The 248582-nt window shown below is 34.5% G+C and overlaps 3 protein-coding genes across 4 annotated transcripts; 2 read left to right on the plus strand and 1 right to left on the minus strand.

Annotated features, from left to right (window-relative positions):
* Positions 1 to 404: 404 nt before the first annotated feature.
* Positions 405 to 29283, plus strand: LOC113392860 (uncharacterized). Its single transcript, XM_026629455.2, has 6 exons — positions 405 to 609; positions 17276 to 18382; positions 19385 to 19591; positions 20453 to 20615; positions 27185 to 27337; positions 27908 to 29283. The coding sequence occupies exons 2-6, from the start codon at positions 17314 to 17316 to the stop codon at positions 27990 to 27992; spliced, it is 1677 nt and encodes a 558-aa protein (XP_026485240.2). The 5' UTR covers positions 405 to 609; positions 17276 to 17313; the 3' UTR covers positions 27993 to 29283.
* A 4242-nt stretch (positions 29284 to 33525) lies between these two features.
* Positions 33526 to 189943, minus strand: LOC113392859 (uncharacterized). Of its 2 annotated transcripts, none has more exons than XM_064219052.1 (13): positions 189896 to 189943; positions 149125 to 149188; positions 147505 to 147641; positions 59625 to 60306; positions 58725 to 58962; positions 51549 to 51715; positions 50230 to 50362; positions 49759 to 49883; positions 46528 to 46619; positions 45339 to 45516; positions 35044 to 35179; positions 34143 to 34275; positions 33526 to 33733 (listed from the first exon to the last, which is right to left on the minus strand). In XM_064219052.1, exons 3-13 carry the CDS (start codon positions 147625 to 147627, stop codon positions 33659 to 33661), a joined length of 2082 nt encoding a protein of 693 aa, XP_064075122.1. In that variant the 5' UTR covers positions 147628 to 147641; positions 149125 to 149188; positions 189896 to 189943; the 3' UTR covers positions 33526 to 33658. The 2 variants fall into 2 exon arrangements, with proteins under 2 accessions (XP_064075122.1, XP_064075121.1); XM_064219051.1 differs by having other exon boundaries at positions 33527 to 33733; positions 58725 to 58965.
* On the plus strand, positions 114375 to 115992 carry LOC113392875 (lipase 1-like). The gene has a single exon (XM_026629480.2). It carries the CDS (start codon positions 114493 to 114495, stop codon positions 115756 to 115758), a length of 1266 nt encoding a protein of 421 aa, XP_026485265.2. The 5' UTR covers positions 114375 to 114492; the 3' UTR covers positions 115759 to 115992.
* Positions 189944 to 248582: the final 58639 nt, after the last annotated feature.

The raw sequence follows: 248582 nt of genomic DNA on the forward strand, positions 1-248582 counted from the left end.
CTTCTATGTTGAATAAAGGAATTTGAGTTTGTGAGCCGCGATTTTACTCGCGTCGTATGAATGGAATATATATTTTTTTTTACTGAAAATGTTCTGTCTTTAAATCCAGTAACCCTAGTAGAGTTAAAAAATCTTCGATAGTTACTCGATGGAGACCATAAAAACGGTTATGTTGAGTTTTTACCGACTAACATGTGATGGCTAAGCTTAAACTCAGTTAAAATTAAAGCTACAACTGGTTCGGAATGAATTATTCTATAGAAAAGAACCAAGAAGAAAATATTTTTGATTAATTTACAAAGTTATATAAAATTAAATAAGACATTATATATTAATTTGAGTTAAACCTCATTGCTCGAATGTTATGTCAGCGACTACCTCCCCGCCAAACATTACTTGACCTTAGAGTTCCCGCTCGAATTTGACATTTCACTTGGTTCGCGCCAAACGCAGACGTCACCGCCATCTTGGATTACTTTTTTAAATCGCGCGATGTGCTTTTTATTGAAGGAGTTATTGTAAAAAGTTCGAATATAAAATAAGTGTTCGTGATAAAATTGTGGTTTATGATTTGTGATAAGTGAAGACGAACAACGGCTTTAAAGTTAGGTATGTCATATATGTTTAAATTATAATAATATATTATAAGATATAGAAATAAAGATAATTTATTAATTTAAATATATTGGAAATTTAACTTTAAATTTTGTATTGTGCGCGCGCATTGATGTTTTTTCTAAGGTTTAAAAAAATATCGGTGTTTTTGAACTCCTCTAAATCGCCTTATCAAAGCCTATGTGTTCATGGAATATAATTACTATGGAAAAAATAAAGTTGATACTGCCATTCTTCTAATACAGCAGGCTTTTAGATTTTCAAGCTATTTTAAATTTAAGAAAACCTTTATTTTAAAATTTCTCGAATAAAATAGTAATGTTAAATAAAATTCTCGTCAACCAAGTCTTGCATAAAACCCTTCAAGTAAATGTGTCGTGTTAAAACATCTTAAGGATTATTTGCATAATGGACTAGTCTTGTTAGATGCGACGCTCTTTAAAGATGAAAGCCTGCACTCATCAAGCGTCTCCAGCTCTACATTTCAATAAATATACCTGTATTAACGCCTTTTAAAAACCACTATTTAATATGAACTTTAATTGCGCTACCAAATTGAATAATAAAAAAAACACGTTGCGTTTCTTTCGCCGGTTGTTCTCCGGCCCGGGGTGTTAATTTCCGAACCGGTGGTTGAGATTTGATTATATTTTGATTAGTAAATGTAACATTTCTATATTGAATAAATATTTTTTACTATGACTTTGAATCGGATAAAATAATTGCTATTTCGTTCGATTCGTTTCAATATTATTATAATATTTTTATTATTAAATTATTCCGATAAATACAGATTAAAAAGCACGTTTTGAAGTAAAATAAATTGTTAAATGTAAAATTCAATTTTTAAGGTAATTAACAAACAATTATTATAAGCGAGCCGAGACGGCACAGTGGTTAGAATGCGTGCACTTAACCGATGATTTCGGGTTCAAACCCAGGCAAGCACCACTGAATTTTCATGTTCTTAATTTATGTTTATAATTAATCTCGTGCTCGACGGTGAAGGAAAACATCGTGAGGAAACCTGCATGTGTCTAGTTTCAACGAAATTCTGCCACATGTGTATTCCACCAACCCGCGGGAGAGGAGGAAGAGGAGGCCTTAGCCCAGCAGTGGGAAATTTACAGGTTGCTAATGTATTGTAAAACCCGAATCAACCGGGTATGAACCCGCAAGTACTTAAGATTCACATATTCCAACCGTTAGGCCACCTCTGTAAGTAAATATCTAGAATAATCTTGAACCGTATCAAAAGGTTTCAAAACAACGAGTTTGTTTCATCAATGTTTACAAAAGTCTGACCGTGGCATTATGATTATTCTCTTGATTACAAAACTGTATATTTAACGGATGATTTATTTAATCGGTATTGTATTATCGACTGCCTCGTTGGTCAAGTGGTATAAGGTTGCGAATCTCTAGGTCCTGGGTTCAAATCTCAGATCGGGCTTTTATATGGTAAAATTCTTAACACGGAGTCTGGAAGCGGGGAATGTGTACACTCTCGCGCCTCGGAAATCACGGTTTCCGGTTGTGTCAAGTGGCTATCTCATCGGATTATGGGAGTATAGGGAGGGAGGAATAGGGAGAGCACCTGTGTTTGCGCACATTGTGCTCTATAACATGACCTGCGTGGTTCGCAAATCTCCATTGGGCACAACAAGTTCAGAACAAAAGCATCATTTTCTTCTGAGTTAGCTGTTCCGTTAATATATTATTCGTAATTCTTCGACTACTAACCGGCTTGCCCGATTTTGATGGAATATTTGTTTGTACTCATGAAATCACTTGGGTTATTTGGATGGTTCTTAGCTATTGCTGGTTACTGTATCCGGTAGATGGCGCTGTATCCCCGTCAATTTTTAATATTCTTAGTACTTCACACTTATATTATCACGTTTTCTGTATATATAAAAAAATACTCACACATCGATATCTAAATAATTTAAAAAATATATTCTTAAAACTCAAACGTCAATTTAACCAATCATACTCACGCAGAAATACACACAACACACACATGCACACTCAGTGTAATACACACCTAAAACATAGGCTGCGATGCCATACTTATTATTTATTTATTTATTTATTTCAGGATTTAGAGGAAAGGAAAGTAGAGTGAACTGGCAGGAATAGTCACGTAAAAAAAAAACCATTTATTTTTGCATTCGGTAAGACGGTACTATTCAAAGTTTTGACTTTACGACTCGTAACTCAGAAATGATTGGTAATCGATGTACAATAACGATTCGTTAAATATAGGAAAACGTTGTTAGTGTTCTGCAATGTTAAGAAACATCACACGTGAAATTCCCAAACAGATATATTTACATAAAGCATATAATACACAGGCCGGTGCAATACTTTACTAGAAATATATATTCAAACATTTCCTACTTCGTTAAGTGGCTTGTTTAAAACGCTTTAGATTTCGAGGTCTGTTTGGGATCTCGGATTTGTATATATCCAGCATTTGTATGTTAACAGCAGTAAATGTCCCATTACTGGGTTAAGGCCAGGAGAAGGTTTGGAGCTTATTCCACCACGCTGCTTCAATGTTTGTTGGTGCACCGCCAAGCACGAGAAGGAACTGTATATACAAATTAAGCACATGGAAATTCAGTGGTGCTTGCTTGGCTTTAAACTCGCAATAATCGTTAAGATGCACGTTCTAATTCGTCCATTTGCTTCCTCTCATAGTATAAAGGTATGCCGAAAAAAGGGCTTTCAAGGCCTAGGGATGTAAGCACTACTAACTCACAGGCTGCGCTCTGCTTACGAGTGTTTAAATTAAAACTCCAGGGTATGATCTCAGGGCTTCAGGATCTATGCCTGGGCTTTATATAGTAGCTAGAACATCGGGACAGTCTGAGTATCGGTCTTATTTACTCATAACAAGTTGTGTTATAATTTCACAGTCCACACTTGAAACAATGAATTACTTAATCTCGAACGATCACACACACATACATGCTTACATATATTTGTTTATACATCTCGTTTATGACTAGTTTAATATTATTTATTAAACATTATTTCGTGTCGAGAGAAACCGCACGTGTAAAAAAAAAGCAAATGTTTTGTCTATATCTGTGATATTGTTTGTGGTATGTTTTATTTCTTTGTTATAAAAACTCAATTATCGATGTTTAATATTAATGGTAAATGGTTCTTCATAAGAATAAAGATTCTTTTTTAAATTATATTTCAGATTTTTTATATGTAATGACAATATTAAATTTTTAAATATAGAATCAATCCGGGATAAAATTACCCCACATATTGAACATGTATATATATTTTTATTAAACTAAGAATATATAAAAACATAGAAAGAATAATTTTAATATTAGTTAATCTTATATACAAAAGTGAAAATAATAAAGATCCGGTTAAACTAGTACCATGCTGCTAACAAGCGGATCGGTACCAGTTCCATCACGATGTGTGTCTTAACCGCAGAGTATAAACACCGCAGGCATGAACACAAGCAAAACAACTGACTATTAATACTCCAATCAAATAAATTATAAATAAAATTCGAATCCTTACAAAATTGCACCTATTGCACGCTCAGGGGTGATACTTTACTTCAAACTCAAATGGGCCCAAACGTATATAATATAACATATATATATACCATACCACACACAAAATGATTTTGCACAGAAAAAAAATCTTGTTTTTTTTTTAAATCCTATTAATGACTTGAAAACTCATCGGTTCGTGCCCTTGTTTGAACCCGCAAGCGTTGGCTATGTGTTCTAGGCACTGAGCCAGTTCTTAAATAATATATAACAAGATACAATATGAGATAACTTATTAACATCCATTTAATATAATTCCTCGACAGTACTTATGTAAACTTCGTCACGCAAGAGGCTTTTTCACTTCTGAGCACTTTCACTGGTGACCTTGATCACTCATCACCGAAGTTCCGTACGAACTTCAGGTAACATGGTGCTGCTATCTTTTATGATACAAATAACACGATAAAACGTCGACAACAATAATAAAACATATATATTTTATTATTGAATCCAATCGTATGCATCAATATTAATTATTCAAGTTCGAATCGTTATTTTACAAAATGAAATTAATTTTAAATATACAACTGGTACTTTTTTACTTGGATTATGAATAAATTTAAAGCTCATGTCAAAAATACAATAAATAAAGCATATTACTCAATACAAAATTAAATTAATGATAAACAACGCGCACTGGTGGTAGGGCTTTGTGCAAGCCCGTCTGGGTAGGTACCACCCACTCATCAGATATTCTACCGCCAAACAGCAGTACTCAGTATTGTTGTGATCCGATTTGAAGGGCGAGTGAGCCAGTGTAACTACAGACGCAAGGGACATAACATCTTAGTTCCCGAAGTTGGTGGCGCATTGGTGATGTAAGGAATGGTTAATATTTCTTACAGCGCCATTGTCTATGGTCGGTAGTGACCACTTACCATCAGGTGGCTCATTTGCTCGTCCGCCATAAGAAAAATACTTCGGTTTTATTTTTAGTAAAAATCTTTAACCGTTGTAATTGAAAATATTACTAAGCGGATAGCTTCACTGCACGAAAACTAACATGATTTTTCATTATCTTGACTCATAATCCATACCATCAGGTGCCCTATTTGCCATGTGATTTACCATTGCCATTTACCATGACCTATTTGCTCGTCGGCCTACCGATATCATAAAAAAAAAACTTAGTATTTTTCATGTTCTAGGCAGAATATATACAAATTTTATTCTACTTGATTGACATACTCTGTAATTAGAATGGTAGGAAAGAGTTATTAAGTTCATTATAATGTTAATTCACCAACGAGAATAATGAACCTAATCAATAGTTAGCCTTTACCGACAATTAAGTTACACGGGTAAGTAAATACAATAGTATTATTATCTCGAGACGTTTAAACAATAGTTTAAATCAATAAGTTAGTTAGTATTAATTTTAGAATGAAGCATATCGCATGATACACTTCAGAAACTTGGACATCATACATTTGTATTCGTATATGCGATTTTGTTTAACAGGCTAACTTAATTTAACTTACTCCACTTCTCGTTATTTTTCTTTCCACGCAGGAGAAATCTCTCGAATATACTTGACTAAAATCCCTGCAGTATAACCTTCATCGATATTTATTTGCAATATATTCAGAATGCATGATGGTCGTTGTGTCTTTCATAATAAAAAAAAAAAACAAAATTTGTCGAACATTCCTCAATAAAATTTCGCGTGAGATTGAACACGCTATTCTCATCTTAATGACAGTTCCCTATTTTTAGGAGTTACAGTTTCCGCGCTTAAACAATTGCCATTAGCGTCAAACAATACGACACAAACAAACAAGTACTTGAACTCATCATGATATAATCAATATGAAGCGGTTTGATTGTTTGTAAGTGCTAAACTCTGTAACTACCAGTTGCATTTGATAGCTTGATTCTCGAAGGTTATCACGACCTATAGGTACAGTAACGCTTAACGGTTATGGAGCAACTATTCGGTACATACAACAACTTCGCAGAGTTTGCGTATTAGAGTTTAGAAAACTTAAAAATTCGCCACACGACATTAAAACACTTGTAATCTTAGTTATTGAAGTATTTTCTAACAGTTAAACATAAAAAGTAAAAGTGTATCAATCAGAAGGCTGTCTTGTCACGCCAGTTAAGGAGACACGGACGTTCATCACGATAAAACTCGATGCGTTCATAAAGCAAGGTTGAAATTTATTTAAATCCGACATTAATCGAAAAAACTGTTTTATGCTTCCTTTTTCCGTTATCGGTAACTTTAGAAATAATCGTTATTTTAAATCGTTAATTTAATTTTATTCAAGTTTGCTTCGTAAGAATGGTATTAGGTTTTCTGAGTTCCGTTTACAGAAATGAATACTTCATGCAGATTAGAATTAAGCATATAAATTTAGTAATATTTCTCGCATTCGAACTCGCTATGTAAAGTTAAAATTCAATTGTTTCATCCACCCGGTCATGTTGGCTCTTGTAATTTAGTGTTGCAGTAATATATAACCAAATATCAGCATATAAGCATTGTAGTTATTTATTTAAAGTTAAAAATTTTCAACAAGAAATATGTATATAAACATATAAAAAAGAAATACTTTAGACTTTTGTGTTACACAAAAAGAATATATATATTATTACTATTATAATGTTTCGTATTTAGAATGTAACGTTTTCAGTCGCAGATAAATCCCGTGTGTTTTCACGCGACGCCGGCTGTGTCCAGCAACGTTGCAATAAGTATTGATCGACAGTATAATAGCTACTGTTTCTATTATAATATTAACAATATAACGATGAAAATAATAGCTTAGGTCTTTCGTTTAATTCTATTAAGTACAGAATTGTTTAATAATTCTTTAGACCTAGAATATTCTATGAACATAGTAAATACAGTTACACTCTACAGTTAGTCTCTGTACCTTGAGAACCCCATAGGATTTGGACGCCACGGTAGTATACGCAAGCGACCCCGTGACGTCCCCCAAAATATGCAATGGTTACCGCTAGTTTTTTAGTGGACATTCCGATAACACAGAGGACGTAACATCTTCATTCCTATGATTGGTCGCATTCATAATTTAGGGTTGGTTGAAAGAAACATGTAGATATATATCCGTCGTTAAAATATTATATTAAAACACATCGAATCCGTGAATCTGTCTTCCAATAAAATCGACATATTTTGGAATACTGTAACAAAAGGCGATTTTCACTAACGTATATAATTATGTTTTAAACGTTGCGTTTCATTTCAAAACCCATTCATAGTAATAAGAATCGATACAAATGTCAAGGTGCTCGTTGTTACGGAATGGCTCCTCTGAGTGCCCTGCACTCCGATCTCAGTTTCACCGTACGAAGGTTAGTAGTTTCTATAATAACTTATATCCTTGAAGTTTATTGATTTTGTAAGTGGATTTCATTACCACACGTTTTTGGTTGTGACATTTTTTTTCTTGCTGGAAAAACGGTTATGTGGGCCTCGCCGGTGCCCTGGACGATCTAGTGCGCTCTAGTACACCGGAATACATACTAAAAAACGGTACCCCCTCCGTTTTGTCAGCGGGCGCAACAGGATCGCTTTCGCGTGCTACCGTGACATTGTGACATGAGTGACACAACCTATTGACAAAATATTTATCTATTTTAAAATTGATTTGAATGGATATATAAGAATTACTAACATTATAGCATTAATTTAAAATTAAAAAAAAATTCAAAATGTTAAATCTAATCTAATTTACTTAGGTATTCAATAAATCAAAGCATCCGCAGTCGAACTAGACCTGTGCGTCAAGTGTGAACGCCTCATCCACTCGGTCTTTTATCAGAATTAATTACACGTTCATGTATAAAGGTTAACTTTAATACAGAATAAAGAATTAAATAAGAGTTAGTATCTTCCTAATTGTATTCGTATTAGCCATATTCTTGCACCTGTCACCCATTTGTGTAATCTGCCGTACTGCCATCCTCAGCCATATTGATCACTATTATAAAGCTCAATCCTTCCCATATATTTAATAAAAATACCTACCTATTAAACATTTCGAAAACACTTTGTATAACGAATATTTTGTGATGGAAGACGTTATCTCGGTGATCCTTAAATAAATAAACAGTTTTGATTTCAATTTATTTACGGTTGCTTGTCTGCAAAATCTGACAACGAGGACGTGACCTACAGACAATTTATACACCCGGAACATGATAATACTAATTACATTAGTGACCTTTAATAGATTCAATTGATTTGTATTTAATATTTTTAATTTTTTTATAATCAAACATTTGTTCACAAAGGTAAAACATAAACAGTATAAAACATTAATTTTAAGATCATTTTAACGGCCATTCATAGAGAAAATTTATCTAGTGCGCACTGAGGCCGATTAACCTTGTCAGGGCGTATACGATGATCACAATTATGCTTCTTTCATGAGACAAACTACTACACAAGACATGTATTTACAAATAAGTCCACAAACTCAAGTGGGTTCTCATAACCAGATGGAGGGAGTAACATCTTTCATGACCGGAATGAGATCAGGCTTAGAGCCAACGGCTTTCCGTGCAACAGTGATACCTATCACATTCGAACAAGGAGCTGCTGATGAGAATATTTTGACAGACAAATCTTACTCATTCCGTTAGCTCTTTTTTAAAACTAAGGGCAATCCGTCAATACAAAAGTTTATTTCCAGCTTTGAGTCGATATTTAACATCGTAGGAAAACCAAAATCGTCCTCACGCACGTATTCTTCAACCGAAGCGGTTGGATAAACTCCAAGCTTCCTCCTTAAGAGGATTGGAATGGGAGATGAGGGATAGAAGATCTTACTCATAGTAAAACTTAAATTTACTGTATACAATAAACAGACTTTAGTGAAATCACGACCTTACATTTTATCACTAGAAATATTTTAGCTAATATTTATTCTAAATAAACTGTACTCAGAACTGCGAAGGCTTTCTGAAGCAATATTTGTTTCTTAATCTGTTCTTGAAGTTATATTTGATATTGAATAGCACAATGAATTATTTTTGGGTTCTGTGTCATATTTAAATAATTTGTGGGCTTCTAGCAGAATGTGTGTGTTGTGGCAGAATTTTTGTCAGGTTTCAAGCGATTTGTTGCCTAATTCTTTGTTATGGGCTTTGGTTTTGATTGAAGTAGGTTTAATTCTATATGTTTAGGGCCTTAATGTTGCTCAGTATAAAGATACACATCGTTCTGTCAATTTTATCTCTCAGATTGCAAGGCAACAAGAATAAACTATTTAAATAAATGGCTTTAGTTTAAAGTATATTTGAAATCGTTTCCAATTGAAATTAATACTGATCTGTAGTCGCAGTTGTTACTGTAATTTAACTCTTATACATATAAATATAATATTAAAATAGTAAAAAATATATAACGATGTTATTTATAAGAGTAAAAACAAATGTTGTACAATTTGTTTTTAACTTATTTGTGAGAATAATTTAACATCAAGTTTTCTGTGTTATTTAATCGAATGTTCAGGAAATTGATATGTTTAAACATATTTAATATTCGTATTTTTATATATAATCTGTATATGAAATCGACAGTCGTCATATCTGTTTGGGATTAAAAGAATTCGACATCATTTGACATTTTACCATGATGGGTATCATATATCTTACAACGATCCGCAAACGGACACGTCAGATGTGAGAAGAATCGTTGAAAGGAATTTAGCGAGTGTAATATATATATTTGATAAAAATACCAGTACAAACCGGATTACGTTGAGAACGGTAACAGCAATAGTGCGATTTCAAGGTCTTTTCGCCCGCATAACCACTCCATAGAACCAGCATACAGCATACCATCATAAGCGATTTAACCTTCGACCACACTCCTATCTTAAATGCCAGCAACGCACCTGGAAGCCTTCCAGTCTTGCAGATGTACACGAGCAGTGTCAGTCACTTCCCATCAGATGACGGTTCCCCCCATAGTATAAAAAATAGAAAAACGTCGGTATTTCCATATTTAATCGAATTTATGTTATATTCACAAAGTATACATTTTTAATCGAGGTAGATTTCATAAGCATAACATAACATAATCAGCCTGTAAATTTCCCACTGCTGGGCTAAGGCCTCCTCTCCCGTTGAGGAGAAGGTATGGAGCATATTCTACCACGCTGCTCCAATGCGGGTTGGTGGAATACACGTGTGGCAGAATTTCGTTGAAATTAGACACATGCAGGTTTCCTCACGATGTTTTCCTTCACCGCCGAGCACGAGATGAATTATAAACAAATTAAGCACATGTAAATTCAGTGGTGCCTGCCTGGGTTTGAACCCGAAATCATCGGTTAAGATGCACGCGTTCTAACCACTGGGCCATCTCGGATTTCATAAGCAAATTCTTATAATCCTTTGATCGGTCTCTCATTGTACTCATAAAATAAAAATAAAACTTCGGCAAAAGTTGTCAGAGGTTGTCAGAGGTACGGAAATTAACATTTAGGTTCCTACCTAACACCACACCACCTGACATGCGCGCGTAGATAGATATAATTCAATTTCAACTTACAAAGAGTGCATCTACTTTTTGTTATGATTTTTTATTATTATTAAATGAAGTAAACCTTACTCCATACATGCGAAACCGTGAGAACAGGTAGCCTCACACATGCGTTGTTAATTATAAGTAATACGACACACATGTTGATTTCAATTCTGCAATGTGGCCCGCTTACATAACACTTGCGTCACACGCCACGCCTGTCTGAATAGGGCTTTATAAGGCCCTTTTGCTTTAAATATCATTCGTTACTTAGGTTCAATCATTCCTTAATATATTAGTTAAGATTAGATGATTATAAAAAGGAATTCTGTACCATTTCGTGCATAATATAGCACATCACGGTACACTGCTGGCCTCATACCTCCTGTCCTTTTTTAAGACCTAATTTGCTCTGTGTGCAACCGCGCGAGTATCTGTGTGTGCTGCATTTCACGCCAGGTGTGCGCTCGCCTTTAAATTACTTGGGTTAAATAAACAGTTCATAACTATGCAATCACAAGTGCATTACATTTTAACGAATCGTATTTTATTCAATAATTTAGTCAAAATAGCGTTGAAAATTGATCTTTATGATATAAGATTCGATTTCAAGCAGTTGAGTCGCTTGTTTTTAAAATGTCAGACGAATTACAGGTTGCGCACTGGAATACTCAGTTTTCACCTACTTACGTAATGCTCTAATCTAAACTATTACAATACAGACGAATTTTCCCAAATAAGGAACACCTTTACTAAACTGATAGTACTGAGTTTCCAGCCGGTTCTTCTCGGTAGAATCTACATTCCGAACCGGTGGTAGCTTTACTCTAAATAGTTTGTTAAATGACGATTCAAAGTGCTTGTAAAAGCCTACTTGAATAAAGTATATTTTGATTTTGATTTTGATTTTGAAGGCCTTAGGTAAGAAACTATTACTGTATTCTTTTGTTTAACTAGTAATTACACTATATGTTAACGACTATTTCAGCCTCCACCCCCCCTCCATAGACACTCCGACAGTCTTGTCAAATATTTTACATACTAATCAAACATAATATGATTTAAACATAGAAAATATTACTACTTTTTACCAATTTATATATGGGTAGGTGGACGAGCTGATGGTAAGTGGTCACCACAGCCTATAGACATTGTAAAAAATATTAACCATTCCTTACGTCGCCAATGCGCAACTGACCTTGGGAACAAAGATATATGTATGATGTCCCTTGTGCCTCTAGATACACTGGCTTACTCACCCTACAAACCTGAACACAATAATACTGGGTATTACTGTTTAGCGACCACTGGGCGAACACTACCAATAAATATATAAACAATAAAGAATGATTTAAAACATTACAATAAATAGTTGACTAAGAAATTACGTAATGCTTTATATAAATTTATTTACAAAATTTCAATAGTGCGTTTCAGGTTTCGATCTTATTTGAAGTGTCATTGAACCCGTATCTGGTTGCGGTGTACACTTTCGCTGCGGTCGTCTGTAACCACAACGCTTTAAACTGTTTCATTTGTATAACTGTCATGATTATCGTTGGTGTGACTAACGTATAATTAAGATCGCATTTTATCATTTTATAACTCGCTTGATTGATAAATGCATCTTGTATTTTAGGGAAAATTAGTTTAATAAGTCTTGAATACAGGTACAGGAGTTTCAGTAAAAAAATGTGTACATCAAAAAACAGTTTTAACTCCAGAAGACAAATTATTTACTAAAAAAATATATCATCAAATTCGATCGAGCTGTTTAGGAGGGATGAACTACAATTGTGTGTTCGTAATTCTTGTCACAAACATCGGCCTTTGTGCAGACGAGCAAATGTGACTCTCACTGTGACAAATGTCAATAACTTCGTCAAATATTTAAGATGTTGTTTACCTTAAATTGTACCGACTCACTCTTAGAACCTGAACACAAAAATACAAAGTAAATGTTGAGAAAATATTTCGATAAGCTACTTAAATGCGTGTGTCCTTTGCACTTAAATGAAAATAAAAAAAAACCAAAACAAACATCAATGAATTTGCCACTAATTTAATGACACACAATGAAATACATTAATTGTAGTTAACTAATGTCTGAACATCATATGTTTTTATTACACAATTATGAACTTCGATAGATGGAACTTTGAATACTAGAATTAATTAAAAGCTTTGGTAACGTTAAACATATCTAATCAATATACATATATAATTGTATTTAACTAACATGGCTGTATTTTTAGATGTGAAAAAGAGAAAACTACTGAGTTTCTTGTCGGTTCTTCTCGGCAGAATCTACATTCTGAACCTGTGGTTTACTTAAAATAGTTTGTTAAATGACGATTCAAAAGCGCTTGTAAAAGCCTACTTGAATAAAATATATTTAGATTTTGATTTTGATATTTTTTGATTAAACATAAGGATTCATTATATTTTTATAAAATCTCACAACATTTGATTTATTTGATTTTGAGCGTGATAAGTCTACCTTAGAAATATAAAAGGTGCATTTCTTCTAGTGGTTATTTTCGTGGACAGTTAAAAGTAATTTAACTGAGATTATAATTATTTATTGAAGTAAATGTTGTATCCTTTTTTGTGGATTGATATTTTAGTATTCATGAAATTTGCAATCACAAACCTCACAAAAAGTATTTTTCCTAATAATTAATAAATATTTGAATTGAATCATTTGACAACTTTAACAACATCAGCAAACCAGGACTTGGCTGATGGATCTGTTTATGGTGAATAAAAGGTCATATACATATAATATCATCAACCAAAGATTACGGGTTCAAATCCCAGCACTAACTATTAAATTTCACGTACTTAATTTTTGTTTATAATACATTACATGCTCAGCATCGGAAACGTGAATAAATTGGATGAAAGTCTGCCACATGTGTAACCAAGTGTATTGGAGCAGCGTGGTGGAATGTGCTCCAAAATCTCTCCTCAATAGGAGACCTCAGCTGTGGCACATTTAAACAGCGTAGTGAAATATGCTCCAAAACTTCTCCTCAAAAGGAGACTTCAGCTGTGGCACATTTAAAGGCTGTTTCTTTAAACACGAATAACTTATTTGCAATTATGTGAATTGTGTTATTTGTGCGTCTAACTTCGTTTATTTGAAAGTCGACGGAAGGCGTTTCACGTGTACACTCGGCCGTTTATGAATGTTACAATTTATATGGGTTATATCATGGTTACTGGAATAGTACTTTGCCGTTCACTTCGCATTCCGAGCTTCGTGGTCAACTAGTTTTTGTAAACAAATAATTATTTCCAATAAATGCTGACAACATTTTTATCTTTACTAGTTTTGGATGCGTTAATTCATTAGTCGCAATAAAATGTGTGTTTAATTCAAACATTTTCTTTTTTCTAAAGATTTATTGTTCCAAATGTGATATTCAAATAAAAAACATTTTTACAAAATTCCAGTAGACATGCCTGTCTTGCGGGTACCAACTACCGGTAACTATTTCGCACGTTTAAACAGTAGCTCGGACGATATACAAACACATAAAAAAAATAAATAATAATATTTATTTATACAAAATGCAGCAATAAATAGTATGTATATATGAAAAATATAATCAATGTAATTGATAAGAGATTCTTATATAACATTTGTATGTGCTAATTTAGTTAGTAATTCAAAGTCAATGTAAATTAAAATCAAAATGACTTTTCATGTGTTTAATTTGTGTTTACTACTCATCGCCCACGTGTCGAATATACTGCCATGCGCACCGACCGGATTGGAGCAGAGTGATGCAATCAAAACATACTTCATTCAAGTAGGCTCAAGTTCTTACGAGAACTTTTGAATAGTCATTTTGCAAGGTCGCAATGTAGATTCTAGAGAGGATTGAATGAGATTGAAACAATCTTTAGAAGATGTTGGTCAGCAGTAAGCAAGCAAGAATGCAATTAGGAAAGAAATCCATCTTATCGAGGTTAACATGGTCATACATCACCATTAGTAGTCAAGTAAAAGATTTACTTGATTCGCCTCTCAGTTTAATCGAAAAATAAATAATTGTATTTGTGCTCACTTCTAATTTTATGGTATACCTTATATCTTATTGGTTTTATTAATTAATATTTATTATATAATAGTTAAAAAAATATATCATAATTTTATTCTTATCTCTAAACTTTGATTATGTTTAGTTTATATTTTTAATACATATTTTAAAGTGTGATAGTGCAAGGTGAGACTACCCGTAAAGAGTAGAACATTTGCCGAGTAAATTTTGAAATGTATTTTTTTTTATTTTGATGTGATATTGTATCTACTGTTGGTGGTCATATTGAAAATAAAATATATTAGTTATAAATAGCCGCTTCTAATACCAATTTCATAATTATTTTAAAACGATTATTGGTCGTCAGGTTTTAGGTATAAAAATAGCTTATGTCCTTCCTGAGAGTTCCAGCTTGCTTCACACTAAATTGAGCCGAGATGCCCCAGTGGTTAGGTTAGCGTGTTCAAACCCGGGCAAGCACCGCTGAATTTTCATGTGCTTAATTTGTGTATGATAATTCATCTCGTGCTCGGCGGTGAAGGAAAACATCGTGAGGAAACCTGCATGTGTCTAATTTCAAAGAAATTCTGCCACATGTTTATCCACCAAACCTTCTCCTCAAAGGGAGAGGAGGCCTTAGGCCAGTAGTGGGAAATTTACGGGCTGTTAATGTATGTATGTATAACACTAAATTTCATCAAATTCGTTTCAGCCATTTAGCTATGGAAGAGTAACAGACGGACAGAGTTATTTTCACATTTATAATATTAGTATAGGTAACGCTGCACTTGACTTGCATTTATCAATGTGGTTACTTAAAATTATTACGGAACCAGCTTTATACTCGCGGTCATTTTTGTTAATGACAAAATGTTTGCTGTGAATTCTTTAGGCAGATTGTAAAACTTCTTATAAGTGATTCTAAATAGACGACTTTGTTTACCGAATAACACTGCTCGTATTTTTTTTCTAACTGGGGCATACTAAAAGCTTCCTTATGTATTTTCTAGTTTAAAAAGAATTTGAAGAAAGACAAACCATAAAAAAAATTAAAATTTATAATATTAATTGGGATAAACAATATAGGTATATTTGAACTTGTATGATATATACATATAAAATAACTCAGTGGTCGATATCCGATTGCGGATTCAAACCGAGGAAGCATCTCTGAATTTTCGTGTGCGTAAATTGAGTTAATTATATTCATCACGAGATCGGTTGGTGTAGGAAAACACCGTGAAGGGCCATGGGCGAAGCACATCTCAGGAGGATGCACTTTTATATCGACACGATCCTGTAACTCTGATCTGGGCATTCGTTTTACGGAGTAGGAATCCCACATAACCCGGTGTCTAACCCCCTAGAGGCTTGAGAACTTTTCTGAAGATTTCCACTGCGTGAAAAACAGGAAATCATCGTGAACAAACCCGCATGTTACAAAGAAAATCATTAAAGTAGTATAATTTTGCCCGTAAAGGAAAATGTATGGGCTGTTACTAAACTTATTTTTTTTCTATGTGAACAAAGCCGAGGACAAAGCTTGTTCGATACTAAATTTTGTGTTTATTCTCACGTTCTACTTCATATGGGAATATTATGTAACGTGCTTTTGTTAAAAACATATGTTTTGATATTCAACAATAGAATTAACATTACAATATATTCGCGTTATGAGTTCTAACTTTCCATGATTAATATAATGTAAGTCGGAAGTTTTAAAGACGGAACTTTGATTATTCCGGTCGTAATTGTAAAGAGTTAGGTCGAATTAGAATCTTTTTCCACGCTGCTCATTACGCAGGCTTGTAGACAAATTGAGATGAGTTGAGTGATGGCAGTTTTTATTCATATAGTTTTCCACACAATGTTTTCCTTCCCTGTGCAGGAGATGATTATAGACACAATAAAAGGTTATGATTATTTAATGGTGCTTCACTGGAACATATAGTTTCCGGTTAAAAATCACGTTTTCAAATCAATTCTTTTAAACATCACATAAATTGAGATTTTTTAAATATGGGGCTTAATCATTTTCACTTTTTATTTTACTAAATATTTATATAAAAATAAACAAAGACATTATCAAATTACAATTACAACACAATTTTTTACTTAAAAAATAGACAGGACAATTTTTATGTTTTATGTAATTACCCTGAACCCCAAAATTATGATAATATTAGATTAGGGAAATTATTCATTTCTGATACAAATGTTAACCAATTTTCTTAATGAACTATATTTTCGGTACCTGACATTGAACAAATATTGCAATATTACAGTTTATTTAACGATGCGTTATTAATGCGATAACAGATGAAGAAAAAAAAGTTAAGTGCTAATTAAAAAAATACGAGAACCATTTCGTTATTTTCGCTGATAATTTGATAATCATTTCAGATATTAAAGATTAAAGTGATGAAACACCACAGTCTACTACACATTTAGCTCAATGACATACCTTTTTCTTTTTTTTTTTCGTTCATCAGCTGATATTATTGTTTCAGATGGGACAATTAAAATGTACCACAGCGCGCGGTGAAAAATGAAGCTTCAAATTAGTGCCATAATATTATTAAGTTATTTTACTGTTGTGTTGTCTAAGTCTTTTGATATTCAAAAATTTAACGATAAAAATGAAAACGATATTGAAAATGACATAATAGACTTCGATGATGAATATTCAGTCAAATATGATAAGAAATATGAAGTGCTTCCGTGGGATTCGAGTGATTTCAACAAAGATTCATATAAATACACCATCGTGAGAGATGAAGAAACACACAAACAAAAAAAAGATGAAGACGGAAAAGACAGAGAAACAGAAAAACAAACTACTATAAGTCCATACAATGACACCACCGAAGTAACGACAGAACCCAGTGCAATACCTATAGAATTACTAAGTACAACTGAAAATTCTTTAATAACCATCGGAGAGAGTACATCGGAACCTGATTTAACTGTAATTCCTTTAGCAACCACAGAAAAAGTACCATTTGTTATTGTAATAAACCAAACAGTCACTTTGCCAGTTTCAACAGAAACACCCGAAGATGTAAATTCAACTACAGTATTCTATGAAATGACAACAAGACCAACGACATTCAATGAAACAACACCGGAAACTAATACAAATAAAATAATAACCAATGAATCACAATTGAATTATACATTTGAATCATTTACAGAAAATCCAGACATAAAATCTATAGAAGAGGATTCAACAGAAGCTTTTATAATTATTAAAAATTTAACAAATAAAGTACTGAATAAAACTGACAGTGTTCAAAATAGAAAAGTAAATCGAAAAGGTAATAAAAGGGATAGTAACGAAGAGGTCCCGATATTTACAGAATTAGATGTTGAAGATTTAACAGATGTACCTGAAGATTACTACGACACTAAAGACATCGTTCCAACACCTGCTCCCAAAACAGATGCTCTCTCAGTTATATTCGGTTTCGCAGGCAGTGTTGTTGAAAGTGTTGTGGAAAGTGTAGCTGAAAGAGTCGTTCCCAAGGGTTTATACGATTTATTTAAACGAATGCAAAGACAAAGTGAGTTATTAGAAGCTGAGAAGTTGAGGAGCCGAGAAGAAAATGGAGGAATTGGTATGATGATTTAAATATGTTATTTATCGTTTTATTGCCGCCGAGAAAATGGGCCACCTGATGGTAAGTGGTCACCACTGTTCTTAAGACATTTTAACAATGCCCTACATCGCCAATGCGCCACCAACGTTGTGAATAGAGATGTTAGGTTCCTTGTGATTGTTACACTGGCTCACTCACCCTTCAAATCGGAAACAATATTAAGTATTGCTTCTTGGCGGTACAATAAATGGTGATGGGGTTGTACCTAGAGTATACAGCTACGCATAGTTAGGATACGAGTATTAAATCTAAGTGCGATTGTGGTGACAGGGTCAACCAGCTGAGGAATAAGGAGCCCCGTGCCTTCCTGTTTTAAATTAAACGTAAATCTAACAAGTAAAAAAGTATTATTGCACATCCATAAAGTCCCATAATATACTTCGATAATATTATATAATTTTCATAGGAGTTGAATAGAGTTTAATGATTAATTTTGCACTTAAAAGCAAATTACAACAGACCTTGGTTCGACAGTTCCTGTTTTGAACTTTGCATACATTTGAATATATTATTAATGTATATTTTAAACATTATTTTTTATCTCAATTACATTTTGATATTCCACATGGTCGTTCTGTTTTGAGGTTGTTTTTGTACAATAACGCATGCATGTCCTTAATGTAGTTAATTTTTTTATCTAGTTTAATGGTGTTATTGCGTGATTCATATTTTTCCTTCTAAATAGAGAAAAGCCAAAATAAAAAGTATCGTCAATATAGACAATTTTCTGAAGATGAATATTTATTTGTTTCATTGGAATCATTTTCTTATCCGTTTGTTTTAAATTCTCTCTAAAGTACTATAAAGATTCTTGATTTAGGATTTAATAAGGTAGTAATTCGTGTAAAATGACTACTTTTATCTTTTATGAGTACTTTTATCAGATTCATAATGAACTTGTTATTATTTCATATATTTTACTTATAGTTGCGAGTTTTAATTTCTGATCTGTTTTTTCAGGTCAATTTACTCGTGGAGTAATCAAAACTATTTCCTCGGGCTTGAGTAGGCCGCTCAGCCAGCTAATGGCTGGCGCCAGGGATATTGGTTCTTTGGACAGCGACCATGGCTTCATCGGTAGCTTGGCTTCTGGCGTGACCAGTGTTGCAAATGTTGCAAATTCGATGGTCGATGTTTTTAAAGACAGAGTTCAAGCGATTTATCCTGGTAAGTATTTTTTTATTATTCAACATTTTCTTCTATTTAGTCGACTTTGTCTGAAGTAAAGAAGATGTGACGGTTTCAACTGACTTAAGTATTAATGGGTTTTCATGAACTTGAGAAAGGAGAACATCGTGACTTATCTTACCTATTTTAGACAAAATTCTGGTGCATATGTTTGGAATATGCTTTCAACCTTCTTTCTCCTAAAGATGAAAGGAGGCGTTTGTGCAGTATTCGGCTAATTACTGGCAAAATATTGTCTGTGATTTGTACCTGTCTTGGTACAACTAACTGATTAGTTCTTTAGTACCAGAAATAAATAAATCTTGTAGTTCCTAGACGTACAGTTTAAAGAGAAAGTGAGCCAGAACGATAACAAGATATTTTTATACAAGACAGGTAACATCTTAAATCAAATGATTAGAAATAAATTGACAATTTGAACATTATATCTTCTAATACATAAAAAAATACAAATTACCAGTTGTTCAGTTCATTTCAACGCTTGTTTAACATATATACTATATTATGAATAAGCTATGTATGTATTTTTTTTTTCTGAATATATCCTTGTATTTTATCGTGAATTATTTCCGGGTTTTCAGTGAAGGTTAGAGAACGTAACGTTTTAATTATTTAATTATATGACAGTAAATATATTTTACTCTTTACTTTTAAGAACGTGTTGCAGATTAATATGCTATGTCCAAAATACATAAAATTTCGATTTCATAATATTTATTTATTTACACTACACTATATATAAATATAGATTATGTAGAACTTCCATTAGTTTTATCTTCCTTGTATTTCGTGCGTTAGCATGTTTTCGAAACTTCTTCAACATTTTTAAACTTGTCACAGGCACGATCTGGTGTGGTGATGGCCATTCACCCCAAGCTCGTTCTGGAGAGCTAGGTCTGTTCTTCTTCACCGACACATGCTGTAGACAGCATGACGCCTGCAAGATGTACATCTCAGCTGGTGAAACAAAGTTCGGTCTCACTAACACCGGACTTTTCACGCGGTAAGTTCCTTTATTTCTGTTAGTTTACAAATTCAGGAGAACTTCTCGAAATCATTTTTCAGTAAAGTCCACAGTCTGAACCGGCGGAACTTTATTTCTATGATAGACTTTAAAAATTACGCTTCGTAAGTTTATTCATATTTAAGCAACCTTTTTTTTGCTGGCAAAACGTTTTGAGGAAATTCTAAAAAATGTGTAGTATTTTACGCCTAAAAGCCTGTTCTAATGAACAAATATTCTTATGAGGAGACATCATTGCTGTGGCCAATAGTAACATGCTGTACTTATGAACTTCTAGGAGAACGTAGCAGACCCTCCTTATATACACTGATTTGCATGGCAATTGGCTGAGTGGTTGTTTCAAAATGTATCGAAATATCTTCTATCTTCGGAATATTTATGAGATACTACGAGAAACTGATTCGTCTTATCGCATCTGAAATATGTTTTATAAAATTAACTTGTAGAATAACAAGTTTATTTGTAAGGTCATTGGCATAAGTTTTAATGAATTCACAGTCAAGGTCATTATGATTGTAGACTTATTAATGATTATACTCGAGAATGTTATATTTGTGTTTGTTGACGGAGACAGTGACTGCTATAAAAGCAACCATGATGTCATAAGTTGTTTCAACGACCAATAAAGTATGGTGGCGGGAAATTACCAAAACATTCTCAAAGAAAGTTAGTCATCAGACCTGGCGTGATTGTGTGTCAAATGGATAATCGAAACATGGTGATAAGATTTCATTTTATTTATTTATCCAAGAGCGTAGATAAATAAAAGTCACAAACACTTTCAAGCGGTTAAATTTCGCTAAAAAAACTAATTTGTGGTTACTAGCAAAAGTGTTTGCTGTAAGTAGTTCGACTCTTGTCTATAGTGTATGGTAATTTTGCACCGATTCCTACCACCAGCGTGGTATATTTATATATGGTATAAAACAGTCGTTTCCCGCCGTCTGTACGCTTAGATCTTTTAAACTACGTAGGGGATTTTAAAGGAGTTTTCATTAATAAACAGAGAGAGAAAAGCCGAGTATTTCAATTTTTCTAGCTGGAAATAACAAGAATTTTTATTTTTATATTTCAAACTAAATTTATATATAGAACCTTATCGGCCTTGTGGTTGAAATTACTCCCTGTATGGGTCTGTGTGCATTTGACATTACTGTACCTATCATAACGAAACTCGCTATGATGATAACTTTTATTATGGCTTAAAACTAACCTTAAATAGTTAAGACATATTATTTCTGACTCAAAATATACGTTGAATCTTTTAGGAGCGTCAATTTTATCTTCCCATTTTGGAAAAAATCTTACTTAAATATTATTTTGTCCGTTTTATTACTTTTAGAATTATATTATTATTATTAATATATATATATGTAAAACATTTTGTAGGTCCTCAAAAATGGTTATTATATCTTTAAATAGTAATATTTCAAATATAAACGCTTGCGTAATATCTATTAGGTCATCGATAAAGATTGCCTTCTAATATTACCGGTATCCACGCCTTATTGCTTCTAAACGGGTCAAATAACACTTTCGTATTTGGTAAACGACAAACAGCTTCATCAAATTTGAGTTAGTTCTTAAGAAAAATATGGGAAAAGGCAACACATAGGCATTTCGATCCATGATTATGCCCAATTTTACATGAACGAGACGTTCATAAGGATAATACTAGTGAATTCACTTTTTCTTTGAACAAAGCTTTAATTCGTATGAAATTATATTTAGGTGGACGAGCAAATTGTTCACTGATGGTAAGTGGTAAGTGGTCACCACCACTTATAGACATTGCCGCTGTGAGAAATATTAACCATTTTTTATATCGCCAATGCATCACTAACTTTGGGAGCAAAATGATAAGTACCTTGTGCTTGTTGTGCTTGCTCGGTGATTATTTAAACTGGTTCAAATACTAAGTATTGCTGTTTGGGTAGAATATGTAATAATAAGGTACCACCCACTCATCAGATATTCTACCGCCAAATAACATTACTCTGTATTGTTGTGTTCCGGTTAGAAGGGTGAGTGAGCCAGTGTAATCACAGGCACAAGAGACATAACAGCTTAGTTCCCAAGGTTGGTGGCGCATAGGTGATGTAAGGAATGGTTAATATTTCTTACAGCGCCATTGTCTATGGGCGGTGGTGACCATTTACCATCAGGTGGCCCATATGTTCGTCCGCCAACCAATGCCATAAAAAAATAGGGTTGATACCTACCCAGGTGGGCTTGCACAAAGCCCTACCACCAAGTAATACATCTTGCTTAAATAGTGTATGGTCACTAGTCAAGCTACCTGACCACCTGCTTATTCTGGTGACAAGTCTCTTGGTTATAACCATATATTGTATTTAAAGATTAACTCATTACCCTCTTTGCCAACGCGTATCAGTTAAGAATGTGATGCAAAAACATTTCTGTATATGAAAAATTTCGACATTTAAAATATGGGGTTATTTTGTAATAATAGCAAGTTCTTGCTAGTTTTATGTTGGTTACGTTTTATTGTGATGTTATCGTTTACGACCTCCTATTAGAGTTCTGTGGGCAAACGAGAAAACCGTCCGTAACGAAGCTCACGAACAAGTATGCGAGGACTAGTTATAGAACCCGCATGGTACACGTGACATTTTTATAATTGTATGTCAACTACTAGTGATCAACTACTTTTGGATATATTAAACTTACATGCTCTCGAACATTATTTTATTGACATAAAAATCTCTGGTTGTCGTCGTTAGAAAATCGAGAATTAAAAAATAGTTAAAATACGTTTATGATACAGAAAATATTAACTGGGATTCTTGAGGTTTTATATGAGGTTGTTTAGGAGATCGATACACGAATGAAGAAATTGTGTACAGAAAAAAAAGCAGTAATATTTGTGAAAATCATAATTATTATTTTTATAACTTGACCATCTCAGAACTCATTTTATTGCTTTAGAAAAATTCATTGAAAAGGTTATCGTGCTCAATATTTATTAAACCAATTGTTTAAGGAATCAGTTTTACTTGCTCCCTAAAATAACAAACATTAAACATTATTAGCTCATATTCAGCTATTCCAGTCCAGGTCAGTCCAGGTCAGTTGGCAGACGCCTTGTCTACGTCAGACCTCGCCTAAAATTACTATCTGAGTTTTTACATAACATGTTCAAAGTAAAAACAAGTCTTACTGCCAATTTTCTGAAAGGAAAAATCACACAATGTATTAAAATTAAATATATTGGACAGCATTTCTACCAGGTGCAAAAGGGGGAAAACGGATTTCGTTTTTTAAAAATTACATATCTGCTTTGGAAAATTATCGTAAATATTTTATCTAAAACATTTCGTTTAACATTTTCACACATCTCCGGCAGTTTATGAAGGTCACGTCAAAAAATCTTCATTTAAAGCGAACCCGTTAACAGAACTAACTTATCAGGGTATGCAAGCCCTTCTGGATAGCACACCCAGCACATTTTCTACCGGCAAGTTTATGAACGTCTAGGCAGAACTTATTGTATTTGTATTCCGGCCAGTGTAACCACAGGTTATTCGTATACATGGTGCTTAATGTGCTCTCCGGCTCAATTTCTTGGCTTAAGCGGAAAACTCAATAACTTTTTATTGCCTTAACTGCCTTACTAGACGAACGATGCACTCTCAGACGGCCAAAATATATGAATTACAATTTTGATTAAAAACATCTAGGGGTACAGAGAATCATGACTTAGTTGAATCGGTTATGTAACAGTCTTATTGGTTTTAAATTTGAGGTGAAAGTTTCGTCGAAGCCCGTGAAAAATAATGAAATCGAATTACTTCGATAAAGAACCGGTAATTTGTTATAAGAGCCGAGATGAGGCCCAGTGGTTAGAATGCGTGCATCTTAACCGATGATTTCGGGTTCAAACCCAGGCAAGCACCACTGAATTTCATGTGCTTAATTTGAGTTTATAACTCATCTTGTGCTCGGCGGTGAAGGAAAACATCGTGAGGAAACCTGCATGTGTCTAATTTCAACGAAATTCTACCACATGTGTATCTACCAACCTGCATTGGAGCAGCGTGGTGGAATATGCTCCAAACCTTCTCCTCAAAGGGAGAGGAATCCTTAGCTCAGCAGTGGGAAATTTACAGGCTGCTAATTTGTTATACAATAGACATTTGCATTGTGAGAAATATAACATCACTTGTATTGACAATTAAGAATTACCGATATCAAAATGAAAATCAAAATATACTTCAAGTATTCAAAAGAAATATTAACCATTCCTTACATCAAACCAATGCGCCACCAATCTTGGGAGCTAAGATGTATGTCCCTTACAGACTCACCCTTAAAAATTGGAACTGAATATTACTGCGTATTGCTGTTTGGTGGTAGAATACCTGATAACTGAGTTGTGCCTGCCCACACAGGCTTGCACAAGTACCAAGTAGAACAAAGTACAAAGTTACAACTTAATCGTACGAACAAAACAGACACAAGTACCTAAACATTATTTTTTATCTATACCATCAAAGTACGGCGGAAACTCGTTATTTGACAAAGGGTTACACAACATTGTGAAAGTTACATTGCTCCGAATTTATCTCTCGTTTAAATAATCCTCTTGGTTAATTACACGAGTAATTAGTGCCATAATGGCGTTGTATTGATTTAAGCACTTGATACAATGTTGTTTATAGAAGTATATTATGTAAAGGATCGTTAATGTTATGAAACAGAAGAAAAATGGTAAGGAGATATTCGATCTTTAGAGATTTTTACATTTCAAATTTCAATTCTAATATATGAATTCTGAGAACCGAGGTGGCCCACTTTGGAACGCTTGCATCTTGACCGATGATTGCGGGTTCAAAGCCAGGCAAACACCGCTAAGTTTTCGTGTGCTTAATTTGTGTTTATAATTCATCTCGTGCTCGGCGGTGAAGGAAAACATCGTGAGGCAACCTACATGTGACTTATTTCAACCCGCATTGAAGCAGCATGGTTCAGTAAGCTCCAAACCTTCTTCTCTAAGGAAGAGGAGGCCAGCAGTGGGAAATTTACAGGCTGTTATTGTTACTGTTTATGAATTCTAATAAATTAATTTAATTTTCAAAGTGTGGTAGCCATTAGCCATAAGTAGATATGTAGCTCCAAAATTGACGGCTATTTAAAGAACTTTAGAAAATTTGGAGTTAAATAATAGAAAATTTAATAGTTTCGTTAATAAAATTAATATATTTTTCTTTTTACTATCCATAGTATTATTATAAATGAGAAAGTAACTCTGTTACCTCTTCACGCTCAAACCGCTGAACCGATTTAGATGACATTTGCTGTAAAGATAGTTTGAGTTCCGAGGACGTGCCTGGGCTACTTTTTTAATTCAATCATCGTGGTGGTAAAATGTGATGGTTTGTGTACTATAGGTTAAGTTATATATATTTCGCACAGGTAAAACCGCGGATTCAGCTAGTTATAATATGTAACAACGATACAGATAGTATACGCACACACACAAAGAAGTAGCGCCTAAAACAATACTACTACAGTGTTGAGGGTGATAGTTCCCGAATGAGTAACTGATATATAAATATACAATCTGTATCGTGGTAGTGACTGGCTCATTATATATATCTATATTTAAATATACTCTCTCACCTTATCATTATATATGAGTTGAATATATGTCGTATAGGGCCTGCTATGTCCTAGGCTTTCTCAAACACGGTGTTGCATTTTTTTGACGTGTGTTTGTTTGTATGGTTAATTATTTAATTATTTTATATAGACTTTTATGAAAAGTAAATATTATCGCGCGTTAACATAATCAGGTCGTAGTATAATATAGACTACAAAAATCCTAAATAAACGGCCTCTTAAACAAAAATATAGGTTCTTTTTTTAAAACAAGAAATGTATATGGTTTTATTAATGCATTCAAATACAAATTCTTAAGCTTAAACTAGTATAAACTATAAAAGCTTATTCAAAAATAAAAGCAATACGCATACCATATAATTGCTATTATAAAAGTAGTAGGCGCTTGAATATTAATAACACTACCCGTGTAAACGGGTCAAATAAATATTAATGTCACGACACATAAAACAACACTATCACATAAGGTCCCACGTATATTTTTTATTAAATACGAAAGGGGAGTTTATCGATTTGATTGATTTTGATTTGATTTTCTTTTGAGTTTTTCGAGGTGTAGAAATTTGCCTAGATTATAAAAAGGGCGTTTTTTATATTTACTTATAATGGCCTGTAAATATCACACTGTTGGAAGTCTTCTGTTTCGAAGGCTTGAAGCTAATTACACCTCGCTGCTCCTAATCATATAGGTGGGTACAAATTTGGCAGTATTACATATCAGATAAGCTGACTTCCTCACAACGTTTTGCCACCAAGATGAATTATATACACAAATTAAGCACATGAGTGCTAGTCGTCCTGGTCTGAACCTGCAATCTTCAGCTGTGATATCTACCTGTTCTAACGAGCCATCTTGTCATTGTAATTGACTTTTGCTTTATAATATTCAATATATATTGTTATAGGTCTCACTGCAGTTGCGACGCAAAGTTCCGCGAGTGCCTCCGAAAGACTAACTCACTCGTGTCAGCGCAGATCGGTCTCACCTACTTCAATGTTTTGGGTCCGCAGTGCTTCAGGAAAGCCCACCCTATCGTCCGCTGTGTGAGACGTACCAGGTTAGTATTTTAATATCAAGAAGTTAATAAGTCGTCAAGGATGGAATTTGTAGAAAGAAGACCATTTCAGCAAAATACATGCCATAACTTCAAGTAAGAACTCATACTACATAGTATTGAGCTTCTTCGGAAGATTATTTCTAAGAAAAAAAAAAACATGAGACTTACAAAAGATGAAGATCGGTATAATGTTAAGTCAATGTCAATTGATAAGTTAGTTTAATTGGAAATATTTTAGTTCAACTCTCATCCTTGCTACAATATTATATTAAAACTATGATTGGCTGTGTTAAAAGGTTTTTTCTGAGCCTTATATGTTCTCAAAAGTACAATATAAGTTTACTCGGCTATTCTTACAAGCAAAAATTTCATAACACTAAATGGTAGCATTTAAAATACTAAGATTAAAATAATAATGAAATCTGTATAATGATTCGACGATGTTACGTAAAATAAATATAAAAATCATTTCTGCATAGTTTTTCAAACTAAAATTTCTTGTTCGTAGACGATTGTGATATATATGTATGTCTAATTATAATTTAATTCGATATTTATTATTGTCTACAGAATAACAGGCCTCAAGTGTGAAGAATACGAATTGGATTACACAAAACCGAAAATGTGGCAATGGTTTGACAACGAAACTTATTAATAACAAAATCCCACGTGAAAAAGGCGTAATTAATGATATTCAAAATGGCTTAACACGCGAAATTTGACCTTATTTTGTAAAGATTAAGAACCGTTATAACTTCAATCTTAAGCCTTTTTAACTTATGCATGTTGTGTGTGTAATAAGAATAATTTCGCATCGACTGTGTATAATTGACACAGTTATAATTGTGTTGAGTTGGTATGATTCTCAAAAATGTGTTTTCGTGATGAAAAGTATGGCCTATGACCAATGATTGTAAATATAAAGTATTGCAGACTTTTTTTCTATTTCTTCTTCATTTTCTTCCGAAAAATCCTGTTTTACCGACGTAACATTGAATCGGTAAAACAGACTTCTTGATACGTAAATGTCGAATAAATATTTAAACTATTAAGGGTACGAATAGGGCAATAAATCAAACACAACTTACGTTTATTTTTTTATATAAGAAACATCAGAATATATATAGAAACGTCACATTTAACAAATAAATAATACTATGTAATTCGAATATAAAGTAAAATATTTATATAAATTATACAAGTAACAAAAACATTCCAAAAATCGTTTGAAATTGGGACAGGATGATTTTTGACAATTCCTAATTTAAAAATGTAACGATATCTTTTTTCAAATGTAAAACGGAATCAATAATATCATTTACTATTAAAAAAAAAAAACCATTTAGGGTTTTTCAAATTGTAGAATTAAATACGAAACAAGTGAATTGGCAAAAATCATCCATTAACGTTCCGTTCTACGCTGAATCTACAAGTGTGATGTCTATAATGTTGTGCGCAAAAATTTATCAGAAATCTGTGTATAATAGATATGTTTCCTTTATTATGATACATTATGGTATAATGTGCAGTCCAGTCGAATACTAAATTTAACATGAATATTAGAAATGGCAGAAAATACTATTTGTGGAATACCGCAAAGCTGACATGACAAATTTAAATGTACCGAGTCAATTTTATATAATATACAACCAATTTTAATTTCATAGTATAAGTTTGTGGTTATATTTTTGGTCTTAAAATTTTCTGACATAGTTATGTTAGCTATGCGAATGTTCCATTAATATCGAATTCATTAAATATGTTTTGATATAATGTAATACAATATTGACTAAGTGAATGTTATATAAAATTGCAACAAAATATTGATAATGTTTGCTATCTAGAATTGTATTGTAGTTTATAATGTCGTTATACAAATTAATCTCACATGTAAATTTGTACAAATTGTAAATTTACAATATAAATAGATTATTTTTACAAAGTAATTGTTTGATTATTAATCGAATACATGATTTATATATAAATAAATGATAAGCTAAAAGTGTTCGAATTATACGTAACTATTATTGGTTACTTAAGTAAAAGCTGTATAAATCTGTCGTAATTCATCATTATTATTAAATATTAATGACTACTAATGAGTAACACATACTAAGTTTCGAAAGATCAAAATACGGGTGAAATATTTATAAGGACACAACGATGATACAGGGGGGTCATTTAATTTATTTTATCATTATAATGATATAAAAATCTAAGGTAAGCTACGCCTACGAAAAACTATGAAAACTTTATTTAGATATATATTGCTTAATGTGGTCCAATGAATAATTAGGTTTGGACTTAGTATTAAGTTCAGACTTTGGGACCTGATGCCGAGAGGACCGAAAGAGGGATAAGAGGAGTGATTGCAAGAGGCTTTTCTCATTGTTTATCATTTGAAAATTTAATAACTGCATATATTTGATTTGCATATATGAATTGGATTAAACATTTGTATCTTAATCGAATATCGCTGAGTCAACTTTAGACAATCTTCACTGAGTTTTCAGCTGCAATTTGTGTTCGTGAAAAGTAAAATTTTGCGAGAAAGTCTGCATGGGAACAACCTCTAACGCTTCCCATTTAGGAGCGCTCTGTCTGTTACTGCTTAGGCTGTTACTCTGATATTTTTGCATAAATACAAATAATGATATGATGATTATTTGTAAACGGAAAGCATTGCGTACATTTAATGCCAGAAGTAGTTTAAGCTTGAAATATATCTAAGATACCCTTATTGTCAATTCCCTGGTTTTTTCTTTCTACCTTCATTTTTATAATTGATCATCCGATCATTGAATATCAATATAATATAAAATTATTAATAAATATTCACCTTGAAATAAATTTTTAACTAAATCAAAAGTTTACATTTTTGTCTTGACATCATATTTAAATTTGTTTACGTGTAAGTAATTAATTTAATTCAATTTACGGTTACTATTTTTATGTTTATAATAATATAAATAATAAAATGTCGAAATAGATTATATTATGACAATGAAAATGTACGAAATAATGATTGTTATATAATAATGATAATCAATGATCAAACTCGTCTACAATAGCTAAGCCTCTAATTTGACTAATGACTCCTGATGGACTAGATCACTTCTAGGATAGTCCAGGATTGTCCAAGGGTGAGGTGAAATTGGTGTTTTTTTTTGGACCCTGGGATATAATAAAGCTTTACATTATACTGCCATAATTAAATGCCTTCGGGATTAGCTTCCACGCTTTAATAACTACGATATATTTTAAACTACGTTAGGAGGCTTTATTTATTCCTCTTGTTGATATATAAATGTTTATAAATGAAACAACTCAGACACACTCGAACGACAGAAACATCGAAACATTTACAAATACGTATAATAAATGACCTAAGATCTTATCATTATAATCAGTAATTCAGATATTTCTAAATACAATTAAAAATATTAGTATAATTGTATTTTATACTAGCGTCTAAATACACGCGTCAGCTACGAAACAAATACTAATAAAATAAGGCAAATTGGGTACATATTACGGAGGGATTAAAATATTTACTCAATATCAGGCACTCAAATTGAAATTATGTTGTAAAGGATCGCTTACAGGTCTAGGGCATTAATCCTATGAAACAACAGAACGCTATACTCGGTTACTAATAAATTAAACGTCTATTTACTTTGAGACATATAAATCGGACTGTACTTTGCAATTGTAAAATAAATCTTGAAACTTACATGATTATAAGTAAACGTTATTAAATTGAAATACAACTGACTGTTGTAAATATATAAAAATTAGAACTGATGGAATAATTCGTTGAATTATAAGCAATATTTATAAAAAAAATAGCAAAAATGAGAAGGCGTTGAGTAAAATGTTGTAGAACGGAATTATTATAACATAAATGATGCATGGTTTCCGTTGCGCAATATTTGAAACGTGGCATGCATCCAGCATGTCAAATTATTAACTTGAAGATATCAATTAATCTCCTGCAGGCGGTAGACTGGCAACATCTATCAAGCACATACTTTAGATTCAATCAACTTTCAGTCTTGACATTATCAAATATATTGACGGATTAAAGGTTTTGGATGTCTTTAAGTGTTATGTTAAGTTATGTAATTATTACTAGTGGTTCATTTGTCTGTTTGTCTTCGGTTGTAATCAACAAATACGAAATGATACAAATTTGACAGTAATTCCTTAATATTTCGGCGAAGTGTTGCCGATTAGTATTCAATATATTTAATACAGTGTTTATATGAGATGTATTTCTGTTTGTTTTATTTTCAACAAAACTGATCGTCTAAAATGTCAGTATTTCTAAAACCACAAATAGATAAAATTACAATTTTACATATTACACGATTTGCTTCTACCTTGTAGAGTCCGGTTTATATGTCCAAATTAATATTATATAAAACACAATACTATACGGGTCACTAAATCCCCTACGCTACGCAAACGTCAGAGATTTTAATTTTATTTTGGCAAATAAAATCGTTTGGATGGATTCAATTTTGTTATTTAATTCATAAAATGTCCGCGCCGTTCCGCCAAAAAGTTTACCAATGATTTTTGCTATTTTCTACATCTCACGTTACCTAAAATAGCTCTGTCTCTTTCAGATGCCTGATCGCTCTACGATGCTCTATAAACTTTACACTATAACATGGACTGGGTAAATGTATCCACTAGCTGTTTCTTTCATATTTCAATGAATTAACAGTCCATGTTACCACGCAAAACGTGTACGCTGTTACAATCTCCTTCGTACGACTAAACGTCAATAAGTCCTTATATTTCTACCTCTAATTCGTTAGCTTACATTTCGAAGCCGTGGACCCGTTTGGTTATTTTTTAACAGCTCAAGAAGGATTCGGAAGATCTATAAAATTAATTATAAAGTTAACAAAGAAATGAATCGAAATTTCTAGAAGAATCTCTCTAATAAATAAATTATTAAGACAAAATATAAATTGGAAGAATAGATGATTTACTTCATTATAATATAATTATATATATAATCTAAATTTTTACAATACTGTATGCAATCACTAATATGTCTGACCTTTCAATAAATGTACAATGTTTCTTATATTAGTTAAATGTATTGATAATAATTCATTGATAATTAAATGCAATAATACGTAATAAATGCATATACAAAACTTATTCAAATGTCAATTAGTAAGATAATTTATTTTCGAATACATTCTAATTTTAAATGTGCTGACATATTATAATGATACACGTTTCATTAATGTATAATTTTATATAATAATAATGATTTATTTTTTAATGTAATTAATAATAATAGTTTATAATGAACGTGTTATTTTTTTATTATATAATCTAACATCTACTTGAAATATAAATTAAGGAGACACGATAGGATCACATATATTTATTATAATAACTAGACTCTCGAATACTTCTATTAATACTTTTTTAATGACTTAAAACACTTTCAGAATAATTTTCTCAAAAAGCTAAGTAAATAATATTAAAACTTAAAAGACTAGTCGTCCAAAAGATGGCGTTGCTTGTAACATTTATAAAAATTGCATTTATATTTAAATTCCAAAATATTTCTTACGGAACAAATACCGTAATATATGACATACAAGTTAATTTCTCTTAATATTTATTAATGTCAATATGACAATGTCGCCGGCCCGTCAATTTGCCGCAAGCGTTTATTTTTTAGCGAAAAGCGTATTTTGATCCTGACCGTACACCAAAATTAATAGAATATAAGTTACAAGTTTAATACGCCAATTATATAAATAAAATACTTTATTAAATGTAATTCATATGATTTTACCATTTTAGTTTTAAATTAATTCGATTTTTTCACAATATCAAATTACTTGGAATAATTATTTCTACTGATATCACCCTACGAAGTTTTAAAACTCAATATTTCTGATACGCGTTGAGAGGAACCAAATGATTTTCGTAGACAGGGAATAAGCTATGGCTACAAAAACTGCCGCTACTGGGGTAGAGGGAAATGAGCCGTCCAAGGCGGGTGGCACGGGGCGCCATAATGAGATACAATATCAAACAGATGTTACAAACTTTGAATACACAGGAATTCAGAGCGAATGAATTCTATTGAATATGACTTAGGTATATTTGTTTTTTAGGATTTTGCTATGATTATGATGCCAATACCGGGTGACTGGAGATAGACTCGCTCTACCCCAGAGTTAGGGATAACGCTAATTGATGTAGGGATCAAGGATTACTCTAGGCGTAGTTTGCGGCACAGTCGAAGAATGGAAAGCAGGCGACGGGCTCGGCGACTGAGTGCTAGAGCACGTGGAGATTCTCACAAGATTTAGACTTGGAGTCACGTGCCCAGACTCGCCCGAGAAGACCACGGACCTGAGGAGAGAATTTTCATAATTACTCATTAAAACATTATGGTTAACATTTGCTTTCCGCTAAAACATCATACGAGTATATTAATATTATATACTTATTATTTAATTTATTATCGATCAATTTAACTACCTAACAATACAGAAAATGCAACAGTTTAAATAATTACGAGATAGAGTCGCTCGTTAAATAATTAAAGTATTAGCTCTGTCAATAATGCCGTTTGACACTGATTTTTAGTGGTCTCGAAATAGACCTTTGGTAGGTAACGTCGCTAACAACATCAGTGCAAAGTAATAGAATTACTTACGAGTTACTTTACATCTAAATTTTAATCGTAATAAAGAAGTTTATAATCAATAATATAATCGTAATAAAAATTGTCTTGCAAACAGTACTCCTATCAAGGTACCTTCACACTGGCTGACAGTCGCGTGCGTTTTCTGGGCGTGCTGGCCGCGGAGGCAGGTGCGGGCGCCGGCGTCACCTCCGCTTCCAACGGCGAGCGCGCACGACTGCGGTTCTTACGAGAGCTGCTACGTTTTCTGAAACATTTGACAACACATACGTATTACTCACTCTTCAAGCATTAGCTAGAACACATGTATTTAACTAAAGATTTATTTCTTGTTGTTGTAAATTAACACTGTACTAATAAAAATATAAGTTACACCAAAGGCACGGACAACATGTCAGAGGCAACATAAATAAAAAAAAACGAACATTGTAGGTTCAAGTTGGTTCGAGCGAGCACTGAGATTTCCTATGCTTAATTTATGTTTTTTTAATTCATCCCATGAGAAAACTTGACAAGAACGCACGAAAATCTGCCACATGTAAAGTCTAAGCGATCCTAGGAGCAGAGTAGTGACTGTTAGCATTACTCTGAAATTTCTTCTCAATAAGCCAGGACTTTTGACATGAGCAGTAAGACATCTGTTTTTTTATGTAATCAATTGTGGACCGGCAAATGGGCCCCCTGATGTTAAGTGGTCACCACCGCCCAAAGACATTGGCGCTGTTAGAAATAATAACCATTCCTTACTTCGCCAATGCGCCACCGACCTTGGGAACTAAGATGTTATGTCCCTTGTGCCTGTAGTTACACTGACTCACTCACTCAACTTAAGTATTGCTGCTTAGCGGCAGAATATCTGATGAGTGGGTTGTTCCTACACAGACAAACGGGTTTGCACAAAACTCTACCGCCAAGTAAATAATATTCTTAAAAATTGTAATTGATGTTTTTTTGTGGAATATTTACCTAGTCATGAAGTCGCTTGTAAAAACATAACTGAGTTATAATTTCGTACCTGACTCGCTCAGCGTGCTGCTGTTTCAGCCTGATTTGCGTGAGTAGTCCAACAAGCAGCTCGTCCACGTTGTGGTTGATGCCGACTGATGTTTCAATGAACTTGCATTCGTACGACGTCGCAAGCGCTTTTCCCTCTGTAACCAGGAAATATTCCTTCTGTTAACACCTTTATATTTATTAAATTCATGTTTGTTTATTTAGATAATATTTCAAAGATAAATTCAGTGCAACGTTTCAATAATATACGTTTTTAGTTGTGTTAGCTTCGTAACATGACATACACTCTGATTGTGAATTTCAAGCTTATTCATTTTGTGTCGTATTTTAAGTATATTTTATGTATGAGTAATATAAATCATACTGTTAAAATCTATCTCAATTATTAATAGTACATATTTTTTCATTTAAAGTTGGCAGACTGAAAAAGGCACCACCGCCAAAAGGCACTAACGCCGATTAGGTTAGTGTACCTCGGAAACTAATGTTAAGTCCCTTGTGCCTTTATTAAACAGGACCACCCTTCAAATCGAAACACAATGATATTATGTACTGCTGTTTGGCGGTAAAATATGTTGGGTGGTACCTACCCAGGTGAGCTCGCACGAAGCCCTATATATCCATTCGGAACGTGAAATTCCATAAAACGTTACGATACAATATCGCTAAAAGCAACGTTGTTTCAACCCAACGAAGCACTAAATTCGCTACAAAACGTATTAAAATATCTACAAAGCTGTGACCCGTATACATTAAATTGTATTCAAATCGTATTATAATTAAAATACTTTCTCGTTTAGCCATTGTGATAAAAATGCTATCTGGAACATTAATATGAAAATAGCCTTTTCATTTACCGAATGTAAAAAGCGCTTTACAGCGCAATAATATTCAATGACATTATTTCAGCTATTCTTTTCTAACGTCTATAAGTGTCAATGACCTTGAAAACTTACCATCAGACAAAGCATTTTGTGGTTTCTACTTTTCGAAAGAAATATGTCTAATATCTGTTTTTTTTTTAAACTACTATCCTGTCCAAAATTCTAAGCAATTATCTTTAGCAAAATTTGAGCCAGGTTGGCCCCGTGGTAAGTACGCGTGCATCTTAACCGAAAAATGCAACTTAGGTAAGCACCACTGAATTTTCATGAGCCTAATTCGTGTTTATAATAAATTCATCTCGTGCTTGGTGGTGAAGGAAGAGATCGTGAGCAAACCTACATGAGTCTAGTTTCAAAGAAGTTCTGCCACATGTGTATCCACCAACCTACATGGGAGCCGCGTGGGGAATAAACTCTAAACATTCTCCCCAAAGGGAGAGGAGAGCTTTGGCCAGTTGTAAACGTTTATATGCTGTTACTTTTATTAAGATTAGCAAACATATGACATCAAACCTAGCAAAAGTATGATATAAATATCACCTTATTTTAAAAGTCTACTTCAACTAAGCCAGTACCAATAAATATCCACTCAATACCAAACTCATAGTCTAGCAATGAAGTGATACAGCACGTTAAGTGTCTCGTTTCTTCAAGCTCTTAGATCACGTTCCCATTATGTTACGAAAACATTTTAGGTTCAATGTCAGTGGTCGCAGGTAAGCCGAATTTAAAAAGGTACGATTGCAAAAATTGATAATATCTGTTCTCTCTTTCTCTAACATACTCATTTTTTTTATACAATGGGTTGGCGGACCGGCAAATGGGCAACCTGATGTTAAGTGGTTACTACCACCCATAGACATTGGCGCTGTTAGAAATAATAACCATTCCCTACATTACACCAATCTTGGGAGCTAAGATGTTATTTTCCTTGTGCCTGTAGTTACACTGGCTCACTCACCCTTCAAACCTGAACACAACAATACTAAGTATTGCTGTTTGGCGATTGAATATCTGATGAGTGGGTGGTACTTACCCAGATGGGCTTGCACAAAGCCCTTCCACCAATTAAACATATCATTCGTCTTTGTCGAGCGACGGAAAATTTAAAGAGCTACGAACTCAAATCATAATATTTACTAGAGAAGATTTTAAGTGCTCTTCATAGCAATATATGTTCAATGACTATGTAGAATAAATTGGTTTCAAATGGACGTCCCATAACTCTCGACCTTGGGCCCTTTCCGCACATTTACGATGTCCCTTGTGGAAAAAATTAGGACCGCCAATTATGGAGTTCATTCTTATTTGCTTAAGCTTTGGAACTGCGATGCAATCAGATATTCTAATACGAAAGATAGATGACTATAGATGATAGATTAAATTTATCAAGATTTTTGTTATTAAGGGTCTTTCAAATTAACTTATCTTGGTTATTTCTTATTATGATTCAAATAATTTATTAAAACGATTATATTTACCGGTGGTTACAATAAGTCTCTAAATATCCCACTACCGGGCAAAGAAAAAAGGTATCTTCTTGACAAGCGGATTTGGAGTATATTTCACCTCGCAGCTGCAATGTGTATCAGTACGCAAGTGGCAGAATTTCATCCAATATATGGTTAAGTACCAAGTAGTTTTACCAAACTCAATATTGGAGGCGACTTTGAAAGACCAGTCAGACATTTACAGGCAGTTTTTTACTGTACTATACGTCTAGTAATGAAGTCGATTGTAAAAAAATAATTAGCTGAGTTATATTTTCGTACCTCACTCAGCGTGTTCAGCGTGCTCATACCGTATTCGGTGGTAATGAAAACATTATAAGGAGAATTTGAATTGAATTGGAGTAGCGCGGTGGTTAGCTTCAAACCGTTTGCTTACCAAGGTATTTATCCAACATTGGGATATTAATAAACTACTTCAAAATTTGCTACTAAATACCCAATTTATATTGTAAGTACTGTATAGTCACATCAATACTAATCCAAAGTGCGTTGGTCCCTTCTCTTATCTCGCTGTGATTGTTAGGTTAGATACTTGGAGATGCCCTTCACTAGCAATTCGTTCGATCAAATATTTATAAAGAAACAGATAAAAGATAAGACGGGCTTTCTATTTGAATAAATAAATTAAATCAGCATTACATTTAAGACATAAAAACCTGATGTTAATTGGTCACCACCAAAGACAAAGACGCTGTAAGAAGTATTAACCATTGTTTAAATCACCTATGCGCCACCAACCTTGGGAACTAAGATGTTATGTCCCTTGTGCCTGTGATTACACTGGCTCACTCACCCTTCTAACCGGAACACAACAAAATTATCATGAGTGAAAATAGACCATTTGTCTAATAGCTGACACGAAAAGATTTTGTTATAGAATGTAGCATTTTCTCAGTTTTCATTGGAGTTTGTTAGTTAGCGGTGAGCTTCGGAAGGCGAAGTTGGTCCTGCATCTGATCTCGATGGGTGTCCCATTTGGATGCCCTCCTTTTGGAATTTGAGAGTAATCGAATAGGGAGTGCCCCTGTGTGCTTTAAACTTGACCGATACGACGTCTCCTGAACAGTTGGCTCAGTTCTCCTTTTTCAATTGCACGATGAACGATTTTTTTTTATAATTGCATTTTTATGTAGATTCTGTTAAATATACTGCAATATTTTAATTGGTTTAATATATCTATAATTCAAGTAACTTATAAGTAAAAGCTTGCAATAAAAACCATTTAATCGTAACCACTTTGTTTGCAACTGAAATGGTGTTTTGCTCTATAAACGGTTTGAATTGTAAATTTTTGTAACAGCTGGCGAAAGTATTATATTAAAATTAAGATACCCAAGCCTCACGGAATAAATACATACAAATCAACTTAAAATACAGTTGCTCGGTTATATACCTATAATAATAAAGACACGAGACTTCTGCAAAGAAAATTATCTTAAAAAGATTTATCGTAACATAATATTATACTAATATGCGAGTATATTAAACTTTGTGGTAAAGCATTGTAAGTTCAACAAGTTTGTTTAATCGAGTTTTATGAATCTGTGCTAATAATGAGTGTCACAAGGTTCAATTTTAGGTCCTCCTTTAATTTTAGTTTAAACAAATGGTCATCAGTTCTATGTTAGAGGAATTTGTGATACTGTATGGTTTAGAGACAGAAATTTTTAAAGTTAACAGAAATTGTAACTAGTTATGAAAGGAGTACGTTATCACTGGTATACAATTGGAGATAGTAAATCTTTCCTTGACTAAGGTGTCAAAACGTCTAGATCTCGTCTCGTTTAGGTAACGTCACTGTACCCCAGGCTCCCCTAGAAATGGATGCTCACATAGACTGGTCCACCTTTGGGGCGTAATGGCAGTATGCGCAAGCGATTGTGTTTAGGCCAGTCAATAAAGCCCGTGAAGGTCAAGTAATTAGTATCATTATGATTTTTTGATATGTGGTTTCGGACGATAAAATAATCACCAATTAAAATTTTCAACCCTCTGGGGTGAACGCTAGCGGGTTGAGAGGGTGAAATATGTGTATGAGAGAGGTGTAACAAAGGTTCAAAAACATTCTTTTTTGTTAATAACTTTTTTTGCATTAAACAAAAAAGGTTGAAATTTAAAACAAGGTAAGTTATAATTATTTACCTTCTGTCCAATTTTCAACCATCTAACAATTCACAAAGTTTTTCACAAAGTTATAAGCAAAAACGCTTTTCACCCTCTCAACCCCCTAGCGTTCACCCCAGAGGGTTGAAAATTTTAATTTGTTATTATTACTAGTTGTCCCACGTACAGACGGTGTAGGGACCGCTAGTCTTTAGTGGATATTCGAAAGAATGCTCTAGCTAGTTTAAAAAAGGTGACCAAAAGTCGGTCAGTCAGTGTTTTATATTCAAAATTACCTCCTGTTAAATATAATGTTAGTATTCGTTGATTTTTATACAAAATATATAAATTGTACATGATTAATATCTAATCAAATCAAATGGTTTTTGTTCAAGTAAACTTGACAATAAAGCGTTTTCGAATCGTCAATATTTTAACATTAACACACTTTTGGAAAGTCTCCAGCTAGAAGAAACGGCAAGGCAAGGCAATTATTACATGCGGTTGATGTAAAACCACTGAGTTTTTTGCCGTTTCTTCTCAGTAGAATCTGCATTCTGAACTGGTGGTAGTTTAATATTAAATTTGATCATATAAAATAACGAAACGACATAAAACTCGCTCGAGTTGCTTGATAAATTGAAAATAAATTAATATCAAATAAAAAAACTATAACTATAGCGGTAGTTGTGGCAGAATTTAATTTTACTAAACCATTATTGACACCCTCCGTTGTCGAGTAGTGTGTACACCGGTTTTCATGGGTACGCTACTCTGAGGTCCCGGGTTCGATTCCCGGCCGAGTCGATGTAGAAAAAGTTCATTAATTTTCTATGTTGTCTTGGGTCTGGGTGTTTGTTGTACCGTCGTTACTTCTGATTTTCCATAACACAAGTGCTTTAGCTACTTACATTGGGATCAGAGTAATGTATGTGATGTTGTCCAATATTTATTTATTTATATTTATTATTGATTTTATATAAATATAAAAAAGGTCTGCTCAAACCGTTCAGATACAAACCGCTTTCCAATAAGCAATAGATCGACTTAGACCTCTAATACGACATAATAATAAATAGTTTTTGATATATTTACTTACAGTTCTACGTTTAATTCCAAGAAAAAAAAACAATAACATTTCGTTATATAACCTACAATCTAATATAAATCTTGTAGCAATAACAATAGAGTCTAAATTGTTAGAATCAATTAAACCAATTAAGCCTTATAGTTACAGCATTAATCACTTTCAAAGCTTATAAATGAAAATCAATAAATTGCTTTCAGAACTGAATTTACGAATTTGCGTATGAAAATTGGGTCACGTTTGAACGATGTATCATGTAGCATGCGCAAATAATGTCAGTTTTCTCACCGCTGGGCAATGTATTCTCCGCTATCGAGGATATGACTCCGAGTTTAGGGGAACTACCGTGGCGGAGGTCCATCCAAAATGTGCGGTTTTATTTTAAATTTTGAATACGCAGCCAAACTTGATGGTAAGTGGAAATCACCTATATTAACAATGCTTTACATCGGTGATACTTTCTCAACCGTGGGAAGTAAGATATTATGTCCCCTGCGTCTGTAGTTACCGGGTACTCATATTTAAATTAAATTCTTCGATCAGTGGATGTTATCCATCCAGAGGGGTTTGCACAAAGTCACCGACATAAGTTTCCGATGATATTATTACCAAAATGAAGACTTGACCTAGCATCCTTTGGTTACGGTTCGGTGTACGAACCATTGGGCTATCTCGAACTGTCAAGAGAGACTAAACTCCATAGGATAGGTTATAGTGTACCAATAAGTGCGCAAACAAAAATTCACTTTTTATTACTTCACTCTTGTAATCTGATTTGACGTCAAATCTAACTAGACCAAGAAAAGTTGAAGAACTAATAGCTTTAAGTGTTTACCAAGATAATAAGACGCAATCTTCCAAATTCTGGAATGCTACTGAATTTCTACTGGCAGTAAAACAATGTAACATTTCAATGCCCCGAGGAATCAGACCCTCGGAATCGGCTGCGCTATAATTTAGCTACGAGAATCTAGATCAACAAGTAATTCAAGATGATATCATAAAAAAAAACTCTGCAGTAGAATCTGACTATTTTTTTGCAAACAACGAAAGTGCCTTATGATTTCGTACCCAGTGAGTTGCCTAAATATTTCAAAGGAAATCGTCGAAGCCGTGAGACAGTAGTAGAGTAAAATTCGGAAGTCATTTACACAGACTCACAGATGAGTATAATGTAAATTTTAATCCAATAGCATTCAAACAATAAGTATAAACAACTTTTTAAGCCACAAAGACTGAAATACTTTCAGGATAAAGGAATAATGCGCGTTCTTACTTAACAAGTTTTTAATTAGAAAGTTCTAATTTACGAGTTAACGCTTTGTTAAAGTTTAACACTCTGACAGTTGCGCGTTAATTGCTTAAAATTGTATTTAATGGCGCGGGGTGGCCTCCATCAAAAGTCATCATAGCTAGTGTACAAATCTAGGAAAACGACAAATTATCCATTTCCAAAACAAAGTATAACAATCTTTGATTAAGAGTAATTATGAAATCAATCTTCTAGTAGTTGTATAGTAGATAACGGATTACCGATTTGGTACGCAAGTGATTTCTTCTTAAAACAAAATCAGGCTGCCTCGCTACCATAGCGATTATCCTTTATAATATTAGTAACAAGGCCCATTCTAGAGATGTCCATAAGGTTCAGTGGATAAATTCTAAAATGAACCATTGAGGTTTATACTTAACTTTGCCGATTCATCATTTCAAATCATTTGAAAAAAAAAATACATTAATAAAAAAAGCATATTATTCAATACAGGATTATAAAGATGACAGAAAGGCGAGGAGCGAATACTTGTTGACAATTATATACATACGTACATAAAACATCCTGCCTGGAAGTCAACAAGTATTAGCTCAACGCTTTTTTATCATCTGTATAATCATGTATTGAATTATATGCCTTCTTCATCAATGAATTTTTTACGAATAATTTGAATTTATGAATCGGCAAAGTTAAAAATATCTGCGGTTTTTTATTATAGAAACGGATACCTTGCCCCAAGAAGAATCTATTGACTTTGCGGAGTCGGAAACTTGGCGTTATAAAGTTACCCTTACGTCTCGTGCACATACAATGATTATCACTGATTCTATCAAAGTGATCAATGTTACCGTGTATATAAATAATATTTTTGTAAGTATATTGTGTCGTGAGTGAATGTTATCTTATACATAATATATAGAGAAGGCTTCATCGTTTATACAGTAACTATTTTTAATTAATATTTGTATATATTTAAGCACTTAATGTTATTAATTCTTATGTTAATAATATTTTAGTCTGTGTATTTCAAATACTAATACAATACTATTAAATAAAGAGATATATTTTTACAAATTAACATTTGAATGTGATATTGTTCCATTAATAACGATATATTTCCGTTAAATTGAACTTATGATATTAAAAATTAATTGCCTTTTAATTTATCACACACAATTGTGAATGATACAATACAGTATAGAATTCAGATTTAATTATAACAACGCGTTGTCAGTTGTCATGACGTTTAGAGCTTCAAATTAAAATAAGTTAACAACTTAAAGCCATTACTGACAATAGAATTGAATTGAACAAGATAAAAAAATGAGAAGTGTTAAATTAAATTGAATATTTAAAATGTCCTATACGTCAAATTGATTTAAATCAATTATTTTTTGATAAAATAAATTTAACAAATATAATCTTACTAGCTGAACCTGCAGCTTTAACCGCGCGAAATTAATATAACACAAACTTTCAACCCAGTGTTACCCCCTTAGTGTTGGAGTTTCGTAAATATATATATATATATATACATTCATTTGTATTTTAAGGCTGTCTATATACTCTTAGTCTCAAGCATGAACGCCACGCAACGCGGATAATACAACCTACTAAAAGATTCGAAGCAAATAAGCTAAATATTTTTATTGGACCCCCCGGGTATTGAACCCAGGTTATCATTCTGTCCAATACTGTCTACCAACGACGCAGTTACTGAGATTATAACTCTAATGAAAAATACCTAAAACAGATGTTTACACTTATTCTGTTTGAATTGTTTAAAGTATCTATTTACTGAATCTAGGCTGTCAATATTAAAGGAAGCTTCAGTGCCCTAACCTAGTTAATCATGGTTATAACAATATTATCAGCGTACACTGGTCACACGGTTCCAATATAATTTGATAACGCTAGCCGGACGTGTCACGTACTAACTCTGTTACATTAACATTAAACTTTGTAACAGATTTTGATGGGATTTAATATAAACAGAATTTAAATTAGGCTCCATGTGCAATGGGGGCTTAAATTGGTGTTGATGTCGTTCGGTCACGACGTCCGGATATATTAAAATGCACAGCGTAAACGCAAACACAGCAAATCTGACCGGGATGAGTTCAGGCGCAGGATCAACGGCTTTACGTGCTGTCGGAGGCACGCTAGTCTACACACCTACTTGCCGAATTCGGGCTTTAATTGAGATATTTTTGGACAGAAAAGCCTACCTTTTATCGGCCCGATTTGGAGATTTGGATTTGGAGTTCGAACAAAATTTCTGGATTTGCGGCCTTATGTCGAGCCATTACACCAATAAGAAGTTAGAAATACTTTAAAACGTTCTGAATGTCTCGCGTTAAGATTAAAAATATGGATACATTTAGGATACGTAGGATATTTGTTATTGTTTAGCTAGCCCACAACTTTGCCTGCATATATGTTGCGTTGATAGATGTTAGATTAGCCTATGTATTAAGGCAGGCTATAGGCTAACGCTCAATCAAATCAAATCAAAATATACTTCATTCAAGTAGGCTTTTACAAGAACTTTTGAATCGTCATTTAACAAACTTAGATATTAAGTTAGGTACACCGGTTAGGAATGTAAATTCTACCGAGAAGAACCGGCAAGAAACTCAGTAGTTACTCTTTTCTATTCCAAAATTGATATAATTTGAGATATTTTATTTGATTCAGTAGCAAACATTCCAACTTAGAAACTTTCACATTTATAGTTCTAATCTTGTGACTTAATTTCTAATAGGCATCATTTATCCATCGAGGAATGAAGCTTGATGAATGAATGTAAATAAGCATGCTCTTTATACATCAGTCACATTTACTAGTTGGACAATCTGTTTCGTTTATACGTTGTTAATTTACTTTAGAAAGGCAGACGAGCAAATGGTTCTACTGACGGCGAGAGGTCACTTGCCTGAAGACATTTGTATTATAAAAAATTTAAATCAATGCGCCGCCAATCACGAGATTTTAGATGCGATGCCATTTGTGCCTGTAAGTGCAACGGTTATTTCACCATTTAAGCCCCAGGCTTAGCATAATATTAATAAAATACGTGGAGACATTAAATCAATGTTATATTTCTTCAAATTCTTATTTAGAAAAGGCAGTTTGTCCGAATAACATTCGGAACTAGCTAAGCAGTTTAATTTTCACCAAAGATATATTTTATACAAAAAAATATCGCAAAAAAATTACACTGAACACTGCAACCAAAATTGTAATCCTAAAGTTTCGATTGCAATACTGTCTGGGTATGCCAAATGCACAAACAACACAGATCAGTGTTGAGAGTGAACAGATTTGTGAGTTTAAAGAAAAAAGTTGCAGCATGCAGCACCGTACATAGAAGGAGGTTAAGCCAGATAGAAGCCTCCCAAGAAGTTCCCAGTATACTTAAATTAAAAGTATACTTACCATCTGTAGGTACCACCCTAGATCTTGCCAGATCAGCCTTGTTTCCGACAAGGATGACAGCTCTTCTCGCCGTATGTCCCGCTGCCCATAATATTTGTAATCGTCTTTCAGCTTCAGCAAAGCTTGTCCGGTCTGCTGTTGAGTAGACCACACAATAGCCGTGCGCTGTTCCTTCCGACTGCACGAATGGGACAATATTATAAATTATTACAGGCTCTGTTAAAGTACACACGATTGCGACCACAGTGACGTAGCAATAAGCACATCAAACTCGGTGCTCCTAGACAAGACATAACTTATAGACGCTTTAAGTAATAATAATTGTGGATCATTTTATTTGATATCGTAAAACTGACTATTTTATGGGAATACTTCTTTTATTAAAAGTCTCTTCTAAATAACTTTCTCTAGATTGTAATTTTTGAAACCAGTTAGGGCTTTGCAAAGTCGGAAAAAATATTATTATTATTACATCAAATCTGCTTAAAAGACAAGTCAATATTGGAAGTTTGCTTTTAATTTTAAAAACTGTCAACGGCTTAAAAAGAAAATATCGTGAACCTTGAGAATACCTAATCAAGCTCATCGGTTTAATGAGAATTTTTAAATTGAAAACGTGTAGATTTTTATTTTTCGAAGACGTATTGTACAAATAATTTTTTTTTGTTAAATTTTTCCAATTAATATTATTTTATACATTTTCCATCGAGTTGTTATAAAAATATATTTGTGTTGTCGCTCTGACGACGCATTAATACTTTGACAAAATTTCACGATTAAAATCTTAGCGGTTCTTTGTAGTAGTCATTTAAAATCCAATAGTTTTACAGTAGGGTTTTGTAAAAGCTTGTCTGGATAGGTACCACCCAATCATCTTATATTTCTGCCAAACAGTAATAATAAGTAAATTGTTGTGTTATGATTTGAAGGGTGAGTGAACCAGTATAACTACAGGCACAAAGAACATTGGCGCATTGGTTGGACGAGAAATGGTTAATCTTTCTTAAAGTACCAATGTCTATGAGCAGTGGTACAATTATCGTCAATTGGCCGATTTGCCAGTCATAGTATCATAGCTTCTGACTCTATGATGTTCAGTTTCTTTATAATTCAAACATATAATTTTCCGTATAATGATTGTGTGAGATGGTGTCACTATCGGGACTTGGTTAAGTGAGAATTAGCTTACGATTGCATTATCAGGTGGTGAATCCAGGAATGTGATCTCTGATTCTTCTCCAGCGAGCAGCACGCACACAGACTTCTCTCCCGATTCGTCATCTGAGAATAATAACATTATCAGAGCTCATAGTATTATTAGACATTAAATATTCAGGAGAAATATGGAAATTGTTTTTCTTTTTGACGTTAGAGGACTATTCTATGGTACCTACACATATCTGATGAAATTATGACCGATCCCGACTACAGCAGCTGTTCTAAGATGACTAACCAACTGCGATGTGATGATGATAATGTCATCTTGACCGATTTTGGCTATGCCAATCTCAAGGGAGGCTAGCCAACTATTCCGTCATAATATTTTGTCGTAATGTTCCGCCTCTCTCATAATTCGGAACGGAACGGCAAATTTGACCCGACCGGAAAAAGTTTAGGTTCAGGATCAGCGGCTTCACGTACTTTCCGAGGCACGGGAGTGTACACATTTCCAGACTCCGGGCTGTTATTGAGAATTTTTGGATATAAAAATCAAATAACTTTTTATTAGCCCGACCTGGGGATTGAATCAAGGACCTCGGGATCTGTGGCCATATAACAAGCCACTAAACGATTACTAGTGACAGTAAACGTAAAAAAAAATTGAGTTCGTAATCATTTCAAATTTTATCTGCTTTAAGTTCTATCTCTTAGTTCCCATGATTAGGCTTGGCATTAATTGAAACGGTTAAATTTTTTTTAAGTACTTATTAGGAAAGTGGTACCTATAATCAGGTAACACATTTTCGCCTCTACCTACCTATAATAAATAAAATAAATTTTGAATAAATTTATGTTATATATTTTTTAATAGAAAGATTGTCATCATCGACCTAAGTCCACGAGGCCATAACAAATTTCGTCAAGTTTAATTAAACCAGACCACTCGTCCCCGATATACCGCATACCGCAATATAAAGTATAGTTTATTGGCAAAATAATTGCTAAACGAAACAAAACGGTTTCAGTACATTGTTCAGAGGTGCATAGTTTTATTTATATATTGGCCGGTCAACTTCCAGTGGCCTACATAGCTCGATTCCATAATTAATGTAACTAATTTACTCATTAACTATTGTGCTTTATTATTATATGATACATGAGTCTAGTGTTCAAATTAACACATCTATAGACCCTTAATGTCGGATAGTTAAGATTAATTTATAGGCGGATTCATTTACTCGCCCATTTCAGTGCAATTGACTAATAATATAATGGAAACTGCGGCCGAAAAATTTCGCTTAGTTTTTAAAACGTTTTTTATCAAATTTTTTTTATCAGGAATTTGGTAATGAAACTGGCGCCTTCTAACAATTCCTTTATCATATTGTAAATAAAAAACTTAGATGAAAAATCTGCGGAGTTTCTTTTGACAGTTTGAGTCATGTGGAAGTTGTATTTAGGTAAGTGTAATGCTTCTAAATATTGAATAAAGGATTTCGATTTTAAATCCGTCATGAATGTCTCAACGGATAAAAGGAAATTCAATAAAATTTATGACTTCAACTAAAAGATCCACCCAACAAATGAGTTTTTCCTTAAGATGCACTTTACTATTCAAAGTTTTTACGACACATCACCAGACAAGCATTAAGACGTCTCACAAACTTTCGTCAGACTAGTCAGTCGAAGTTGTTTAATTGCCATCCATCATGAACCAATTTCTATTCACGATGAGACATACTTGTGGATCCGTCGTCTTTAGCCTAATTGCCCGACTTCTTCGTATCTTTGATCTTTGGTGTGTAGACTAAATGTCTTCCACGACGCTAAATACGAAATTAAGTTTGTTTGATAGAAGCTTGATCGAAAGTGAGTCTAATAATTTGCTTAATTGAACATCAGAAATAGATATAAAAAGTAATTTAATATATTTTAAACTAGTTTCCGCGTGTGGTTTCGCTCGCATATGGCGGTGATAGGTTTTAAATAAAAAAGGACTCAATGTCCTTCCTTAGCTTGTTGCTTCATAATAAAATTCATCAATTTGTTATGAAACGGGATTCAGTGTTCTAACGTGGATGTCAAACAGCCAGATAGACAGATTATAATATTAGTACCTATATTAATAATTTCGTGCAGCTCTACGATAGATAAACAGTTATAGATTGTTAAAAAATAATGTTTTTTTAATCGACGACATATATCCGCGAAATTCGTTTAATCGAGATATTTCGATATCAAATCCATAAAATTCCATGACAGGTCAGTCCAAAGGACGGCCATGTTTGACGTTTACGGGTGCGTTCAGTAAATGTGTTCTAAATAATAAATTTGTGCGGGGCGACCCTAAACTCGATGGAATCTTATCCACAATAAATTATTGATAAATGATATTCCGTATATGTTTAGTTTTATTTTTTTTACCCGAGCGCCGGGTTTTTATCTAGTTGTGTATAATAAAGTTATTTCTATCAAAGACAATTTTTTAGATTAGATAATCATTTTTAGACTGTCTTGTTCTACTAAAACCTCTTCAAATTTTTTCGAATTAAATTACAGATATTTCCATTAAAAAATATATTATTAGTTTAATTGTCGGAAAGTATTAACTACTGAGTTTCTTGCCGACTAACTGAATGTAACTTTAAACTAATATTTTAAAATTATGAATCAATATTGCTCGTAGAGTGTACTTATTTAAAATTATATTTAATTTGATTTCTGTATTCATAATGACATAAAATTGACGTCATGTCTATAGTCTTGGTATAAAGCGGGTGAAATTGCGAGTTGTATACAAAAAGAAATAAAGATCTTTATTTATAATGAAACACTTATCTACTTATATCTATTTTCAATTTTCTTCGAAAGTTCTCCGATAATAGTTTCGTGGATGTTCAAAACGGCAATTTTTGACAAATCCATCCAACCAATGATATCGCGACAATTTTATGTCAAATCTTGTTTGTTTGGCTTTTGTCCTCTTGTAATTGCATTGTATATAATTATATTTTACACTAAAACCTCCGAAACGCGGTGTATAGTCAATATCGTCAATTTAAGTTTTATGTAAATTTATTTTAGTACTTAAATGGGACAAAAAGTCTCCTCTTCTATGACGTACAGCAGTAATTCTTTATTTTATTTAAAAACTATTTGAAAAACAGACCTAATTAGATGTGAAAGGGGTGCCGGTTCTTTCTTATATTTATTTAATTACGTCACAACATCGTTTTAAGACTATGAAGTTAATTCTTACCAATACTAGTATCATAGGCATGAAGATATTCTGACGTCATGAACTGCCCAACTAGGCTCGACTTGCCCACACCCGGACCTCCGAGTACCAGTACTCGATATGTACTGAGACCAGCAGATGAATCCCTGTTAAACAAAAAATGTATGATTAGACATAGACTTACGGTGGTGATTTAGGGCTGATGAAGTGGATTTTGAGGGTTGAAGGTTAACAGCCGTTTGAATGATTCGGTTTTTTTTAATACATAAGAATACATAAGTATATGTGGAAGAATTATATTTACAATTATATGAGTATACATGTAGTTTTCTTACAATATTGTCTTTCATCGCAAATTACGAGATTATCGACCATGGTGCTAACCGGATATGAACCTGCGACTTTCTACAGGATCTATAAGTATCTCGATATCTAAGTATTCTAACAATTGAAAAATCTTGTCTATCAGAAATATATTAATGTTTATCTTACCTAGAAGACGCTAAGGAGCAGGGCGCAGACGCTCTTGTGACAGCCTCCGTGCTGGACGCGCTCGACGCCACCGACGTATTGGATCGTGATCTTCGTGAACGCAATGAATCTCCTCTGTTGACAACTCCTTTACCTAACATAAAAAACTATATTAGATACGCTTAAAATAAATTATGACATTTAAAATACCCATTAAGATTTAGATACCAATTTAATAAATCAAAGAGAACTGACCGAAAACCGTCGAAAGAAGTGTAGCGGTTTATTTTTCTGTAAAATTATTGTTAGAAAAATAGCCAGGAGGCAATATTTTTACCCAAGGTATGCTATCAAAATCAAAATATACTTTATTCAAGTAGTTTTTTACAAGCACTTTTGAATCGTCATTTAAAAAACTATATTAAGTGAAGATACCACCGGTTCGGAATGCAGATTCGACCGAGAAGAACCGGCAAGTAACTCAGTTACTCTTTTTCAACATTTAAAAATACATCTTTTGAACTCACTCATTGCATAATAACCTTTGACACACAAATATTCCTTTGCATATTTGTTTAAACGCAGCAGAGGTTGTTTGAACTCTTCAAGTAATTAAACAGTAATTAAAGTTTAGATATATCAGAGCATTCATTTTCCAGACAGCTTCTTTTATAATGTACACATTTCCATGTTGATGACATTATAATTGCGTATGCTGCAACCCGGTAGCAATAGATGGCGCTGATTAAAATTGCCACTTTTCTGAATCGCGCTGTCTAGATATACGTTACTGGGTATATATACTGTAGACTGACATTTGTGTAATGTGAGATCCTACCCTCCCTTTGAGGTCTGGCCTCACAGGAGGCACCCTTAAGACACGCGTATTCTGAGCCCTTAAGTGGGTTCATAACTCAAGTCTTGGGTAGTTCGGCTCATCTACCCCGCCCGGTGACGCTGTAGATGCCATTAGGGCCAACAGCAAAACATAGTTCGATAAATAAATAATATATGCCGCTGTGACGCTATAAAGGCCAGTGGTGCCAACGCAAAACATACAGACATAAAAATAATAATTGTGAAACCGACCAAATAAAATAATAGTTGTAGACCATTTGAAAGCGCTTCCCTAGTTTCATTCACCATTTGATCCCCCGATAATACTTCGGCGTTAACATAAACAATGATAAAAAATAAATGGCGCTATAAGCCGTTCGTTCATAACCAAGTCAAGGTCCCTCTAGCGCACCCTTCGACCCTGGATCGCTAGCCCTGGCTGCTAATGATACCGTACATTCAAAGGTCTTCTGAGATAATATCAAATGATACGTTTTACTTACCGGTTATACTAAAATGCCTTAGTCTGTAATATTCTTCTTCGACGCCAGTGTTTGGCATGGATGCGACTCTGGCGCGCTGCTGAGGCAGGCCTAACAGCTGTCTCTCTCCCGTACGGGATCTTTGCGCTTTGACAGACTGAGAACGAGAATGGTGTGGGCTTCCGTATCTATAAACAAAACATTTTATTTGTCAAAATCAATAAAACACTAGCTCCTACAAACACTTTTGAATCGTTATTTTAAACGAAAAGCCTTTTCGATTTGTAGATTCTACTAAAAAAACCGGTAAACAAATCGGAAGCATTGGAGGATCAACGAATACTAAATCCAAGCTCTTCTATTGTCTTTAAATGTAATATGACTCGTATATTAACAAACATTTTTAAACAATAACTTTGAAATTATTTGTTGGTAAATTGTTTATCGAATTAATTAACGTCCTATATTTCCAGAGGATTCGAATTGAACCACCCCATCTGAGCCAGGGGTAAGAGGCGATTAAGGGTATTTCGTTAAGCGCATCGATCAAGGCAATCGTGTATTTAAGCGCCTTAGTTGTACGGCGCGGGGAAACAAATCCCTACGCAAAATAAGCTCCAAGAAGATTTACGTCAGACAGGAGGCAAAATACAAAATGTACTCAGACCTAATCTATAATAATTAACAAATCGTTTGCTCTGACTGACTATAAACGCATAGCCAACTAATATTGAGTTCTACTACAAACTTAAGAAAGGATTTTAAGAAATTTCATCTTTTAGCGGTTCATGTTTTACAGTGCATTGAATTTTGTATGAATTTTATCCATTTGACAAAACCTGATAATAAGTAGTCACCACAAGCTATAGACGTTAGAGCTGAACGAAACATCACCAATGCACCAACCTTGGGAATTAAGAAGTTATGTCCCTTGTGCCTGTAATTACGCTGGCTCACTCATCCTTTAAACCTTCAAACACAACTAATTAAGTATTCCTGTTTGGCGGTGGAATATCTGATGATTGGTATCTACCTAAAAGGGTATGCACAAAGCCCAATTATAGAGATTGGATTCGCTGTACTCAATACTTCCAAAATGTTAAACCGAATAATATTATAATGTTGTTTTTGATCAAAAATTTTCTGCTAAAATTCACCGACAAAGGGCGTGTAATAACCCTTCATCGTGGGTAACGCCACGCTTACAATAATTATCGTGTATTTACAGAGTTAATACATAATTTTCACGGCTAAGGGTTCTTACACGCGTCGCGGTTTTTAATGATGTTGTGCAAAGCGTTTACATTTGAAAAGCGTAAACGAGAAATTCAATTTAATATGTTATTAGCTATGAAAATTTATTATGCTTCTAATATATGTTAGTTAATTGTTATTTTTATGTAGGGCTTTTTGTATATTACGTTATTCATAGTTTATAATCAACTGAAGTACTCCAATTGTTCTACAGTTCGTGTTTGATGTTTAGCCCAGAATGTGGTTTCAATTTTAATTTAATATTGATATATTTAAACACCATACGTTGACTCATGATATGCACAACATAGTATTTAGTAGTATTTTACTTGAAAATAGGTATAAAATTAAATAAGTATCATTTAAAAAATACGGCACAGCGCTTAGTAACGGGTTTAATGTTCGTTTGTCTGTCGGTCGATTAGGTTCGAGTCTGTTCGTATCGGTCGTGATATTTACTATTCTTATATACTTATTTACTCTCTATGTATTGCAATATTCTTGTGTAGTTGATTAAAGTTATATACTATCGGTAGTTGTGTTCGATTGTAAATAAATAAAGATGTATAGGTTAGCCACTCGTGTTATTTTTTTTATTTAATTAATCTTAGGGTTTCTTAGAATATGTATATTACACACAAAATCTTTTGAATTGTTATTTGGAAAAATACAGAAGGTAGTCTGTAGAAGACTCAGGTAGTCTTCTACCCCAGGTAGTCTCTTGACTAAAAAGTTATCAGTGTGTGCAAAGTATAAGGCCTTCTCGAAGTCTAAACACTTAATAAACGGCTGCTGCTACACGACTGTCGTTATATTTTTCTTAATAATATTTTATACCGTCTATTTGAAATAAGTATAAACAGACCGTTAAATTAAAATAAAATTCATAATGCTACAATCTAAGAATTTTTTTTTAATATAAAATATTTTAAGCGAGCTCTGTTACATTGAAATGAAATAATATTGATGTGTTACTTAAAAAATGTATATGCTTAGATACATAAATACAGACAAACAAAAAAGTGTTATAAAATATATGAATTGCATAAAGATTATTAACCAATAACCACTGATTAATTATTATTATTATATAATGACACTTATTGAATCATAATCAAAAGAGCTAAGTTAGATAATAAGCTAGGATTATCTTTAAATATTATATAAAGTACTATCATAACTATATTAAATAAAAAAAGACAGCTAAAAATAATTATTACAAAATTTCTGCTAAATTAATTCATAGATTGGTTATTTGTTTTCATAAGCACAGCTGTAGATAACACGGAAATACGATATAGAAGATAATTCGAATAAGGGTTTGTGATAAGGAACCATTCCATAAATAGTCGCCCTTCCTGACATTCCATTAACCACAAACATCGCTGAAATACCGATTATTACTTTTCATACTCGGTTTCTTGTTTACAGTGAGATAAAGTAATATTGCTTTCGTTATAAAGAAATTTATAAAATTATATTATTTACATCATTTATTTATTCATGGTTTTGTTAGTATGATGAATTTGATAAACTCAATTCAACATAAGCCTTTATCCCAGAAACTGAAGCAAATCCTTGCAGATATATAAAAACCAAAAATAGTTTTTTTTATTTTAAGTCAACAAAGTTACGGAAACCAATGACATCGTTACGTTTAACATAAAATCAATCAAAATCAAAATATACTTTATTCAATTAGGCTTTTACAAGTACTTTTGAATCGTCATTTAACAGAATAATATATATATATATTCAGTGAGGTAGTACATAATATTATATATCTTTATATTTAAAACGATAAAAGTTGATAATCAAAGTCTTGGGCAAAAATGTAAAATAGAGTTTATACTGACAAAATAACATTATTCAACATATGACTGTTTAATAAGAAACGGTTCGTTAATGCTTATTTACTTTAATTTTAGTGTTGAATAACACTGTCTTCATCGAGATCTGACGATTCACGAATAAATATCAATCAATATATCAGCATTTTGTAAAGGACAATATTTATTAACGTCACTTAAGTCAGACTTTGGATTGTTTTTTGTTTATAGTACTGTTGACTGACAAATGATGAATGGGCCACCTGGTGACATTGCTACTGTAAAATATATTCACCATTCCTTAGGGCTTTTACACAGTATAACGTACCCAGTGTTGGGCAAAGGCCTTCTCCATGTCTTTCCATTTTTTATTATTTATGTCTGTCACTCGCTATCCGCTGCCACGTTATCCCTGCATATTTAATTATATCGTTTTCCCAACGTGCTACCTGTCTTCCACGTTTTCGTTTTCCGTCCCTAGGGTACCAGTTCATCTTTCGTCAGTGTTTCTAGCGGTGTGTCCTGCACATCTCCACTTTAGTCTGCAACGTCCATTAATTGTGTTTCTTTTCCGATTGCGAATGAACGTAAATAGTTAAAAGTTGATATAAATTATTGACTTTAATCAGACACAGCTTTCTTCGGTTGTAAAGAAATGGTTTATTGTGACAAATTGCACTTTTGGAATATCGTTAGAGCCGTATTCGAGATACATAAAATAACTGTACTGATAAGAATTACTCATTTTATGTAATAGGATGGAAATAACCTATCGCTATATGTACGTCCTGACAGAATGTCAGAAAGACGCAGAAATCGATTCCATCACCATAGGAACTAATAGCAGTGATTTCGTCCGGACCGATTTCTGCCACGGGGGCCGAAGGCGATCAACCAACTACTCAGGACATATTATAGTTGACAATTATGTGCACAAACAAAGGTACTCTCATAATCCGAACAAATCCGAAACGACTGAAAAAACTACAAAACCCAATAACTTTTTATCGACCGACCTGTGTTTTGAATCCAAGACCGAGATCTCCGCCCATGTAACATTTAAATGGAGCATAAAGCTATTATCCTATGAGGCAGTCATTACTATTCTTTACTACGTTACAAATAAAATTAGATCATTTTACCCGCCATCATAAAAGGCGATGTATGTAGACGGCCTTATCCAGCACAATTCGACGTTATCCCGTCAGTGTCACGTGGTCTCACCGGGACAATGAAGATTGATAATACGTCACCATCAATTTACGCACGAGTTAATTGCTGATGTATTAACATTTAATTACCGTTTCTCCTGTAAACAAAGATCAAAACAGATCCTCTGTGAAGTAAGCCCTTTTGTTTGTGGTTAATTTATGGTATTATGTCCAGTCGAATAGCACGAGTTATGAGTGTTTATTTGATAAAGACGCTTAGTTTACATAAAATATATATTTTAATTATATCTTGTATCATAATATTGTACATTTATCTTCAACATTGTATTTGCTTTATCCCTGTTACCTACAACGTAAAACTATTAATCAAATAGCAATTAGCGTTGGTTTAGTGGCTGGATGTTTGGTCGTTTATTGTTGCTGTTAAGATGATATTACGTTTTGATTTATTTTATCGTTTGAATTGGGGTCGGCAACGTTATAAGTTCTGTGGTTTGGCTGTGAAAGAGCCACAGACTGACAGACAGAGTTAGTTTCTCATTCATAATATTAGTATAGATTAAATTTTGAGTTACAAATTTTGCCAAAAAATTGATCGAACCTGACGTGTCAGTGTGAGTGCTACATAAAAGAATTTTGTTTCGAATTAAGTTTGAAACGTGGAAAATTTATTCGCCATCAAGATAACTACCGTTAAAATGGTTTACCAGCCGACAGGTTTGTACATTGTTGACGGTCACGCCACCTCGTTAACTAATATTAGTAATTGCTATTTAATATTACGAGAATGTGAAATCCACGCTTGCCACGTAAATTTAAAGCGGTTGAAAGTGGTTTGCAGCTACTCACATAACATATACTTAAACTTTTTCTGAAATTTGCTCAGTAGTTGTTTCAATTTTATCAGCATAGATAGATTTTCTCATACAAATACATACATATTAATTAATACGTCTTAACATTATTTACATTAAATACTTAATATATTAGAAGTAGGGTAGGGCTTTGTGCAAGCCAGTCTTTGTAGGTACCACCCACTTGTCATGTATGCTTCTGCCAAAAGTAATCCTACTATTAGTATTGTTGTGTTCCGGTTTGAAGAGTGTTCCAAGAAGTGTAACTACGGGCTCAATTGAGATAACAGTTTAGTTCTCAATGTTGGTGGCGCTTTGTAAGGGATGATTTTTTAGTGTTTTCTTAGAGTATATATTATTAGACATTTCTATCGGCAGTGGTGACCTATTTGCCAATCTGCTAACTTACATGTGCTAAAAAAAGGACAGCGTGATGGTATAAATTCCAAACCTTCACCGCAACAGAAAAATATCTTAGATTTGTGTACACAAATTATGGGCTACGCATAAACGGTAGTTATAATAAAAAATATACGTCAAAGTTATTCTTTAAGAAATCCACCAGAAAGAAATAAAAAAGAAAGTCAAGAACTAGCGAAAAAAGCTGAGCGGCACTTTTTTCACAAAAAAATAACTATTTAATTTTTGAGAATGGTGAAGAATTTTTTGAAAATGGAGAAGCGATCGTGTCATTCCCAAGATGATAATACGCATAGCCTCAGTCACTCTTTAAGATATTAACTGTCTATCATTGAAAGTTTCATCAAAATTGATTCAGTCGTTTCGTGGATTACTCGGAACAGACGAACAGAAAGAACATGAGATTACAAACAGACAATTCAATTTTATTTATATAGATAAATAGTTTCCTGTTTTACGAAACAAATCTTATTAATATAGAACTCTTATTATGACTATTTATATAATTGCAGTGCGAACATTCTATATAGTATTATAAAACTTAGCATATGTTTTGAGATATAGTTTAAATTGTCGGCCATTTTAAAAATAGCACGATATAAGACCCTTATTTTACCTTGAGCTGCTAGTCACCTATAAAGTCGTGGGCAAAACAAAATATTCTTATAAAATTTTTCAACTCTATACTTTCATGTATTAACGCTTCCTGGTCTCCTGCTGTAGAAGGTATACATTGTGCCAAAACAATTTACCCTGTAGAGTAAGTTGTTCGTAACAATGTATTTTATATCTTTCTGAAATATAAATTCTTGTAAACAACGTATCGATTTTCGTAAATAAAAACATTCCGAGTTTAATATATTTTCTTTTAATAATGTACAAAGCCTTTGTACGGTAATTTATTTCATCCCTTACTTATTCAATTTTATGAAAAAACGCTTTCTTTAACAACCGACTTGGATACAGATTAAATAGCAATTTTTCTTTTTCTAAAGAATTTTGGATGAATTACGCGAGAGGATTTTTTTGAACAAATATTAAAATACTTTGTATCACAGTTCCTGTTTTAATGTTAATCAAAATGTAGAAATAGATTTTTATTTTGTTTCGTACAATTGAACCAAAATCTAAGGTATATTCTCCTTTTGAGAATGTTAAGAGCTTATACCACCACATAAATATCAAAATAAGATCTAAATCTAAGTATTCTTTCTAGTGAAGAAGATGATGATGTTCCCCAATGGAATTTCAATCATGAATACTTGTCAATTCTGCAGGACATACAATTTTTATTAATTTATGAGCCTCCAATAAAATATCTACATTAAATTAAATCTTAAAATTAATCAATGTACTCGTAATTTATACAATTTGTTACTAATTGGAGGAGACCACAGCGTGCACTAAAAACAAAAAATATTGTAACACAGTTTCGGTAAAAAGATAAAGAAATCTAATTAAAATTAGAAACTTATATACTAAAATTTAAGGAATAAGCTGACATCAAATTTTTAAGTTAGTTGAAAAATATGGGACACTGAATTTCGTAGTGTTATATTGTCTGCAGAGCCTTGGCACAAAGGTTTTTCCTCAATCCTTCTTTTTGAAATAAAATGGTATTAAAAATAAGGTAATGTTCATTTAAAAAATACGAGCGAGCTTACTTACCTCTTGTCAAATTCATGTAGATCCTCAGACGTGAATTGGCTGGTGACGTCCAGGAGCTGCTGGATGTGGTCACTGCAAACCCTGCTCGTTCGTCTTCCATCTTCGCCGTCCCTCACAAGAATAGTAGAACAGCCTCCGTAGTCCAAAGACAATGAGGGTTGCTGTACTACTATCGTAGTTCTTCCAGCTGGCATTGATGAAGCGGAGTCCAAAGGGTTTGCAGTTACATGTACTTGGGCTGCTGTTGAATAAAAAAATGTTTCTAAATAAAACTGCCTTCTATCTATACGGGCTTTGTTAAGTTAGTTAGGTAACCTAGACGGGCTTGCACACATCCCGTACTCACTTATCAGATATTCTAAGATAAATATTTAGAATTGTTGTGTTCCAGTTTGAAGATAGGTGAGCCAGTGTAACAGTAGAATATATATAACATCTTAGTTCCGAAGGTTGGTGTTGTATTTCCAATGGTTAGTATTTCGTACAACACCAATGTATATGAGGAGTAACCACTTACCATCCAGTGACCCATTTGGTCTTCCGACTAAATATAATATTTAATAAAAAATAATGACGCAAATCACGTCTTGAATTCATGTTCGAAAACATCTTAAGAAAACATTAAGAAACAAACTGATATGTCACGAAGGAAACTATTCGAAGTAAAGCGCGACATTTGCATTGATGTCTTTTTAATATTTCTCTTGTCATACCATATATAAAAGTTTCTTCTGTTAAAAAAGCTCATGTGAAAAATCAGGACAACGATATACCTACTTGAATATAGCAAGGATTTGTTAAAATCAACCACTTTACTCGTAATTATTTTTTTTTTGGTTTAGTTTAATTAAACTTATTATTTAATTAAATTTATTTTAATTAAGATTACTAGGATCCTACCCGTTGACTGCCTTCTTGAAGATGGCGGCGGAACAGAATGTTGGTGTGTGGACGAGCGTCTCCTACTCGCTGTAAATACCTCTGTTCCCTCCAACTGCCTCCGTAATTTAGCAACCTCGTCCTTATAATATTCCTGCTTATCCAATTTCTGCTTATTCTTCAACCTTGGCTCACTGCCTCGTCTCTTCACTGCTTCAGGTTCAAAATCGAAGTGAGTTTCGTATTTCACTTGAGTGCATTTTGGACTCTTTGGTGGGTCAACCTTTGGATCATAGGGTATTTGAATGGACGTGGACGGCCCGCCCTGATTTGTTTGGCTCACTTGAATTTTATTGCGAGGTTTCTCATTTTTTTTTGGATCCGGTAGTGGAACATCAAAGATAAATCTACCAGGGCCAGGTCTGGGAGAGTCGAGTGTGTCTGTCGCAGATTGGGGGATGGCATAAGCGGGGGCATCGAACTCGCAGCTATTTTGCGCTCGGTGATAATGGGGAGGAGCTGTGCTTGGGGGGTTCTGTTGAGGTTCAGTTTGTGGTTGTTGAGGGGGATCTGCGTCGATGAGGTCGGGTTCTGCGTCCATGGAATCATCAGTGCCGGTGACTGAGGTGAGGGCGGTAGCTGCTGAATCGGTGCTGGTGTTGATGGTCTTATCTGATGTGGTACTGCTGCCCATGACAACGACCTGTTGACAATGATACATTTTCTTTATCAATATTATTTTCCTTGTCATTTACGATTCGCCATTTCGGAACGATAACAATGTTTTCATAAATCAATTGAAAAAAATGATTCAACAACAGTAGGTACATGAATTACTGAGTTAATTTAAAGTTAAAAAAGTTATTGTTCAGTTCGCCGATTTAACTGTAACTTATTAATTCTATATTGGGCAGCTTTTGTGATATTAAGTCGTTGGTGGGAGGCTCCCGACGTGACAGAGGATTGGTGGCAAACGCGAGTGCAGCGCGCGGTAGTGGACTGTATTTGGACATTGCAGCGTGACTTTATTATTATTATTATATATGTCGGTGGGACATCAGATCTATTGTCACTATTATTGTTCATCGTGTGGGCGCACAGTTGGTAATCGTGAAAATAATACAAAGAACACTTAGTTAATATTTAATTAATCTTTATTACACTATTAGGTTAACACACAAAGTAATCAAAACCAAAATAAGAATGATAACACTCAGTACTTCAGGAACGGTAGGACAGTTCCGTGTACTCACTCGGCTAATGCTTTGCAGTAAGTAATCTGCCTCGAATCGAGCGATGCCTTCATGACTCTGTCGAAAGCGCTCTGAAGTTAGCACAGAACTACATCGAAGTCAAATTCACAACCGTAGGCGCATTTTTCGTTCCGTTGAGTGTCTGTACGCTTGACCGGATGCGACATATATATTATTCTAAAAAAGCCTAATTTACTCCTTTTTATATCAGCTATCTGCCAGTGAAATTCCCGTTAAAATCGGTCCAATCGTTCCAGAGATTAGCCAGAACAAAAAGACAGACAGACAAAAATTGAAAAAAATGTTATTTTGGTGTATGTACCATGTATTGTATTGTACCACGCTGTACATTCATATGAATTTCGTAAAAAGCTGTTATTTTAATATTACAAACAGACACAGGTTCTGTTAATACGATCTAATTTTAGTCAGCATGCCAGCATGTTTTAACAAATGTTAGTAGTTTAACAAAGTTAAAACAAAATGTTTAGTAATTACCCAGCCGAATGTAAAACAACAGCTTTCTATTTTTAGGCATTGCTATAGATTCGAAGCTCTTGTGGAATTCTCTTTAGTCATCCCTTGCAGGTAGGCTCCGCAATATACGCAGTGACGAAGGTTAGACATCAAACTGACATTGAAATTTCTCGATTATATATTTTGCATATTTTCATAGTTTTTGACGACCTCCGTGGTCGAGTAGTGTGTGCACCGGTTTTCATGGGTACGCCACTTCAAGGTCCCGGGTTCGATTCCCTCGCCGAGTCGATGTAGAAAAAAATTCATTAGTTTCCTGTGTTGTCTTGGTACTGGGTGTTTGTGGTACCGTCGTTACTTCTGATTTTCCATAACACAAGTGCTTTAGCTACTTACATTGGGTTCAGAGTAATGTATGTGATGTTGTCCAATATTTACAAAAAATATATATATATATAGTACAATAAAAATATAACAAATTGGCTCAAACAGAAGTTTATATAGAAGGTTACAAAATAAGTCTTTAATTAAATATTATTAGCTAAGTAGTCTATGGACATGTTTGGCTTTGCACTCTGCAAAGCCTGTACAGAAAATGCTTATCAGCAGATGTTATGGAGCTCCGTAACCGTAACTTAAACTTAACTTATACTTAAAGAAATTAGTTTATTGTATTTTAATATATTTTTTTTACTATGATAATAATAGCCTACAAATAAAATTAAATTAATATCTTGCAAGTTTTTCTTTTAGAATTTCTAAATAATCTCATATCCATAACCGAAACCATCCGAAACCATCCGAAACAATTGGATAATCCGAAATAATCTCGAATCGGACACCGTATCTGAAACCGGTAATATATATCCATATATAGACACGAAATTACATATTCATAGCATCCCTGCTTATTAGGATCACTCACCGAAAAAAGAACAGTTATCTCAGAGCTCAGGATTCCCTTCGGGATGATTTTATGGTATACTTACGGTGACATCACAGTATATTAACAAGAATAGTATATATCCACAATGATATTGATTATTTTGTCAATGACAATAGTTCTATAAAGACGAAAAGTAAAGAAAAACTAGTAACACCTGTTTCCCGTCTCCGAAAAGCCTATTCATCCTTCAACCAACTACTTTTTATATCATATCGTGTAATATGAAAATCATTTCATGAAGATAATACAAAGATTTGAGGCCCCTGCCCTCAGATGACGTTCTATACTCAATATTAAAAAGAATCAGCAACCATTCTATTTGGAAAAGGCTTGGAGTTACCACCACGTCAGTTGTGACCATTCCAGTAAATGTTTCCGACTCTCTTTGTAATTCAACTTCGAGCACGAGATGTAAACACAAATGAAATATATTAAAATTGACTCACCCGAATTTGAATTCGCGATCTTTTATATTATTAAGATCTCCGTGGTTTAATAACTGCGTTATATCATCTTAAATACATAAACGAGTAAATACATGTATAAATTATTTTATGTTAATTTTCAAGAAAATAGAGCTTTAGCTTAAGTATTCTAGGACGTAAGACATTATGCCACCAAAGATAAAATATCTTCTCAGTTTGACCTTTTGTGACATCGAGTTCAACCCTAAAGAATCCATTGTTGAGAGTTGATGATCATTGTAGCAATTTGACATAGAAACGCCGAACAGGCCGATCATTCTTTGTCCTACATGACATTGTCAAAATAAAAAGGCTTTTTTTCATGTACTTTTTAGCTAACAGCTACCGTGTCAGTGGGTTTCGACCCAATGGGTCAGGGTCTTATTGACCCAGTCTAAAACTGGAACAAAACAATACTTGATGGTACCCATTAAATCGGATCTTTGCAAATCCTAATCACAATACAAGCGAAAGAAAAAAAAGTATACCTATATCCGTTTTTATCTATGGTTTTGTTTCTTAAAGAACGAAAGCAATTTTCAAAATTACACGAAGCATGTTAATTTGAATTAGCATGTGATTCCGAGCGGGAATGAGCTGTGAATAATAATCAATCGTGTAAGCGGCGTTTGATTGCGGGCCTCCTCTGGGAACGGAGTTTACAGCCGATATTATATTTATCGACATATTCGCTACAAATGCTTTTATCACGAGGAACTTTGGACAAGCCATTCTCGAATTTGATTTGATATTATCACCTTTGCAAAATAAAAAATGCGAAAAATTATGGTAAAGTACAGGCTGTTGACGTTGAACTGCTGGGCAAAGTCCGGCTCTTACTTATGAATCTTACAATGCAGGTTGGTGGATACGTGTGACAGATTCTCATCCACCTTCACTTATTCACGGCTCTTCTCTATTTTACTAATCAATTAAAATATATATAATAGTAAAAAAAACTGAGCATATATACATGCTGCATGCATGCATTATGTTATTTAAAGGAGTGGGACAGCGCCAAAACAAATAAAAAAGTTACACGTCGACCAAAAGATTTTTCGTTTATTTTCTTGTGGGAAATACCCTTCCATTACCCCACATGAAGTGGGGGGGATGTGTACCTGGAACTCGCTGGTGCCTAGAATGCATTAGAATACCCACTAAAAAACCAGCTGTCCTGTCTGCTAGGGGGAGTCACGAGATCGCTTGCGTGATGCCAGAAGATTATCCTGTGGCATTGCACACAGGACGCTGGCACTGTTACCTCTAGGTGCTTCTAGCGCTCTAGCTCTTGGGTCACCAACTGGACCAGTTTCTTAGAGAGGGTACATATACCGGACCTATTTCACCTAGCAACATAACACTTGTTGGATTATTGTTGATTATTGTGGCACTTGAGTTAGACATGATATATAAATATATTGTTATAAATGACTATAATTACGTCAATTATGGGGAATTTTTTACATGTCTCGGCAAGACTACGGATCCATAATAAAGAAGTAGACGCGACACGTTACGTGACCGATATCCAGCGCAGTGTTAGGTAGACAGACTGTCCAATGTGTCACCTGATGGTAGTTGGTTACCATTATGTTTGACTCAATAATCGATTTAATTAGTATGTATTTTAATTAAAGTTTTACAAATATTCGTACTGTTTACACTTATGTCATATTTATGTAACGAAAATGTTGAACATTTTCCATTTTACGCGAGAACAAATAATTGGTCTTTAAAGTTCAATGAATTTAAAAACGGTTTATTCCGAGTATTTCAGGAATCCATAGATAACGTTATATGTTATGGTTGTTGACCACTACAAGCTATACATCGATCATAAATATTTCAAAGTCTTCCAACTAATTTCAGGGACTCGATATATTACTGGAAGGCCGTAGAAATACTTGAAAGTAACAACGTGCTCCAACTTCGCACGGGTGCAATTTATTACTGAAGAGAATTATACGATATATTTTTTTTTTCCTTGTAGTGCTCGGGTGTTCCTACCAGTCGGGTCGCTTCCTACCAGTGAAATATAGAATTGGATGAATACTTTCTCAGTGTACTAGTAGTTTAATAGTCGCTAACATACAAACAGACAAACTTTACTTTTTTATAATGTCCGTATTTCAACTAATTTATTATAAATAATTATACTAATAAGTTTTGGTGAGATGGTTGAGCCGAGATGGCCCAGTGGTTAGAACGCGTGCATCTTAACCGATGATTGCGGGTTCAAGCCCAGGCAAGCGCACCAAAATTTTTATGTGCTTAATTTGTCTTTATAATTTATCTCGTGCTCGGAAGAAAAACAACAAGAAGAAACCTGCATGTGTCTAATTTCAAAGAAATTCTGCCACATGTGCATCCATCAACCCACATTGGATCAGCGTGGTGGAATATGCTCTGAACCTTCTCCTCAAAAGGAAGAGGAGGCCCCAGCAGTGGAAAATTGATATGCTGCTACTGTGTATAGTACCCGTGACGTTATCCGCGTGGAATTAGTAGGACTTTATAGTACATGAACCCCCAGTTTAATAAGTCGGTATTTAAGTTAGCGAAAAGTTAAATGAATAGAATTAGTTTTATATTCCTTATTTAAGAATTAAATAATTATTGATTCACCATAGAAACCTCCATGCCACTTTTCATTATTTGATGATTTCCATGACGAAAACCTAATCTAATCTATCTCCATACCAAGTTTAATCTAAAACGGTGCAGCGGCTTAACCGTGGAGAGGTAACAGTTACTTCCGCATTTATAGCATTAGTAGGGATTTTATAGGTTTGTGGTTTCTCCTGCTTGCAATTTGGAATAAAACAAATAAAAAATCCAGCCAAGTGCGAATACTACTCGCGCACGAAGGGTTCCGTACAATTATCTATAAAAACGGCAAAAAATAAATTCTGTTGTATGGCAGCCCCCTTTAATATATTTTAAATTTTTTTAGTATTTAATATTATAGCGGCAACAGAAATACATCATCTGGGAATGTTTCAAGTGTCTTACTATCACGGTTCGGGAGATACAGACTAGTGACAGACGGACGGACGAACGGACCGTTTTTTTCTTTAGACATTTTTGCAATTATATCAATTGGATTAAAAACAGCTTTAATTTTCTTTTATTTACCAGTACTTATAAAATTCTATAACTCTAATTGGTTCTCCATTAGCATAGTTTAGCTTTATAAATTTGCTGGATAAATGTATTAAACCCAACGATATATTTTAATCCCCCAAAGCATCTCAGTTAATGGATGTGAATACAGCTTCAGTGATTGGTTTATTTAAAATTAGAATACTCTGCAGAGGTTATATTTGTCGTTGGTTTAATGGAATTTATTTTTAGTTACTAAAGCGGTTATCAACGCCCACTGTTGGACTTTATAACTGTCTGCCTCGTCTGCCTCGTCTGTCTGGTAGTTATCGTAAGCTCCTGATTTTTCACTTAAGAAATTTTGAGCAGCTCGGAGTTTGGAAGTTGTCGGTATCATGAAAAATAAGTTATGCTGTGCCAGAACTCTCCTGTCGTGTCGGCTTACAAGTAGCCGTCTCATCGGTCTAAGCATGAAGAAGTAGAGAGTATAGAAGAGTTGCCCGCACATTTAAATCAGTTTATACCAATGGTCCATATTCAGTGCTGTTCAAGGGTATCCGTTTAAAATGATTGCTTATGTCTAAGTATAATGGAGGGATCAAATGGTGAAAGTAACTAGGGAACAGGAAGAAGTAAGTTATATGTTTAATATAACTTTTAACACTATATATACCCAGTAGCGAATATATACAGCGCGATTCAGGAAAGTGTCATTTTTAATCAGCGCCATCTATTGCTACCTGGTTGTAACATCCAGCCGCTGTGGCCGAAATCGGTCAGTAGGATATCATCATGGATTGTGTGGCGGAATTTGTGCGATTTTACGAGTTGTCGTATATAATGTTTACGGGTCATTGAGGCGCTAAGAGCTGTTAATATTGATTGATGTTAAACACAAATCATATCCAGTCGACTAGCTACTGCACTGTACACTCTGACTGTATAAGTGTGTCAATCCTTTGGTTTTTGGGAGAAGGTGTGGAACCATCAGATATTCCAAGCTGCTCCAATATGCGTTTAAGCATATGCAACCAAACGCAATTTGCCACAGGGTCCTTCACCACCGTTCATGAAATTAATTATAAACACAAGATACTTCGGAATTTAAGCTGAAATCTTATCTAAGATATACTTTACTTAACCAATTCAACTCACATGCACTTTGAATTTCATAAAATAAATTAAATTTGATTTAAATCCTCGGACCGTCACACCGTCTGTCTCATGACCGAGAGACCAACCGCAGACGGACGCCATTAGTTCTCAAAAACCTCGAATATTCCATTAACCGTTTGTTAGTATATCTGATGAGTCAATATAACTAAAGTAAATATACATTCCGTTGTATCATCACAACAATTGCTGTTGAGCGACTAAAGAGAAAAACAAAATGACATTAGTCAATGGACGAAGGGATTTTATTGGAATTAATCAACGCTGACGTTGTACTGGATTTCGATTAAGGGCCGGTGCGAGGACGCCGTTCACATCGGCCGCCGACGCTCTGATTCAATCACCGACATTATAATTATCGTTTTATATACATAACCCAATGACGTGGAGAAACGGAAATGTACTTTTACATTTGAAATCAAAGTGGAAAGTACAATTATATATTCGTCTAATATATTGAATATTCAAGTAGACTCTGCAACGCGAGTATTTCTATATATAAAAAATTCAAGTGACTGCTTGTAATGTTAAAATAACCGCTTTTTATTAAATACATTTGTATGTATACACGGTACATATACCAAATTTTTTTTTTTCAATTGTTGTTAGTCCGTCTGTTCGTTCCGGCTAATATCAGCTGGACTGATTTTGACGGGATTTTCACTGGCAGATAGCTGATATAATAAGGAATGAATTAGGCTAATTTTACTTTAGATTTATTTATAAAAAATCAGTTTAATTTAAAAGCGCACGAAGTCGCGGGCACCGCTATTATGTATATATTATAAATACAAAACAGGCACTTGTCTGTCTGTTAAGTTTTCACCGCTAAACCACTGAAACAAATTTTATGAAGATTGAACTCCAAGGAATTCAAATCATTTGTATAAAACGGATTAATAAAAAAAGGATATTATTCGATACAAGATGTATATCAGATGATAAAATTGCGTGGAGCTAATACTCGTTGACTTCCAGGCGGAAGATATTATATAAATTTATAACATAACTTAGTATTTTAAATGTTGAAAAAGTGTAACTAGTGAGTCTCTTGCCGGTTCTTCTCTAGAATCTAAATTCCGAATCGGCGGTAGCTTTACTTTAAATAGTTTGTTAAATGACGATTCAAAAGTGCTTGTAAAAGCCTACTATAATAAAGTATATTTTTATATTTGATATTTTGGCCGAAGGACACGGTCCGAGCGGTTCCGCGGGCAACTACAGGTAACAAACATATATTATATTATGCTCAATTGGTGAAAATATCTAATAAATACTAACAGCAGCAATAAAACAGACATATTTATATCTTACTCCGTCTAAGATACTTCAAAATACATACATCTTAACATATTCAATAAATTAAGAGTTTTCGTACCTAACTCATAAAGAAAACTTTGTTAGTATTAACTTAACTATGTTAAAATATTGCAGCAGCAAATGAGGGTAGGAGAAAGGGGGACAATCCCGGACTAGGAAACTTTATACAACGTCGATATTGGTTTAGGGTAAGTTTTGAACCAAACCTTATTAAATAACGATTGAAATTAATGCTTTGTTTAAAGGTGTACGGGATGCGAAAAGGTTATTTATTACCTTTATAATATTTTATATAATAAATACATATAATAAAATTCGCGTGTCTGTTTGTAATATTAAAATAACCCATTTTTATTAAATGCATATGTATGTATACACGGTACATATACCAAAATTTTTCTCTGTCTGTCTGTTTGTTTGTTTCGGCTAATCTCTGGAATGGCTGGACCGATTTCGACGGGACTTTCACTGACAGATAGCGGATGTAATAAGGAGTAACTTAGGCTACTTTTATTTTAGAATTATATATAGAATAAAAATAAAATCACGCTACAATATCCAAATAACTTAAATTCAAACAACGCGCACGATTTCGCGGGTACAGCTAGTATATAGTATACTGTTTATAAGAATAATGCAATTTACCGGTAGGATGTGTAGTAACAACATTTATACGTAAATAATTCAAATCTAAGATAAGTTACTTTTATGTTATCAAACAAGCGGAACCTATGTCTTCACCTGAAGGGGTAAAATAAAAAAAAAGTCCAAGTCCTTCCCCGGGACTCGACAATCTGCAAACCAAATTTCATCTAAATCGGTTCAGCAGTTCAAGCGTGAAGTAACAGACAGTTACTTTATAATATAAATGTAGATAGAGGCGTCGTTTCACACTACCGGGAATTTGCGTATTAGTTTTTTGTATTAGCTTTAGCATTAGCATAGCATTAGCAGCTTCTCTCCCTTTGAGGAGAAGGTTTGGAGCATATTCCAACACGCTGCTCCAATGCGGGTTGGCAGAATACACATGTGGCAGAATTTCGTTGAAATTAGACACATGCAGGTTTCCTCACGATGTTTTCCTTCACCGCCGAGCACGAGATGAATTATAAACACAAATTTAGCACAAGAAAATTCAGTCGTGACTGCCTGGGTTTGAACCCGAAATCATCGGTTAAGATGCACGCGTTCTAACCACTGAGCTTTAGTTGTTACAATAATGTTCCGAGCGCCGCCTTCATGTTTTATGATCCGAGTGTATATTTGAGGGGATCACAGTAAGATAGCGTCCAGCCGAATGATCTCGCTCTCTGTATTATGTTATAAGCGGACGGTCAAATGGGTCATCTGATGGTAAGTGGTCTTCACCGGCAATAAACATTGACGCATTAAGAAATATTGATAACTCCTCACGTCAACAATGAGCCACCGACCTTGGGATCTAAGATGATATATCCGTGAGTCTCTTGTTATACTCATTTACCCCTCAAACCAGAACACAACAATACTAAATATTGTTGTTTGGAGATACCCGGACGGGCACACCTTACCGCCGAGTTAAAAGTTCTCACGTCAGTTCGTTAACATGGCGCAGTGAGGTCATGGTCGTTCACTTGAATCAATCTGTTTTTCTTCCAACCGTTCCTTCCGTGGCAACCACGAAGTCATGATTTTGACAGCAAACTGTCAGTAACAATCAAATCGAGCACAAACCACACTGAAACCTTATTTCAAGAGCTAATCTAAGTATTTCCATTTATTAACGAACCGACGATTTAACGCTGCCTCGACGACAAGGTATGATTATATAAATATATGTTAATTATTTTGATTATAGCTGCAAAGTCCCGCTTAATCTCATTGGTATAATTTACATGTACATATTTTTTTTATTGGAATCGTTATTATTCAGACAAATTTTAGAAGTCGGTTATTATTTAAAGCATTTTTTTTTAATGATGCAATAAAAATATATACACAAAACCACTCGACAAAATTTATAGATAACAAGGCTTCTAACGATTCCATATATACATTTAATTTAAAAGGCATTTAAAAGGCAGCTCGAATAAAAACTCACCCACATCATCATCATCCTCCTGCCCTTATCCCAATTTTACTTGGGGTCGGCGCAGCATGTCTTCTTCTTCCATACTTCTCTGTCGGACGTCATCTCACTAGTAACATTCTATCTAACCATATCGTCTTTCACACAATCCATCCATCGTTTCTTGGGTCGTCCCCTACCTCTATATCCATCCACATCCATTCTCAAAACCTTTCTCACAACATGGTCCTCATTCCTCCGCATAACATGCCCATACCAAGACCATATAAAAACTCACCCACATATCCTGAAAATATTACATTCCTTTTCGGGCACTCGTGTAAAAAATATATTAATGGCATCAAACAAACAAAATCGGGAAATACTTTCAATAATAAAATATAAAGTATTGATACTGCGAGGGTTTACACGTTTATGGATAAATTCTGCCATTTACAGCATCGGAGATGGCTGCTTCGGCTAATGGATTGCTTTTTTAATGTTTCATTTGAAAGCTTTGAAGAGCGTCGTTTCAAAATACAATATTTAATGTCTGTTCCTCTGTTCGTCACGTTTTATTTGTGAAGCTTGTAATGATGTTGTTGAGTGTATTTGGTTTTACGATTTGGAAAATTTTCATTGGTGACAATGTATCGCTGTTTGGTAGGCTTCCGTGTTCAAGCGATAGATTTAGAGTACTATGTACTTTTGTACTTTGAAGACACATGCAGTCCCATGTTATTTGGTTCGCTTTCGAAATTCGAGATTAATAATGAACACAGACCCATATTAAAAGGCTCAGCGAGGACTTCGGTTGATTTCAGATAGCTCTTAGTGCTAACTGGTGTGAGTACCACTCGTTCGTCACATACTGGTATAGACTGGACTGTTATATCTATAATGGTAACGAATATGTGTATCAAAATTTTGATCGGTTATTTTTAACTGTATTATAAAGTCATGTATGCCTACCAATCAAATAAAATCAAAGCCTCAAGCATAACAGTAATTAATAATGATCATAATTACATATTTAAAAAGCCAGCGTAGTTTTGAACGCGATGATCTTCAGTTTAAAATCTGTTTTCCCCACTGCGCTGCCTCGGCTCTTAGTCTCATAAATGTTCATGTAAAATTCTATTACTCCAATACTTCGTAGTAATTCTATTCAGATTCTACAATGCGGCGCTGGCGTGTTGTAAGTGCTCGGCCAAGAGTACATAACACACCGTCGGATTTTTGTTACAAAAATTTGGTTACACATTACATTTTTTTTCTATTGTTATATTTGTGTCCCCACAAACTTGCCGGTGCGTTTGGTGTATCTATCTTTATATTGTAATTTCTTATTTTTTTATAAGCCTACTTATTATGTTTATATTTTTCTGAAGTTTTTTTTAATTGTTTTTTAGTTCTCCCTGATATTTCCTTCTGTTTTAGTCGTTTATTTTGTTTGCATAGATGTTTTGTGCATTATCTGTGTGCTTAATAAATCTATTTTTATTTTTATATAACGCAGAGTATCACGACTGATAGCGTAAGCCACAGATGATGCAAGTTGAGCACGTCAACTAAACTAAACTAAAGTTTTAAGCTATTGTGAGCTTTCAGTGATATGACATTCGCGTGCCAGCATAATATTTGTAAATGGCGGTGAGTATTCACACCGCGCTTCAAGCTCTCTAGCTTCTAGAATCCGTTTATTAATTAATGAAATAGAAGGATAGTTTCATATGTATTTATGGCGACTTCGTTAACTTTCCCAGAGTTAACTTGGAAGTAAATGCTTAAAAATAACTTTATAATTATACTAGCTGTGTCTGCAACTTCGTGCGCGTTTGAATTTAAGAAAAGAGTTATTGTTGTAAAAGTGTTGCCTAAATTACTCCTTATAGTATCAGCTTTCTGCCAGTGAAAGTACCGTCAAAATCGGTTTAGCCGTTCCAGAGATTAGCCGAAACAAACAGACAGACAAAAATTGAAAAAAAATGTTTCTTTTTGGTGTATGTACCGTGTATACATACATAAATATGCATTTAGTAAAAAGCGGTTGTTTTAATATTACAAACAGACACTCCAATTTTATTATATGTAAAGAGTATATATATAATTAAACTCAGAAACAGTAATAGCAAAAGTAATAATTGTAGTATTATTGTAAAAAGTTATAAAAATATTTACATGATTATTTGCAATACTTAGTACTGTTGTGTTCCAGTTTGAATGGTAACATCTTAGTTCATAAGATTGGTGGTGTATTAGCTGTTTAAGGGTCGTGGTGACCACTCACCATTAGATGGCCCATTGGTGCGCCCGCTTACCTATTAAATGTATTTAAAAAAGTGGCTGTCGTGACATGAATCGTGGCAAGACTGCTAGCTCACTTTGAATCGCCGATCTTTTGAGCGAAAAATTTACCTATCTTGTGACCAGCCAGTTGAGGAATAGAGATCTGTAAATATTGCTTTGCTCAGTAAAAACCTCTTTTAATAAGAACTCGGGGAGCTTATTCCATCACGCTTCTTAAAATGTTGATGGATACGCCTTAATTTATCCGACATGCTATTCAAGTTTCCTAACAACGTCGATCGAGCACGACATTAATTACAAACACAAATCCATTGATACTTCCGTATTTGAAATCGCAACCTGTTTTTAAGATTCACATTTCTCATTGTGGCTCATTTAAACTGAACATTAACGTAATGAAAACAATTCCAAGCGAACGAATTCGTCAACAAATAAAGCTTGCAATAAACTTTAATCGCTACGGTGTGAGAGAAACCCGGACCTTTTCATTTTGATCCGCTTTATGTCGCAGTTTATGTGTCATAAACAGTTTATCTGCTTCGTTACTCTGAACTACGAAACCGCGTTCATTGCTTTTATATCATGGAGATCGCTGGGACGAACTCGGTGCCAAATAAGTTTTCATTCAATATGGATTTTACAAGTTTTTCATTAGTTTTGATTACACTTCGGTGGTTATCATAGTTTTTAGTAAAAAACCGGGTATGAGTTGGACTCACGCACTCAGGGTTCCTACTACCAGACAGATAGACAAACCGACACTAATGTAAAAAAATAATTCGGTTTTAAAAAAATATCATATTCTTATGCTTTAAGATATTACATATATTTTTTTAAGATCTTGCTGAATTATATAATTTAATTTAAACGGGAAGGTTCTCAGCTTTTGATTCCCTTTGCGAATGTACGGGAATTGCAACATAAACGGTAATTTTTTAGTCTTTTTTTTAAGCTCCAAAGAACCGCTGACCTTTGTATTTGGTAATAATTTCAACTTTTAAACCCTAACGCGTTCCTGAGAAAAGTGTCTTGACGAACCTGAGATGGAGAACGAAGTGATCTAAACTTACAAGGGTTCCCCTTTTCCTTCAGAGGTACGGAACCCCATAAACACGAGTATTTTATTGAAGAACATCTATGCCTTATTACTCTGTTTAATTTTAATTATAAATTATTTCCTTACGTTTCGTTATTATTGTCTTGTGTCGGCCACCATTACGTTGTACGATTTAATTGAATATAAAACAAAAGCTATTACCGATTCGGAATGTAGATTCCACCGAAAAAACTGACAACATAACCGTATATAATCTACTAGCGAGCCGCCCCGGCTTTGCACGGGTGCGCGTGCAATAATATACCACGGGATGTCTTTATACACAACGTTCACACATTTTTGTCATAAGACAATACAAAACGCTATGTCCCTGTATTTTAAATCTGTAATATCTCCAGAAATATCATGGATAAGGATTAATGCTGTATTCTTTAAAATCACTTCGTAAATAAGCCATTATTTCTCATAAAAAGTAAAGGATATAACATTGTTATTGTGGGTTAACCCTAAGAGATAGATAGATACATGAATAATACAGTTTATCTACTATATTATGCATGTATTATACATATAAACTTTCCTCTTAAATCACTCTACCTGTTTAAAAGAATCGCATCAAAATCCGTTGCGTAGTTTTAGAGATCTAAGCAGCGAGAAGCGACTTTGTTTTATACTATGTAGAGATATGATATAATAATAGGATATAATTTCGTCGGGTTCACGGGATCGATTTCGGCCACGGTGGATAATCTTGAGGGCGCAGAACATGTGTGCACAAGCACACGCATGCTCATATTCGATTCCCTCATTCCGATGGGACGGTAATATGATACGACCAACAGCTTCACGTGCTCTCCGAGGCACGGGAGTGTACACACGTCCAACTTCCAGATTTCGTGTTCCTACTTTTATCTTCCAGACATGGGGTTTGTACTCATTTAGTACTTCTAGAAAGGGGTCATAATGTTAGTTATAAAAAACTTTTAATGTGGTTTGAAATGAGAGTTATTAATTATGTAGCAGACAGACAGTTTGGCGCAACATCTCGTCCCGAACTAATTTATAGGGCGACAGAGTGTTGCAGTTATTAAAAAAAAAAAGGCGTGTCCTTTGGCGTTCCCAGCGTATTATTTAATGCCTATCAAAAAGCCTTCTGCTTAGCAGAATAAAGGAAACCATGGAATAGGTAACTACGGGAAAAAACGCTTTTAAAAATTTTAGCTTAAATATATGTGATACATTTTTATGTTATTTTGATTATCTATTCATTAGTAAAGGTTCTAAATAATAATTATAATAATTCCTATTATCGTCGTGCTTGACGCTCGTGCTTAGAAGATTACTTAATGTGTGTGAAACTAAAGACCGCAAAAGAAATCAAATTAGATTATATTTTATAAGATTATTTTTAATAATTTAAGGTAAAGAGCGCGTCTTCCTGATTGACTACATCTGACTGATTATACCTAATGGTGGAGCTTTATTCAAGTTCGTCTGGGTCGACAGAACCCATCACATATTCAACCCCCAAAAACAGTACATAATATTGTAGTGTTCTGGATTTAAGAGCTAGTAAGCCAGTGTAACTACAAGCACAAGGGACATGACATCATTCCAAATATCGCTGGAGCATTGACGAAATAAGAATTTGTTAATATTTTTTGCCAATTCCAATGTCTTTACTACCGTTCTGTAATCACCATCGGGTGACTATTTATCAGTTTGCCTAAGCCTTTAAAAAAGAGATGAAACGTTTCATCGTAATTTATATGGAGCCCACCTCACCGTCTAAATCCAATCCAATTCCCGTCACCGCGTCAAGTCTTTCGAACAATATACTTTCAAACGGTTACACTAATAACCATCGTCTCGCTTGACGGGATTGTGCAAATCAATTTAATATTCATATCTGTGAAGAGGCTGCGATTTAATGTTATGATAATTTTCTTTAATTTAACTGAGTTTAATATTCGGAACAGATAATGCATCTAACTTTGTAACTTTGCACGACATTCATGTAGATTACCCGGTCTAATTGCTTTTTTGGGTGTACATACATAAATGGTCGTGTGATTGACAACGTTTTATGTAAATAAGTACCTATTTTTCATGTCATATCTTTTATCATTAATATGTTTGATGTAATGTGTTTTGTATAGAAGTGACGCTGTGCAGAGCCTGGATGGAGAGTGGTCGGCGGGCTTTCAGTACACCTTGTTATTAAACGTTTGCTGGTACAATACCTGTCTCGGAACTGCTCTGTATTTAAATGCTGAGTTTAGGGAATTAACTATTTTAAAATACAGTGAGTCTGTCGAAGTGCTGTCGAGTTTATACAATACGATATTCACGTAGTACGTCGTCCGAACGTAGACTTTCATTCCATCCATACATCCACTCATTACTGAACAAATATCTTACATATATTTAAAATTTTAATATTAAATAAGTGTTAGTAGTTTCAGTTAGTTATAGTTGTTTACGATAAAACTCTAAAATATTGAAATTTAAATCTATAAAGATTGGTAACTAAAAAACTAGGGATAGCCTCTCCGTCTCTTCGGTGAGCATCACAGGATCGCTTTCGCATGGTACTGTGTCATTTTCTGCCAAAGAAGTGAGTCCCACATAACCACACAGTTCATGAGGGGGAAAGGCGTAACGTGTTTTACCAAAACGCCAAACCCTACCACCAAATAAGTGTAACCAGACACTATCCACTGATGATCTAAGGTTTGCGGAGGTTTCGTGCTTTACTACACCACGCTACTCCAAGGCGGAGTGGTGAATTTTCATCCGAAAAGTACAGGTTAACGAAGAAAAACAGCAAGGAGACATTCATTTTTCGTTTGGAAAAAACTGCCCCGTGTGTATAACCACATTGGAACCGCTGTTCTAATGTCCAAGTCGTAGAATAAGCTCTGAACCGTCTCAACTCCTTGTTCCCCTGAGCCCTAGTTCAGAATTGGGACATGTACACTGTTCAGGCTGTTACTCCACATAACCTGATGATGTTTTCTTTCAACGCCAATTTCTAAACGAATATTTACTAACAGTGATAATCTAATTTGATTTGCGTCTGAGGCATTCGCTATCAAATTAATTTACTATAAGACATGAAGCCTTCGAAGTGGAGGGATTTGTCAGAACAGATTAATAGATTTGAATATATTAATGTTATTTCTTTGAAAGAACTTTAAACGAGTCTTGAGAGTCTGAGATTTATGTTTGAATTGTTATATGTTTTTTTTTAGAATTAAGCAAATCTAATTTGACTTCAAGTTACCTCTTCTCGTGTAGTATATTTCATGAGGCTTCTATCCAGGTAGGTTATCTTATCGTATTCTTATCGTAAAGGAATCTCTACTCACACGCTGCACACGGAAAATAAGTAAAGTGTGCCTAGGTTTGAATTATTACGTTTAGATTCGCGAATTCTAATCCCTGGGCCAATATAATTCCTTTTTTATAGATAGTTAAATGGGAAAATTGTCTACCTGATGGTAATTGGGGACCACCGCCTATAAACATTGGCGCTGTAAGAAATATTAACCAATTCTCACATCACCATTGCGCCACCAACCTTGGTAACTAAGTCGTTATGCACCTTTTGTCCGTATTTAAACTCGTTCATTCGCCTTTTTAATCGGAACAGAATAATACGAATTATTGCTATTCATAATATTTGTTGATTCAGTAGTACCTGCCTTATTAATAACTAGCCCGCGACTTCGTACGCGTTTGAATTTAAGAAAAAAGTTATTGTTCAGTTCGTAGATTTTACTATAAAATATTAATTCTGTATTAAGCAGGTTTTGTGTTGGACATTGAAGCGTGATTTTTTTATTATTTTATATATAATTCTAAAATGAAAGTACCTACCCTTTGTTATTCCTTATCACTTCAGCTATCCGCCAGTGAAAGTTCTGTTAAAATCGGTCCAGCCATTCCCGAGTTTAGAAGGAACAAACAGACAGACAGAATTTTTTTTTTAAATTGTTATTTTGGTATATATACCGTGTACACAAATACATATGCATTCAGTATAAAACGGTTAATTTAATATTACAAACGGACACTCCAATTTTATTATATGTATATATATAATTAAATATATATTTTCAAATATCATTTCTATAAACAGTTGCCGGTTAACCACTAAAGTCGCACAACAAGTTCGGCGGCAGACAACGACACACGATTTGGGTTGAGGTATTTTCTTGCAATTAATCAACACTTATGATACCAAATTCCAATTAAGGGTTGATGCGAGGACGCGGGTGACAGCTGCTAGCGACAGACAGACAGTAGGATTTAATCCCTCATAAATCAATTATCGTTTATATTTATCCAACGACATTGACAAACGAAACTACACTTAAACATATGACATATTATAGAACAAAGACCGACCATCCCCTGCCCCTCATTAACTTATAATAAACTCATGACCTACCGAAAGGATTTTCATACGGATCTAGACACGCGGTAGGGTTTCAAGCCAAGTTCAAGTAAAAGAACTGGCCAGCAGCACCGTATGTAATATTACACGAACCATTTGGAGCCACTTTTGACCCCCTCATAACTCAAAAACTATTTCACAAAATCCTGTCAAATTTATCTCATATATTAAAACTTTCGAGATACATGTGTGCTTCAAATGAAAGAAGAAATGATATTTTATGTAGTTATAAATAAATTTCAAGACTGACCATTGAACTTGGCACCCATTTAGATCTCACTTCTTTTGTCGTTGAAGTCAACAACCGAGGTATATATCATAATATTGAACTTGGCTCTCACTTCACATTTATGTTTTGATGGGATATTCTTTACATGACGGAAGAATATACGATAAATGATTTGTACCTACATATTGGTTTGCTCAAGGTTCAATCGGAACATTAAAAAAAGGCCAACTAAATACAATTACATAAGCAATATACTAAGTGGGTACTAAGAGAGGAGGCTCTCCCTTTGAGGAGAAGGTTTAGAACTTATTCCACCACGTTGCTCCAAAGCGGGTTGATTGAATACACATGTGGCAGAATTTCATTTAAATTAGACACATGCAGGTTTCCTCACGATGTTTTCCTTCACCGCCGAGCACGAGATGAATTATAAACACAAATTAAGCACATGAAAATTCAGGGGTGCTGGCCTGGGTTTAAACCCGAAATCATCGGTTAAGATGCACGCGTTGTTACCACTAGGCCATCTCATATGCAATAATAAGACAAAAAATATTGATGATAAAACCTGTATTCCAGTCTTGATAGTCAATCTAAGTATTCTACAAAATCGGAAAGAACATATTACTTACAAACATATATTTAAGCGTTTAATATATCCGGAAATTATTAATACACGCTTAATTAAGTAGCAATATTATATTCATTTAACGTTCTACGCCCTGCGGTTTTGCTCCGTGTTTTATTATATAGAATAATGAACATGCAAAACTAATCTATATTAGCAAAATCACGCAACTTATCTTGAATCGAATCTCGGGAAGAATTTCTAAAAATCCTGAATATCTATTCTAATATTATAAATACGTAAGTAACTTTGTCTGTCTGTACGTTGCTCTTTCACGGTCAAAGTATTGAATCGAATTTGATGATGACTAAATTTGGCAAACTTGGAATCAAAGGAAGGCTTTTTATGCCTTACATCTGCTTCTAAAATGAGGAAAGCTACGGACAAGTAGTCGTTAATAATTTCCTATTGACACGCCTAACATACCGAAAAAGAAATTCTCAGTGCGCGAGGCTGACTCGCACTTGCCCGGTTTATTTGTTTTTTTGTTGCACATGGCCATATTGATAAACTTCAGTTATTTTTTAAGTCACAGAAGGACACCAGAATTTTATTCATTTGTCTATCTATATGTATCTATCTATCTATCTATACATATAATAAAATCGTAACTGATCAAAATCTGTACGTACAAGATATTTGAGGAAAAATTGTACTGTAATTTATTAACGCAATAGATCACAAAAATGTGATTTCTAGAGTTTTTCTATTTGTCTGTTTATCTATTCATTCGTTACCGCTAATCTCGGAAACGGCTTCACCGATTTGAATGCAGTTTTCACTAATATACTGTAGTTAACTCGGGGTAACGTATAGGCTTTGTTTTATTAAAATCGGTCCACAAATAAAAAATATGTCAATTTAAAAAAAAAACTTATCGGGAACTACAATGCCACGACAGACTCAAAGATAGACACATATGTCAACCATATAATACGCCCACTTTAGAGGCTTAAAATCGCGCGAACGGAGTCGCGGACAACTAGCTAGTATATAATATTTTAATTAATTAATTGGCAAAGTTGAAGTATATAATATATATTCCCAATTAACAAGTATTTAAGCGATTCGATGTTGAATAAATGTATTAATTGGATTCGATAATTAATAAAACCTTAACCAGTTCAAACCCTAAAGGGATGAAACTGAAATGTCAAGTTATAATTAAGACAAACGTTTATTCAATCTGAAACTTTTGCAAGTATTTTAAAAGCGAATTTTTTATCCCTACTAATATTATAAACGCGAAAGTCTGTCTGTTAACTCTTCACGCTTAACCGGCTTACGTGAAATTTGGTATGTTGATACTCTGATAGAGATATAGATATACGCTACTTTTTTTTTATTTTACCCATAGAAGGTAAAAAGTGGGTAAAGGATGTGTGCTATAAATTTTCATAAATTTCGCGCGGGTTCAAGTTAACTAGCTTAAGCTAGTCGAGATTATTTTTCACAAACGTACATCACAACATCAAGACAGCAGACAAACGCTTAAGATGACAGGAAGTTATGCCTGATCTTCTCCAATCTTATCTACGACGAATTTACATACTACTACTGCTAACAATAAAATCAATAATAATGATGTCCTTGTGACCGGTTTCGGACACGGTTGTAATTTAAAAGACCCTTTTATTCCTAAACTTTCATTATTAGATAGGATAATCAGACACGGAAAGACCGGCGCAGGCTCAAGATCATTCAATAACACCACTATGAAAATAAACATTATCTAAACCATACTTACTTGAATTTGAACGCTGTTTTGACAAAGCGCTTGGTACAACATTTTCGATTTCAACTGCACTTGAAACACCACGTAAGAATTTAATTAAACGTATTCTATCTCCTTTGGGATTGAGGTCTTGATTCAGATCTTATAATACCAATTTCAACAGATGTTTAAATGAATACCCAGCCACATACGCGTGTATACAAATACTTTTAATGCACTTTCATAAACTAGAATATCTCGAAATACACGTACAATATTCTGTTGTTAATTTACACACTTTCCTGTATAGATTAATCTTGAGTTTCAGTATGAAAACATAAGTAACAAGTTTATAACTTGAAATCTTGATTAACCTTCAGTTCCTGAAACGCTAATCAAAGTCAAACTAACTAATTACTTTATACTGAATTGTTATTTGTCGGGGGCAGCTGATGATGCAATTGGCGACCAATGGGCGTTTAGATTATATTGAAATTACTTCTACCAGAATTTCAGAAGCTGATGGTAAATAAAGCAGCTCATTTAATTCCATTTTAAAAATATCTTTCTAGGGAAGGATCACTAAGAAGTGCCTTCTTTAAAATTAAATAGTCAACGTTAGAAGAAAACCTTTTTCTATCCATATCTCAATCAAACTTGGATTTGTTTGTGCAATCAATACCAAAGTTATTTCAAAAAACACTGCTAACTACATAGAAATTGTGGGCGCAGTCCTATGAATGTAGTATATGATCCTAATTTTGAAATAACTTCAAATATCGTATTACAACTTAACCAAGTGACATTTCACCAGAACTGATATATCTCAGCCCAATTGACGTCGACGTATATGGCTACGTAGTCATTTACCGCTATGAAATATGAACACGCTTGTATGAATCAACGAAAAACTATTTCACGTGAATTAATAAACAATCACAGGACATAATGTCTTTCTCGACCAGTTCTAACGAACTGACGTCCACAACTGGCCCGGTCCACAATCCCTTGTATACATACATAACTGGGAATTGATTTTTTCTAGCTCAACAAAACTGCAATTTCTCAGACCACTGGATATTTGCAATGTAAGAGATTTAATTGAAAACTTGATGTTATTTTAAAATAGCTTCAACCCACTCTAAAGAGTTGATTGCAACCCGTTCGTATTTATAGTGACGAGAACCTATGAATAACTTCGTCTAGACTAAGCTATATAGCTAGGAGATAGAATGTATCATCTGAAAGTCCCATGGCTGAGCCTGCCTTCGTTTTAGGGAATATTTTGAAGCTTATTTCATCAATCAGCTCCAATATGGGCGTGGAGATGATGATATGTATCCGTCAGTATGCATTGGAATAAACTGACGTCATAGGATCCGAATCGGACGGGAGGATGTCTAGTTGTGACGTTTTTTTATAACATTTGTACAAATCTAAAAAGAAACCATAGTGAAGCGTGAACATCAGTGCTGCGATCAACCAAGCTTATATAAGCACTCCGAGTCTTCATTTCTGACATGTTTATTTTGTAATCCGATCAGGTAATTCAGTAAATAATTACGTAATCCAGTAGACGTAAGCCAGGCTCATTGATTGATATATCCTAAGATAATACCTACGTGGCATGCTGTAAGCTGATTCAATCCAATAATCCACCAAACAAATTCCTAATTAATTATCATTGCATTTTAAATGGCCAGTGAGCCAGTGTGATTTCTGTATAATTTTGCGGATGAGATTTTCCATTGGGTGCACGGCTAGAGTATAATATTACTCCACATATGAAGCTATTAATAATAGAAGAAACTTAATGGTTGTTAAGAATTAAGTTGTCATCTTTTGACAGTGGATCAGTGGACTGAGATCCAGTTAAGGGGTAATCGTCTGCGGTCGAGTCAGCTACGCCGTTAGGATTTAGTATGTCACACTAATAACAAATAAGTCGACTAAAATGTTCGGTAGTATATATGCTTGTACAAAACTACCAATAAAATGCTCATTCTCATCAATATTGGACAACATCATATACATTACTCTGATCCCCATGTAAGTAGCTAAAGCACTTGTGTTATGGAAAATCAGAAGTAACGACGGTACCACAAACACCCAGACCCAAGACAACATAGAAAACTAATGAACTTTTACTACATCGACTCGGCCGGGAATCGAACCCGGGATCTCGGAGTGGCGTACCCATGAACACTACACACACACACTACTCCATTACGGAGGTCGTCAAACCTGCACATGAAAATTCAGGGCTTGCGTGGGTTTGAATCCGTAATCTACGTTCATGTATCACGCCTTCTAACTAATGGACCATCTCGTTAATAAATAATTAATCATTGAAAATTAACTCCCATATTTCACCATCAATGATAATTTGTATCATGAACTGCGATTAAGGCATCAATAATATCAGTTCTCCATTTTCACGCCCACGAAGGCATCTTATAAGAACTATGACCCTTCTAAGTGGAATTCTAACCGTATTATCATTATGTTCGTATTATTATTGGATGGTACAATAACTAGTTTTCGAAGAGAACTGTGTTCGCTTAGTGTGCGATTAATAAATGATTATTTTTCGGAAATATTGAGGAATTTTCATCTTTCTAACATTATGCTTTTTACTCTTAATTCCAATGTTGATAACACCGAAGCTAGTTTGCTACAGACGGAGGGCCGAAAAAAAACCAAAAACTATTTAAAAACTAATTTAATGAATTAAAACTAATTTTACAATTAATGTACAACCTACTCGATGTAAGCTTTACAATATATTGACTGGAAAAATGATAACAAAATAAACTTATTAGAAATTGCAATTAAGCATTCCCGATAAATGCACGCTATTGTTCAGTTCGAGGGAAATCTACATCAGCTATCTTCACGGAGCAGGGTTGTGTAACTAGCTCGTCAATGTTTACCAAAGAAACGAGAGACAATCAGACAAGAAAAACGTACTGAATTGTTTTTATTTGCATTTTTTTCAAGATAAGATCAATGATCATGTCATTACTTTGCCTCGTGGTCGTTAACACTTTCGGTGCCTTGAAAAGGATGTAAATCCATTGGTGCTACGCTTGAACTCTTTCCGATCGGGATATCTATCCTATTGGATTATAATAGTGTAAATTTGTGTTTACACACACACACACACTATGGTACGCTATAATACGTCCCGCGCAGATAGCAAGGTTCGAGAATGACAGCCGTGTACTGACAGCATCATTATACAGTAAATTAAAAAAAAACTAAATGTGCGTCTCGTGACGCCGGACAAAATTGATAACTTAAATTAATCCCGTTGAACTATTTAATATTGCAAATTGTTCAAATTGAGAAAAGCTTAGATTACTTAAATTTTATGTACATATATTAATATGTTAATGTTTTTCTGATTATAAAATATATTTTATACTTAGTTACAATTCTTGAATATGTACATTAGAATTTTGTGTATGTGTATCATTATTGCGTACCGCTGCGGCGCCGTATTTACCCTCCCATAAGAAGTGATCACTTTAAAATAGGTCTAGACAAAGTGGGTTAATTTATACCAAAATATACGGTAATGGCGTTATCATAAATCCGTTATAAAGGAGAATGTTAAATTATTTAAATTGCGTGAACACATCGCGTGTGACAAGTAAATATTTATTGAGCGCTTAAAACTTTAAACGCCAGCGCGTTTTTCAACCACATTAACCTCATTATTTAAACAATTATACGTTTGCTATGATTAAATATGTAAATATAAAAAAAAAAACGGATTCAGTTTAGTATTTTTCGACGCAAAAACTAACAAACATTTTCAGCTCTTTTAGTATATACCTCATATAGTATTCATTTGTAGATAGAGGTCTACCACCACTGGTTCGTAATGTATATCGGTTTACTTGACGCGTGGGTACCATCTCAGATGTATATCCCAAACACTGATCACGTATTCCACACCCAAACAACAACACTTAGTACTGTGTCGTTACGGTTTGAATTGTGAGTGAGCTCGTATGACTACAGACACAAGACATAACGGAACATGGCAAATTGACGATGTAAGGGATATTTCTTACAGTGACAATGCCTTTGGGTGGTGACCACGTACCATCAAGTGGCCCATTTGCCTGCCAAACTACCTATACAGTTTAAAAAATCTACTAATAATCCTGCAAGAAAATAGGTACTATTTGCCCTCAGACCAATAACATTTGCATGACCTATATGGGAATCAACGAATTTTCCTAGCGTTCTTATCCTCCACTAGTTTCCGCTGCAGCTTTGCTCGCCTTTCATGTTTATCGTGGAAGCGTTAGATACATAAAAATAACTTGTGAGCTATTCCAAACTATAATCTACCTCTGTGCGAAATTTAATTTAGATTCGGCCGTTTTGGCGTGATTGAGTTACAAACGTCCAAATGTTGAGAACATTTATAACATTGGTAACAATAATGAGAATGAGATGTAAGTTTGAATAGGATATTATGTCTCATTTAATAATAACTAAAGAACTTTTTACATACGACCAAAGATTATTATTAATTTTTATTTTTTTTTGGAATGACATCCAGTAGATACAGTGTCACATGTAAAAACAAAATTACATTTCAAAATTATCTCAGCAAATGTTCTACTATTTACAGGTAGCCACACCATGCACTATCATATTCCATAATATGTAAAGGCAAATCTCCATCTCTATTAGGACAGGCCATTTGTTTTCGTAAGAAATTACAATTACACAATATAAAAATGATAAGGAACAAATCCGAATCGTCGCAGACGTGGTAGCGCTTGCCGTTGACTACCCCAAAATAATGGCGGCGTTCAACATTCCCGCCAACCATCGATACGCCGCTTCATCAGATCGACTAGCTGTCAAATCTTGTTTCCTCGTAATTTAAAAGATGGCGTTAGTGATGGGCCGTCACATATATTAATGAAATAATAAACACATAACACATACTTCAAAGTTGAAAGAAATACAGTTTGGTAACAGTATTAAGTATTAAAAATGTAAATTAAACATAAATAAATAAATAAATAAATAAATAATCAATGATTAGATATGAGAATTATAATAGATATCAAATAAAATAGAAATAAATTTCTTTATTTTCGATTGAACTGAGGGCGGCTATCGTGACATACGTATGTCTAAATATTTTACTTGATTACTAATGGTGATGTATAACAATGTTAACCTCTTTATGATGGATCTTTTTTCCTAATTGCTTTCTATATAATATGTTGTAAAAGAAATTATAAACAATAAATAATATACTGACGGTAAACGCATGGCTTTCCATTCCAATATTGAAAACAAAAATATCTCGATACTTTAAAAAACATTTCTTTTTCAATTCGTTTTCCAATCGGAAGATAATTTTTACTCTAACTATCAATAATTAATCTTCTACATTGAATAATAATTTTTTTTGATAATATTGTCATTAGTTTTTTTAATTACGATCTGAGTATACTTAGTTTACTACAACAAGCGTTGTAGTGGTGTATCACACTGTAAAAAAAATTGTTTCCTACTTTTACGCAATAATTCGTGAACATGCCGAGGGTTTTCCAAATATATATAAATATTAACAACATACCATAACATAGCGATATATATTTCTGTGCTTAAATAAACTTAAAAGCTATTTACTTAAATATACTTCCTCGACTCGTCTATACAACTTAAATCTTGAAATATCTGTGTTCATGGACAATCTATAAGATTCGAGTGCTACGTCATGAATACACAACGTGATCGAAGTTATTCCGTCGGTGGATGGTGGATGATGAGAAACTATGACGTTGATTTGTTATAAGATTCAAGCTTAATTAAATAATCGTGTTTTAATTATTTCAATCGAGACATCGACAAATACACTTGATATTAATTTTAATTTAAAAAAAATATCACAGACCTACCTGTTACTAAACTTGATGACGTAATCATAAAAATAAAAAACCGAGCAAGTGCGAGTAGGACTTGCGCATCGAGGATTCTGTACTACTAAACGATGCTGAAAGATTTACCGGTTAACGGATTTTTTGTTTGGAAGTACCGTAGAGTAGCAGTTGGTTTTGATTCCATTTGCGAATGTATGGGTAATGTGAACGACCATATCTTTTGAAAGCGTAGAATTAGAGGTTTGATTATTTTGAAGACCTGTGTGGTCGAGTAATGAGTACACCGGTATTCATGGGTACGCCACTCCGAGGTCCCGGGTTCGATTCCCGGCCGAGTCGATGTAGAAAAAGTTCATCAGTTTTCTATGTTGTCTTGGGTCTGGGTGTTTGTGGTACCATCGTTACTTCTGATTTTCCATAACGAAAATGAGTAGAGTAATGTATGTTATGTTGTCGAATATTTATTTATATATAAAAAAAAAGATTATTTCACAGTTCAATAGGACCATAGACTACAGAACTAGATATTCATTTCAACTTTAACCTCCAAGTGCTCCTGTAAACAAGGGTCTTGACGTACAGACAGATGGATAGACGGACAACGAAGAGATCTTGTAAGGGTTCCTCTTTACCTTTAGAGGTACGGAACCTTAAATTAATGTTTACTCGTGTGTCCTCTACACGTTATCAATTCATTCATCAGAATTTGTTGAAGCGTTACTTAGTTGTTCGCCCGACCGCGAACGCTGAGGCGCAAAATAAAGATATTTTATTTTAATGTTTGTCCCTGAATGATAAACATTGTATAGACTATATAAGATTTTAAATTAACATGGTTATTTTTATTACTAACAGTATTTAATGTTACGGCGAGTTTCGTTTGTAAAACACGGGATCGAGTTTCGAGTGTAAATAAAACAAATGGTAGGGGTGAAAGTGACAGTGGTAGTGGTAACCAGTGTTTACGCAGCGAACGTACGAGAAAGGAGGTAGTCCGATATGGACACTTCTAATGCCGTCAACATCTACCCGCAAACGTCAGTCTCGTGAACAAGGCATTCGTAGATAATGTCGAAATATCGAGCTCCACCAAATAAAAATAAAAAACATGGTAAATATCCCGTTTTAAATACTGTATAGACTTTATCCTAACGAATGAGATCTTATATAAACCAAAATAAATAAGCATTTATGTTACCGAATTCATACATGAATAAATCAGATAGTTAATTTTTTCAGTCATTACTACTAGTGCACTGCAACAAAGGCGTTCTGACTTTCTAACAAGAAAAATATTGAGTTTGTCTGCATTCGAACCGACAAATTTCGATTTATGCTGTAAAAACAACTGCGAACTCGGCTCGGACCGGCTTTCATAATTATTTATGATCTCGATGGAAATTTACAGCCATTAATTAAAAATACAAAAGCCGCGCCACGTTTAGACTAATGAAGGAATATTTCCTACCATTGTTTTTTATACTCGGGATATTTGTATATATAACTAACTGTAGCTGCAATGTTTATTACGTCGATTGAATGATAATAAACAACCTGAACTTTACTTCATCACCCCAATTTTACTCAAGGGGTGAATTCAAAAAGGACCCTATATCCTTACCAGGGACTCAGACGATCTTCAAACCAAATTTAATCTAAGATGAGGTAACAGTCAGTTTCTTTCATCACATTTTTTTATATTAGCACCCTGTAAATTTCCCACTGCTGGGCTAAGGCCTCCTCTCCCTTTGAGGAGAAGGTTTGGAGCATAATCCACCACGCTGCTCCAATGCGGGTTAGTGGAATACACATGTGGCAGAATTTCATTGAAATTAGACACATGCAGGTTCCCTCACGATGTTTTCCTTCACTGCCGAGCACGAGATGTTATAAACACAAATTAAGCACATAAACCCGAAATCATCGGTTAAGAAGCACGCGGTCTAACCACTGGGCCACCTCGGCTCTCGGCTCAGTTACTTTCGCGTTTATAATACCAGTATAGATAATTCGCACATATATCAAATAGGACTTTGTTTTACTGTTTCGTCTGCTGTTGGGACAGGAAAGTTGTTAAGATACGAGTGCTATGCACATGTGCCAGCCCGTTTGGACGGGTATCATCCGTTCCACAGTTACTCATAGTCTCCTGCAAAAATGTAATACTTTATACTGACGACCTCCGTGGTCGAGATTCCCGGCCGAGTCGATGTAGAAAAAGTCTTGGGTCTGGGTGTTTGTGGTACCGTCGTTACTTCTGATTTTCCATAACACAGGTGCTTTAGCTACTTACATTGGGGTCAGAGTAATGTATGTGATGTTGTCCAATATTTATTATTTATTATACTGCCGCCTTCCTCTTTAAAGCTTAAGCCAGCGTTATCACAGGTGCTAGGGATAACTTCATAGTTTCGAGGTTGACAGCAGTGCTAATCTAATTTTACTTGGTAGTTAAGTACAGGCTTTGGCAAGTCTATTTGGGTTGGTACCACTAGCACATAATATATACGATCGCCACACACGAAGATTTAGTAATGTTTTGCTTGTACCAGTTTAACTACATGCACAGTTTCCATGGTAGCGCATTGGCGATGTAAATAATGAATATTTTATTAAAAGAAATGTAAGTAACGCTTTATACCTGGCACCTATTTGCCAGCCCACCTGCCTATTTTAAAAAACTAATTTGTATAGATGCACTAGAACGTTTTGAAAAAGTATTTTCTATTTAGGCAGCCTGTCCATTGAGGTTATAGGATCAGAGTAACCGGGACATAACATTGCTAAGTATCTACTAGTTTGACATGATCTTGAGATTATTACGTAAAATAAAAACTTTTCTATTTCATATATTATCGAGAATCAAAGAAGATTTTAATCTTTATAATAAATTTGTTAACTTTGATTATTGTACAGTTTTAGAGGATTAACAGACTGATTTAAATTAACGTGACAAGCCGGTGCTCAAAGAGAATTCAACTTATCATACGTAGCTTGTCAAGGCTTCGTTTGTTATGGAATGAAATATAGAGTTTGATTCTACTATACTTGGCAGACAACGCTGTTGTGTTTGTACAGATTAAGTTTGATCACAACAAAAAAAATCGTAATGCAAATTATTAATATATATAATCCTTGCTGTGTTTCAATCACACGGTTTTTTGAAAACTCATGGAGTAGTCAATATATACGAGATAAAATCGGTAGAATTTTATACTATCAATACGAATATTTTGAACAGATTCTGCAAAAATATTTTCTCTACTCCAATGCATGATATCATCTGATACACTTTGCTAGATGAACATAGGGAACACTAACCACACACGCGAGTAGAGGTCGGTCGGACACTAACATAAACAGAAATTATATGCATGGAAGTGATTGCCCCAATTTGACCTGTCTCCGACTTAAATCCACGTGTCTTATCCAGTGGGCCATCAGATAAACAGCTGATAAAAAGTTCCGGTTATTTATCAGCACAATTCACTTGTTTCCTATCGTTTGAAACCAAAGTTCGCGTGCCTCCTTCCCGTTACTCAATCCCTTAAGTTTGTTGTTCATTAGCGTTATACTTTCTTTGTTTGAATTAAATTTTAACTTTATTGAGGTTTGTGTTACTGATGTATATAATAAGTTTATTTTAAATCTACTTGGTGGTAGGGCTTTGCGCAAGCCCGACTGGGTAAGTACCATCCACTCATCAGATATTCTACCGCCAAACAGCAGTACTCAGTACCAGTGTAACTACAGGCACAAGGGACATAAAAACTTAGTTCCCAAGGTTGGTGGCGCATTGGTGATGTAATATGGGTGGTGGTGACCACTAAGTGACCAGGTGGCCTATTTGCACGTCCGATATATATAATATATATAAATATATATGCTTGTAAAAGCCTACTTGAATAAATTATGTTTTGATTTTGATATCCTGCCTGGAACTCAACAAGTATCAACTCCGCGCTTTTTTATTATCTGTATAATCTTGCCCAAAGGTTGTCTGGAAGAGTTCGCTGCTGAGCGATAAGGCCGCCTGTTGCACCTCATACAACTTTTTGTTTCAATATTGTAATTTTTAGTTTTAAGTTTGGGTGCAATAAAGTATAAATAAATAAATAAATAAATAAATCTTGTATTGAATAATATGCCTTCTTTACTGATGTATTTTTTACAAATGATTTCAATTTATACAACGGCAAAGTTACAAAAATATTATATTGTATTTAACTAACATAACTTTGTATTTTAAATGTTGGAAAGGCAAGGAAAACAGTCTCTTGCCGTTTCTTCACGGTTGAATCTATATTCCGAAAAGGTAGCGTCACTTAATATATTTTTGTAAAATGACGATGTCAAAAATCCTCGCTAAAGCCTACTCGAATAAAGTATATTTTGATTTTGAATACGTGCTGAAACGCTAATTATTATTATTTGTGTAGCTAGTAGCTGGACTTTTTGTGTGAAAAAATAGTGTTTTTTTTTAAGAAATGTCTATATAGATAAACAAACAGAGCTATGTATTCTCTAAATACTAAATATAAGGTAAGGTAGGTTTAATTTAAAGCAATTTATACGTATACAATGATTGTTAATTGAATAAATAACTTATTCTTAGAGAATTTGCAAGGAAATGAGATATAGCCAGTACTTCCTACCCTCCAATTATTTGTCAACGCTTGACAAGTGTCGGGAGAGAAGCTACGTCAGAGGGATCCCGACTCCCTCGAGTTCACTTTGGTGCGGACCTTTGCGAGCGGCGGTCGTTCTACAGCATTTGTAATATTAATTACCTAGTTCTAATCATTAAAACGATTGTTTTATTTGATGGATCCATGTTGGTTTTTGTAAGTGTAAGATTAGTAATAGCATTAATTTAGGATCGATTGGGATAACATTTTTAGTCATTAATGGTTCAATTGTTAAATGTTTCAATAACGGTGATTTTATTATTTTGAATTTCTTATAATTCATTGGAGGATAAATCAGGATTTTAAAATTATACTTATCATGTATAACATACTCGCTTAACCTGCGGCTTTACCCGAAATTTATAAATCTATACCTATATCACATAAACCGTCAGTCACCATTTTACTCCCTTGACTCGCATAAAAAAGTAGCCTTAACCTTTAAATATCCTGTCCTCAAACTATCTGAATAACAAATTTAATCCAAATCCGTTCAGCGGCCTAAACGTGGTGAGATATCAAACAGTTACTTTTACATTCAAACGCGCCACTGGCTCTCACCATTAGTGGTATTTAATTTTAGTTAAGTTGAACTAATACGATCAAATGATTAAAATATATGAATCTTAAACGAAGATTATAGGTTCAAATGCCGACAAGCATCTTTGAATTTAAATGTGCTAAATTTATAAATCAAATTAAATCTTTCCGCGTATATTTCCACGAACCCGTATTGGTGCTGCGTGGTGAAATAAACTCCAATCAGACTTCGAAAAGTATAGTCGGCCCAGAATGGACAAATAGACAGGACGTCACTTTGTTATATATATATTAGTTATTTGTTTGTGTTGTCAGACGTCGTGCGGTCTCATAACGAAAATTTGATGAAACTCAGTCCGAGTTATCGTACTGGCTGCGAACCACAAACTAAAGTGGTCAATAAAATATGTGCGAGGAATTGCTGTACTATTGTGGGTCGCTATGACACTAAACTAAATTGAACTCTAGTTTAATATTAACGAATATATTGCGGACGGGGTGTTTCGTTTTAATTTCGTAAATAGATTTAGTTAGGTGTTATTATGGATTGGTTTCCGTCATATAATCTACCGCAAAACTGCAATGTTTAGTTGTTATGTCCCGGTTTGAAGTGAGTCAGTGTAACGACACAAGATACATAACATCGTAATGATTGATTCCATATTGATATTGTATGTTGGTGAATGTCTTACGGCAGTGGTGACCACTGTATTTGTTATATGTACCCTACCCGCCCCGTTTTACAACGTACAGTTTTTCAGTCGTTAGACAATACAAACAGCTATGTCCCTGCGTTTTAAATCTGTAATATCTTCGAAAATATTCATTTAAATTACATACTGTAAAGGGCCGTATTGATCTATATTCAATGCACAATATATTTAAGGTACTTAGTTGGATAAAGATTAATGCGGTATTACTTAAAATCGCTTCGAAAATAAACCATTATTTCTCGTAAAAAGTAAACGATAAAAAATGGTTATTGTGGCTTATCCCTTAGAGATGGACATATACCATCTTGGAATTTTAAAAGACCTTTAAAGGTATACAATACTGTAGTACATTATTTTGATCTATCTCATAGGGTTCAGCCACCGTTTGCAATGTAAGTTCAAAAAAATATGTTTATTTACGACTTCACTTTAGAAAGCTCTAAAATGATCAGTGTTTCTCAATTATATTGTGCATGTATTATACATATAAACCTTTCTCTTGAATCAATCTATCTATTAAAAAAACCGCATCAAAATTTGTTGTGTAATTTTAAAGATCTAAGCATACATAGGGACAGACAGCGGTTTTATACTATGTAATGGTTTGTCAGTCTGCTTACCTTTTGTAATTAAAAAAATAAACATTGTTCGAATCCAACATGTTTAAAATTATGACGAAAACAAGAATAATCGGATTTAATTAATTTAGAACCAAAACAGCTTAACAGAGTTGTTGATGTTTGCTTCGTCCCTAAGGGTCGCTCAAGTTTGCCTTTCACCTTCCGAAATAAACAGATTATTAACAAATTTATGTAGCAATGAAATGGCCAAGCGATTCGAACCCAGGCACCACTGAGTTTTGTGATTTATTTGTGTTTATAATTAATCTCGCGCTCGGCCGTGAAGGAAAACATTGTGTTTGATTTTAATGAAATTCTACCACATCTGAATCCACCAGCCCTCATTGGAGAAGCGTGTTGGAATAAGCATTCAAGAAGATATGCTTCTAAAAGCGGAGATAAGCCTTAGCCCAGCAGAGGGACATTTACAGGCATTTTGTTACTTTATTGGTTTTATTAACTATTACATATAGGTTTATTGGTAATTCGACGTATTCCCGTTAGGAGGTGATAGGGGTGATTATTTGTGTATATTTATGTATATAATATTAAAAAAATGTATTATAATTCTCATCTCTAATCATTGATTATGTTTAATTTATATTTTTAATACGTATTGAGCCCGAGATGGCCCAGTGGTTAGAACGCGTGCATCTTAACCGATGATTTCGGGTTCAAACCCAGGCAGGCACCACTGAATTTACATGTGCTTAATTTGTTTATAATTCATCTCGTACTCGGCAGTGAAGGAAAACATCGTGAGGAAACCTGCATGTGTCTAATTTCAACGAAATTCTGCCACATGTGTATTCCACCAACCCGCATTGGAGCAGCGTGGAGGATTATGCTCCATACCTTTTCCTCAACGGGAGAGGAGGCCTTAGCCCAGCAGTGGGAAATTTACAGGCTGATTATGTATGTAAGTTTTCTACGTTCAAACGAAAAATGTCTAGCAGTATGCTCCTAGATGCATTTTTGTAATCGGGTTATAAAACTGATCGAGGTATCCCTTATTCATCACCTTCTCATCGACGTACTTCGCTCCACTGACGTCTATCTTCAAGCATTTTCAATACTATGTCTGATATCAAAATCAAAATCATAATATACTTTATTCAAGTACGCTAATAAAAGTACTTTTGAATCGTCATGTTACAATTTTGAATTGAATGTAAACATACCGGTTCGGAATGATTCTACCGAAAAGAACCGGCAAGAATCTCAGTAGTTACTTTTGTGCACCATTTTAATTACAGAATATGTCAGTAAACATTATTTAGTGACAAATAAATTTAACATATTTTTTTGTATATCCTTCCTAGAAATTAATAAATACTAGATTCACGCTTTTTTATCTTTAATATAATCTTGTATTGAATAATATGTCTTATTTTACAATTATATTTTGACATGAGCTTTAAATTTTTTAATCGGCCAAGTTAAAAATAACTGTGTAATCTTACAGAAACGAATACCGTGCCGCAGGAAGAATGTATTAATTTCATTTCTACCATTCAAATATCCCATTAAATACTGTATTGATATTTATTTCTATGACGTTATGTATAAATTGAATGATATCACCAACCCGTATTGGAGAAGTGGTGGATTAAGTTCTAAGCCTTACCCTTAGTGTAACATACAGGCTGTTACGCGTAGTTACTTAAAGCACACTAATCAATCGATCAAAAAAGAAAAACGTTTCAACCTCAAACTCTCAACGTGCCCGTTGATACGTATATTATTCAAGTAGGGTAACAATGCCCTCTTTTGCTTCGCTGTTGGGTAAGACCACAGACATACTTACATGCAATGAAAAACACGCAAAACGACACGACTAAGTAAAATTCTTCCGTAATATAATACAGTGTATTAATAAAATACTATTTTGCGTGAATTTCTGAAATTAAAATAATTCTTATCAATACAAATTTTAAAGTTGTTATTTGTTTAAACGCGCTTATCTCTAAATCTATCAGATAGATAGCTTATTTATTTATAGCAGTAGAAGGCTAAAATTACTGCGACGTTATTGGGGCGGTATCATATAATATGGTTTCTCGCTGGATTCCGAATATGATTAAACAGTGAGCGAATCAGTGGAACTACAGGCATATTAAATAAATTATTAATAAAAACAACTAATTTAATTTTTATTTTGGGCTTCATCAAAATAAAAATTAAATTTGAAGTCCCATTTGTTTGGAAACCTCTGAATGGACCTTCGTAATCTCAATTATAAGTAAAACACAAGGTGTAGTTAAACTGATTAGCACAGTTAGCCAAAGTTTAATTTTATTACATTCGCATTTTGATATAACAGAGGGACTGCTCTTTCGAAAGTAATTTCGTTTAATTTACTTGAGAATTCTATGAAATTATTCCAAACCAGAATTGTCTACTGTGAAAATATCATTTGTACAAATGTTTTAACAAAAAAATCTGACCTCAGTGGCCACCTGTGAACTTCTTCATGAAATAAAGTATCGTTCATTATTGTAGAAGTTTAGGTCTAATTAGAAGGAACTCCTCAAATAAATTGTTTCTAATAAATGCAACTATCAGAACTGGTTTTTGATAAAATAGAACCAATGTATAAACCAACGTATATTGTTTTAAATAAAGATAGAATTTTCGAAATCGGCTTATAGGTGACGGCGTTTTGAGGTTCATGCACACGAGAGATTAATATTTTATGTAAACAAAATAAACAGATTTTCAAAGCCACGCCGGGAATTTGATAGTAGTAATAAAAAAAGTTTTCCAGATGTTTTATTCCAAAGTTTTCGATATCGACTGAGCAAAGTTTAATTAAAGTTGGGACATTCTGTAATTATTTGCTTTTGGCCGAGAATTAATTGTTATCTAAGTTTGTCTTGATATTACATGCTGTTGATTGAGCTTTGATAAAATAAATTGCTATTTTGTTGAAAATATATCAAGTTAATTGAACAGAGGCAGGCAGGCAAATGACTTAGATTTGAACGCATCGTGGACGATAGTCCCTAAATGTCTAACCGGTGAATGGTCTTTTGTCCTCTTAAGCACAAGGCTTTAAGGGATATGTAAACGTGAATGTAGCAGACCTTCCGAGATATATAGGTTTTCTCACGATGTGTTCCTTCACCACCTACTCGGTGGCGAAGCCTATGAAGAGGTTCTTGCCGAGGTTTGAACCCGCAATCTTCTATTGGGATTAACATTTTTAAGCGGTTTCGTGTTATAGTCCTACGTTGCCACAGAATGTGCTGCAGTTTAATTGACACGGTCCTATCCATATTAGTTTGAGAATCTCACTAAATCCGTCTATCCAGGTATATTTAAATAAAAACCACATTTACATTTTCATCTCGCTTTAACCCCCGCTTTCGCTTATGACATACTCCATACGGAACACTATAGAAATCGTCTTACTGTATTGGAAATAACTGCATTGAACTCAATTCCTTTAAATTGATTATGACTACCCGCTGTCACTAACGATGTTAAATTTATTAGGAGACCAGTATTTGAAGTGCTGTCCGCGAACCTACCTACTGGTAGTAAGCGTCATTTCCAACAAGCTTATACATGGAGCTTAATTTGCATAGAGTGTTCCGCTTTGATGATCGAGCCAGTCAGACATCTTGATTCCAAGCTGGTGATGCATTGACAATTTAAGAAATGTTTAATATTTCATTCATCGCAAATTTCTATGACCATCTACCATCAGATTACCTGTATTCCGACTTGACTAAATATTTCAAAAAAAAATTTAAGAATATCGGTAGATAGACTCGTTTCAACAAAAAAAAAAAAGGTTTTGAAATCTATCTTTGGCTACAAACGTAGGCTCGAATGAGCGCAAGTTTTCCACGTTTTTTGTTTAGACGAACTTTTAACGAAGCGAGCTTTTAGCGGAATTGTTTGAACAAAAACAATTTCTAAATTTTCTTTTCAAAAGACGGCTCGTTCGAAATGAATATATTAGATAAATCATATTCGTTGAATCTTTTTTAAGTTTCTATTCTTAGTTTTATGCCGCATTTTTTATAGATGGAGCCGATATGGCGCTGCGGTTACAGTGTATCTTACCCACACGTGTATTCATCGACCCACTTTGTTGGAATAAGCTCCAAATCTTCTCTTCAAAGAGGAGAGGAAGTCTAAGCGCAGGAGACATTTGCAGGTTGTTGCTTTACTTGACTTTTTTTTTTTTTTTGAATATAAGAAGATGGTTAAAAAATTCGCATCGTTTAGTTTTCGGATCGAAATCGTAATTTTGTTCAATAAATTCTTGCTGTATTTGTTATTTTAAATGTAACTCTTATACTAATTGACGTTCGTTCATTGGTTGAATTTCGACATAATTAATATTAAAAAATGAAGGCAAACATATAAAAACTAGCAAGTTTCGAATATATTATTGACAATTCTAAAGCTCGTCAATTGCTAAAAAAAAAAAGGAAATCGTTGGACAAAGAGACGGGTCAACGATTTTGAACGGTTTTGTCTTTGTCTGTTTATATTTAGATACTAGTTGTCTGTTCCAACTTCGTCTGGGTGGAATAGGATTTTTGTTTCTCGATCAAAATGCCATCTACGTTAAAAATGACTATCCAGAGGTCCACTGAAATAAACATTAAATAATTCGTCGAAATCGGCCCAAGCGTTTAGCGTAAGAGGAGTTCAGTTATATCAAAGTCAAAGTCAAAAATCTTTTTTCAATCTTGCTTATTGATAGTCAAACATCTACCACAGCTTCGGAAATTAACACCTCGGACCTGAGGAGAACCGGCGTAAGAAAGCCAGCGGGATATATATATATATTGAAATTTCATTTTCACAAGTATAGTAGTATCTACATATATATTTTATCACGTTACGTCACGCACCCTTTGAGGCCGATACGGTTACCGTACAATGGACAGTAGCGACGAATCTCGCGAGCGATCCGCTCCAGGAACTCCAGGCGGAGTTGACCTCCAGAGTTGAGTTGAGTCAGGGCGCGCACGAGATCAATTACATATATATAAACACAGTTTAAGCACAGAAAATACAAGGTGTTTACCCGGGTTTACACCCGCAATCATAGCCACTGGGTATCGGCACCATAAACGAATAAATAAAACAAACAACGCAATCCCAGGAAAGGTCAACCAAATATAACTTTTTAAAACGAAACGGCTTTAAATGGCACGTGTAATTATAACTTTGACAGGCTGGCAAATTGAAAATAAGCGAGAAATCAGTTTTTTTTGAGCGTTTTCACGCGCGGTGGTGCCGATCAAGTATTGTTAAAACTTCTATCGTTACGAACTATGACAACTTAGTTCTGCATTGTTCCAGAGAGCCTGAAACGTATATTATGCCCAGATATTAATCGTGTCTATTTATGAAGAACGTTACTATTGTAAATGTAATTTAATTTCTGAACGCATTCTAAAGTAAAGTGGAATTATCGCTTACGAATGTATTAAACAATACATTTAATATATAAAATCTTCATTAAGAGTATAACACCTCGCCTTATTGGCTCCACCGGCGACAGGAGCTGGTCCATGTTTTGCCCGGAGGATCGGAATTGCGATTCAAATTCAAAAGTTCTGGTCTTAAAAGTGCTAGCAGTTTTTGTTTTTGTTTAGATTATTATTTAGTATGAAAAATATCGAAATCTGGATGATGCTAGCATGCCAGACTTCCGACTGAAATACTGCTTTATGGCAACATAGCATTGCTATCGTTCCACGTGTTCATGATTTCTAGAGGAAATATTGGTAATTTTGTTGTTTTTTTTTGTATACAATTAATGATAACAATTCGCATGTGAATGTTTATTTCATCCATCTTTATTTATCCGTCAATTGCATTCATAACAAGTGTCTGTTCCTATTTGTGTTGTCCAATGTTAAGTATCATATGACATTTGTACTGTACATGACATCTAGACGAAAACATTTATAAAAAAAAATCATGACTGACATGACATGCATCGGTTGAGCAGTTAAGCTGTGAAAGCGTAACAAGCGAACTCACTAAAAAATATTACAATTATTATTTATTTATTTTAAAAGCAAATATAATGTCACTGTTACGACATATCCTGATATCAGGAGACAAGCTTGCGTCTTATCAGATGAACCTGCTGCTTTACCTGATTTAAATTTATAAAACTTCACCTCTATCACACAAAGCACCTATTTAACTCCTTCGAGAGGTTAACTTAATAAAGTAGACTGTGTCCTTTTTCTGGGACTCAAACTATCTCCATACCAAATATCATCTAAATTGGTTTAGCGGTTCAAGCTCAAGTTCAAATGTGAAGAGATAACGGAGATTCTTTCTCATTTATAATATTAAATACAGGCTAATATATTACTTTTAATTAAACTTTGATGATGAGAGCCGAGATGGCCCAGTGGTTAGAACGCGTGCATCTTAACCGATGATTTCGGGTTCAAACCCAGGCAGGAACCACTGAATTTTCACGTGCTTAATTTGTTTTTATAATTCATCTCGTGTTCGGCGGTGAAGGAAAACATCGTGAGGAAACCTGTATGTGTGTAATTTCAACGAAATTCTGCCACACGTGTATTCCACCAACCCGCATTGGAGCAGCGTGGTGGAATATGCTCCAAAAACCTTCTCCTCGAACGGAGAGGAGGCCTTAGCCCAGCAGCGGGAAATTTACTGGTTGCTAATGTAAACTTTGATTGCTAGCGAGGCTTGTTGTTAATACTAGACTAATAATCTAGTCAACCGCACTGAGAAAGTAGCACTCTACTATTCATTTGAATATAAATTAATTCAAACATCGTCGGAGCAAACGGTTGACAAGGAACTGTAAAATGGTATCGTTAAATACATCACATCTATACTAATATTGTAAATGGGAAAGTAATTCTATCTGTCTGTCTGTTGTTAATTCAAGGGCAAATCATTAAATTCATTGATAAAATTTGCTACGAAGCAAGTTTGAACCCCCTAAAACATGAGCAAAGCCGACGGCAACAACTAGTCGTACTATAAGATATCACGTTATATACAGAAGAGTTATACACGGCTGTAAAAAATACCATTTTTTTTGACCGCAAATGTGCCATTTACCATGAGAATTCAAGAATATTAATTCAAATTTTAAGATTGCGAAATTAACGACAAATTTCTCCTCAATTTGTTGTTAATTTCGCAGTTACATTGATAAGAATTGTGTGGGTATGTTGTAATAATAATTTGAAGAAAAGTTATCAGTAATTGGGCGAATATTAGTGAGTTATATTAACACCATTAAGCTATACCATCAAAATCAAAGTATCCTTTATTCAGTAGGCTTTTACAAGAAATTTCGAATCGTCTTTCAACAGAACTATTTTAGGTGAAGCTATTGCAGTAACGGTAAGAAACTCAGTATTTCACGTCGGCCCATCGTCTAAGACTATACAAGGCACAAATTCGGCCTCACATGGAGTACTGCTCTCACCTCTGGGCGGGAGCTCCCCAGTACCAGCTCCTTCCATTCGACCGTATCCAACGTAGAGCGGCTCGAATTATCGACGATCAAGCCCTTTCCGATCTGCTTGATCCTTTGGCTTTGCGTAGAGATGTTGGATCGCTCTGCATCTTCTACAGAATTTATCACGGGGAATGTTCCGATAAATTGTTCGGATTCATCCCGGCTGCTGAATTTCACCTTCGGACATCTCGCCAAAATTCAAAATATCACCCACACCACCTAGATGTCCGAAAATCCACAACAGCACAATTTTTAAGACATTTTCTGCCTTGCACAACCACTCTGTGGAACCAGCTTTCGCCTGCGGTTTTTCCGAACCGATACGACTTGGGAACCTTCAAGAAAAGAGCGTACTCTTTCCTGAAAGGCCGGCAACGCACCTGCATGCCCCCCGGTGTTGCAGATGTCCATGGGCGGTGGTAGTCACTTTCCATCAGGTGAGCCTCCTGCTCGTTTGCCACCTCTAACATAAAAAAAGTCACTCTTCCAACATTTAAAATACAAAGTTATGTTAGTTAAATATAATTGTATATGTGGGCACTCGGCTATTGGCAGGAGCGCCGTTATCATCATTGTTACTTAATATAGGATTTATTTCACTCATCACGAGGGCGCGGGAATGTTGTAATTGATTCCGGAAACAAAAGTTGGCATCGTTAAACTATAATGTTTTACACGCGTTGGTACAATAATTTGTCATTTGTTAAATCAAATAATTAATTGGGATTCCAATTATAAACGTCGGCGATCCGTTAGCGTGACATACCCGTTGTTACCGGTTGTTATTCGTTGCCTTGGCAACGTCAACCATCTCGCGGCGCTGCCCGTCAAACGTTTCACCAGAGCAAGCTCGACTCACCCTCGTCCAATAATCGACACCTTACAATTTAATTCGGCATAAATCAATTAGATTGCAACGCGTTTGGCGCGCGCTGTCGTATACAATATATCGTGGTTGGAAGTCAACAAGTATATATATATAGCTCCACGATTATTGTCCGTGAGATATTTTTTATATGTAATAATCCACGTATAAGTCTGGGACCTTTTGGAACTAAGACTCGCGCGATACGCTTTGCAGCGGTAACAAACCTGTGTCGATGCTCGCGACACGTCCGTTATTTTTATAGTATTTATTTATATATAGTATAAATTATTGTAACTCCACTACTTTAGAAATTTGGTACAGACCGATTATTTTAGTGATCAGATAAGTAATAAGTGGAAAGAGAGAAAAACCCCTCTAAGTACACACATAAATATACGGTGGTTGGGCTTTACCCGTCTGGGTAGGTACCACCCACTCATCAGATATACCGCCAAACAGCAGTACTCAGTATTGTTGTGTTCCGGTTTGAAGGGTGAGTGAGCCGGTGTTCTTCTTAGTTACCAAGGTTCATGGCGCATCGGTGATGTAAGAAATGGTTAATATTTCTCACAACGCCATTGTCTATCGGCGGTGGTGACCACTTACCTCGGGTGACGCATTTGTTCCTTCGCCTACCGATATCATAAAAAAAACCTACACAAACATTATCCGCTAAAAGCGCGTCGCATCCTTTGGCTCCGACAGGGTTAGATAGTTATTGTTCCGAAATTCTTTGCTAACGCTCCTTTGCTTGAGAACTGTCACTGTCGACAAAGAAAATACAAGTAGGCTTGACATTTGTCGACGTGATTTTCAATTTCGCTTTCGTCCGATTTAATCATCTTTCATTCGGTCGAAATACAACGTCAATGAGATTAATCTCTTAAAATTAAGCGATTATCGATAAAATTTTCTAATCTATAAAGTAAAATCTTCTAAGCCACCCGGAATTTGATGAGGTTTATGTAGAAGCCCTAAATTAAAAAGGTTTGTGTATGTATTTTGTACAAAATTACTGAACGATGACAATGTTCTATCCGAGAACTGTTTCGAACGCGTACTTGGCTAACGCTGACTAAATTCTTTATTAAGAAATTGCACGTGCGAAGGTTCCCACCTGGTCTCTAGTAGTGACGTGACGTCATTTCCGTATATTTCGGTCATTTCTATAAACGATATCTATTTCCACATACAAAACCGATTTCGTCCAAATTCCTCTAAATATAAAATATATATTCTGCTTCTGTATATTTAGGATTTAGTTTTTTTATAGAAGAAAGTAAATCTAGTTTAGACATAATTATTTCAGCTGGAAAACATCCACTGCTGGACAAAGGCCTCCCCCAAAGATCTCTACAGCAGCCAGTCTTGCGATACCCACATCCAGTGTCTGGCCGCAATCCTCAGCAGATCGTCAGCCAACTTTGCTGCCTACGCTGCATTTTCAGTAATGTGGTCGCCACTCGAAAACTTTTGTGCTCCAACGGCCATCGTTTCTACGAGCTTTGTGTTCCGCCCACTGCCACTTCAGTTCGACTATTCTTCGATAGAGCGATATTGTTTCAAATTATTGCCAACAGATTTTATAGGTGATTTCTTTATGAGCTGGATCTGTTCTGTAACGTTGCCTGTTGGGCGTTACTGATAAAAATCTCGCTCAGATCACATACATCTGTACCATTGCCTACAATGGGCTGTTGGCGGAGATTCGTCTCACAGGTCTGTTTAGTGCAGCGGCTTCCCGGATCGATATTGTAAGGAATGAGCCCTCTGGCTTGCATCACGATTTCCAGGTTTTTTGCCGTCTGTCTGTCTGTTCCTCTTTCACCGCTATGCCTATGAACCGAATTTGATGAAATTTAATATTAAGCAAGCTTGGCTCCTGACGAACAATCTCTGAAAAGCGAGCGAAGTTGCGGGCGATCTGTGAGTGTATTTTTCGAAAATATAAAAAAGGTTCACTTACATAAACATAAACATAATCAGCCTGTAAATTTCCCACTGCTGGGCTAAGGCCTCCTCTCCCGTTGAGGAGAAGGTATGGAGCATATTCCACCACGCTGCTCCAATGCGGGTTGGTGGAATACACATGTGGCAGAATTTCGTTGAAATTAGACACATGCAGGTTTCCTCACGATGTTTTCCTTCACCGCCGAGCACGAGATGAATTATAAACACAAATTAAGCACATGAAAATTCAGTGGTGCCTGCCTGGGTTTGAACCCGAAATCATCGGTTAAGATGCACGCGTTCTAACCACTGGGCCATCTCAGCTCACAAGGTTCACTTAATGCTGTATTATTTAAAATATATATGTTAATGAAAAAAAACTTGTGATACATTGTTTAGAGATACATTTTGTGATACATTTGTGATACATTATGAAAAAATGGAGGCACTTTGAATTTCTAATACAAGTAATTATTTTTTTAAACTATCGAAGCGAAGAAGTAATGCTTAATATAATGTAATATATTTTGTACGCTTCATTCTTTGATATAAATATATACTGTAGTCCTTTTATTGTGCTGGCAACTTCGCACGGTTTTTTAGGGATGAAAGTAACTAATTTGACTTTTTCCCTTTCTAACACATAGCATGCTGCGCTCGAGTTTGTCATACTTTTATCGTGCGAGGCAACGAAAACACGGTTACCTGAAAACTTTATTTAAATAATAGTAAAATGCCTAAACGAAGTGCTGAAGAAAAAATTAATTACTGTAATGCAAAAATCAAAAAGTTGAAAGCTAAGCGAACGGTAAAAAATAGCTTCGTGTGATAACTTATTCTTCGTCGGATTCAGAAATAAACCCAGGTAAGTTTATTTATTACTAAGTTGTTAGTGAAGTGAGATATTTTAAAACATTTCAACAAACCAGCGTCAGTAAGCTTTCCTGGGGGTTAACTGCGAGTTAACACGACGGTTAAGCAGACGTTCAAAAAAGCATAAGCCTGGGGGTTGACTGCGAGTCAACACGAAGGTGTAACTTTGAAGTTAAAACGTTGAAAGTGTTAAATAATTAATTAGAGAAAAATAGTTCCTTTGTCGAATAGAAAACGAAACCGAGGGAAATGGTACGTCGCCATTATGTGAACTCGAACTTCGTTCACCTTCACCAGCACCGTCGCTGCCTGTGCAGACTTCACATACACAGCGTTCGCCGACATCACCTTATGTACAACCGGCACTAGACATAAATCAAGAGCCTGAACCCGAACTCGACTCTGAGTTACTAGAGGCCTTGGGTGATGCTTCTGAAGAGAATCCAGCTTTTGGCCCTAATATTCATTATAAGTTAGCACAACGTTGGCTTCCGATCCTTAAAAAAGGCTTACTTTCTGAAACAAAAGAAAGACTTTTAAAAGAATTTACCATACCTGATAACTGTAGGTTGTTGAAAGCATCGATTGTGAACCCAGAGCTTACAGCGGCGGTTACAGAAATGGTAAAGAATCGAGACAAGAAGATTCAAACCGAGCAAGATCAACTAGGTCTGGGCATAGCCGCGGTTAACCGGGCGATGACATTACTTTTGTCTCATGACGAAAAGGTTCAAGCAATAAAAATATTATAAGACGGGTGCAGAATCCTTACTGATCTCCATTATGTTCACAAGTAAGAACAAAACTTATTACTCGAGGTCTCGACAAATCTTTTCTTGCTGTTATACAAGATCAAAATCGAGACGAGACTTTATTTGGTAAGGATTTACCTGAAAAAATAAAAGCTTCTAAGGCGATCGAACGACAGGGGCTTAAGATTAAAAAAGCCACAACCACGAAGTCATCAACATCCAGCGCTCCTATTCAGTCGGCAGGGCTTCGTAATCGCTACCAGGGAAACTGGTCAGGCCCCCCTCGCTTGCAATCAGTGACCAGGAGGGGTCGGACTTCACAGTTCCGGAACCAATTTCGTCGCGTTCCGCAACAAACACCTCCAACAGCGCCATCACAATCCACGCGCCCGCCGATTTCGACAATGAGCAACAGACGTGCTCCACCGCGTCATTAACGCAGGTACATGCTGGTAGATTGCAAAACTATTACCATTGCTGGTCACAAGTTACTAATAATCCTATGGTACTTGAATGGATTCGTAACGGCTACTGTATACCTTTTTCATCAAAAGTAGTTCAGTATATAATCCCTAAAAATACTTTTTCTATAAAAGAAAAGCAGGATATGATCCTAGCTTTAAAAAATTTGTTAGAACTGGGAGCCGTAGTAGAATGTAAATCACAACCCGATCAGTTTATTTCAAAAATATTTCTTGCCAAAAAATCTAATGGTGGGTTTATTTATTTATTTATTTTATTTACTCATAGGTACACAAACAGAATACAATCAGAACATACATTAAAATTATGGAATTACACAATTTTGAGCTAGATTACATTCCTAAGCAGGTGTACACGGCATGCTCGTATCAATTATATATCAATGCAGTCTGGTACTATTTTATGTAATAATCAAAAATTAATAAATTACAGCAATTAATTATCTAAATAACATTGAATATTCATTACTATTAAACTAATAACAATACATCCATTTGAATTATGAGACTAAGATAATAAATTAAATCAAGTAATCATAAAATAATACAATTATCGAAAGAGAAAGTATTAAAAGAGGATTTAAGTGCATAAATTCAGAAATATCTGTCAATAAATTATTAAGTATTTCCAGTCGATCATTGAATCGTAGATGTAATATTCCTTACAATGTTTTTAAATTTCGGGAAATTGGGATTGAATATGTCTAATATGTCACTGTGTTTTAAAATTAAATCGTTGTAAGTACGACAAAATCTAACAATTGGATTATAATATGATGTATTATTACTGTGAACTAAACTGAAACTGTGGTAGAAAGGGAAAAAGTCAAATTAGTTACTTTTATCCCTAAAAAACCGTGCGAAGTTGCCAGCACAATAAAAGGACTACAGTATATATTTATATCAAAGAATGAAGCGTACTCATATAATACCGATCGAACTTCACTTTGTAAGTTCGTTTGATCAAATAATATATATTATATTACCGAGAAAAAAAGGTTTCATTACATACAGCCTTAAGTAGCGTTTCAAGTCAGATAACACTTACTATATTTTGAGGAATTAGAGATAAATGGACTTGGGATATTAAATTAATCGCAGATATTAGATAAGATTAAGTCGGGTTGCTTATTGACGTTTGGTAGTTAATCAAATTATATAGATTAAGGTTATTAATAAATATGTTTTTTTTGGAACTGTACTTTATCATCTGAGTTTTTGGAAAGAATTGCAGAAAACGTCCGCTCCAGGCAAGCCTTCTCTCTCTTTCTAATTGTGTATTTATTTATTGTTTTAATTCAGACGAGATTTTTATGACATTTTCATCCCCCGACCCCCATATTCCCCTTAAACTTAAGGGAAAGATCTATAAGACCATGGTCAGACCTGCTGTTCTATATGGATCACAGTGTTGGGCTACAAAAGGGATGACTGAAAGACAATTGCATGCGGGGGAGATGAGAATGCTGAGAGGAATGTGTGGTGTTACGCGAATGGATAGAGTAAGGAATGAGTACATAAGAGGAAGTTTGAAAGTGGCACCGGTAACCGAGAAGCTATCCGGAAACCGGCTGTCTTGGTATATGTTATGTTATATGTTATGCGGAGGAATGAGGACCATGTTGTGAGAAAGGTTTTGAAAATGGATGTGGATGGATATAGAGGTAGGGGACGACCCAAGAAACGATGGATGGATTGTGTGAAAGACGATATGGACGATACGATATTTCATTGCTGTTTGGTAAATTGGTACCACCTCTCGCGTGGGTGTTAACGTGGTCTATCAAAGCTAACACCGGTTTAATGATGTGTCGCTAATCATGTAAAGTCGAATTCATTGTAAATTGTGTAAGTCCAACATTTTAAAACTTAGCTTATTAAAAAAATTAAACCTATCAAATAAACATTAAATAAATAAAGCATATTACTATACAAGATTATATTAAAAGCAAAAAGCGTGGACTTAGTATTTGACTTAGTATTTATATAAATTTATATATACTTTATGGACATACTCTGTATTTAAAATGGTGGAAGAGAGTAGCTGCTAAGTTTCTTGCCAGTTCTTCTCGGTAAAGTCTACCTTCCGAACCAGTGCTAGGTTTACACTAATTTAACACTGTAACCTGTACTTTCATTAGCCTTGAATAAAGAATATTATGATTTTGAAAACAGACATAGTGAGACAGAAAATGCTTGAAGGCAGACGTAAGTGGGTGAAGTACGTCGATCAGAAGGTGACGAATAAGGGATACCGATATTCGTTTATTGACATTGAGGATATTTGAATGAAGTTGGAAATGTGTTAAACCAATTTTAAGAAATTATTACTAATTTATCTATTTTCCTTACCATTTAATGGTAATTTTTTTTTTTGGGAGGATCAGTTTCGATCTTGCGTCATTAAAATCGCGAAGTACCCTTACGACTATGCTTGAACTCTGTTTATACATACAAATCGAGTTCTCTAATATAATTTAAATATATATAACAACTTAAAACAAATATAACACTTGATTTTTGATGGTCAGAAATATACCATGGGATCGGACCGAAGTATCTCAGACTTGAAAAGATCAGATGAAGACAACATATTATATATGTTTATTTACCGTCAGGAGTATCTATATTATATTTTTAACACTCGCGAATATATTTGTCAGAACATGAAAGAAAGAAATGTTTATTTAGGATAATTATTTTATTTACAATTATAAATAAGTATAAAAATTAAAAAAATAAAAAACATATTACTTAATCTACAAAAAAAATCAACAAAACAAAACAATGACAGTTAACGTGTCCCAAAATAGGTGTACCATTCAGTTTCCAAGTTGGGTTCCAAGTACCCAACGCTGATTTTCAATGGTACCCTATGTGGTTATGACGGGCTCTGACAATATATGCTAACATTTAAGATAAATACTTAAACATAGAATAACAATATAAATAGATACATTAAATAAATAAATATTATACATTATAGATACTAGTGGTAATATTGAAAACATAGCTTAACAATGTAATAGTTAAAGGCAATATTTATTTTTCTTTAGCTAATAATCGTTAGGGGGGAGACGGGGGGAGGAACGCAAAGTCAAAGTCAAAATCAAAAATCTTTATTCAATATAGAAGTGTTTACACTTGCTTATTGATTGTCAAAAATCTACCACCGGTTCGGAATTTAGCACCTCGGACCTGAGAAGAACCGGCGAAAGAAACTCAGCGGGATATATATATTTTTTTTTTTAACCATTTTCCATGTACAATGATAATTATATTTTAGTTATTTGAAGCAGCCTGGAGGCGATCATTTTATTCCCAAGGTATAATATCAAGAAATTTTGATATTTAAAAACTTTTAGCTTTATTAGGTTAAAGAAAACTTATGGTAAGGTTGTTTATTTTAGAATGTATTTTTATCACAAACTATTGGCGCTTTCACTACAGTGATCATGTGAAAAGACGATTAAACGCAAGCAAAGTCGTTGGTTACATGCTAGTGTGTAGTTTTATGTGTTATAGCAGATCTCATTGCTCCCTGTACACAATTGTCATGGCAATCAGTCGCACGGTATGGAAGCTGTTGTGCTGTAATAATATTTAGGAGAGACTTACAACCACCGGGTAGTATAAAACATCTTAGAATACTTAAATCTTAATCGACTATTGTCGGTTCAAATCCAAGCACCACTGTAATTTCACGTCCCTAATTTGTGTTCAGCGCTGAAAGGAAACATCCGGAGGGAATCTGCTCATGTCAGATATAAATTCTGCATATATATTTACCAACATGCATTGGGGCAGCGTGGTGGGATAAGCTCCAAATCTTCTCAAAAGTAAAGAAGTTCTTAGCTCAGAATTGTGATATATCCATTCTGCTGCGTTACTTTATGAAACTAGTGATCTACCCCGGCTCCGCACATGTACAATGTATTCGTAACTAAAATTTATGAGTAGATTAGCTACAGAATATTGAGTAGGTTCATTTATTTATTAGCTTAAACAAGGATGTCATACATGAGAAATCTTAGTACCTCTAAAAGTGTTCATTGGAATGTAATGTAAAGTCAATTGAAATAAGTATTAAATGCCCAAGATAAAGGACGAGCAAACTAATTACTCAACGATAATGAATTAGAAAAGAATGCTTCGGAAGTACCTTAGATAAAATAAAATACAAACCAACTGTCGTGGTTGTCGATCAAACGGTTACGAAGTCCATTAATTTCAAACAGATACATGATATGATGATATGAGATAGGTGTTACCTATCGTAATGTCAACATCGTTAAAAACCCAAGTAATACTTTGTCTGATATAAGAGAACTTTTAAAAGAAACAAGTGAAATACGAAGAGAAGTCGACTCCAGCACAAATGCATTAAGAGTTGGTGCGCAGGTGTTAGGGTGAAAGACCTATGTGCTAGACCATAGGTAATCTATCTTTGTGCCAATTTGCAACCAGATCCGTTTACCGTTCTCGCGTGATTATGTAATAATCATCCATCCACCCAAACTTTCGCATTTATTGGACAACATTAGACAACATCACATACATTACTCTGAACCCAATGTAAGTAGCTAAACCACTTGTGTTATGGAATATCAGAAGTAACGACGGTACCACAAACACCCAGACCCAAGACAACATAGAAAACTAATGAACTTTTTCTACATCGACTCGGCCGGAAATCGAACCCGGGACCTCGGAGTGGCGTACCCATGAAAACCGGTGTACATACTACTCGACCTCGGAGGTCGTGGTATTTATAACATTAATTAATCTTTAATTAAGTACTGATTTTTCTTTTTATAGTATAGGTAGGCAAATCAGCCAGTCGGTAGTCAGTGGTCAGTGTAAGAAATTTTAGCCACTCCTTGCATCGCCAATACACCAACCACCTTGGGAGATAAGATGTTATGTTCCTTGTGCTTGTAATTACACTGACTTAATCTTCAGACCGGAACACAATAACACTAAGTATTGCTGTTTGCGGGAAACTCTGTGATAAGAGGACGAGACCCAGACGGGTTCGCACAAAGCCGTAGCACCAATGGCTGATGTCATTCAGGCCGTTGGTTGAAGGCCGTTTAGTAAAGTGGCTAGACGTTGCATGGCTACACCGTTGAATGGCTAATTTCCCTATTTGGGTACGACATATACATACAGGACGCGTATCAAGACACACAGACAATATTAATATGTTCTACAGCTAAATATTGATACAAAGATTTATATTATACTCAATCTTATTAATTTTGGAATAAGAGACGAAAAATAAAGTCTTTAAAAGAAGAAGAATTAAAATTCAAGAAGTAGAATAATTTATGTTTTTGTTCCATTTGCTGTTGAAACATTTGGACCTTGAAGTAGTCCAAAAACTTTCATTAAAAGTGCAACACCTAGCCTTGTTGCCTTCACTGTTGATATGATTGCTGGTTCCTTATTGGCCAGAGGATCGGACTTGCAATTCTAATTCGGCTAGCATTTTTGCCACGGGTATAATTTGCACAGTAGGTAAGTATTCTTAATTTGTATTTGTATATAGTTTTAAAAATAAATATTGTATTCAACAAAGAAATAAAAAATCAACTAATATTATAGCAGTAAGTTCGTTTAAGTTTGAACTGTGAGTGAGTCATGATAATCCTTATAATGTCAATGGCGATGGTCCATTCGGCCAAAATTTAACTTAAATCAATCAATATATTATTTTTAAGTAATGAAATTAAACTATAGCCCACTGTTCCACTTTGGGAATAAGGCAATACTCCTCTTGTTTAGACGGATTGGAATTTATTTCATCACGCTTCTCCAATACGGGTTTGTGGACAGATGTGGCAGAATTTTCCTCATAGCCACTGAACTGCTAAGGTATTCTATTAGATTAAACAATCAAGGAAAATAAACAAGCTGGTAAATAAAATGCTATAGTTTGTATCGTGAGTATGACTTTGACCTTTTGTTGAGAAGTTAATCTTGTGATAAAAAAATTTTTTCACCTTGTCATTGTTATATATTAGTTGTAGCTCGCGGCTTTGCTCGCGTTTTAGAAGTTGCTTGCTTCTTAGCCAATATTATCAAATTTTGTTCACAGGTTTGATCGTGAAAGAGTAACAGACACACAGACAGATTACTTTCGCATTTATAATATTAGTACAGATATAGATATATATAGTAAATTTCCCACTGCTGGGCTAAGAGCCTCTCCCTTTGAGCCGCTGCTCCAATGCGGGTTGGTGGATTCAATGTGGCAGAATTTCGTTGAAATTATACAAATGCAGGTTTCCTCACGATGTTTTCCTTCACCGCTGAGCACGAGATGAATTATAAACACAAATTAAGCACATGAAAATTCAGTGGTGCTTACCTGGGCTTGAACCGGTAATCATCGGTTAAGACGCACGCGTTCTAACCACTGGACCATCTCGTTTTTGTTTACATAAACAAACATAATATTAATTAATTACAGCAAATTGTAATTAATTTGTTAACCACAAATCTGCATAACAATCAGGTACAGCTGTGACGGTTATAATCTAAATAAATGAAAAAAAAAACTATTATATCTTCTACGAAAGAAAATATTTCACACTAATACGATCGCTTCTTATAAAGATCAATTCCAGACACCGATGACATCAGATTCAAGGAAGATGAGCCAACTGTGCAGGGCTGTGGCGGGTCCAAAATTGTTATTTGTCATTCAAAACACAAAAATGCACACAATGTTTTATTTTACCCTAGGTAGTGTAAGGTCATAATAATTATTTTCAATTTAATTTTAAGATTTCTCACAAAATAGCTCATGTGTTTGGGGTGGGAGCTAACTGGAGCTCCTTAGTCAAGGAACGCGGTGCAGAACCAGTATCTTTATTTGGAGTGTTTTGACTGCCGAGCACAAACACCCCTGAGTTGTTGTGTGCTTCATTTGTGTATATAATTCATCTCAAGATCGTGAAGGAGAATTCCGTGGGATTTTCTGAGTAACTGATGGAGTTAGTAAAAAAATAAAAGTATTTTTTTAAGTAGGTAGGCGAACTGGCGCATGGGAGACCGGGTGGTGAGTCACCACTGCCCTTAGACATTGGTGTTGTATGAAATTTTAATCATTTTTTACATAATCAATGCACCACTGACCTCGGCAGCTGAGATGTTATATCCCTTGTGCCTGTATCTATACTGCTCTACTCACCAGGAACACAAAAATACTAGAATACTAGGTATTATTGCTTGGCGATAGAATATATGATGAGTGGATGGTACCTGGTGGATGGGCATCCACCCAAAGATCTATCACCAAGTATTCTTTTAGTATAATTAATAATGTTTACCCCTTTTTTATTTCAATGTTTAGAGTAATATATTTACTCGATAAAATTGAAAAAGTACGCAATCTTATTTTAATTGATACGATTACTTTTTAATTGATTTGATTTAATTTTTCTTTAATGTACCACGAATAGTTAGGACGACATAATTTTAACGTGCATAGAATTAAGAGAATTAAAATTTATTTAATTTAAAATATGTGGGCAGGTTTTCTAGTAAGCCACTGTTCAAGCCGGATGGTACACGGGGACAGTGACAGTGTACGCAATGACAAGAGGACATATATAAATTAGCGAATATATTGCAAAATGACATACTATATATATAATGCTATTCGGAACTAATTTGAAGCAAATTAATTAATTATATTGTTTCTAGATTTTAGATCAGAAGGTCAGGAAGCAAATTTCTAGGTCACTTAGTTTTAAATGTATTTTTTATTCGAGAAAAATCGACATTAAATTTTATTTAATTAAAATACCGAATTACGTGTAAATAAAGGATAAAAAAAAAACGGCCAAGTGCGAGTCAGACTCGCCTATGAAGGGTTCCGTAGCAGCAAGTAACAAGGTTTATGTTTATGAAATTCAATTTTTTATTTTTATACTCAAGTTGATTGAATGGAAAGTAAATTGCATTTTTCGATTTATGACGTATTAAAAAAAACTACTTACTAGATATTGTTCAAAGCAATTTTGGGTGGATGTTTGCATGGTAACGTACATCATACAATTTTTTTAGTTTTATCATTCTCTTATTTCAGAAGTTACAGGGGGTGGGGACACATTTTACTACTTTGGAAGTGTCTCTAGTGCAAACTATACAGTTTAGATAAAAATGATTTTAAAACCTCTATACCATTTTTGAAAACCTATCCATAGATACCCAACACGTATGGGTTCGATGAAAAATTTTGTTTTTTTTTTTCTATTTTTATATGAAACTCTTAATGCGGTTCACAGAATACATCTACTTACCAAGTTTCAACAGTATAGTTCTTATAGTTTCGGAAAAAAGTGGCTGTGACATACGGACGGACAGACAGACAGAGATGACGAATCTATAAGGGTTCTTAGTTCGTTTTTTACTATTTGGCTACGGAACCCTAAAAACGGTTTCTTTTAGATTTTTCGAGCGATAACAACTTCGACTATATAATAATTTATGTAAATATACACACACACACATATACAGGTTGACTATATTAGAATTACATATCAATGGCGACAGAACAAATATTTATATATTTAAAATGCATCAAATAGCATTAGACTAAGTAAGACTGTCGCCAGAAGGTATCGTCGTAAAATTTTCTGTACGATTTACTCGTTAACCTTGAATCGGTCCATTTATTACAAGAATATATCGCGCCAACTTTAAAATAATTAATTGTCAGTCACACGAATGCTATCTTTAAAAAAATACCAGTAATATTTCCTTCTTCGTAACAAATCGCTCTCAGTTGGAAACATGGCGTCCAAAGGCAATGTCATGTTCAATTTCCTCCTGGTGTCTGTGACTATTATTGTTTGCAGTGTTTTGAAATTACGATTTATACCATTCAATAATGAAATTAAGAGATCGCTCGGATATCCAATTGATTCGTTGCTGAATTTTACGGAGTTGAGTGAACTGTATGGATACACTTCGGAAGAACACACTGTGCTCACTGAGGATGGGTATATTCTAACAATATTCAGAATAAACGGAAGGAACTGTGGTCACAAATTGAAAAGACCTCCAATTTTATTAATGCATGGTCTTCTTCAGAGCTCTGATGCTTGGTTGGACGCTGGACCCAAAGTTGGTTTGGCCTATTTGTTATCGGACGCGTGTTATGATTTATGGGTTGGAAATCAACGAGGCAATTATTATTCCAGGCGCCATAATCGTTTGGACCCTGACAAAGATCCTGAATTTTGGCAATTTTCTGTGGATGAAATAGGTTATTATGACATACCGGCTACGATTGAATATGTTTTGAAATACACGAGAGAAGATAAATTGAATTACATTGGATATTCACAAGGTGCTGGTACGTTCTTCGTCATGTGTTCAGAGAGGCCGGGATACTGTGATAAAGCGAACGTTTTCATTGGCTTAGCGCCAGCAGCCAGACAGACTAACACAAAGTCTGTGCCGTATAAAATATTATTGGAGGGAGTAAGATATCTAGAAGGGGCTTTGGCTACTACAGGTTTATATGAACTTTTCGCCAAGGGTTCTCTAAGTCAAGAAATTCTCGCTTTCTTATGTAAATCCAGTGCAACATCTGAAGTTCTCTGTGGAACCGGTGAGTCTCTAGTTGACTCCTTCCATCCAGGATCTATAAATAATGAAACTCTAAGGGTATTATTCGGACACTTTCCAGCTGGTACTTCAGTGCACAATATCGCAAGATACGGTCAAAGTGTAAAGTCGTCCCATTTCCAAAAGTTCGATTACGGTAGTGCGCGAAATTTAGAAATATATGGAACGGAACAACCCCCTCATTACAATCTGAGTGCTGTGACGGTTCCCACAGTTGTTTTGTACGGCAGTAACGATCATTTAGTTGATACGAAAGATATTTTGTGGTTGATTAAACGGTTACCAAAAGTGTTGGAAAACAAAAGAGTCTCAGATCCGCTGTGGAATCATTTCGACAGCGCCTACAGTCAGTATACAAGAGAAATGATCTTTCCAACGATTAATAAATATTTACTAAAATACAGTCGAAAATTAAATAAAGTGTAATTAGTGACAAATTAAATGAACTGTTCTTTTTATACAGTGATAATAAACAAGAAGATTACTGATAGGTGTGATGAGATGATAGTTCTAGAAATATTGCTAGTCTGGGTCAACGACGGTCAGTGAAAAGGTGTCATGTTTATTTTATTTTTACTGTGTAGCTAAATTTTGAAATTTGTTTCAAAATTAGAATGCATTTCAATAAATAATTTGATTTAAAATTAGAACGACACCCAAAAATTGGTGTTATTAAATTGATGGACAAACACCTCCTGTCCTCCAGAGGACTCGGATCATATTTGAAGACGCTAACAAGAGCTCAGATTAGGTTATAGTAATATTTATACAGTGAACTGCAGTGTTTGTGAAACTCGGTTGTAATGATACTAACTGATATTCTATTAAAATATATTCTATAATACACCGAGAAAAGAGCTATATTTTGAATACTATTAAATCACTTGAGAGATTGCATTTTAAGGGATCGCTTAAAGATGTAGGAGTTTATATTAAATTTACATATATTGTCGAGTCAAAATTCAGATCAAAATAATGACGAGAAAAAAAGCACTACGAGATAAAAGCACACAGCAAGTAGTTACACAATTTTACACTTAAAATTTTTTATCACGAAAAAGTTTAGGTAATTGTATAAAAATATTATTTTGATATTAGGTATATACATGTATATAATACCCGTATCTCAATTTAAGTAAATATTTTTTAATTTATTGTTACATTAATAAATTATTAAAAAAATATATGTTGTTATCCCTAATGTACGTAATATATAAATAAAATAAACTGGTAAAAAAATAATATTTGGTTTGATTTTAAGTTTTAAATAATCAGAAAATACTTTTTTGTACAGTTTGTCTGTTAGTAAAAAAAACGGAATTTTTATATATTATGAATAATTTTATCATAACTATGTTTCTTTTATAAGGATAACTAATCATTGCCTTGAGGAAAACTCGAATAAAATGCACGTTTTTAAATAATTTTATATCCATTTCATACTAGCTAAATCTGTGGCATCGCCCACGTCAAACTCGGTTTATGTCAAAATCCTTCAAAAAGATGACATTTTAAATTATAGATATAAAATATTTACATTATTGGGAAGCAGCGTAGGCTGCTTGAGTCTCCATTGATTGCATCGCAAAAGTACGTCGGACCAAATTCCACGGACGTTTAAAGTCATAGTAATTTTTCCACTGACTTTAAGGTTGAATATGTCTGAAAATTCTCTAATAAATTAGCGTCAGCAACCAAAGTCAATATTCAAATGTTTTAATGTTATTTTTGTTACCACAGAACTCCGTCATTTATGAAGCGATTTTGAGAGTCTTTTTGAAGTCTTTTCTTTATAATGTTATATTTTTATTAACCTCTCAAGGGGTGAAACTAATTAAATGTAGCCTACAACCTTTCTTGGAGTGCAAGTTGACTTCGTATGGGTTCATTAAAATCAGGGGTCATTTATAGTTGCATATAAAACATGTAGTGACCGCGACTTCGCCCGCTTGGAATTCAGTTTGTAAAGAAAATGCTTCAAGAACTTTTATCCTCAGCATCGCCCCCCCCCCAAAGGGTAAAAGAAGTAACTGAGCTATTTTTGATTTTTTATTTGCCTTAAAAATATTAGTAGATATTATATAATTAACGTTACTTTAAATCGTTACATTCAAAATTTTTATTTAAACTGAACATATTTTATACGTAAATAATATATTTATAGTATTGACAATGAATTACTTTTTTTATTAAGGTCAATTCACTTCCCGTACGAAGCAAAGAGTCAATTATGCGACTTTAATACGATGAGGAAATAATGAAATAAACGATAATTATTACGTTTATTTATTATTTTTGTGATGTTTGTTTTAGAACAGTTGTCGTGGGTTCAAATCCGAACGCATAGTTTCTTCATGTTTTAATGTTTATAGTTCATCTCGAAACATTGTGAGATTCTGTCACATCCAACAATATTTGTGCAGCCTGACGAAGCACGTTCTGAGCTTTCTTTGTCTATTTCTTAGCGTAAACATCATTGGCAGCTTTCAAGGTCCCATCAAAAGACAAACATGTGTATTAATTATTGAGATAATAGCTATTAAAATTACTCCTGGTTTAATTGAAGTTATTAATCATTTATTTTACAAAAATTGAAATGGTAACTCTACGCTATTTTATTGTCTGTATAATCTTTTATGGTCTCAATTCAATCCTCGTGATTGCCAAACATCAAACGTAAGTAATTTTTTGCAACCTCTCTGTGAAACCAGCTCGCAGGAGGTTTTTCTGGACCGATAGGACTTGGAAACCTTCGAGAGAGTACTCATTTCTTAAAGGCAACGTGCCTGCAAGCTATCTGGAGTCGCAGATGTCCATAGGTGTTGGTAGTAACTTTTTATCAAGAAAGCATCCTGCCCGTTAGTTCGTTAGACATAAAAAAAGCAAACCTCATCTTCCGTCCATTTCATCTTCCTATTCAATATATATATATATATATAATATATATATAATAAGATAGCTAAGATGATTGCGGGTTCAAACCCAGCACCACTGAATTTTCACGAGTTTAATTTGTGTTTATAATTCATCTCGTGCTCGGCGGTGAAGGAAAACATCGTGAGGAAACCTGCATGTGTCTAATTTCAACGAAATTCTGCCACATGACTGTGTATCCAATGTTCCTGTTGATGTATGTAATGTTGAATACATTACACATAATAATTAACAATTTTAACAGAGAACATCTTGCTTGCGGATGAATATATTGTTTATGTACAGACAGAAACTCGGTGTTACAAGTTTGTCTTGCCAATTGGTTAACTTGGCTAACCGTGTGTTGCGGAGCTGAGTTTACCTGTAAGGGATCATCCCTTCCCTTGAGAACTTCTCTACAGCTTTGAAATTATAGTAATGCCTAAAGACTGTATTTTCAGTTCCACCAAGATAAACAATATTATTAACAATATCAATAGATCAAACTTTATTTCAATATGTTTGCCAAAGCATCAATTTTCGTAATTAAAATTCTGAGGTGTCCCATGTCGAGTCCCAAGCTACGAGTCTACTCGTAGTTTTAGAGTTATAAGATATTTCAATAACGTAAAACATATTTGTTGCATGATGTGTATTAATACAGAATGAGAGATCTCTTGGCTCGTTACTTTGAAACACAATATTTGTTAAAATAATAGTATGTAACATTTGCTTGTAATAGAGGGCCAAGTATTGAGAGTCAGTCGAAAAACTAAGAACTCTCGCGAAGACTCAGTGTTTAGTGATACGAACGTCCTAAGAGTGTTTCCTATGAGAGTTACCTTCGGATTAGGATATTGTTGGGAGTGATGAATCATGAATGTGGAGCGGTAAAAATAACGTAAAATAAATATTCTACCACTAAATACCGTACACAGTTCGAAGGGTGACTAAGGCGATGTATTAGGAACAAGGGACGTACCGTACTATACGATCTTAGTTCCCAATGTTAGTGGTTCATTCGTGATGTAAAAATTGGTTAATATTCCTTACAGCGCCACATAAGGGGGCGATGACCACTTACCATCAGATTGACCATTTATTCGTCCGTATTCCTATATCATAAAAATAAATAAATATATAATAATACATTTTATCGCTACATTTTTAAGTGAAGGAAGTAATATATTTTTACTAAATAAACAATAATTGGTAATTTCATATTATGCATTTTTATTTAATACATTTTTAATGACATAACAATAATAACGTTGATAAGGAACAATTATAAGAAAGAATATGACAGGAAGTAATAATCTGATGCGCCCCAGCATACCGGAACACTCATTAATAAACTTATCTCGCAACAGCGCAAAATGGATTTAAGAAAAATATTGTTTCCTTATAGCGCAACATTATAATATTTAATGTCAGGTGATATATATTTACCTAATTAAATATTTATTGTTAATAATATTATTAGTCTGGTTAGTTTGTTAGATATATAAATCTCACTTTAAATCTAAAACGTCCATTCGATCGTGGAAATCTTTTTATAGCGACCGAACATTATAATTTTTGAGTTTTCCTTTTAGTTTTAGTCGTTTGTTTTAGCAAAATTCATATTTAAATAAAGCTAATCTATAATTATATTTCCTATATTTATAAAGAACAAATCTTTAGCGGCATTAATACCTTCGTAAGTGCAGGATCTTTTTATACCAGAACGTAAAAATCTAATTGTTTGTCTGAACGTAAAGTGATCACTATAATTGCTGAAATATTTATTACAAATCTGTCCTTGGCTTCGCTCTCACGTGTGAGGGTTGAGTAGGTTAGATGTAAAAGCGTAAGAAACATATTAACTTTACTATTTATAATATTAATATGATCTAGCAAAATTCGGCAGACATTGTCCTACCTGTATAAGTATATGTTTAAGACTGCCTCGTTTGTCTAGTTGCTTTCGATGAGGACGGCAAGGGATAGTCTCATGCTGCCGTACGCATTAGCGAGGAATTCGGGGGGCGAGATAACCGTCGTCTTCTGATAAGAGGTTCACTGCGTTATATCGACACGATCCCGCCTCTCCAGCCGCTCCGATCCGTGCCGAGGACGGTCATCAAACAACTCATCATCAACATCGCAGCGGTTTTAGTGGATAGGAATCCCACACAATCCGATTTCCACCCTCAGGTTTCCGGGTACCTTTCTGAAGGACTTCAGAGACATCCACATCAAACAAATAGGGGCTAAAATGGCATAGACTTTGATATCCTTTTTAATCCCTCTATGGAAAAACGTGTTACGCGTTTCTCTTACATTAACTTTACGCGGGACCCCCCGTGCCCAAGACGCCTAGTGCGCTCTAGTACGCCGGAATATCAACTAAAAAACCAGACGGTACTTTGTCTCTTCAGTGGGCGACAAGGAATCCTTTCGCATGCTGCCGTGACGAACAATGACTTACTTACATTTCGATTTCGTCGGCCTTTTGCCGTCCGTTACTGGATGAAAGACTCCCATCGAATGTCAACCATCCCGATCTTGGGCCGCATCCATCCCGTACTTTTTTTTTTTTTTAAATCGTCGGTCCACGTCCCCACAGGGCGTCCTACACTACGTTTACCTGAACGTGGTCACTAGCAACGCACGTGTTGACTCCATGGGAAATCACGGCGCCTGGAAACATGACCAGCCCACTTTCTCTTCAATGAGCTAATAAGATCGGTTCACAACTTTAGTTCTCAGGCAAATCTCCTCATTTCGCATTATATCTGTTAGAGAAACCCCAAGCATTGCGGGTTCCATTGCTTGCTGAGTAACCTTGAATTTGTGTACCTGTCTTACGGTGAGTAGTTAATTATACTTAATATAACATAACTTAAAACTTTTATAAATATAGCTTAGAAACATTTACCACTAGAGCAAGTAAGCAATGTAAATTTAAAAATACATACAACTTAAAAGAAACAAAATGAAACGACCCACTTTATTAATTTCAAAGTTTACAAGAATTTCAATACCTTCCAAGTCGTCATTAAGGCTCTAACACCTTGTTTCGTCTGACATATAAATTTACACCTTAAAATTACTTTTTACGCGATAACAATCTGTGTATCTCTCACGATAAGGTTGAAAATAAAAACCAATATCAAAGAAACCTTTGTAAAGGGTTACCCTGCCGTTGTCGTATCGAGCTAAAATATACTTTAAGCTTATTAAGATAAAGTTTAATTTTTATTGTACGTAAAAATACAAAGATTTATTTGTTAAGGGATGGTATGTTATTAGAAAATAAACTTTATCGCTTTGAAATACAGATTAAGTTTCAACACAAATTGCGTTAGATTCAGAGAAAATTCAATGGGAAATTGTATTTGATAGTGGACGTGTTAAAATATTATAACACGATTATATGGTATTTGTTTTGTTAAAACAACTTCTTTGGATAAAAATAATTACAAGGCGAAACTTTTAATTATATGGTTATTATACTAATAATGGAGAGTTCGTCAGCCTTCGTTGATAAATAATAGTTCAATTGTATTTAATAACTATGGACTTTAATTTTTAAAATAAAGTGACTTTTTTCCGGTTCTAATCGGTTGAATCTGGATTACGAACCGGTACTAGCTTTAAATTCGAATTAATCTTGTAAAATAACTCGAAAGTCCTAGTATGAGCGTCCTTGAATAAAGAGTATTTTTAATCTCTGATGCAAAAAGACAAACATACAAACTTAAAGTAAAATTGGCTATATTTATAACTAGTTACTCGTCCCGGCTTCTCTCGGGAACAGTAAAGATTTTTATACAGCTGTTAGAATGATTAACAAACGTAAAAAGAAAAATTCTGGTTTTTATTCCGGCTAGGAAAGTTGAAATTCCTGGCTTTTCTCTACAATAATATGCATGTATTATACATATAAACCTTCCCCTTGACTCACTTCTTATATATTGATGAAAATTGCATCAAAATACATTGCGTAGTTTAAAAGATCTAGGTGTCCAGACGGCGGGAAGCGACTTTATTTTATACTATGTAAAGGTAAAACAGTTGTTTTGGCAGAAACAAACACAGTGCCTTCAGTGAGATCAAAGTAAAAACACAGAAGGAACATGCGGATATATCGAAACGTCACTAACGCCAATGTCAAACTTAAAGACTAAACTGCTATATCTACTGAATGTATAAACATCTGCATTTATTAATAACAGAAGATTATAATTTGTAATCATATTTACAGCGGTTACGATACGTAAATGTTAATAGGTTTATTTTTATTGAATATTTTTTAGTTTTGATGTCGGTTAAATTAAGTATGTTTATGAAATGTATACAATAATTACTCGGTTCTTATGCGCGTTCAATTGTTTTGTATGACGTCATCACTGAATCAGCTAGGAGTCTAGGGCCGATAATTTTAGGTATTTTAAAATATACTCGAATAAGGGCGTTAGAAAAAATATAAATAGCGTAATACAGGCGGAGATGTTCGATGTTCATTGTATTGCGATGTACGAGTATAATCTTAACTTACTAATATTATGACTGCGGAACTAAGAAGATTTCTTGGTGCGAGCCCATCTGGATAGGTACCATCCACTCATCAAATAATCAATCGCCAAGCAGTAATACTTTGTGTTGTTGTCTTGCGGTTTGAAGTTGAGTAACGCAGTGTAAATAAGGGTCATAATACCTTAGTGCCCAAGGTGAGTGGCGCATTGGATGTGTAAGGAATGATGAATATTTCTCACGGTGCTAATTAAATAAACTTCCTCTATTCAACAGAAGCATTACTCTTACATATTGATTGTCAAATGAAACACTACCATCAGTTCGCAAAATAAAATACACTGATCTGGGAACCGGCGGAAACAAGTCAGCAGGTGTTTTTTGCCAATTCGTAATTGTTGATTATTTTTCAAAATTTGTCTACGATACAATGTTTATGTGAATGTTGACAGTGACTATAAGACAAGCTCGTAGAAATGTTAGTAACACCATGGATTCATGGAATACCGCAATTAAATACTACATGAAAGTAATTTGAATGCAATATAACTGAATATAAATTAGAACATTCGATATCAAGCTGTATATGTCTCGTAACTTCTCCTACTTCATTAAAGGGGGAGAATGCGCCCAGCTGACCTACTTGGGGGACGATCGATGCGGGTCAACGACCCCGGTCGTGTCATTTATAGGTTAAAGATTTTTTACGTGTTCGCCTTCGTGATTCCTCTAAGGATGTCATGGCTTTCTCGCCAAAAATTTGCACGTTATTGTAACAATATTTCTCATGGACTTGGATTTATTTTTAAATTTAATATTCGAATTTCCGGCGACATTTTATATATTATTTTCTATCCAATAGAAGCATTTATTAGTTTGCATTGCCTGGATAAAAATATGCTTTAATCAGTTGGAAACTCGATCGATACGATGTTATCCCAATGCACCCAAAGTTCTTTCTCTTACTGCGGACGCGAAAACCATTGTATTTGTGTATTTTTAAATGTTGAAAAAGAGTACCTACTGAGTTTCTTGCCGGTTCTTCTCGGTAGGATCTACCTTCCGAACCGTTGGTAGCTTCACTTAATACAGTTTGTTAAATTAATATATTTTGATTTGATTTGATTGAAAATCAGTGTTGAGTTAGACTATTAGATAACCTAATTGAATTGTATATTTTGAATAAATCAGCTTGGTAGCCATTATTGTTTTCGGTGTTATGTTTTATGATTATGGACGTGCGTTTTCAATGAAAACATTGTTTTTTTCGTCTACTTGTACATGTTAATACTTCAAAGTTTGTTTGTTGAATTGATTAAATTTTTTTTTCTGAAAATAAAGAATTTCTTCCTGTCTTTACGTAATTTTATGGGATATTTTAGTTTCAATATATTTTGGAAACTAATTTCTACTATATAAACAGAAAAGTCTTTATAAGGCGGCGTACGGGAGACTAAGGGGGCATTCTGCTCGTTGGCTCGGCACAGAACGGTAGCTGAAAGTATTTTTGTTTGTATACCCGATTGGTGTATTCATCATCATCATCATCCTTCTGCCCTTATCCCAATTTTACTTGGGTTCGGCGCAGAATGTCTTCTTCTTCCGTACTTCTCTGTCGGACGTCATCTCACTAGTAACATTCTTTCTAACCATATCGTCTCTCACAGAATCCCTTATTTATTTATTTTATGGTTTGTATTTTTGTTTAATTTTGTAATTATTAATAAACTGTAAGATTATTATTTTTTTTTTTAATAATTTCTGTTTCGAACTCCTAAATATATTTTAACAGCACTTCTTCGCTTCCTTGGGTCAAAGTGATGTTATCAAAACAGTCTCATATTTATTAAATCAATTATTACGAAACAAAAGACTGGTAATCATTTGTCGAATATATTATTTAAATAATCTATTGCTGATGATAATATTATTCATAATTTTGTCCAAAGTTCAACGCATATGTCTTACGGGACTCGGGACTTTCAGTATATTTTAAAGTGACAAAACACTTTGGTTTCTTTTCGTTTCGTTATACACACGCATTACCATCTTTACCATAGGGCACATGGGGCACATGCCCAGGGCCCCCAACCTGAGAGGGCCTCGATGAACCAACAACTTCCTTCACATGTTTGTTCTCACGTTGACTGCTACGTATATTTTCGAAAGTGATATATTTGTAAGAAATAAATAAAATATTTATCAAAAAAGGCTATAAAATAGCCATAAGATTGTACAACCAATCAGAGATCTACGAATATACGAAAATTAACGCACTGTTTATTAGAAACTATACTTTAAGCAAATTATTTGTACATGGTAGTAAATATCTACCAAAAGGGCCCCAAATTCATGGGTGCCCAAAGGCCCCAGCATAGCTTGAGACAGCTCTGTACATACGTAAAAATATATCATCCATTAAATTTCAAATTTAGTCTGATTCGGTGAACAGAACTGTGCAAAGTTAAATACAAATCATTTACATTCCAAACAATCTGGCCGTCTTCAACATCTTAGAAAATAGATCTTGTCTAAGGAAATATTGGCTATTTCCACAAGATGAATGTTAAATAACATAGGCAGTCAGATGGGCAAATGGGCCACCTGATGGTCAGTAGTCACCACCGCCCAAAGGCATTGGCATTGTAAGAAATATTAACCATTAATCATATCGACAACTCGCCACCAGCCTTCGGAACTAAAATATTATATCCCTTGTGCCTGTAGTTACATTGGCTCACTCACCCGTCAAACCGGAACACAAAAATTAGTATTACTATTAATAAGTATAATGTGTGGGTGGAACCTACCCAGACGGGTTTCCACAAAGACCTGCCGCCAAGTAAATATCAAACACTTTCTGTTAAGGATTTGGGGCTTACTCCGTCGTGCGACACTACACGATTTAAGGAAATGAATTAGTTTCTAAATGGCAACATCTGTAACGTCGTCTTGATCGACTTGAAGATTTGTTATATTTAAAACACTCTTGAATTTCATATTTAAATGTTCCGTTTAATAACATGACTGAACATTTATTTTCAAAGAGTAATTTTACTTTCTTAAGTTGTACAGACGCGCGCCCACGGGTTACTGTCAACGGCAGTCGATTGTTAATATTATTTAAAAAAAAAAACAAAAACTTTGAAACCAAATGAAACGTAGAAAAAGCAATTTAAAGTTATTACACGTTTTTTGAATATTATCACTCTGTAGTTACTCGTTTATCAATCAAATGAAATCAAAACTTTATTGTAAACGGACTCTTACGAAATACTTTTAACTCGACATTTGAGATTTATTTAAATTTAAAGTTCATCCAGTCAAACAATCTGATTTCAAATGCCTTTATAAAAATCAACAAACTCTAATTCCTAAAATATACAATGTAAGGGTTTCATTGTATATTTTTACAATGAAATACAATAAAAGGCGTCGTTATAAATGTTTCGATGCTTTTTCGGGTTGGCCGATGTTCGACAAAAACGTATGACAAAATATGATCATTTTATAAAAAAAATGTGTCAGTTACTATTTAATCTGATACGTCTTATTCTACAATCATATAATCTTAAAAAAAAAACCATTTGACAAACATGACAAACAATTCCATGACCGACCAAATAGAAATAAATCAATAATTTGTCAAAATATACTTAATGAATCAGTAAAGGCAAGAGCAAATTGCATGATAATCTGTCATTAGTGTTCTATCAAACGAAAGGACTCCGGTAGAGTTGGTTGATTGACATTAACATACTACGTTTATATATTAAAACGCTCTCCGTTCACGTTAATCCCGTCGGCAATCCATTTAACCAGATAACTGGTTCAATGAGGCAGAAATCCGAGTTGTCTGTGATAGTATCCGAGGCCGTGAGCTTCTACGTCCGATACAAATGACGAGAAATGGCTGCATTCAGTATGTGTTTAATAACTGTTACTACTCATATTGAATTTATCAATATTTATATGACATCACGACGGACTAGCGTAGTAGTTGGGTTATACGGCTACAGATTAAGGGTCCTGGGTTCACCGGGTCGGGAAAATAATCCGTATATTTTATCTTAAGTTAAGTAGAATATTTTCTACTGAGCTCTATGTTTTTATAATTATTATCGCATGGACTAAAGCCTATATAAAAGTCACAAAAAATTCCTGACAAGATTTTTTACATATATTTTTTTTAAAAACACAATGCAAAAAACGATTTTTATAAAGTAACATAAAATGTGTAAAATAATTTAAAAAAAATAAGTCGTTTTTTTTTCTATTCTATTCTAGTCCTTCGAGCCGGATAATAATAATATTTTTAAATCTCACTTTATGTTATTATGACTTACGAAACAGTTGACCGCTTTGTTAATTTATTTTAATTGATCAATAATAAATAAAAAATAAGTATATTAAACGTATTATGTTATGTTTATTTAAATAACCTTATTTTATTATGATCCTTCAAACACAAGACGTATCAAATAATAATAAGAATAAACAGTTGTATTGTTGTGTAAAAATATTTTTGATTTTTTGATAATATTAGAATTAATTTTTGTTGAAAGTTAAAATAGAATTAATTAACATTTATTCTCACTCATGTATAATACATTTTTAAATATAAAATATATTTAAAAATATAAAATACAGAGGCCAACCAGTGACGGAAACAGGGTCCAAGCCGCCGGTGGTCAGGGCCCCAGAGAGAGGAACTTCCTCACAATCACGCCGTGCCGAGGAGTACTGCCTTCTGCATCAGGCCCTTGATCCAGCTGCCTAACGAGAGCCTCTTAAGGTGTTGGTCAAGGCTCTTGGCCATTAGGCCATTCGCTGAAACGACTATCGGCACAATAACTGCTGTATCCACATCTCATATGTCGACAACCTCGTGAGCTTAGTCAAGATATTTTATTTGCTTATCCTTCTCAGCCTTCACGAGATTCTCGTCATGAGGGATGGTGACGTCAACAATTATCTTGCGGCGCTTTGACCGATCTATCACCGCTATATCAGGCTTGTTGGCGACAACACTCCTGTCAGTGATTATAGATCGGTCCCAGTACAGTGATACGTGATACGACCAATCTCGAGAACTGGGTCGGGCACATACCTGTAGTAGGGTACCTCTGATACCACAAGACCGTATCGTAGTGCAAGTTGTTGATGGATAATCTTGGCCACTTGATTATGTCTGTGCAAATACTCTCCGTTAGCAAGACGAGAACAACCGGAAATAATATGTCTAAGGGATGCGCCCGGAGTGTGACACGCCCGACATATGTCCACCGTGCCATCCCTCACAATATACTTCCGGAAATTGTTCGTCATGATAACTTCATCCATAATTGCACAGACAAACCTTCGGTTTCACCTAATAGGTTGCCGAACCGTAGCCAAGATACGGACGCCATAAAGTCCACATCGGGACCATGAAGGGCCCGATGTGGACTTATTTTTAATAATAATATTTGCTAATTTTGTAAAAATAATTAACATGATTGTTACAAAATTAGTAAATTCAATTAATATTGTATTTTAATTAATACTAAATAGATGATAATAATTATGACCTATAAACACTGATCTTACACATTAAGTGGTAAATTCAAATGTCACCCATAAAATAATGACAGATACTACCAATCAATTATAAATTACGCCTTTCTAAATATTAGAAGCAAAATCACTATCAATATAAATTTCAAAGAACAGGCGAGAGAATTTTCGTTACAGTCGACGTTTAAATTTCACCGAAAAATATCAAAAACAATTTTGAAACAGTTTCCGAAGTTGCATTTAAAAGTAATCGGTTCGTACCTGAGCCAAACCGCGGATTCAAATTACTTAATTGAAGGCTCAATCCCGTGAAACCAGCTGCTTAAATAGGTTCAACTTATTCGAACTTTATGGGCGTGTGTAGGTATAATATAAGTGAATACCTAACTTTAATAAGACAGGCTTAATAACTCTTTTATGAGACAATGTTTACTATCATACAACAGGATACAGGAAAAGCTTGAAAATGATCAACTGTCTTTAAGATAATCGTCAACGAGCGTTTGTGTGGTAAAGGATATTACTAAACTAACGACATTTTAGGTGATTGCACAACATGGAAACAAGTTCGCCGGTTCTTCTTAAGTCCGAGGAGCTTATTTCCGGTGGTGGATTTTTGGCAATCAATTAAGCAAACGTAACGCTTTTATCCGTCAGATTTGTCAATAATATATATTGTAGCGATCTTGTGGATAGAGCATATGCCCCGGTTTCCCAACCCTAAATCCGACCCTGCTTGTAAATGTCCCATTGTTGGGCAAGAGTCTCCTCTCTTTTCAAGGAATGGGTTTTGAGCTAATCGGACCTAACTAGATACAAATGTGCCAGATTATCCGACACACGCACAAGCCGGATATCAAGAGATTGATTTGATCCCCAAATTCGGTGCAATAAAATATTTCCAGCCGCTGAGTCATTTTGACTCATAAGATTTTATTTAAAGAAGAAGAATTATGTTTAAAGTATAAAACTTAATGTAATTATTAAAATTTTACAGCTTCTAACGAGAGAACAATTTTTCTTTCAGATTTAACTTTGTGAATTTTATTCTGTAATTATTAGTACCTAGCTCACAAACGCGTTGAGAATATTTTATTAAAATAAATATTTATATTGTATAAAAATAGAAACTCACTGGCACATGAAATAATTAAAGTCGTGAAGTATATATAATTATATTTCAAATATTTATCAACATTGATTTTGTATTTAAAATCTTGGAAAACAGTACCTACTGAATTTTTTGCTCGTTTTTCGGTAGAAACTATATTGCGAACCGATAGTAGCTTTAGGTTCTGTAAAATGACGATAAAAAAATGCTTGTATACTTTGATTTCGATTTTTTTACAAAAGGATAACATTGTGATAAAACATACTCTGTCGGATGTAATTTTTGTGTAGTGTTTTTAAGTCTTTGTACAAGCCGGTTTGGGAGGTTCTTCTCATCACTTATTCTAACTTCAAAACTTACTGAATCGTATTGTTGTTTACTGTTTAATGGGTGAGTGAGCAAACATAAATGCTGGCTGCAAGTTCCTAAAGTAGGTGACGCAGCATAAAAAATCTTACAAGGTCTTAATTTAACAATAATAAATATGAAATTTTTGCTCACAATCCCATTAAGTCAATGTTCTTAAACTAATTCGACTTAAAATGTGCTTGAAAGAGAAACGACTTATGTGAGTACAAGATAAATGATTAACATTGCTTTGTTATTTAATTATAATAAAATGATAAACTACTGAGTTCCTGTAGAATCTACATTCCGAACCGGCGGTGGCTTTTCATTCAACGATATTCCAAAGCGCTTGTAATTGCTTGAATGAAGTAAATTTTCATTATGACTAAATTTTTTTTATTATTTATTTATTTTAACCGATTAAAAATTTTGCTCTTTTCTAGATATAAAAATAGATAGAAATTAAATATAAAAATAGATAGAATAGATAGAAAAATAGCACAGTAGAAAAACGTAGATGTCAATTTTTTTAAATATTATATGTTAAACAATCCGAGAGCCGAGATAGCTAAGTGGTATTTTAACCGTTGATTGCGTGTACAAACCCTGCCACTGAATTTTCATGTGTTTAATTTGTGTTTATAATTCATCTTGCGCTTGGCGGTGAAGAAAAACATCGTGAAACCTGTATGTGTCTAATTTTAACTTAATTCTGCCATCCTATCCACCAACCCGCTTTGGAGCACCGTGGTGGAATGTGCTCCAAACCTTCTCCTCAGGGGAGAGGAGGTTTTAGCCCAGCATTGGGAAATTTACAGGCTGTTAATGTTCTGTTAAGCAATCCAAGTTCGACGTATATTGACCTCCGTACTAGATGATCTGTGTGACGGTAGGCGCTCACAGGTTACTAACTGATGAATCAGTGATAGTAACCAACCTATCAGCTCAAACTTCGTGTTGTTTAAATAACAATAAGTAACCTAAAATTTGAATTTAAAAATACTTACCAATTATATAATTTTTAATCTGTGCGTCTCAACAATCAACACCGGCACTAAATCAAAGTCGAATTAGGAGCTAATTCGCCGCGCTTAATTATATTACGTGATGCTAATCTAAAAATATATCCCTCTTGAGTTAATTATAAAAAACTTGGCGAGGATTAACTTCGAGAGGTATTAGTGCGTTATCATTTTATTCTGACCTGATAATTACTGCATAAATCTCGAAAAAATCCGCCATTCCCGGTACTGTGTCTCGTTTGTTAATTTAAAAAAAAAAAGCACACGTTTACACGTGATAGAATTTAACCTTTTTTTTAAGACATTGTAATCAAATTATAATCGGTTTCTTAATGGAAATTTGTTTGAATAGCCGTCATTTTTCTGTACTTTCAAGCATAAACTATGAGAATCGGAAAAGCAGAAAACTATGGTTGTTAAATTAATCATAAATTGATAATTATTTACCACAAAAATGTTGTACCATAGAAAATAAAATCTTCTACAAAACAAGTCTTATATACAGCCTCTGTAGGTTCCATTTATGAGATATTTGCAAACACGTGTAATTCAAAATGGCGGCTAACACTCCGAGACGAAAACTCGAGTTTACACTTAAGGAACTATTCCAAAATACTTAGTAATACCTAGGTTATTAAAATATCCAGTAAAACTGTTATAAATGCTTATAAAAATAATTCAACTCCAAAGACATAATTTAACAATCAATAAACACTTCAGACATTAACTTACTTACATTTTCATAGACGAAACTCTTGCTATATTCAAAGATCTAGAACGTTCTAATATATTCGAAGGCACGTAAAGCTTAGCCTTGCATAATTGGAGACTGTGATATTGTTAATCAGGTCACTGGATACAGCACTGCGCTTGTCAAGAACATTACTTACATAAAATTGTTTTTATTCTAAAGCAATCATGAAGTCGTTATGGTGAAATCGATATTATTCATTTTTCAGGTATACTTATTGCTAATGATGGGCAACTATTAAGGTAATTGTATTATTGTAAATATGGATACTATAAAATGGCCGTTAAAAAGGCTATTGAAACCTACAACTGTCGGTTTATTGAAGTGTATAAATTTATATGAACATTAAAGTATTTGCTATTTAAAATGTCCAGGGGCTGTCGTTTTAGTACAATAGTTTCTATACGTGATAATATTAATTTAACAATGATAATTTATTTACGATTTAAGATAAAAAACAACATAAAAACCAGTGACTCTTTTATCCTCTGTTTGTCAAACAATTTTTAATTCTTTTTTATTGCATAGGCGGACGAGCGTATGGCCCACTTGACGGTAAGTGGTCACCACCTCCCATAAACAATGGCGCTGCATGAAATATTAACCATTCCTACTTCCTTCGCCAATGCGCCAGCAACCTCGGAAACTAAGATGTTATGTCCCTTGCGCCTGTAGTTACACTGGCTCACTCACCCTCCAAACCGGAACCCAACAATACTGAGTACTGTTGTTTAGCGATAGAATATCTGATGTGTGGATGGTACCTACCCAGATGGGCTTACACAAAGCCCTACCACCAAGTACCAAGATTGATTGTTTGGTTGATTTTGACAAGGTTTAATATGAGGTGTGTGTTGAGATATACCTATACCTAAACACATATACGATAGAATATTTGAAGCCCTACCCAAGTAGGTACTAGATAGGTTTGAGGGTGTATGAGCCAAGGGACATAATATCCTAGTTCCCAAGATTGGTGGCGCGCATTGGCGATGTAAGGAAGGGTAGATATTTGTTACAGCGCCAATGTCTGTGGGTAGTGGTGACCACTGACCACCAGGTGGCTCTCTAGCCCGTCCAATGTCATCAAGTAATGCTTTCCTCAATTAACGACAATGTTTTATCATATCAATATTAAGTAAAAGTTTTGTTGTGACTAATAATTTGTCTTATTTAAACAGTAATTAGTTTTTTTAAGTTATTTTTCAATGTTAAATTAACTTTTACTTATTTATTTTTTCCATGAATCTTCTATATATATAAAAGCAAAACACAACTCATTGATTAATCACGAAATATGAAAAAATATACCGGCTACAAACTTGAAATTAGTCAGGTAGATCAGGTAGGTTATGATTCAGTAACTACGAAAGTGTTTTAGATGAGTCAGGATTTAAAATACAAACTCCGCTACAATATCCGACGCGTCTAACTTTTAGAATTGGTCTCTGGATAAAATTGAATTGACGTGGACACTTTAAGCTACTTACAGAATACTGAGTTACTTAATTTTAGCTCCAAATACTCACTAATTTTATAACTTAAACGGTAAGTTTTTTTGTGGTTCAAAACCAAAATATGCTTTATTTTTACAAGCACTTTTGAATAGTAATTTTACAAACTATATTAAGTTAACGCACCTGCAACCCCCCTGGTGTTGCAGATGTCCATGGGCGGTGGTAATCACTTTCCATCAGGTGAGCCTCCTGCTCGTTTGCCCCCTATAACATAACAAAGTTCAGCTACCACCGGTTCGGAATGTAGCTTCTACCGAAAAGAACCGATAAGAAACTAAGTAGTTACTCTTCTTCAACCTTTAAAATATAAATTCATGGTAGCCAAATACAATAATATATGTATATACTATGTCCGGCCTGGAAGTCAACACGAATTGTCTCCACGATTTTCTATCATCATATAATCAAAATTTAAAACCAAAATTGGTGATTCCCTTGTTAAGATTTAAGATACCGTGGCAATGTTAGTTTGGATCCGAAAATTAGGGCGCTTTATTTCATTAATGACAACATTTATTTACTTAACTAAATTACTGATTTAAATTCAACTGTTTCATTTAAATTGATTGCTTCAAAATTACAAGATACGTTGATTTGATTTAGAAAGAATGAGGCTCAGCAGGACGAAATAGATCTATTCATCCACGAAGGCGCGTCCATGTTAAATGATCGTCGTGCATTAACAAATATAATATCATTTGTATGTCTCTGCTCTCTTTTTTCTAACATATGACACAAAATACATTTCAAGCACAAGCGTCACTTACACTAATACTACAAAGTTATTACTTCTCGAAGTTATGTATAGATAACTAGTTGTCGCCTGTGGCTTCACTTGCGTTTTAGGGATTGGTCGTCAGGTTTCATTTATAAAAATATAGCGTATGTTATTATCTGGGGAGCCAATGTCCTTCAAGCTGATTCATACGGCAGATTCATCGGCCGAGCGGCGGGTGACTCAAAATGGACCATCAAGAGCACAGCCTCAAGACATCTATACACAAACGCGACATCAGAGTCGCCGAGGCTGTACTGTCTCTGATCGAGGGCGGAGCAGGGCCCGCTGGATTGCAGTAAAGCTTTTTAATAGGACTAAAAAGCTCACTATCTTATCTCAAGCGTTCAAATTGTGTGACACTAAAATGTGAGTTCAAATGTATGTATATACATATGTATATATAAACACTTTCCCTATTTATTATGTATTATAAAAAAAAAGTATATAAATCAGTGTGGGCCACGTTTTCTAAGAAGACGACAAGATCGAAGTCCAGCGAGGATCTGCTGATATTCAGTAATAATATAAAATATAAAACGCCAAAAATGTATCAATGAAGCTGAATGTAAAAAACAACATCCACGGGCAGCTGTGCGCCTGTGGATGTTATTAAATTAAATAAAAATGTCCGCCAAGCTCGCTTCATAGCAATTTTCATTTAATTTAGTCCAGTGGTTTGACCATGAAAGAGCAACAGACTGAGTTACTTTCCCATTTATAATATTAGTTTAGATATGGAAGCTGATAATCAGAATCAGGGCTGGATCTACCATATGGCTTTACCATATGGCTTTTTGGGTTTCAGCCCAGGCCCCCGTGGATTCAAGGGGGCCCCAGCTAAGTCAAGTCAAAGTGAAAAATAGACGATAATACGAAATAATCCATGACTTTATTAAATTAAACAGATCGATTGATTTGCAGCCCCACGAGTCCTGCAATTAATCAAACCGATTCAATTAATTTAATTCAAGTCTACGTTCAGAGAAATCTTAGGTGAGCCCCTAAGTAGCGTTACCCCAGGGCCCCCAAACTTACGGCCCGGCCCTGATCGGAATTGCTATTCGACAATCCGATGGCACGTTGCGGCGAATGTGTTTTGTAAGCGTCAGTCTGTCAAACAATGTTGCCGCACTGCGGTGTACTAGCTTACAAAATTGTTCCATTATATCTAATGATAATATATTCATTATCAAAAACGACGTTATTATTCATTGCGGTAAAATAAAAAGTAACATTTTATATCTCTATTTGTTATCTAGACCGAAATATTAGTATATTAACATCTTGACTAATGTAGGCGATTTCCGTATACAATCCTACGTTCTCCCTTATTCCGACTTGAATTTGGATCGTATTTCAGAAACCCTTATTTTATTTTGTAATTCTTTTACATACAATAGTAAAATATTAGCTAAATACAAGGTAACGTAACGTAGACTATAATAAATTCTTAATAAAAATATTTTCATTAAACGAATAGTAAATTGAAACTTTACTCGATAAGCTGTGTAGGTTATTATTGTATAAATTAAATGAAAACTTACCGGACGGAACATAGAGTCTACACAGCAGGGCCGGCACCAAATTCAGTACTCATTTTCTTTACTACTGTTACTGTATTTTGGCAAATCTAATCAATTTATTATTTTATGGAGAATGGCTCGTAAAAGCACTTTTGAGTCGTCATACAGTATTGAATTGAATGGAAAGTAGATTCTACCGAGAAGAATCAGCAAGAAAGTCAGTAATTTCTCTGTTTCACCATTTAAACTAAGCCAGTAAGGTACAATTAAATTTTTAATACCAAGACCAATTTTTTTATTTTTATTGAGTAATCTGCCTTATCAATGTTATTTAGATATGAGCTTTAATATTTTTAATAGGTCAAGTTAAAAATATCTGCGGAATCTTATTATAGAAACGACTACCGTGTCCCCCCCCCCCCCTAGGGATGGATGTATTAACTTTGTGAAGCCGGAAACTTGGTGTTATAAGTTTACCTTTCCTCCTCGTCTGTGTACAATAATTGATTGTTAGTAAGCCTCTGGTGTGAATTGCTTTACAATGATCATTATAATACACTATAATACTGGCCAACTGCTTCGTTGATTTTCAATACAAATATACTTTTGTATAGTATTACATAAAAGTCGTCTCTACTTACCGTATATGTATATTGACGTTATATGAAATATTAACCATTCTTTAAATAGGCAACTTTGGGAACTAATGTTTTACGTCCTTGTGCCTGTAGTTACATTGGCTCACTCACCCTTCAAAACGGAACGCAACAATACTAAGTATTGCTGTTTGGTGGTAGAATATCTGATTGTGGTGGTACCTCTTCAAACTGGCTTGCACAAAGCCCTACCACCATGTAAATATAATTAACTAGTTGCCGCCCCCAGCTTTGCCCTCGTGTGTTATACTAGGGCGTCATCCGTCCTCCCACGCTAACATACATATATAAGTCAAAGTATTACTTGAAAATTTGATCAAAAATACTTACCTAAGGATTAAATTAGTGTCTGGACGACCGACATTATTATATAGAAACAAAACTATATAGACAAGCTTAAAAAGCAAAGCCTTATCTAAATACATGAGCCAATTCGTTAGATCAATTTCTGAGACACACGAAATATATTTATATATAAATTAATATACAAGAATTGCTCATTTATTCTTATAAGATTAGTCTCATTTCAGCCAAATAGATTTTCTTTTAAGAACACTAATCTAATCTAAGCCTACAGAAAATGATTACTTCGGTAGTTCTAATACTATGTGACTTGAGTAGAGTGATCCACGAAATCTCTCTAGAAAGATCTCTCTTAAAACACTTTCTATCATATTAGTTAAATTTCCACAAGATACGAAGAAGGAATCTTTAGTCAAATATTCAATAACAACGTGTCATTATTTGTTGCACCTAGACGTATTTTTTTCCAAAATGTTCAAGAAATCGTTCAATATTGATGAGAAATATAGAGTTCATAATTATTATTATTAGCATTCTGAATGTGCATTATGCACTTAGTATATGATAAGATAAGAACACGCCACACCACACCCGTTACCGTGCCGTAACTATCCCACTAAAAGCCATCGTCCTTATCATCCTCCATCATCATTATCTATCATGCCCTTATCCCAATTTTATTTGGGTCGCCGCAGCATGTCTTCTTCTTCCATTCTCTGCCTGACGTCATCTCACGAGTATCCCACCAAAAATATAAAATGTAAAACATATTTGGTCATAAATTGTTTATTAATTGTCCCTTGTCTTGAAGGTTCGGAAAACCGCTGGCATCAAAGCTGGTTCCACAAATAGGCTGTGCGAGACAAAAATGCTTAAAATTTGTGTTGTTGTGGATTTCAGATGTCGGGGTGGTATGGATGAATTTTGGAATTCTGACGTGATATCCTGAGGTGAAAATTCAGGGGCCAGGGTTAATCCAAATAATTTCTCAGAACATTCTTTGACAAAAGTGTCTTAGACGATACCTGTTTCCTCTACAACATCTCCGCGCAATACAATTGGATATACCAGGACAGTAAACTCTTTACCGGCAACCAATCGAGCCGCTCGGCGTTAAATACGGCCCAATGGAAGACGTTGGTACTGGTATTGAATTAAAGTTTGATAGAGAATGCCTTTTAGTATTGTCTACCTTCGCAGGATTTATTTGTTGTTTGAAAATATTCTTAACCGACCGATGCTTGCTCATTATCAAGCATTAAGTTCTTTGTTTGTATTTCATCCCGAGCTCAGCGATGAATAAATAAATCGTCAACTGGCGCGTGAAATTATGCCATAAATAACTCATTGGTCTCATTGTGTTTATTTATTTTCAAAGGAAACGAACAATATATTTAACCTTAATAACTAACTGAATATATACATAGAACGTTAACCAATAAATATTACGTTAATTTGTGAAAACTAAAGAAATCAACACAAACAATGATTAAAGATTAAAATAACACGAAATAAACAAAAATACGTTAGTAGATGTTTTTATATCTAGTAATGTAGATACGACTTACACAATCGGTTGTATAATTCTTCAGCTGGTGGCACTACTTTTCCAAGAATGGGTAGGTATTTTGTCGGTACAAGATAGAAATTTTTAGTGGCTCGCGTAGAATTTAGATGTTTTGTTAATAGTTGCCACGCGAGACTCTTCTGAATGGATGCTTTTTAATTTAAACGAGCTCGCTTAGACGCTGTTAAATGGTTTTCCTCTGGACGTGATATTTATCTTTTCATACACTAAGAAACGGTCAGCTATTCTCGTAAGCTTGAAAAAAATCGCTACATATAACTTGTCCGTCTGAACGCGTTAAACTCAAAAACTACCAAACGGTTTTTCAAATATTTTCATCAATGTACGGAGTGATTCATGAAAAGGGTTTAATTGTACAATTCATTAAAGTTTTATATACATTGACTGAAATATTTAAAAATACATAAACGTCAATAGCGCAGTGGTTAACGGGCCACCTGGCGATTTAAGAAGTCGTCGGATCGCTGACTCCTTGGGCTACTGTCGTCCCCACTCCTGACACAAGGGGTAAGCTTAAAAGGAGGGGTAAATAGGAATGTTAGTAATTCCTAAATTGATTCGGGTATTGCTATTATTGGTTTAAAATACATGTATTAAAAAAGGCTGCGTTTGTTAAATATGTCGAAAGAAAACATGACAACGTTCTTTACTGGCCTGCGCTGTGCAAATCAATAGAGTTATATATGCGTTTAATTTACTTTTCTCTACACGTGCGAAGCCGGGACGTAAAGCTTGTACTTAATAAAACTATTTTCATCAACGTCAGTCAGTCAAATGTCACATTACTGTGCAAGGCACTGCTGTTAAAATATTAAGGGCTTAGCCCACCACGCTGTTCATCTACCAGGCATATTATGGCTCAATTTCATTCAACACACGCCAATTAACGAAAATTCATCACCGATCACGAGTTGGACTATAACAGAACATCGTTATATTCAGTTAACGACTCTTTGTTCTTTGGCTATCGTCACGGCTTTGCGAGTAAAAATAATACGGGCTAATCCAGAATTTATTATCGCTGTTCTGATCGCGACCGCAAAGAATGGTCACCAGAATGTTAGCAGTACGCTTCGTATCGCTATTTCAATTATCTCGGAGGAAAATGCGCCAGCCGGCTCTCTTATATGAGCAAGACATTCTCAGTATTTCCTAAGGTTTGTTTTTTATATACCGAGCAGCCTTTCACAAAACGTATTCGACAATATTGTTAAAACAATTCCAGCTTCTAGGATATTCTTCGTCATGAAACCCTAAAATATTTAACTTACGTCCAAATATGGCGACATGGGTATACAATGAGATGTACTTACGATGATTCAGTGGCTAGAATACATGAATTTTAAACGAACATCACAAGTTCAACCCGGTCGAGCACCAATAAGCTTAAACGTGCATGTAGTTGTAAAACGATACATTTCCGCGTAAACGAATTCGTGTTACGTGGTTTGTACAACTTGAATAAATTTAATAAGATAGGATTACGCGTAACCAAACTTTGGCAGTGATCACTGATTATTTAAAATTGATGCCGATATTGTCCCGAGTTACGAGCGATGCGTCAAGAAATACGTTTTCGGAAGGAAATTCTTTTACGCGGCACACTTTTGTGTGAACTAGTAAAAATTGTCACGTAAGGAAAATGAAAAGTCTCTTACTCTTTCTGGTATATACGGTTTTATACTGTTTGTAATTTAATATTAAATTAAAAGATCTTCTGCTGCCATTTTCTTTATTGCAATTATTTTCAGAGATATACGTGACCGTTTCCACGTTGACTTAAGCACATCTTAGAGTAAGTAAGAGAAAGAAGGTTAAAATATATTACAGGATTATGAAATACAATATATTATATTTATATCCTATAGTATTTTAAGTATGTCCTTCGCGGAACTCAAACTATCTCCTTAACAAATTTTATAATTTCATCTAAATCGGTTCAATGTTTTAAGCGTGACGACGTAACAGACAGAGTTACTTTCGCATACATAATATTTGTAATAAAATCTTCTTGATAGCTAATGCCGTGTAAGATAACTCCTTCCCGCAGTTTAAGTTATTTAATTATTCATTAAAAACTCAAACTTAGTCGTTATTTCATTTTAGGAATCAAGTTTCGTAATCAAATTAGCAGCCCGCCATTTCTTATTTGCTCGTTTATAACTTTATACAAAAGCCCGCCAAAAACACCAATCCCTTTTCCACAGATAATAAAATTCTACACTTCGTTCGTAAGTCGATTAAAAACATTTCAATTCGATTCCATTGTTCCTTAATATATAGAAATTAATAATTGTTCTTTTAAAATATAAAATAACAGTTCTTTTTTTCATTCGCTTACAAATTATATTATCGTAAAATAAACTAGGTTTAGGTCTGAAAAGATGTTACGTTTGACAAGTCTGCGCTCGTACCGAGAGGTGCGAATTTTTAAGCCCAATAAACCACGTCATCTATACGTTTTCGCATTCAGATATAACCGTATCTTGAACAACAATCGGTATTTGAAAGAAATATTTAATGGATCACATGTATACCGAATAATAGAAGTAACTAATAGAATTACTTGGTTTGGCTTTGTACACTTATGTCTGGAAAAGTACACCCCACTTATCAGATATTCTCCCGCCAAACAGTACCCAGTGTTGTATTGGTTTGAAGGGTGAGTTAGCCAGTGTAACTAGAGGCATAAGGGACATAACATCTTAGTTCCCAAGGTTGGTGGCGCATTGGAGATGTAAGGAATGATTAATATTTCTTACAGCGCCATTGTCTGTTATCGCTGGTGACTGTTTACCATCAAGTAGCCCTTTTGCCCAACCTTTATCAAAGAAAAACAATGCTTATTTTGATATTCGCTTTATAGGTAGATATCATACATAGTTAGTTATATCTTTGATTTAAGGCGTAAGAAAGAAGTCGCAGGATCGCTGACTCCTTGGGCTACTGTCGTCCCACTCCTAACACAAGGGGTAAGCTTAAAAGGAGGGGTAAATAGGAATGTTAGTAATTCCTAAATTGATTCGGGTATTGCTATTATTGGTTTAAAATACATATATTAAAAAAGGCTGCGTTTGTTAAATATGTCGAAAGAAAACATGTCAACGTTCTTTACTGGCGTGCGCTGCGTAAATCAATAGAGTTATATATGCGTTTAATTTAGGCTTGTCTCTACACGTGCGAAGCCGGGACGTAAAGCTTGTACTTAATAAAAATATTTTCATCATCATCATCATCACATTGACAGACTGGTGTCTGTCATTATCACAACATCTGTATATTATTATTTAAGATACGTATATATATATACATAGGTAAAGGCAGAGGAGTTTGTCAACCGTTTTAAAAATAATCCATACTAATATTGTTAACAGGTAAAATTGGTTTGATCGTAGGGGGTAATCTCTGGAACTGATGATCCAGTTCTAAAAGTGTTTTCCTGGTAAAATCCATTAGTAAACATTCTTCCTGAGTGCTATAGGACCTTTAATATATTAGTATTATATTATTTTCTTTGTTTATCAACTGCACTGGAGAGAAGCCGGGGTCGAAAGTCGAAACAGAACGATTGTGGTCGGACAACTAAGCGCTCACTAGTTAAGTATACTTTATTCACTTACATTCTGGTCTGTTGAATAAGGAGTGGTCATCGCTGTATCAATGTTATCACGTTATTATGATAGAACTACACTATTCAAATTGTCATCAAATCACTTCAGATATCGGAGACAGAGTGTGTATCAGTTTTCAACGCACAATGTCTTCCAGAGAACTGCTAGTTGTTGCGGACATTGAAGAATTATTATATATTTTTTAATTTATGTTACGTTTCATCCGACACAATCGTACACGTCAATATCCGGCTCTCGCGAGCTCGTATCCGCTTCCACCGGTTATGACGTCAACTAATGAGCCGACGTCATCCGCCCACTCTATTTCCGAAAGGATTATTAGCTCAGGTCTTTATTAAGGGATGTTTTCAGAGTTATTTGGAAATGACAATGGCAGATTCTGTCCGAAGGCTTTCATTAATCTAGAACAAATGGAAATTAATGAAACAAAGTTATGACAATTCATGTTTCGCCCACTGAAGGCTTAAGCGGAGTAATAAGTTATAATTCTGTAAAATTTGCAAAAAATACGTTTAAAAACGTCTTTTGCAATTTTGTACCTTTTATTTTGTACCTTTTATTTTGTACCTTTTATTTTGCATAGAAAAGATAAGGCTTAGTGGTTCAAATATGTAATATAGATGTTTTAGAAACAAAAGAGTTTCTTGGTATCACAATACACTCTAAGCTCCGATTCACCCGATATAAAAACATTGACGAAAAGACGTAGCTTTCCAGCATTCGCGGTAAAAAACTTTAGACTTTTGACTGACGTTGACACGGCTCGCCTAGTGTATTTTAGTTATGTCTACTGTATAATGTCTTATGGCTTTCTACTCTGGGGTAATGCCGCTGATATTAATACCATTTTTGCATTGCAGATGAGGGCTATTCGTGTAATCTATAACCTGGGCCCAAAAGATTCGTTAATATATTAATTTAAAGAAATTGAAATAACGACGGTCGCTTCTCAATTTGTTTTTGATAATGTTAGGTATGTACACAGAAATTTTCCAAAAATTGTGATGTACATACTATTAATACTAGGAACAAGCGTAAACTTGTTGCTCTGAGTACCCAGTAACACAGGGTTAGTAACTCTTTTAAGGGGCGATGTATACGTTTTTACAACTGGATCCCAGAAAACGTTCAAAAATATTCAATTTTAAAATTTAAAAGAATCGTTAAAGAGCGTTTGTGTGCTAACGGACTAATGACTTCTTAGTTGATTGCATATCTTGGAAATGAGACGATCGTGTCCAGGCTGTTTCAAGTAACGGAAATATATTTAAAAAAATAAACTCGCTGACGTTCTTCCGCCGGTTCTTCTCGGGTTCGAGGTGTTAATTTCCGAACCGGTGCTAAATTTTTGACTATCAATAAGTAAATGTAACACTAATATTGAATTGAGATTTTTGACTTTGGTTGTAGAATGAGCGAGTGGAACCTACCCTTAAACAGTTGACATTTTTAGGATGCAATTTATTCCTAACTACCGATAGTTAAGATCAATACTATTCAACGTGAGCTTTTAATTCATGAACACGGACGCGTGCCGATTTATTGTGTGTGTAAATCGTCTGCTAATATGATTGATAGGCGAGATCAACCAATGCGCCATTTATCAATCATCATGGCAGCTTGGCGTTGCGTTTCGTTACAACGTTTTAGGTCAAAGAACTCCCATTCGAGCCACCAACGGAGGAATATATAAACTGCTTTATTTTTATCTAATAGTATTGTTTTGTCGTATAGGTATAATGAAGTTGGACTTTTTTTTTTAAGTACGCATTTCTGCTTTAAAAAACCACCTATTTAAACGTGAATGTTTCGGACCAAATACAAGCAAATCCATATACTATCAAAGAGCTATTAATGTAGCCCGTTTCTGCAACACAAATATAGTTTTGGATTGTGTCTGAATTACCCCAAAGCATAATACTGGTAGAACCAAGATGGCCCAGTGGTTAGAACGCGTGCATCTTAACCGATGATTTCAGGTTCAAACCCAGGCAAGCACCACTGAATTTCATGTGCTTAATTTGTGTTTATAATTCATTTCGTGCTCGGCGGTGAAGGAGAACATCGTGAGGAAACCTGCATGTGTCTAATTTCAATGAAATTCTGCCACATGTGTATTCCACCAACCCGCATTTGAGCAGCGTGGTGGAATATGCTCTAAACCTTCTCTTCAAAGGGAGAGGAGGCCTTAGCCCAGCAGTGGGAAATTTACAGGCTGCTAATGTAATGTAATAATACCGGTCGACATTATACCTTGAAAGTGACTGAAATATATTAAGCGAGCGGTATCTACTCGCCTATCTGCATATATGGAAGGGGGGGGGGGGTACTGCAACTTGGCATCAACAGTAAGGCCAAGAAATGTAGCTGATTCAACTGGATCCGGTTAATGTTTCCGAAGTAAGGAGATCATTTGGCATCACAATATACTGTCCTTGGTTTTTTCAAAAATACTCTACACATTTTTATAGGCCGGCAACGCATCTGCAAGCCCCCTGGTGATGCAGATGTCCATGGGCGGTGGTCACTTTCCATCGAGTAAGCCTACTGATCGTTAGCCACCTTCACCATAAATCTGCAGTATGGATATAAAATAAAATAAAGTGTGAAAACGAATAAAATATGATCAGAAACTTAATTAAAAAATAATCTTTATTCAATATGGCAACAAGATTATTTCTCATTGACATTCGAAAGTATACAAGACGCGGGCTAGGAATTGCGTCTCTTCTACCTATATCTGTGTCCTAAGTTGTTAAACATTTTATCCGAACACGGCTCCTTTAGTCAGCGCGAGTAATTACACCGCTCGAGCAAAACCTGTCCGCGCCACGCTAAAGACTATTCGATTTTTAACTAAACGTGAAAATTGAATATTTGTTACAAAGTTGAAAGGAATTTTATGAAAGATTCGTTGATTATTCACAGGTATATTTGTAGGTATTTTTAACACAATTCCGTCCCAAAAAGGTTCTATTTATTCATTCAGGCACACGAGCAGAATACAATCAGAGCACACATTAAAATTACGAACTTATGCCATTTTCAACTAGATTACATTCCTGAGCTACGATGCGTGTCTTCCTTGGTCAAGAAAACTGTTTCGAGTTTATTTCACACTGCTACTAAGATGTTGACATTTGAATTGAATACGAAACATTGTATATATTTATATTATGACTATTTCCGAACGGATTCACCCTTAAAACTCTAACGCTCGAGTTAGGAAAGTAGACTGCCGAAGTTTTTGTCGTGTGACCTTTCAAGCGCATACAAAGTACCCTATTACTTATCGTCCGTGATATTAACGCATGTTGCTTTATTATTTTGTCTAGTATAAGGCATTGTATGGCAGACCTAAGGACTTGAGCGATTATATTATGGACTGATTTTACTACGCTACGCTTAGAATTTTGTAAAAAAAAAGGGTTTACTAAAGCCATTTTTCTTTGGAGCACTGTAATTCAAAAACAGCGATGGCAACCAAACCAAAAACTGAATGAATAATGGGCTTTGATGCCTAAAAGTTGAAGTTAAATAAAAGTAAATTTCTTGCAACGGTGGTACGTAGAATTTAAAAACACAAGCTCCCACTGAGACATTAAGTCTTACCACCCAGTAGCTAATTGCTCCTCTTCCCCCGAACATTAATTTACTAATAATAACTGATCTACGGTTAATTACCACATAAACCAATTTAAATGACAAGTCACGAATAACGGGCACTTTCTTTTATTAAAAAATGAAAATGGGAGTCATTATTATACTTGAGAATATAATTGATCCTCGTAACGAGTAAAATCAAAAATCATATACATATAAACACAGCTCACAGATACAAAGTCCGGTGATAGTAAAAATCAAAAATCAAAACCAAAATATACTTTATTCAAGTAGGCTTTTACAAGCACTTTTGAATCGTCATTTAACAAACTATTTAAAGTAAAGCTACCACCGGGTCGGAATGTAGAATCCACCGAGAAGAACCGGCAAGAAACTCAGTAGTTACTCTTTTTCAACATCTAAAAATACAGTCATGTTGTTAGTTAAATACAATTATATATGTATGTTATATATCCTGCCGGGAAGTCAACAAGCATTAATTCCACGCCTCTATCATCAATATAATCTTGTATCGAATAATATGCCTTCTTTACCAATGTATTTTTAACAATTGACTTGAATCAATGAAACGGCAAAGTTAAAAATGTCTGCGGATTTTATTATAGAATCGGATACCTTGTCCCAAGAATGATTTATTGACTTTGCGGAGTCGGAAATTTGGCGTTCTAAGCTTATCCTTACTTCTTGTGCACATACAATGATTATCACTGATAATCATTAAGACAATAGTAGGGTGGGCCAATTCAAATTATCCCGAGAGACCAAAGTTCAATTCCAGAACAGAAGAAATTTTAGAAGTAAAAAAAAATCAAACATATACTTAATTCAAGTAGGCTTTTACAAGCGCTTTTGAATCGTTATTTTACAAACTATATTAAGTTAATCTACCACCGGTTTGGAATGTAGATTCTACCGAGAAGTAGATACAACCGGAACACAACAATACTAAATACTGCTGTTGGACGTTACAATAATTGATAATTGGGTGCTCAGACGGGCTCGCACAAAGACTCACTACCCTCTGTCTGTCTGTCAGTATTATATATATCTGGATATACATATTGCTTAAAACATATTGAAGCGTTAGACATCACACAACACATCCCGCAAGGAGTGTCTAGTACTAAGATTACAAATATCTTTTCGTTTTTGAATAGTGAATAAAGATCTGTTTACACATATCCAAGTTAAATTATATCGGCATGCATTAGTTGAGTGTCGTGCTTAAAAACTGTACACATGTGCACGGAAATAAAAACATTCATTCGATTTCTGCTTTCAACAATTTAGTTTTCTTTTAAAATTAAATCAACACGTTACGCAATTATTTTTAATGATATAGGCAGGCGGACGGTGAAATCAGCGACCTCGTGGTAAGTTATCACCACCGCCCATAGACATTAGCGCTGTAAGAAATATTAACCATTCCTTACATCGCCAATTCGCTAACTAAGATGCTATGTTCCTTGTGCCAGTAGCTACACTGGCTCACTCTTCAAACCGAAATACAACAATAGTATTTATTGCTGCTTGGCCGTAGAATTTAGGATGTGTATGGTACCTACCCAGACGGGCTTCCACAAAACCCCACTACCAAGTACATAACATAAATCTTATAAAAATAACATCTTATTTCCTATATTTGGTGGCGGATTGAGTTAAGAAATATTAACGGATGGTTAATATTTCTTAAAACGCCAATATCTTTGGACGGCGTGTTAAGAAATTTCTTTACAAAAACACAACAAAGATATTCTGTGATAGATCGCTTCGCTCAAATTCTCCCAAATAATATCTCCAATCGTTTATATTTACGGAAACATTATGAGTAAGCCCAGATTGCGAAGTACCGTCTCAATAGACGAGTATTCACGTGGAATAGATGACAATAAACCCGTGACACAGCGCCGACAGTTCCGATACAAAATATTTGAATAATGGAAAAACATTTTCTTCGTGTTATAGTTCATCTTTCAAATCATAATAAAATATATGAAAGTAATACTGGGAACCTTTTCGGGTCGAGAAATTCACGAAATAAAATTTTCCGATGCGTCAGGAATCTGCGTTTTACGAGTTCCTTAATAAATTCAAATTTGGGTACGCAGTCAAACCAAGATTTTTATCTTATATTATTAAATAGATAAAATTTTATAAATCTATTCAATGAAGGTGATTTTTCGACAAAGCTTATATATTTTGTTTTTCGATGTAACATCAAAGTCGAGTATAATATTTTAATTAATTATAATGAAAAACGCTTTTTTAATTATGAAAAATTGGAGGATTGTGTTACACATTTTTCGCCTCGTTATCGTCTTGGGTCACTGACCTTAGGGGTTGATGAATGATGTCTGGCTGCTGCGGAGTGAGCTCGTCGCGTGGCGCGGTAATGGAGCCGACGGAGCGCGCCGCCGAGCCGCTCCGGGGAGCCGTCACCGCGGGCCACTGTCATACCGCCTTCTGGACCTAGCACAAGGAACTTCTGTATCAACACATTCAAATGTCCAGTTTATTCAGGACGTAACAGGTATATACATCTCAAATGGCCCAGTGGACGGAAAAGATTTCAACCCAACTTGATGACTTCTGCATCGAATCAGCCGAAGAACAATAGAGTTTTTATTTGCATTTGACTGTTGACGGTGGAGGTAAATATCGTGAGGAAACCAGCATATGTCGTAAGAAATTCTGCGAATTGCCTATTTACCAACTCGTATTAGAACAGCGTGATGGAAAAATATCCGAGCTCCTTCTTTAAGTAGACGAGACGAGTTTTGCGTAAGTAATGATCGAGGAATTTTAAAAGTCTGCAAAATGAAGGAGTTCTAAATAATATAACAAATGTTAATTTCGTATTTACAGTGACATTCGAATCTTGTATTTTCGTCGCGGCCCGTGGGAATCCGCTCGTGTAAGGATATCGTCCTTCACAAATGCTAACACGGTAGGTGTTAGCATTTGTGATTGGTTCGTGTACAAGTGTTTGAACATGATGATAACGCTTCCGTGGAGAATAGTGTCTTCACGGAGAGGAGCGCGTACTGCGAGGTGACTATTTACCATTTAACAATATTTTACTCATTTTCATTTGTTATTTGAAGTCAAATCGTTTACGTGAATTTTAAGGACGTCCGTCCCAATTAATTGAGCTGATCTTTCTCTCATAGGGTATGTGAAGTTTTGTTGACAAAACTATTGAATATTCTAGATTTCTACATTTACAGACTGGATTTACATTTGAACAGGACTCTTTAGTATTGTTTTCCTTCAGTTAGACGGGCCAGTAATCACAGACACGAGGGACATAACATCTTAGTTTTATAGTTTGGTGGCGCATTAGCGTTATAAGGAATAGTCAATACAATACAAGATTATATAAAATATAAAAAGCGTGGACTTACAATTACGAGTATTTATTTATTCTAGATATTCTAGATTCTATTATATATATATATATATAATTGTACTTTACTGACATACTCTGTAATTAAAATGGTGGAAAAGAGTAACTACTGAGGTATCGGTTTTTCTTGGTAGAATATACTTTCCGATGTATATACATAATCGAACTTTCAGTCCAGGCGCGCTGCTTAAATGAATATCGGCGTGCATGGCGTCGCACGGGTGACGCTCCTGCTCACAATACGTAAATATAAATATACAAATTAAATTATATTTGTTAAGTTCATTATACAATACAACAATATACAAGATTTAGATAAAAAAACAAAAAGAAATATTTCAAAAGTTGAAAATCAACTCTAGTATAATATGTACGTATTATACATAAAAATTTTCCCCTTGAATCATTCTTTGTACTGGTGAAAATTGCATTAAACATACAGACGGCGGGAAGAGACTCTGTTTTATACTATGTAGAGATTTATATATCTTAAAGAAACAAGTTCTTGCTGAGCGATTACCAACTGTATAAGTGTATTAACCAAACCTGCGACGTGTTCAGGGGAGGGGCGAGATGATTGGATCTTGGAAGCCTGGTTACGCCCATCCGACTGAAACAAACAAAATATGTCATGTATTTAAACATTCATGGAGAAAAACAACGTGGTCGAATTTAAGCGTACATTATATGAACTTGCGAGAATAATGATTGTTACGTAAGAACGTTTCACTTCAGAAACGTCTGTTGCAATTGCTTACATTTTTTAAAAATACATATTAGGTAATCTTGTGTCTATGGGCGCATATGTACTCATTGGCTTTGTAAGATCTTTTCTCTATTCTCTTTGATCCCCTCTCTCCCGATTATTTGAAAGGCAAATTCAAATTTCTTTGTGATAACCACAATCGTCAACAACGTTCTAAGGATTCTTACCTTCTTTCTGTCCCTACTCCCACTTCCGGTTTCGTCTCTTATTCCTACTCCGTTCAAGTTGTCCGATTATGGAACAAAGTACCCGAACATATTAGAAAAGCTACCTCAAAATTTACTTTTAAAACTCGTCTACGTGAGCACATATTGTCAGAAAGCCCCTAGCTCTTATGATTTCTGTTATGTACTATTATTATTAAATTAACTATTGTTATATTATATATATGTTTTTACGATAGACAGTATATATCAATGTTTATTTTGTAGATACTATATGGATATGTATGTATATGTTTTTTTTTTATGTAGGTTTATATAAGTATGTGCATATATTGTTATATATTGTTAATTAATTTAATTACCGCCTTCATGGTTTTTCTGTTTGACCTAAAGGTTGACTGGCAGAGAATGCCTTCAGGCATTAAGTCCGCCTTTTGTCCCATTAACTTTATGGTGGTCAATAAAGCATTTAAATAAAATAAATAAATAAATAAGATATATAATCCATTCCCTCCGACGTCCATGCTCCACCAACCTTGGACACGTGGGATGTTATATCCCTCGTGTCTGTTACACTACTACTACACTGGCTCACTTTCATATCAAAACACGACAATGTTGAGTATTGGTGTTTGGCAGTAAAATTTAAGACGAGTGGGCGGTTCCTACCCAGACGGGGTAAGACAGACACTTGTATGGGGTAATTTTATTACAGTTTACTGTTTAATGGATATTATGGAACGATGATTATATGGAAACGAACCGCACTGAACGTCGGTCGGTTAATTTTTTTTACATATTAACGTATTATGAAAATTTGAGTAATATGTCGAAGTCCTTTTTCTTACATTAAAATAAAAAGAGTAAAAACGCTGTCAGATAAAGGAGATACATAATTCATTATTTAATGAATAGAGCTTGTTGAAAGATCAGAATTGAGTCCCTGTGTGATCTTATAGTACCTAAAGTATCTACATATATATATATAATATAGAACTATTAGACGATGTTGATCATTTTGATACAATCTGTGATAATCACTGTTGATCATGAACATTAAATACGAGCAGTAAGGATAAGCTTACAAATTTCTGACTCCGCAAAATCAAATCAATTCTGCGACTATATACAGGGTTAGTCGTATTCCCGTTAGGAGGCAATAGAGGTGATCAGTTGCGATAATTTTAACCCCCATATACATGACGCAAAGTGAACCATTTTTTGAGTAATCACGTTTATTAGCTTTTTTCAAAAAAAGTCAAAAGTGCAGGTACTAAAATTTATTTAAAAAAAAATTAACAATTTAAATCTCGTTTTTTCTTCTGATTTATAAAAAAAAATAAACAATGGTCATTTATAAATATTAAAACAGTAATTATTTATCGGTCCAAATTTTAAAATGCGAGATGGAAAACGATATTTTATCAAAATATTTTTGAATTTTTACCACAAAAATGACTTAAAAACAAAAAAAAAATCGTTAAGTTAAGTAAAGACTTGCATACGCAAAAGCGGAAGTCACGTCGAACAAGAACTTGAGCTAAGAAAACGGTAATGTTTTTAAAATAATCTGCAAGACAAATTTGATAACGATTTTTGTTTTTTTAATTATACCCTGTATATATATATTTTAAATCAATGACTTCGTAATTAAAATGGTAGAAAAGAGTTCCAACTGAGTTTCTTACCAGCAAATTAAAGTAGGTATTCTTGAGCTGGTGTCTAGGTTACAGAAATAACATAATATTGTCATGTAAGGAGACGATTCGAAAGTATTATGAACGTTAAACTTGAACCTATAGTAATATTACAAAGAGCTTGAATTGTTTATTTGTATGTAGGGGCTAATCTCCGGAACTAATAATCTAATTCCAAATATATTTTCACTGGTAAAAAGCTACATTATTCCAGAGTGCTATTGAGTATAATATATTGCCCCGTCTTCACACTGGTGCAATGCTGATACTAAATATACTAGAGTATGTTTTTATAGACAACGTTCACAGTTTTACAGTAATTAGACAATACAAACTGCCTGCAACGCGTGCGTTTTAAATCTGTAATATCTTCGAAAATATTCATTTAAATTACATGCTGTAAAGGGCCATATTGATCTATATTCAGTGCACAATGTATTTAAGGTATTTAATTGGATAAGGATTAAAGCTGTCTCGCTTAAAAAATAAGCCATTATTCCTCGTAAAAAGTAAACAAAAAAAATGTTTATTGTGGATTATCCCTAAGAGATAGAGATATACCATCCAAGACTTTTTTGTAGACCTTTTTAGGGTGTACAATACTGTAGTACATTATTTTGTTCTATCTAGTAGGGTTCAGCCAGCGTTTGCAGTGTAAGCGCAAAAAAAATGTGCTTATTTACATCACACTAGAAACCTCTTCGGTTTCTAGTAAAGTATTTTTATTTTTATTTAGATTTGCGTACTTAAACAACTAAGACAAGAAAAAGAAAAAGAACGAAAGTCACGCGGATTATTTATACGTTGTATTAACGAAATGAATTGGTGTTTTCGTTATCTGTACCGAAGTAAGCCAGGGCGGATCGCTAGTATAAAACCGAGTGACCTCATTCTATCCAAGCCGGTATAAAAAGTTGTATTCGTGATATGATAACAATCATCCTTTCCACCACACCTTCAGTAATAAAGACGATACCCTAAAGAACCCTCGCATAGACGCCTCGAGTTATTTCTGAGGATTATTTATTCATTTAGGTCACCAGCTATGTAAATGTTGTACGTTTTAAATTATAAAATATTATATAAATGCAATTCCCTAAGTTTACATCAAACATTATTTGAGAAATACTTAGGTCTGAGGCGTTTATTTTCGAAACGGTTGCATATATTTTTTTATGGTTAGTTGGCATTGGAGGCTCATCTCATGGAAAGTTATTACCACCGCCCATTGGTGCAAAACCGGTTGACTTGCGTTGCCGGTTTTTAAGAAAAAAGGAAAAATTCTTTTCTTAAAGTCGTATCGCTTCGGAAAAACGATTTTTGTCATTCAATACGCCCGTATAACGATTCTATATTGAATAAATATTTTGCTTTTGATTTTTTATGTAATTACTGTGCAAAAGTGTTCATTATTAAAGTTTTATTTATAAAAAATATGTTTTAGCTTAAGCTTCAAATTTAAAAAAAAATAACCGACGCTTAATTTAAATGTGATTAAACGGGAAGAATTCCTTTCCAAAAAAGTAACAATTATCCAACCTTTTTATTGTACAAATGTACGTACATCGTATTTTCTTACAAAATGCTGTTCGAAAATTGTGATGCCGTCTGCCAAGAAACAATCAAAGTATTAGTAAGAGACAGCAACGGCACAGACAGCACGTCTGTGGGGAATTTAAAGAAACACTTTCAAAAATAAGAATATAATTTCATATCGGTTGATGAAGAACAGAGTTCTGATGTAAATAACAAAAAAATACTATTAAATTAGACCTCCTTTTTTTGTTTGTTACATCATAATATATGAAATGAAAATTTGCCCGGTATTTGTCAAATGGAATATATTTTATAGCAACAGTCTTTAAAGATAAAAATATTATTCATAATTTTTCGAAAAAATTCTGGAAAAATAATTTACCATTTGTTAAAATTTTGTTAAAAGAATATATAAAAAATAAATATCCAAAAAATACATAAATTTCATAATAGTATCGTTTTGGCTTCGCAAGGATGTTAATTATTCATAAAAATATATATATAATATACATATAAATTATCTTTCCACCAGTGAAAAAAGGTTAGAAGAGGATCTTTCGTACCGGCACTTAGGGTAAAGGCAAACAAACATTGTTTGTCGGTAGCACACATGTCTACTACACGTTTATTACATAAACATTAACACACCGACACATGCAAAACACGAGATGAATCAAATCACAATAAGGCATATGAAAGACTTGTGATTCGTGGAATCGATAAAGATGTTCTAACCACTGGGCCGTCTCGGTTCTTTCGCTTTCTGAGATTCGGTAGTATAAGTACCAAGTTTCACAACATTAAGCAACCTGAGAAATATTACTCTACTGAAAAACTCAATAACTTTTTATCAGCCCGACCGGGGATTGCACACAGCATTCCGAATTCTGAAGTCTTATCAGTTAGCTAATAGATCAAGGCATTTAAAGACAGATCTCTTGTTGCATGCTATAACTATAGGCAATTTGATTTTGCTAAATCAATTTATTGGATCAAATTACAATAAAATATTAAACCAATTCTTTACCTTCAATTATTAATTAAAACTTTACACTTAAATACAATGAAAGTTTTTAAAATATTTTGGTTTTTTTTTTCCAGAAGTAACACCATTTTTAAATGATATCAAGCTTAAAGTATGACGTAGCCTCATTAAGTACTCAATAGTCAGACAGGCAGGCTGGATGAAGTACCTCCAAAAATTGTCGAAGCGATTTCGAATTTCGTTTTCGTCCAAATGAATTATCTGTCAGTTGATTGAAACACAATGTCAAAGAGGTTAAACGGTTAAAATGAGCGATTATCGATCGCTGGCACGTGATAAATCAAAAACATACATACGAGTATGTCATTTCCATACATTTTAATAATCGCTTTAGGATCTTGTCTAAGCCGCACACACGGTGCCGCTAAGCGATGTGAAAACCAAATCGTCGATGAACAGCGGTTCCCTGAACACTTTACACAAGCTTTAAGCTTAAAAGTAAAGAGATAATTGTGTCAATAAAAATAAGCAACTGCTTAACATTTTTATTTGAAGTGATGGAAAAAAGTCACTACTTTTTATTTACATAAGAATTATTAACATTAAATATATACAATTATGAATTAAAAATAGTTACCCCTTCCTACGCTGCTCCAGTGCTGGTTGGTGTATACCCATGAGGCTGAATTCCATTGAAATTAGTCATATGTAGGTTTCCTCGCGATGTTTTCCCTTCACCGTCGAGCACGAGATGAATTATAGACACAAACACATTTAAAACCACTGGGCCATCACGACATAACTGTATCTAAGAAAAATATCTAAGAAATTTTCGTTCTTCAGCATGAAATAAAATGTAATAATCTGCAGGTTTAATGTTATAAGTAAATTCAAGAGACTTGTTAAATTACAGGAGTTGATATACGATCTTTTTATTCAAGATATGGACGAACTCTCAGGGGGGAGGGAAGTCACGAGCGAAATGGCTCTTAAGTTATATTACGACACAGAAACATAAAATGGCGAACAAGGTTTATTAAATCTACGTATTTGTACATTTTTGGTATAATTGGATATATATATATTATATATAGGCGAACATTATGAAGAAGTATGCATCTATCGGATGAAAGATCTCCATGAACCTGCCGATCTACAGTGGAGCTGTGTAGCGGAAGGTCCAAATCATTCTCTGTAACAGAACACTACTGAATTAGTTAACAATTTATTTTAAATAAATTGTTAACTAATTCAGTAGTGAAAATGGAAGAATGGCCCGACTAATTAGTGTCACTTATTAACCCATCAACGTGTTTACACCGTGAATTTGAAACTTAATGCTATAGACGGCTGTTGTGCGTAACCTTGGTCCCAATTTCCCAAATATCATCCTCGATCTATGTCACCTCACATGTCACCTTTGTCCCTCACAAGGGGACAATACGTTGCAATTTACTTAACATAATAGGCTTCCGTGGCTTTGTATTGTAACAACAAAACAAAAGGCATTATATTAACTAAATAAATGGGTCGCCTAAACCAATAAGCCGATATCGTTAAAAGCTATTTTCTTGTAAAATCGAACTACTTAAAAATAATGCGAGCAAATGCAATAAGTGCTGAAAGGCGAAACCCGATTACCGACACTCGGAAGTATTGCTTCGCGAACGTATAATGTCGTCTAGCCCGGTTTCTTTTTATTTACGTTTATTTTAGTGACTTCTACATTAAATAAAGGTAGACCCGATGTTAAGTGGTCAGCTCCACCCATAGACATTGCCATTGGCCCCAAGTTTTGTATATTGACGATTTAAGGTATGGTTACTATTTCCTACATTTCCGATGTCATTGGGTAGTAGACTTATCATGAAGTCTGCCTTCCTATATCAAGTAAGTGCATTCGAATTTCACAAAGACTTTTGAAGTCATAGTTTCTTTCGTAACTGTGTATAAAAGGCTACAATATGCTGTGCATTTTAAATTTAGCCGAGCAAAGTCGTGACGAGCGCTAGTGACAGATAAAAATGACAGACAGTAGGGGTCACATTGAACAGCGTTAATAAGTGATATCAGTTTATATTTATTTACCAGTGGGAAGTTATTATAATGGGTTCAGGATCGAAGATGGTCCGAAGTTTCAAATTTTCCATTCCTTAAGCTACCTAGAGGCGAATTGTATGGTTTATAGAAAATATATTGTTGGTGTACCTTTTCGTGACGTACTCCATAATATTAAAATTATTAGCAACCGATTTAATTGCACGCATTATGTTACTTAAACCTAATTCAGATTTTATGAAAATCGATCTAACGAATTTTTGGAACATATTTTTCCAAGAAAAAAAAATGGATGCCATGTTTTCCCTTTCAACAATTGAGAAACATATTTCTATTGAAATCCAATATTTCTGTGATATCATAGCCAACGCCATTCGATTTACAAATGTAATAAGTAAACATCGTTGTCATGCGATATTGAACACGATAATTATGATAATCAACATGTAAAGGTGCCGATACTGCGCAACGATGTATGTCAGCGTTAGACGTTCCCATTGACATACACGGACGAGCTATGTGTTTGTTGAGAGGGCTCCAGATTTTTATATACGCTGTGGAAAGTGCGCGTTAAACTTGTTACCTCCTTTATGAAGCCCGTTACTGATCCTTAACCCAAATAGGGTTCCCTTAAGCGGTTAGGATTAGGTATGGCCTTCGGGCGACCCTGTCTGTTTATGGGCAATTTACATTTATTGTGACCACTGTTCCACATGTTTGAAATTTTATCGGATTGATTTAACTTTGAAAATGTTGTCTTCTGTTTTTCAAATATCTAATTTATAGAAAAAGTTAATTGGGTACTGTTTCGTGCCGATCGTATACCCAATTGCACATTTAAATTGCACAGGGATTATTATGGTCTTCATAATGAATGCCTATTGTTGTCAATGACCTGATAAGGGTCTTGTCCTGTATTTTCAAGAATTAAATGAAAGACGGTCTTTTGTTTTTTAATTATAATACAGCTATAGCATTGATAGAGTGATATTTATTCTACAATATTAATTTAAACTGCCTCGTTAGTCTAATCAATAAATATAAGGCTGCAGATTTTGCAGTCTTGAGTTCAAACCCAGGGTAAACCTAGTTATTTGGTGTTTCCGTCGCAAAATTCTCAGTTGCAGCTCGGTGTCTAGAAGTTGGATGTGTGTACCTGTGCCTCGGAAAGCACGTTTAGCCGTTGATGTGAAGCCTGAACTCTTCGGTCGTTGCAAATTAGTCGTTTCGTCGGATTATGAGTACGTGAGCTCACATTAGACAAAAGCCATCTCTGGTAAGTAGAAACACCTCCTGCTTGGGGCTTTATATTCCTCGTTGATTCATTGCGGATTGGTGACAAAAATTGCATTCGTTTCACAAAGATTCCCTCGCAATATGTTCCTACACCGATGAGATTTTTAAAAATAATTAAGTTCGTAAAAATTTAGCGGAACTTGCTCGGATCTGACACGCGATTATCGGTCCTCATTCACGCTTTCTAACCACTGTGCCTCCTTGAGTAAAAGTAAAACTGTACACATTAAGCTAAAATACAAAAATGACCCAAATTTTGTCTAAAACGTCTAGGTACAAAGTAATCATAAAATAATAATTCGATTAGCACCAAGTACGCTCACAAAATACGCATGAAACTATTGAAAGGAATCATGAAACTCTCGATATATATGTTAAAGTAAACATTACTGTTCACATACGGGTCGCTTGAAAACCATAATTGAACTAGATTGAAGTTAAAAGCAAGCAGGTCCGTGTTACACGGCGAAATGCAATAAAAGCATTTCTCGACGAACAGGTACCTCATACGTATTAAAAATTGAATTTAGACCCGACGTTCACAGAGGCAATGCGATGCTATGAATATAACTACCCATAAATCATTCCTAGAATATATTACGGTTGATGTTATAGCCGAGTTAGCCCAGTGGTTAGAACACGTGCATCTTACCCGATGATTTCGGGTTCAAACCCAGGCAAGCACCACTGCATTTTCATTAGCTTAATTTGTGTTTATAATTCATCTCGTACTCGGCGGTGAATGAAAACGTCGTGAGGAAACCTGCAGCTGTCTAATTTCAATGAAATTCTGCCACATGTGTATCTCACCAACCCGCATTGGAGCAGCGTGGTGGAATATGCTCCAAACCTTCACCTCAAAGGCTTGTAGCAGCAGTGGGAATGTACAGGCTGTTAATGTAATGTTAAAAAAAATCCATAGAGGTTATGATGCTGTTTGAATATTTTTTTTAGAACATTTTATAAATTTAAAATATATACAACTAAATATAATGCGCAAAGATATTTTTTCTTTTTTTTATGATATTGGGAGGTGGACGAGCATATGGGCCACCTGATGGTAAGTGGTCACCACCGCCCATAGACAATGGCGTTGTAAGAAATATTAACCATTCCTTACATCACCAACCTTGGGAACCAAAATGTTACGTCCGTTGTGTCTGTAGTTACACTGGCTCACTCACCCTTCAAGCCGGAACACAACAATATTGAGTACTGCTATTTGGCGGTAGAATATCTGATGAGTGGGTGGTACCTATCCAGACGGACTTGCACAAAGCCCTCACCAAGTAAATATATCTTCGCTTCGTTTGTGAACAGCGAACCTAAGTTGATGTTGGAATAAGTGCACGAAAGAACAAATGTTCGTTCAAAGAGCGACAAAGGAATTGAATTAGATTAAGTTTCCATTCGCTGCCTTAGAATAGTTTTGCTCTTTCCTAGTTAAGTTGACGTCATAAAGTTACGGTGACACGATTACTTTGTCGGATTTATTGTCGAGTAGTATTTGAAGTGTTGATCTTCAAATACTACTTCGACATAAAATTTATTGTCGAGTAGTATTTGAAGATCAACACTTTGGAGAAAATATAATCATTTCAAAGAACGTGAAAATAACGCTCATTCTTTCAATAGTCTAAATTGAACTTATATAACGCTGCATCCTTTCGTATAAGTTTTGTTTATATTGGTTTAGTAGCTTATTCCAGTTAGGCATTACAAAAAACACATTTTTTTAGCTCGGATTTATTAACTTATGAATGTTGTTTAGGGGGTAATTACTATAACAAAGTTGTCTATTTCTTCTTCTTCCTTTTTCTTTCTAACGTCGAATCAACGATGACATAAAAACTGGTTTTAACAAAACACCACCCGGTCGACGTATTCAGGACAATAGTTACTTTTATGGTAACAGCGTAAGCCGATTTTTGTCCCAGTGGTTATGGGACGATAGCTGTCACATAAAAAATCGGTTATGGTCTCATTTTAAGCAGTAGATGGACTGGAGCTAAAATTGAAGAGGAATCTTGATTTCAGTTAACTGAATTGTTAGAATTTATCAAAGAATTAATTTCAGACAGCGGGTAAAAGTTACTGGTCGGTAAGTTAGGTTAGACAGTAAACAAAATCAAAGTAAATGGTCATTGACAAATTCAAACTGAACCAATGTCTACTATTTGACATTAAAGATTTAATTTAAATAAAGTTTCATCATTCTGACGCCGAATGTAGATGAGTGACTTGCAGTTTACAGTGAAATGAAATCAAAACAAACCTTGTCATTGGTTCTTCTTCATCTTTTGAATAAACGGGAAGTTTCGCGGGAGACCCACTAGTAGTTATTAAGAAACATCAAGTCAACACTTGAATTAAAACAGGAGAATGGGTAAACGATAGACAGACGTCAGTAAAAAAAACGTCATATAGGAGGGATTATTGATGAGGTTTTGTGAGTGTTAAGAAAAGGTTGCGAGTTCAAACCCGGGCGAGTACCACTGAATATTCATGTGCTTATTTTGTGTTTATAACTGTATTCGTGAGCTGAAATCTGAAACATGCATATCCAATAATTGAACTACTTGTTACTAAAAGGGAAGAAGAATTAGATAAAATCGTCTCCTCTAGAGCACAGAACTTAACCCAGCAATGGGATCTTTACAGGCTGTTAGGTTACTTTGCTGAATGTATTGTTTAATATTTGTATTCCTATCAACGGCACCTTATTACCCACACACACACTCCTCATGCTGCAATATTTCTTGTACATAAATAAAAATAATAAATGATGTCTTTGTAACAGCCTGTTATAAATTCACTAGACTAGAGTATTAGTAACTCAGCGGTGTATAGTTTTCGCAATATATTTCCCATCGTCATTCCACCTCAAGAGTTCTCGTAACACGTTACTGGAGCAATATGTGCAATACAACACGAAGACCACCAAAGCGATCGCCGGGAATTCAATAATTCTTCGTAAGACATAACGTGGGACTCGTACGAGTTGCAAAATCAAGACCACCGATCAGTACCGAGTACGAAGGAGACTTCACTTCTGGCTCAGTCGAGCAGTAGACACTAGGCTAATTTTTATTCTTATTTAATAGTTTAAGTAATTGAACGTTTTAATTGCTCATCTCGGGCTCGCTCATTGTAACTAGCGCGCGCGTAACCATTTTACGTATTTAATACTGTGATATCAAAACAATTTATTCAACAAAAATCTCTTTACACTTATTTCTTCTTAAAAGTATATCCCTAGTTATATCAATAAAATAACTCAGGGTTTTATTTTTAAATATTTTGTGTTAAAAAAAACTTTTCATCTTTTTTATTTTATTTATTTAGGTAGTGAAATATTTATGCCATCAACTCATCAATAAACACTTAATTTTAACTGATATAGGTAACGTTCGAAATGATACGTCATTGAAGGTGTAAACAACACTGACCTTCAAAAATATAAAACTAAACTAACCTATATAAAATCACATTTTAATAACTAAATTGTAATTATAATATATTAATAATTGAAAATAAGACATAACAAAGATAAAATACTATTCTGAAGAATTTAAGAATTATATATATTTTGCTGTTGCAATTCTCAATATAAGTCACATACTTGTCAGTTGTCATAAAAGTTAAGGAGCCTCCAAGTGTCAGAAGCTTTACATTATGAAACGTTACATACAAAACCGTCGTACACGTTTTGATCATGAAATGTTAATTTACATGAAAGTCAAAGTCAAAGTCAAAAATCTTTATTGAATATAGAAGTGTTTACACTTGCTTATTGGTAGTCAAAAATCTACCACCGGTTCGGAATTTAATACCTCGGACCTGAGAAGAACCGGCGAAAGAAACTCAGTAGGATATTTTTTTTTTCCATTTTGCATGTACAATAATAATTATATTTTAGTTATTTGAAACAGCCTGGAGGCGATCATTTCATTCCCAAGGTGTGCAGTCAACTAAAAAGTCATTAGTGTTGTAATATCCTTTAGCACACAAACACTCTAACGATTCTTTTGAATTTTATAATTAAATAATTTTGAACGTTTTCTGGGATCCTGTTGTAAAAACGTATAAATTGCCCCAAAAAAGAGTTACTAACCCTGTGTAATCGGGTACTTGGAGTAACAAGTTTATTCTTGTTCGTAGTGTTAATAGAATGTACGTCACAATTCCTGGTAAAATCATTTATGTTTTTGCGTACATACATAACATTATCAAAAACAAATTGAGAAGCGACAGTCATTATTTTAATTTCTTTAAATTTACCTCTTAACGAATCTTTTGGGCCCAGGTTATAAATTGCACGAATGGCCCTCTTCTGCAATAAAGTAGTTCAAAAATATACGTAAATGAAAACTTTTTGTTTTGAGATTATCACATTTGGTTAAACAATATCAGTTTTCAACATCTAATGACTATATCCCTCTCTTTCCCCCTCTACGTCCCTCTCATTAAGCCAAATTAAGGACGCCAGTGAATTACGCAATAAGAACTTATTGAAATGGCTCGGAAGTTCGACTAATGTTGTTTAGATTAAATGAGAGGATTACATTTTTTAATTACCAACAGCGAACGAAGCAATTTAATGATTTATTCTTTAATTATATTAATAGATACGTAGACTGATGTATCGAATAATTACAAATAAATTGTGTTACAGAGATACTCTAGATACAATCACAATAAAGATTTATTAAGACTAGACATACATACATTACTCTGATCCCAATGTAAGTAGCTAAAGCACTTGTGTTATGGAAAATCAGAAGTAACGACGGTACCACAAACACCCAGACCCGAGACAACATAGAAAACTAATGAGCTTTTTCTACATCGACTCGGCCGGGAATCGACCCCGGGACCTCAGAGTGGCGAAGAATATACAAACATATTCCATAAAACCTGATATACATACTATTAATACAAGAAATAAGAATAAACTTGTAACCCGTACTTTCCGTTTGCATACGGTACAGAGAACGTTTTTGGGCAATGGTATACGCATATATAATAAGATACCGGGAAATATAATCAATTTACTATTTACTAAATTTAAAAAAGTATATTAAGACTAAATTAATAAATAAATCTTATTATTCAGAGCCGAGATGGCCCAGTGGTTAGAACGCGTGCATCTTAACCGATGATTTCGGGTTCAAACCCAGGCAGGCACCACTGAATTTTCATGTGCTTAATTTGTGTTTATAATTCATCTCGTGCTCGGCGGTGAAGGAAAACATCGTGAGGAAACCTGCATGTGTCTAATTTCAACGAAATTCTGCCACATGTGTATTCCACCAACCCGCATTGGAGCAGCGTGGTGGAATATGCTCCATACCTTCTCCTCAACGGGAGAGGAGGCCTTAGCCCAGCAGTGGGAAATTTACAGGCTGATTATGTTATGTTTATTATTATTCATTAAATGAATACTTTAAAAATAAACGCCTGGATTTAAACTCGGGTTTCATCGCAGGACACAACTGTGCGAGTTTCTTGACGTTTCTTCTCGCTGGAGTCCATAACGGTGGTAGTGTTTAAATATTGACGATTCAAAAACGCTTATTTGTGAAATTGAAAACTGATTGTACCTTGAATAAAGTATATTTTGATTTAATGTAAATACCATAAATGATCTCGCCTACATACATATATACATTGGGGAATGTAATCAATTACTAAGTATTCGATAAAGAGTAAATGAAAATATTAAATAAAAAGAAAAAAAGAAGGTAAATAACAACAACGCCAGCGTATAAAATGTGATGCCGGCACAATAGTGTGTCCACAACAGCAATCCCACGAGAGTGCATTACAAGGACGATATGTCATACTTATACTAGTTTATTTTAAGCTGGCTTTCCGTCCTGGTTTTGTTCAGTAAACATTACTTGGTGGTAGGGCTTTGTGCAAGCCCTTCTGGGGAGGTACCACCCACTCATCAGATATTCTACCGGCGGTTTGAAGTGAGTAAGCCAGTGTAACTACAGGCACAAGGGCAAATGGTTGGAGGCGCGTCGACGATGTAAAGAATGGTTAATATTTCTTACAGCGCCATTGTCTTTGGGCGGTGGTGACCATTACCGTCAAGTGACCCATTTGCCCGCACGCCAACCTATACAATAAAAAAACAAAGGGTTTAAATAAAATGTTTATACAGTACATGTAACTGTATTGCTTTCACGCAACGCACGCCAGTGAAGCTTCCAGTCGGTACGACTTTACCGCCATCTTCAGCAATCGTAGTATTTCAGCTAACATTCGCAATACCTTTATGATTTATACGCCTAACCTTCCTCATGAATCGCTCCGTCCAAAGGTGATAACGGTATAAAAAACCGTTCAGTAGTTTTTGAGTTTATCGCGTTCAGAAAGACAAACGTCGTGAAGGATTTTGTTTCATTAAATGTAGATATGTTGGATAGTTACTGAGAAAAACTGACTAGAATATCAGTGGTTACTTTTTTTTTCTTTACTATATTATAAATGTAGGTGATCTCCTCTCCTCAAAATTCACTGGAAGAAAGGTACATTTCCCGAAGGCTGTAGAGTATAAATTATTGTTATATCATAACATTTTCTTTAGTAACCATTTGCACCCGTGCAAAGCCGGTTCGGCTCGCTAGCTAATCACATTATATACGTAATAATCATTTATATAATTTATTTTATATATCATATATGAATACCAACCAGTACCCACGCCAAGCTCTTCATAACCCGACTCTACAAAATAGGAAAAATGCGTGGGTTCATATTGATGTTTGTGAGTTTTTGTATTCCACGATAAGATTTAAATACCTAAAAAGGTTTGGGTTTATCGATCCTCATTACATAATTCCGAGTGGCACAGGCTGTAAATTCATTCACTTAATCATTCAGAGTAATCGTGTTTCATTGAATTTGAATTTTGAATGTAAAAAATTGAGACCTATTCATTGAATGTTATTTACCTGAACTTGAAGTTTATTAATGATATATTTTGTTATTTTAATGAAAAACTGAACAATTAAATTAGTATATTCACAGGATACGCTTTAAATCCGCATTGATATTTAAATCATATATTTGCATTTTAATTGATATTCAACTTAACTATGACCAGAGGACGCTCGAAGGTGGAGTCAGGTTAAAGTCGTTGATTTAATGTCTTTGTCAATATTCAAAGAGCCCTTTGCATAAGCACAAAGGTGGAACGTTGAGTTCGTGCAAATACATTTGATTGGATAATAAATGATTTAATTATTAAATTGAATTGAGTGATTTTTTTTTTCGCTTGTATTTGCAATCAGCCCTAGAGCTATAAGCAATTCTGTTCAGTGATGCTGTCATGCGAAGCGGCTTCCCATTGGAGGCACTACATCTGTTGCTCAGAGCTAGCTAGGTCTTCTAGCTCTAAGATATGATGGCGTTTCAGTCGTTTCACATTTTTGTCCATGGTGAGTTGGCGAGCGAGGTCGTTGGGGTGACGGATTGGTCGCTCTTTGTATTTAGTTGCCAAACTTCGAATTTCCTCTTTAATTGTTTTCATTTCAAGGTGCTCGTGAACTTCATTGTTGGTGATGTACCATGTGTTACAGACTTTAGTTATTTAGATTTAAATACATTGCGGAAATATACGATACTTTAATAAATCACAAACTATATCCTTAAAATATTTTAGTATTTCAATTGATTCTTTCCGTTTAGATTTAAATATTTATTTTGATTAATAATACGGTTTTTATTTTGACTAGAAATTAAGCTTATAATTAGAGTCGGACAACCAGCCATTCGTTTGACTGGACACAAACGAGAAAGATGTGTTAACTAATAAATATTATAAATAGTAAGTGTTTTTTTTACTATAATTAAAATCCTAACGTCGAAAATTAAAGTGTTATAGTGTAAAGTAAAGTAAAGTAAAGTGTTGTGAAGTTTGAGTGATTTAAATAATGAGGGCGTAATACATGGTACCCTTGCAATTGCTCTCAGGATCTTGTTCTGTTGGCGCTGAAGAATATTTATGTTGGATTCGCTTGCAATGCCCTATAGTTGCAGACCATTTGGCCAAATGGGCGGGTGAGTGAATTAACTCTATTATTTTTACAAACTTTTGTTTAAGTTACAAATTTTGTTAGTTTGTTCAGGTCAAGCTGAATTAGTACCGTTTTCATTTTTCTTCCCACATTTTGCGGTAGGGCTTGTACGGTTTACGTACAACATTTTTCCAAATGGCAAAAAACGGAACCCTTATAGATTCGTCATGTCTGTCTTTCTGTCCGTCCGCTAAGAATGGATTTTACGAAACTCAATCCCTAAGGGGGTTGGAAGTTTGTGTTTTATAAATTTTGGGTAAAGCCGCATGTTAAGTTAGTTATTTAACAAATTAACTATTTAAACCTCAGTAATCCGCGTGATCAATTCCAAAATACCGGGCACATCCCCGGATTACAGATTTAAAATGTAGGCCAAATTATATATACTACGAGAAATGTTGTACGTTAAACGTACAGGGCTTTGTGTAAGCTCGTCTTTGTGTAAGTACAACCGACTTGTCATATATACTGCCAATACGTAATATTGTTGTGTTACAGTTTAAAGGGTGAGCCAGTGTAACAGACGTAACATTTCCCAACGTTGGAGGCGCACTGATGTGATGTAAGGAGTGGTTAATATTGTTTATATTTGTGACCATCGATGACATAATTTATCGTTTTTTCTTTTTTTTTATGGCATTGGTTGGCGGACGAGCATATGGGCCACCTGATGGTAAGTGGTCACCACCGCCCATAGACAAAGGCGCTGTAAGAAATGTTAACCATTCCTTACATCACCTATGCGCCACCAACCTTGGGAACTAAGATGTTATGTCCCTTGTGCCTGTGATTACACTGGCTCCCTCACCCTTCTAAGCGGAACACAACAATGCAGTGTACTGTTATTTGGCGATAGAATATCTGATGAGTGGGTGGTACCTACCCAAACGGGCTTGCACAAAGCCCTACCACCAAGTTATTTCACTAAATTCCAATCAAATGAGTTGATATAAACAAACCTTAGATTTACATTTTTCATGCGATTTGCTAATATTTTTGCTATATTACGAATTACAAACATCTTTATCTATCTATCTATAATTATAAAATAACATCTCCCGAATGACTGACTAATCCATCATCGCCGAGCGTAACTGTTACAGTTAAGGCCATGATATTTGGTGAGTAGGGTCCTTTTACTGAGAAGACATCCAATTATTATAACATTTTACAATTTCTACCCCTAAGGGGATGAAATAGGGGTTGAAAATTTGTAAGGATTTTTTTAAGTTAGAAACATGACACTTTAATTTTGGGATACTGATTAAAAATAAGCGTTTAAAATAAGGGGTTGAAATACACGCCAATGTGGTATACAAAGAGGTCTTAAATTAACGTTAAATATTTTACATTAATCTGTAAATATATTTAACTTCCACACGTGTAAAGCCACGGGCTCCAGCTAGTAATATATACAATACTAATCGACTCAACTAACTTGTATCCACATAAATTCTTCTTAGTAGATAAGATTTTAGTAAATAACGAACTAAAATAAACGGAGACCTCCGTGGTCAAGTAGTGTGTACACCGGTTTTCACGGGTACGCCACTCCGAGGTGCCGGGTTCGAAACCCGAGTCGAAGTAGAAAAAGTTCATTAGTTTGCTATGTTGTCTTGGATCTGGGTGTTTGTGGTTCCGTCGTTACTTCTGATTACCATAGCACAAGTGCTTTAGCTACTTACATTGGGATCAGAGTAATGTGATGTTGTCCAATATTTAAAAAAAGAAAAAGAATTCTCCAACATTCAAAACGGCGTTTTTTCGCGAATCCATAATGAATATCAAGCTCTCGACTAATGATATCGCTTCAATTCAATGTCGAAGGTTGTTTCTTTGTCTCTGTTCCTCCCGTGGTTGAAAGAGGCTGTAGGAACAGGGAATTTGTTTTGTATTATGTACGTTTGAATTCAATTGAATTATCCAATAAGCTAGATTCTTTAGACCTCAAGTTCATTTGCGTATATGTTATTTGCAGAAATAATTAAACAACACTTAAAACATTTCTATTAGGCGTCTGAATAATTTGACCCTTTGCTACCCATTAAATGTCTTTGTTTTAATAATTTATTATATTGCAATGATTTAATACAATTTTGCTTCAATTGCTTCATTAAAATCTAGTACTTCAAGGTTGATTACATGTAGGTCCAAAATCAAGAATCAAAATCAAAATATATAGTTATTATATATTCAAGTTGGCTTTTACATGCAATTTTGAATCGTCATTTAACAAACTATATTAAATGAAGCTGCCACAGGTTCGGAGCGCAGATTCTACCGAGAAGAACCGGCAAGAAACTCACTGTTACTCTTTTACAACATTTAAAAACACAAAGTCAATTGAGTTAAATACAATTGTATATGTATGTAGGTAATGTCTCCCGCCTGGAGGTCAACAAGTATTAGTTTCACACTTTTTTATCATTTTTATAATCTTGTGTTGAATACCATGCCTTCTTTACCAGTTTATTTTTTACAAATGATACGAATTTATGACACGGGGCCATCTCGGCTGCTCGGTCCTTATATGAATACTGAATGTTTAAATGAAATGTGTGAACCGATAACTTTGCTTCTAAGAATACCAAATTTAAATTAATTGCAAATACATGAGTATAAAATATAGTTTGATGTTACGTGATGTGTGACGTAATTCAAAAAAACGATTACAACAATAAAAATCTTACTCTAAAACCGAGTCATACGCGTCTTCGATATTAAAAAACATTTATTTTCGGAACGCTTTGAAATTCTACCACCGAAGTAAAATAAATCGTTTTCGAATATATTAACCTACCACGTGTCTCGAGAATATTGAAACAAATCGATTTATTGAATGAGCTCACCATCGAAGCTTAACGTCATACGTCTTCTCTGGGATCCCGTAAATAGTCATGAAGCCTCCCGGCCTCTCTCTCTATTTTTTCGCATTAACAACCTGCAAATTTCCCAGCAGTGGTGGCTCAGGCCTCCTCTCCCTTTGAGGAGAAGGTTTGGAGCATATTCCACCACGCTGCTCCTAAGCGGGTTGGTGGAATACATATGTGGCAGAATTTCGTTGAAATTAGACACATGCAGGTTTCCTCGCGATATTTTCCTTCACCGCCGAGCACGAGATGAATTATAAACTCAAATTAAGCACTTGAAAATTATGCGGTGCTTGCCTGGGTTTGAACCCGCAATCATCGGTTAAGATGCACGCGTTCTAACCACTGGCCCATTTCTCTTTATAACCCGTGTCAATACCAGCTTGTCTTCATGGCAAATTGCACATGAACCTTTCGTAATAAGCCAACCTAATCCACGTTTTGAGGGGATAATGAAATCGAATCAAGTACCTACTTTGAATATTTGTAAATCTAGATATATGTGCTTGAAAACAGCGCCCAAAGGCTTGCTGGCAACGTTTGGTAAATCTCAAGCGGAGGTGTCATACTAAGATAATAAAGTTTGTTTTACTTATAAATAACCTATTTTATTTCTGGCTGCTGATACTTTTAAGTTTTCATTCCACTGTAATGTCAGAAGTAACTATTTTTTTTGGTTTAGCAATCCATTCTTCAGCGTCCCGGTTATTGAATAAAATTAATCGATTTTTCTGTCAATTGTTTTTCAGTAGCAATTAACAAGTCTCTTTCTTTTTTAACCGACTTCAAAAAGGTTATCAATTCGTATGTATTTTTTTTTCTCAGAATTTTTCAGAGCCGAGATGGCCCAGTGGTTAGAACGCGTGCATCTTAACCGATGATTTCGGGTTCAAACCCAGGCAGGCAACACTGAAACCTACATGTGTCTAATTTCAACGAAATTCTGCCACATGTGTATTCCAACAACCCGCATTGGAGCAGCGTGGTGGAATATGCTCCATACCTTCTCCTCAACGGGAGAGGAGGCCTTAGCCCAGCAGTGGGAAATTTACAGGCTGATTATGTTATGTTTATGAACTTTCTACCGGGTGAACAGATGTTGATGATTTTTTTTTATGTGAAAGCTAGTGCTTCCCTTGTGGTCCCATTTTAATTTGGTCCAGTTTTGATTAGACTATATTTTTGCGCGCCAAATGGACGAATAACTTAATATCACTGATTTGATCATTCTTTTTGACTCCACTAACAATAATTGTAACTATATTACGTTATCGTAAATCGACTTTTAAGTATTTTAATAAATTTCATTAAATTTTACTTACTTATTAAACTCATAGATCGTACCTACATATCATTGAGTAGAAAAAGTAAGTTGATTGTTCAGTTGTAAAAGAATACGCAATTTTTTTGTTTTACTTTTTAGTGCATATTAATTTGTTTTGGAATTGTGTTTTATTTGAAGTCGGTTTTCTTTTTGTTTATACAAGTGAGTGGGGAGATGTTGACTTCTCTCTCTATCTCTAATTCTACTACAATCGTTCGAGAATGTTCCCTCGGACTATAAGAGTGATAGAATTGATTTAAACGTGTCTAAGCACACACTTGCTCTATAATTTAAATTAAAAATAGAGTTAACACAATGAGACTTCATCTTAATGCGATATTGTCTCAACTAATTCGAATTCATTTGTGACGGTGTGTCTTGATCATTGTTGGAAATTAGTTCAGTCGAATTATAAATGTTGAATAGATCTCGTTTGTCTATCATTAATTATGTTAAGGTTAAAATAAACATGGAGCTTATGATACGAACTCTTCGTATGCAAACATTCAATTTAATAACATAAATTCGAAACTTTGAATTTGTTTTTCAACGAGCGTGCATCGACATTCCATTACACAAATATTGTGCCTTTCGGAGCGGTTGTGACCTGCAGCAATTTAAAATTTTGAAGCGTCAACTTTGTGTGTAAATATGTGTACTATGTTGTCGACTGTATGCACCTGTATTTTTTTTGTTATTTTGGTGTTGTACCGTTAATTCCTAATTATTCTTTGTATGACATGACAATACAAAAGTTCTTCTATGAACCTACTCGAATAAAGAATATTTTGATTTTGATCCCGAAGTTTATGAGATAGTTCTTGTTACATACATACATTTATATTTATATATGTTAATTATCCATATTAGTTTTCATTATTAGTTTTATTTTAGTTTATTAATTTTTTATTCATGGTTTTGTTTTTTTTTGTTTTGTAACTTGAAATTTTGATTAGTCTTTTATTTGTTTTTTTTTTGTGCTTTAATGTATATGTTGCCTTACTGTTCATGCAGTTATCACCTGTAATTGAGGTACCACTTCTTTTATTTTTTTATTTTATGAACTGTGTGCTGTCATGTATCAGTGTGTACTTTGTTGGTGATCAAATAAATAAATAAATAAATAAATAAATATGTGAGTGAATTATGTGTGTGTGCGGTTCTTCACGCGTATATGATTGGAGGGACGTATTTCATTTCCATTTCACGTATGCGACGCAAATTTTCGTTTATTTTATAGAGTCAGGTTTAAGCTTTTATTGTTCCCGCGTGAAAATAGAGCGTCGACTTTGTTTTATTCAAAATAATTAATATGACTATGTTGCTTTATTTTTTTCACTAGGCACTAGCTTTTGTTCTCTTTGGAAATAAGTTTAATTACATACCTTAGTCTAGGCTGGGCCGCGGGTGTGGCTTTAGCTCAACAAAAGAATTAATGTTAGAGTCGCCTTTATCTTTGCTTGGTCACGCAAGTTTGATTCTTGGGCAGCTGAATATTTCTCAAATATTATAAAAGGGTATAATTTAGCTTGGCACACTATTCGAATAAATTATATTAAATTATTTATCACCGGTGGTTTCGCTCTTGTTGTAGGGTTTGGTCGTGAAAGAGCAACAGACAGACTTTCGCAATAATAATATTAGAATCGATTGTGAGCCATAAAACGCATTTTTCATTCGGATTGTAACAGTTCTGCCGATATATGATTATTAGAAATTTAATATAAATGACTCACTCTCAAACACATTTCAACTTTATCGTTACAATATATAATTTAAATTAAATTCGATTTAAAATGCTCATCAGAAGTTCGGTCTTGTTTGTTTTTATGTTGAATTTCCCTTAATCTGAGATTTCAATAATTAAAATTCGGGTTTAGCGCCCGAGATCCACAAATACAGTTTGCGAAACGAGTTCGTATCGAAAATAATTTAAGTTTGTAGAGCCTTCACGCATTCAAAGAGAAGGCAATCTTTGTTTAAAAAGTAATCATTTGGAAAAAAATACATTAGGAATTCAAAAACTTTCATCCATTCCATTACAGAAAGTCATTTTAATATATAAGTAGTTAGGTAAAATCATTTAATCTAACCAGGTTTTCAATTACACTCGGTGGTAGGTCTTTGTGCAATCCCCTCTGGTAGGTACCACCTACTCATCGTACATTCTACCACTAAACAGAAATACTTAACTTTCTCATTGTAATCCGGTTTGAAGGGTGAGTGAGCCAGTGTATATACAGGTGACGTAAGTCTTAGTCCCCGAGATGGTCACATTAACGTTGTAAGGGTTGGTTTATATTTCTTACAGTCTGTAGTATGTAGTGGCCTCATACCACCAAGTGCCCCATAAATGAAATAAAAATCGTCCTAAAAAGAGTCATACTGAAATGTTACCTAAAAGTAACTCCACGACGTAAAATAAATTAAGCCTAAATAAATCTCGTCTCTTCGAAGGCTTCTAACGAAGTTACATCTGAGAATGCGTCGCGACGTATTCATGACCTATTCGGGGCAATTTTAAGGCAATTTGCCGTCTTGTTTATGAAATGAGAGGTTTGATTTGAGCTTTTATGTTTATAATTTCGTTATTTGATCAAATTTCATTGACCTTTACATGACATTTCAGTGGTATAAGTGTAGTAAGTGATCATATTGGACATAGACATATATTTATATATATGTACATATATATATATATATATATGTAAGTTTCGTTTTTTTCCTATTATATTATTTTATTCTACTAAATGCTACATGCTGCTAATTTGCTAATTTCAATTTTAGTAATGATAAAAAGGTACTTTATCGTTTTGTCTTTGCTTAATTCATATATTAAAGTTTTGCAATATATTTGCACCTGCAAGCCCCCCGGTGTTGCAGATGTCCATGGGCGGTGGTAGTCACTTTCCATCAGGTGAGCCTCCTGCTCGTTTGCCACCTCTAACATAAAAAAAAAAATCTCGTAAACAAATAATAATCATTTGTAATATTATAATTCAGATATTAATTATCAATTACTTTATATTTCTACACAATAATTATTTATTTGTACTGGTATCGATCGTATTTTTGAACGTAATTTTATTAATCGACTTCTGACCGAACTTAAGATTTGTATTATGTGTGGGAAAAATATTACTTTAGCGGATTTTTAACAAAGATCGGAGAAAATAAACATGGCGCGTGTTCACAAACGGGTCACGAAGATAAATATTTATAAATTAAAGAAATAACGGTTAGGTGCTACTTTTAAAATATGAAATTATAGAAATTCTAACTACAGAAAGGACGTCTTACAATAACGACTAAATAAAATTTCAATCAAAATTCAAATAACAACAGTAATATTTTTCACAATGAATATTCGAAATATCTATTTCGAATATATTAATTATAACGAAACGAGAGATCACGTCCGCCATATTGAAAATGATTGAATGCTGAATTCGAGAGCCTCTGTCAAAGTACTCGTTACGTGCGCGAACCAACTAAAATAAAATACGAGGAAGCAGTCACTATCACGGGGTCGAATTTTTAATTGCCTATTGAATGTTTTACAGATACAAAATAAATCTAACTCGACGCCCTATAATTTACATTTCTACGTTTCTGTACAAGCTCTCATACGATATATTTACTAGCTTTAATACGCTTTTTAATTAACATAAAAATCTATACTAATATTATAAAGGCGAAAGTAACTCTGTTCGTCTGTCTGCAGCTCTTTGACAGCAAGCTACTGAACCGAGTCTACCGTATTTTGATACAAAGTAAACTTGAAACCCAAGGAAGGAGAGGATTTTCGGCAGTAAAATCGCGTGTGACAACTAGTCTGTCTATATATATAAAATAACAAGTCCTGACTGACTGATTCATCATCGCCGAGCGTAAACACTTAAAGTTAGGGCCTTGGAATTTGGTGACGAGGATCATTTTATTGAGCAGACATCCACTAAGAAAGGAATTTTTGAAATTCAACCCCTAAAGGGGTGAAATAAGGGTTAAAAGTTAGTATAGAAGTCCGTAATTTTTTAAGGTAGAAACATGACGATTTACTTTTGAGATACTGTTTAAAAATGAGTAGATACGTATTTTAGCGTTTCTGCAAATTCTACCCCTAAGAGGGTGAAATAAGGGTCGAAAAACTGTATGGAAAATGAAAAATGTCCTTTAGTTTGAAAGTTAGAAACACGAAACTTTATTTTTGGGCTACTAATTAGAAATGAGTAGATATGTATTTAAGCGTTTCTGGATATTCTACCCCTAAGGGTTGAAGTAGGGGTTGAAATTTCATATATAGGTTATTCTTGAAGTCCGTCATTTTTAATGTAAGGAGATTGGCGCGCCAATAATGTAACTGAGGAATTTAAGACCTCAAAAATTTTGCAACGGCACCAGACTAATGTTAAGAGCTCTCTATCGTAATATCAAAGATACAGTTATAACTGCACTAAAGGAGAAATAGTGTATAATCCTCGAATATCTTTGATACCAACAGAATACCCCTTTAATTTCAAGAGAGTACAGTTCGCGCTTAAAGTATGCTTCACCATGACAATTAATAAAGTACAACGTCAAATTTCTAAAATGGCCGGAGTAGATATAAGTGAAGACTGTTTTTCGTATGGACTACTTTAAATAGCCTGTTCGAGAGTGAGCTCTGTAAGCAGTCTGGTGTATCTAGCCCACGAAAGTCGAACCACAAATGAGGTCTTAAATTAACGTAATATTTTAAATTATTCTGTAATATAATCAATTTCTACGCGAGCAAAGCCGCGGGCAACAGCTAGTAATAATATAATTATCAAAAAAGAGTTACATCTGTTGTTAAAGCGCTTTCATTATAATTAATAAAAAAATACATTGTTAAAATTAATTATGTGTATTATTAGGTGATCATAGATGGCGTTAGTAGTAAGTTAAATCACGCTATTATGTGGTTCATTGTATTATATAGAAGATTATTTTTTGTAAATTTCTCAGCTTAAAATAAAGTGTTCGTCGAGTATTGTTTTTAATTGTGACCGAGTGTACGTATGTGTGTGTGAGGAGTCACGTGCGTGGAAGTTGGAGTTTGTTCAAGCTTTTCATAAATTCAAAACATTAGTAAAAAAGGCGTGATAAAAATAAAATAAAAAATAGTATTGAGCTAATACTTATCCACTTTTAGGGAGGGTATATTATATATGTATAATTGTATTTAACTAATCATCTAAAACTATAAATATTTCAAATGTCGGTAAAGAGTAACTACTGAGTTTCTTGCAAAAAGTTCTTAAAAATGACGAATTAAAAGTGCTACTTGAATGAAGTATATTTTGATTTGATTGATTTCTTAAGTTTATTTTATTCAAAATTAATTAATTTAACCTGAAATATCGCTCCGTCGTGTCTGGATTGACAGAGATAGAGTTAGTTTTGCCCGGAATGCATTATCGCGTTATGGCTTTTCATTATTCAATTCATGAATAAAAACTGTTCGACGAGCGCGCAGTGACGCTAATAGACAACATAATGTACGGCCTAAATTAAATATATCAAAGCCATGCCTCGAACAGGTCGGATCGTTTGAGCCGGGCATCGAATACACTGCGTGCGGTCGGCCGTGTGATCCGATTATCGACACGATACTGCTCCCAGGCGACGCTGTCCGTTTTTATGCATCGGCAATGCTTGGAAAAAGGTTTTGTATTTGAAATTAGGTTCTGTCCGCTTAAATGCGATAAATTGACGTCAGTGGAAACTTGAGATATCAATTCACCGAAAGTGATTATGTAAATTAGCGAGTCTCTAAATTAGACGAGAGTTTTCTATCTTAGACTAAATCATTGCTAAAAATAAATGGGGGATACCGTGCCCCAGGAGTGATGTATGCATTAACTTTGCGAAGTCGCAAACTAGGTGTTATTAGTTTATCTTGACGCTCGTCTTTACATTAATTGTCACCGTTTCCTTCGAAAAGATCCATAATATTATGCATACATAATATTGTTGTAAATATATTTTGAGGCAACTGTAAGTGTCTTTCTTTGTTAAGAAACCCCGAAGGAAGCTCGGTCCTGATGAAATTACAACTTCATTAATGGATTTTTGAAATACCATCTAAACATGATGGCGGTGGTACCGTAATTGTAGGTATTAACAATAACAATGACTGTTTTTGTTCGTATTCTATGCGTACTGATCATTAGATTGATTTAGAACTTCGTACGATTGTTGTGTTGTTTCTTTCGTGAATGTTTTTGACGTACCGCCATTAACAGTAGGCGGCACACGTCCGAATAGGATAATAGCTACAAAAACAAAACACAAAAAGGCGTCGAAACGCATACCATTAGCTGACAATAAAAAAATTATAAAAAAAAAACTAATGAATTTAAAATTCGAATACTTTTTTTTATAAATATTTGAGAAAAATTCTACCAAGACATTAGTACCTAAGAAGAAGTTCCGGTTTGAATAATTGACATAGTATCATAACTGGGACGTGTAGTGTATTAAGTTATGAGTCCGAAGGTTCTAACCAAGACGTGAATGTTAATTGATAAATCCGAATTTGAACCCGGGGAACCACCACTGACTTTCCATGAGCTTCATTCGTGTTTGTAATTCATTTCGTGCTCGGTGGTAAAGAAAAACATTGTGAGGAAGTGGATGAGGAAATCCTGCATATAGCGAATGAAAATCTGCCCCGTATTGCAGGATGAAGCTCCAATACTTCTTCTCGAAAATGATAGGTGGCTTTAGCCTTAACACAAGATCATATTAATGATAAAGAAGCGTGTACTAATTATTTGTATATAAAAAAAATTATTGTACATTACTGACATATTCTGTAATTAAAACAGTTTCTAGTCAGTTCTTCTCGACATAATCTACTTTCCGGTCTGGTAGTAGCTTTACATTCAATTCAAAACTGTAACATAATGATTCAACGATGCTTTTATGAGCATATTCGAATGAAAAATATTTTGATATTGATTTTATAATTTGAAGCAGTGTCCTTTTTGTTTTGTTTTATTCGTAACAAAAGAGATTTTCTACTAAGTGTCATGTATACTAAGGCTCATCTTACAAATTTATAAATAAAAAAAAATACAATAAAAAGCACAGGTAAGGTCCTACTACTTAGGATGTATGATTCTGAGTAAATATATCCATAAAGTAACTACCGTGAAGGTTGAACGTTAACTTACGTTATCGCGGAAATTTTGATGGTTGAAGTCAGCCCGTCAAGGCCTCTCCATAACGCTGATTAAAAATTATTCCTAAGCGACTTCAACAAGTGTAGAAGTATCACACATAAATACCAAGACCTGCCCTGGATTCGCAGTTTCTAAAGGCTTCAATTAGCTGTAATTCAAATTATTTTAAAAATTATATTTAAATAATCTCTCGTGAACATAGCGAACTAAGACTTCATATGTCCGTCGTACCTACAGTTACACTGGCTCACTCAGTCTACCAATCAGGACACAACAATATTAAGCATTGTTGTTTGGCGGTAAAATATGTGATGAGTCTACCAACAAAGACATACCACCAAGTCGTACTTGCTCGGGCTTGAACCTGCAATCTTCCAGTCAAGTTTTCGGGCCACTCGATCTTAAAGACAGAGATAAAAAACTTAAAGTAAAGAAAAACAAAACCCAAAACTAATACAATTACAAAAAAGCCAACAGCGCTCGTGACGCGCTGCACGTCGACGAGGACGTGCTGTCGTGTGTTACTAGTTTAAAAAATGTAATAAGTGTAAAGAAGACTAAAGAACCATTTGGAGACTGCTGAAGTTTCGAAGCGCTTTAAGTGCTTTGACTTTTTACCAGCGCTTCTCCGTTTGTATATAAATATATATAAATATTGGACAATATCACATACATTACTCTGATCCCAATGTAAGTAGCTAAAGCACTTGTGTTATGGAAAATCAGAAGTAACGACGGTACCACAAACACCCAGACCCAAGACAACAGAACTTTTTTTACATCGACTCGGTCGGGAAAAGCACCCGAGACCTCGGAATGGCGTACCCATGAAAACCGGTGTACACACTACTCGACCACGGAGGTCGTAAATCGTAAGAGGTCGTATATGTTTAAACTGCACTTTATTTCTGTAGAAGTCTTATTATCATTTGAAAAACAGCTAACATAAGAGCCGCAGAAGAAAAGGGTGCGGGTATTCATGTCCTCGCGTGAGGAGTTCTATTTCTTCGGCGCATTTAATAAAGTAATACTTAGTTACAATAAAGTTATGTGGATTTAATACTTCTTTGTTTACTACACTCACTTGTAAATCTAAGAATGCAGAATTTAGTAGTAAATAAACATTGTGGTCACACACAACAATCACCCAGATTCTTTCGCCGGTTCTTCTCAGGCCGTCAACATCTACCCGCAAACGTCAGTCTCGTGAACAAGACATTCGTAGATAATGCCGAAATATCGAGCTCCACCAAATAAAAATAAAAAACATGGTAAATATCCCGTTTTAGATACTGTTAGTAATAAAAATAACCACGTTAATTTAAAATCTTATAAATAACAACTTCAAAAATTTATATGTATGTACACTCCGAATGAAAAGATAATGGATTTTTTATACAAATAAACATGTAACCCACGACTATTAAAATCAATTCCCAACAGGCGAGGATATCGAGCAATGTACACAAAACAATAGACAAATCTACTAATTCCCTTATTCCGGATAACAGCGGCGCTTGATGAAAAAAAAAATCAACCAATAGAATCACTTCATTATCCAAGTGACGTTTAGTTTAGTTTTGGTGGAAAAAGGTTAGGTAAGAGTGAGAGTGAGAGTGAGAGTGAGAGGTTTTTCCAGATACACAATAAGCGAGGAATGAGGCTGTGAGACGTGCGCTACATTCAGTTTATATAGTTTGTTAAAGATATGTATATGTACACATCATTTCATAGCTTCGCTACGCAGCCTCTCAACGCCCGGCGTTCTCATCTCTGGATAAAACGCAGCCTTAACGATATGATGTATTTCTTACGCCATAACTTATTCTACTACTACATAAATAATAATCGGTGCAGAATTGGTGAAGAAGGGAGGAACGCAAAAATTTAGGACGAATTAATTAACCTCTCCGATATCAAAATCGTAATACCGAAGATCGAAACATAGTCCAGCGGTTAGAACGCGTGCATATAATTTCGAGATGCTTAATATGCTCGGCGGTGAAGGAATAATTAGTTCCAAGGTTCACATGTGGCAGAGCTACAGCCCGCAATGGAACAGCGTGGTTACTTTTTTTACATATGTGTTCATATGTATTCTTATGATGTATTACAATTGGAAATCAACTACTAACTCCGAGCTCCTTTATCGTTTACATTATCGTGAACAGTATAATATTCTTCTATTTGAAATCACTGAAATTAATTTCGAACAGTGCACACATTTATAACGGTCCCAGCTCTGCGAACACGAAACTCGAAGCTCCGGCGTGTATTTGTAACGACTTTTTATTGAATAAACTAAAAGTACGCTGTGAAACGCGATATGTTTGTAAATTCAAATTTTGCCGTTACAACCATTTTACAAACGCTCCGTTAAATATTTTTTTTTGTATATGTGTTTGAAGAATTATCTTACGAACAGAGGCGTTAAACATTTATATAATAACTTCACTTGGTGGCAGGGCTTTGTGCTAGCCCGTCTGGGTAGGTATCACTCACTCATCAGATATTCTACCGCCAAACTAGTAACCAGAGTTGTTGTGATCTGGTTTGAAGGGTGAGTGAGCCAGTGTAACTGGACAGGTAAAAGCGACATAGCATCTGAGTTCCCGAGGTTGGTAGCACATCGGCGATGTAAGGAATGGTTAATATTTCTTACAGCGCCATTATTGCTCGTCCACCTATAGCATAAAAAAAAACTTGCAATGTTAGTCAGTTGATGCGCAGAGAGGAGACACGTTACTAAAACAGTGATGAGCGTAGAGGGTGGGAGGAGAAGAGAACAACCTAAGACGTGGATGGATTACTCACAAAACCCTGCGGTTATTTAATATGAATGACTGTAATTGTAAACAAGTTATATATCTAACATTAAAGGTGAGATACCGAAATTCGTTGGAGTTTCATTCATATAACGGTGTTTAATGAACGCTACGACCTACTCGAGATACCATCACCATCATTACAAAGGTCTTAATAGTTCATATACCACAGCGTCAGGTGTTATTAGACTAGCTACCTAACCCGGTTTCACACGAATAGAATAGGGATAGATAGAAAATATTTATATCATAATCTCGAACTCCAGTAAACAAAATCAAAATATTCTTTGTTCAAGTACGCTATGTTAGTGTTGAATTAAATTTTAAACTAAAGGTTCGGAAATTAGATTCTACCGAGAAGAACCGACAAAAAACTCAGTAATTATTCTTTTCCACCATTTTAATTACGGAGTATGTCAGTAAACTACAGTTATTTTATGATATATCCTGTCTTTTGATCTTTGCTATAATCTTGTATTAAGTAACATGTCTAAATTATCAATGTGTTTTTGATATGAGCATATAACTAAAACAATTATTACGATTTAAATAAAAGCTTGCTAAAACGGTTTACGGGATTCTTAATACTATACATTAACATTAATAGCCTGTAAATTTCCCACTGCTGGGCTAACATATTCCACCACGCTTCTCCAATGCGTGTTGGTGGATACACATGTGACAGTGAAATTAGACACATGCAGGTTTTCTCACGATGATGACTCCTTCGCCGTCGCGCACGAGATGAATTATAAACACAAATTAAGCACATGAAAATTCAGTGTTTTTGCCTGAGTTTGAACCCGCAATAATCGGTTAAGATGCACGCGTACCACTGGGCCATCTCGGCTCCTAAATGCTATATCTAATTGTAAAGTTCACTAGGCTAACAAAATCGTTCCATCGGAGATCAGACGACGTGTCGTTACTTTAACACCGAAAACTAAATCTCTGACTCCGTTTACCTATTCCGAAAATCAACATCAATACATGTAAACAAAGCTCTCTGATTGGCTGCTGTTTACTCTACGTAAGCTTTGTTATAGCTATGATACCAGCCATACATTAAATAACGTATTTAACAAGGCTGTGACCTGGGAACAAATACGCTTTATCAAATACACAATTAATTTTCATTGCGTAATTGATATTTTCTAATTACGACGTTCGTGGTTATCTAGTTCGATGGTTTAGGACTGAATTATAAAACCTCGTATCCGCTCTGTGGTCGAAATTCGACCGTACTCTATTAATCACTATTGATTTGAGGATCATGTACTTCTTTTAAATTTAATTTTAATTGATAATTCTAAAGGTCATCTTATATATTAATAGCGTAAACAGATTTTTGTCCCAGTGATTGTGGGACGATGGCTGCATATAAAAATTCAATATATATAATAAAACACCGCAGACATTTTTAACTTTGCCGTTTCATAGATTGAAGTCAATTGTAAAAAATACATCGGTAAAGAAGGCATATTATTCGATACAAGATTATATTGATGATAAAGGCGTGGAGTTAATGCTTGTTGACTTCCCAGCAGGATATATAACATACATATATAATTGTATTTAACTAACATGACTGTATTTTTAGATATTGAAAAAGAGTAACTACTGAGTTTCTTGCCGGTTCTCCTCGGTAGAATCTACATTCCGAACCGGTGGTAGCTTTACTTTAAATAGTTTGTTAAATAACGATTCAAAAGTGCTTGTAAAAGCCTATTTGAATAAAGTATATTTTGATTTTGATTGAGTGACGTTCCATTTTGTAGAGCTCCAGTCGTCGATGTTCGTTTGAAGAAGATTCTTGATTACGATTTAATAAATTTATACGATTTAACAACTTGGTTCACAATTAGGCAAAAATTTTACCTGCTAGAAAATCAACGAATAATCACATGCTTAATTAACCAACTTTAAAAAAGGAGTTTCTGTACTCGGTGTATTTGTTATGCATCGTTTTTTAGAAGTCCGCTATTTATGAACTGATTTGGATTTTTTTTTGTTAGGAATTTATAAGCTCGAATGTTATTTATCATTTATTTATATATTATAGTATATATGTATAAATGTACATTGTACAATACATTGTACAAATGTTGATTATAATCAACATAATATGCTCGTATTTTGAACTAAGCCTTATGTATTTATGTTTGTTAATATAATATTGAATACTTTAATAGAGTGGTTGACTTTCAGAAAGGATGTATTATATACATATAATTCTATTTAACTAACATAACTTTGTATTTTAAATGTTGGAAAAAGTAACTACTTCCCTTAACATAGTTTTGCAAAATGACGATTCATAAGTGCTTGAAAGAGCATATTTAAATAAAGTATATTTTTGTTTTTCATTGGTAAAGTTAAAAATATCTGCAGATATATATTACAGAAACGAAAACCTTGCCTCGAGAATAATATATTGACTTCGCAAAGAAGATTTAAACCCAATACGGAATTTAAACCCAAGACCTCGAGATGTACAGCCTCATAACCTAACTACTATCCCATCGATGTAGTTTTATTATGTTTATAAATAGAATTCTACAAGTCGTATGCAATTTAATTCGTATATTAATACTAGATAAACTTCGCTTATTATAACAGGCAACACTAATCGTAAATACTGGTTACAGAGATTACGCTCATCGACTATGCTAGTACGGCACTGGTTACCGAGGGTTGCGAAGGTCAGACAGCAATTTAACTGTGTAAATATAAATTGAAATGTTGAACGCGCTAAGTGCTAAGAAAATACGGGTTTATTGAATGTCAAGCAAGTGTTACGAAGTACAAACGAAACCAGATCCATTGTTACTTGGAATAGATAGATATTTGTCTAAAGCCCCGATGGGATAGTTATTTGTTAATCTTAACTGAAGATTCCGGGTTCAAATACTACAGTGCGGTGTAAGAAATCACTTCGCATCTCATTTGTGAAATGTTGACAGCCGACTTACGGTGATACGCAATTTTGAAACGTGTGTATTATGAATTTTGGACTTAAAACAGTCAATTTCGTATATCAAAGTACCTTATAAGTAATATATTTTCGTTTTGTTTTTCTTTTTTAATTTTCTAATTTGCTTTTATATTCCACAGTACAGTATTTTATATTTGTTATGTGTTAGTTTCAAATATTAGATAAATCAGTTGTTAATATTTGATTTTATATTTTATATAGGTTGGTTTGGTTTATATTTTTGAAGGTCAATGTTGTTCACACCTTTAATGATGTATCACTTTGAATGTTATACGCATCAGTTATTAATTTTAAGTGCTTAGTGATAAGTTGACTGAGTAACTTTTACAATAAATAAAAAAAATAACGTTCTGACATTTGTCGTTCGTGTTCTATAGTGAGTTTCGAGTTTGTGATACTAAAGTATATTTATATTATATTAATAAAATATAATATATATAATTTAACGATATAAAGGTATATAAAAGAGACGGTCATCACTTTTTCATTAATTCGGCTATCGCTTACGTAACGATCGCTTCCCGACAGTAGAAGTGTTCAATCTGTTGCGGGAAACGGCTCAATTTACTTTAAATTATGTAATTTATTCAATAGTGGTTTTCGATAGAGGTTTGTATCTGAGCATAATGCTGGATTGACAGGCTCCGCGGAGAATCACGGGCGCCGCTATCGTGAGAAACGTGTTTGATTCGAACTTTTTTATTTCTTGAGTCAATATTATCCGAGTAATTTCGTCCGAAACGCATTTATGAATACTTTTCTATTTTTCTGCTGTTTTCGCAAAAAATCAAACAGTGCCGCATTCAAAAGTTTGATGTTATGATCACTTATCGCGTAACTTTGAACAGTCTCGGCCTTCCGGATATTTTTTTAGAAGTATGTTGAAATCGTGTCTACGTTCAATTTGTTGACATACTACAACTACTTGAATTTCAGTAAAACTAATATACAGAAATGTATGTTGGTTTTGTAATAGTATTTGTAACTTATATTATATATTTTGTAATGTACTTTCACGAGTCTATTGCGTTTTTAGCCGGTAGAATGTGCATTCCGAAACTTTAATGTGGCTCTCAGGCTCTATGATCCAATAAGAAAACTAGAATAAAACATATTTCTCGTTTGTTTTTTCCTCATTATTTATTTCTTTGGCGTCGCTTATTACCGCACAATGGAAAACATGAAATACCGGTATATTTACGAGTACGAGCACTGCCGTGGCACTCGTGCTGCAGAAACAGCTCGAAGGACTAATGATGTGTACCGCGCTGGTGTCGCAAACGAAAGCACGGTACGTGTTTGGTTTCAACGTTTTCGTTCTGGAAATTTCGACCTTCAGAACAAACCCCGTGGAGAGCCGGAGACCAACGTGGAAAATGAAGAATTAAAGGATCCAACACAAAGCACTCCAGAGATAGCTGCGAAATTGCTATAATGAGATTGACTACAATTCAGGCTTTTCTCATATATTAGAGGTTATGTAGGTTTTTATAGTTACTTTATCGACTATCATGATACTAAATATTTTGATTGTTATTTCAGATTAACTGAACCCACATACACACACACACACTCACACATACATACACAAATAATCCCCAATTACTCCATCGAGAGGCGAATTAAAAAAAGTAGGCTATGTCCTTTATTGTGTTTGAAGCTTAGGCCGTAACATAGTTCAATAAAATCGGTTGTTTCAGCCGAGTGCCAGACACGAGCAGTACTTGTACTGTAAATAATAATAAATTCTGAGGAGTTACAGCGCAAAGAGGAGGAGGAAGGGGCTTTATATTTGAGATTTAGGATGATTATTACGTTATACATTACTTGGTGATAGGGCTTTGTGCTAGTCCGTCTGGGTAGGTACCACCCACTCATCAGATATTCTACCGCCAAATAACAGTACTCAGTATTATTGTGTTCTGGTTTGAAGGGTGAGTGAGCCAGTGTAATTACAGGCACAAGGGACGTAACATCATAAATGTCTATGGGCGGTGATGACCACTTACTATCAGGTGGCCCATTTGCTCGTCCGCCTACTGATACCATAAAAAAAAAAATCAATTTCGGCTAAAGGTCGATCATCATCCTTTCTGCGATGATACTGAGTAGTATTTGTACTTGACAGGAATTTAATAACTTCTAACTCGTCTGACCAGTAAAGCTTCAAAACCGCGTGTCCTTGTGAAAGGGTTTTAAAGCCTTACATACTAGACATGGGATCAATGAGGTAGTTAAGAATAGGAGGATACTGGTTCCAATGGGACTGATAATGCAAAATAAATCAAAATCATAAAGGTATAAGCAAAACCAAATAGTATTATTGTTGAGCTAATACTTGTTGACTTTCAGGCAGGATTATTTATATATAATTGTATTTAACTAACATAATGTATCTCAAATTTTGAAAAACTACTAAGTGTACCATCACCAGTGGTAGCTTTACGTCTAATACGATCCGTAAAATTACGATTCAAAAGTTTTTATAAAAGCCTACTTGAATAAAGTATATTTTTATTTTGATATTTTATTCGGAAAACCCGTGAAACGAAATGAAATTAATAATTTCATCAAAAACGTTTTTTAATCGCATTAAAATTGCCTTTCCAACTGTTCAGCCGTGTCTATTAGTTCTCTTTATTTAAATTTATGCTGAATTTGAAAATACCCCCCGGGCCGGAGAAACCTTTAAACTTTAATATAATACCCGGGAGTCTGCTATTTGTTCGGGCTGATCTCGAATATAATGTAAGCTGTGATTTAATATCATTGAAGGCTTTTTAACGGCAGTTTTATTGTACAGAGCAGCAATAGCATCTGATTGACATTCAATTAATGTTAATAAATATATTTATCAAATGGAAATTATTTCCATTTGATAAATATATTTATTATTTTTTCATTATTAAAATTGATTCTTACCTTCTGTATTTATTTTCGAATTGGATTTTGTAAAGGTCAAATTTCAAGTAGATGTATTTTTTTAACTATAACTAATGGTTAATGTTAACAATGACAAATTGAAAGTAACCTGTACCACGTACCATGTACCACGGCTGGGCTAACTTTCGAACTTAAACCAAACGTTCGTCTAACCTAACACTTTTATTTTATTTCATGGAGATTGTCAGATTGGCTAATGCTACCTGATGGTGAGTGGTCTCTACTACCCGTAGATATTGGCACTGTGGGTTAACATATCTTATTAAACGGCTTACATCGCCAATGCGCCACCAACCTTGGGAACTAAGATATTACGCCCCTTGTGCCTGTAGTTACATTGGTTCACTCATCCTTCAGACCGCAACACAAAAATACTAAATATTGCTGTTTTGCGGTCAAATATGTGATGAGTAGGTGGTACCTACCCAGACTTACCACACTATAAAGTGGTAATTTTGATTAATTTAAACACAAACGTTTTGTCTGCTATAACACCCTGGCTCAATTTCAATAACAACGAAGACCTAATAAAAATATTGTTAGCTACTTGAATGCCAAGTCCGCCTTCCATCGATCGTCCCCAGTTCACTTGGCACGCCAAGCCGGCAGTCTGCCAAACGGCTTAACACAGCAATATATAGAAATTGCAGTAATAGCTACTTGAACTGTACTAGCGATGCGATTAACATACAGTAGAATAGTTTAGAAGCTGTTTGCGTTTGTCGATATTGGTTTCGGTAGATGTACAGTCAGCCTCTAAAATCTTACTAATATTATTAATGCAAAAAATTGGATCAATAAAAATCAATAATACTCGGCACAGAGGTATGTACCTCTGTGTATACAATACAATATATATATATATATATATAACGGGGCGAGATTACTTTGATTGTTGATTTGGATAATTAATGAATAGTTGGCAATAATGTTTGATGGCTGATTTACTTTTAAGAGCGGGCACCCCGAATGGAGTTGTAAGTGTCATGGCAACGCGAGTCGTTATGTTTTGACAAGCGCCTCGAAGGCGATGGTTGCTTGCAAACCCATTTGCTCTTAATCGAGATAATTATTGTAATCCTTTGATATTATTCGGCATCCTGCTCCTTCGACATATATATATACTCCGAAATATAGAACCGTTCTACCAGTGAAAACGGTTTTAGAATTTGATCATACATATAAACATACATACAAACAAACAAATCAGTATATATATAGGTTAAAGCTAGACGTACTAGCTGACAAACAAACATTGTAAATTAAAAAGAGCGATGTCCTCACGCCGTTCTCTTAGTAATATATTAGTCGGATATCAACCGCGGTCATACGTAGACACGTAGACACGTCGTACGAAATAAGAGTTATGGTTGCGGTCAGAACCCGTAACCCGAGCTATATGTAAACCCAAATATGTTCAGTAACAGTTAATAAATTGCCTTTTTATTTAAAAAAAGATAGACAGACTGTGGCAATTGGACAAATGCCCGTAAACAATGATACTGTATATAACATTAATCATTCCTTACGTCAAAAATGCGCCTCGTCATGATTACGTTCTTATAATAAAAGTGTCTTCTGTCACTTCTAGACATTTCTTTCTGGAGACAATGTAGAGTCACAGGTTCCGTCACATTTCAGAAACTTTTCAACCGAGTCGCAGCCGCGACCGAGGTGCACTTCAACTTTTCAACTTGTTTTATTATTTCTTCCAAGTTATTTAAGTTTCTTACAAATCGGCCGAATCTGCATGTTATGAACAGCGTAGATGTGACTTATTTTTAAGTGGGTGGGCGGACCAAATTGGTTACGGAAGGGAGTACTGGGATCTTTAGCACCTTCAAGGGGGCTATTGGGTCACAATTAGCTGATTATGATAATGAGGCTGTCCGTCAGTACATGAGTTTCCAAGCGTTTGAAAAACTTTGACAAAAATTCTGTTAAAGTTAATTTCTTGAATGATAATAATAAAAATAATACAGCTAATTTCTTGAATGATAAGTAATGGTAGATTTACGAATATAAAGAAATACTGATCGCTCATTGGTCGCCTCTCCCGCCATCATCTGCCATCCAAGTCAAGTCAAAAATCTTTATTCAATATAGAAGTGTTTACACTTGCTTATTGGTAGTCAAAAATCTACAATCGGTTCGGAATTTAGCACCTCGGACCTGAGAAGAACCGGCGAAAGAAACTCAGCGGGATATTTTCTTTTTTTCCCATTCTGCATTTACAATAATAATTATATTTTAGTTATTTGAAACAGCCTGGCGATCATTTCATTCCCAAGGTGTGCAGTCAACTAAAAAGTCATTAGTGTTGTAATATCCTTTAGCACACAAACACTCTTTAACGATTCTTTTGAATTTTATAATTGAATAATTTTGAACGTTTTCTGGGATCCTGTTGTAAAAACGTATAAATTGCCCCAAAAAAGAGTTACTAACCCTGTGTAATCGGGTACTTGGAGTAACAAGTTTATTCTTGTTCCTAGTGTTAATAGAATGTACGTCACAATTTCTGGGAAAATCATTTATGTTTTTGCATACATAGATAACATTATCAAAAATAAATTGAGTCATTATTTTAATTTCTTTAAATGTACCTCTTAACGAATCTTTTGGGCCCAAGTTATAAATTGCACGAATAGACGTCTTCTGCAGTACAAAAATGGTATTAATGTCTGCTGCATTACCCCAGAGTAGGATTCCATTATACTGTGGAAATAACTGAAATACACAAGGCGAGCCGTATCCACATCAGTCAAAAGTCTAATTTTTTTTACCGCATAGGCTGCAGAGCTGAGTCTATTCGCCAATTTATTTATATGGGGGCCCCATTGGAGCTTAGAGTCTATTGTCATACCAAGGAACTCTGTTCATTCTAAAACATCTAATGCTTCCCCGTGTAAAAGTACACTCGTTTTGACACATCTTACATTGGGAGTAGTGAATTTAATACATTTTGTCTTTTTACTATTTAACATTAAATTATTAACACTAAACCAATTTACTATTTCAGAGAGAGCATTGGTCACATCGTCATATATTGAAAGACGTCTTTTTATCTTAAAAATTAAAGAAGTATCATCAGCAAACAATACTATCTCGAGTTTATCACATAGGAGATGTGGCAGGTCATTTATATAAATAAGGAAGAGAAATGGTCCAAGAATTGATCCTTGAGGGACCCCCACAGTAACTGGAGACCCGGAAGATCTCTTTCCATTCACATCAACCCACTGATTCCGATTGCTCAGATACGAAATCAGAAGACTGAGTGCAGTGTCCCTAATTCCTTAATGACGTAGCTTCCTGACCAAAGTTTCGTGTTGCACACAATCAAAGGCCTTAGATAAATCACAAAATATCCCTAAGACATCCTGTGACTCCTCCCAGGCCTTGTAAATATATTTAACCAGCTCAACACCAGCGTCAGTTGTCGAGCGACCCCTTGTAAATCAAAATTGTTTCTTGTGTAGCAACTTGTTATTATTAAAATGTACTAGCATTTGATTTAGTAATAACTTATTCTAAGATCTTGCTAAGTTGGTAGTACAGAGATGGGCCTATAGTTGTTGGGGTCTGATGTACTACCTGACTTAAATATTGGTAATACTCTACTATGTTTCATGAGGTCAGGAAACACGGCACTAAGGACACAATTATTAAATATGACAAGGTAGGGTGCGATTACATCAATTATTGAATTGACTACCTTAACAGAGATCCCCCCACAGATCGGCCGTTTTCTTAATATCTAGTGATCTGAAGGAACTTATTACATCACTTACACTTACTGTATTAAATTTAAAACTAATATTACATTCTTCCACATTGTTTTTTAATAATGATTCAGCAACGGTAGGAGAGGAATTTAATGAGTTAGTAGTCGAAAATGGAATGTCAGCAAAAAATTTTCAAAAACAGTTGCAACATCCCGATCTAAGGAAAATAAATTGTTATCAATAGATAAGCTGAAGTCAGAGATGTAATTTTTGACTCTTCCAGTTTCGCAATTAATAATTTTCCATGTCATTTTAATTTTATCTGCTGCGTCAATATTTTTTTTTATATGCAATGATTTAGCTGTATGACATACACGTTTGAATAGTTTAGAGTAGACACTAACATAACTGATAAATGAAAAAGACCGGTTGTATGATCTTTCACTATAAAGTTCATACAACCTCTGCCTACTCTTGTGAATTCCGACAGTCGCCCAATCATTAAATTAAATCCACCAATCACCAACAACATCAAAGTCAAATGAGTTGTTTAAAATAAATGTAACTTGCTAGATTGTTAGAAGTCATCACCGTCACACGTAAAAGGGACGATTTTTATGAGTGAGCGAGAAAAGAGAGGGGAATTAAAGTAATGACTAATTTAAAAATGGCGGAAGACGGCGAAACGGTGGACATGTTTTTTTCTACGTATTCATCAACACACGTTTATGTATGTTAGTATGTATGTCTACTATACTAAGTAGTACCGTGTCAGTATATGAAACCCTTGAAAGCCATCAACATAAAAGTGATATGGTTGTTTTTAACTCACGGGTCGTGGGGGGAGCGCGGGGTGCGGGAGGTGGGGGGGCGGCGGGCGGCGCAGGCGGGCCAGGGCGCTCAGCAGACCGTCCGTGGTCACGCGCCCGCGGCCCGCATCTGAAATCAAACGGATATCGTAAAGTTATCTCAAATGTTAGGATAATATTACCAGGTTACGCACCAAGTAAAGTTTCCTTTCATGTGTTATTATCTCTACAGACATGCCGTCCGTTTTCTTTTGTTTTATTTATAATTTGATTCGTCTTTTTGAGTGTGCCAGATAGCATCACAATCACAAGGAAAGAAATTAAATATATTCGTTTAAGATATTTCATCAATCAAATCAAAATATACTTTATTCTTATAATTTAAGGCTTTTTCAAGCACTTTTGAATCGTCATTTAACAAACTATTTAAAGTAAAGCTACCACCGGTTCGGAATGTAGATTCTACCGATAAGAACCGGCAAGAAACTCAGTAGTTACCTTTTTTTCAGTTATCTTTTTTAATATCTAAAAATCATTCCTTACATCATCATCATCTAAAGTCAGTAATGACCCAATGAATAAAATATTGACTTGGGTTGATCTAAAGATTGCGAGTACAAAGCACAAATACGGGCAAGGATCCCTGAGTTTTCATTAATCTATTTTGATCGTTTTGTTGAATTTTCCTGACAAAGTATAAGAAGCGTTCCATATGTTAATACAGTTCGCATGTGTATAGGTATTGTTTACCTACACATAACGATCAAAGGGAGAAGTTTGACTGTTTGCCTCTCCAGCTTCGAGGTTCTCGTCAGATCGTAATCACTTGACATCACTTCGTCTTCTTTGCAGATACTTTATTTTTCATAATATATGCAATGAATCACAAAAGTAAATATTGTAGATATAGATCACACACTCAATAAATAGCAAAAAATCTAATAATATAACATATATAAACTAGCTACTAGCTAGCTTATAAAAGAAGATCCTAAGTCTTGAGTTCTTCTCTCAAATAATTCTTAGTAGCAGCGTCGTCTTAAGAAGTTTACACTCAATTGACTCAGGAAGTATGTTATTTGTATGTTAATTTTATTATATATCTATTACACATTTTAAATTTATATTTTATTTAAGATTTAATCAGGTTTTTTATGTAACCAATAAATAAATATAAAAACGCTGGATTTTAGTGTGTTTCCGTTGATTCTCATTCGATAAATACTCAACAAACTTAAACACAACATTGTGTTACAAATTAAAATCAACTCGATAAAATCCAATTACCAACAACGTAACTATAAACATAATATGTTGTAAACATAATATATAGTCATAAAATACATATTGAAAAGATCTGAGAAAACTTTATGATCAGTAAACAATATACATTTAATAGCTGTGTCATTACTTAGTATATATTAACGAGACGCGATTGAATCTGATCGTGAGTGAGATTCTCGATCACTATCCTATAACATATTCCGTACAAGTTGATCCCGCTTTAACCGCACGAAATTTATATAACTTTACCTGTAGCACACAAACCGTCAACCCCAATTGTACCCCTAGCCGGGAAAGAACCGAGGCTAAAAATATCTTCATACCAAAATTAATCGAAATCAGTTCAGCGGTTTAAGGATGAAGAGGTCACAGACAGAGTCACTTTCGCATTTATAACACGTACGAGTGCGAATTCATTCGTGAAAAATTAAAAGTCGACTTACAGTGACACGTTTATTTAATGCGCGTGTCATTTTAATGTTATCGATATTATAATCACTGATATTACTGATATTTCACAATCGTGTTTTAAGTTTGTTGTTACATAATAGATCTACAGAGAGCTGACAATTTCTATACGTATGCCTGTCACAGAACAAGATTAATATCTTTGTCGATTAATAAATTTAAATCTCATATTACAAAGAATGGTAAATAATGTATATTATTAGATAAATATTATACAAGAATGAAATATACTAATATTTATAACGATCAGTTGAACGGTATAAAATTGATGTGCTGCAAGAGACGCAGTGCCATCAAGCAGCGAGTGACTTGAGGCTAGGGTTCTGTTAAAGCCTATGTGTATACCACCCGCTCATCACATGTAGGTACTGCCAAACAGTAAAACTTAATACTTGTATTTTAATTTGAAAGGTGAGCCAATGTAAGAAGAGGCACAAGGGATGTAACTTAATTCAATATATCATAACTTAGTTCCCAAAATTTGTGATGCATTGACGTTTAATGATATGCTTCATATTTATTACAGGGCTAACATCCACGGTGGTGATCATTTACCATCAGGTAACTCAGGATCATATGAAAACATATTCCAAAAAAAGTACATAATCCACTCTGCGTTTTTATATTTTACATTTACATTAGCAGCCTGTATTTCCCACTGCTGGGCTAAGGATTTCTCTCCCTTTGAGGAGAAGGTTTGGAGCATATTCCACCACGCTGCTCCAATGTGGTGGAATACACATGTGGCAGAATTTTGTTGAAATTAGACACATGCAGGTTTCCTCACGATGTTTTCACCGCCGAGCACGATATGAATTATAAACACAAATTAAGCACATGAAAATTCAGTGGTGCTTGCCTGGGCTTGAACCCGCAATCATCGGTTAAGATGCACGCGTTAGATTTTTTATAGAGACTTAATACATAATGTCAGGATATTTTAAGAATAATTTCTATTTCTTTATTATTTTATTATATTTTAAGGTTATAAGACAATAAAAGATTATATATGAAACACAAATATTTATTTAGCCATTATCAGAATCGAAATATACTTTATTCAAGTAGGCTTTTACAAGCACTTTTGAATCGTCATTTAACAAACTATTTAAAGTAAAGCTACCATCGGTTCGCAATGTAGATTCTACCTAGAAGAACCGGCAAGAAACTCAGTAGTTACTCTATTTCAATATCCAAAAATACAGTCATTTTAGTTAAATACAATTATACTAACTTTGTATATATAATACTAACTTTGTATATTGATAATTTCAAAAACACAATTCATATTTTCATCAATAATTTAACAAGCAACAACAATTATACTATATCATAAAATTATATCGTACCTTAAATGTTAACACCTTGCTGCTCCAAGTAGAGTAAAGTGTAAAGTAAAAGTGTTCTGTACCGAGCTTCCATCACTTATAAGAGCCTCACTACAAATCACGTGACTCACAATATTGAACAGAAAAGTCAAAGTACCCTCTTATTTAATATCAATGTTATCAATACAATTCAAAAATAACTTAAATTAAATTATTGTTATTACAGAATAGATTAAAACATACAATACATAGTGTAAGCCTTGTTTGTAATTGTCTAATTATTTATTTATTTCTTACTTAATCCGACACACGCGTTCTAACCACTTCTATATGATAACGCATTTTTATATAGTGTCAAGTATTATGTTTAAGTATTAGTTGATTATCGTGCAGGATAAATAATATTTTAGTTGTAATAAATTAACATACATACCTTGTGATATTAAGTGCTCATAATAAGTTATGTGTCAAGGAAAACCCAGAAACATTGGAAATATTACATAATCATATATGAAGCGCAGTTTGTAATAAAACTATTCAATAAACACGATTATATAACTATTATTGCTATTTCAGTGCTGCTAATTATAAATTAAATTGCGCAACGAAATTAAAATGTGAGGAATAAAATAATTTACTCATTTTACATACTCAGAATAACCTCTAAATTTTTTATATGAGACTGACATAAACCTACAGGCGTCCTGTCTATGTATATCTCATAGCCAACTTATTTCATTAGCCTTTTGATTAATAGCCCAACCATTTCACTAAGCGGCGTCAGCGGTCCGAATAATATTGAACTAATACATCATCCAGGAAGAATAGAGTGATTTTTCCTATATGTTGCAATGCTATTGGTGGGTAGATATGTATCAGGAATTTATCTGATAGGTTTCCTCGTCATGCTTTCTTTCACTGAGAACGAGTTTTGATGTTACATAGTGGATTGGCAAATTGGTAAACTGATGGTAAGTTGTCAACACCGCCTATAAACACTGGCACTGTAAGAAATATTAACCACTCATTAAACCTTGGGAATTAAGATGTTGTATAATTGAGATTTTTCACTGGGTTACTCATTGTTCAAAACGAAATACAATAATTCTATGTATTGCTGATTGGCGGTAGAATATCTGATGAGTCGGTGGGGTCAGATGGGCTTGCACAAAGCCCTACTACCAAGTGAGATAAACAAAAACTTAATATGAAAACTCAGTAGTCCTTGCTCGGATACCAAAGCAGGATATTCGATACAACATGTACTACAGACTGAATTTATGGAAGGCGGTCTTGCAAAACATTAAACATGACTCATATTGATATATAAGTCATTAATATGTATGTACTAGGTACAAGTAATCAATACAATTTCTGTAAAGAATTTAATTAAATACTGTCTAGCGGAGCCGAGATGGCCCAGTGGTTAGAACGCGTGCATCTTAACCGATGATTTCGGGTTCAAATCCAGGCAGGCACCACTGAATTTTCATGTGCTTAATTTGTGTTTATAATTCAACTCGTGCTCGGCGGTGAAGGAAAACATCGTGAGGAAACCTGCATGTGTCTACTTCCAAAGAAATTTTGCCACATGTGTATTCCACCAACCCGCATTGGAGCCGCGTGGTGGAATATGCTCCAAACCTTATCCTCAAAGGTAGAGGAGGCCTTAACCCAACAGTGGGAAATTCACAGGCTGTTAATGTTTAATAATGTACTGTCTAGCGAAACATGTAGAGTTAAAGAGCAAGATAATGTTTTAATAATATGTTGAACGAAGCCAGTGACTCTGCGAGTCCTGCAGAAGCAGGACTCGCAGACTATTTATTTTACAAACCCTCTAGAAAGAGGGTTTGTCAAATAAATAGTTCAAAGAGTAAGAAGTTAATACATTATGAAGTGAACTGAAGGATATTTAAAATCAAATAAAATTTAAATTATAATTAAATGAATCAAGCTTTTAAAAGTATCCTTCATGTAGAGCTGGAAAGTTATATATAAAGTATCAGCAATCAAAAATTACTTTTAAAAGCTCGATGCAACATTGTTTATATTTCCGGAACCATCCGAGCGTTTTAATGCCTTAAAATCAACTTTTAATAATAATTATTATTATAATAGAGGATAAAAAAGCGTGGAGCTGATACTTGTTGACTTCCAGGCAGGATGTTTTATATACAATAATATAATTGTATTTAACTAACATAACTTTGTATTTCAAATGTTGAAAAATAGTAACTACGGAGTTTCTCGCCGGTTCTTCTCTGTAGAATCTACATTTGGAACCGGTGGTAGTAATATGTTCTGTTTTGTACATCTGTCTGTCATTTAAGTCACTTATGACACATTTATTATTCAATTCAATTATAACATCTCCCCTCTCGGGGTGCTTTTGAGCTTTGGGTAGGTGGATAAAAATGAGGTAGATTTTCATCTGACACATAGAGGTTTTCTCTCGAAATTTTCTTACAACACTTTTTTTTTATAAACTACCGCAAAATAGCATTACTAAGTATTATTGTTCAGGTTTGAAGGGTGAGTGAGGAGTGAGTAGAACTACAAAGACAAGGAATGCCCCTGAGATCTTAGTTCCCAAGGTCGGAGGTCGCATTGATAAAATGAGGAATAATTAATGTTTCTAACAGTACCAATATCATCGGACAGTGGTGACCGCTTGGCCTATCTACCGAAAACTAGCTTGCAATGAATTACAAACATATTAAGCACATGAAAATTCAGTGATGCTTATCCAGATGTGAACCCGCCATCTTCCGTTAAGGTTGACGTGTTCCAACCACGACGTCCTTTCAACATACGTATATTATACCGTAAAATTTAATAGTAATAGTAATTACTTTTTAAACGTGCCGAATAATAATTTTCCGCTTGTTTTAGACAAAAATGAAGCCAACCTTGATACGATTATGATGATGTTATACGTGCACACTAATCAATGTTTTATTCGAACTTTTTTGTCTGAGAACTTTTTCTCAGAAATACAAGAATGAGGTTATTCCAACTATTAATGGAAGTAAAAAACAACCAATTAGGAAATGTAAGTAGTTTATAAATTTTAATTCCTACGGGCAACATTTTGCTTTCGGCTTGTATTGAATTTTATTTCACGTTTTTATTTTTAGGAGTAACTAAGAGCAGTGGGATTCATTATCAATAAATGTTAAATGACCATTGAATAAAATTAAATTTTCAATATTGAACTGTTAGTAGCTGCACATTAAATTCAATTTAGTAAAATGACGTTGTGAGAGTTAGCACGAATAAAGTATATTTTGATTTTTGATTATTGATTTGGACATAATAATGTTGTCATAGCCGATTCCAGCTTCGGCGGCCGATTTGAAAGGAGACAGGACGTATTACAGTGCACAAGTCTGTGCGCAAACACAGAAGTATTCTCTGTACCCTCACTCCCATAATCAGATGCAAAACCGATACGAGTAGAAATCAAAATCAAAATATACTTTAGTCAGGTAGGCTTTTACAAGCACTTTTGAATCGTCATTTAACAAACTATATTAAATGAAGCTACCACCGGTTCGGAATGCAGATTCTACCGATACGAACCGGCAAGAAAATCTGTATTTACTCTTTATCAACATTTAAATATACAAAATCATATTAGTTAAATACGATTATACTTATATGTATGTATAGTCCTGCCTACATCCTGCCTAGAAGTGAACATTATTAGCCCCAGAAAGAGTTCAGTCGCAGAACCAACAGTTTTACGTGTATTCCGAGGTACGGGGTTGGATTTAATTCTAGCTCCCATATTCCGAGCTGTTACTTCGAATGTTGCGACTGAAAAACCCAATAACATCTTATCGAGCAGAACAGAATAGAAAATAATTTAAATTTAGACCTGAACATGTCAACACAAAAACGAGTTTAAACGATATAAAACTCTTTGGTAAACACGGATTTGATTGATACAAACGAATTATAACGTTATCGCAAACACGGAAAAGGTTATCTCGTAGTTATATCATATTCGTTTCAAATACAAAACATTATATCAAAGCATTCGCTTTTTAAGAATAGTAATATAATTATACTGGATACTTATAAACTTCGTCAATTGCCGACGCACATCCAGTTACTAATCGACAAATTTTATTTTATACTATAACACAAAATGTATTTGTAATTAGTATATTTTGAATTCGTTTTGATTTGCTTAGAATACTTTCAATTGATAACCTGTTTCTGAATCTGCGAAGTAAATACACCCTTCCTGTTTACTCGTTTCTATAATAAGACTCCGCGGATATTTTTTGCTTGGCCTAATAAAAAAATTAAAGCTTATGTCGACACATTGATATATAAGGCATATTTCTCAATACAATATTATATTAAAGGTCATAAGAACTTTTCATGTGTTGATTCTAGGCAGGATATATAAAAATGTAATTGTTCTTTACTGAAATGCTCTGTAATTAAAATAGTTGTACTACCAGTCTGTCCTGCCTTCGGACATGTTCAAATATATAGGAAGTGGTAGGAAAATTATTCCAAGTACAATTATAAAATTCGTCGTAATCTTCATTGTTTGTTCGTTATGTACAGGCGTAGATGGGGAGAACTCGTCACGAATATATACATATACGACTACAATATATATGAAACATGTTAATCATAGTTTATATATGCTTAACACATACTCACAGTTATTTGATGTAAAACAGTACGTAGTAAATGAGATTTTGTTTGTTTTAATCAGTAGAATTTACATCTGGAACCAGTGGTAGTTACATAAATATTGTATAACGACGATAATAAATTAAAATATATCTTACAAGGTTCGTTTTATATATTTTTTCTGATTTGAAATTTGAATGAGCATTTGTAAAACGCAAAGAACCCAACACAGATCCCATGTGATGGAGAGCCGTCTTATTATTACATAAGCAGCCTTTAAATTTCCCACTGCTGGGCTAAGGCCTCCTCTCCCTATGAAGAGAAGGTTTGGAGCATATTCCACCACGCTGCTCCAATGCGGGTTGGTGGAATATACATGTGAATGTGAATACACATGCACCTCACAATGTTTTCCTTCACCGTCACCGAATTATAAACACAAATTAAGCACATGCAAATTCAGTGGTGCCTGCCTGGGTTTGAACCCGAAATCATCGGTTAAGATGCACGCGTTCTAACCACTGGGCCATCTCGGTTCTCAATTTTATTTATATTATTCATTAATAATATTATATATTCTTAAAGTCCAAAGTCTATAGATATTTGTTTATAAACACACTCCAATTATGTTTTTTTTTATCTTTTTTTGCATCTATAAGTTGTTTACGAGCACACGATGTTGACAGTTTTGTTGTGGGTTAATAATTAATTAATTATTTACGCTGATCGCCTCCTTAACTCAATCAATATACCGTCATAAGGCTATGTGAATAAAAACCTTGAAATAAATTCATATCTAAAATGGTTTGTTTTTTTATTCTTTGTATTAACATTTAATGTATAAAATTATTCACTATCAACAATTAATTTCATTAAATTAAACAATGAATGATATTTACAATGGATTTAGACGAAAGTAAATATTAGGGGTCAAATAAGTTATCAATAAATAACCTTCTCTAAGAAAAGATACTTAATTTTAAGTTATCACGAGCAAAACACGTTTCATTTACACTTAAAGCATACACATAGACAGTTCAATTACTTCTAAACTTAGAAATTATCCAACTTAGTTAATGTTTCTCCACACAAAAACCTTCAACTTTCACTTTCCCCGTGGGACATTGGTCTCCGCTGAACGCTGCCCTGTACCCTAAACTATCCTCTGTTGTTAACTCGTTATCATCAGCTTCAGTTCCCCAGACCCAGCCGATCTCTTCTTCATCAGCCTTTTCTTTTGGGATACTGTCATTTTGTCCAATAGTTTTATCTTTCAAAACAACAGGACGAGTCCCGTTTTTGCGTAGATTTTTTACTGAATTAGCCCCTGGTCGGTTTGTCCCTGGTCGCACAATTCGTCTAACGTTGTCTGGTTTCTTTTCATTGTTGTTAACGAATAACGTTCCTCTATTAAGTGTTAAATTATTTTGATTTGAATCACTTGGTTCAACGTTTGTTTTGAGAGTGTTATTGTGATTCGCAATAGTTTCATTACTTTTATGTGTTACCACAGATTGAATTTCTTCTTGAGCGTCTCCGTGTCGGTAATATTGAGTGATATCCGGTCCTTGTGCACTGGAATTGGCTCTGGGAGAATTATCTTGTGTTAGGTCTACTCTTTCTCTATTATCACCTTGTTTATGCGCTTCTGGTTTTATATTCGTATACACGTTTACTTCACTATGTTCTGTAGTTAAAGAGAGACGATCTCCTTTCCCTCTTGTATTGGCGTTAGTCCGTAACTTGTATTCGGTTTGAACGTTACCAATATTATTATTACTGTCAATATTTTCACTTATTTCTCTTTGAAGTTTGTGACTTCTGTGGGAATGTCTCTCCGGAATGTTGTGATTATTTGAATCCTGATTGAATCGATACAGCGCTTCCACGTTTGGACCTTGCTGATTCAAATTTGCTTCGACTCTGTCATCAATACTCCGTCTCTCCGAAACAATATCCCTATTTTGTCGACGCTCAATGGAATCGGAGCTAGGACTAAACGGTTGCACTAAATATCTGTTCACATCAACTAAATATCTCGCCGAAGCCGCTGCCGCGCAAAGAACAAGTATCACGACTCTGACGTCCATAGTAAATGTCATTTGAACATGTTTTAAAAGTCGTTTTACAAAGGTCACTTGTAGGCATCCGTCCGCGTCGGCGCCGGCCAGCAAACTGTTTATATCCTCCAGCCGAGGTAGTAAATATGTACCCGTTACTTGACTATCGTATAATTTGCAGACGCGATGTTTTTGCGCTTGCTGAGTCAGTGCGTACAACGCGCGTCACCTCGCAAATATAGGTTCGTTTAGTAAAAGCAAGTCGATTTAAATTCCTTTTTTAAAAATTGCGTTTATATTTTTTGCCTTCATCTTACATAATTTAATTGTATTCTGTGTGTTTCCATTCATTTAAATTCTGACTCATCGTCTTCGAATTTTATATTATTTTTCCCTTGAACTTCAACTAAGGTTATCGTGCTAGAAACAGCGCCGAGCTCTCTGAATATATGTATTTTAAAATGAACCGAAAATTATTTACTATATCATATAAAAATCTGTTTCTATAAAAAAAAAATCTATACCAAGCATTCCATTGATTTCTTCAATTCACACAATATTCGTTGACATTTAGTGTCATCGATGTCTGCTCGTACTGTGTGGCTCATCCTCCACGTTAAATTATAGTGTTTGTAAGATGGCTGTATGAGTAAAGCCATCGAAAAAATACAAATAAGATTATATTTATTAAGATTATTTCATAGGAAATATATTTAATACGTCTTTGTATGTGAATAGATTTAGGAAGTTTCTTTACGTAAATATTTATAAAAGTATTGCCAGTGGGCATGAATTATTTAAATACAAATATGTATAATTAATTTCAAAGTATATTTCCTTTGATTCAAATAAGCAATTACTGTGCCATTTGTGAGCTGATTTCAATTAATGTATGTTGTCTAAACTATATGTATTTTATTGAGCACAAATATACAAATAAAATTAATTCTGTATGCCACGATATATTTTTATAAGTGAACTGTTTTGAAGTTATTGACGTCATAGAATCAATAGTGATCAAGATATTATCAGCGTTCGATTTAAAAAAAAATAAAAGTTTTATTAAATAAGATAAAGATGTATAACTTCCTTGATTATCAATTTAATTTTAAAAATCCGTTTCAATAGCGAAGTGAATTATTTTTGTGTAGTAAAAAGATTTTAGGCGCATCGAGCGTTTTTTGCTATAGGAAAAGTTTTGTCAATTTTGAAGGATAAATCTTTATTCAATTTTATAGAAATAAACTTACATATTGATTGTCAAAAAAATCTACCACCGGTTTGGAAAGAAACAACTCAGACCTGGGAAAATCCGTTCATAAGTACAGCCTGTAAACGTCCTATAGCTGCGCTAAGTCTTCCTTAGAGTAAAAGCTTCAGAGCTTATTCCTCGACACAGCTCCATTGTAAAGTCAAAGCTGAAAACGCGTTGAAAATAGTAGTGGCCAACAATTGCGCAGCGTGACGTTTTGTGAGCGTCAAACGCACACAAACACTAAGATAATAATGTTGGTTCGTTTGGGTCAGTTATTTTGCATTGCGACCCTCGACATAGATAGATATGATATCTGAATGAAAAAATGTTCGAATGAGGTGTCTGTTGTCCATCTAATCTTTGCCAGGTTCCATCGGCCTTGACGTCAGCACGTTGACGTTTATAACATAGCCTCCTTCCATAATGTGGTCCTTGTTCTCGAATAAATTAAAACGAGCCTCATTTCTCACAACTAAACTTAATTCGAATGTCGTGTACCTATCCACTGACGTATGTACACCTGTTCCATTTGTTTTTATTAATATCACAAACCTCCAAACAAAATTTAGTGTAAAAATGGACTTTAACAAAACATACGTCTTAAAAACTAATTAACTATGAACATTCGTCTTCGTTCATTCGCACTTTAGATACAGGAAGTGGTTTTGCCGACAAATATTAAAACACATATATATTAATTTTACCAAACTAACATAGTGTTTGTATGTGATTAATCTTTCTTTCTGTAATTTTAAAATACAAATCTTGGTGGTAATTTGTGCAAACCCGGATAGATACCACCCATTCAACCCAAAGTGTACCACTAAACAGTACTTAGCAATGTTGTGTTCCGGTTTGAATAATGTCCTTCGGGATGCTTTTAATGGAGTCGGTATACTTACAGTTTCTTCATGATATGTTGACAACAATACTATGTATATTTACAATAATATACATCTTTTCAAAAGAGACAATAACAATCACTGTATGGACACGAGGAGGAAAGCTAGTTAGTTAGTTAGTAGTTTCCGACTTCGTAAAGTTAATACATGCTTCCCGGGGCACGGTATTCGGGCCCTTTTTAACTTGTTCTAATTAAAAATATGAAGTTCATGTCAAAAAACCATTGATAAATAAGGCGTATTACTCAATACAAGATTGTATTAAAGATAAAAATGTGTGGACTTAACATTTATTGCTTTCTAGGCGGGATATATAAAGATTTAATTTTACTTTACTGACATATTCTGTAATTTGTAATTTAGTGAAAAAGGGTAACTGCTGAGCTTCTTGCCAGTTCTTCTCAGTATAATCTACATTCCGAACCTGTGGTAGCTTAACATTTCATTCAACACTCGAACGTGAATACTTGTACTAGAATAAAGAACGATTTGATATCATTTGAGTGTAATTCCTGACACAGGGTATAAACATCTTAGATCCCATGGTTGGCTCCCGACTTGCACAAAGCCCTACCATCAAGCCGGATTTAGTGTCAGCGAGAACAAGTCGAAATACTGTCAATAATAAGACATTATATTAGTGACCATTTATATAACACAATATAAGATTACATAAGATGATAAAAAAGCGTGGAGTTTACGTTAATTCGTTTCATTTTATAAAGGTAAATAATAATTGAATTTTATTAATTTAACATACCTCTGTTATTTAATTGGTGGAAATCAGTATCTCACTACGGAGTTTTTTTGTTTGTTCTCCCCAATAAAATCTATAAAATATTCCGAAATCTTTAAATTAAACTTGTAAGATTTGAATAAAACATATCTTGGTTATTATCAAATAAATGATTTCTAAAAAACTGTATAAAATAATAAAGTCACTTTTATTACAAATGAATTTGTGTTTGAAACCGACTAATGTGGTCAAAACAGTTGATACGAAGACCGATCGTTTTAAAAGCTACATCATACTATATATGTGCTGCAGAAGAGGGCTATTCGCGCAATCTATAACCTAGGAGCTAAATAATCGTTAAGGTATAAATTTAAAGATACTAAGATATTAACTGTTGCTTCTCAATATATATTCTGTAATATTATATATGAACGGAAAAATATTAATGGTTTTATGAGATGATGTGATTTTCATAGCATTGCTACAAGGAACAAACACAAATTTGTTACTCCAGTTACTCGACTGCATTGAGTCAGTAACTTTTTTGTGGGGCAATGTATACGGTTTTACAACAGGATCCCAGAAAGCTTTCAAAATGCTTCTGTTGTCAAATTTAAAAAAAATGTTAAGGAACGCTTGTGTGCGAAAGGGTACTATACAATTAGTGAGTTTATGTTCGGTAGCACACCTTGGGAATGAAACGATCGCCTCCTGGCTATTTCTATTCAAATTGACAAAAAAAGACCCGCTGAGTTTCTTTCGCCGGTTCTTCTCAGGTCGGGGTATTTTCTTTTACGAACCGGTGGTAGTGTTTAATTTGACTATCAATAAGTAAGTTTAATTCTTGCATATTGAATAAAAGAATTTGAGTTTGAAAAATAAAAATACGCACTACCCAGTTTCTTTAATTCTTGTATTTAAGTTTCCGACAAAAACCGCGCCATTGCACGTTTCTGACCTTGTAGCACTCCCATTGCGCCAAAGAAGTTTAACTTCTAAAATGTATTTATTTTCTTGATCTCCATGTCCTAAATCTTGGAAAACCCACACGTAGTCATAAGTCTGCCCAGAACGTGATGTGCGTATAAACCTTACTTTTTTATATTGGCACGTATCGTTTAATCACGGATCTGTAGAAATATATCGTGACACAACCTTTAGGTATTATTCCTGTATAGAGGCACGGACTTCACACAAAAACTAATATGTCAAATAACATCCTATAATATCATAAAGTATAAAAGAATATTCCATTGAAAAAAGAGAACAATGAATCGAAGAATGACAACTCATTGAACTGGTGGTCTTGTGGTAAAATTGTCGTGAATTGTGGTTGGGTGATTGCTTTTTTACTTATAAGATATTATCAGTAGTAGCTAGCAGTTATGAAGTTGGCACTGTTACACGCCCGTGAACCGGAATACACGAAAATTCGTCAGTCTTGCGTCTCGTCTTATCAGATTGGCATCCCATTGAGTGATTTACTAGATAGGGCTTTGTAAAAGATCGTCTGGTTAGGTACGACCAACACCTCATATTCAAACCAAACCGGAATAGTTATTATAGTTGGGTTCCGGTTTAAAGGGTGGTTGAGTCAATTTAACTACAATAAGGATCAACTTCGTTCCCAAGGTTGGCGGCGCATTGGTGATGTACAGTGACAAAAAATTCTTACAGCGCCAATGTCTATGGGCGGGGGGATAGTAACCACTTACTATCAGGTGGCCCAATGGCCTGTGCGTATTCAAATGTTATTAAAAAAAACGTCTAAGCCACTGCACTTACGTATGTGCATATATTCGCGCCATATAACATACATGCTATATATTTTCTGCAATAGTTTCCGTTGGGAATGTCAGCCTTAACCAGAGTCGGTCATTAGAACATCACAAGCGTTTTTGCGTGGATTAGTGATTGTCAACCTGGACGACTTGACTAATCGAGGTCGCATTCACGTAATATATTATCCCCATTATAACTCCTAAGGAGTCTCGTAGTCTTAGAGATTAGTATCTTAAGGACATTATTTACTAATATACTCGTATAGTAATTGTCTACTCAAGATCCAAAAAACCGTTCAGCTAGACGCTTAGTACCTTTACATGGTCATTTAAATGTCACATAATGTTCCAAAATGCCGACTCTATATTTTCTTATTATTTAATTTCGAGACCCTATATATATTGCGGTAAATCAGACGTAAGCTAAGTTAACGTAAGTTCAGTGAATATAAATATTACAGAAATATGATTTTATAATATAAATTGTAATAAATACAGCAACGCGAGGAGTGTTGGAAGTGGGCTGAATGTATTAACAACATTTAAAAGTATATTGCGAGGTGTAACAATGTTCTAACTAATACAATATCATATACAAACATTCTAAACGAGCTGACTGCGCGCAACTCTGTTCGTCGCCCCGTTAATTAAGGAATTAGAAATTAAATTAAACTTACCACAACGGAACTGCTTAATAAAATAATATCCTACATCCGCTTTATAGTTTATAACGTATATAAAGGACTTGTTGATGTTAATTTGCTGCTTTGCAGCTGTGTATCAACTTCAATACCGTTCAACCGATCGCCACGACTATTTAACATGTATCCACAGGCAGAAATATTTGCCAGGTTTTGAATACAAACCGACTTCAAGGAATACACTTAGAAAATAAATTATAAATAAAATTTGAGCCCATAAAAAATTTAAATAGGGTGAAACCAAATGTATAGCCAATTCGAATTATAAATGAAGGAATTCTGAGGCAACAAACTTAAAAAACACTGAATGGAGGACCTTAATCTCTTTTTTGAAGTCGGTTAAAAATATCATCTCGTACTTTTACTGTCGAGCAAAACCATATTACTTCTCTGTTGAGTGGTGAATCTAATTTCTATTAGAATTTCATCAGACACACGTAGACTGGGAAATATATTAGTTGGACGCAAGGTTGCCAATTGTTTAATCAATCCTTAAAATTCAGGAACTGGAAAGCAATTTCATGGAACTTAAGTTTTTAAATAAGTATTATTATGTTTAATCAATAAGCTGGAAAATATTCAAGCTTCCTTGTATATTTAACACAAGGAGTGTTCAATTCATCATAATATGATCAATTCAGTCAGTGTTCCTGACTATTTCTAAATCCGTTTTCCGTAATATTTATGGGGCACTCACAGAAAAATAGACAAATAATATTTCCATTGATTTTATTTCAAGACTCAACAAAACTGGATCTCCCTCCATTATTGGCAATGGGAATAATTATATTGGACACCGACTTCTATACCGACTGCCGATACCAAACTTCTTTGGATCGTTTCACTAACGAATTCATTTATCAGTTTTGTTTTTGGTTTAGACGCGTCACTTTGAGCAAAAGAGCATTATGAAAGATGCAAAACGCACGAAAATGGAACCGTCTGATTCCACCTTAAGAACTCGCCAGGGAATTTACGTTGGTGTATCCCAGGCCTGTAATAAAACGGTCATACTTCCACAATGTCACCTACGATATACTTGTATCTGCCAAAAACATTGGTCAAACAAACTCATCACTTGAACCGTTATTATATTTATAAATCTCATTGCAACATTTCTGAGAAAAATCTCTCAATTAATGTCAAGGTCTTTAAGATATAAGTAAACAGTTTAATGCAGATATTGTCGTTCGTTGAATCTGTTACAACTGCACGTCCGGCTTAACTCAGTCTATTAGTCAAGGCTGAGACGAGAATCTACTATGTTTTAGATGTGGTCACCGAAATTACCACACCGGAACCTTGCGGTTATGTACATACATACACACACATGCATGAAAGCCGTAAGTATGCATGCATGCAGTAGTTGAACATGGCAATCTTAAACGAGGATTGTGGGTTCGAAGCCATTCAAGCACTACCGAATTTGACTGTGCATATTTTTACAATGGTTAATATGGTGACGTAAGATTAATGTCCCTGAATTGAAACTGATCAAATAAGCCATGAAACTTCTCAAAAGTTGATTTTGGTTGCGATTTTTACCGAACAAGAAATATGTTAATATTATTTAAAGGTACACTATATTGTACACTGTACATTACATTTTAAATTATAACATATTATGTTGTGTGACATGTTTTATGATATAACGATTGTGGACTTCTAAGATGCCAACTGGCTTAGTAGCGATTTGTTCAGCAGATCAAGATTCTACGTTCAAAGTTATAAAGTTTTCCGACAAGCAATTCACAGCAGCCGGAGATAGGAAGTCGGCTCTATATTACGCTGCCGCGCCTCATCTACTTGTTGTAAGATATTCAAAGACATAGACGCTCGAGCTTCATCGCCTCGATATAAGGTATTGACCCAGCTCGGAGACTATCTCATAACTGACTAATTCTTACTTAAATATATATATATATCTATATCTGAAAAAAATTATATAATAGATATAAACTGACTCACAGACTTTGTATTTTTAAATGTCGAAAAAGAGTAACTACTGAGTTTCTTGCTGGTTCTTCTGGGTAGAATCTGCATTCCGAACCGGTGGTAGCTTCACTTTAAATAGTTTGTTAAATGACGATTCAAAAGTGCTTGTAAAAGCCTACCTGAATAAAGTATATTTTGATTTTGATAGAAATAAAGTTGCCAAAGATACAAATATGACGAATATTTACATCAATTAAAACCTTTGAGAAGTGGAACTTTCACATCGGCTCGAACCGACATTTTTGTCGTACCGATAAACGTATTGGATGTCTATTGGCAAATGTATTACAACAGCAATAATCATATTTACGGGATCCAATGAAGTTATTTCCCACGATACATTTACAGGACGTTCTGCAACGATTTAACAGCAATTTTACTGGCGCAGCATCACACGAAGCTTAAATAGATGCTTTATCTGACGTCTTACTTACAACTGATGTATCATCACCCTTGTTTATATGAGAGGATGTAAATTACGCAAGTAATACTCTATAATTAGCAAACGCAAGACCGACGTGTGCAGCCCCCACGCATGGGTGTGCGGCAGCCAGCACTTTAGATGTACATAGAAGTGCATCACTAGTATTGACTTATAAATACAAAGTCACAAGCTTTATTCGATCTAGAAACGTTAAAATTACCGCTTCGGAAAGAAATTCTTCAGAGCTAAAGAACGCGCAAGAAATTTAGAAAACTTTAAACGAGACAACTATGTTCGAATTGTAGTTGATCATTGTCCGTGTAACCAACTAACAACTGCATTGTGATAAATCAATTAACACAAGTGTTTTACAATTGAACACCAAGAGCTGACAGCATTCCAGTGAGCTCTTGATCCGACCTGATGCGAACTACCTGATACCCCTATAATTTCTGAAGTTCACTCGTCCGACCGACTGATCCTTAATTACCATTCGCTCAACCGTAAACTGAAGACCAAGAGTGAAATGTCAATGTCTAACAACTATTCTCGGTATCGAGTCTAAATGAAATATATATATTATATTTAGATAAGACTTTGTCGTAAACTTTGCGAACCACGAAAGTTATATGTTACAGTCGAAACGGTTTACCGGTTAAAACTCTCTTTGACTGGATGGCTCTTGTAATATTGGCTAAATTAAGTAGCTAGACGCATTATTGGGCCATTGTTGATATGTGGTCATCACCGCCAGACGGATCAAGTAAATGATAGGAAAACTATCTCTATGAGGTCTTGGCGGTCCTACTCCTAAAGTGTTTATTTATGAAGCCGCAAGCGCGGAATACTTTGCAATGGGAGTTTATGTCAGATTTAAATATGACGATTCAGAAACGCTTCATTGTGAAGTTTACTTGAATAAAATTGATTTTATTTAATTTCGTTGTTTGCTCAAGAATCTAGTCTAGTCTAGATAGTCTAACGTCTTATTAAAAGGAGCCTAGAATCTTATAAAAGGAGTGGTGTCAGGAGGAAGTCTTTCTGAATTACCTACCACCAGCGCACAACACGAAAAACTCTAAAAATAAAGTTCCTGTCACTTCCAAAATATCAGTATATATACACTACAGTTGAAAAGCGCGCGGAACGGGAACATTCGGCGGAAGTTCGTAGTACGAGATTATCCTATACCTCGCGTATTACGGAGATCACGTATAAACACAACTTAAGCAAATAACTTAGTAGTGCTTGTCCGACTTTGAATCCAAATCATCGATTAAGATTCAAAAGCATATATGTTTTAACCACTGGACCGTCTCGATTCAATTGCTATGTAATCAAAAACCTACGAGTATAATATAAACTAAGCTATTAAATAACAAATTAATTATTACTATGAAATAGTAAGTATATTTTATTAATTAGATTTAAATAATTATTTAGACGTTGATGAATAGGGCACAATACCTTTAAAGATCTTATAAATGATATAAGCACGTAGTTACTATGCGTTGATTTTCCTGCAAGATAAACAACATTGTAATAGTATTTGATGAATATACCTACGTAATTTATTTGGGTGAACTCTGCAACTATAGTCTTTAGCCGGTTGTTATCTGTAGAAATATATTCCGAACATTTGGTAACTTAAAATTGAAATTTATAAAATTGCGATTCAGTGCTTGTAAGAGTTTCTTGAATAAAGTATTTTTTTTTTTGTATATATTCATTACAATACAAATTCACAATAAACCCATATTAAAAATGTAGTCCAACTAATTACGTAATTTCTAGTTATTCCGTAGATTTTTTTTTTTGTATATTATTATTTTATATTTTAATATATTACTAGCAACCAGCCTCGGCTTCGCGTGGGTGCAAATAATTATTAAAGAAAACGTTACGATTTAAATATACTTTGTAGTCCTTAGCACATTGGAATAATGTAGCTTTCTACCAGTGAAAATTACACTGTCATAATCCGCTGGGTCAACAATCAGAACTACCTCGGATAAACTCCGAGTTTTTTGTCAGGACGATAACCGTGATTCTTCTTTACTAAACGAAATAATTCCGAGGCGGGGGGGTTGAACCCCGAAAACCCCCCGGCTATGGTTAACGGGTATGAGTCTCATTGTTTGTAAAGTGGCTATCAGGACATGGCTTGCAAGTGCGTTGTCGATCTTTTTGGAAAGTATATGGTGTTTTTTTAAAGATTTCCATCAGTCGTATCGGTTCGCAAAACCGCTGACTAAAGCTGGTACCACAGAGCGGTTGTGGGACTGAATATATCTAAGAATATTCCTTTTTTCGCGTCGGATATACAACTTTAATTGAAAACACTTCTAAGTTTAATTACTTAACATCTCAGTATGTAGTAAAATTACAATGTAACATATTCCCCTTATGTTACTTTAATAATGTATCCCAAGTAACATCTGTTGCGAAGTTTCAATATACCTGTCACCTGCGCCGGCTGCTTATCTTCGTAATGTACGAGTACGGCAGGATGGAGCGTGCATTATTGGAGTGATATTTAGATACGTATTTCTCGTTATACGATGCGGTTTTGTTTGCTGCGCTGCAATCTGCGTATTTTAAATGCAAATAATTTCGTAGTAGCTACCCGTACCGATTTCGCTCGAGTAAAGTAATTCAATTAGATATAAACATTCGCCAACTGATCTATTCGACCAGGCTATGCTGACGCGTCGTACAAATATCTCTTAATATTCCTAAAACTTCTGGTTCAAGTTGATAAGTCGTTTATTCTGTGGAGGATTAATTCTTTGTGACATTTATTAAAATAAATTTGCCGTTATTTTTTTTTAGTTCTTTTATCAAAAGTCGTTACTGAAATGTATCTATGAAAGATAAATATAGGATGACGCATTTTAGAGATTTGATAAATATTTTATACATAGTTTTTATGTATTGGTAATAGTTTGGGTAGAGTTTGCTTCGAAAACTCGTTGGTAGGGCTTTGTGCTTCTTCGCCCTCCTGAGTCGTGCTCTGCCAGCCACGAGCGGAGCAACGCACGGGAGGGGCAGCGGACGTGCTTTCCGTGCTGATGGCGGCCAACGCAGGGGTTTTTAGTGAGTAGATACATAACCCGACATCCCCCCCAGTCGGGTATCTATGAAGATTTACCCTGCGACAACAAAAAAAAGGGCTTTGTGCAAGCCCGTCTGTTTAGTTATCATATATTTTACCTCCAAGAAACAATACTTAGGACTGTTTTGTTCAGGTTTGAAGGGTGCGTGAGCCAGTGTAACTACAGACATAAGGGACATCTTAGGTCGGTTGCGCATTGACGTAAGGAATTGTTAATTTTTTTTTACGATGTCTTTGCTTTACAGCTACTTTCAAAGTGGAGTTTCTCCATAATAAGGCGTTTTTGGCGTGTCTTTCCCAGACTGCTTCATACCAAATTGCATCAAAATTATATTATACTTAAGTAGATTCTCTCAAGAACTCTTAAGTCGTAGATCGACAGATCGATACACGTGTCGCCTAATTTTACTCGACACGAGCAGGATTACTCACGATGTTTGCCTTAACCGCTGAGCACGAGATCAATTATAAACAATTATTAAGCACATCAAAACTGAGCGGTGCTTACCGGGCTTTGAACTCGTAATCTTCGGGCTTAGATTCCCTATTCTACTGGACCACATCTCCAGAGGGCCCAGTGGTTAGAACGCGTACATCTTAACCGATGATTTCGGGTTCAAACTAAGGCAAGCACTACAAAATTTTCATGTGCCTAATTTGTGTTTATAATTCATCTCGTGCTCGGCGGTGAAGGAAAACATCGTGAGGAAACCTGCATGTGTCTAATTTCAACGAAATTCTGCCGTATGTGTATTCTACCAAACCGCATTGGAGCTGGGTGGTGGAATATGCTCCAAACTTTCTCCTCAAAGGGAGAGGAGGCCTTGGCCCAGTAGTTGGAAATTAACAGGCTGCTAATGTACATCTCTTCATTATACAAGCATCTTATAAAATATATTCGTAAAGTAATGGCTGTCAATCTGAAAATACTGAGAACCCAAAATAAAATCCCCGACGGACAGCAAATTTATAAGAACAAAATGACTGCTGAATAAAATATGAGCAACTCGCTATCTGATACGGAAAGAAAGTTCTCGATTGTTCTAAAACGTTACAGAAAAGGGAATTAAATGTTGTTTAACTCGAGACATATTTTTATAAAAATATTCCACAATGCATTACGTCATTCGTTGTAATTTGGAATATTTAGCAGCGACTGGATTGAAATACGAGCCGGTTGGCGATCATACTCCATTCCATTGACTCATAATACGTGAATAATCAATGGAAACTTGTTGAACTTCGTATCGTTGCGTAAACATTTATTTTGGAAACAAACAATAATCCCATATATAATATTCAAAATTACAAACAAAACTGTAACAAGTAACCTTCCAGTAACAGAGAAGAAATAGCGGCCAAACGAGCCGATGGGATTCGTTAATAATAACAGGGGTAAGGGACCACCCTCGCTCATAAGTATTAGCGCTGTTACCTGCTCTTACCTGCATATAATTACACTCGGACACTCACAAATGCTGTCACACATTGATACACCAACCGGCATTACAGTAGCATGATCAAATAAGCTACACTTTTTTCTTCCAAAAGGAGTTAAAGCCTTAACTCATGGCCTTGAGATGCCAGAATCAAAATATTATTTATTTATTTAGTCAAGTAGGCGAATGAAAGCACTTTTGAATCGTCAAGTTACAGTGTCGAATTAAATGTAAAGCTACCACCGGTCCGGAAGGTAGATTCTACCGAGAAGAACCGGCAAGAAACTCAGTAGTTACTCTGTCCCACCATTTCAATTACGTTCATAATGAAAGAAATATTTATATTGTATATTCATGTCAATATTATTGATCGGTCGTAGGACTTGTAAGGTCGTGGACAAGTTTTTTTTTTAACTTAGTGCCAATTATTGAATTTAAATAACGTTTAACAATATGGCAACAATTTATTCGATACCTTGCTATAAAAAAAACTTACAACCCAACGCTCTGTATAAATTGGGAACTGTTTTTTTCTCAAATTCATATCTATAATATCATGTCAAAGTCTTTAGTTTATGTTATTATGTTATCTATGCGTCTGCATGTTTTTATCTTATCTTCAGGATTATTCAAATTCAAATTTTAAAAACATTCTTCTTTATTCAAGATATGTAATACTTCTTGTATTACACTTTATATTTATAGTCAAAATTCTACCAGAGAAGAATCAGAGAACGGAACTAAGTGGGGTAATAATTTATTTTTTTGATGACTATTAAGTTTGAATTAGATTTTACGACGACGATTTACTTCGTTATTAGTCTTCAGGGGATAATAGATTCCTAAGCCAGTCTGAATAATTGCCCGGTATACATCCATATATATTGTAATAACGCCATTGCAGTGAAGAATATTCTTGTTAGTACCCATTTCTCCTCATCGCTTCCATCAGTTTCCACGACGCGACTCCGTTATCAACTGGGAGATGTTTAATTTTCAGTTGCTTGAACGCGTCACACGTCAGAGATGTGCTATGATACGTATAATTTATGTCGCGAAGTGTTACGTTCTGATGGAACTTCTTCGGATTTAACCTCTCATGAGCAATCCAAATCTCAAAAGTATGAGTTTTCGAGTATCGTAGTACTTTATATATATACGCACTACTACAATACTTTTTTATATATATACGCAAAAACACTAAAGATTTTTGAAGACAGAGAAATGTGACTATCATTATCGGATTACACGGGGTTGATAACCCTTTTAGGGGACGATGTATAATTTTTTACAAAAGGATCCCAAAACATTCATAAATATTCCATTGTTAACTTTAAAATAATCATTAAGAAACGTTTGTGTGAAATATGTTATAAAACGAATTCATTTTTAAACGATTGCATACCTTCGAAATAAAATCGTATTTAGTCATTTAAAAATATTATATTGCTATTAAAAATTGTTAAATTAAAGATGGAAAAAAACTCCCACTGAGTTTTTGTCGCCAGTTCGTCTCGGGTCCGAGGCGCTTATTTCCAAGTCTATAGGAGATTTTTAACAAACAATAAGTTTAATATTTCTACAGTAAATAAAGATTTCAACTTTGACACGGCTTACGTTCTAGTCGTGGCGACGCGGTAATTATGTGTGATTTAGTGTCAAAGACCGACTGCATATACCGTGAACAAAAAAAAAAGAAAACAACAAAATATACTTTATTCAAGTAGTCATTTACAAACACCTTTTCAAAATCATTTTACAAAACGGTATTAAACGAAAGTTACAACCGGTTCGGAATGTAGATTCTGCCGAGAAAAACCGACAAGAAACTCAGTAGTTACTCTTTTCCAACATTTGAAATACAGTTAAATACATACAGTATATATATATCAGATCCTGTCTGAAAGTCATCAAATGTGAAGTCTACGCTTTTTTATCGTCTATGTATTCTTATGTTGAACGTAGACATTTTAATGTACAAAATGATATTTTAGTCAAAAAAACTAATTTAAAATCTTTATTCAATAGATTCATTACACTTGCTCCATAATCATTATTAGTTTGATTTGTTCGTCCTTACGAAGTTCAAGCATTCGAGTATACATCTAAATACGTCGATGGAAAATATTTAAATAAAAAAATAAGGCTGGAATCAAGTTTCTGTCGCTATTATGTATGAAATAACAGACACAATTAAATAAATTGAAAATATTGAAATGGCACTGACATATTTGTTAATAAAATCCCGTGCGATTTAATACAATAATAAGAGTGAGAGGGAGATATATGTGAAAGAGAGGCAAAGGTCGGCTGGAGTCCGCGCAACGCCTTTTCATTACGTGACGATTTCTGCCAAATCACTCAACCGTAAATCGCGTAAAAGAACTCCGTTCCAAAAAAAGTTATTGCGTTAGTAGCAATAAGGTTCTGCTATTGATGATAATTCTTTGCACATTCTCCGCCTCGGTCCGGTAAAGCGTTTAATATACAAAAGCTCAAAGAAAAAAATATAATATAAAATTATAAAATATAAATAAGGCTGATGTTTTAGAACTATTTTTATAAAATACGAAGGGCGGGATAGTGAATTTATGTATATATAAAACTGTCTGACCTATTTCCATAAAAATACCTCTCTATAGAAATCACTGTTCTGGTGATGAATTCATATATTTTTTATTAGTAAGGAACCTCCTTCCCACACGCAACATGGTGGCTAGTATAGATCGTCTGAATGTAATCATTATTAATATTTAATTAACCTTTTCCAATCGTTTAATATGATTAGTTATGAATAGTTTTATTTCAGTACGCAATTTGAATTTTTTTTTTCAAAGTGGATTTTGGAGTAGACTCTACAGCTAGGTAGGCCGAAGATATAATGTTGGTGACCGGATACGAAAGGGATTACAGAAGTCAATCAGAATATCTTAGTACCGAACCATCGAGGGTTTGACCCCAGGACCTCAAATCTGAGACCCTACCGTACTGACGATCCACTCGTTCTAAATATTAAACTATCCCGGCTCTCTTTTAATGCGGTATTTTGAATCATAAAAAAATACTTAAGTCTGTATTCAGTACATTAGGTTCTCTTTAATTCAGTTAGTTTTAAGAGCTGCCTAAAAAGTTAAGTTACCATAATTGAACTTTACATTCCTTACTTAAAGCTTTTTAATAGGTCTAACTTTTTCCGAATTAGGTAATAAAAAAGCTACATTTTGAAGCTTAAAAGTAAAGTTTTTTACCACAAACTTTTTTTTCTTCTTGAACGTGATGCAGTATTCCCTTCCAGGGGTTAACTTGAATTTTATATTTAGTTTACTTATGACATATCGTGTCTTATTTCCGGTAATTATTTAACAGTTAAAATTGAATAACATTTTTTGTTCATTTTTGAATTCATAAAAGTTCGGAATGTAGATTAGAATAAAATCTATATATTCAGAAAAACAGGCAAGAAACTCAATAGTTACTCTTTTCCGATATTTTAAATACAAAGCTAGATACAATTATGTACCTCCTGCCTTAAAACCAAAAAATATTAGCTCCACGCTTATTTATCATAATATTGTGTTGAATAATTTGCCGTACTGAAATCTATGAATCGTAAAAGAAAAAATATCTGCGGAATTTTCCCATTGTTATTCTTCGCCATGAAAATTCAATCGAGTTTGCTCAGGTTTTTCTTGAACCCGCATCACGGTAACACGCGAAAGCGATCCCGTGGTGCCGACCAAAGGTACGGAGAAGGTACCACTGGTTTATTAGTGGGTATTCCGTTGTATCAGTCGTCCTGGGCATCGACGAGTCCCACATAACCCCTCACTTCACGTGGGGAAAACAAAAAAAAAAAAAAAGTTTGAACCCGCAATCATCAATTATCATTCTCGTGTTCTAACTACTTCACTCGGCTCTGCTCGTATCAGATATAGTTTAGTTTTAGTTAGTAGTGAATTTACACTGAATTCACCCGTATAAGGCACTAAAGCGCATTGTGTTTGCCTTCAAAGCACACTGAGGTTAACTTATAACATAGTCGTTACCGTTAATACCGTACACAACAAGTCGCAATCAATACACTATTATAAAGTAACCACAAGTTTACGTTGCATAACGTGTCCTTGCTAAGCTCAGGTGAAACATAACATGTCTGTCATGTTTCAAAATATTCCGTTCTAATTCATTAATTTGAAATGTATATTATTTAATTAAATAAGTAAATTAGTCATATAACAGTAACAGTTACTTGGCGTGGCCACCGCGTTAAGCGTTCCTGTCCCGCCCTCGTGAGTCGTAGGGTCATGTTAAATAACTACATCATCATGATCATCATCAGCCTACTGCTCTCCACTGCTGGACATAGGCCTCCCCCAAAGCGCGCCACGTTGCTCGGTCCTCTGCTTCCCTCATCCAGCTTCTACCGGCTAACATAGTATAAAATAATATAATAACTACATAGTATAAAACAAAGACTGATAATTTTAGAGGTTTCTAATATGATGTCGTAAATAAACACATTTTTTACACTTACATTGCAAACGCTGGATGAACCCTACGAGATATATCAAAATAATGTACTACAGTATAGTACACCTTACAACAAAACAGTCCGCGATAGCATGTGGCTATTTCCTAGGGATAGCCCACAACAACCATTTTTAACGTTTACTTTTTACCAAAAATAATGGCTTATTTACGAAGTGATTTTAAGTAAAACAGCATTAATTCTTATCCAAATAAGTATCTTAAATATATGGTGCATTTAATATAGATCAATATGGCTCTTTACAGCATGTAATTTAAATAATAATTTTCGAAAATATTACAGATTTAAAACGCATGGACATAGCTGTTTCAATTGTCTTGTGACAAAAAGCTGTGAACGTTATATACAAAGACACTGTAGTGTATTTAGTATCAGCTAGTGATCTTTAAAATAAGTTATAACAGCGTTTTAATGTTTCACTGCTGGAGTAACGTTTGGGGAGAAGGTTTTTGAGCTTATTCCACATACATTTCTCCAATACGAATTGATGGACACATACATTTCAGAATGTTTTCGAAGGACACACCTTAGACTGCTATCATCCTGGCACAGACTTAACGTTTATTTAAAGAGGTAAAGTAAGAAATATTCTTCAAATCTTCTTTCTTCTAAGAAATCCTTAAAACGTGGTTATTTTTATTACTATAAGTATTTAAAACGGGATATTTACCATATTTTTTATTTTTATTTGGTGGAGCTCGATATTTCGACATTATCTACGAATGCCTTGTTCACGAGACTGACGTTTGCGGGTAGATGTTGACGGCATTAGAAGTGTCCATATCGGACTACCTCCTTTCTCGTACGTTTGCTGCGTAAACACTGGTAAATGGTAGTGGTGACCATCGGTGAATATCGAGCTCCACCAAATAAAAATAAAAAACATGGTAAATATCCCATCTTTAATACTTATAGTAAGCCATAAAACGGTTCAACGATAAATTGTACTCAATGCATTATTACATAGATAATAAAAATCTAAGAGTTAGTTCATGTTTATTATGTTACATCATCACCTGGCAACGGTAATCTACTACTAGACATAGACCTCTCCTTAGTTGCGCGAAAGCTCCAGTTCCCACCACCCTCTTTAGGTCATCCGTCCATCCGACTGAACTCCATTCTTGGAATGGTTTGCCCCAGTAGCCATCATGCATAAATATTGTTCCAATTATGTAAGCAAATCACTGCCAGTTAAGTCACCAAATCTTGCAAGCTATGTAAACAACCACGGTTTTTGTCTGGAATATTTGAATTTTAATTTTAACATTCAAAGAGACTCAGGGCAACCACCGCTCCAAATGTCTCGACACGCACATCCACTTCTCGATGTCATATGTCATACTGTCACATGGGGCATTTAAATTTAATTAGAATCAATAATAATATAATAAAAAATATAAAATAATATCAATTACCCCGTTCTTTTACCAATTATTCTAAAATAATATGCGTTGCTTCAATGGTAACTTTGCATTTAATTCAACTCTTACAGAACATTTTGAACGTCGAATCGCTGACGTCCAGTGCTTCCCAATAAGGGTATTAAATAATACATTCGGTAAAGATTAGATAAAGCGCTTTTCGCATATAATATATCAAAAACGAGTAACGGACGACCGTGTAATTCGCATTTCGGAAGGAATTTAATTTGTATCAATGTGTGGGTGAACTGCTCGTGACAGCGGCGGGACGTATTGTATGGTGTGATTTATCAAACGGTAATTACCTGAGGACTGTGTGGGTACCGTTTACGTGGTAATATTTTTCGTATCGATTTCTATAGAAGCCTTCCACAGCAGACAGTCTGATGTTAAATATTTTACAAGCTTTTGTATAACGACACTAGTTTGTGCGGGTCAGAGCCTGCGCCTAAAAATGAAACTGTTGTGCTGAACTTAATACACACTCGGTACTAGTAGTAAATAATTTGATTTAGTAATTTTTATTTATTTATCATTAATATAGTTGACAGTGAGTCAGAACATTGTCTGATAAAAATAAATATAAATAAAAACAAATTTATTATTTAAACTCCCTGGGCGACGGAACTTCGCTCAATTTTACAATTTGTGAAGAATTACGTTATTTCAGAAATACCTGTACCTTAAAACCTGTAAGCTTAAAAAGCAAAACATTATCTAAATACATAATTTGAGCGAAACCGTTAAGAATCCTTTCCGACTTTTTTTATGTAACAGATAGGTGGACGGACAAATGCACCTGATTTTTTTATGATATTGGTTGGCAGACGAGCAAATGGGCCACCTGATAGTAAGTGGTCACCACCGCCCATAGACAATGGTGTTGTAAGAAATATTAAGCATTACATACATCACCTATGCGCCACCAACCTTGGGGACTAAGATGTTACGTCTCTTCTGTCTTATATTAGTTCACCCACCCTTCGTAGCGAAACACAATAATACTAAGTAATGTGTCGGTAGAAAATATGATGAGTAGGCGGTACATATCCAGACGGGCTTGCACAAAGCCCTACCACCGAGTAACTATATAGATATTCAAAGTCAAAAGTCAAAAATCTTTATTCAATATAGAAGTGTTTACACTTGCTTATTGATTGTCAAAAATCTACCACCGGTTCGGAATTTAGCACCTCGGACCTGAGAAGAACCGGCGAAAGAAACTCAGCGGGATATTATATAGCGGGATTCAAAACATATACAAGAACTGTCAGTTTAATGTTATAAGACATTCAATGAATACAACTCGCAGGTATACGAACACACACGCACGCCACACTGCCAGATGAGAAAACCGCTAACGTTAAAATGTCCTACGTTTCCGTTTATTTAGTCGAGTCTCCTCGATCAGTTCCGCTTGATTACGCGAGGTACATGCCGTATACGTACCGCGTAAGGGCGCGTATCAGGGAATCAATGAAGCCCTAAATATCTTCAAGAAAATTACAAATCAATACCACGATTGCTCCATTTAAAGCGCTTTTTCATTCTTTTGTTTTTCGTATAATACTGTCACAGCCGATATTTAAATTCGTATTACGCAGCTAGACTGCGTAATACGATTACTTGGTAGGTTTTTGTGGAAACCCATCTGGCATCTACCATCTCTACCATCATATTCTACCGCCAAACAGCAATTATTAGTGTTGCTGTGTTCCGGTTTGAAGGTAAGAGTTGTACATTTATGATATAAGATTAAAATAATATATTAATATTTCTTAGTGTCAATGTCTATCAGTGATGGTGACCACCTACCATCAGGTGGCATAAAATGGCGTAAATTAGGGACGAAATGAGAGAGGCCTATGGGCCGCAGGGGACGAACAAAGGTTAATGAGAGAAGAAGTAAATACAATTAAAAGAATTACTTATATATTATTTATTATAGGTTATGTATTAATTTTATTTTAAAATGAATAAAAAAGTCAGTGTGGGCCACGTCTTCCAAGAAGACGACAAGCTTGAAGTCCAGCGAAGATCTGCTGATTTTTAGTAAAGATATAAAATATAAAACGTCAAAATGTAAAAAAAGGCACGGGCAACTCTGAGCCCGCGGACGTTGTAAATTAAATAAAACGAAAATTAAATGAGAGAAGAACGATAAGGTTTTCTTCTTCTCAACATGACTATGATTTTAATGAATCTCATCAATAAATTATACAACGAATGTAACGATATATTATTAATCACTTTACATTAACGTTAACATTGTTAATGGACGTGGATGGTTGTTTGAAAAAACGATAAGTCGTTTTGGCGGGCTTTAAAAACATTAGGTCGGAGAAAAATAAAATGGTTTATCATAAAGATTTCTTAGAGAGAAGGAACAATTCAAATTACCTAATTATGTGATCATACACACCGATATATTACTAACGCACTGCCATAGCAACCAGAGTAACGGAGAGTTGGAGAAACAAAAGAGGTCCCTAGTCTTTGGCTGGCCTCCTTGGACATCTTCCTATATTATATTTTCTGAAGGTCATGGTGATCAGTTTAAGTCGATACAAAGAATGATGACGTGACAAAAACAAAGATATATTGTACAAAGAACCCTAAAAACAATTCAAGTGGCCGACTACGTGTCTGTCAACATGAGAACTTCTAATATTTAAGTTTCGCCCCGAGGACTGACCCGAGCGGCGGCGGGACGACCTGGAAACAATTACGCGTGTGACATGTTTTCTCAGCACTTACTTAAACGATAACATTGTCAAAGAAACGAACGTTTTCGCTTAAACACTTGTATAAAACAAGCGAACCCGGCTGCCATTGTCTCGCCTGTGTCGTGGCGATCCGTTAAACGATATATTTCATTCGATTCGAATAGCGACTTTTAACTAGAGTAAATGTTTTATTGGTGAAATAATACGTACATATATAAACTGAAAAATTACATTCTTAATTTGAATGATTACTAACGAAAATACAGCATAATTAGACACATAAACAGCCTGTAAATTTCCCACTGCTGGGCTAAGGCCTTCTCTCCCTTTGAGGAGATGGTATGGAGCATATTCCACCACGCTTCTCCAATGCGGGTTGGTGGAATACACATGTGGCAGAATTTCGTTGAAATTAGACACATGCAGGTTTCCTCACGATGTTTTCCTTCACCGCCGAGCACGAGATGAATTATAAACACAGATTAAGCACATGAAAATTCAGTGGTGCCTGCCTGGGTTTGAACCCGAAAACATCGGTTAAGATGCACGCGTTCTAACCACTGGGCCATCTCGGCTCCTCCATTCTAATTCATTCATCTAATTAGACACATTTTGTTTAAAATGACAGCTTTTTATACTATAATATACAAATTGTGGTCGGGCACTGATTCCTAAAATATAGTAAAATTTAGCTTTGGAGTCAAAGTTACATAATAACATTATCTATTGTGTTGCAACAAAGATTGTTATTGTATTACAAACTTTTCTGAATATTGGAGCGGTATCGAAGTGTACACATAGATTTTTGTATAACCGTCAAGATGACCCAATGAAAAGTACTCAGTTCATCTTAAGCAAAGTGCGTGCGTTCAATTCTTACCACCAACCCGTAATATATTCTACCGCCAAATAGCAATTCAGTTGTGGTAGGGCTTTCTCCAAACTATTATATATTCTACCGTCAAACAGTGATACTTAATATTGTTGTGTTCCGGTTTTAAGGGTGAGTGAGCCAGTGTAACTACAGGCACAAGATATATAACATCTTAGTTCATAATACGCGCTTACGATGTAAGGGATGGTTATTACATCTCATTTTGTTTACCTAACTACTTTAAATTAAAAATATATTGAAATATTCCATCACATTTTATGTGAGTATGTTTCGTTTTAGTAGTACTTGAAATAGTATACGTGGCTCCAATCTGCCCCTCTACCCTAATTCGAAGCGCCAAAACTTTGACATTAATCTATATTGACAGGAAAAACGTACTCCCGTTAGCCCGTGAGGCTATCGTGTGGAAATAATATTTTTAAGTCTTTGTAATCTGTCTTGCCGTCGCGCTCCGTTAATTTACTTTCCTTGACAAAGATCAATTGCTGTAGACATATTGTTGATGCAGAGGTCAACTTTAAAAGAAAAAGGATTCCATATGAAATCAAAATCGAATTCCAGCTGTAGCATTTTTTGAGACAAACAAGCTACCCAGCGCTCCACTCTTTTTATACCCATGGAAGTTAATATTTCAAAGATTTTTTCATTTTCAAAATTGGTCAAATCATTTACTTATATTTACAGATGCCTCTAAGAGAATTCAGAATCTCTTACTTTTTTGAAGAGCGTTGAAAACTAGAAAAAATCCTCGTCACTGAAAAATAAATAAATTAGAAGAACTGTAAATGTAAATTAGATTATGTAAATATATAATAGATAATGTAAATTAGAAGTACTGTTTGTATTTTTTTTAGTACATATACATAAATCAGACATTTTTAATATCGCTGACATTATTTATTCCTATAAGTATATTTTACGAACCTAATGCAATAGTTTAGTTTAGTAGTTTTATATAAAATGAGTTTTTTTGTTAAAGTATATAAAATGAGTTTTTTTGTTAAAGTATGCGACTTGATGGTAAGTGGTCGCCACATCCCATAGACATCAGCAGTGTAAGAGATATTAAGCACTGCTTACAGCTTGGAAGCTAAGATGTAACTGGATCACAACTGATAAATACTGAGTATTGCTATTTGGTGGTGGAATATTTGATGAGTGAGTGGTTCCAACAAACACGGGCTTACTTAAAACCCTCCAAGTGATATCGACACAACAAAGGAACAACAACAATAAGAGAAGAAGAGATGTACACTGTTGATACTATACAATGTTGCTCATTACATTACATTTTTTACATTAGCAACCTGTAAATTTCCCACTGCTGGGCTAAGGCCTCCTCTTTTGTGGAGAAGGTTTGGAGCATATTCCACCACGCTGCTCCAATGCGGCTTGGTGGAACACACATGTGGCAGAATTTCGTTGAGATTAGACACATGCAGGTTTCATCGCGAAGTTTTTCTGCACCGCCGAGCACGAGATGAATTATAAACACAAATTAAGCACATGAAAATTCAGTGGTGCTTACCTGGGTTTAAACCCGAAATCATCGGTTAAGATGCACGCGTTCTAATCACTGGGCCATCTCGGCTCTCGATATTGCTCAATCCAATCAAATATATCAATTTTCCCGGACACTTTAAGGGTGTGCACAGCCTTAGCGATTAGCATTTTGTCAAATCAGTGATTCCCTTCGGACGGTAAATGTTTTGTAAGGCAGGCATCATTACAAAACACACGTGATACTTTATTATTTTTTTTAAATTCGAACATTCATTTCGCAATATTGCGCTTTCATTATTTTTCTTTAGTGATGCATGAAACGGACAAAGCCATCTCTTCCGCTGCACTAAACAAACAGACGCTCTACACATCCTTATATCTGCCATAGATGTTCATTCCTCTCCGAAACTGGAGCATCCTTCGAATTATTGTACGTTGAAATATCGCAATGTTTTGTTTAGGATTTTTCCGTTTTATTCTTGCTTTAATGAATGTCAGATGTTTCAGAGACACCTTCTGCTTCAGATTTGTCGTATAAAACAAATGCTTATATTGTTTAAATAAACTATCTATAAATTTGGGCTTTGGACTCCCAAACCTTTTCCTTAAGAGCGTCTTTGCACAGCAGTTGGGCATTTTCGGACTTTATTAATCAAACAGGACTTTGAAATATTTTTTAAATAGCGTACGAGGCGGTCCCACTCCCACCAACCAATCGCTGTATGTCACCTTCTACCAGAAACATCGTCACTGAAAACGAAGGATACCGAACAAGGAATAGGATCTGAAACGTTACAAGAGATGTAAGCTGTGATAATCCTTCAATGATCAAACTGGAACATCCCATTACAAAAAATGTTTATTTATTTATTCTAGAACTTATGCAAAGAAAACCTATTACATTTTAATAACTAGTGCCTGTAATAGTTTGGTATAACCCACTACGATTAAGTGGCAACACTAACGTCCTCCTGTAGCGACTCTAACGTACACTCATACGTACATATTAAACTGACATTCCAAATTTAAATAAACTTAAATTACTATATATTTTTAGAAGCGAGTTGCGTCGAAGTTAAAACACGGGAACCTTAATTTTGATTGCGGGTTCCAACCCGGGCTAGCACGTCAGATTTCTTATGTATTTGTAATTCATCTCGTTTTCATTCATGTTAGTTTCATATCAAAATCTGCCGAATTTCTCCAAACCGTCTTCTCCAACAGAGAGATGGCCTTGCCGAACATTTAAAAGCTAATACTTCTATTTATTAAGGAATTAATAATGACATTTCTGTCATTTTTAAACTGTGTGAAGTCACAGTACACACGTACGAACTAACACACACAAATAAATATTTCTCTATACGTGTGAGTGTTCTATTTAACGAGTTACGCGAAGTAAATGAATAAGCTTTCCAGTCTCATTATAACATCAATTAAGAAACAAATTAGTATTTAAAATCAGTGTTGGGTTCAAACTCGACTTAGAAGCTGAACGGTACTTGTCGGCACATTGCGGTAGACGTACGACATACTACATATTATTATACTGTATTTTTTATCGCGAGGATTTATCTAAACAATAACTTTAAAAGAAATCACTTTTGTCGAGACATGGAGACTGGCGTATGAGGGATGAGTTGCTAGGTGACACGACAATCTTTTATCTTTTTAAGTAACGCGAAATATTTTTGACAGTGCAATAACCGTGATTCTTCTGTGCAAAATATTTCAAGAAGGCGTTTGATCCCCACACGAACTTATCCCCAACCTCCTTGCCTACGGCTAAGACTCAACAAATCATTGTAAAATTTTGCAAACATGGTGTCAAGGATACAAAAGAGGACTTAACTCCTACCAACTCCCCCCACGCGGGCGATATCTAATAGTGTATAATATTAATTCATATTTGTTTCTAGTAAAATTTATAATTTATATATTATCGAAATAAAAAATAAATAAAAAACTCAATCAAAAATATTCTGTATTGAAGTAGCATAATGTTGGATTAAATGTAAAACCACCGCCGGTTCGGAAAGTAGATTCTACCGAGAAGAACCGGCAAGAAACTGAGGAGTCACTCGTGTCTACAATTTTAATTACATTTACATATTATAAAACAACAAATACTAACGCCACCATTTTTAAACTTTTATAAAATCTTGTTTTGAGTAATGTAACTTATCTATCAATGTTTTTATTGATATGATCTTTAAATGTCAGGTTAAAAGTAAATATTCATTTCGTTTGTCTACCTGTTTCTCCCGAACAATCGTTTCCTTGTTCTTCTTTCAGTAATTATTATTCAAAATGAAATTTGAAAAGCGTAATTATTGTACACTATCGATTACAAACACTGTCTTGTACCGGCGATGCGTCATAACACAGTTCCGAAGGCCGAGAAAGTTTTGTAAATCGATACGATCAGAATTCCATTAAGTGCAATGGCTTCTTAAATACGACAACTTCGCAAACTTCAGCGTCTCCGAACAACGCTCTAACCGCTTTTCGCTTTCTTACATTGCACTACAAATGCTGAACAAACATATCTTATGACTAACTTTATCAATATAAACATAAGTATATGTAATGAAAACAACTGCGTGTGTCTGTTTATAACTGAAACGGCTTGTAAATGTCTCAATTCACACGTAGTTATACTTTGAATTGAAAGGCAAGTGAAACAGTGTAATAAAATGCATAAGGAATCATCTATCATCAGAGATATTAGGGTTGGCAGCGCACCGTACTTTTAACATCAGCAGGGTTTTGTAAAAATATATTACACTTGTGAATCAATTAAATCAAATCAAAATATTCTTTGTTCAAGAAGGCTCATAAAATGAGTTTGAATCGTCATGTTACAGTATTGATTTAATTATAAACTTACCATCGGTTCCTAAGTAGATTCTACCGAAAAGAACCGGAAAGAAACTCAGTAGTTTCTCTGTTCCATCATTTTGATAACAGAGTTTTTGACAATCAAAATAGCCAAATAATACGCATCAAGTAGTATCAGTATCCGTAAATTGTTTAACTTTTCAAACTTCGTATACTGTGGAGCTGAATCTTGAGTTTTGAATCTTAATGCCTCAAAGTACTGTAGTGTTTGGTACTTTAGATGAACATTGTTTAATGTTGTTGTAAGTATTTTCTTACATTTGGCAGGTAAGTAAGAATTTTGACTTTTTAGCATTTGGAACTAATTATATTTTCGTAAGCCAACTTTGTATCAGTGATGATACATTATGGCTAATACCATAATTTGCTTGTTTTCTATTAATTACAAAAAGGAATGAAGTTGCTTCAGCAAACAATACAATATTACAAATACCTTTAACAATAAAAGGAATTTTATTTAAATATAACAATATAAAAGTGTCCAAAATTTATCCTTGTGAAATTCCTATTCTTAGTACAGGTCCAGAAAACCTTATTATATTAAAAGAAATCTGTTGAAATCTCTGATGTATGAAGCAATTAGATCAAGAGCTTTACCGTTAACACCGTAATGCTTTAGCTTTTTCAAAATCGTTTCGTGGTCTACACAATCAAATGCTTTGGATAAATCATAAAACGCCAACAACATTCTGTGATAGTACATATAACATATTTATTTATTTATTAAACAACATCTAATATGGACTATCAATATATATAAAACTTCCGTTACTGAGTGATTGAGTGACTGACAGACAACGCACAGCCTAAACCACTGGACCTAGAGACTTGAAATTTGGCACACGTATACTTTGACTATCCTAAAGGTGCACTAAGAAGGAATTTTATAAAATTCCCACGGGATAGGGAATAAATGGGATTTATATTTTCTAACTAAAGCAGCTCTATCTCCGTAACTATAATTATTAGGGGTTTCAAATTTAGCATGCAAGTAGGTTATAACAACAACTAAAAACTATTTTAGGATATATCGGAATTCCCAAGGGATAGGGAATAAACGGGAATTGTATTTTTTTCTTGAAAGTCCGTAGTCCTAGAAACTTGAAATTTGGCATGCAGATAGTTATTGTAGCACAATAAACTAAAAAAAAACTGAAAATCGTGATTTTTTTATTTTTATTTGTTTATAAAAATTACCAATATAAATTGATCCCACACTGGGTACATTTTGCTTAGGAGCAGAGCTCTGCTTACATTGGAAAATTTAAAAAACTTGAAAAAAGGGAAATATCTTCAAGCATCGTTACCTTTTGGTAGATCTATGAGCTATTTACATACCTATAAATATGTATATGGAACCCTCAGTCACGAGTAGATACGTATTTAAGCGTTTCTGAATATTCTACCCTAAGGAGGGAAAATGGGTTAACATTCCGTATACAGGTTAGTCTGGAGGTCTGTGATTTTGAAGTTAGAAGCATGAAATTTTCTTTTTGGGATACCGATTAAAAATGAGTTGATACGTATTTAAACGTTTCTGGCTATTTTTCGCCTAAGGAGGGAAATTGGGTTAACATTTCGTATACAGGTTAATCTGGAAGTCCATCATTTTTGAAGTCAGAAACTATGAAATACACACCAATGTCAACAAAGAGGTCTTACATTAATGTATAATTTTAAGTTAATTTGTAAATATATTCAATTATTCATATTCTACGTGAGCAAAGCCGCGGGTAAGAGCTAGCAAAGGCATAAAATATTTAGTATAAGTTCGCCTAAAGTGGTTATCGATTTAGAAAAGTATTTTATAATCGTATAATGCTTGTGTTTCAGCTAAATGTTTCTTCTCTGTTGTAAAAATAACGTGACGCGTGACTATCGTAGCATTAAGGACAAAGCTGACTGATTTTATAAATGTAAAAGAATATAAAACTGTAATTGTTAAATAAATGCAAAATTACACACACATACCCTTAGTTTGCACAGATATAATTAAAGAATAATCCCCAATTAATATTGTATATTGTTTCCGACAAAAAATGAGGTAGTATATATATTTTTTATTATTTTGATGAATCAATTTTAGTTATCATTTTTTTGTATTGGCTTCTAAATCAATTTGACTGGTATTGCATATTGATAATTATTTATTTCAATATCATACAGGGATATTTTTTGTGTCAGCTTATTTTTGTTTTGGAAAAATATATGATATTTTAAAACGAGAAATAAATGAATATAGATAATATAGATTATAAAAAAACGTGCAGTTAATAATTGTTGAATTCCAGGCAGGAGACATAACATACAAATATAAATGTATTTAACTAACATGACTGTATTTAGATGTTGTAAAAGAGTAACTACTGAGTTTCTTGCCGGTTCTTCTCGGTAGAATCTATATTAATATAACCGGGGTGGTAGCTTTACTTTAAATAGTTTGTTAAATGACGATTCAAAAGTGCTCGTAAAAGCCTACTTGAATAAAGTATATTTCGATTTGATTTGATTTGATTATAATACAATCATAGTCGAGGCTATCTGAGAGGTAGTTGGCACTAAAGCCAGACGACCGCACCGTTCTACCGCATACCTCCACGCCTTTTTTCCTTAAGTGTTCTCAAGAACTCAAATTTTTACAAAACTATTTTTATTGACAAAAGCCTTAATTGAACGTGTTATTTTTTCATGGATTGTTGTTCATTATTATGATTGTGTTATAAAAATATTCAGAAAATATTAAGGATATTTACATATATTTGGAAAGTGTGTTGCTGTGACCGATCTATAAAAAGTATAAATTTATTTTTATACCATACATTTTCATGTAGAATATATTTAATTAACTATGTAAATTAGTAGAAAAAGTATAACTCTTTACATACAAGTTTCGTACCCTTTTTTCTCAGTAGAATCTCCTTTTCGAATCGGCGGTACGTTATACGCGGGCTTTGAGTTTAATTCAATATTTAACGACTAAAAAGTGTACTTGAATAACGAATACTGACTCTGATTTTGATTTGGAAAATGTTAATAAATACAATTAGATACAATTTAAAAAGTAAAAAGTACACTTATAAAAGTACTGATGCACATCTTCGTTGGATGATAAAGTCCATGTATATTCGATCAGTGGTTTCAAGTAGAAGTAGATGATGGTGACATTGTTCGAAAAAAATACTTTTACGCTTATGATTTTATTTCAACTTTTTAAATTATTTTTTGGCAAACAAAGCAAAACTTGTTTATTACCTTTGAAAGGACATCAAAGGTAATAAGTTTTGCTTTGTTCTTTATTTTAACAATATGTAACTTCACAATTTCTTAGAATTTCCGTTATGATTTACAAACAAACATTATATTTTTATACATGAACCTGCAACAGAGAATATTTTTATAATTATGTAACTTACAATAAATGGTCACTCCATTGACTATAGATATTGGTTCTATATGAAATATTAACCATTCGTTCTAACATCGCTAATATATTAAAATTGTACATACGCCCTTCTGTCACGAGTATTATATTATACTCACTAGAGGGTCCCAACCTTTATTTGCTAAGTACAACTTGATAAAGAATAAACTATTTTTCATTTTCATTTTTCATTTTTCATAAGTAACAACTCGCCAGCGATCAAAATATTCTTTTCAGGCAAGCCGTTTCCATATCGACTGATTCTTTGATCTAATCAAATATACGTCACTCAAGGAGGCTCTTGCGAACACTTTTGAAACGTCGCTTTACAATACTATTAAAACTAACATTATTATCTCATATAAATCCACGAGTACATTCATTATCCACGAAGTTCATACTAATTAACAAAAAAAACATAAACTTGTTTCTCTGAAACTCTAGAATGAAATAAACTTAAAATGAATTTAATGCGAAAATTCAAATTTTCAGTCAAAAAGCTTCAACTGTAGTGCTTGATTGCGAAACGAAAATGCTACATCGCAACCCGGCTCCGTGTCGGCAGCTGATTGCGAATATTGCCTCACAGAAGTGCGCACTCGCTACACGAACCGTAGTTATAAAGTTTTTACCTATTCGTCAAAGGCGACATCAAACGGTAGTCGAAAGTCTTTCTTTATAATACGTCTGAAAAATATGCTTTGTAGAATTACAAACAGAGACCATAGAGTTTAAAGAGTGAGCAATAATAAGGCGAATCGGAAAACGGAAATACTTGAAGTTAATATGAAAGATTTGTCTTTGGGTTGCTAAGCGAGTTATCGTAAGAAATCTTTACGAACGGATGTAACAAAAGCCTATAATATGCGATTGTATAGTTATGGAGCAGTGGACTGTATGGGCTACCTGGCGCGCTGGTTCTTACCGCTAGATAGCGGGCTTGATGTTAACGGCCACTAATGCACTTATCTCCAAAATGGCTCCTCGATCATTAAATGATGATTTACGCTGAATGTCCGTTAGTTAACTGCCACTTTAGGGCTCGAAATTCGGGATGCAACGGACATCGACCGAACGTATGTCACGTAATTCTTTAATTACTTGCTTGTATAAGAGTTTAGGAAATATGGAGGGGAGAGGCTCACGTACAGAAAACAAACTTCAATGCCAAAGTCTCGCCTAAGTATTAAAGCCTCAGGGTTTCAATTTAGCTGCGATCATTTTATTCCGAAGTCAGAAGATAAACTCTCGGAATTGTCATTATTACAATATCGTTTATTCAAAAATTTACGTAAACAAAATCGAAGACTCTGTGCTCTTGGCGTCAATGTATATCGTGGTCGACGACCTAACTCTGAACACACTGTGAATCTTTTACATTTGTTAATATCATTAGAATTCTTTTACTGTTTAAATATATATTATTATTGTCTTGTATATTTGCAACGGTCCATCCTACGCTAGAACCAGAGTAGATTCTCGTGAACGAAGAATGTTAAAATTATATGTAAGAAGCAAGAAATACTGTTTTATAAAATATGCAGTATTTTAGTTACTTAGAACACAACTCCTATCGGCTAATTGTATCCACTGCCTGCATCTGTCGTTAAAACAAAGCAATAGCTCACAATGCAGATAACTCGTATATCGAAGCTTTGGGGTTAAGACCGACTCGTATTATGATACGGCAAACGGTCCTTCCGTAACTCTCTAATACCGCCACGAGTCCTCTTTACTTATACGTGTGTGAGTGTATTTAATTATATATGTGTGTATGTATGTAAGTGAGGTGTGTATTTGAAGAGTATATTATACTCCATTTTTTCTCTGTGTAAGTGTGTGAACTGCACGCGCAGAAAATCAATGTTCTTACTAATTTGACTCCATATTTATGTATAGGTATTATTCAATTACAAATTATTTCAATAACCACTTTCAATATTTCTCATCCACCCGTACCGACGGCCCCGTATTTCTACTTAGAAAATCCCAGGAGAGTGTCCAAAGAACTGTTTTGCTCTAAGAAAACAGGACGACGTCTGATGTAATAAAACATCAGAATTCGACCGTCGGTTGGCAAAGTCGACACAAAACTATTGTTATAAAATAAAGACGCACGGAATATACTTCCGTGGTAATTTCAGGAAGTTGTGCAGTGCATTCTGAATGTTTTTTCACGGAGCTGTTCGTGACGTGATTTGTGAACGAGACACTCGACACTAACGACAGTTTTGCAAATTGTTTACAAAGACGAAGCACTCAAAATGGCACCGCCATTTCGTCTCACAACGGAGTTGTAACAATACCTTATGTTCTTGTGGATTCGTTTACTGCGGCGCCTTGAGCGTTCTGCGGGTGTTTTTGGGTAGACCAATTAACTCTGCAACTAGCCTTTAGAGGACCCGGGCTTACTTGTAATTTTACTACTTTCATTTAAACGATAAATATCACGTGTATTTTTTATTTTACCACATAATATTAATATTATGTAGTCATTCATAAGACGACAATTGTTTTTATTTTATTGGATATTTTTTTTCCATAAACATTGGCACTGTAAGACATCGTAAATGCGCCACCAACATTTTGTGGCGTTTTTATTGCAATTTCGCAGGAGTTGTCATGTTGAACGTCATAATCTGAACGGACGACAATCAATATGATGATTTGACAAAAGGCATTGTGTTTAGATTTTAGTCAATAATGGACATTGGTTCTTTTAGAACCAAGCCACGAAAATACCTATATTAGCAGACAACGCAGAATACCTACTTATTTGGATAATATGACGAAAGTGTGCGTGTGTGTGAACGGATCACTCTTGAGCTAAACTAAATAAGGGAAGAAACTGTATAAAAGACAATAAGACAGATAACAAAAACCTTATAAGTCTCTCACCGATGTTGGTATTACAGTGTGTTAGAAAGAGCAAGCAATATATGGACTCCAAGAGTCGAAGGACTAATTAAAAAAAAAGAATTGGCGTATATTTCCAAAATCTTTGTCGTGATGGCAGATTAAGTGAAGCGAAATAAATAAAAACACAGTATCATTAATGAATGAAATAATATTTACACAAAAAAAAAAACAAAAATAATAAGTTTATGAAAAAAAATAAGACGACCAAAAACTAACAAATAAAATATTCTGATTTCCTTACAATTAAACTTCTCCGGAATATAAATATTTTTCAAAATAAGTACAGCGCTTTCAACAAAACGAGAACTCAAGTGAAAAATAATATTTTATTCATTTCATTTTACATAACACCTTGCCTTAATTTGAACTCAAATAATACCATTTTTTTAAGTCCTTTAAAAATATATAAGATTCCATCGTTTCCGGATAAGTATTCAGATGAATTAAGATGGGTAACAGGAATTGTGGTCGTCCATTCGGAGAGCAACACGAAGCGGATACAATAGTTATGAAGCCGATGCAGCTAAATGAAAAGAGTTCCAACTTATTCAAAAGAGCTTCAGCATAATTAATTACAGGAAAAAAAATGCATTTGGTTCCAAAAGAGTTTTCGTGCTAATATAATAATCATTTAATCCGTTTATAATATTCATTTGTAAATTCATATTACTTAGTAACTTTTTTTAATTCATTTGATTTTAAATACAATTTCATATACTTTTTATCTACGTTAACTCTCAAAATCTCAAAGGTTGGCTGAACGAAATCTCTTATTTGGGTATCTCCATCTTTACACACTTGCATTGTCCTATATAGACAAGTTTACTACTTGTGATCGTTTGGGTGCAATAAATACATTTAAAACAACAATAATATTCGGGAAGGTTTTATAGCGAGAAGGGGCACGTAACAATATATCGATTCACCTACATACTTCACCGACTTGAAGCGTTTATAAAAGGACGATCGACGATCTATCCCAGGCCCAAGATATAAAGGTTCAGGATAACGGTCTGCTCCAAAGTACAAAGCCGGAAGACAATACCGAAACCGATTTACCAAACGGGTATCAACATTGGTAAAATTTAAATTATTCACTTCAAAAGTCGTAGTACTATTAAAAACTACTAAAACCATTGATATTTAAATAGTTTGGAACGAATTACGTATGACTGTATTTTCTTTTCTTCCTCCTGCAGTGTTTCGTCCACACACATCGATACAAAATATTTCTGGTTGGCGGTAGAATATGCGAAGAGACCCTAGCTAGGCTGGCTTTCACAAAGCTCGACGATGGTCGGGCTTATTAGGGAATTTTGAGGTGGAGGATTTATTTAATATTCGAAGGAAAGCGTAGAAAAACAAAGAAGTGCGTGAGACATATTAACACGTATGGGTAGATGAATGGTTCGCCTCGGCCGATACCAACTGACTATATATGCGTTTATATCTTTAACCATCGGGTGAACCACTAATTTAGACAGATTGCTTTTCGGATAGCTAGTACTAAATAAATAACGTGTTCAAGTCTGTCTTAATATATAATTGACTGAGTTTTGATAAAAAGAAATTTATATAATATACCTTCATTACGAACCGGTGGTAAATTTATTTTATGCTTGTAACATGATGAGTCAAAAATGTCTTTTAAGAGAGTGCTCGTATATTTTTTGCTACTATTCCAATATGAAAAGTCCAAAATCGTGATTACCTATTGTGTGATCAAGATACTCCAAACGTCCAGGTTTAGTAATTTGTTGAATGAAATAAAACAGTTTGAAAATGTCCCTGCTGGGCTACGGCTAACTTTGTAAGGAGAAGGTTTGGAGTTGACTCCAGCACGCTGCTCCAATGCGAAAATACAAGTGGTAAATTTTCATTCGACATATTAAAACGAAAAACCTTATCATGTTTGAAGAAATATAAACGCAAATTAAGCATATGACAAGTGAATGGTGCTCACCAGGGATTGAATATCTTGGGTTGAATATACTCTTTCTAACCACTGCGCTATCTCGTGCAGGTGATAATTTATAACCAGTCAGTGCGAATCTTGCTTCAAGAGTTGACTTCAAATTCGAATCTCTCGGACGAGATCTTCTCAAACTCTCTGAAGTGTAATTAATAATACATAATTCAAGTTTCTATGTAATAACAAAGGCGTTTGTTTTCATAATGCTCGTGTGAATTTTAAATTTGAACCATTGAATATGTATTTGTTATAACACGAGCGATACGACGCCAAAGACCAAGTCGCACCGGCTTTAACAACTTGTTTATTTTAAACAAACTTAACATGACTTCATACGAGAAAGTAATTTATTCTATAACTTCATTTTGGTAATGTTTTGAAGACAAAATATATTAAGCAAGACATATTGCAACGAGGTTTTTACGCGATGAAAATATTTTGTTTAGAAATGTTTTATAATAATTTAATATTGTACTTACTAATTATAATTATTTTTATATGCCTTCTGTCCGCGTATGTCACTGAACTCCTCAACGGATCCAATTTCGATATACTTATTAGAGTGTGTTTGAGTGGTTGGTTTTGATCAGACCAGGTAGCTGACTTTTGCTGGTTTTTTTCACAAATACAAGCATATATTTCACCCGCAAGAAGTCTAGACAAGCAGCTTTTATATGCATATAGTATTAAATTAATATTTATATTTAAAAAAACATTATTAAACCAGTGACAGAAGTCGCCTTCGCAAAGTCAATACATCGTTCCCGAGGCAGGAGATGCGATTGTTAATATAATCTCGATAATTATTTTAGTTTAACAATAATTTTGTAAGCTCGTGTTAAAAATATCAATAAATAAGAAACAAAAAAAAAGTATATAGATGATACTAAACATTGACTTCTGATTGCTTTCATCGTGGGCATATAAAGTTTAATTTTATATAATTATTAAATATAACATGTTTTATATATACGATACATAAAAAGAGCAACTATTGGATTTCTTCTCGACTGTTCTCTGACTGTAACGGCATAATGTATGGGAACTTTGTATCTTTTGATTTTCGTAAAGGATACATACATTTAATATAACAATTATATTATATCATTAATTTATTTAATTTAATTAGTGTTAAAAAATTTTTTGCAATTTCGTTCAAATGTTTAACTAACTCTGCCGGCTTCGTACAGGTAGAAAAAGGATCTACAATAAATCCTTTATATACTGATATACATATGTATTTGTCGGCATATTTGACAACTTCAACAATCATCCTCACTTTTAAGCCAATTTACATAAAACCTTAATAAATTATACACCTAAACCTTCCTTAAACCAAAACCATACAAAAATCCGTTTGATATTTTTAAATTTATTGCATACAGACGCGATGGGAAGACTTGACTCAATAATATGTAGTGATCTTACTCTTACAGAATATAGGGGAAAATCTCCTGTCTCGTGTAGTGGTTGATAGCCGTTATCACTAGATAAGTTATCACAGGACTACCACACATATAACTATATATGAAAAGGTCAATGAGATAAATCGGCAACCGAAACTTAAACAGAAATATAAAAAAGGTACAATGAATGACACTTCTCATAAATTTGTTTAAAACTCAATATAATATTTAAATTAATGATAATTGTTTAATTAAATCCATTCGTACCCAATATCTTATTAGTTTCTGTGTTACTTTTATGAATAACAAAAGAGTTAATTTCCTGTCGTCTGGGATAAAATGTCGGATATATTTACATGCCCTCCCCGGCGCCGCCACGCGCCAGCACGCATTGAAACACTATGAATATGGAAATAAAGACCCAGTTCGCAGAATGACAAATTAAAATAGGATTATTATATAAAATGTGTTTACTAAAACGCAGACTTATTAGTATACGAAAGCGGGTCACAGTTAACCTATAAAAAAGTATATCAAAGAAAAATACTCACCGTCGAAAGCCCTCCAAAATTCGTTCACGTATAAAACTGAATGAATGGGAATAAAAAAAATTACATAGCACACACGTTGCGCATATGCGACCCGTTCAACGCAACGCGAGTAGCGGTCTACTCGCCGGGGAAGCCGCCTTACGACTGACGGCTACGGCGTGTTTACGATCGCCGCGCATGCGTGCAACTACCCTCATATAACGAACATACAGTGAGGTCGGGTACGTGTCGGAGAGTCGACTCGTTTTATAGTGGTCTTTACGTGGTCGGCTTAGAGTCGAGTTGGAAGATAGATGGACGCTACGGATAAGGCGACGTCGGGATGAAGGAAAATACACGTTGCTACAAATATCAAATGTTCATACGAAGTCGCTGCGTATTGTTTGGCTCCTTCGAGTCTTATGCGGGTCTTGTTAAAAATTAAACATAATAAATTGACGTTACACGTATTTTAATTATGAAGTAAGTATAAACCGTGATGGAAATCTTATTTTAATTAATTCAGTTATGGAAATACAGTTTTTTAAAAATACCCTGGAAATGCTTTGCATAATTTTGTTGGTCGAGAACATACTAACTCCATGCTTTTTCAACGAATATTTACCGAATAGTAAGTTTCATTTATCAATTTTTTATATGAGATTTCAATCAAAAATATCTGGTAAATCTTAGTATTGAGTCTGTATTATCGTGAATATAGGTATATTGGTAGATAATATTATTATAAAATAATATTAACATAACTGTAACTCTACCCACTTCGTTAATAATATCCTTAAGGGGATTTCGAACTCGAAGATTATTCGATCAAACAGTTCTTTTTTGCAGAATAAAAACCATCTCAATATTTGAATGTTTCAATTCTGTATAAATGATAAACAGGAAACAGTACGGGGGACTCCAATTATCAGAGCGTTGCAGGCTTATTTCTAGATAACGTGATGTAGAGACTTGACTTGACATGCAGGATTATCCCTACAAACACCCTGTCAAGGCTATGACTTTCGCGCCAATTCGTTGGAGAACAAAGGTCTAAGGACAGCAATTTTTTACCCTAGCTGAGCTTGTGTTTCAAGATTCCTTTATTCCAAATTGCGTGGAATTTTTATGAACTCTGTTGTTCTACAGCCCCTTCAATTTGTACGTAAATTATACGTTATAAACCCTTTCTACAAGTCCTAATTTTATACCGATAAAACATATACATATAATCAACCATATTAATAATTACAATATGAAAATTAAATTGGACCATTACTAATAAATAAACAAAATCTAATTATATTATTCAGATTATAAAACGAAAAGGTGGATGAAATACAAAATCAACAACAAGATAAATTCCCGGTAGAGTGTATATTCATAAAAAAAGCACAAGCAATAATCAGCATTCATCACGTATGAACAAAAACACACATAGATCCGCACTAACAGATTTTTATATAATATTTTTTAAAATCTATAACGTTATTATTTCACAATATACATTTTAAATGACTAATATGTTTATAATATAATACAATAAATATTTGACAACATCACATACATTAATCTGATCCCAATGTAAGTAGCTAAAGTACTTGTTTTATGGAAAATCAGAAACGACGGTACCACAAACACCCAGACCCAAGAAAACATAGAACTTTTTTTACATCGACTCGGTCAGGAAAAGCACCCGGGACCTCTGAATAGCGTACCCATGAAAACCGGTGTACACGCTACTCGACCACGGAGGTCGACAACATTAATAATATTTTATACAAAAGAGAGCTGTTCGCTATTTATAATCTTGGCCCTTATAAATATAGCGGAAAAAGTTGGAACACTCACTGTTGCGTCACAATATATTTTCAACAATGTTATATACATACATATATATCTACAGTAACATTGATCACTTTGATAGAATCAGTGATAAGTATTGTAAGAACACGAGAATTAAGGATAAGCCTATTACGCCAAGTTTCCGACTCCGAAAAAATCAATAAATCCTTCTTGGGGCTAAGTATTCGTTTCTATAATAAAACTACGCAAATATTTTTAACTTTGTCGATTTATAAATTCAAATCGTTTTTTTTAAATGTATAATAAATGAGGCATATTATCTTGCAAAGGTTATATACATATGTACATACAGATAATAAAAAAGCGTTGAGCTAATACTTGTTGGCTTTTAGACAGGATATATTTTTTGTATATAATTGTATTTAACTAACATAACTTTCTATTTCAAATGTTGGAAAAGAGTAGCTACTGACTTTCTTGAAAGTTCTTCTCGTGTAATCAACATTCCAAGCCGGTGGTTGTACTTTTAATAGGATTCTGTAAAATGAAGACTTAAAAGTGCTTGTAAAAACCTACTTGAATAAAGTTTATTTTGATGTGATTTAATTTGAATAATCTATCCTAGAAAGGGTGATTGTAGACCAGTTTAGTAGTAGTTTTTTCTCTCCGCATAGGTCTTAAAGGACAATGTAGCACTCGAGTGTTCAATGTGATATCTTCCAGTGCAAAGTGCTGCATATCTAATTAACTTGGAATTTATCCTTCCGGTGCAACCTTTCCTCTATTCCCAGGAACTTGTTTGTGTCAAGGCCTCAAAAATAAATTGTTATATAAAATATAAAACAATAGTAATTATGACTTTAATTTCTTTTTTATGATACAATAAGTGACGTCCGCAGTTTCGCGTGCGTTTTAGGGTTTGGTCGTCAGGTACAGGTATTGGGCATAAAAAGTAGCCCATATCCTTCCTTGGAGTTCCATCTTGCTTCGTACCAATTTTCATCAAATTTCGATCATTGGTTTGGCCGTGAAAGGCCAACAGCCAGACAGAAGCATAGATTTTTAGTTAAATTAGTTTGAGAAAATTTTGTGTTTACTGTCAGATATTCGTTTATAGCATTTTGAGGATAAGTACAATTCGAAAAACTTGGTCGATTGAATCTAAAATAAATGCTGTAATACAACAACCAACCTCAAAACATAATAAAAGAGTCCATTGAGCGTCGATAATTTGTTAATGTAAGGAGACTGCGTGATATTAACGAAAAGTGGTGCAAATAAAATATATTAGGCGAAAAAATAAATTAAGTTAGTTCTGTTCGCGCCAACTCTCAGCTCACCAGAAGTATAGACCATTTTCTAACAAAGGATTTTTTTAAATTTTTTCTTTTTGATGACAAAGAGCCTAAAGTTTCAAAAAACAGCCCCGAAAATTAAATAAGTGAGTTGTGTCGTGTTAAGTGTTCGTTAAATAAGTGAGTTTTTGCGCTTGAGTATTTGGTACTATCTTCATGCGATGAGCTCAGGATATGAGATACTGCCAGGGTATCTATAAGTCGCTTATCAAATCAAAATATTTTTTATTCTAGTAAGCTCATAAAAGCACTTTTGAATATGCATGTCACAGTGTTGAATTAACGTAAAGCTAACACCGGTTCGGAAAGTAGATTCTACCTCAAAGTACCGGCACGAAACTCAGTAGTTACTCTTTTCCACCATTTTGATTAAAGAGTACGTCAGTAAAGTACAATCAAATTGTTATAAACCCCTTCTAGAAATCAATAAATCCACCCCTTTTTATCTTCAATATAATCTTGTATTGGTTAATATGGTTATATATTATTTATGTTTTGATTGACATGAACTTTAATTTTTTTAATATCCCAAGTTATATATTTAATTGGTCGTAGCGCTTTGTGCAAGCCCGGCTGGGTAGGTACCACCTACTCATCAGATACTCTACTGCCAAACAGTAGTACCTACTTAGTATTGTTGTGTTCCAGTTTGAAGGGTGAGTGAGCCAGTGTAACTACAGGCACAAGAGACATAACGTCTTGGTTCCCAAGGTTGGCGGCGCATTGTTGATGTAAGGAATGGTTAATATTTCTTACAGCGCCATTGTCTATAGGCGGTGGTGACCACTTACTATCAGGTGGCCCATATGATCGCCCGCCTACAGATTACATTAAAAAAAAAAGTTAATACTTACTTTGGAATCTTATCGTGGAAAGGAATATCGTGGCCGAGGAAAGATGTATTAACTTTACGAAATCGGAAGCTAGGTGTGATTAGTTTAGATTTCCTCGTCGTGTCTATACATCCCACACAAGGACTCGTCCCAGCGACCGCGGCGCTACTGGCGCTACTGGCGATCCAACAAGTCCCTTACCATTACCTTATGATAATTAAAAGTAATTAATAAAATAATTGGTTCTAAACAATAACAATAATCAATAGGGAATCGTGCTTTTGTTGTAACGATCTGTGTTGAGTACAAAGTATAGGTTTTTTTACTACACTTTGAGAAGCGTAGTTTCATCAAATTGAAGGACGCGTGAACAGCTACGCATACTTTTCTCAATTTAAAATTAATTTTAATTTACACTTAGTTTTATTTTTTGTTATATTAATCTGAACATAGAATAAATTGTAATTATTCTGGCTGTACCCGTATCGAGCTACATCATGTCGTAGACGTATCATAAGCAGTCGACTAAGGGTTCGAGTATTAATTTATACTGCGTACTGGTTTAGAGCCATATTTACTTACATATAGACCAATCTGCTGCTTATTATATATTAAAACATGATTATAATATTTCATTAAATATAAACAACTCAATATGAAATCATGAAGCATGAAGTAATCTTGTTAGCGTACTTTAAATTTTATGCCAGTTAAATAATTTTAATTATAAATCCTAAAAAGTAAATAAAGTAACAGCCTGTAAATTTCCCACTGTTGGGCAAAGACTTCCTCTCCCTTTGAAGACAAGGTTTGAAGTTTATTGCACCACGCCGCTCAAATGTGGGTTACATCACACACCTGGAAGAATTTCGTTGAAATTAAACATTTGCAGGTTTCCTCACGATGTTTTCCTTCACCGCCGAGCACGAGATGAAATATAAACACAACCACTGGGCCATCTCGGCTCCATAAGTACATGTATATATGATATACGATGTCTATCAATTTGTGTAAATTTAGATTATTTATATTGCATATTCTCTAAATTCTCAACCTATTAAATAAACAATAAAATATATTTCCAAAAAATGTTGTAAAAACACCACAAATGTCTCGAAGCATGATGTATTGAATGGTTTTAAAGATTAAAATTTCCACTTACACACGCATTAGGTATTGGCATTAGGTATCTAAGAAAAATGATTGTTAATAAGAGCTGAGGCTGGCCATTGATTAGAACAGGCGAATACTACCCGAAGATTGCGGGTTCAAACCCAACGCGCAACTCTGAAATTTCATTAATGTATTTATTAATTAATTGTATTTAGGTATTATTTCAACTATAACATCTCGCCTTATTGTCTCCACTGGTGACAGGAGTGCTGGTTCATTTTTTGCGCAGAGGGTCCGAATTGCGATTCAACGAGGAAATGCTGCAAGCATTCTAACCACCATTCCACGCGGAAATGATTTATACAGTATTTTTAATTCATTTTTTTTAATATTTAAGGACTTCATATTAATAATTCTTGTTATAATTTATTAATTAAATATTACTTACTTTTGTCGGATGTCAATCTGCCGCAAGGAATATCGTATTATATTTATGTGTAGCAAGTAATTACTTCAATTGGATAAGTTTAGATGGCTAGACTGTTCATTAAAAGGCTAAAACTAGTTGTCTAGTACATCTATATTCAGCACGTAAGTAAAATGTTGCTTAAGGTGCCACACTGATAAAAAAACGATCTCAACCATGGAACAGAGAACTAAATCTAACACGGAGCCAAACTACACGAATACTAATAGGGTATAGATTTATCCCTACGTTATCAATTAATTTTAACGTATAATATATTATTGCGATCAAGAAAATAGATATAATCTTGTAATAAGTACTTGCAGCGCTCACCGCCGTAACATTGCTACTTACAGGGCGATGCAGATCGCAGGATCAAGGCATCTTGAACGGGCGGTATGACTTGTGAATTTAAAATTTTATTTACTTCAGATACTCGGAGAATTTGCATTTGTCATTATATTCGTTTTCTTGTAGTGGATTACAAACGGGTTTACAAAACCTCAACCACCAATCTGTGGTATGTATATTTTACGTTTTAAATACCTACGTCCAATATAAGTTAGCGACTATCTTCGTTCGGGTTATAGTTTAGCGAGTAATATTACAACAAACTCGCAACCACAAGCGTAACCAAGTCGGGGTAAGGTGAGCAACGACACCAAGACTCCGTGTAACCATCTACAATAATTCAAACCAATTTATCGATCAATTTTAATTACTAATTATGCATACTCCTCATAATAAAATCTTGTAAACGCAAATAATAAAACGATAGGTTTTTTGAAGAGATAGACACTTTTAAAGCTACTTAACCCCCCCCCCTCTAAAAAAGTTTAATAAGATTTTAAGATTTTCCTACCACGCTTGTACAGCGAATTAGTCATCACTCGGACAGTGATGTCAGATACAGTCAAATAATAGACAGAGATAATATTTGTTTTTTTATGATATAGATAGGCGGAAGAGTAAATCCGAGCAAAGCACTATCCGTTTCTATACTAAAATTCCGCAGACATTTTTTACTTTACCGTTTCATAAATTCAAAAACAGTGACTACTGAGTTTCTTGCCGGTTCTTCTCGATAGAATCTACATTCCGAACCGGTGGTAGCTACACTTAATATAGTTTATTAATTCAAAAGTGCTAGTAAAAGCCTATTTGGATGTTTATTTTGATTTTTAAGACAGCCTCTCACAAAAATTGCATTTAACGTTACCTTTAGACGTAATTTCCTGTATACTTTTTAGTTGATATTGATAGATCTTATTTCGTTTTTGAAATTTTTAAGAGGCTTGCAGTAGCGTGAACTGGCAAAATCATCACGCAAGGGAAAAGCGTTATGCCTTAACCCCATGCCTCCGACGAGCTTTTCGTCTTATATTTGTTGTTATTGTTTCAGTTCACACGGGATTATTGATAACATTTCATTAACCTCTACATTGTTAATCCTTTTTCATTGCGTCAGATATTTAGTAGTCATTCGTTCCAACTGGGCCCACGACACATCTCGTTTATTGTTCAATATAATATTTACTAAGCACGTGTAAAACAAAATTTTCTCGCATACGTGCCTACGATTCATTTCTATCAACAATATAATTTCGATTCACTTAGATTCACTGTGTGCCTCATTGGTCCAGAGATGAATGCAAACCCTGAGGTCCTAGGTTTTCTGTCGAGATCTCAGTAGCAGCCTTAAGTCTGCAAGTTGTCGGATGTGCCGTCCCATCGGATTATGGGGATATTTACGGGAAGAGGGGGGTACTTAAATAAAAGATAACATTGCTTTTCCACTTCATACTCACTGTATGTCTTTATTTATTTCATTTTTTTTGTATTTTTTTTTCAAAAATTTCTTTTATTTTAAAACTTCTCGTTAAATCAAACTTTATATTAATATTAAATATATATCTCGTGTGTATTTACAAGCTATGTACAGACGTATGTACACTTATTTTACTGTATACAACTAACGATGTACTAAAGCTAGACAAATTATACAATCATATACAAAACGCGAACGCTTACATCTCTTAACATTTAAATCGTTTCACGAGTTGCGATCGAGTGGAAACAGAGTGGAAGAAGAAACGTGGTCTTGTTTATTACGTTTGGAAACATCTCGTCACGTGACTCGAGCCGTATCGATCAGGACGTTTTGAATCTATTTCGAAGTCTCAAATCACATATATTACAATGAAGGATGAAGATGCTCGATTACTTGCTTGCTCTTTGATTGAGATTTATACCCGAAAAACTATTTATCATTAAAATTTCAAGGATTAATTTGACTGCAACGTTACAGAATGATACGATACTAAACATATTACTTCTGGAGTCGAATAAAATTAAGAATTAATGTGCTAGCGTTACACATACGATTTGGGCAAAGAAAACGCATCACGATCGCGTTTAAAGATTAATTCTGATTGTTATTGTGTACGATACTTTATTTTAAAGTATCGGTAAAGCTATCGGCACTATTGTGATTCTAATATAAACACTTAATAACAAACAGATAATACTCTCCACTTGAAAGATTCAGATCGTCAACTCTTTCGAGTCGGTAGTAGTATCTGTAATCGAGTATTACGGGTATATAAAGGAAACTTTTCAAAATAGAGATTTCCAAACATTACAAACATTTTAAATCGATCTCAGTCTGCTTTCAAACTTTGCTTGAAATTCATGAGAAAACTATCCAAATCTATATTAATAAAGAACAGGTAGAAGAATATTGCGAAAGATCCTCAATCGAACTAATATTGAGAGCGAGGTTACAAAATTAGAGTATACTTGAGTCCATTCAAAGAGAAATTGTACAAAGTGTAAACAAAACTGAAGTTACATCACTTAATATGTCATTCGAATAAGAATAGGAACGTCTGCGACCTGTCTGACATTTAAAGAGTACGGTTTGCAAAAAAAATATTACTTCACTTTTTTCCTTTCCTCGTCTGATTAGAGAATTGATATTATTTATTTATTTTTAGTTGATAATTTAATCTTAGATTTTAACAATTAATTAAGTCCTATTATCACAAAATATTTTCAAGTTTTATTTCATTTTAAAAATAATTAATAGCTGTTTTTTTCATTGTCATCGTGATAATATATACAATGGTGATAACGATTCTTACTTGAAGCTAGATGTAGATGAAAACTTTTTCATTCACAAGAATCTTTTGTAGAGATATCTTGCATTTTTTTTGCACACCATACTTAACCGGTTTATATTTACCACTAAAGGACGTCAAAATACGACAAGAGTCGCTTCTATTCTCACTTGAAACGCATCGCACTATTTTTAATAAACTTACTTTAGCAACGATTACAGCACTCAACGAGGCCTACGAATAATAGTCACGTTTTGTTTACATTCTGTACGACTTCGAACAAATCAGACTAAATCAAATCGAATTCATTATCTTTACATAAATAAGTTAAATATCCAACTCGTCCCGTAGCGCTCTCGCGTCCTCTCGCGTCCCGAACGCCCGGCGAACACTTAAACACTAAAATCGTACAGCACATTTAGTTGCACTCGTTAATCTTACATTTTTTATCATTTTTATGTTTTTGTTTAAAAAATATTAGCATTAATCTGTCGCTCGTCAGTTACAGAGGCCCGTGTACACATCCATCGAAGTAATTATAGCAGTAACTAATGTTTATATAATCACGGACGACCGCGACGAGACGTGCACGCCTCTATAGTTAGAAAAAGTGTAAAAAACTTGATCGTTCTCAGTAATAGACTATTCTTTTTTCTACTTCATTTTACAGAGACTAAATATCTTCTAAGTTCATCTCGTCACCTTCACGTCAGCTACGGCAGCATAGCCTCGTCCACCGAAGTATTACAAGCGGCCGCCGCGCACTGCGAGCTTGGCGTTTGTGTGTCTCATAAGCCCGAGTCTCCTGCGACCGTTGTTATGTTAGAAATTTGGAATATGTGGGCGGGGCCTCTTTTTGGACCTATTTCAGTAATAGTACAGATCTCTTTAGAGTAAATTGCTGACTTTATTTTTACATTCATTTTTAGCCCCGAACGTCACAGTATATATATTTTAATACTCTACATATACGTAACAGGAATGAACTTTTATAAAACATATGATGGATACATTTATTACGATAAGAATAAAGTAATCCTTACATGTTTAGAAAGTTATATATCTATTACATAATATTTCACTTTCATCGCAGGAGACCCGGCTTATCTGAGTCGATACAAGAACCGTACGAACGCTCGCAAAACACAACCGTCGAATTTCTTACGCGAATGCTCTCGACGAGCACCCGAATTTATGAGTATACGACATCCGTCACGTGTGACACCTAGCGGGCGTCCGAAAACTAGACCAGACAGTATGTCAACTCAACGGATACGAGAGTTGAAAGATCAGACCACAGTTCAAATAATCGCAGTGACGACCGTTCGCAGAATAAACCAAATTATATATACAGGGTCATTCATAAACCAAAGACGTGCGGCAGCAATATTAAACTGTTACATTTGAAAACGTGCGAATGTTAGGACACTTCCTATACTTCGATATTCGTTTTGCTTTTTGGGACACCCTATACATAATTTGAACTGCGCAGCGTCTTAGTAAGTGGTCAGTTAATCACTCACACACACACACGATCATCACGGCCTATCGGTGATCAATAAAACTGAACGAAAACCGAGTAACGAAACTTCGTGCGAGTGCTGAGAGCTGAATTCTATGTGATCTGAATATTTGAACCGGATCTGAGTGGAGTAGCATGAGCCTATATAAAACAAAACGGATACCACATCCAGTGACACTAGTGTTATCGGCTAACTTATATTTATCGAGTAACGTTCGACAAGTCGACAGGAGATGTCTAGAGATCGTGACAGCACAACGGACACCACCGATCCACATGAATAACACACGAGTATACGCGGCCGCTTTTTTACACATCCAATACAATATTTATCAATGAATCGATTTACAAATAAATACGGAATATTTACATACAAATACAAGGTTTAAAGAGATCTGTGGGTAAACGGAGTGAACACGTTTATAAAGGAGTGCATCGGGAACAATTCCGTGTGTAGTTTGTGTGCGACGCCCGCCGGGACTGCTGAGCCGTCTGTTGTCTTGTGTATTTTGTTCGAATGTGTCGTGTTGATTAATTATTATAAGATAGATTAAGAAAATATATTAACATATTATATCGATGGATTTGTTTCATTTGTCTATCTTATCTATTTTAATGATAAAAAACGTTACATAACGTACGACACCCGCCGGCGTCGAGTACGAGTGATAACTCGTAGAGATAAACGCAATGAAAATCCTCGCTCATAATATGTTACTAAATTTTAATTTTAATTCGTTATATAATTATTAATCAACCAGAGTCGAATGATTTCATTTTAACGTGCCCTCCGACAACCCCCAACGGTACCCCTCACGAAGGGTGAAAAAAGCAGATTCTGTCCCTGGGTTTCCAGCCTGTTTCGTATCAAATTTCATCAAAATCTATTCACTGGTTTAGCCGTGAAAACGTAACGTACATACGGACAGACAAAAGTTACTTTTTCATTTGTTCAATAGAATCAATGCGGCGCAAGAAATAATCATCGTAGCTCGAGGGAGTTCACTCGCACGCGACTCCGGCGAGTGAGTAGAGACGGCGCTAGTGTGCGAGCGAGAGGTGAACAGACGTGACGCCGATTCAACTGTTACTTTACTTCACCGAACACTTTCTATGTCGTGGCGACGCGACCGGGCGCGGCCGACGTTCCCCGAGAACCGGCGGCGCCCGTCGTATCGCTCGGCGAGTTTTTGTTGTTGAACGAAGCAGTATTTGAGCGCAGGCATAAAATATGTAAAATAATTAACAATTTTCATATAAACAATGAACGGCTGGCCTTTCGTCTTAACAAATTTTGATGAATTACAATCTAAGTATTTATTGGTGAGTAACTGATTTCAAGTCGAGTACGTACATGAGCTTAGAGTCATTAGACTAACGATAAAATTGAATTAGAGTCACAGAAAAATGGTTCACAGAGGTTACTAGGAACAACTTAGATAACTAAACACAAACAACTGCTCCGAACAACAATCACAAGTACATCATGTAACATTAAACCTAACGTGCTCCATAACTTTATACATTTCATACGTTCACTGGAGTGTGACTCGATCTTACACGTACTCAGACGAGGGACTGACACCAGCCACACGTACAGAGCTTTACTGCAACATTATTCTCTCATGTGTAAGGTGACTTCAGTTAAAAAACACAATTTTAGGATCTACTACGTTAACAAATATGTTACAACAAAAGCTGCAAGCTCATGGCAGTCAACGGCATCGTATCACAGACAAGACGGAACTCTTGTAACGGTCCCGTAATGTGTGCTCTCAAAAGGCTGTCTGTAATACCAAACATTGCACTTTTCAGTTACTTTTCTTTGTAAAACAACTTGTGCACAACTCTGCTGTATTATTGTTTAGGTATTCCATGACACACACACGTACTGTTTTGTTAGGTTTGCTCGAAATACAGTCCCTGACCCTAAACCAAACCATTACAATGGCTATCATACAAAAATAACAAAGTTCTGTTAAGAATTTTACAAAGGAAACTAATCACTACTCCGTAGGTGTAAGGTATCAAATCGCACAGCTATATATATAAACACATGGTTAGCTCCCCGTCGCACATAACAATATAATCTCCAGCTGCAAT

Source organism: Vanessa tameamea, chromosome 25 (genome assembly GCF_037043105.1).
Source record: "Vanessa tameamea isolate UH-Manoa-2023 chromosome 25, ilVanTame1 primary haplotype, whole genome shotgun sequence".
Classification (NCBI taxonomy): domain Eukaryota; kingdom Metazoa; phylum Arthropoda; class Insecta; order Lepidoptera; family Nymphalidae; genus Vanessa; species Vanessa tameamea.

Excerpts from the sequence above, each read along its gene's own strand:
- LOC113392860 (XM_026629455.2), top strand. The coding sequence starts at position 17,314 with ATGAAGCTTCAAATTAGTGCCATAATATTATTAAGTTATTTTACTGTT. Across the intron at positions 19,592-20,452 it reads AGTTCAAGCGATTTATCCTG|GCACGATCTGGTGTGGTGAT; the intron begins GTAAGTATTTTT and ends AACTTGTCACAG. Across the intron at positions 27,338-27,907 it reads CGCTGTGTGAGACGTACCAG|AATAACAGGCCTCAAGTGTG; the intron begins GTTAGTATTTTA and ends TATTGTCTACAG.
- LOC113392875 (XM_026629480.2), top strand. The coding sequence starts at position 114,493 with ATGGCGTCCAAAGGCAATGTCATGTTCAATTTCCTCCTGGTGTCTGTG.
- LOC113392859 (XM_064219051.1), bottom strand. The coding sequence starts at position 147,627 with ATGACAGTGGCCCGCGGTGACGGCTCCCCGGAGCGGCTCGGCGGCGCG. Across the intron at positions 60,307-147,504 it reads ATCATTCATCAACCCCTAAG|GTCGTTGTCATGGGCAGCAG; the intron begins GTCAGTGACCCA and ends CATTGTCAACAG. Across the intron at positions 51,716-58,724 it reads CTACATGAATTTGACAAGAG|ATACGGAAGCCCACACCATT; the intron begins GTAAGTAAGCTC and ends TTTTGTTTATAG.